The sequence below is a fragment of the Microcebus murinus genome, chromosome 12 (assembly GCF_040939455.1).
Source record: "Microcebus murinus isolate Inina chromosome 12, M.murinus_Inina_mat1.0, whole genome shotgun sequence".
NCBI classification, from domain to species: Eukaryota; Metazoa; Chordata; class Mammalia; order Primates; family Cheirogaleidae; genus Microcebus; species Microcebus murinus.
Window position 1 is genome coordinate 26,368,597 of NC_134115.1, and position 283,340 is coordinate 26,651,936.

At 39.9% G+C, this 283,340-nt stretch overlaps 2 protein-coding genes across 5 annotated transcripts; one reads left to right on the forward strand and one right to left on the reverse strand.

The window, feature by feature from the left end:
• Positions 1-79,846: 79,846 nt before the first annotated feature.
• C12H9orf85 (chromosome 12 C9orf85 homolog) lies at positions 79,847-160,830 on the reverse strand. Of its 4 annotated transcripts, XM_076008635.1 has the most exons (6): positions 160,483-160,830; positions 116,216-116,322; positions 87,225-87,342; positions 83,738-83,773; positions 82,758-82,762; positions 79,847-81,658 (listed from the first exon to the last, which is right to left on the reverse strand). In XM_076008635.1, exons 1-6 carry the CDS (start codon positions 160,582-160,584, stop codon positions 81,466-81,468), a joined length of 561 nt encoding a protein of 186 aa, XP_075864750.1. In that variant the 5' UTR covers positions 160,585-160,830; the 3' UTR covers positions 79,847-81,465. The 4 variants fall into 4 exon arrangements, with proteins under 4 accessions (XP_075864750.1, XP_075864748.1, XP_012626356.2 ...); XM_076008633.1 differs by lacking the exons at positions 79,847-81,658; positions 82,758-82,762; positions 83,738-83,773 and adding exons at positions 84,068-86,093; positions 119,167-119,222 and having other exon boundaries at positions 87,229-87,342; positions 160,483-160,593; XM_012770902.3 differs by lacking the exons at positions 79,847-81,658; positions 82,758-82,762; positions 83,738-83,773 and adding an exon at positions 84,068-86,093 and having other exon boundaries at positions 87,229-87,342; positions 160,483-160,820.
• A 276-nt stretch (positions 160,831-161,106) lies between these two features.
• ABHD17B (abhydrolase domain containing 17B, depalmitoylase) lies at positions 161,107-205,808 on the forward strand. Its single transcript, XM_076008631.1, has 4 exons — positions 161,107-161,689; positions 194,640-195,109; positions 200,907-201,086; positions 204,123-205,808. Exons 2-4 carry the CDS (start codon positions 194,643-194,645, stop codon positions 204,340-204,342), a joined length of 867 nt encoding a protein of 288 aa, XP_075864746.1. The 5' UTR covers positions 161,107-161,689; positions 194,640-194,642; the 3' UTR covers positions 204,343-205,808.
• Positions 205,809-283,340: the final 77,532 nt, after the last annotated feature.

Genomic DNA, 283,340 nt, shown 5'->3' on the forward strand with positions numbered 1-283,340 from the left:
CCTGTTCTTCTTTATTCCAAACCTCAGACAATTTCCATTAGTTTTTTTAAAGGCTCATTTGATTATTTCAAAAGAGGTTGTTTTTTTTTTCACTAAGTATTTTTAGATGTCATGTAGCAGACATGAGTCTCAAAATCTCTAGTTTTCCATATTGCCAGAAAAATATGTCTCTCCTGTATGTGTAATTTTGCAGTGGGCAATTCTACCAATCTCATGTATAAACTTGAAATAATACATCAAGTTTATATTTCCAGCCCTAACCTCTCTCCTGAGATTTAGACTCGTAGCCAATTACTAATTGACATCTTTACTTAGAAGTTTGTGGAATATTGAAAACAATGTATTCCAATCAGCACTCATAGTTTTTTTGTCAAATTTGTGCTTCCCCTGACTTCACTTACATCAATAAATATCATGATGATCTACTCAATTGCCCAAACCAAAAACTTAAATGTCAACCTTGATTCCTCTTTTTTTCCTGTCTTCTTACTTGCAATCCAAGTAAATCCCTTTTTTTTTGACATAGACCCTCAATCTGTACACTTCCCTCCACCTCCTTTTCTGCCACCTTTAGCCAAGCCACCATCATGTCTCGTCTGGTCACTGCTATCACCTCCTGCTTCTACGCTCACCCCTTAAAACTCAGGCTCCAGGAAGCAATTAAAGTGATCCTTGCTAAATATAAATCACACTGCATCGCAATAACTTAAAATTCTCTACCTGTTTCCCATAACTCTTAGAATAAAATCTGAACTTACTGTCACCCACAAGGCCTTGAATGTTCCAACTGTTGTCTGCCTCTCTGAGCTCATCATGCGCACACTCCCCCATGTTCACTATACTCTAGAGGGCGCTCCGGCTCGCTTTCTGTTTCTCAAATATGCTTAGGTCATTCCCATCTCAGAACCTTTATACTTGCTGTTCCCTATGCAGGAATACACCTCCCTCAGCTCAAATGTGATCTCCTCGAAAAGACCTCCTCTAACCACATTTAAATATTTCCCTTTTGCTCCTCCAGATTCACTGTCCATCCTTGTTCATCCTACTCTGTCCCCAGAAAGCTGACCTTCATGGGATACATCAACCAGGACTCCTTGCTCTCTCTCTTTCCATCAGTTTTGCCAATGGGAAGCAATGGCAGGAAATAGGAGGGCAGGACGTAAGGAAGACCTGGGCATCTATTTCTCTGGCTTCCCCCATGCTGAGCTACAGAAGCTTCCAATAGGCTCTTCTATAGCTATAGGCTCCAGGAGATTCTACCAATGGCTCCTGTCTCTCATCCCTTCAGTTCTAGGTGTAATACTCACTCCTAGTTTGAGGCTTGGGGTGTTTTGCCATCCTTCATCGGTTTCCCTTCATCGAACTCTCTTTCACCTTGAATGTGCGGTCCATTTCCTGCTGTATTAGTTTGCTAAGGCTGCCATAACAGAAGTACCACAAATTGGGTAGCTTAAACAACAACAACAAAAATGTATTGTTTCACAGTTCTGGAGGCTAGATGTCCAGGATCTAGGTGTCAGCACGGTTGGTTCCTTCTGAGAGGCGGGAGGTAGAATCTATTCCATACCTCTCTCTTAGCTTCTGGTGGTGTGCTGGTGATCATTGGTATTTCTTAGTTTACAGAAGCATCAGACTAGGGCCAGGCATGGTGGCTCACGCCTGTAATCCTAGCACTCTGGGAACCCGAGGCGGGCGGATTGCTCGAGGTCAGGAGTTCGAAACCAGCCTGAGCAAGAGCAAGACCCTGTCTCTACTATAAATAGAAAGAAATTAATTGGCCAACTAATATATATAGAAAAAATTAGCCAAGCATGGTGGCACATGCCTGTAGTCCCAGCTACTCGGGAGGCTGAGGCAGCAGGATTGCTTGAGCCCAGGAGTTTGAGGTTGCTGTGAGCTAGGCTGACGCCACAGCACTCACTCTAGCCTGGGCAACAAAGCGAGACTCTGTCTCAAAAAAAAAAAAAAAAAAAAAAAAAAAACAAGAAGCATCAGCCTCTCTGCCTTCATCTTCACATGGTATTCTCCCTGTGTGCTGTCTGTGTCCACATTTCTCCTTTTTATAAGGACAACAGTCATATTGGATTTACGGTCCACCCTAATTACCTCATCCTCACTAATAATTAGTACAGCAATGACTCTATTGACAAATAGAGGTAGGTGGGGGCTTAGGACTTCATATGAATTGGGGTGCAGGACACAATTCAACCCATACCACCTGCTGAGACTCTGATGATGATTTCCTATCCATCATTGCTCTCTAACACATTTCCCTGTTTCATTTGCTTATAGCACTTATTCTTACTTGGCATTATTTATTTGTTTGTATGTATATATATATTTATTTTCTGATTTTCTTTCCCTCCCAGTAGAATATAAACATCATGAGGGTAAGTCATTGTTTATCTTGGTTTTGGCTGTGCTTATGTAGTACCTGACACATAGAAGGAGATCAACAATTATTTATTGAATAAATGAACAAATGACTATCTTTGAAATTTGCCTTAATTTTAAACTGCTATAGAATATAGTTAGTACCGAATATAAATTATAATGATCATATGCTACTCTTACTATAACATTTCTGCCATTCATATTGGAAGATCAGACTCTCTACTTTGTGTATATTTTAGAAAGCAACATTGTGAATACTGAGGACAGTTGGTTGTTTTTTGCCCCAGATTTACCATTGACTCATGGTGTCATATTGAGGAAATCTTGTAATCTCGCTGAGCCAGAATTGTCTCAAATGGGAATAAAAATAGTTTCTATTCCTAACATCAGAAGGCTTTTTAAAGGTAATTATGAATCCAAACATGCTTTGTAAAGTGTGAAGTGAGAGACGATCGCAAGCTATCATCACCATTATGATGATTATGGTTATTAGTGGGACACTATTTGGATCAGAACTTGTTCTTAAGGATGTTAAGAAGCATTAAAAGGGAAAAAATAGCCAACCAGTCAAATAAATTCAGGAAATACCAGGTCAAAACAAAGTTTCTTTACCTCGGTAATTCTCAGAACTTTTAATATTCCAAAGTACATGTAAGTTTTCCATTACAGAATATAATGTATAGCTTTTTCCAAACTTACTTGCCCATGCAACATTTTTATTCAAAACATCTCATAGGATTATAGGTGAGAAATGATGAATTGGGGACTTCTGTCTAAGCTAGACAAGTCAAAGTCACCTATAGGTTATGGTAGATTTTTACAGCAAAACTGGAAGGAGAAGAGAATTTGCTAGATCTGGATGTAAGGAGGTTGTTGGCAATGTCTTCTACCTTCAAAGCAACATAATTCATTATTAACCACCAGCAGAGAATAGGATGACAATGATTCCATAGGTAAGTCACTCCTCTTGCAATACGTATCACAATTGAACTCTGCTCTTACCCTCCCAGGCATAAAATTAAAATTATATCCCTTCATGTTTTTCATCATCACAATATCTACCAGAAAACAGGGGAAATCGTCCAACCTGTGATTCACTGGTGGTACTCTACAATGTGTGCATCTGCGTGTCCACGGCAACGGGCACCAGTACATGCGATATGCAAATACACTCTTAACTTCTGAATGAGAAATCAAGGTTCATAGACTATCAAATGTCATTTCGTGCTACTAGATGGTCTTACCTAAGCTGTGATTTTAGAATTTCTCATTCTGCTTACTAACAACTGGAGGAATAAAGTAGAGTTACCTCATTTATGAATCAACAGAACCCCAGAGCACTATGAGCCATTCCCCTCCTTGCAAAGATGAGGACATTGAAGCCCAGGATGATGGAGAGTGTTAAGATCATTAGATCACTTGCCACAGAGGTGACCACCCAGGGAGGTAGACAATTGTGTCCAGTTGGCCCCGAGAGAGCTCTCCCAAGGTGCTCCAGTCTATCCAATTTTAAAGACTCTGAATTCCTAGCCAGCTTGGATTCTAGGATTTCTCTGGGAAGGTTGCCACCTAGAGACCAACTGGAGTGCTAGGCGTAGAGAAGATTAGGACTAAGCTGTGCCTCACACACAGACCATTAGGGTTACAATGTTGAAAACTTAATCCTTAGTATCTCTCTCATCTATTTCCTCTTTGCCATATCTTCCCCTCATGCCCTGGTTCCAGCCTTTAACATCCCTTGACTGAGCTAGTGCAACACTTCTCCCTATATCCAGTCTCACCTTTGCCACCTCAACGTTCATTCCTCTACCAGAATGATTTTCTTTTAAAAAAAAAAAAAAATGTCTTCTGGAGATGGTGGCTCACACCTGTAATCCCAGCACTTGGGAAGCCAAGGCAGGAAGAACGCTTGAGGCCAGGAGCTCAAGACCAGCCTGGGCAACATAGTGAAACCCCTATCGCTACAAAGAAATTTAAAATAAGCCAGGTGTGGTGAACGCCTATAGTCCCAGCTGTTCAGGAGGCTGAGACAAGAGGATTGCTTGAGCTCAGAAGTTCAAAGCTGCAGTGAGCTATGATCATGCCACTGCAATCCAGCCGTGTGACAGAGTGAGACCCTATCTCTAAATACATGCATACATACATAAATAGTAGGCAATCAATGCCTAATTTAAAAAATGAAATCAGGCCGGGCGCTGTGGCTCACGCCTGTAATCCTAGCTCTTGGGAGGCCGAGGCGGGCGGATTGCTCAAGGTCAGGAGTTCAAAACCAGCCTGAGCAAGAGCGAGACCCCGTCTCTACTATAAATAGAAAGAAATTAATTGGCCAATTGATATATATATATAAAAAATTAGCCGGGCATGGTGGCGCATGCCTGTAGTCCCAGCTACTCGGGAGGCTGAGGCAGAAGGATCGCTCGAGCCCAGGAGTTTGAGGTTGCTGTGAGCTAGGCTGACGCCATGGCACTCACTCTAGCCTGGGCATCAAAGGGAGATTCTGTCTCAAAAAAAAAAAAAAAAAAATGAAATCAGCCTGTCTGGAACAAAGCAAAAACTGAATAAATAGTAGTTGAACAAATACTGTTCTCCCCCCCTCCCAATGTTTAAACCATTCAGTACATTCCTAATTTGTACAGAAGTGCTTGCAAGACTTTTCCACTGATTTATCCCTAATAAGGAAGGGAATAAAAACATACATACTGCTGAAGGTATCGTTCAGTAAAATGCACAAATCTAAGATGTGCAGTTCAGTAACATTTTACACTTGCATAGACACATGCATCCACCACCCAGATCAAATATAGGACATTTTTTATCAGCCTAGAAAGCTTCCCTGTGCCCCTCTCAAGTCAGTCCTCCTCACCAGAGATAACCAGTATTCCATCTTTAATCACTATATATGAGTGTTGCCTGTTCTTAAACTTCATATGTTCAACTGACTCATGTAGTATGTACTGCTACGGACTTGAGTATCATTATTTTGTATCCAGCCACCTTTCCTGGAGCATCTCAAATTGGAAATGCCCACCCTAAAACTCCAAGACACCCAATGACCACCTTTAGGGCCCCATATTCTATATAGATTGCTTTCACCAAAACCTGTTTGCTACTGATATCAACTAGACTGTATCATAAAAACAAATTCTTACTAAAAGAAAAACGATATAGATAATATATATTAAGAAAAATAGCCTTAAACTCTTGATTAAAATCCAAGAGTTTATATTTGCATGAATGTATGTTCTTTGATTGACTAATCATATAATGTCACCTTCATTCAAGAAAATAAATTCTTAAGAGTAGCCCATTAGGGCCAAAGACATATTTATAACAAAGATATTAAATAAAAGAAAGATCTCAAGAAGGAATGGAGGAAAAGGTAGCATTCATTGAGGGCTCATTATGGTCTAGACACAGTGCTAAGCACTAGAGATTTGATAATGAATATGCCACACTGTAGCTCTAAATTCCATTTCTATGAATTTATCCTGAAGAAATTTTTAAACACAAATAAAAATACAATGAAAAATACCCAAACATGACAAAAGTATAAATAAATTATACTGTACCCCATAATATGCCAAAATAAAAAAAATAAAATAAAATAAATTATAGCAAGCCCACATGGTTGAATATCACTGAGCTTTAAATATATTCTATATTCTTGAGGACTATTTAATGACAAAATAAATACTCAAAATATAAAGTTAAGCTTTAAAAAGAGCTGGCTACAAAGCTGTGACTATAGGGTAATACAAATTATAAATTTGTGTATGTATATATATGCACATATATGATTACAGTTACTAATAGTATATGTGTACCAATACGCACGCAAACTCGTTCACATTTCTCCACACCGTGACTAAATGTGCATATTTCACAACACCCTTTTTCAAAAGCAGTACATCTACTTTTTCATCTTTGCCAACTTGATAGACAAAATATTTTAATTTAGATTTGTAGCTATTAATAATATCATTTTGCAAATCTTTTATTCAATATCAGTAAGGATGTGGGGGGAGTACTCATACTCTGCTGGTGGATGGGAAAATTGACACTGCTACTTTCAGTGGCAATTTGATGGTATCTATTAAAATGTTAAGTGAACAAAACCTGGGACAAGCAGTTGTATGTTTCAAGATTTGTCTTCGAGAAATAGCTTGCATATGTGCCCCAGGACATATATACACATTGCAACATTGTCATGAAAAAAAAAGAACCTGTGTGTTTATCAACCAGGGAATAGCTAGACTATGATGTAGCCATACCAGGAAATAGTATACAGCAATGAAAAAATAATGAAAGAGTTTGAAAGACTGACATAGAAAGATTTTCAACGCATTATTGAGTGAAATGCAAGAAGAAAAATAATATGTAGAGTGTGATATTATTTTTGCAGAAATAAAAAAGAAAGCAGTATTACACGCATACTCCCATGTTACAAGTGTATGATGAAAATGTGCAGAATAAAAATAATACCCTTGAATAAAGTATAGGAAATTATTTTTTTAAAGAATGATACCCAGGCTGGAAGTGGTGATTCATGCCTGTAATTCTAGCACTTTTGAGGCTGAGGCAGGAGGATCACTTGAGACCGGGAGTTTGAGGTTGTAGTGAGCTATGATGACACCACTGTACTCTAGCCTGGGCAACAGAGTGAGACCCTGTCTCAAAAAAAAGATACTCAACATATTGATAATGCTGCTACATTTGGGCAAGACACTGGATTTGGTGGGAATATGGTCAAAGGGGATTTTAACATTTTTAATATTTTCATTTTTTTAAGAAAAAGTATTAATTTGGAACTATATTTTAATTAGGAAATGAACATTATTTTTAAAAAATAAAATTGCTTTCTGAATGCACCAAGTTCTGCTCTAAAGATTAAATGGTATTTTTTTAAATCAAGACCAAATACTTTATATTAAAATAATAGTTTGCCCACATAGGCTATGAATATCTGAACTAACTAATCTAGTTGATTTAACTGCTGACTAACTTAGCCTTATTATGTTAATTTCATGAGCAAGAAAATTAAGTTGCATATAGATCAGAGTGTTCAAGTGAAAAGTTTTCCTATTTACTTGGGTCATTTTTACTGTTTAAACCGTTTGGAATCTAGTGGATCAGGGTGTTGGTTTCAGTTATAACAGACTTAATCACATTAGAAATTTTGCTTGTTGTTTCAGTTATAACAGACTTAATCACATCAGAAATTTTGCTTGTTGTTTTCCTTTTAAAGGAGTTCAGCCTCAGGAAAATTCCCATACTACCTTCAAGAAGAAGATAGGTAGGTCATGAAAAACTGAAAATTTATATTTTACCTAAATCTGACAATTCCTTCCCCTTTGTTTTCATAAGTATCAACTATAGTTAACAATAATAATGCCGGGCACAGTGGCTCACGTCTGCAATCCTAACACTCTCTCGGAGGCCAAGGCAAGTGGATTGCTTGAGTTCAGGAGTTCGATATCAGCCTCAACAAGAGTAAGACCCTGTCTCTACTAAAAATAGACTGGCAACTAAAAATAGAAACAAAAAATTAGCCAGGCATGGTGGCTCATGCCTGTAGTCCCAACTACTCAGGAGGCTGAGGGGGAGGATCGCTTGAGCCCAGGAGCTTGAGATTGGTATGAGCTAGGTTGATGGCAACGCACTCTAGCCTGGGTGACAGAATGAGACCCTGTCTCAAAAGAACAAACAAACAAACAAGCAAAAAAATCATAATGCTTTTCCTCATAAACATGATCTTTTGCAATGAAAGATCATGCTTCTTATTAGTTCATAAGAAGCATAAATAGAAGCATCATCTATTTCACTTCATATTTTTGTGTTAAACAATTAAAATTCAGGGGAAAATATAAAGGGAAGAAGTGGTATTTGGTAATAAGAAGACACTTAAGGCTGGACGTGGTAGCTCACGCCTGTAATCCTAGCACTCTGGGAGGCTGAGGCAGGTGGATTGCTCAAGGTCAGGAGTTCGAAACCAGCCTGAGCAAGAGTGAGACCTTGTCTCTACTAAAAATAGAAATAAATGAATTGGCCAACTAAAAATACATATAGAAAAAATTATCCAGGCGTGGTGGCGCATGCCTGTAGTCCCAGGTCCCAGCTACTTCGGAGGTTAAGGCAGAAGGATTGCTTGCGCCCAGGAGTTTGAGGTTGCTGTGAGCTAGGCTGATGCCATGGCACTCTAGCCTGGGCAACAGAGACTCTGTCTCACAAAAAAAAAAAAAAAAAAAAAAAAAAGACACTTAAACTTAAAATGTTCTGAAACTAGAAGTTTTATGGTGAACCTTTGATAAAGACAGGTACCTTGGCCGGGCATGGTGGCTCACGCCTGTAATCCTAGCACTCTGGGAGGCCGAGGCGGGAGGATCGCTCAAGGTGAGGAGTTTGAAAGACAGATACCTTATTTTTCCTCCTTCACAAAATACATTTGTTAATACTTTCTTAATAGAATACACGAAACCTAACCAGTCATTTCTCTTTTTAAAATAACTAACATAAATGTGTGCCTTTATTACCTCCCCAGGAAAGGTTTAATAGTGAGACATATCTTTCCTTCCACCTTCTTTTTGGCTGGAACTCTAAGGATGAGAAGCACCGTGTTTGCTGGTGTTTTTATCTTACTCTTCCTTTCACGCGGTAAGTCATTAGGACGGCATAAGTCAAAATGAGGCAAAATTACTTAAGAAATTGCAGAATTTCAATATGACTAAGTGTAAAGTGGCCTTAAATAAGGTAAAAGCCACCTTCTCTTGCTCCTTCCTCTAAACCTACTCTTGGGTAAACCATCTTCTGACTCTAAGAGACTCTGCCCTGTTAACCTCTGGGTGCTGGTAACAAGGCCCGAGTAAGCACTCAGCACCAAGGGCTCACATTTATTGGGCCTAACTACATCCCAGATTCTTTTTTTTAATTTCAGAATATTACAGCGGGGTACAAACATTTTTGGTGACATATTTGCTTTTGTGCAGTTTGAGTCAAAGTTATATGTGTGTCCCTCCCCAAGATGGCATTGCACCCATTAAGGTGTGAATTTACCCAACCCCTCCCTCCCCTCGCACCTGCTTGGTCCCCGTTGAGTTTCACTTCTACATGTGCACATGGGTGTTGATCAATCCCAGATTTCATTCTGAATATTTCATTTGTATTAATTCATTTAATTCTCATGATCTCGAAGTTAGGTGCTGTTATTTCCCATTTTATAGATGAGGAAAATGAGCTGGCATATGGTGGACCACATATTGCTATTACGATCATCACTAAGCTAGAACTAACCAAAGTAGGCCAAAAGTTCTTATAAATATGGCAAAGCGAGCAAATTAATTAGAACAAAAGAATCATAGATAGGGGCCTCCCATCACTTTTCCTGTTGTAAATGTTCTTTCCACCAACTCCAACATTCCTCCATTTACAGAAGGAAAATACAAGGAGATAACAGGGAGCTTTCAACACCTTTTACAGGATTATTATTATTATTTTTTTTTTAATTTGGAAAGGAGAGCTTTATTTCTCCTAAAAGATTGCAGCCTGAAGAGTGGCCATCTGACACGCTGGAAAGCAACAGCTTGCGGCAGAGGCCGAGAGCATGTACTTCCTTTTCCAGAATTCTCAGGGCCCCTCAAACTAGGTGGGTGTTCATAAAGGTAATGTCTCCAAACAAGCACATGCAAGCACCCACATGGGAATTCTCCCTCTCGGTGAGATGGTAGGACGGTAATGAGCACAGCTGCTCCGCCCTGCACCCAGCATAGTCTCTTGGAGTTAGAAGATGGAAGAGGAAGGAGCAAGAGAAGGCGGTTTCTACAGCAGCGCTTTACAAATGTAATGTACGTTCGAGTCACCTGGGGACCTTGTTGAAATGAATAGTCTGATTCCGTAGGTTTGAGGGGAGGCCTGAGATTCTGAGTTCCCAACAAGCTTCCAGGTGAGGCCGATGCTGCTAATCTAGAGACCACGCTTCAGTAGGAAGAATCCACAAGGCATCTCAGAGATAAATAAAATTCTAATACAGATGGCCCTGGACTTATGGTGGTTCAACTTATGATTTTTCAATTTTATGACCGTGTGAAAGTGATACCCATTTAAGCACCCATATAGCCATTTTTTTTTTTAATTTTTCTAGGTTCTTTTTTTTCTTTTTTTTTTCGGCATATTATGGGGGTACAGATTTTAAGGTTTCAATAACTGCCCATTTCCCCCTCTCCCCCCAAAAGTCTGAGTCTCCATCATGACCATCCCCTAGATGGTGCACATCTCACTCATTATGTATGTATATACCCGCCCCCTCCCCCCTGCCCAATACCCTATTACTGTAGTACCTATGTGTCCTTTAGGTGCTGCTCAGTTAATACCAGTTTGCTGGTGAGTACATGTGGTACTTGTTTTTCCATTCTTGGGATACTTCACTTAGTAGTATGGGTTCCAGCTCTAACCAGGAAAATATAAGATGGGCTATATCACCATTGTTTCTTAGAGCTGAATAGTACTCCATGGTATACATATACCACATTTTATTAATCCATTCTTGGATTGATGGGCACTTGGGCTGTTTCCACAGCCTTGCAATTATGAATTGTGCTGCTATAAACATTCGAGTGCAGGTGTCTTTTTTGTAGAGTGTCATTGGATCATTTGGGTAGATGCCCAACAATGGGATTGCTGGATCAAATGGTAGATTCACTTGTATCACTTTAAGGTATCTCCATATTGCTCAAGGTATCGCTTTAAGGTATCTCCATACTGCAAACTAGTTCAACAGAGGTTGAACTAGTTTGCAGTCCCCCATATAGCCATTTTTGTTTTTCACTCTTAGTATTAAATAAATGACATGAGATATTCAACACTCTATTAGAAATTAAGCTTTGTGTTGGATGATTTTTGCCCAACTGCAAACCAACATAAAAGTGTTCTGAGTACGTTTAACATAGGCTGGGCTAAACTATGGTGTTTGGCAGGTGTATTAAATGCACACTCAACTTAAGATATTTTCAATTCACCATAGGTTTATTTGGATGTAACCCCGTCAGAAGTTGAGGGGCACGCGTATTGAGACGTGTAGACTTTGGGTACCAAATATTGGGATTATGAATCCACATGCATAAAGTATTTGGCCACATAATACAAATGGGGGAAGCCAGCCAGCTATAAAAAAGAGAAAAGTCTCTTCTAAAGGAGGGTAGCCAGTCCCCAGCTACAGATGTTTGCTGCCACGGAGAAAGGAAATTCACCATTGCCAAATCTTCTGACTCTTTGGGTTTTTTTTTTTATTTTATTTTTTTTTTTTTTTTCGACTGCAATCATCTGGCATGACTCTTTGGGAGAAGCCAGAAACTCAGGTTTGTAGGAGAACTGTCACCATTTTTAAAAGGAACCAACTAAGACAATTTTTGAAAACCCTATGCAAGTCTGGTCCACAGACCACCAATTTTTGGCCTCTGTTTCCCACACTACTCTCATTACTAAAACAGTGCTTGGTGGAGCTCTGCTTAACCCTTGCAAAGAGGGCAGTGAGAAACTCAAATTGTACAGCTTGGGTCTCTGCTATGTTTAAAGTCCTTACACTTCTCTGCTATAAGGAATGCAAAGAGGAGCATATGAATAGGTAAAAGATCACAAGAAACTATCTCTAGTATAACATGAAAAAATGACTCAGGCATTGCATTAATTTTGCTGGACACACAGGGTAGATATACAGGCAAAAGAAGAAAATTCAGCATAAAGAGAAATTTTATTGCTGGTACTTACTTCTGTTTCTCAGAACTGCCCATTAAGTCAGGGGAGGTTATTATAAAATATCACCATCTTCGTGATTTATAATCTATATTTACATAGCTATATATATTATTTATAATCTGCATTTAAATAATTTCTTATATATATATATACACACTATATTGTATATTCCTCCACTAATAAATAAAGTCATAAATAGCATACTTCAGAATTAATTGTGTAAGGAAATTATTCATTTTACATCTAACCAGAAGTATTAAATTCAGTTGTCAAATTGGAATATTTCATGTAGCAGATATGTTCATAAAATCAACAGCAAATTCTCAGACCAAAGAGACTGGTAGAAAGGAAATGGGATCAGAGAACATATTTGTAGGTATTCAGGGAATTGAACAATTGGTAGATTCACTTGTATCGCTTGTACCACTTGTATTGCTTCCAGCAAAAAGGCCTGGAAGTGAAGCTGTTATCTTCAGCCATAGTGAAGACTATCAGGGCCAAGGTTTCAGGAAGAAGAAGACTATGACATTGGGGTTGGGGGCCAAGGATTCAGGAAGTAGAGGCTATGGACGTTGGTTGTGGAGTCAGGAGAGACCATCTGAGAGGAAGAGAAGGAAGCTGAAACAGATCTCACCCAAGAAAAGAGTCCAGGGGCCTTAGGCAAGTTGGATGGTGATCTGGTACCATGTCAGCTCTTCACCTGGGGGGAATCTCTTGGCACCAAAGTTCTGAGTAACGTGACGGGCCGCTAAGGGCAAGTTGTGAGATTGAGTGATCATAAATCCAGAAGGAAAACTCACTCAGGGATGACCTGAAGAAACAGCAGGCCAGTATTCCAGGCGGGCAATTGACCCTGCTCCAGGAAGAGCCAAGATCTCCTGCAAGAAGAGGGTAATCAGGTGGTTTGGAATCTGCAAAATGTAGGCAGCTCTGGGGACAGAGTATATTTGCTAAGCATAAGGGCTTGGATTCCAACAGACCTTTTTTACCTCCTGTCTCTGCCACTTCCGCAAACTATTAAGGACTTATTTTTCTTTTATGCAAAATGTGGGCAACTGTAATACTTACCTGTAAGGTGTATTTTGGGAATAATTAAGCTAATGCACATAAATTGCTTAGCAAAGTCCTCGGCATAAGCTCTGTTCTTAAAGAAATACTTGTTGATTGATCATTGATTATGGATTGGAAGTCTTATCTGTCATGCCCGGTAAGAGAACCAATTTGAAATTTCCTAAATGTCTTTAGATGAGGTTGAACCTGATAAGAACAAAGGTTACTTAGTCTCATCAGCCCAACTAAAAATTTTCTATTAAAATTTATCTCTTCTAACCCCCAAGATGGTAGAGGGAGATACAAAATATATCATCTAGTAAACTCTTCTTTGGGGTTCTCAATGAATAGGAGACATGGAAGTGATCACCATGCAGTGAAAGATGGAAACTATAAACACTAAGACAAATTTGGGCTCAATTTCAGAAGAATCTTTTAGTAACCTGAGCTGTCTTTAATGGTGATGAGTTCTCCATCACTGGCCACGGCTCCCTGCATGGGTTGTTATATAGGAAATTCCTGAATTGGTAGAACCAATGGCTCTCAAACATTGGTCCAGACATCTATGGCCAAATCATAGCCCCTCAGCTATTTTTGCATATCTAAAATACAGAGTCCCAGCCTCCGCCTCCCACAGATTCTAACTCTGGTCTTTGACAGCTCTGGGAATATGTGTTTATTTGATTTAACCTGCTCAAATAAATGTGATGCACAGTAGAATTTGGAAAGAATTTAGGAAGAAGAAGGCTATGGACATTGAGTGTTGTAAGATTGTGTTGGAAGACATAATCTTATAGATAATGTCTTCCAACCTTTGCTAAGTTCAAGAATTCATGGGCTATTTCTGTATAACCAAAATGAATACATTTTTGAGCCAATGAAGTTGAATATTTAAGATAACCAAAATGTAAACATTAATCAAACAATAAATATTCCTGAGGCTGGGTGCGGTGGCTCACGCCTGTAATCCTAGCTCTCTGGGAGGCCCAGGCGGGCGGATTGCTCGAGGTCAGGAGTTGGAAACCAGCCTGAGCATGAGCGAGACCCCATCTCTACTATAAATAGAAATAAATTAATTGGCCAACTAATATATATAGAAAAAATTAGCCAGGCATGGTGGCGCATGCCTGTAGTCCCAGCTACTTGGGAGTCTGAGGCAGTAGGATTGCTTGAGCCCAGGAGTTTGAGGTTGCTGTGAGCTAGGCTGACGCCACGGCACTCACTCTAGCCTGGGCAACAAAGCGAGACTCTGTCTCAAAATAAATAAATATTCCTGAAGAACTCACTATATACACTATGCTGCCTTAGGCATTGAAATGAAGACCTAATAGTGGATATGTGGCTGAAATTAAATATTCTGGTAAAATAACTTTGGTTTGATTTAATTATGTACTGAGGAGCGAAATAAATATTAACCAACAGAGTTGTTTAGACCACTTGGCCTCCTGATTACTGTCAGTTCAGGGTACTTCTAATTTATGAATGTAGAATATGCTTCGACATTTCCCTTACTAAATTCTCAAAATAAAAATAATTTTAATGTATGTGAGTTTTTAGATTTAATTTTTTAAATACTGCTTACTTTTTAAAGTCAAAAATCACTGCTTCATTTTTGGATCTCTTTATCTCATCATCGTTTTTTCTCTCTCTTGTCACTATTACTCCTTTCTCCTTATTTTTTTCACCCCTGTAGTTGGAGATAATAAAGGTATTGTTTGTCACTATCACTACTTTCTCCTTATTTTTGTCACCCCTGTAGTTGGAGATAATGCAGGTATCGTTTGCAGATTATGCAATCTCTCGATGCCCTTCCATGGATGTCTTTTAGACTTTGGAATCTGCAGAACAAAACCTGGGCAGTACTGTACAAGAGAGTCCCACACTGTAGGTAAGTCTTGACACTTAAAAAAATTTATTTAAAATGAGCACAGGGAAAATCCTCATAAAAGCAAACATTCATTGGATACTTACTACATACCAGATGCTACACTAAGAGCTTTACCAGGCCAGGCATGGTGGCTCATGCCTGTAATCCTAGCACTCTGGGAGACTGAGATGGGAAGATCACTTGAGATCAGGAGTTGGAGACTAGCCTGAGCAAGAGCAAGACCTCATCTCTACTGAAAACAGAAAAAATTAGCCAGGCGTGGTGGCACACGTCTGTAGTGCCAGCTACTCGGGAGGCTGAGGCAGGAGGATCACTTGAGCCCATGAGTTTGAGGTTGCTGTAAGCTAGGCTGATGCCATGGCACTCTAGCCTGGGCAACAGAGAGCAACTCTTTATCAAAAAAAAAAAAAAAGGGCTTTACCAGAACTATATTATACCAATAAAACTTAGGTATGAGCTGAATGGATCCTGTCACTATCCCCATTTTAAAGATGACATAAATGAGGCACAGAAAGATTAAGTAAATTGCAAAAAGCTACATAGCTAATGAGTGTTGTAGCCAAGACTCAAATGTGGGTAGTTTGACTGCAGACCACACATCCCTAATGAGTCCATATACTGCCTCATTCACGCCAGTCACAGTCTCACAAAAAATTAATACACAATTTGCAGAGCCCTTCTACCCTTGGGGTGCTGTGCAGCTGCCCAGGCTGCGTCCCCGACAAACTGGCCTTCTCCACATCAATTTCGCAGTTAAACATAAAAATCTGAATGATGACGCCGGGCGCAGTGGCTCACGCCTGTAATCCTAGCTCTCTGGGACGCCAAGGCGGGCAGATTGCTTGAGGTCAGGAGTTAGAAACCAGCCTGAGCAAGAGTGAGACCCTATCTCTCCTATAAATAGGAAGAAATTAATTGGCCAACTAATATATATTTAAAAAATTATTTCTGTATTCCTGCTTATATTAAAAAAAAGAAAGAAAAAAAATTAGCTGGGCATGGTGGCACATGCCTGTAGTTCCAGCTACTCGGGAGGCTGAGGCAGGAGGATTACTTGAGCCCAGGAGTTTGAGCTTGAGCCCAGGAGTTTGAGGTTGCTGTGAGCTAGGCTGATGCCACAGCACTCACTCTAGCCTGGGCAACAAAGCGAGACTGTCTCAAAAAAAAAAAATCCAAATGATGAAACATTAGCAGAAAAGACAGAGAACCTGTCTTAAGTTTAAAAGAGAGGATGCCTCCTTAACATGCAAAATCCACAAGTCATAAAGGATAAGACAGATAAACTTTAATATATAAATATTTTAAAATTTACAAAATGAATGATAACTCCAAAATGCAAAAGATAAGGAGTTAACTGGGTGAAAATATCTAGAACATAGATAACAGGAAAAAAATATTAATATCTATCCAGAATAAAGAGAGAACTTCAAAAATAATTTTTAAAAAGGCTAACAATCAGGAGGAAAAAACTTGTTAAAGGAAATTTGAAGGTAATTCTCAGAAGAGGAAATATAAATAACCTAAAAACATAAAAGGCTACTGAACCTTTTTAGTAAAAATCAGGGAAATGCAAATTAGAAAAATAATATATTTTTAACCCATCAGATTGGTAAAAAATATGTTTTATTATATCAAGGATCAGTGAAAGTAGGGGGAAAGGGGATGCTCTTATACTTCCAATGACAGTTTAGATTGCTCCAGCGTTTTTTCAAGTTGTGAATTTCCATTAAAATGTTAAATAAACATAGTCTTCTACAAAGCAATTCTATTTCTTGGTATCTACTTTAGAGAAATATTTACATGTAACACCAAAAGGGCATGTATCAAGGTTATCACTGCAGCATTATGTTTAATAATAATATAATGGAAATGACCTAAATGTTCATATACAGTGGCCTATTAATTAAACTATGTTATATTCAGGCCACCAGATGCTATGCAGCACTTAGAATGAACTAGATCCATTTGTTAACATGGAGGAATCTAAAACATCATGAAGTGGGGAAAAAAAGGCAATTGCCAAGAGTACATACAGTATGCCACTTAGGGATAAAAAATCCACAAAGCAAAACTCTAAATATTCATGTGGCCAAATAAAAAGAAAAGAACTCTAAAATTTTCTGAGGAAATGGAAAGGAAGAATGAAAATTAGAGGAGATCAACGTTAATTGGAAGAGAGAAAAAGAATCATGGGGTCACGTCTCAAGATGTTTTGGTGTTAAGAGGATTACTTGAGTTCTGTTCAATCTTTCCAGTGTAGGTCCCTCCCCGCCCCCCCACACACACACAAGTTCTCCTTCCCTTCTTTTTTCTTTTCGTTTCTTTTCTTTCTTTTTCTTTTCTTTTTTTTTTGAGACAGGGTCTCATAGATTGCAGTGGCGTCATCATAGCTCACTGCAACCTCAAACTCCGGGACTCAGGTGATCCTCCCGTCTCAGCCTCCCAACTAGCTGGGACTACAGGTGCATGCCATCATGTCCAGCTAATTTTATATATTTTTTGTAGAGACAGGGTCTCGCTCTTGTTCAGTCTGGTCTCAAATTCCTGGCCTCAAGCCTCCCCCCTTGGCCTCCCAAAGCGCTAGGATTACAGGCATGAGAGACCTTACACTTTTGATAGTTTTATCAATAGGGCTTCTCAATTTTCACACTGTCTACATTTTGGGCAGGTGAGTTCATTGTTATGAAGGGCAGTCTTTCGTATAGTAAGATGTATAGCAGCCTCCATGGCCTCTACCAAGAGCACCCCCCAACTCCACCCTGCAGCCCTAACCAGCTGTGACAACAAAAATGTCTCTGGGTATTATCTAATATGCTGGGAAAGGGAGAACAAAATCTTCCCCAGTTGAGAAGCCACTGTTTTCTGAAGTTCCCAATTATCACATGTTTTGCTGTCTTTGGGGAAATGGCTCCTTTTGTCCTCCTCCATACAACTAAAGCTCCGGGTAATAGGATCATAGGATGTTTATGTCACTTATTTTGCACTTTTGAGCATTTTTTGCATTTTCTCCAGTGTATTACTTCTTGAATCAGGGAAGAAATTAATGGGTTGGTTTTTTTTTTGTTGTTTTTTTTTTTTTGTCTTTTTTTGAGACAGAGTCTTACTTTGTTGCCCAGGCTAGAGTGAGTACCATGGCGTCAGCCTAGCTCACAGCAACCTCAAACTCCTGGGCTCAAGCGATCCTCCTGCCTCAGCCTCCCAAGTAGCTGGGACTACAGGCATGCGCCACCATGCCCGGCTAATTTTTAGTATATATTTTTAGTTGGTCAATTAATTTCTTTCTATTTTTAGTAGAGGACGGGGTCTTTCTCAGGCTGGTTTTGAACTCCTGACCTCGAGCCATCCTCCCTCCTCGGCCTCCCAGAGTGCTAGGGTTACAGGCGTGAGCCACCGCGCCTGGCCCAGGGAAGAAATTAAGTGAAGTCATAGATAAGCCTCTATGTCTGAGAAGTACTTTTAACACGTCTAAATAATCCTAAATGATCCCTCTGTGGATTTCAGCCTTTGAATAACCCACAACCTGGATAAAACTGGGGGATGATTATCAAGAAGCTTCCAAACAGCTAACATTTCAGAAATTTCTACAATTGCATGGCTTTTATAATCTGAGTTTGAAAGCTTTTTTGTTTTACAATTTCAAAGCTTGTGTATGCAATGTACCCAAGTAGAATAGTGTAAGTGGGAGTTCTTAAAACTAAGATGATGAAAGGAGGCATTCTTAATGGTAAAAACTTTGGATTCTTATCTTGATAAACCTGGAGTTTTACTTTGTCTTTTTTTTTTTAACCTGTTAGTTATCTGAAGCAAATGAAGGCCACGCAGATTATACCTCCCAAGAGAGTCTCCTACCTATACCTCTTTTCTTTTTTTCAGGTGGCATTGAATGGTATTCAGTTAAAGGCTGCACAGAGAACATAACACAGTGCTACTACAGAGCCAAGTCACGTTATGAAATCTACAGTACTCACTGTTGCCGTAGTGATTTGTGCAATCTCTGAAGCAAGGGCCCATATCCAGAGTGCTTGACTGATCAATCAGTCTCAAAGCTGTACCTGGTTATCACAAGATGTCAGCTATCATCAATTAGCCCTCCCCAAAAACCTCAGACCTTTGTAGGACACAGGAGTTATGATCCGAAACTGACTTTGGTTTTCAAGGTGCCCAACGCCTCCCCCCACCACCTCCAACTCATCTCAGAAACATCCCTTCAGCACCATCTCTCTCCTCTCCTCTCTTTCTGGTTAATTCTCCTTCCTGTGGCATGTGATGTCAAGGCTACAAAGAAGTAAAAATGTTAGCTATTCTCCAAGTCGAACTATGCATACCATCTCTAAATAGTTTATACCCCTAAATGTTTCCAGCACCCCACAATACATTTAGTTACTAATGAATCACATGACACCCAAGTGACCTGAGTGTATGTTTGGTTTCCAAAGCAAATTGCCTTGTTCCTTAGGGATGATTTGTGGTATGGGAGAAACTGACTTAACAAATACCATAGAAAAAATAAGCCACGAATCAGCAAACGTGGCCTGCGGGAGCAATGAACTCAAATGGGAAAAGGCTGAGGCAGGTGCAAGAGTCGCCACTGATTTCTCATGTCTGCCACAGGACTTGTCCAAATTCTGAAAATCCATAGCGTAATCATGCCTAAGTGCTTTGGCTTATCTCATTTTGGCAGATGAAGCAATTCAAAGTAAGGAGGGGAATAGGTTCCCAGCCATAAGGAATTTAAAAGGGGTAGGAATATACTTTGAACTACATTTCACATTTTTGGATGCATCACATCTTCCATGATCCCCATTCAATGCTTTTACTATGTGAAGATTATTGTCTTTTAAAATTTAAAGCTGTCTTTTGTCGGGAGTTCCTGACTCAACCAACAAACGGGGTCCCAGGCAGGAATGTTGTAAGAGATTGAAAATAAAGGAGACAGAGACGAAGTATAGATTAAACTGATGGGGCAATCAGGGTCCTGCAGCATTCCTGTGAGCCAGGAGGCCACAAGTGGAGTCCTGCATCAATATTTATTCTTTTAGCAAACAATTATCAGTCACTGATTTACATGTACATAACATGAGTTTAAGTTTCAAGGTCTCCCAAAGTAACAATAAACTAGCTAAGTATACACAAGTTAAATATAAAATTGTGAGTCAGCAGAACAAAGAGACTACGTACTTCTTTCTACTTTATCTAATTCCTCATTCACTGAGACATGAACTCAGGAGAGAGATAGGAACATTGTCTCAGGCTTAGAAGAGCAAACCACTCTTATCTGCTGGGCTGACATCCTTTGGTCATTCTCTGAACCTTTGGATTACAAGCAGGGTCCCTTTGCAGACATCCAGGCTGTAGTCTCAGGCTTCAAGGCAGGGTCTGTTTGCAGACATCTCCATTGCTGGAATGTTCCCCTCAAGGTCGATTAGCTTTTGCTCAGTGAACTGACATGTCCACAGGTTGTTCTTTGGCAAAGTCCTATCCCACTCCTGGGGTTCTCATGTCTTGAACCTAACCCTCAATGGCATTTCTTTGTATTCTCAGAAGTTTGAAAATTCAAAAGGTAAATAATAAATGCGACTAAAACCTTCTTGGCTGAGCGAGGTGGCTCACGCCTGTAATCCTAGCACTCTGGGAGGCCGAGGCAGGAGGATCGCTCAAGGTCAGGAGTTCCATACCAGCCTGAGCAAGAGCGAGACCCCATCTCTACTAAAAATATAAGGAAATTAATTGGCCAACTAAAAAAGACAAATAGAAAAAAAAATTCAGCCGGGAATGGTGGCACATGCCTGTAGTCCCAGCTACCTGGGAGGCTGAGGCAGGAGGATCGCTTGAGCCGGGGAGTTTGAGGTTGCTGTGAGCTAGGCTGATGCCACAGCACTCTAGGTTGAGCAACAGGGTGAGACTCTGTCTCAAAAAATAAAATAAAATAAAATAAAATAAAATAAAACAAAACCTTCTTGTTTTCTTCACAGGACTTAGGACAGCATCTCACATGGTAAACCCTCAACAAATGCTTTTTGATAAACTTTGAAGATAAAACAAGAAAAATTAGCATTTAAAAAAAAATCAAGTAGGCGTCCCCACAGCCTATGCTCCCCTGTTTATCGTATTTATTTTGGGCGTGCTTGGCCTGTTCTAAAAGGCCCGAGTTTGTCAGGGTTGATTGTGAAGAGGCTCAGACAGCAGCTCAGGGCAGGCACAGCCCCTCCCGCCATGCCCTTGCAGGGGCAACACAGGGGCACGGCCTGCACCGGGGCAGGAGCACCCCTAGGCAAGGCCTGGCAACTTCTGAAGATGTCACCCTAGATAGCCAGCATATTTAGTGTGCAAGTCTCAAGACTGAGGGCCAGGACGGGGCCTCTGGTGCAGGGCCCGCGTGCGGGGAGCAGTGCTGCGCGGCCCGGGCAGGGTGTGCCCCGTGGATGAGGGAGTGAGAGCTACTTCGGTGTGCACCCTGACCGCCAGGGTGCCGCAGCGTTTCTCCCAGTGTTTTTATTTCTCCTCCTCGTCCTCCTCCTCCATGTTTTTATTTATTTATTTATTTTTTTTTTTTTTGAGACGGAGTTTCACTTTGTTGCCCAGGCTAGAGTGAGTGCCGTGGTGTCAGCCTAGCTCACAGCAACCTCAAACTCCTGGGCTCAAGCAACCCTCCTGCCTCAGCCTCCCAAGTAGCTAGGGCTACAGGCATGTGCCACCATGCCCAGCTAATTTTTTTTCTATATATGTTAGTTGTCCAGTTAATTTCTTTCCATTTATAGTAGAGACAGGGTCTCGCTCTTGCTCAGGCTGGTTTTGAACTGACCTCGAGCAATCTGCCCGCCTCAGCCTCCCAGAGTGCTAGGATTACAGGCGTGAGCCACCACGCCCAGCCCACAAGGGTCTTTAGAAGAAGGAGATATGAGGGTCAGAGAAAGGAGACATGATGATATCAGCAGAAGTCACAGATTTGAAGATGCCACCATGCTACTGGCTTTGAAGATGGAGGAAGTGATCACAAGGCAAGGATTTGGGGCAGGCTCTAGGAGCTGGAAAAGGCAAGGAAGCAGTTTCTCCTCCAGAGTTTGCAGAAGGAATGCAGCCCTGCTGACACATTTTAGACTCCTGACCTCCAGAAGTATAATACATTTGCTTTCTTTAAATGTGGTCACGTATTACAGCAGCCGTGGGAAGTGGATGCACTTGGCCGTGCAGGGGATGGTATGACATTTCCCCTCCCCCAAGGCTGACACATGCAATACTCGATTTTCCTGGGATCTGATTTCAGGAGAGGTACCTCAGTGTCACGTTGTCCTCCTTTTGTTCTCACAATTTCGCAGTCATAATTTCCCTCGAAACACACAGATGGCCTACAGACATGCAGTCACATCTTTTCAGCTGACACCTCCCACTCAAGACCCTCTCCATTCAAGATTTCTTTAGCTACCAAATTTATTCTGTTCAAATCCTTCACACCCCAAGACAAAGTGATATCAGATGAGCATGAATGTAATCTGTAAGGCATCCGGCTGACAGCCAGTGGATTCAAGAACCTCCCTTGCTCCTCTGAATACTGAGGTGGCTTCTTTGTGGGTTACATTTTTTTTTCTTGCAACTGAAATAGAAGTCTCACTGGTTTGTGCCTCCTAATTTATTTAAAGGAAAAATCTCTGCAGTTGATAAATTGGGGGCATCTGGAGGGTGTGGCAGGGAAGAGATCGAAATGATTCTATTAGCAAAGGAGGGACACAACATTTACCTGCTGGCACTCGGTCATGCCTTCTGAAGTTCCAGGGGGCACGGTCTTTATAACTGAGAGAGCTGTTGTTGGTCCCCCCACTGTACCGATGAGGAGTATGGAGTCCCGGTAGCTCAGGGGTCCTCAAACAGGGGACCAGTTCACTGTCCCTCAGACCGTTGGAGGGCCGTTGGAGAGTGCGGCGCACATTCCACACATGCGCACTGTGGGTCCGGGAGGAGTCGGCTGCTAAGCAGGACAGGCAGCGTCGGGGCCGGATAAATGTCCTCAGCGGGCCACATGTGGCCCATGGGCCGGAGTTTGAGGACCCTTGCATAGCTGATAGATAGGTAGCAGAGAGGGAACTTTTGGTGATTCTCACTCCTTCACAAATGCCATCGCTTGAGAGAACCACATGAGTGGGCAAGAAGCTGAGCCTCTGGGATGCTGCTACTCTGGCTCCTAAGCATATGTTTCAAATCTCTGAGATGTAAGACTCAAGGTGGTTTTCGAAGGACACACCAGAGCCAAGAAATAGAAGGAAATGAGATGGTTGGTGATTGACCTCTGAGCTTCCACAAGCAACTCTGAGTCCAAGTGATGAGTTTGAAAGAAAGAGTCACATAATGATGGGGGAGGGGGGGAGTCTGGAGACCTGAATGCTGCAAGCTAAGCAAATAGGGAACCACCTACTAGTTCTCGATTGTCTGCTGTAGAACACATCACATGCTAATACCTTTATGGCTAAAGCTGCCTTACAATGTTGGCAATTTAGTAAAACAGCCCCATCTGAGAGGAGATGTGGGGCCGTCTCAGAGGGACTGTCTGCTCATAGTAGATCATACTGTCCCTACAGTGGCTGCAATTCCTGGAAATGAAGGCAGTAGAGCTGACTGTACCTGTTGATGGACACATGTTCTTTACCTGGCACATTTCATTGATCTTTGTAGATTACCACCTATAAGTAATAGCTACAACCTCCTTTAGTTGAACTTCAAATCCTAATTCTCCAATTAGTAGGACAAATATGGAAAGATAGACAGGTCTACAGTCTATCCACCCATGACTTACTGGCATAGGTATATTTTCTGCCTTCTTTCTATCCCCACACACTCTGACTAAAGTCAATAAATCTGCCATCAGAAATTACTGTGTATAATGGAATGTCCAGGCAGAGCTGTAGCTAGCGATTTTGATGCCAGGGCTGGCATAAATCATTCCAGCAAATCGGCTTTGTGATTCATGTCTCAGCTCACATATGGGTGCTATTGATAATCCTTTCCATCTGGTAGCTTCCTATTTTAACTAATTATTCTTGCTAACTAGGTGTTAAACTTAGTGATACTATAAGCATGTGTTATTGAATTAATTGCATAATTGTTTTAAAAACTGGCACACTATAAATTTCGGAGCCCTGGGGCAAAAGCACAGAGGCCGGGTCTAGTTACAGCTCTGGTTATGGAGAGAGAAGAAGAGGTAGGCAATGATGGGAGAAATTTGAAGCACATAGCAAATCATTGATTTAATGAACATTTATTAAGCAATTCTTACGTGTCAAGTATTACGGAGCTGATAAAGATGCAATAGTGAACAATTTAGATGTTCATGCATTTAGCTTCTGGTGTGGGGAAAGACACCACAAAAATTAGCATTTTATAAGATGATGAAATAAGTTTGTGCTATGAATAAGTACAGGGTAGCATATGGGGCTTAAAAGGGAGGCACCTACCCCCATGCTGGTCATAAAAGGCTCTCAAAGGAAGTAGTGTCTAAGCCAAAATCAGGAAGATAGAAATTAGCCAGAAGAGTTGGGAGATTGGAAGGAAAAGTTTCTATGACTTGCAGGCCACAATATCCAGGTATCTGGTCAAACATTATTCAGATGTCTCTGTGAAAGTATTTTTTTAGATGAGATTAACATTGAGATCAGTAGACTTTGTGTAAAGCAGATTAGCTGCCATAAGGTAGGTGGACCACATCCAATCAGAGAAAAATTACTGCCCTCCCCTGAGGAGGAAGGCATTCTCCCAAAAGGCTGCCTTCAGACTTGAACTTGACTCTTCTTTGAGTCTCCAACCTGCAGACTCTGGGCTTGCCAGCCTCCACAACCATGTGAGCCAGTTCCTTAGAATAAATCTCTTTCTATATATACACATCCTAGGAGTCCTGTCTCTCTGGAGAACCCCGACTAAACAGATTCTCAAGAGAGGGTCAGCATATGCCTTTGAGGCACAAGAGAACCTTAGTATGTCTGGTGCCCAGATTGAGAGATCAAGACTGTGCTGAGCTAAAAAAGAAAATTCATTTTTGCCTGAACAAGCTGACTTTCTGTTGCTTGAGATCCAAGGTCCACATTAACACAGAACCTCCTTGAACTATCCAAAAAATTCAGTGGATGAACAGCTTTGTGTTTTAGAAAGGTCACAATGGCTTCATCTTGAAAAATGGCTGGAACTGGAGGCAAAGAGAGCATTTAGACTTTTGCAGAAAGCCAGATGAGAAATAGTGGTGGTCTGGGTTAGGAAAATGGCAGTGGGCATATTTCTTGCACATACTATGTGCAGAAACCCTGCTAGGTACCAAGCATAGAGAAGTGAACAAGTTCTTGCTCTTAAGGGTGTTGCCTGGTGGTGGAAGAATGAAACAGCAAATAATAAATAACCTAATTTCTGAAAGCAAATGCTACAGAAATAAAATGAAGCAGATTAAGGTGGTGGGTGCTCCGTTTGAGATAGAATGGGCAGAGCCAGGCGTCTCTGAGCAGAGAACTATGTGGGGGGGGGGAATCGATAACTCATCCACCTTGCGCAGTGTGAGCCCTGCAGGCAGCAGGGACTTCAATGCTCTCTTCAAAGCAAGTCTGGGATGCTGCTTAGATGCCCCTATGAAGATGGCTGGTATGTGATAGGAGTTTGAGGCCGAGGGGAGAGATCTGGCTGGAGAGACAGAAATTTGAGATCCATCAGCAAATTTCTTCTTTGAAATGCCTTTGAACTGAATGAGAGTACCTAAGGAATGAGTGTAGAAAGAGGGCGGGTGTAGGACTCAGCCCTGGGCCCCCACAAAATGGAGAAGCAGAATGAAAGAGGGTTGTTCTAGCCTCTGCATTTGGGAGGTCCACTACACAGAGGCTAGAAAAGATGTTAAAAGAGCCTGCCCATGGAATCTGCCACAGCAGCTGAAGTGGCTTTTAGGAAATGATGGTTGGACCTAAGACCAAGGAGCAGAGTCCAGTTTGTTGGATTTTAGTACCTATGGAAATGACTCTCAGCATTTGGACATCTGGGTTTAAAGGTTAACAGGGAAATCTTGGGTGGAGATAGATTCAGGCATCAAGCGCACAGGTGCAAAAACTCAGAATGAAGAGTGAGATGAGAGCAGAGACCAAGGTAGAACTTTTAGAAGGCTATACAGTGAATGAGGTGGGTAGAAAATGAGAAAGAAATCTGTAAAGGATCAAGTCCAGATTATTGCAAAAAAAAAAAAAAAGCATATTGAGATGTAGCATATGCAATAATGCTATACTTAAAGAACGGACGATTTGGAGCTTAAAAAAAATGGCTAGAAATCTCATTCCACCATTTACCAATTATGTGACCCCAAACCAATTACTCAACTTTTTGCACTTTAATTTCCTTATTTGTAAAACTGAGTCAGAAGTATCTACTTCTCCGGACCTTGCAGAGTGTCTGGTACATGATCAGTGTTCATCACCTAATTCTTTTCTTGCTTCCTCTCTGCCTTGAAGTTTTTTTGTTTTGTTTTGTTTGGGTTTTTTTTTTTTGTTTTTTTTTGAGACAGAGTCTCACTCTGTTGCCCAGTCTAGAGTGAGTTCCATGGCGTCAGCCTAGCTCACAGCAACCTCAAACTCCTGGGCTCAAGCGATCCTCCTGCCTCAGCCTCTCGAGTAGCTGGGACTACAGGCATGCGCCACCATGCCCGGCTAATTTTTTCTATATATATATTAGTTGGCCAATTAATTTCTTTCTATTTATAGTAGAGATGGCGTCTCAATCTTGCTCAGGCTGGTTTCCAACTCCTGACCTCGAGCAATCCGCCCACCTGGGCCTCCCAGAGTGCTAGGATTACAGGCGTGGGCCACTGAGCCCGGCCTGCCTGGAAGTTTTAATTAAGAAAACAGGGCAGGGGCCGGGCGCAGTGGCCCATGCCTGTAATCCTAGCACTCTGGGAGGCTGAGGCGGGTGGATTGCTCGAGGTCAGGAGTTCGAAACCAACCTGAGCAAGAGCGAGACCTGTCTCTACTATAAATAGAGAGAAATTAATTGGCCAACTAATATATATAGAGAGAAAAAATTAGCTGGGCATGGTGGCACATGCCTGTAGCCCCAGCTACTCGGGAGGCTGAGGCAGGAGGATCACTTGAGCCCAGGAGTTTGAGGTTGCTGTGAGCTAGGCTGACACCATGGCACTCACTCTAGCCTGGGCAACAAAGTGAGACTCTGTCTCCAAAAAAAAAAGAAAGAAAAGAAAAGAAAACAGGGCAGGGCCAGGCGCGCTGTGGCTCATGCCTGTAATCTTAGCTCTCTGGGAGGCCAAGGTGGGTGGATTGCTCAAGGTCAGGAGTTCGAAACCAGCCTGAACAAGAGCGAGATCCCATCTCTACTAAAAATAGAAAAATATTAATTGGCCAACTAAAAATATATAGAAAAAATTAGCGGGGCATGGTGGTGCATACCTGTAGTTCCAGCTATCTGGGAGGCTGAGGCAAGAGGATCACTGGAGCCCAGGATTCTGAGGTTGCTGTGAGCTAGGCTGACGCCACAGCACTCTAGCCCGGGCAACAGAGTGAGACTCTGTCTCAAAAAAAGAAAACAGGGCAGGAAAGGATAAATAGCAATATTGAAACTGGGAGTGTCCAGGAGGGTGAGGCTATAGCAGTTAAAAGAGGCTATACTGGGTGGGTGGAACCCATGTGGCCCTTTGGTAAAGGTGGGGCTCAGCCCTTGTTTCTCAGACTTCCAGAGACATTAGCCCAGCCAGGACAGATTAATAAAATGCAAGTTTTCAAGACCCCACCCTTGAGGTAGTTATTAGGTTTGGCATGGAGCCAGGTGATTCTGCAGCAAGTCATGCTCAAACCACATATTGAGGAGCCACTATAGAAACAACACACAAAAAAGAGTCCAAAGGATTCTAGGAGTGGGATGTATTAATAGGAATATGCTTGGATTTATGATCTAGTCAATTATTTGGTTATAAGGTTTTAATTATAAGGTTTAATCATCACTTTTAATTATAAGGTTCATGTGAAAAATCACAGCACGTAAAAGAGAACACTGAGACCCAAAATGAACTCTGGAATTGTGGGCAACAATGAGAAAGGATTGAGTGTACACACAGCCTTGGTTTTAAAGATCGCCATTTTATTTTATGACTGGGAAGGATCACAGAAGAAGAAAAAGCCATGGAGAAAGAGAGAGGCAGACACATCCCTGGACAGGAGAGAGAAAGTGAACTGGAGAGAAAGAGGGAAGAGGAGTGCCTTAGGAAAATGCATTGCTCCAAAGAGCCAGTAACCTTGGGCAAGGACTTAATGTCACTTCCCTCCCTTTCATCACCTGGAAAAGACTGGGGTGGTTAATAATCCCTGAGACTCCTGCAAGCACCAGCTTCCCATGGTTCTCAGTAGTGGGGGTTGAAGGAGCGGTGAGGGGAGCAGTCTATGAACTTGATGAGAAAGAAAACCTTTATTCTTTTATTTTCACTCATCTCTACAGAAATTTAGCTTTTCCTTGTTGGTTTTTTTTTTGTTGTTGTTTTTTGAGTTTTTTTTTTTTTTAGACAGAGTCTCGCTTTGTTGCTTAGGCTAGAGTGAGTGCCATGGCGTCAGCCTAGCTCACAACAACCTCAAACTCCTGGGCTCAAGCAACCCTGCTACCTCAGCCTCCCAAGTGGCTGGGACTACAGGCATGTGCCACCATGCCCAGCTAATTTTTTCTATATATGTTAGTTGGCCAATTAATTTCTTTCTATCTATGGTAAAGATGGGGTCTCGCTCTTGCTCAGGCTGGTTTCGAACTCCTGACCTCGAGCAATCCGCCCACCTCGGCCTCCGAGAGTGCTAGGATTACTGGCGTGAGCCACCACACCTGGCCTAGCTTTTCCTTGTGTAATAAGTAAAAGCTGCAGGTCATAATAGTGTTAGAAATAACTGTAACTTTGTTACCAAAAAAAAATAGCAATATTTTTATGCCCTTCACAGTTGTGCAGGTATCTCCAAATGTCTTTTTTTTTCTTTTTTTATGTTAATAGATTTAGGGATTAAAAGTTGAATGCCATTACATGTATATATTGTACAGTGATAAAGTCTGGGCTTTTGTGCCCTAACCCCATAGGTAATTTTTATTCTTCACCCTCTTCCACCCTCCCTCCTTTTGAGTTTTCAATGTCCATTGTACTATTCTGTGTGTCCTCGTGTGGCCATAGTTTAGCTTCCACTTATAAGTGAGAATTTGTGGCATTTATTTTTCTGTTCCTACGTTACATCACTTGGGATAATTGCCTCTAGTTCCAATCAAGTTGCTGCAAAAGCCACTATTTCATTCTTTCTTGTGGTTGAATAGTACTTCGTGGTGTACATATACCACATTTTCTTTATCAACTCATGAGTCAATGGGCACTTAGGTTGATTCCACATCTCTGCGTTTGTGAATTGGGCTGCAGCAGCCTCCTCCTCACGGTGCCCTGAGTGCCTCTGCCATCTGGTGACCAACAGTGGTAACTGCAACCTGCAGTTGAAGCTGACAGCTCTCTTTCCTGGACCCATCAAACCAAGATGCTTCACCTGCTATCTCTTTAGGTCCTGGTGTCCCATATGAAGATATGCAGAGGCAACAACCTGGACTTATCTAAACATATGCCAAATGGTCTTTGAAGCAAGTAAATAAATCAAAACCTGTAATAGTGCCTGTGGAGGAAGTTTGAAATCTGACAGAGGGTGACAAAGTATAAAATTTAAGATGAAAAAGGATACCAGTGATTATGTTTAAACCAGAAATTGCTCAAAAAAGTTTATGTATCCCTTTTATATTTTAACCTCAAAAGCATTATATCTCTACCCAAACAGAATAAATTCCCAGAGACGGATTGGCATAATGTGGTCTGAATCACCACCTCCAAGGAAGAAGAGATCTAATGTAATCAACCTACCACCAGGCCGTTGGCCGATATCCTCCAGGGATTGTCCCTCCTCCTCCATTGCAGGGCTCAGTGTCATAGTGTCATTCCCTGATATTAATATGTTGGACATTCAGCATGGGCAATAGACAGTAGTTCAGACTTGGTGAGAGACAGTTCATTCTGTTGGGCAAATGCAGAGCCTCTATCCCTACCAATATAGCAGCTCCATGAGTGAGCCCATTGGTCAAGCATTGGGTGGCCAGGGAGTGAAATTGGCTAGTAGTCACTGGGTAAGACCTCTCATCCTAGTTATTGAGTATGTTCTCTGCAGCAGATGCTCTTTCACACTATGCCTACTTCTATAGATCCACCCTGTTTAGTCTGTTTGGACTGCTCTAACAAACTACCATAAACTTGGCTGGCTTATAGATAAGAGAAATTTATTTCTTACAGTTCTAGAGGGTTGGGAAGGCTAACTCACCAGCAGATTCAGTGTCTGGTGAGGGCTTGCTCTCTTGTTGATAAACATAGCCTTCTCTCTGCATCCTAACATGATAAAAGGAGCTACCTAGTTCTCCAAGGTTTCTTTTATAAAGACATTAATCCCACTCATGATCTAATCTTCTCCCAAAGGCCCTACCTTCTGATACCATCTCCTAGGGCATTAGATTTTAACATAGGAATTTGTGGAGAACACAAACATTCAGACCATAGTAATCCGCATGTCTCTAATCTTCTAATATTGCCAGGTTCTCACCCAGCCAACTAACCAAGCTACCTGCCCCCCACCCGGAAGTCTATGTATATCTGTATCTCTGGCCACTTCTTCCACACAAAGTGAACAACCAAGTATCCCAGCTATAGCTCTGTCCACTGAGAGGACTTCTTCCTCACTCTGTCCTTGAGGGTCAATATTAAAACGAGACCATGACGTGGCAACTATCTCTTTTCTTCCTCCCCCAATAGACCAAGTCAAACCACCTGTGAACAAGATACAAGAGTTTTCCTCTTCCACTACTGGATCATCCGGAAGCAGCTGTGCGGCCATGTGCACGTGCATTCAAGGAAGAAGCACTTCTGCCATATTGGTCGCATGCCCTCTGGACCCACCTGATCCTTATGCACCAGCCTTCAACCTACAGTGGATTGTGGCAGCTGCTTATGATTCAGTGGTTATGACAATGCCCAGTCCATGGTGAGAGCAACTCTGTTCTCATGGTCACAGGCTATCTTATGGTCAGGTACTCAGTCTCTACAATGGCGCAGTAGCCCTCACCAAGCTTCTTTTCAACCTGTGGTGAGTGGCTCTCTGCATCAGAAGGTACGACTGTGTCCAGACACCCATGGGTCTGTGCTGTGCCTCTCCTACTGGATTTGTCAGAGGCGAAGTAGCACCCTTTTCACCACGGATACATCTAGCACCATTGGGTCTGCGGAGCCATTTAGCACAGGTTTCAGGGTAGTTTGAAATACAGCCCAATCCTGCTATAAAGTCCTTTCTTGCTCTGGTCTCCACTTAAAATTGGCTACGCCAAAATCCAAAGAGGCTCAACCATCACTGAGCCTCTTTGCGGTGAAGGGTACAAGATGCCATAATTAGTTTCTCTCCTAAAAGGAGATGTCTCAGCATACCCCTGACAATTGGACTCCTAATAACTTCACCAATATGGCAACCCCCTGAATCTTTTTCACTTTATCTTGCATCATTTAGACTCCATATGTTTAACCAGAGCATCTACGATATTTGCTACTTTCTGTTCCCCGGATTCAATTAACATGAAATCAATGGTATAATGGACCAGCGTGAAATGCTGCAAAATGTCAAGATGATCAAAGATCAGGGAAATTATTTTATGTCAGAGATCAAGAGAGTGAATATAGCCTTGAGCCAAGTCAGTGAACACACACTGCTGTCCTTCTCACATTAATGTGAACTCTTTTGATCACCTTTACTGACAGAATTGAAAAATGTCTTCTCCAGGCCAATAACTGAATACCAAGTGCCAGATCTATTCTGGTTAAAATGTCACATATAGGCCGGGCGCTGTGGCTCACGCCTGTAATCCTAGCTCTTGGGAGGCCGAGGCGGGCGGATTGCTCAAGGTCAGGAGTTCAAAACCAGCCTGAGCAAGAGCGAGACCCCGTCTCTACTATAAATAGAAAGAAATTAATTGGCCAACTGATATATATATAAAAAATTAGCCGGGCATGGTGGTGCATGCCTGTAGTCCCAGCTACCCGGGAGGCTGAGGCAGAAGGATCACTCGAGCCCAGGAGTTTGAGGTTGCTGTGAGCTAGGCTGACGCCACGGCACTCACTCTAGCCTGGGCAACAAAGCGAGACTCTGTCTCAAAAAAAAAATAAATAAAAATAAAAAAATAAATAAAATGTCACATATAGTTCAGCAGCTATAACTGGGGCTACTATTTTTATAAGTCTAATAGTAGTTCTCCTTTATTTTATTTTATTTTTTTATTTTATTTGTTTGAGACAAAGTCTCGCTTTGTTGCCCAGGCTAGAGTGAGTGTCATGGCGTCAGCCTAGCTCACAGCAACCTCAAACTCCTGGGCTCTAGCAATCCTACTGCCTCAGCCTCTGGAGTAGCTGGGACTGCAGGCATGCGCCACCATGCCCAACTAGTTTTTTGTATATATACATATATATATGTATATATATATATATTTTTTTTTTTTAAGTTGGTCAATTCATTTGTTTCTATTTTTAGTAGAGACGGTGTCTCACTCTTGCTCAGGCTGGTTTCGAACTCCTGACCTTGAGCAATCCTCCCGCCTCGGCCTCCCAAAGTGCTAGGATTACAGGCGTGAGCCACCATGCCCGGCCAAGTAGTTCTCCTTTATTAAGGCAATTGATCTGGTTTTATAGGGCTCCTGCAGTTGAATTGAATAGGGATATAATGGGGATCCTTTAAAAATCTGAGCTCAGATCCTGTATCCAACAGCCCTGGACAGGGCCCATATGGAAACTTCCTTGGTATGTAGTTCTATTTGGGGAAGAACTAGAGAAATATGTATTGTGTGTTCTTGCTAGAGGGTTGCAGAATCCTCCAAAGACTCATGCTCCCCTCTAAGTGATGGACTTTGGGTCTGAGAATTACTCAAATATGAAAGCTGGGATAGAGATAATTTATAGTGGTAACTGGCATCAGCCTTTTGCTCATCTATTCTTAGTTTTCTCTGGTTATAAGTCAAGCATCACCCTAGTTGGAGACCCCTCTGTCTCACCTCTAAGAACACAGTACTCTATGAACCATCACTCTAGACCCCCGAAGGTCAAGGCGCTCTGTTTGACACCCCACTCCTACTGTTAATTATGATAATTATATCTACCATGCATCTGATGCTTAAGTGATGCCACTGGGCTCTCTTATTCTGAAATCTTACAGTCCCCATTGGCACCAGAGAGATCAGTTTTGCAACAGCCCCCACCTCCAGAGGACAGCCACCACTGAGTTTTCAATGATTCCAATGCCACTCACTGGCACATTGCTTATCACTTTGATAAAGGAGGACCTTTCAGGTCCTCTTTGAAAATCTAGTCAGCAATAAATGGTCTTATGCAATAAATCCATTCTACCTGCCCTCCTCTCTGAGCCTACTGACCCCCTTCCTCTATACATGTCCACCTTATTTGCTGAAGGTCATCATCATGTTCAAGGACCCGCCATCTCAGCAGCACATTGGATGGGTTCAGGTTTCCTTGCTGAGACATTTAATACCAAGTCATGGGAGAGCATCAGTGTTATTTCGCTGCCCTATCCAGCTTTAGGTTTTGCTCCCCCACCGCCCCCAACCCCATACTCTCAAAACCATTCCTGATCAAAATGTTGTGGATAACTGGAGCAAAGACAGCACCACAACATCCGGGTATGAGACAGGGAGCCCTGCTGACTACCAAGAGCAGAGCTGTGTGAAGAGGCACAACATCCCTATGAGTCACATTGCCCCACAGGTTACCAAAGACGACCTCTCCACATTGGATTATGTACTAAGCATGGATGAAAGCAATCTGAGAGATCTGAATAGGAAAAAGGAATCAAGTTAAAAATTGCAAAGCTAGGCCGGGTGTGGCGGCTGACACCTGTAATCCTAGCACTCTGGGAGGCCTAGATGGGTGGATCACTAGAGGTCAGGAGTTCGAAACCAGCCTGAGTAAGACCCCCCCACCTCTACTAAAAATATAAAGAAATTAATTGGCCAACTAAAAATATATATACAAAAAATTAGCCGGGCATGGTGGCACATGCCTGTAGTCCCAGCTACTTGGGAGGCTGAGGCAGGAGGATCACTTAAGCCCAGGAGTTTGAGGTTGCTGTGAGCTAGGCTGATGCCATAGCATTCACTCTAGACTGGGCAACAAAGTGAGACTCTGTCTCAAAAAAAAAAAAAAAAAAAAAATTGCAAAGGTAAATTATTAGACCACTTGGGAGCTATGATCCACAAAAACTTAATGACTGAGATCCCTGTTATGGGAATGATTCCGACTTAGAGACAGTATGCCAGCGACGTGTCCAGTGCACAGAGCGTTCTTGCAGAAGGCCGGCTGAGACTGGGTCCCTGCCCTGCTGGAGCCAACAGCAACTGGACCCCACCCTGAGGCTCTGCACCTCTCAGTGTGCTGAACTGTAGCAATGTTTCATCCCAAGGCCCCAGCTCTTTCTTCAATTGACTTACTGTGTCTTAAGAAATAATTATAGCCAGGCCGGGTGCGGTGGCTCACTCCTGTAATCCTAGCTCTCTGGGAGGTCGAGGCGGGAGGATCGCTCAAAGTCAGCAGTTTGAAACCAGCCTGAGCAAGGGAGAGACCCCCATCTCTAATACAAATAGGAAAAAAATTAATTGGCCAACTAAAAATATAATATATATATAGAAAAAAATTAGCTGGTCATGGTGGCTCATGCCTGTAGTCCCAGTTACTCGGGAGACTGAGATAGAAGGATCCCTTGAGCCCAGGAGTTTGAGGTTGCTGTGAGCTAGGCTGATGCTATGGCACTGTAGCCCGGGCAACACAGTGAGACTCTGTCTCAAAAATAATAATAATTATTATTATTATTATAGATGGAAATCAGTTGTGTTTGGCAGAAGACTGAATAAAAATCTTTGATTCGGACAGTTTATAAGGTATATTAAGCATTCTTAGACTAAGTGAACCTCTCACTTTGCCCCAGTTACAAAACTAGTGGAATAAACAACATATAAAACATAGGGAAGTAAAACATCACTTGAAGATCCTGGTCATCATCTGAGCCTATTGAGACTTAGATAATCCAGTCTACCTCATAAGAAAGCTTGTGCACAGCTTGATGAAGGACAGGCGCCCTCTACTCCCCTGTGCCACCTGTCTTTTGCCTCAGGGGCCTTTCACTGAGTGACAATAGCCCTCTCCAGAGGCGCTTACAGTCTAGACCGGAAGTGTTTTAGTTCACACACACCCATAGTGTATATATAAAGATAAGAAAGAGAGAAAGATATATGGAATCAATCTGTAAGACCCTAAATACTTCTTTTTTTTTTTTTTTTTTTTGCAACAGAGTCTCACTCCGTTGCCCAACCTAGAGTCCTGTGGCGTCAGCCTAGCTCACAGCAACCTCAAACTCCCGGGGCTCAAGCAATCCTCCTGCCTCAGCCTCCCGAGTAACTGGAACAACAGGCATGTGCCACCATGCTAAGCTAATTTTTTCTATATATATATTAGTTGGCCAATTAATTTCTTTCTGTTTTTAGTAGAGATGGGGTCTCGCTCTTGCCCAGGCTGGTTTCGAACTCCTGACCTTGAGCAATCCACCCGCCTCGGCCTCCCAGTGTGCTCCCAGGATTACAGGCATGAGCCACCGTGCCCCGCCCTTAAATACTTGATTTTTGTCTAGTTTGTTTCATGAGGAGGTCACCTTATTTGCTCCCATTTGAACCACATTGCTTCTGATACCTTAATTATATTCAGAAATAAGGACACTTGTATGCTGATTTATTGATGGTCAGTTGAGGAATATGTCTGTTTTTATGTGCACATGTAACCCAAATTAGAAAATTTTCTTTTTTTTATTAATATTTTTTTACATTTTTATTTTTTATTCTTTTTATTTCTTTCCTAAATGTAAGAACATGTTCTGTAATAGGAAAAATTTCTATTATGTTGGCATGCTTAAATATTGATAATTAATACGTATTCCTTCATCAACATTAATATTAGGTTATTATGTATGCGATGCCTGATTTCCTTAAGTACTAAGTTTGACAGTTGATTATCTCTGACATTTTACTTTGACATTTCTTGTTTTATTTTTATTGTGAAGGCACATCCTCAGTCTTTCAAATGCACATTTTGGCTTGTGATTATCCTTCAAAATTTTTTTAGAGCAATTTTTGTAAAACCATGGATAAGTCAAAAAATCATGTTACTTCTTAATATGAGTTCCATCGTGGAACCAATGCAGCACACACAGCTGAAAATATCAATGAAGGATTTGGGAAGGATGTGACTAATGAACACACAGTATGTGGATGGTTTGTGAAGTTCCATTCTGGTGATTTTAATCTTGAAAATGAGCCATGTGGGTGACCTGAGACCAAGGTGGATAATGATGAGCTGAAAGCTGTAGTGGAAGCGAATCCATCTCAACCTACATGTTAATTAACAGCAAGGCTTGACATTACTATTCCAACAATATTGGACCATTTGAAACAAATCAGCAAGGTAAAGAAGCTGGGAAGATGGATACCACATGCATTAAATGAGCATCAGAAGAGAAATCGTCTCGAAGCTTGCCTTTCTTTGCGGTCACAACATAAAGGCAAACCATTTCTGCACCATATTGTTATGTGTGGTGAAAAATGGACTCTTTATGATGATCACAAGTGTTTGGGTTAGGCACAGTGGTTCACGCCTGTAATCCTAGCACTCTGGGAGGCTGAGGCGGGTGGATTGCTCAAGGTCAGGAGTTCGAAACCAGCCTGAGCAAGAGTGAGACCCCATCTCTACTAAAAATAGAAACAAATGAATTGACCAACTAAAATATATATATATATATATATATATATATATATATATATATATATATTTAGCTGGGCATGGTGGCGCATGCCTGTAGTCCCAGCTACTCGGGAGGCTGAGGCAGGAGGATCACTTGAGCCCAGGAGATTGAGGTTGCTGTGAGCTAGGCTGACGCCACGGTACTCACTCTAGCCTGAGCAACAAAGTGAGACTCTGTCTCAGAAAAAAAAAAAAAAAGTGTTTGGCACAATGGCTGGATAAAGATGAAGTGCCCAAACACAGTCCAAAACTGAATATTCATGAGAAAAAGCTAATGGAGTCTGTTTGGTGGTCCAGCGCTGGTATTATCTGCTATAGCTTCATGAAACCTGGTCAATGGATTACAGTGGATGTCTACTGCAACCAATTGTACCAAATGATGAGGATGCTTGTGAGTAAGCAGCCAAGATTGGTCAATAGAGACAGGACAATTCTCTTGCAAGACCACATGTTGCAAAAAACAACGTTGCTCAAACTAAAGAAGCTGGACTTGGAAACTCTCTGTCATTCACCATATTCACCAGACCTTGCACCAACTGACTACCACTTCTTCCAGGCTTTGGAACACTTCTTGCAAGGAAAAATATTCAATTCTCAACAAGCTGTGGAAAAATGCCTTTTGCAATTTCATTGCCACCTGCTCTCCAGGCTTCACTGCTGGTATAAACCAGCTACCATTTAAGATATCAAAACTGACTCACCAGCAAATTGGTATTAATGGATCAACACCTAAGTGGACATATAGGAATAACATTTATCGGGTGTCGGGTGGGTGGGAGGGGAGAGAGGGAGCATGGGCAATATACATAACCTTAACACTTGTACCCCCATAATATGCTGAAATAAAAAAAAATGTCAAAACCATGGGCAGTGGCTCATGCCTGTAATCCTAGCACTCTGAGAGGCCAAGGCGGGAGGATCGCTCAAGGTCAGGAGTTTGAAACCAGACTGAGCAAAAGCGAGACCCCATCTCTACTAAAAATAGAAAGAAATTAAGTGCCCAACTAAAAATATATAGAGAAAAAATTAACCAGGCATGGTGGCACATGCCTGCAGTCCCAGCTACTCAGGAGGCTGAGGCAGAAGGATCGCTTGAGCCCAGGAGTTTGAGGTTGCTGTGAGCTAGGCTGACGCCATGACACTGACTCTAGCCTGGGAAACAAAGTGATACTCTGTCTCAAAAAAAAAAAAAAGAAATCAAAACTTTGTCAATAGTTTAGGTGCATACTTTGGTTAATTGTGTTGCTTCTTGTTTGAGATACAATACACTACACTTTTGATTTGAAATCGGACATTTCATATTTAATGAATAATAAATCTATAGGCAAATATATGTACTTTGAGATAATGTCAAATTTCTATGGATATATGTCAGAAAAGATTGTTTTCAAAATAAACTGGGGAGTTATGGAAATACAACTGAGATTTAAGAAAAAAGAAAACAGTGCATCAACAAGACAGCTCCTCTCCTGGTTCCCCCACCAGCTCCTGAAAAGGGTACAAAACACCTCCTGGAATGTCCCCCTGAGGGACAGGAGGCTGAAGCATCTGCTCACTGCTCCCAGCACCAACTGGTTGAGGACTATCCCTGGGGCCACTAACTCCCCACACTTCCTGGCAAGGTCCCCTTTCAATATTAATTAAACTAATAATCTACATAAATAGTAAGACCTTATGAATTCTCAGCACCTTGGACACAAATCCTGTCTTTAACCCAAAAGATCTTCATAATCATAAGCTTATAGATAATATTCATAAAGTTTTTAGGTTTTGTTATTTAAGATTTACTCGTGGCAGCACTACCTACTGCCTACACAGATTTAATGAAATAGACCATTTTAAAGCCTCTTTTCATAAGCCTAGAAAGCCCTAGAAAAACAGGTAGTAGAAACTTAGAGTGAATTTTCAGCAAGATTAAATGTATATACCATTTGACTAAGATTTCAATAGGTCTTTTATATCTTAACCTTATTGTCTAAAATGTTAATTATCTTGGAACTGAACTTGAGATTTCAGAAGGTTGTTCCTGCATGAATTTCATGGTTATTGAATGCTATAGTAAAAAACACAACATGAGCATGCAATACTCATTATAAATACTCCCATCATCACACAGTCACATTTAATAATATATTTGGAAGGATTCGACTATTAGACAACAATCATAAGAAATATTTAAAACTAATGAGACTGCCAGGCACTGTGGGTTATGCTTGTAATTTCAGCACTTTGGGAGGCCAAAGAGGAAGGATCATTTGAGCCCAGGAGTTTAAGATCAGCCTGGACAACATAGCAAGACCTCATCTCTTTTGAGAAATTTCTGTTCATGTCCTTTGCCCATTTTTTGATAGGGTTGTTTGATTTTTTCTTGCTGATTTTCCTGAGTTCTAAATAGATTCTAGTTATCAGCCCTTTATCAGATATGTAGCTTGCAAAAATTTTCCCCCATTCTGTGGATTGTCTGTTTGCTCTCTTGACAGTTTCTTTGGCTGTGCAGAAGCTTTTTAATTTGATCAGGTCCCATTTGTTTATTTTTGTTGCTGTTGTGATTGCCTTTGGGGTTTTCTTCATAAATTCTTTGCCTAGGCCAATGTTTAGAAGAGTATTTCCAACATTTTCCTCTAGAATTCTAATAGTTTCACACCTAAGGTTCAAGTCTGAAGACAGAATAACGGCCAACAAACATATGAAAAAATGTTCAACATCTCTGAACATCAGGGAAATGCAAATCAAAACCACAATGAGATATCGATTAACTCCAGTGAGAATGGCCTTTATCAGAAAATCCCCAAACAACAAATGCTGGCATGGATGTGGAGAGAGAGGAACACTCCTACACTGCTGGTGGGACTGCAAACTAGTTCAACCTCTGCGGAAAGCAATATGGAGATACCTCAAAGTGATACGAGTAGATCTACCATTTGATCCAGCAATTCCACTACTGGGCATCTACCCAAAAGATCAAAAGTCACTTTATGAAAAAGACACCTGCACTCGAATGTTTATAGCAGCACAATTCACAATTGCAAAGCTGTGGAAACAACCCAGGTGCCCCTCAATTCATGAGTGGATTAATAAAATGTGGTATATGTGGCCGGGCGAGGTGGCTCACGCCTGTAATCCCAGCACTCTGGGAGGCCGAGGCAGGAGGATTGCTTGAGGTCAGGAGTTCGAAACCAACCTGAGCAAGATCGAGACCCCTTCTCTACTGAAAACAGAAAGAAATTAGCTGGACAACTAAAAATATATAGAAAAAAATTAGCCAGGCACAATGGCGCATGCCTGTAGTTCCAGCTACTTGGGAGGCTGAGGCAGCAGGATTGCTTGATCCCAGGAGTTTGAGGTTGCTGTGAGCTAGGCTGGGCAACAAAGTGAGACTGTCTCAAAAAAAAAAAAATGTGGTATATGTATACCATGGAGTACTACTCAGCTTTAAGAAACAATGGTGATCTAGCACCTCGTGTATATTCCTGGATACAGCTGGAACCCATTCTACTAAGTGAAGTATCTCAAGAATGGAAAAACAAGCACCACATGTACTCACCAGCAAATTGGTATTAACAGATCAACACCTAAGTGGACATATAGGAGTAACATTTATCGGGTGTCGGGAGGGTGGGAGGGGGGAGGAAGGGATGGGTATATACAACCACAACAAGTAAGATGTGCAAAGTTTGGGGGATGAACACACTTGAAGCTCTTACTCGAGGAGGAAGGGGGGCATGGGCAATATATGTAATCTTAACACTTGTACCCCCATAATACACTAAAATAAATAAATAAATAAACAAATAAAAAATAAAATAAAATTTAAAAAAGAAAGGCCCATAAAAAAAAAAAAGACTTCATCTCTACAAAAAATTTAAAAATTAGCCAGCCATGGTAGCATGTGCCTATAGTCCCAGCTACTCAGGAGGCTGAGACAGAAGGATCACTTGAGCCACGGAGTTTAAGGCTGCAGTGAATTATGATGATGCCACTGCACTCTAGCCTGAGTACAGAATGAGACCCTGTCTCTAAAAACTAAATAAATAAATGAATAAATAAAAATAATGAGAAATATGAATGGTATGCACAGAAGATACAGATAAAGCATTTGTATACATACATGATCATGAAATTCTCTCGGTCAAAAACCAAAGTCAGGCCGGGCGGGATGGCTCAGCCTGTAATCCTAGCACTCTGGGAGCCCGAGGCAAGAGGATCGCTCAAGGTCAGGAGTTTGAAACCAGCCTGAGCAAGAGCAAGACCCCATCTCTACTAAAAAAAAATAGAAAGAAATTAATTGGCCAACTAAAAATATATAGAAAAGAAAAATGAGCTGGGCATGGTGGCGCATGCCTGTAGTCCCAGCTACTCGGGAGGCTGAGGCAGGAGGATTGCTTGAGCCCAGGAGTTTGAGGTTGCTGTGAGCCAGGCTGATGCCACAGCACTCTAGGTTGAGCAACAGGGTAGGACTCTGTCTCAAAAAAAAAAAAAAAAAGTCACTATATGCCTGCCTCTTGGTAGATATGAAAAGTAAGAATATTACCTGGGTCCGATCATTGGGAAAACATGAAAAAAATGAAACTATCTGGCAAAGAGGCCTGATGCTATGGATACAGGGACAGGTTCCCCCTGAAGTCATTTCATACACCTTCCCAGTTCTCTAGCAGTCGCCACTCTATCCATCTCTTTCTTGCAGGAGAAGCCGTAGCTTTAGGCTTTTGAAGCCACATTCCTGGCCATCACTTCTAGAAGGGTCCTTCCCCTTAAATCATACAACTTTCCTCTCAGCAAGACTTCAGAGCTACCTTTTTTTCAGTCCAAGCATCTCAGTAACGTAATAACAAGAGACCCTAAGATGCTACTGGCCCCAGGTTTGAGCATCTCACTTCAGGTTGGTAAAAGGTCTGCTATTTGATCCAATTTAAGAGATGGTTCCTCCTTGGAGGGCCTAAGAGGCAGCAGGATGTAAAACAAAGAATATGGATTTGGCCGTTAGGCACATGTGGATTTGATTCCTAGCTCACTGAGCAGCCTTGGAAAATAATTTACACTCTTTGAACTTCTATTAGCTACTATAATGGCCACATGTCAGGGCTAGGTCATAAATAATTTGTAAGAGTTCCTCTACATATTGTCCATTCAATAAATAGCAGCATACTACAGGGTTGAAAGTGTGGGCTTTAGAGTTCTTTTTTTTTTTTTTTTTTTTTTTTTTTTTTTGAGACACAGTCTCACTCTGTTGCCAGGGCCAGAGTGCTGTGGTGTCAGCCTAGCTCACAGCAACCTCAAGTGATCCTCCTGCCTCAGCCTCCCAAGTAGCTGGGACTACAAGGTATGTGCCACCATGCCCGGCTAATTTTATATACATATTATTTTTTCTTTTCTTATTTAGTTATCCAGTTAATTTCTTTCAATTTTTTAGTAGAGACGGGGTCTCACTCTTGCTCAGGCTGGTCTCAAACTCGTGAGCTCAAACGATCCACCCACCTCAGCCTCCAAGAGTGCTAGAATTACAGGCATGAGCCACCACGCCCGGCCCTCTAGAGTTTTTAAGATGTTGTGTGATCTTACTGGTTGCATGATCTTAGGCAAATTATTAACTTCCCTATGCCTCAATTGCCTTATCTGTAAAATTGGAATAATGGCAATACATTCCCACTCTAAGTACATTGACCTCTTTTTATTCCTCAAACACGCCAAGTGTATTCCTATCTCAGGAACTTTGTCCTTTTCTCTACCTGTAAAGCTCTTTTTTTTTTTTTCTGAGACAGAGTCTCACTCTGTTGCCAGGGCTAGAGTGCCGTGGCGTCAGCCTAGCTCACAGCAACCGCAAACTCCTGGGCTCAGGCGATTCTCCTGCCTCAGTCTCCCAGGTAGCTGGGACTACCAGCATGCACCACCATGCTCAGCTAATTTTTTTCTGTATATTTTTAGTTGGCCAATTAATTTCTTTCTATTTTTTAGTAGAGACGTGGTCTCGCTCTTGCTCAGGCTGGTTTTGAACTTCTGACCTTGAGCGATCTTCCCACCTCGGCCTCCCAGAGTGCTAGGATTACAGGCATGAGCCACTGCCCCCAGCATGTAAAGCTCTTTTAAAGATGGTTTTGTTTGTTTATTGGTTGGTTGGTTGGTTTGTTGGTTGGTTGGTTGGTTGGTTGGTTGGTTGGTTGGTTGGTTGGTTGGTTTATAAAACATTTAGAACTGCACCTGGCACATGGTAAGTGCTCCATAAGATTGAGCTATTACAGTAGTCATTATTGTGCCTCAAACTGCAAGGAGAGCTGAGCTCCTGCTGCAAATACTGATCCACTAAGGAAGCATCTCTCCAGGACACGCACACATTCCAACTCCTTCATTATGTACTTAAACTATTTACTAACAAAATACAACATCCATCTCTCATACTTGCCATTAATCTTACTTTGCACTCGGCTGGCACACAGAGGAAAATGCTAGACTTGTGGTCCTGAAGATCTAGGTTTCAGGCTCTGCTCTGACCCTTGCTGGGTGACCTTGAGATCTATCATGTAACTCTTCAGTATCTTCTTTTGTCTTTAAGTACTAATTACCTCACTATTTGTGGAGAGGATTAAACAAATAATATAATTTGTATGTATGTAAAGCCTATGGGGTCACTCACCTGTTCAATGGCTCTCCTTTGTCCTTGGAATAAAATCTAAGCTCCTTCTCATGGCCTTAGCCTGGGGGACCTCGCCCCACGACTTCCCTCCCCTCCCCCCACCATGAGTTCCTTGGCCTCTTCCTGTTCATCACACACACCAAGTCTGCTCATAGCTCAGGGTGTTTTCCCCTGCCTGTAATATTCTTCCTCCAGACGGTTGATTGGATGGATGTGTGGGTACTTTAGTCCCTAAAGGAACTGCCTGAGCTGGATAATTTATAAAGAAAAGAGGTTTATTTGGCCCACAGTTCTGCAGACTGTACAAGAAGCATCAAGCCAGTGTCTGCTCTGGTGAGGGCTTCAGGGGGTTTCCAATCAAGGCGGAAGGTGAAGAGGGAGCAGACGTGTCACACACGGCAAGAGGGAGAGCAAGTGATGGAGGAGGAGGTGCCAGGTTCTTTCAAGCAATCAGCTCTTTTTTTTTTTTTTTTTTATGAGACAGAGTCTCACTCTGTTGCCTGGGCTAGAGTGCCGTGGCATCAGCCTTGCTCACAGCAACCTCAAACTCCTGGGCTCAAGCAATCCTTCTGCCTCAGCCTCCCAAGTAGCTGGGACTACAGGCATGCGCCACCATGCCCGGCTAATTTTTTCTCTATATATATTAGTTGGCCAATTAATTTATTTCTATTTTTAGTAGAGACGGGGTCTTGCTCTTGCTCAGGCTGGTTTCGAACTCCTGACCTTGAGCTATCCTCCTACCTCGGCCTCCCAGAATGCTAGGATTACAGGTGTGAGCCACCGCACCTGGCCAAGCAACCAGCTCTCATGTGAACTAATAAAGTGAGAACCCACTTATTCCCGTGGGGAGAGCACCAAGCCATTCACGAGGGATGAGCCCCCCTGACCCAAATACCTCTCACCGGGACCCACTTCCAACACTGGGGATCAAATTTCAACATGAGATTTGGAGGGGCCAAGCATCCAAACTATATCAGTGGGTGAGTAGTTCGTCTTGGGCACTCAGGTCTCTGGTCAAATGCCTGTCCTCAGAGTGGCCCCCTCCCCTGCCTGGTTAGGTGATGTCCCCCCAGCTGCTATCTACCACTTCATCCTCACTGTACTTACCGTCACCTGAAATTATTCTGTTCACTTATTTTTTTTAACAACTGCTCTGGGCCTGGCACAGTGGCTCACGCCTGTAATCCTAGCACTCTGGGAGGCCCAGGCTGGAGCATCACTCAAGGTCAGGAGTTCAAGACCAGCCTGAGCAAGAGTGAGACCCCCGTCTCTACAGCAAACAGAAAGAAATTAGCTGGACAACTAAAAATATATAGAAAAAAATTAGCCGGGCACAATGGTGCATGCCTGTAGTCCCAGCTACTTGGGAGGCTGAGGCAGGAGGATTGCTTGAGCCCAGGAGTTTGAGGTTGCTGTGAGCTAGGCTGACACCATGGCACTCACTCTAGCCTGGGCAACAAAGTGAGACTCAGTCTCTAAAAAAAACAAAAACAAAACTGCTCTGAGGCCAGGGGGCAGGGGCAGGGGCCACATCTGTCTAGTTTACTGCTCTCTCCCCCGGGTCCAGATAGAGCCTGGCCTATGGGAGACCTCACTGAATATTTGTGTGTAAGTGTGCTTTTTTGGTAATAAATTTGCCTAAGTAAGGAGGCAGGTGTCCTGGAGGATGTAGTACAGTGGCTGGCTGTGATCAAAGGAGCAGAACAGCTCTGCAAGTCACAGAGGCCCTTCTGAGGGATGCCCTGAAGGAACATTGCTTCAGATAAAGGCAAGTAAGGGGCAGCGTGTGGGGAATTCCACCTGTGACAGGAAGCACTGTGAACCCCAAAACAAGGGAGGGAGCTCCTCCTAGCGCCCATAAAAAGGTAACAGTCACTGGGGAGGGATGCCAGCCCTGGAGGAGACCATATGGAAGATGTTAAGTATAGGATAAAAGAAAGAGCAAAAAGTATTGCAAATTGGATTTGAAATTGTAACAGAGACATGCCCAGGGGTGGAGGGTGAGGGGGTTCAGCTGTAGGAAGGAGCCATCCTGCCCCTGCACACGAATGTGGGGTTTTTGTTTTTATCACCAACTTTGTTTATGACTATGAGTACATGGTGATAATAAAAAGCAGATTGACTTTGATAAGCTTTATTTAATTTATATTTCTGAGACAAGGTCTTGCTCTGTCACCTAGGTTGGACAGCACTGGTGGCTTCAGCCTCCTGAGTAGCTGAGACTACAGGCACACACCACCACACCTGGATAATTATTTTTATAGAGATAGGGTCTCACAATGTTGCCCATGCTGGTCTTGAACTCGTGGCCTCAAGTGATCATCCTGCCCCAGCCTCCCAAAGCACTGGAATTACAGGCATGAGCTACCACACCCAGCAAATCAGCTTTATTATTGCTGTTAAATTCTCTACAGACACGGCAGTTCCTTATTGCCTGTACCTGGAATGGACCCATCTCCTCCCACCTTCTTTTCACAGATCACTGGATTGGAAACAAAACATTCCTTGGCTTGTTTTCACCAACTTATCCACTCCCACCTGAGCCTCACTCCCTATTCTAGACATTTCCATAAAGACCCTGGGAATTGGATCCTGCCACTGTAAGCAGAGCCATTAGCGAGACTGTGGCTTGGTTCTTGCAAAATTACTCTGAAAAAGCAACCACATAGGGAGCTATCTGGCCTGGTCAGATGTCAGAACCCGGTCAGCATGGTGCCTTTGAAAAGAAGGTCCTTCCTAGGCTGTTATACATTTTATTGATTTTTTTTTGGAACTGGTGTAGATGATGTTATTTAACGATGATGCTTGCTTTTGCCCCAAAGATCTACAAACTTGATTCATTTTCAGGCACTGGGAAGAGTAGCACAGACTGAAAGATTCAAAGCAGTAACAGGATCTGCTTTCAACTCAGTTCTTCTTCCTAGATACAGTAAATGACTTGCCTGTTCTGGGCCACTTACAACCTTACAACCTGGGTTTGGTTCCTACTTTTACAGAAGCTGTTCCCAGAAAGCTTAATCCAGGGTCGATTCCACTCAGCAGTTTCTGGTGGTTGGCTCCTCCAGCCTTCCAAACCCAAAGGACTTTGTGCTTGTTCTTCCTTCCTTTGGCCTGGGACAGGCTCTTCCCAAATCTTCCTACAGATGCTCTGTCTGCCACCCAGAGCCTGGCTCAAATGTTCTCTCCTCAGATGATCTTCCCACTGGAAAGTAAATCCTCCGAGAGTAGGGACCTTACCTGTCTTTTTCACTCCCTATATCCTCCTGCTTCTAGAATAATGCCTGCCTGCCCCATAGCAGGTGCTCATCAAATATTAATCTATTCAATGAATGACACATGAATTCAGGTTTCTTGCTGGTCTGTTCATATTTGCAATTCTGTGTTGCCAAGATATCTTATATTTATACATTTTGTCAATGATGTGTTTAGCTTCAAGTTAAGAGCATTGACTTTGGAGTCAACCAGACCTGCATTTCGATATTGTCTTTGACATTTCTTTTTTCTTTTTTCTTTTTTTTTTTGAGACAGAGTCTTACTCTGTTGCCCAGGCTAGCGTAGGTGCCATGGCATCAGCCTAGCTCACAACTACTTCAAACTCCTGGGCTCAAGTGGTCCTGCTGCCTCAGCCTCCCAAGTAGCGGGGACTACAGGCATGTGCCACCATGCTTGGCTAATTTTTTCTATATATTTTAGCTGGCCAATTAATTTCTTTCTATTTTTTAGTAAAGATGGCGTCTCGCTCTTGCTCAGGCTGGTTTCAAACTTCTGAGCTCCAACGATCCACCCACCTTGGCCTCCCAGAGTGCTAGGATTACAGGCGTGAGCCACCTCGCCTGGCTTGTCTTGGACATTTCTAGCTATATGACCTTGGACAAATTATTTAACCCCTCTGTGCCTCCAGGTCCTCATTTTTTATTTTACAAATAGCAACACCTTTCTTGTAGGCTGATCTAAGCATTAAATAAGAAACTATATGTAAAAGGCTTAGTTCAAAACTTGGCACATAATAAGATCTCAACCAAAACAACAGATTAATATTATAGATTAATATCATTGCTATTGTTTGTGCCATTTTTTTTTTTTATCATGTATGCACTTTGCCCTAAGAACAGGGTGATTTTGTAGACTTGCCAGCCGATGAGGATGACGCTGCTCCGTCAAGGGCACATGTCATACTCTAGAGGTCGCTCCTGCCATGTTTACTGAGCAGCCACTATGGGTGAATCTTAAAGCATGGGTGGGACTTTGAGAGGGCAGAGATGGACATGAGAGGGCATCTCTCACCAAAATAAACTGCATGAAGGAAGACAGAGTTAGAAGCTTCCAGAAACAGCAAATAGTTCCACATAGCAAGACCATGAGTTAGCTTCACCCATTTACTCATTTAAAAACACTTTCCCATCAGCTATGATTCACAGAAGCTGTGCCAGGTTAAAGCAGAGTCCCTGCCCGCAAGGAGCCCAGATTAGAGCGGGGCCCTAGCGTGGAAAACAGACACGTGGGGGTGACCACTGAGGAACACAAGCAACGTCTTCCCGTGCAGGGGGGAAGTGAGCGAGGGCTGAGAGTGGGGACCGGGCCCGCCGCAGAGGCACTTGGGGCGAGGCTGAGATGACTGTGTAATGGACAAGCCGCTGAAAGGGTTTAAAATAGGGGAATGCTATGAACCCCAGAACCAGAAAAAGTAAATAAAACATTGAATATTCATTTGGGCTTACACTCATATTCACCTGTCTTTAGAGCTTGGGCTGTTACAAAGAGAAGAACAATATCTCGTTAATAAATCAAGCCAGAGGCTCCCAAGTTGGCATGGTACAAGTCTGTTTATAGGAGAAGGGACGGTGGGGCCCAGAAACCGGACTCTTGCCCTTTGTCCCCTGGAGATAGCGCCTTTTCCATGGGTGCTGTGACCGCATGGCCTCCAGAGGGCGCTGCTTCCCTTAGCTCTCCGAGTCAAACTGCGTTTTTTAACCCTGAGCAGCATCGCAGTTCCCTGAAGGCTTGCTAGCACACACACATCTTGGGGTCCCATCCCTACAGTTCCTGGTTCAGTAGATCTAGGTGAGACCCACAAATGTGCATTGCTGATGAGTTCCCAGGTAGATGATGATGACGATAATGGCCCTGAGACCACACTTTGAGAGCCACTGCTCCCAAGGATAAAGACCCTTTTCTATGTTTTCGGAAGCACGGGTACAAGACCAGAACGTTGAAAGGTGACTTTACTAAAGGCTCAGCAGGAAAAAAATATATGAAATATATGTTTGAATTAAAAAAAAATAAACTAGAGCTAGACCCAGCCATATAATGTGGCTTATATTTTGTGCTCTGAGTTCTGAGTGCCAATTGAGTTCTGGCTTTCTGAAAACTGGCCTCTTTTCCTTGGCCCCCGGCTTCAGGACAGATGTATAAAAAGAGGTTTTGCCCCACGTCCTCGACAGGAACAAAGCCAGTGAGAACATAACACAGAACACAACCCAAGAACTGCATAATCTGAGCAAGGAACATTCATATAAAATAGCAGGAAGTTTTTATTTCCTTAACAGTGTCTTATATATTTTGTAGCACCCTTCAATTCCTAGAGCAGTTTGTACCTGGTGTGTGCCTAATAAATGTCTGAAGCGAATTGAGTTATAACACAGAACATTTCTTCATGCACAGAAACACGATCTACTTTACCAATGTTACTCATTTGTTCTCATCTAGCTATATATATGTATTCAATGAACTTTGAATAATTTATTATTTTTAACATTGCTGCAGATTTCCAGATAGCACATAGGCTCAATAAATACAGATATAGTCTTCCTTATCTTTGTGCTGTGTCTTCCTGGGATCATTATCTTGCCAGCTTAGAAACCTGGATTCAGTGTCAGGACTTGTCAAGACTATGGGTTGGTTTTTGAAAGAAAAATAAACATACAATTTCTCCTGAAGGAACTCAGGACATTTCACCCCCAAAATAGGAATCCTTAGTCTAAAGACTATTTTTAATTAAAGGCTCTTAGAAATTAACAGGCCCTAGGAAGAGGTTTTCCCTCTATCTGCATAAACCGGACAGACTTCATCAAAAGATAAAAGGGGACAATGGATTTCCCTTCTTCTCCCTGTTATCTGCACATATTGCAGGAAAGAAGATCAAGAATAGAAGCAGACCTGGCCCGAATAATTTAAAACATAATGCCTCTCTCTCAGGTTCATTTACAAGTCAATCTGTGTCCGCAGTCTATGGACCTCCCTAGCAATCTTTTATGGCCCCACAACAGAATTGCCTACACTCCTCATTTTCCCCCATCCTCTAAAAAGCGTGTGTAAAAATATCTGAACTTTACTGGGATATTGGGTAATCACTATGTGATTCTCCCCATGTACATGGTATTGGTAAATAGACGTTTCTCTTATTAATCTGCCTTAACCGTGAGTTGATCTTTCCGCAAACTTTCGAGGAAAAAAAAAAAAGGGCAAGTTTCCCCCCCCCCCCATCCCTATTTTACTAAAAACTCGGCACATGTCCACGAGGCCAGATGAGAAGAATGAGGACAAGTGGTTGACTGGAAGGAAGAGAAGTTTTATTCCTTTGTCAGCAAAGGAGGAAAAATGGTAGGCTTTCTCATGTCAAAATCCAAATCTCCTGAATATAAGCAGAAAAACAGAGCTTTTAAAGGGAGCTCAGTCCTAGGCTATTGGGGTTAACCATTCTCATTGTCCCATCTCAGCCAAAGACAAAGCCTGTGACCTCAGCCAGCCGCCCACCTGCGGAGCTGGCACCACCTGCGACGGCTGAGTTATCTTTTCACAAAGGACTTAACACGCCTCGCCTCGGGAAGCAGGCCAGGCTACAGTTCCCAAACAGAGGGGGGAAGTTTTAAAGAGACAGAAAGTAATTTCTTTTTCTTCAGGCCCTTCCCTCTGTTACACCTACAACTCCCTTAAATCCAAACAATCGCCAGTTACCCTTCGACACCATCTATCATCCTCTTGGGAACTAAAACTTCCCCATTATGTTTTTCCCTCTTATTTATTTTTATTGTTGTCTGCTGTTTATATCTCCAAAGACTAAGGGGTCCTTAAAACACAGACCAAATCAGGGGTAGGAGGAACTGAGGATGGATGACAGGAAATGACAGTTGTCTCTAGACCCCCTTGAAAGCTTCTGTGGACATCAGTTCAGATTCCAAATAAAGGAGGACCGGACGGACTGAGGATGAAATGGACAGAGGAGTAAAAGATTCAGACCAAGTCCCAGCAGGAGCTGCCGTGGGCTCACCTGTGATCTTAACTCCCCTGCCCTGTCCTGTCACAGGTGAAAGCTTTGAGCTAGTCCCTGAAAGGAAGTGCCAGAAAGAAACAGGAGTCAGTCAAAAGCAGCTCTCAGTGAGTATTCTAGGGAGTGTGAGAACAAGAGCCAAGGAGCGAGAAACAAGATGGACAAAGTGTGGGGAGACAGAGTCAGGGACTCTTTCAGAGGAATCAATCACTCTTCTCACCAAGCTACACTCTCTCTCTCTCTCTCTCTCTCTCTCTCTCTCTCTCTCTCTCTCTCCACAAACAGTGCACAGGTTCCTCATCCTGGAAGTCCAAGCCTCTCCTGGCTGACTCACCACCCAAGCCCTAAATAACCTGCTTGACCTAGTTCTGAAGAAGATTACTTTTAGCCTCAGTCACTCCAGGATTATTTCTTTATATGGACAATGGCCACTTGTTTTATCCACCCCAGATGACTAATGGACTAAAGTTCCTTTTCCTGGCATCAGATTTGTGACCTCAACTTCATGTGGCCATGTTTGTGTTTCAAAGATCATTCAGAGGCTGAAACCAACAGAACGTGGCCTCAGGATTCTCATTCAGCAATAAAACTGTTAGGTAGATATGGAGGGATTCCAGGTATCCTAGGGATGAAAGTGGCCACTGTTGCCTTGGTGCAATTGTCCCACCTGGGAAGAAGGACAAGGGTGTGAGCCCCAGGGCCATCCCCATCTTGGTCCTGCCCTACCCTAGTCCTCTCCCAAGCCACTGCCATACCTGGGGGAGGAGGGAATACCCTACTAATCAGCCAATCATAAATTAGCACAACAGCTGCGAACAAATAGTACCATAGAGTCCGGAAATTGACCTAGAACAACCCACAGTTGCAACTCTCAACTGTCCAATCAAAATGGTTCCATGGTGACATCTTAGCCACAGGGAGGTTCCAATCCAGGCACCATAAAACAAGTTGCAGACCATAACCAAACTCTCTTTCTCTGCTGCAACAAGGGGTCAGATCTGGCCAGGCACAGTGGCTCACACCTGTAATCCTAGCACTCTGGGAGGCAGAGGCAGGAGGATGGTTTGAGCTCAGGAGTTCGAGACCAGCCTGAGCAAGAACAAGACCCCGTCTCTACTAAAAAAATAGAAATTAGCTGGACAACTAAAAATATATAGAGAAAAATTTAGCCGGTATGGTGACACATGCCTGTAGTCCCAGCTACTCGGGAGGCTGAGGCAGGAGGATTGCTTGAGCCCAGGAGTCTGAGGTTGCTATGAGCTAGGCTGACACCACAGCACTCTAGCCTGGGCAATGAGTGAGACTCTGTCTCAAAAAGGGGGGGGGGCGCGTCAGGTCGTCATCTGTGTAGTGTGTATCTTGCTCTGTAATCTTTTTTTTTTTTTTTTTTCAGCAGGTCAATATGCTGTATTGCTCTGTAATCTTATATTGCTTCCCCTCAGTAAATTTCACCTCATGCTTGCCTTACTTTGGTGTGTCTGGACATTCTTCAGCCATGAGCACACCAAGAACTGAGAACATGTAAAGAGACTATACTTGACAAAACCATTGAAAGTATTTCCTTGTTCAGAGACCAGATAAGAGAAACAAAAACAAAGACATCAGAAGACGTTAATCTTTTCTAAAAGAATAATAACTTGAGGGACAAGTATCTTGTTTGGCAGATACATAATGGAGGAATTTAAGAATCTTCAAACTGATGGTTCATGGGCAAAGAAAAACATTTTTTAAAAGATTTCATTGGGGCCAGGTGCAGTGGCTCATGCCTGTAATCCTAGCACCTTAGGAGGTTGAGGCAGGAGGATCACTTGAAGCCAGGAGTTTGAGACCTACCTGAGCAACAGTGAGACCTCTTTTCTACAAAAAAAAAAAAAAGAAAGAAAGAAAGAAAGAAAGAAAAAAGAACAATTAGCTGGGCGTGGTGGTGTGAGCATGTAGTCCCAGCTCCTTGGGAGGCTGAGGCAGGAGGATTACTGGAATCCAGCACTTTGAGGTTGGTTACAGTGAGCTATGATCACACGGCTGCACTCTAACCAGGGAAACAGAGCAAGACTCTGTCTCAAAAATATATATATATATTGGATCCCCATAGTAGTTTAGTAAGGGAAATGGGTTTCATTTTACCCACAAGGAAACTGAAGTTCAGAGAAGGTAGATGATACATACACCTGTGATCACACAACAAGAATGTGGAACTAGACAGAGCCCAGTCCTTCTAATTTATAGTCCATTATTCTTACAAGTACACATGGACAAAATGGTGGCCATCATAAAACTTAAGAAATATAGTCAATACTATCAACCCTTCCACGTAAGTTTATGCCTAAATTCATATTTGCTCATACAAAACATACTCTTATTATTTTTTTTTTAATTTATTTTTTTGAGACACAGTCTCACTATGTTGTTGGGCTAGAGTGCCGTGGTGTCTGCCTAGTTCACAGCAACCTCAAACTCCTGGGCTTAAGCGATTCTTCTACCTCAGTCTCCCAAGTAGCTGGGACTACAGGTATGCACCACCATGCCCGGCTAATTTTTTCTATATATTTTTAGTTGGCCAATTAATTTCTATCTATTTTCAGTAGAGATGAGGTCTCATTCTTATTCAGGCTGGTCTCCAACTCCTGACCTGGAGCAATGCTCCTGCCTCGGCTTCCCAGAGTGCTAGGATTATAATCGTGAGCCACAGAGCTCAGGCCCGTAGTCTTATTATTTAAAAAATTAAGGGTGCTTGGATTTTCTGCTTACAAAGGCAATAATACTTGAACTAGAAAGAAAGATGACAGTCAAGAATTAGATGTTTAGTTCAAAAACAATTCACCAAAGCAAGTGGTTGTAATAATTCAACTTCTCAAATTACCTTTATAGGATGATTTCTTTGTTATGAATCAAGAATAGTCAGACATTTATAGAAATCTTCAAGTATGAAAAATAGAGGCACACACATATGTGCACACATGCACACACACACACACACAGGAACCCAGAGGAAACAGGTATAATGAGGAGGTAGAATGACTCTGAGGTTGCTGTGAGTTAGGCCGACGCCATGGGATTCATTCTAGCCTGGGCAACAAAGTGAGACTCTGTCTCAAAAAAAAAAAAAAAAAAAAAAGAAGGAATTGAATTATCAAGGAACCGATATCAAATTTTTTAAAAAATTTAGTCCAGGCATGGCAGCTCATGCCTGTAATCCTAGCACTCTAGGAGGAGAATTGCTTGAGCCCAGGTATTTGAGGTTGCTGTGAGCCAGGCTGACACCAGGATGCTCTAGCATCCGGTAGCAGAGCAAGACTCTGGCGCAAAAAAAAAAAAAAAAAATTTAGAGGAATGTAAGTCTCTAGCTTGAAAGAGTTCACCAAGGGCCTAATTTAAACAAAGGAAAATGATACATACCTCAGCATATCAAAAAATTTTGGAGAAACAAAGTAAATAGGCTGGTCTGAGTGCAGGGGGTGTTTAAAACTAATTGATCACAACTAGTTACAGATTCCTTTGTTCCTTCTCCACTCCCACTTGTTTCACTTGACTAACCTTTAAAAAGTAAGTAAATAAAAGCTTCTACACACTTTCAGAGAAGAAAAACAGGTCACAAAGGGTGGGGAATCAAAAGGACATTTAATTCTCAACAGCAACACTGAAAAGTGTTAGGACAATTACTTCAAAATGTTTAAGGAATCATGCCTGCCAGATTCTATATCAAATTACAAACTAAATGCAAAGTAAAACAAAGACATTTACAGACATGCAAGGGCTCCAAAAATTTACCCCATGCGCCCTTTTTTAAGAAGCCACTGGAGAGTGTGCTTAAGCAAAATAAAAGAATTATAGCAACAACAACAACAAAAATGAGTCAGCACAGGATGCAGAAAATGAAGAGCCTACACAGGGCAGCAGGACAGGGAAGTCTCAGAATTGAGCAACAACCCTGAATGGAGCAAGAGGATGGAATACAAGGATGGTCAACTTAGCATCATAAACTCAGTAAAATTCTTTCCTTTTCAGAAAAATAAGACTCAGCTTGTTTGCCCCCAAAAGTCTCTCACCAAAAAAAAAAAAAAAAACTTTAAAAGATATTCCTGAAGATGGAAAATAATCACAGAAGCTAGAAGGAAATTGGGGGGGAGGCACCTGGGGGAAGGCAGAAATAGGGTAACATGCTGGTAAATGCAAACACATAGAAACTGTATAAATCAGTAATGATGAATTCTAACTTGAGGGAAAAAATGGAATAAGATAGAGCTAAAAACACTGACAAAAATAATGTGTAAGACAGATGGAGGTATCCCAAGGTCCTTGAATGTATGTGGAATAAAGCAGAGGTAATGAATAATGTAGATTTCATTAAGTATACATATTAAGCTTTGAAGGGTTAAAAGGATATAATTAAACCTTCATAGTATATTTGAAGTAAGAATTGCACTTAAGAGTAAGTAACCAAACAGCTCTAGACAAAAAGAAAGCTATTCTTTATCGAAGAATTCCAGCTAATACATGTAGAAGCAATAAAGAAAATTAGAAAGTCACCATTTTGTAACCCTTCGTGAAAAACAATATGAGTGCAGCAAGGATTACCAAAGGATGCTAAAACTATTATAGGTGAAAAGTTGATGGGGAACTGAATTCTTTGCAAAGTAACAAAGTATCACCCCACAGGTTACTTGTGAATTGCAAGAAGGAAAAAATCAAACATTACAAAAAAACAGCTGGCTTATCCCCATCTGAACCCCCACGGTGAACATTAGCATCTCTATTAAATGGAATGAGACATTATGTGCATCCCATCCGGAGGTGATGGCACTGTGAAGTAAACTGCATTGTCTAGCAGGTGTTGTTCATGCCCAAAAGGTTTAAGCTAAATCTAATCAAGCCTTTAGCTCTCACTTCTAGTTTGCAGGAAATGCAGAGGTTAGAAGAATAAGTTAAATAACACCACAAGGAAGCAATCAAGCAAATCTAGAATTTAGGACATTCTCCAAGACAATTAACTTTGTCTCTACAACTAGACCATGTCATAAAAAGAAAAGAATGGGAGGGCCATTCTAGATCCAAAGAAGCTTTTTAAGAGACATAAAACATGACTTGACCAATTCCTGTGAACACATTTGGGGAAAAAGAGAAAAAAAAAACAAAACATAATGACTGAAAACAAGGTATGGAACAAGATTGGATTCCAGGTCACACTAAGCAGCAGTAAAAGCCATTGTGGAAACAACTGGAGAAATTTGGATACTAATTGAAACATTTTACATATTAAGTCACTCTTGTATACATTGTTGTTCATTATATCATTCTTTATATTTCTTGCTGTTTCTTTTCTTTCTTTTCTTCTTTTTTTTTTTTTTTGGCTTAAAACAACAGAAACTTATTCTTTTACAGATCTAGAGGGGAGGAGTCCAAAATCAATGTATCAACAGGGCCATGCTTTCACTGAAGGCTGCAGGGGAAAATTATTCTTTGCCTGGCCCTCACTTCTAGTGGTTGCAGGCAACCCTTGCCATTCATTCCTTAGCTTGTAAATAAATCACTCCAGTCTCTGCCTTTATCTTCACATGACTAACCTCTTGTGTCTCATATTGTCTCCCCTCTGTGAGGGAAGAATGAGATCATTCTTTAGATTTCGTAATAATTTTTTTTCAAAGATGATGGAATGAGAACTCTATCTTCTGACCATCCTGATCAAAATCCCATTGTAATGCCAGGAGAAATGTGTTTAAATAAATGACTTCCTAAAGCTCCAGAAATGACAACAAAAAAAGAATACAAATCAACAGACTAAAATCGCTGGGGGGTTCTTGGATTGATAAAGTAGTAAGAGTGAAAAACAACAGCCCTCCCTGAAGAAACTCAAAGCTCTTAGTCATGGCTTAAAGCACAGCTCAGTTACTAACACCTAGAAAACTCTCCAAAGGCAATTGTTGAATGACTAATTTCATTAATTCATCTCAGAATAACTGGGCCAGATTGGCTCTTCCCTTTCCTTTTGTCACCATGTTCCCCTTGCTCTCCTTCCCTTTCTGAGCTAACTCCAGCAACTGCTTTGAGTCCAGTATAAAAACTTACTGATTTTCTAACCCAGAGGTATGTAACAAGGGCTGAATCAGGCTTACAGATGTATTTTGTTTGGCCCACAGAGCACTTTACTTGCTGAAAATGTTTAAGTTGAAATCCAAGTTTTCAGCTGCTTAAAAAAATATAACAAAATAAAACACTAAGGACTAGGCACCCTGGGCCCCTCATTCCTGAATGACAACACCTGCTGGATCTGAGTTTATACTCTTCTTTTTGTTTTCTTCTTCTGGCCTAGATCTGTGTTTTCCAGACTTCTCTACAGGGCTTGGTAAATACACAGTTTCCTAGGCATTTCCCTTGGAGATTCTGATCAGTTGGGTGTCATGGCTTGAGTGGTAGTTTTCCAAAATTCATATGTTGAAGTCGTTGAGCCCCAGTACTCCAGAATGTGACCTTATTCAGAGATAGTCTTTACAGAAGTAATCAAGTTTAAATGAAGTTTTAGCATGGAGCCCTAATCCAATATGACCGGTGTCCTTACAAAAAGAGATAATTAGGGCACAGAGACAGATAAGCACACAGGAGAGTTGATGTGAAGAGATATAGAGGGAAGGCTGGGCACGGTGGCTCAGGCCTGTAATCCCAGCACTCTGGGAGGATGAGGCAGGAGGGTAGCTCAAGGTCAGGAGTTCAAAACCAGCCTGAGCAAGATCGAGACCCTGTCTCTACTAAAAATACAAAGAAAATTAATTGGCCAACTAAAATATATAGAAAAAATTAGCCGGGCATGGTGGCACATGCCTGTAGTCTCAGCTACTTGGAAGGCTGAGGCAGAAGGATTGCTTGAGCCCAGGAGATTGAGGTTGCTGTGAGCTAGGCTGATGCCACGGCACTCTAGCCCAGGCAACAGAGTGAGACTCTGTCAAAAAGAGAGAGAGAGAGAGAAGACAGCCACCAACAAACCAAGGAGAGAGGCCTGGAACAGATCATTCCTTCACAGCCCTCAGCAGGAACCAACATCACACCTTAATCTCAGACTTCTGGCCTCCAGAGCCATGACACAAATTTCTGTTGTTTGAGCTGCCCATGACAGTACCTATTATGGCAGCCCTAGCAAATAGATGCAGTGAGTTTGGTACTGAAGCTGGAAATTCATGCTTTTAATAAATATACCAACAAACATGGCTGCACATAGGAATGACCTGTGGAGCTTTACAAAAATACTGATTCTTAGGTTCTGGCTCCAAAGATTCTGACTTAATTCATCCAGGCTGAGACCTCAGATCAGGATTTTTTAATTCTCCCCAGGTGATTCTCTGGGCAGCCATGCTTAGAGGACACTATGCTATGGTGCCAGATTTAAAAGAACAGTTATATCACTTTTTTTCATGTCTTAGCTTTCTCATTCATACTTTTAATAGCTACCACTTGCTGGGGCCCTTAATGATTTGCTGGTGGTCACACGGTTCATAAGTGGCAGTCTATGTCTCTCTCCACTTTGCTGTTTAGTCTTCCAACAAAATAGGAGCTACACCAAATGATCTCTAAAAATGCATCCAGTTCAAAAACTCTTTAATTTTAAGATTCTTGGCCGGGCGTGGTGGCTCACACCTGTAATCCTAGCTCTCTGGGAGGCCTAGGTGGGCGGATTGCTCGAGGTCAGGAGTTCAAAACCAGCCTGAGCAAGAGCGAGACCCCGTCTCTACTATAAATAGAAAGAAACTAATTGGCCAACTAATATATATAGAAAAAATTAGCCGGGCATGGTGGCTCATGCCTGTAGTCCCAGCTACTTGGGAGGCTGAGACAGAAGGATCCCTTGAGCCCAGGAGATTGAGGTTGCTGTGAGCTAGGCTGACGCCATGGCACTCACTCTAGCCTAGGCAACAAAGCGAAACTCTGTCTCAAAAAAAAAAAAAAAAAAAAAGATTCTTGAAAATGTTTTACTAATGCCTGTGTCAAGGGTGCCTGTAAGCTCTAGAACCTTCTCCTTCTAACTATAAATAAGTGGATAAATTGGATTCTCTTTTTTCTTTTTAAGTCAGGAAAACATTAGCAATTCACTTAAATCTATTTCAAAGATAATGATAAGCAAAGCAACATTACAGCACATAAAACAGAGTCCTGGTTAGATGAGACAATAATAGGCTGAAGCTCCTATGAGTTCATCTTTTTGACATGTTTAATGAGATGCAATGGTTTAGATACCCCTTTCTCCTGTTGGGCCGTAGAAATGTACAGCCCGTTTGGGAGAGAGACGACCACCCAAAAAGACTCAGAGTCCAGAGGCTTGATGCAAGAGAGCAAGAGGATTTATTTCCAGCGCGCGCAGGGGCTAAACAGCATCACCAAGATGGGGAGGCTGCCGCCCCGAAGCTCTCAAGCTTAGGGTTTTTATGGGGCAAGACCACTCGCAGGTGGCCGGGGAGTTTAGGGTGGGGAAATTCCAGTAGCTCCATCTTGCACAACCAGTTGCACGACCACTACCCAATTCCGAGAACTTGCAATGGACACTTAGGGGAAAAGATAAAGAAAAAGGGAGGGGTAGGGGTCTTAATTACCTATGAGCAAGCATAGTTACAGAAGCGAAAAGCTGGTTAGGCTAGTTTGGGCCTTTAGGCTAGTTTGGGCCTTTCACTCCTAGTGGCCTGAGGTTAATTGTTCCCTGCCATGTACACTAGTATTACCAAAGTAATTTGTTTAAAGATGTTTTATATGAGAACATATATCAAATATAAAAGGCAATACATGTAACCAAAATGTTTGTACCCACATAATATTCTGAAATTTAAAAAAATGAAAGTAAAAAATAGGTTTGAAAGAAGAATTACCCATCCAGAAATGATGGTTCAATTGTGAGGCAACCCTGTAGTAAGGCATTGGAAAAGTTACTGGATTTAATTTGTTTTTAATAAAATTTGAAATAAACTAAAAAAAAAAGAAAGAAAGAAGTTAAACCATTAATAAAAATATAAAAGGAAATAAAAAATATATATATAAACATATACTGTATCTTCCTCACAAATCCTGCCATTCAGTCTCCAACAGGATGATGGAATGTCTTTGAGAGTTCACCCATTCATCCCATTCCATATTTACAGAGGGTCCATGACATGCCAGAGACTATGCCAGGTACTTGGGGTGCAGTGAGAACTGGGTAAACCAACTCCCTGCCCGCAGGGAGCCTATAGTCTAGTGGGAGATGATGGTACATGAGAAGTTCAGTAAGACCTTTAAGAAAATCACAGATTTTGAAGAATTCTATTAAAAGAAAAAAACATGATGCCAAAATGTAGAGTTTCTGGGGAGGGGACTTTAGGTAAAGTGGTCAGGAAAGAGCTCTCTCCGAGGAAGACAAAGGCGGGACTGGGTTAGCAAAGAGCGGTGGAATAGCATCCCAGGCATGGAGAACAGTTCATGCAAAGCTGCTAACATGGGAATAAGCTTAGCACATTTGAGGGACAGTAAAGGCTGGTGTGGCTAAAATATCACAAGTAAAGGGAAGAATCCTATCAGATGAGGATGGAGAATGGCCAGGCCACAGATCACACAAGCCTGAGTGCCTTGGTAAAGAATCTGGATTCTACTCTAAAAATAATGAAAATCCCACTAAGTGGGTAAAGCACACAAGTCTTCTTGTGTCCCTCATCAAACATTTTCTCAAGTACTCACCTGCCAGGAGGGCCAGGCTGGGAGCTATAAGAGTAAGGCATTGGAATACTTAACAAGCTTCATGGCCAGGCCCAGTGGCTCACGCCTGTAATCCTAGCACTCTGGGAAGCCCAGGCAGGCGGATTGCTCAAGGTTAGGAGTTCAAAACCAGCCTGAGCAAGAGCGAGACCCCGTCTCTACTAAAAATACAAAGAAAATTAATTGGCCAACTAAAATATATAGAAAAAATTAGCCAGGCATGGTGGCACATGCCTGTAGTCCCAGCTACTTGGGAGGCTGAGGCAGAAGGATTGCTTGAGCCCAGGAGTTTGAGGTTGCTGTGAGCTAGGCTGATGCCACGGCACTCTAGCCTGGGCAACAGAGTGAGATTTTGTCTCAAAAAAAAAAAAAGGGCCGGGCGCGGTGGCTCACGCCTGTAATCCTAGCTCTTGGGAGGCTGAGGCGGGCGGATTGCTCAAGGTTAAGAGTTCAAAACCAGCCTGAGCAAGAGCAAGACCCCGTCTCTACTATAAATAGAAAGAAATTAATTGGCCAACTGATATATATATATATATAAAAAATTAGCCGGGCATGGTGGCACATGCCTGTAGTCCCAGCTACTCGGGAGGCTGAGGCAGAAGGATCGCTCGAGCCCAGGAGTTTGAGGTTGCTGTGAGCTAGGCTGACGCCACGGCACTCACTCTAGCCTGGACAACAAAGCGAGACTCTGTCTCAAAAAAAAAAAAAGGTAAATGATCATGCTTTCCAAAGTAATCTAGCCATTTTGACTGGGTGTTAGTCAAAATGATAATACCCATCGTGGTATTAACTGATATCTCATTGTGGCTTTAATTTGATTTATCTGATGATTAATGATGTTGAGCATTTTTTCATATACCTGTTGGCCTTATGTATACCTTCTTTTAAAAAGTATCTTTTCCTGTCCTTTGCCCACCTCAGCCTGCCAAGTAGCAAGGACTATAGATGCATACTACCATACCTGGCTCATTTTTAAATTTTTTATAAAGAGGGGTCTTGCTATGTTGCCCATGCTGGTCCCAAGCTCTTGGCCTGAAGTGACCCTCCTACCTTAGCCTCCCAAATTGCTGGAATTACAGGTGTGTTATCTTTAACTTAATAAAACATATCTGTCTCAGCCAAAAAACACTGGTATCAGGCTTAATGGGGAAACATTAGGAACACTCTCACCATACTCAGAAAAAAGACAAATATGCTCATTATCATTTTTATTAAACATTATGCCAGAGGTATCATCCAATTGGATTAGGGTATAGGACAAGGAATGCATAAGAGATAGTACAATATCCCAAGGCTAGTAACAACAGGGCACGGTCATCCTGCCTACATCTAAAACAGTGAGGGAGAGAATGGTTACTAGTGGTTGCTAGAACCCAGCAACTGTGTGGAGAAGACCTTCAGCTGAGGGACAGTGACAGTCTGCAACAGCCTTAAATGGAGGGAGACAAGGGAATAAATCCTCTGACCTGTCTTCCCTTCTGCCCTCCAGTGCCCTGTGGATGCCTCGCAAAGGCCCAAATGGTAGGAAATCAGAAAACATGGAAGGCAGGTTGCTGTGGTCTATAAATGTCAGTCTCCCTAGACACAGACCTGGAGGAGAAAAGAGTGGAATGGATCTGAAGGGCCCAAAGGAAGATTTTTGCACATTTTATCCCCTTTCCCTAAAGCATTCACTCTCATCCTTCATCCAAGTGAAAAATTCACATCCCCAACACAAGAGATATGCAAAGGCACATCCACTTCTCCATCATCACCTAGTCATGTCGACTCATTCTTATTCCCAGCTATAATGGAAAACATTAATTGCCATCACTATTCTTCCTATTATATGGGGTTAGAAAAAAGGAAGAAACAAAACTGAAACCAAGACAAAACTGGGATATTGTGATTTCTGCTTTCTTCCACCACCCATTGCAGGTTTTCTGCTAGAACTCAGCTGGGTGCGGTTCTTTATCTTGTAGGGTGGCCCAAACATTTATTCCTGGTGAATGTGAGTCCTTTGTGAGCTTGTTTTATTGGATGGTCACATTTTGCACTGATTAAGATGATTAGGGGCTGGGCGAGGTGGCTCACGCCTGTAATCCTAGCACTCTGGAGGCTGAGGCGGGCGGATTGCTCGCGGTCAGGAGTTCAAAACCAGCCTGAGCAAGAGTGAGACCCCGTCTCTACTATGAATAGAAAGAAATTAATTGGTCATCTAAAAATATATATACAAAAAATTAGCCGGGGCATGGTGGCGAATGCCTGTAGTCCCAGCTACTTGGGAGGCTAAGGCAGAAGGATTGCTTGAGCCCAGGAGTTTGAGGTTGCTGTGAGCTAGGCTGATGCCACGGCACTCACTCTAGCCTGGGCAACAAAGCAAGACTCTGTTTCAGGAAAAAAAAAAAAAAAAATGATTAGGAAAGTGAGATCAAAAGAGAGACCCCTGTGAATCATCTGTATCCCAGACATAGTCCTCTTTTTCCCTTATTGTGTAGTAGCAACCTACCGTGTTTCCCGGAAAATAAGCCCTACCCATGAAATAAGCCCTAGCAGGATTTCTAATCATTTGCACAATATAAGCCCTACCCCAAAAATAAGGCCTAGTGATGGACGTGGCTACACAGCATATCTGCACAACCCATGCATTTCATTGCAGACCGGTAAAGAAGACGAGCAGCCCTTCTCATCTGCCCCATGGTGACAGCTACTATCCCAGAGGTGACAGGAAATGTGCGAGCAGCCCCACCAACAAGGTCGGCTCCCCCTGTCAGGTCTCGGCCATCCTGTGCGTGCTGCAAGCTGAGGCTTTGAGAGGAAAATAACACATCCCCTGAAAATAAGCCCTACGGTGTCTTGTTGAAGAAAAATAAATATAAGACCCTGTCTTATTTTGGGGGAAACACGGTAATTTCATCTGGTATCGGTATCAATCGCCCTGGCCAGTAGCATGGCTCTCTTCTCTGTCTGTTTGCTCCGTGGTGGGAGAAGACTAAAATGGTCAGGGCTCCAAGTGCATTGGAACCATCGCTAGGTTTTCTGGAGGAATCTCTCCTGGGGGTCCTTGTACCTTTGAGTCCACTGAACTCAGGATGGCAGGGAAAGGAAGCAAAAAGTCTTAGAGGGGCCTATTTGGTAGACCAGTGAGAGGGCACTGCCACCTCCACCTCTTGGTGGTTCGTAGACTTGTGCATTCTGACTCTGGGAGAATATTTAGAGCATATACTTACTACCATCCAGTAAGACGGCAAACCAAACTTACAGAATTGGCTCCTTTAGTTGAATCTCCAGCAGTTCATTCTACCACTTATCGAGCCCGATTACTCTAGGTAATGGGGAGCATGGTTAGAACCCTGAATACCACGAGTATAAGCTCATTTCTGTACTTCCTTTGCCATATATGTCCCTTGATCAGAGACAATGTTGTGTAGGATACAACAGCTACAAATCAGAAATTCTCTAAGTCCAAAGACAGTGGTTCTGGCAGGCGTACTGGAAGCCAGGAAGATAAATCAGCACCTAGAATGTCTGTCTGGGCCAGGCGTGGTGGCTCACGCCTGTAATCCTAGCTCTCTGGGAGGTCAAAGCGGGCGGATTGCTCAAGGTCAGGAGTTCAAAACCAGCTTTGAGCAAGAGCGAGACCTCATCTCTACTAAAAATAGAAAGAAATTAATTGGTCAACTGATATATATATATAAAAGATTAGCCGGGCATGGTGGCACATGCCTGTAGTCCCAGCTACTCGGGAGGCTGAGGCAGAAGGATCGCTTGAGCCCAGGAGTTTGAGGTTGCTGTGAGCTAGGCTGACGCCACGGCACTCACTCTAGCCTGGGCAACAAAGCGAGACTCTGTCTCAAAAAAAAAAAAAAGAGGCCGGGCGCTGTGGCTCACGCCTGTAATCCTAGCTCTTGGGAGGCCGAGGCGGGCGGATTGCTCAAGGTCAGGAGTTCAAAACCAGCCTGAGCAAGAGCGAGACCCCGTCTCTACTATAAATAGAAAGAAATTAATTGGCCAACTGATATATATATAAAAAAATTAGCCGGGCATGGTGGCGCATGCCTGTAGTCCCAGCTACTCGGGAGGCTGAGGCAGAAGGATCACTCAAGCCCAGGAGTTTGAGGTTGCTGTGAGCTAGGCTGACGCCACGGCACTCACTCTAGCCTGGACAACAAAGTGAGACTCTGTCGCAAAAAAAAAAAAAAAAAAAAAAAAAAAAAAAAAAAAAGAATGTCTGTCTTATCTTGTGGGGGACAAACCACTGTTCCCTCTATAATGAAAGGAGCCCAATGTAATCAGTGTGTCACCAAATTGCTGCCTGGTGGCCCTGAGAATTTTGTCACATTTTGGAGACTCAGGGTCCCCTTTGTCCACTCAGGTGGGGCTCTCAGCAGTGATGGCAGCCCAAGGAGAGGAAGTCCACATTGTTGAGCTCATGCCTAGCTCTGTCCCTGCCACTATGGCCTGTTTGCATACAAGGCTCATCGAGAAAACACCGGAGTGGCTGGAGAAAGAGATTAACTGACATCCACAGGACAGGTTATCTTGTCCACTCATGTATTAAGAGCATCATCTGCGGTACTTACTCTGTCTCTGTTCTGAAACATAGGCTTTTTCGTTCATAGGCTTTTCTCCTAAGCCTAATGACACCAACTTTTCAGTATTGTTTTCTAAGTCCCTAACAATCTGGAAAATCTGTTTACTGCTGTTTGTGAATCATTTGAGATCTGAGCCATCTGTTTATTCACACAAAGTGGACAGTCAGATGTACTGTTTGAAGTTCTGCCCATTGGGAGGATTTCCCTCTAAATGGTCTTTCACGGCCACCCCTGCAGGAGGCTGTGTGACAGAAGCCAGACTATCTAGAGGATCCTTCAGTGAACATGGTGGTCTCATGTGTATGAGCTGAGGGATAGCAGTGAATCAGGAGACCAGGAAATTTAAGAAGCTGAGCCACCTGCTTGTGCAATTCACTTGACTCATGCCGTTCTAGGAGTCAAGTATATTGCACAAGCAGGTTGATTGCACACATCCCATTTTCATTCATAATGGAATGCCGCTGTTGCACATATACAGTTTCATGGCTAGGCAGATACTCCCACATTCACGTTGGGTAGTTTGGGTCACACAAACATATGGCGGCCCAGGTAAGTCTTTCAGGCTCTACCAGGGCCCAGGAACAAGCCAGAGCTGCCTTCAAATGGGAATAGTTGCCAGCAGGTCATGAGTTTCTTGTTGGGCATTGCCGGAGCTTCCATGAACATCTCTTTGAGTATCATTAGATCTGCTAAGTCATAGGGCTAAAAGGGCAGAGCATCTTGCACCACAGCCTGGATCTACTTCAAATGCTTTCTCCCTCTGTATCCCACTCAAAACTGTCAGCGTCACAGCTTAGTAGGTGACAGGTTGGAACAACATAGTTCAGTGTGGCATGTGATGTCTCCAAACAAACACTGTGCCCCATTACAATGGTCAATGCAAAGTTCAGCAACTTGCTTCCCACTTTTAGAAAGTGACACATAGCCTCAGACTATTGCACCCCTCAAAACATTACATCTGTGGCATCCCCTGAACTTTCATGGACTTTATCCCCCACCCTGTGGCATGAATGTGACTTACTAAAACATGTAGGGTACTTGCTACTTTCTGTTCCCCAGTTCCAATTAGCATTATGTCATCATTATAAAGTATTAGACTGATGCTATGTAGAATATCGAGATGATCAAAGTCCCTTTGGGCTATTTTATATCAGACACCTAGAAGAGTTCACTTGGCCTGGAGACAAATATATAAGGGTAGAGTGTTGCCCTACCTTGAATAAGCAAACGGTTTCTGATTTTTATTAATGGTAAGAATGGGGAAAAAGTCATTTACCAGGTCAACAGCTATAAATAGATACCTAGGGTTGTGTTGATTTGTTCCAGTAAAGATATTGTGTCCAGATCATCCTTATGTTTGACATCACCATCTGTTTAAGTTTGCAGTAATATGCAATCATTCTCCATGACCTATTGACTTTTACACTGGCCAAGCAGGCAAGTTGAATAAGAATGTGATAAGAATCACACCACTGCATCTTTTGAGAGTTTGGTGGTGGCACCAGCCAATACAATTCTCCTAAGAAGGGGGAATTGCTTTTGCCTTACTGTCTTGGAGGGGTGGTGGGTACAATTCCAGGGTTTTCAATCAGCTCTTTCTACTATAGTGACTCTTACTTCAGAAATCAGAGAACAAATATGGCATCTGTCTGTTACTAAGTATTACCTAGCCCCACTATACATTTAAAGACTGTGGGAAATAACCATAGTGTGGATCCGAGGTCCTCCTGGACCCACCGTAAGATGGACTTGGGCCCAGACTCCATCAGTTATCTGACCAGTGGACCACATTGGCATTTTCCAGGTCTCCTAGGATAAATGTCAGTTCAGAGCAAGTATCTAATAACTCCTGGGAGGTCTCGTTATCCTTCTTTGCTCTGTGTGCAATTTCCTAAGTGAATGACAGTAGGTTCTTCCAGGGAAGAGGAGAAGGATGATTTTTGGTAAACACTGGTGCCTCTATTACAGCTCCCTTTCTCAAAAGACCACCTTCCCCTCTGTCGAGGGGCTTTGGCTTAGATCTGGGAGTTAAGAGGCCAGAATTCCCCACTATGTAAATTTGAAGTCTTCCTATTATACCCCCAATGTTTCCACATGTATATATCAAGAATAACTTCAGTAGTGATTATATATTTCATTTTGAGAGATCCTGTGATCATTTAGCTATTGCCATAGATGCCTGTGGATCAAAAATGCTCTGATTACCACTGTCTCTGCTGTTTACTGTGGTCATTGTGCTCACCTTGTCTCTGAGAGTTAAACACTGCCCTTTGGCCTCAAGCCTCTGGGATCCAGTATTCCCAGGAGATCAGGGGAACCAATCGCTTTGCAACATTCCCCAAGGTCATCTTGGGCCTTTTGAGGGCAGCCACCAGCTTGTCAAGCATGCTTGTATCTCCTGCTGCCTGGTGACTAGTGGATGAGAGGGTGGCTGAGCAGTCATTTGTAACAGAGAAGTACTGCTCTTTGGTATGCCAGGGAAGTTCCAGCATTTTGACCTAATTAACTCTAGGCTATAAGTAGGTCATAAAACCTAGACTCAAGAATATACATCAGAGTCCCCTGGAGAACTTGTGAAAATAGATTCCTGGGTCCTACCCCCATGAATTTCTGATTCAGTAGGTCTGGGGTGGGGTCTGAGAATTTGCATTTCTTTGTTCCCAGATAATGCTGACACTGTTGTTTAGGGACATGGTTTGAGAACCATTGTTTGACATTTCAGCCTCATCATATCAGAGGCCTACAGAAGATTTTCTCAAGCTTTAATATGCACACAAGTCACCTGGGCCTCTTGCTAAAATACAGAGTTTTGATTCAGTAGGTATGGAGCGAATTCTGAGATTCTAGGGATAGGGGGGGTTCCAATCGGCTCCCAGGTGATGCCACTGCTGCTGATCCTCAGACCAACCTGTGTATCAAGGCTAGAGGCCATGAGTCCAGGCTTCAATTCGCCAACCTTATGGACCATTAATGTCACTCTGAGGGCTGGGCGTGGTGGCTCACGCCTGTAATCCTAGCACTCTGGGAGGCCGATGCAGGAGGTCAGGAGTTCGAAACCAGCCTGAGCAAGAGCGAAACCCTGTCTCTACTATAAATAGAAAGAAATTAATTGGCTAACTAAAAATATATAGAAAAAAGTAGCCGGGCATAGTGACACATGTCTGTAGTCCCAACTACTTGGGAGGCTGAGGCAGGAAGATCACTAGAGCCCAGGATTCTGAGGTTGCTGTGAGCTAGGCTGATGCCATGGCACTCTAGCCCGGGCAACAGAGTGAGACTCTGACTCAAAAAAAAAGAAAAAATAAAAGAAAAATGTCACTTTGAGGTGGTCCACCCAACACATTAAATCCTAACCCATTTTTGTGACTTTGGCTCAATCAATACTTTTCCTCCTTGGTCTAACACTTCTGGGATCCACTCTCATATGGGCTCCCCGAACTCCTGGCAACACAGATTGGTGCAATCCCGATCCGAACTTCTTTTTGTGTGCAGGCTACCACCTCTCAGTTCAGCACTTGTAGTTCCTTTCAGTAATGGCCTCGTGGGACTGAGGGGTGTGTGCTAGGGCTGGGGGGCCTGAGAAGTACTGGTATCAGCTTGTGTGACAGCTGCCCCACGTCAATTATTGAAAGATTTTTATGCAGGTGAGGACTGGTTCTCTCAAACAGTGGAGGAAGAGTTGCCTCCAGCTAAGGAAGTCCAAGGGACCTGGAAATTTCAAAATTCACAGTCTTACCCACATCTATTCAACCTCTGCTTCAAGTCCCACTCTCCACCTGTCCCCTTCTCTTGGCAGAAGAGACCTAGGGAAGTGAAGCTTTTAATTGGTGCTGTAGCCCAGTTAAATGTTGCTATGATGCTCAGCATTAGGCACTGGGCTTGGCCCACAGTGTCCCCTGCTCTGTGACTACAGGAGATGCTTCATCCTTCAAAAGCGGCCACCTACCCGCTCAGATTACCCACTTACAATCTCACTTGGAAACTCACAGTTTCATTTCTGCTTTATTCTTCATACCCTTTCTAGGACTTTTGAAAGAAGCCAGGTGGCTCCATGGCCTACAATCATTACGGTCACCGTAATGGCAATGCCACAGTACTTGAGCTCCCAATGCCCTGCCCTCCTCCTGCACTTCATCTCATGCCCACACAGTGATAATCTGAATAATCGTGATGCTGCCAGACAGCAGGGATTATCTGTGTCCCATTTCACCCTCTGGCAAATAAATTATCTCTAAGCTCTTCAAAGACATGGGCCACCCAAACCCAGAATCCCACTCTGAGTGTCTTTCATCTGGGGCCACGTGTGGTAGCAATTTCTGTATCAGTCAAGATCCCAGAAAGAAATAGATGACATACTCCAACTGGATAGTTTAAAGAGAGCTTAATAAAGGCACTGTTTACAAAGATATGAGTAGGATAGAGAATTCACAAAGCCCTGTGGGGCTAGTAACAGCAGGGTACCATTAACACCCATAGACCTAAAGGCGAGATGAAAATAAATGCTCTTTCCCAACTGGAAAATAGAGGGGTCTGTGTGTAGAGGACCATCAGACCATCCAGCCTGTCCATGGTGACCCCACAGGAAGGGAGCAAGGGGACTCTTGTTTCAGGGATTCTCATTGCATAAATTCAATTGGAAGTCAAAAGTCGGGGACACCCATTGATGTAACCGCTGTAGGTCAGCTTCCCTGCGTACACAGCAGGGTCAACAATGCTTCTGGAAGGACAAATGGAAGATATCTTTGTTTCCTTCATCTATGAAAATATCCAGGACAGTAGTTGTCCATATCAGCACCCAAAGAGCTAATTTTTATGCCATTGTTTTAATGTTCCACCTTTTATATAATCCCCTCTTGATGGACATTTAGGTCACTTCCAATATTTGGCTCTTATAAGCAATGGCCACCATTGCTGCCACCTGTACAGCTCCCATGGCACTATAGCAGCCAGGGGTAGGAAGGAGGTTGGACAAAGGCTTCGGTGGCTCCCAGGGAAGTGAAGAAATGGGCTTCAGGGACAGCAGAGCAGCTCAAGTTACAAGGGCAGAACTCAGAAATACACTAATCCACAACTGCCTGTCCTGTGATTTTTAAAAATGATTAATAACTTTTGTGTTTCTATGTTTGGTCTCCCCAACTAAGTGTAAACTCCCTGGGGGCAGAGGCTGTGTCTTATCCTTCCATGGATCCTCCCATGGCCCTTGGGACAGTCTGGCATGAGTGAATGAATGAAGATACTTCAGTGTTCAGAGCTATGCCATACATAACGTGTCCACAGACCTAGTTACAAGACATAATAAAATTATCTGAAAAAAACAACAACTACCCTGTGTATTTTACCTAATTCCAACAGAACAACATCAATGTGATTGGAACACAAGGGCACAGAGCACAGCATTTCAAAATGACTGTATTGGGTAAAACTCTGACAGCATTTAATATAGTCCAAGCTGGACAAACACTTCAGCTCTCCTTGAATGATTTCATAGGTCGGCATCAGCTAGTCCAGCCCTGGCTTTTGATTAACAGTGCTTAAGATACGCAGTGATCTGAAATATGATCTGAAATCAGATCATACAGCCGTGACTTTAAAGTGATAGCTGAGTAATGGATGGTAATTTCCCATCTATTATGATAAGACTCCTTTTCCAACAGATTTTTGTGCATTCTGCTAAATGACTCTGCTTTTCATTTCCCTAACACATTTTTCTTCCCAGAATGCCCTTCTAATATGCCTTGTTTAGGTGGTCAATGGCTTTGTAACAATTTGCAGGCATTTGTTTCTGTCTGTTACAGGCTGATTCTTCTTATCTCTCCTTGATTTGTTAGGATGCCTTTGACCTCCTGTCACTGAGAGGAGGAGGGGTGAGGTCTTTCTCTGCAGATAATGAAGAGCAGGCAGTTTTATTTCTTAGATTGTATTACAAGATTTGAGGATTAAGGAAGAGATAGCAGGGGGTTTCTATATGAGATTCGATCACTCAAGTGTATTGCTGCAGAATGTGTGTTCTGCACCTATGCAAATATTGAAAACAAACTAAGGCTTTAAATAAATAGAGACCAAGAGCCGGGCACAGTCATTAATGCCTGTAGACCCAGCTTCTTGGGAGGCTGATGTGGGAGGATTACTTGAATCCAGGAGTTTGAACCCAGCCTGGGCAACATAGTAAGACACTCTGACCCTGACCTTCACATTCTGTCAAGAAAGAAACGAACGAAAGAAAGAAAGAAAGAAATAGAGAAAGAAAGAGAGAGAGGAAGAAAGAGAGAAAGAAAGAGAGAAAGGAGAGGAAGGAAGGAAGGAAGGAAGGAAGGAAGGAAGGAAGGAAGGAAGGAAGGAAGGAAGGAAGGAACCCCATGCCCTTTCCTGCTTGATTTGGGACCACAGACACTGATATATATTTTTTAACTTAATATCAACATGAAACCAAAGGGCTATATTCATCTCTTAGTGACCACAGTTGGCACAAATAAAATAATAGTCTACCAAGTGATAGTGGGTTGATATGCCAGTTATTCCAGTTGAGGATTACATTTCAATTTTTATAAATCTTTAATACTGAAGAGTAACATAAGTAACATATATAAAGTGTAGAAATGTAAAAGTATAGCTAAGTATACATATGTGTACAGTGTTTATATATGTGTATACGTACATGTATGTATACATAACCATCACCAGATTGAGAAGTAGAACATTTCTAGCATTCTGGAAGGTTCCCATGCACTCTATTCTAATTATTACTGCCCCACCCCCAAGGGTAATCACTATTCTGACTTTGATAACAATAGATTAGTTTTACCTGTTTTTGATTTTCATTTAAAAGGAACTATATGATATTACTTTTTTGGTTCCAGTTTTTTTTGTTGTTATTGATCATTATATTATGAGATTCAGCCAGGTCATTGTTGTGTATCACTAGTTTCTTTTCATTGCTGAGGAGTATTCTAGTGTATGCATATATAACAATTTATTCATTCTATCATTGGTGGAATTCTATCATTTAATTTCTTAGAATAAAATTTTTTAAAGTGCAAATAAATATTTAACAAATTGTACTTAGAATATAAACCACTGAATAACCTCTTAGAAGTTGTGCATATCTAAAGGTAGAGGTTTTTTTTGAGACAGAGTCTCACTGTGTTGCCCAGGCTACAGTGCTGTGGTGTCAGCCTAACTCACAGCAACCTCAAACTCCTGGACTCAAGTGATCATCCTGCCTCGGCCTCCCAAGTGGCTGGCACTACAGATGTGCACCACCATGCCCAGCTAATCTTTTATTTCTTTTTTTAGCTGGCCGGCTTTTTCTGTTTTTCATAGAGACGGGGTTCTCACTCTTGGTCAGGCTGGTCTTGAACTCCTGAGCTCAAGCAATCTTCCCACCTCAGCCTCTCAGAGTGCTAGGGCTACAGGCATGAGCCACCCACCGCACCTAGCCTACAGGTAGAGTTTGCCTTTTAGCAACACCTAATGACTTAGGAAGGCTACAGGTCTAGAATTGTGTGCATTCACAACTTGGAAACACTGACTTTTAGTTTTAAAGGACTTCAGCATCTACATGTCTATTAGAACCACATAACAATGTCTGGATCCCACTTGGAATCTTTTCAGTCAGAATCTTTGCAGGGAGAGCCCAGAATTGGTAGGTTACCAAACATGCCCACGTGATTCTAATGTGCAGGCAAGGCTAAGAACTATAGACTAGTGATTCTCAAACTTTCATGAAACATCAGAATCACCTGGAGGGCTCTTTCAAACACAAATTGCCATGCCCTGCCTCTGTAGTGTGTTTCACTAAGCCTGGGGCAGAATCCAAAAATTTGCATTTCTAACAATTTCCCAGGTGATGCTGATTCTGCTAGTCTGGGAACCACTTGATGAGAACCACCAATCTAGACCAACTCTGTTATTTAATACAAGGAAAAACTGCAGGCCAGACAGTCGAAGTAATTTGCTGAAGTCACAGAGCCAGCAAGTGACAAAGTTGTAGTTTGAACAGGGGCCTCACAATTACTTTCACCTGATAGATTCAAACTTGGATATTGCTCTCAGTGTTATGCCACCTGAAGCTATGTTAAAAGACTTCTTTCCTTTAACAAAAAATAAACAATACAAATAGATGTTGGAAGGGGTGGGTGAAGTAACTTTTTCATTAACCAATTTGCAAAAACTTAAGCATCCCAAGGAAGGGGAAGCAGAGCAAGTACACTACTGTGTTTCCCTGAAAATAAGACAGGGTCTTATATTTATTTTTCTTGAAGAAGACATCCTAGGGCTTATTTTCAGAGGATGTGTTATTTTTTTTAAGTACGGTACAACAATCTACATTTATTCAAATAGTTAAGTCGTCTTCTTCTGGAACATCATCATAACCCTCCAAACCCCGAATTCCATCCTGAATTTCTTTCGACTCTATTTCCTTTAGAACCATTGGCCCCAATCTCTCATGTCGAGCAATAGAGCTCTCATGGGGCAGATGAGAAGGGCTGCTCGTCTTCTTTACTGCTCTGCGAGGAAATGCATGGGTTGTGCAGATATGCTGCATAGCCACGCCCATCACTAGGTCTTATTTTCAGGGTAGGGCTTACATTGCACAAATGCTTAGAAATCCTGCTAGGGCTTATTTTATGGGTAGGTCTTATTTTCGGGGAAACACGGTAGGACCAATATGTGAGGTGGACAAGAGCGATGGGAAACTGAAGGCTAACCCTGCTCAGCAAAGGGCACTTCTTATGTCCTCCCCTCCTTTAGCCACCTCCCAACTGCTGAGCTGCTGCAACCTGCCTGGCCCATGTGGTCACAAGTCACCCAGTCAGGAGACACCGTGGCCAAGGGTGTATGTTTCTTCCACATCCCTCTCATAGCACAAGACTTACTGTCTTGCTGTATTTCCCCTTGGCTCCTAAATCTCACTCACACTTGCCCCTTATAATAGGATTTCCCCAAATATGGCTGGCTTGTCCCCAACAGCTGTGGCCCGCACCTGACATTTAGATAGCCCTGTGCCTAAGGGTGCAACAGCTGTGGAGGGGTGTGAGCCCAACCTCCTAGCTGTGCTAAGGACACTGTAATGACTTCAATGCACTGACAGCTTGGACCTTTGCGTGCTGAGCCATTTGGCTTGCCATAGTGGCTCCCCAAGCCACACCAGCATGTATCACATGGCAGAAGAGCTTTGCCTAGGGGCTGGGGAATCCGTATTTTAAATACATCCAGGTCTGGGGACCACTGCCCAATATCATCATATTGGGCATTTAATGAGAATCATTAATTCCATTAGTTGCTTTTAGGGGGGTATCTAATAACATTATACAGCAATTTTCATAGTGTTCATACTTGGGTGGTGGAGAAAATATTTTCAGCTGAGGATTCAAGCAGAAACTAATTCATTCTACCAAATAGGAATAGAGAAGAAAGAAAAGAAACTGCATCGGCCAGAGAATACAGGTGCAGGGCACTCTCATATGATATTATAAAATGTTTTCTGTAGAAAACAACTGATGCAGACTCATTTTTTTTTTTTTTTTTTTGAGACAGAGTCTCACTTTGTTGCCCAGGCTAGAGTGAGTGCCGTGGCGTCAGCCTAGCTCACAGCAACCTCAATCTCCTGGGCTCAGTGATCCTACTGCCTCAGCCTCCCGAGTAGCTGGGACTACAGGCATGCGCCACCATGCCCGGCTAATTTTTTGTATATATATTTTTAGTTGGTCAATTAATTTATTCTATTTTTGGTAGAGACGGGGTCTCGCTCAGGCTGGTTTCGAACTCCTGACCTTGAGCAATCCGCCCGCCTCGGCCTCCCAAAGTGCTAGGATTACAGGCGTGAGCCACCACGCCCGGCCTCAGACTCATTTTTATTTTTTTATTTTTTTTTTTTTTTTGAGACAGAGTCTCACTTTGTTGTCCAGGCTAGAGTGAGTGCCGTGGCGTCAGCCTAGCTCACAGCAACCTCAAACTCCTGGGCTTGAGTGATCCTTCTGCCTCAGCCTCCCGAGTAGCTGGGACTACAGGCATGCGCCACCATGCCCGGCTAATTTTTTTTTATATATATATCAGTTGGCCAATTAATTTCTTTCTATTTATAGTAGAGACGGGGTCTCGCTCTTGCTCAGGCTGGTTTTGAACTCCTGACCTTGAGCAATCCGCCCGCCTCGGCCTCCCAAGAGCTAGGATTACAGGCGTGAGCCACAGCGCCCGGCCAGACTCATTTTTAAATAAAGATAAATGCAAAGACTTAAGGATTCTCCAATACGAAGAGAAAAGCAGCCAGTTCAGTGGTGGAAATGAGCAACTTGGGAAACAAAGCCAAAATGGAACAAAACAAAAAATAAGGATCTAGAATGGACCCAAACGATCCCCTGCAAACGACAATGGTTACAGCAACATTTTCTTAGGAAGAATCAGGCTGATACCAGAATTCCCATTTTGGTTTTTAGGGTTTGCTGTATGTATAGCTTTCATTATTGAAGGTAGGTCCAGTTATCATTTTGTTTCCTTCATTAAGACCCTGGTTGCACCACCCCCTCCAAGCATATTTATTTACACACAGAGAGACATACATTCAGTTCTGGCATCTCGCTTTGACTTAAAGATCAAGAAAACCATTTCTTCATATTTTCCAGGAATGCCACTCCCTTTCCCTCCCAAGAGTCATGTTGGACATAACCCACAATATACCCAGCACAGAAGACAACAAAAGATTTTTTTGTTTTTTCTTTTTTTGAGACAGAGTCTCAGTCTGTTGCCTGAGCTAGAGTGCCCATCAGCCTAGCTCACAGCAACCTCAAACTCCTGGGCTCAAGCGATGCTCCTGCCTCAGCCTCCCGAGTAGCTGGGACTACAGGCATGCGCCACCATGCCTGGCTAATTTTTTCTATATATTTTTAGTTGGCCAATTAATTTTTTTGTATTTTTAGTAGAGATGGTTCAGGCTGGTTTCCAACTCCTGACCTTTAGCGATTTTCCCGCCTCAGCCTCCCAGAGTGCTAGGATTACAGGTGTGAGCCACTACGCCTGGCCTAAACCCAATTTTTAAAATGAGCATAATATCTGAATAGACATTTCACCAAAGAAGATATAAGAGTGGCTAATAAACATATAAAAAGATGCTGAGTCAACATCATGAGTCATCAGGAATATACAAATTCAAACTACAATGAGACTTCATACCCACTGGAATGGCAATAATCAAAATGGACTGGTGAAGATATGGAACCTCCTCAGCATGGAACCCTGACACAAAGCTGATAGAACTGTAAAATGGTGCAGATACTTTGGAAGACAGTTTGGTAGTTTCTTAAAAATTCAAAGATAATTTTACTATTCAATCCAGCAATCTCACTTCTCAGAATATATACCCAAGAAAAATAAAAACATGTCTTTGCACACAAAGACTTTGCATGCAAATGTTCGCAGCAGCATTATTTATAATAGCCCAAAATGGAAACAATGAAAATTTGAGCAAACAAAATTAGTATGTCCATACAATGAAACACTATTCAGTAAAAAAGGATGAATTATTGGTACATGTTTTAAAATGGATATGCTCAAAAACGTTATGTTAGGTGAAGAAAGCCAGACTCAAGGACTACATATTTTATAATTCCTTTTATCTGAAAAGTTCAAAAAGGTGTATAGACACAAAAAAGACATTAATTCTTGGGGCTGGGGAGTAGGGACAGGGAGTGACTACAAATGGGCATGAGGGATCTTTCTGAGGTGATGGAAACGTTCTAAAACTAGACTGTAATGATAATTGCACAATGCTTGTAAATTTACCAAATCATTAAATTATACACTTAAAATGAGTGAATTTTATGGCATGTAAATTATACCTTGATAAAGCATCTTAAAAAATATAGAAACAGAATTATCACGTTATGGAACAAGCTTTTATAGAATTTTACAGAATTTACAGCACAATGAAGACTGATGCTTTTATCTGTGGTTCCCAAAAATTCCCAGGCTGAGAATCCCTTTTTAACAGCAAAAACAGTCACGGCCCTGCAGTAGTGGAATTGAACCTTAAGTATAAATTGAGGAAATACATTATTTCAGGAATATGGTGAACTCAGTAATAACTTTAATTTGCATTAAAGTACATATAAAAATAGCATATAAATATGCAAGATATATTCAGTCTACTAAGAATGATAAGTGCACATGCAACCTCACCAGCTCCTTGATACAGGTGAGGGTCACTGAAGGACAGTGGCCCCCGGAGTTAAAATTTCCTTAAAAGCTTTTCATCTCCTTAATGCAGCATTCAACAACAAAAAAGCAAAATTACTGCTTTCAATACAATTCCAGGATGGTTTTAGTCATCTCTGCAATTTACAGCTGGAAAGAACGTGATTTTCTTTTTGGACTACAAGCATGTCTCATGTGTGCACAAAATGTACTTGACAAGTGGATTGTAGAAAAAGAGGACCCCTAGGACTGGAAAAATACAGAAAGGTTGACTGGACAGGCTGAATCCTGTCCAAGCATATTGTGGAGCTGTTCTGTGGATTCCTGTTTTGTCTCCAATCTATTTCCTAGGGCCCATTTCAGTCATACCTGCTTGTGTCACCACACTTCTACAATGCAAGCATTATGCGAAATGTTCATGACCCTACAGAGACAGCCTGTCCCTTACTGTGGCTTCCTTCCTCTGGGATTTTCATTCTCTGTGGATATCCTCTCAAATTCATGGACAGTAGCATAGCATCATTAAGTATTTCCAGCACTACCAGTTGAGGACTTCCCACCAGTAAATCACTTAATAGGATCTGAAATGAACTATTTCCATTGCCAAGAAATGAATTCCAAAATTGTTTCCAAATTATTTTTAAGAGACACTTGTTTCAGTAAGTCTTGTTTTTGTCACTGTCCACTGGCAGCCACACATTGCACCTGCCTGTGTCAGCTGGCAACCACACATGTTGCAAAGGCGAGAAACATAGGAGAAACTTATTTTTAAACAGTGGGTAACTGTTCAGTTACACTTCCAAATAGTACACTCAGTATGTTTTTGGGTGAAGTATAATAAATATATAAAGATACTATTCTGTTTCCAGACTTTCTGGACACTGTGTACTGTATTAATTCTATGTTTTCCCAGAAGAACAATTGAACCTATTGCTTTAGAGTACTTCCCCAGAAAACACTGAGCAGACTATACTATTTGAAAGTGTAAATAACATGGATTAAAAATAATTTAATCTTAGGCCGGGCGCTGTGGCTCACGCCTGTAATCCTAGCTCTTGGGAGGCCGAGGCGGGCGGATTGCTCAAGGTCAGGAGTTCAAAACCAGCCTGAGCAAGAGCGAGACCCCGTCTCTACTATAAATAGAAAGAAATTAATTGGCCAACTGATATATATATAAAAAATTAGCCGGGCATGGTGGCGCATGCCTGTAGTCCCAGCTACTCGGGAGGCTGAGGCAGAAGGATCACTCAAGCCCAGGAGTTTGAGGTTGCTGTGAGTTAGGCTGACGCCATGGCACTCACTCTAGCCTGGACAACAAAGTGAGACTCTGTCGCAAAAAAAAAAAAAAAAATAATAATAATAATTTAATCTTATATGTTTCCTGACTGCGGACATGTTGTAATATCCTCTACGAAAGGACGTGAGTTTTGTCCAGTAGCAGAACATCTTTTCTAACCTCAGCTGGTTATGGCAATTTCCCCAGGGCCAATTCATTTCCTGTATCATTTAGGTCATTGTTCCCAAGATACCATGATTTTTCCTCATGGCGGTAAAAGACATAAGGCACTCTTACAAATTAAAAAGAAAAAAATTCCACAAATAAATTTGTAACTAGATTAAGTTAATACTCAATTATATAAAAAGTTTTATTTGAACTTTAAATATGCAAATTATAATTTAAATAAAAGTTGAATGCAATGGAATATGCTTTTCTTCATTTTCTTTTTTTTTAATTTTTTTTTTCTTTTTTTAGGCAGAGTCTCACTCTGTTGCCCGGGCTAGAGTGCTATAGCATCAGCCTAGCTCACAGCAACCTCAAATTCCTGGGCTCAAGCAATCCTCCTGCCTCAGCCTCCCGAGTAGCTAGGACTACAGGCATGCACCACCATGCTCGGCTAATTTTTTATATATTTTTAATTGTCCCACTAACTTCTTTCTATTTTTAGTAGAGATGGGGGGTCTCACTCTTGTTCAGGGTGGTCTTGAACTCCTGACCTTGAGTGGTCCACCCTCTCAGCCTCCCAGAGTGCTAGGATTACAGGCATGAGCCACCACGCCCGGCCCAATTAATTTCTTTCTATTTTTAGTAGAGACAGGGTCTTGCTCTTGCTCAGGTTGGTTTCGAACTCCTGGCCTTGAGTGATCCTCCCTCCTCAGCCTCCCAGAGTGTTTATTACACTTATACATCTGTGGTTGGTGTTATTGATGGGTCTATACCTCTCAAGTATTAAAAGTAGTGAATAGTAAGCCTGATATTTCCTGAACAAATATTTTCACTGGAGGGGTATGCTTCTTTTTCAGTGTAATAGGAATTCGGTATCAAGGTTTCTTTCTTTTTCTTCCATCTAAGAGTTTCCAGTTTACATGCTTCCCACATCCACAAAAGCTCTTAGGATAATTTGAAAGAAATGTCTAAATCAAAAAAGTACAAAGTAGTATTTATAAACATCATGAATGCAGCAGATACTATTTGCCAGGAGTTTTCTATATCTTTAATAATCACACTAACTTTACATTGTAGAAGTCACTGTCCTTATTTTACAAATGAAGGCACACAAAAGGTAACTTCACAAAGGTTATTGGCCTGACTTACAGCACTAGTAAGAGATAGGGGTAGGATTCAAACAGATCTTTCTGCTAAGTCAAGATTTATGTTGTTTTATTTCGAGGCATGAATTTGATAATACACTATTCATTTTTTAAATTATTACTTGTTGAGGTAAATTTACATGCAATAAAGTGAACAAATTTTAATTACTGTTTTTATATTTCTGTATCTGTGTAACTATCTCCTGGATCAAGATACAGATGATTCCAGAATTCCAGAAGGTTTCCACCCCCCAATGCATTTTCCTAGTCAATACCAATTCCCCAAAGGTAACCACTATTCTGATGCCCAGCACCATAAATTACTTTTATTATTTTTTTTAACTTTTTTTTTTTTTGAGACAGAGTCTCGCTTTGTTTCCCAGGCTAGAGTGAGTACCCTGGCATCAGCCTAGCTCACAGCAACCTCAATCTTCTGGGCTCAAGCAATCCTCCTGCCTCAGCCTCCTGAGTAGCTGGGACTACAGGCATGCGCCACCATGCCCGGCTAATTTTTTCTCTATATATTATCTGGCCAATTCATTCCTTTCTAATTTATAGTAGAGACGGGGTCTCGCTGTTGCTCAGGCTGGTTTCAAACTCCTGACCTCGAGCAATCCGCCCGCCTCGGCCTCCCAGAGTGCTAGGATTACAGGCGTGAGCCAGGGCGCCTGGCCTACTTTTAATTATTTTTGAACTTCATATAAATGCATTCCTAAAGTATATAATCTCTTATGTCTGGATTCTTTCATGTATCCTATCTGTGAAGTTCATCCATGAACAAAGTATAATTTTTAAAATGTTAATTATAACTTAATGCTAGCATTGAATTTAGAGATATTTGATTTTAAGAAATGAAAAAAGTCCATTTTATATATTTAAATATTTATATGCAAATATTTAATATTAAAACTTGATTTACATACTGCAAATTAGTGTTGTTAGAGGTTACAGAAACTTCTAAACCAAGTTTTGTTTTTTTTAGAGACAGAGTCTCGCTTAGTCACCCAGGCTGGAGTGCAGTGGCGTGATCATAGCTCACTTCAGCTTTGAACTTCTGGGCTCAAGTGATTCTCCCACCTCAGCTCTCCTAAGTAGCTGGGACTACAGCCACAACCAATGTATTTTTTAAACTCTCTTTAGTAGTACCAATTAAGCACCAACCATACATTCTATGATAATGCAAATTGTTTCCTTTGTAAGGAGACAATATTTAATTTTTAGGGTTATATAGAAATAAAAGATGCAACCATATGTGTAATTTTGCATAGTGACATCTATACCTTTTTGAAAGTCTGGTGCTTTAATTCCTTAAAAAAGTCTAATGAATGAGATTTGGGAAGTCACAATTTTTCCCATAAGTACAATGGTTGACAAAATTGTGGGACTCACTAGTATAGACCTGAGTAAGCTATCCCAACATACTCCTTTGATTCCATAAGGGTTGCCAATAAAAACTGTGGAGGCTGGGCGCGGTGGCTCAAGCCTGTAATCCTAGCACTCTGGGTGGCCGAGGCAGGTGGATTGCTCGAGGTCAGGAGTTCAAAACCAGCCTGAGCAAGAGCAAGACCCTGTCTCTATTATAAATGGAAAGAAATTAATTGGCCAACTAATATATATATATATAGAAAAAATGAGGCGGGCATGGTGGTGCATGCCTGTAGTCCCAGCTACTCGGGAGGCTGAGGCAGGAGGATTGCTTGAGCCCAGGAGTTTGAGGTTGCTGTGAGCTAGGCTGACGCCATGGCACTCACTCTAGCCTGGGCAACAAAGTGAGACTCTGTCTCAAAAAAACAAAACAAAAAAACAAACAAAAACAAAAACAAAAAAACTGTGGGAAATGGTCCTGCAACACTCAGCATTGCTGACACATCTGAACAAAATGAGTGACAAAAACTCTATGCCACAATTACAAGACACATATCTATAATCTTTTTATTTAAAAAAACGTGGCTTTTGGCCAGCCTGGTGGCTCACGACTGTAATCCTAGCAATCTGGGAGGCTGAGGCGGGCGGATCATTTGAGCTCCGGAGTTCCAGACCAGCCTGAGCAAGAGTGAGAACCCATCTCTACTAAAAAAATAGAAAGAAATTAGCTGGACAACTAAGAAATACATATAGAAAAAAAATTAGCTGGGCTTGGTGGAGCATGCCTGTAGTCCCAGCTACTCGGGAGGGCTGAGGCAGAAGGATTGCTTGAGCCCAGGAGATTGAGGTTGCTATGGGCTAGGCTGATGCTATGGCACTCTAGCCTGGGCAACAGAGTAAGCCTCTGTCTCAAAAAAAAAAAAATGTGGCTTTTGGACAGGGTAATCTTTGGTACAGGATTAATGTTACAAAGAAAGGAAAAGATCTAGAAAGAAGAATATAGAGAAAGAATAGGAATGTGTTAATATTACAAATTTTACTTAAGAAACCAAGTTTGGCAACTGGAATATTTATAACTGCACAAATGTGAAACCTAGGCGTTTTGATTTTTATATATAACATACATATACAAATATATGAGCTAGATCTTACATACATACAATCTTGTATATATAATACATATATTTTTTCTTTTGCAGAAGGTAGGCAAACAATCAAACTGATAGTCTTCATTACTAATTAATCATTTTTTGATATGCTTATTTTTCTTTTTGCCATAGCACATAAAAGTTCTGTAGAACAGGGGTTACAAAACTTGCTATCATCTTGGAATGCATTTGGCTGCAAGTAGCAGAATTTCTGAATAGTAATTAATAGCTTACACCTTATCTTATATGAATTCTAGAGGTGGGTGAGCCCAGGGTTCATTAGTTCAGCAGCTTCACAATGTCAGGGATCTGCACCACTGTCTCTGCAGCTCATCATGGTTTCCCCATCATGGCTGCAATCCTAGACTTCAAGTCTTTTCATAGCCATATTCAGGCAGGAAGAGGCTGGTAAAAAAGTGCTTTCTTTTTGCCAGTCAGGTAAATCTTTCCCAGAATCTCCCAGCAGACCCCCCTCACATGGTTAGCTACTGGCTACTCCTGGTTGCAAGAGAGGCTGTGAAAGAGAGAGCAAAGGAATACCACATTTTGGTAGCTTGAAAGTGGCAGGTGGGCAGGGGAATGGCTTTTTGATATATGCAACTAATTGTATTTGTTATAGCTGATGATCAGAATCACCTGATGAGTTGGGGGTAAAAAAGTCCTGGGCTATATTCAAGAGTAAATGAATCATAATGTTCCAGGAATAAGAATTTTCTTAAACATTCTTTTTATGAACTTATGATCAGAATTTTGGAACTTCTGTAATAAAGCACTGTAATATTTTAGAATATATGATGCAGCCTTGATATCCTGTCTAATATCAAAGTGTAATAAACTAATTTACTACCTTAAACTGATTGATTATATTAAAACAAGGCCTTCATTCTCATTTCTGAGTTCTGGTAAAACATAGTTTTTAAATTAGAAAGGATAATTTCTAAAGAAATATAAATAAACTAAATACAATAAAATCTGCTTTAAAAAACCCAAAGCAATCTTTTTCTTAGCATTAAAAAATAAAATGCGGCCTGGCACAGTGGCTCATGCCTGTAATCCTAACACTCTAGGAGGCCGAGGCAGGTGGATCGTTTGAGCTCAGGGGTTCAAGACCAGCCTGAGCAAGAGTGAGACCGCATCTCTACTAAATATAGAAAGAAATTAATTGGACAGCTATAAATATATAGAAAAAAAATTAGCTAGGCATTGTGGCGTATACCTGTAGTCCCAGCTACTGGGGAGGCTGAGGCAGAAGGATTGCTTGAGCTCAGGAGTTTGAGGTTGCTGTGAGCTAGGGTGACACCATGGCACTCTAGTCTGGGCAACAAAGTGATATTCTGTCTCAAAATAATAATAAATAAATAAAAAGAAAAAAATAAAATGCAGCCATTAATATATGTCACTAGGTGATGCTCTTTGTTAAATTTCTCTCCCAGTAATATGTGGAATTACAACTCATTCATTCACATGGGAAACAACTTATGCTAGCTCTCATAACACCTTAGTTGGTTCTTTAATCACTAAATTTAAATAGTCCAGAAAATAAATTTATATGTCAAAAGAAAAGCCACATAAATATATGGGTGAGAAACCTTCTGTAAGACTATAAGCTTAGAACACTGAGACTTCCATATCATAAACATCTCTATTTATTTTTGTCTGTTTACTTTAATGTCTCGAGAAGATTTTATATTTTTGTTGACAGAGTTCTTCAGAACTTTTTGATTTATTCCTAGGTAACATTTTGTTATGTCACTGACATGTTATCTGTGTCTTTACTTTTTTCTGCTGAAATATTTTAAAGTACATTGACATTACACCCCTAAATATTTCAGTATGCATTTCTAAAAAAAATTGTTACACTTAACAAAAATCATTCCTTAATATCATCTATTACCACAAATCAAATACTCAATAAACATAAAAAGGGGCTTAAGCCTATTAGTAATTAGAGAAATATAAATTAATAAGACTAAAGAGATACTGTTGCACACATACCACATTGGCAGGAATCTTAGAGTCTGATACCAATGAAGCGTTAGAAAGAAAGCAGAGCACTGAAACTCTAAAACATTGCTATATTTCATCTGTCTTGGCAACTAAAAAAAAAAATAAAAATAAAAATAAAACATTGCTATGAGGAAAGGAAAAAGGATCTCCGGAAAAATAGCTGCATATTATTAATATATAGTAAAACTGAAGATACATATACCCGATTCCCTTTACCACTGCAATATATCTCACAGAAATACACGCATGCATACCAAGAGGCACATATAACAATGTTCATACCAGTATTGTTTTCAACAAGAAAAATTTGAGATAACTCAAATGTCTCTCAACATTAGAAAAAATAAACTATGGTAGGTAAATGCATGGAATAACTCACAGTTATATACAGTAATGTAAAATGAACAAATTACAGCTCTTGCAACATGGATCAATCCCACAAATTTTATAACAATGAAAAAAGGAGACACAAAATAGTATATATAGTATAAATCTGTTCATACAGAGTTTAAAACCAGGGCTTGTCACTTATTTTCCAATGATTCAGCAAATAAAATATACATGTATATCCATCTATTGAGATATAAAGAAAACGTGGTAAAATGTTAACAACTGAAAATAGGTGAACAGTATGGAAAGGTTCACTGAATTATTTTGCTACTTTACTGTAAGTTTGAGATTTCTCAAAATAAAAAAGTAGGAAAGGGCTCCAAAATCAGACAAAGCTAATTTATATTATTTAGGAATACAAACAGAGGTGGTAAAAAAATAAAGAAAACAATTATCAAAATTCAGAAGAGTGACAACTCTGGGAAGAACTTTTGCTGAGAGAGAGCCTTGGGGGGATTTCTGGTGCCAGCAGTTTCTGCACCTTGGTATAAATGAACACATTTTCCTTTATGATTATTTATTAAACTATACATATAAATTCTATGCAGTTTTTCTGTATGCATATTTTACAAAAAAGATTAAAAACAATGTAGTATGATATATAAAAATACTTTTAAAGAAAATTGCTATATACTTTTTAGACATTATTATAAAAAATAAAATGCTTCTGCTTTGTAACAAGCAAATGTAAGAGGCTTTTGCTATGTGAGTTGTTTACTTGAGAATACTCTATCAAAAGGTACTTCCGGAGGACCAATTTTTGAGGCTGGTAATATAATAATGTCATCTTATTTTTACATGAGATAGTTCTTATATAAGCATCAATTCTGAATCTTGCTTAGTTTGTTATTAGGTGATACATTCTTCTAAATAATTCCCATGAACTGTGATATTCTAGCATACTCAACTTAAAAACTTGCTATAAGAAAACTCTGGCTGAAAGTCTTATGATTATTCAAATATGACATACAATTTATATTATTTATGTATAAATTTTGCCTATTTTTTATAGCTTTTTCTGATTGTATCATTAGGATTTCACAGTACTTGTGAAATACCCAAAGTCAAGAGTTGGTCAGAATTCCACAACTGACTTTTAATGTAGTGATATTAATTCACTTGATATCTTCTGTGTCCTCTAAATCAATATCAAAATCTAAATCATCATCACTTTCTTCATTTCTTCTGCAGCTTCTTCTATGGTTGGAACTTTGATTATTTCCAACATTTTCTGTTTTATCTGGTTCTTCATTAAACCTAAAGATGGAAAAAAAAAAGAACAAACCTTCTAATTACTTCCCAAGTTTTCATTATTTAACTATGTAGATTGGAAAGACTTTTACCACACCATATTTCTCGATTAACAGGGGCCTAACAAAATAAGTATAGAGAAAAAGATCTTTTAACACTAACTCAAGATCCAACCAATTATAATATTATCACCACTAAAGTAGGCTCAAAGTAATTAATATATGTGTACATTAATATATTAACTGCCACGTGAGTTGTATTTAACTCATGTTAGTTTTGAGCCCAGGGCTTCAAGCAGCAAAACCTGGGCAAAACCCTGCCTTTGGTTTGTGAAAATCTTACTTGTTGATCTTATTGTTACAGTTAATATCGACAATTTAATTCTAAAAACATGGATTAAATGAATAGAAGTCAATACATTTCATTTTTCATTAAACCTTTTTTTTTTTTTTTTTGAGACAGAGTCTTGCTTTGTTGCCCAGGCTAGAGTGAGTGCCCTCCTGGTGTTAGCCTAGCTCACAGCAACCTCAAACCCCTGGGCTCAAGCAATCTACCTGCCTCAGCCTCCCGAGTAGCTGGGACTACAGGCACGAGCCACCACACCCGGCTAATTTTTTCTATATATATTAGTTGGCCAATTAATTTCTTTGTATTTATAGTAGAGACAGGGTCTTGCTCTTGCTCAGGCTGGTTTTGAAGTCCTGATCTCGAGCAATCCGCCTGCCTTGGCCTCTCAGAAAGCTAGGATTACAGGCGTGAGCCACCACGCCCGGCCTAAACTTTTCATTTAATTAGAAGGATTGTTTTGTTTTAGAAGTTTTTGTTCTATTTTTGTAATAAAACACCATGACCCCAAAGAAAAATGTTTTTTTCTAGTGTGGCAGTCAATGTGTTAAACTTGTTATAATAACAAGTAATTCTTTTGTAAAGAATGTGAACCTCATGGATAAATATTTTATTTTCTCAAAAATATAAAGTTTTATTATAATGATAGAAAAATTTGAAAAATAATGACTTTTTCCTGTTAGAAAAAGTCTACATTTGAGATATACAGCAACTTAAGACTAAGAGTTATTAAACATCTCTTAAGAAAATTCAAATATCAATTACTAAGAATAAAATCCAAACATAAAATACCCACGGAATAACAATGTCTTCTTTCTTTCCACATTTTGCGCAAACTTCAAGTTCACAGGCACATGGTCTGCACATTATGTGATAGGAATCTTTCACTGTCTTTTGTAAACATTTAACACTAAAAGTGAAAAAGAAAATTAAATATTAGTTTTTACTAATTATTTAAGATTTGTTTGACAAAGGATGTGACTAAATGCATAGGTGAAAAGCCTAAAAATCAAAACTCCTAGATTTTAAACTCAGATATTTGTCTTATGTCCCTTTTTTTATTTGAGACAGAGTCTTACTCTGTTGCCCGGGCTAGAGTGCCGTGGCATCAGCCTAGCTCACGGCAACTTCAAACTCCTGGGCTCAAGCAATCCTTCTGCCTCAGCCTCCTGAGTAGCTAGGACTACAAGCATGCACCACCATGCCTGCCTAATTTTTTCTCTATATATTTTTAGTTGGCCAATTAATTAATATATACATATATGTATATTTTTTAGTAGAGACGGGGTCTTGCTCTTGCTCAGGCTGCTTTCGAACTCCTGACCTTGAGCAGTCCTCCTGCCTCGGCCTTCCCAGAGTGTTAGGATTACAGGCTTGAGCCACTGCACCCGGCCCAATAACCTGAAATTTATATAAAGTATATCTTCTTGACACAATGAAATGAACTAAAAATTAATAATAGAAAAATATCTGGAAAATGTCCAAATGTTTAGAAATTAAAACACTTCTAGATAATCTATAGATCAAACAAGAATTCACAAGAAAAATTAGAAAATATTTTAAACGACAATGAAAATACAACCTCAAAATTTGCTAAATGAAGCTAAAGAAGTTCTCAGGAAATTTATATAACTAAAAATTGCATTAAACAAGAAAAATTACCTAAACATCCACCTTTAGAAATTAGAAAAAGAAGAGCAAATTAAACTGAAAGAAAATGAAGGGAACAATAATGATAAGAACAGAAATGAATGATACTGAAAACATGACAATAAAGAAAAATCGATGAAACCCAAAGCAGGCTCTTTGAAAAGATCAATATAATTAATGAACACATGGCCAAACTGATCCAGATAAAAAGAGAGGACAAAAATAACCAACATCAGGAATAAAAGGGAGACAGCACTCTAGATTTAACAGACATTAAAATAGTAAGAAGACAATTTTATCTCTTCTCACTTGGCCTTGGCCTTTGGCTAACATCATGTGAAGAAGAAAAGTTTTAATCATCAACTCTTTGTACATAAATCCAACAACTCTGTTGAAATGGACACAATTTTTGAAAGATATAATACCAAAACCCATTCAAGAAGAAATAGATAACATAAATACATCTCTATGTATTAAAGAAAAATTTAATCATAGTTTAAAAACCACAAAAACTCCAGGCCCAAATGGCTTCACTGATGAATTCTATCAAAAATTTAAAAAATAATACTAGTTCTACACTAATCCTTCTTGAAAATCTAATAGGGAGGGTCACTTTTCAACTTATTTGATAAGGCTCTAATATCAAGATTAAAAAAAGACAAACTACAGACCAGTATCTCTAATAACACAGATGTAAAAATATATCACAAAATTTTAGCAAATCAAATCTAGCAATGTATAAAAATCTATCAATAGGCCGGGCGCTGTGGCTCACGCCTGTAATCCTAGCTCTTGGGAGGCCGAGGCGGGCGGATTGCTCAAGGTCAGGAGTTCAAAACCAGCCTGAGCAAGAGCGAGACCCCGTCTCTACTATAAACAGAAAGAAATTAATTGGCCAACTGATATATATATATAAAAAAAAATTAGCCGGGCATAGTGGCACATGCCTGTAGTCCCAGCTACTTGGGAGGCTGAGGCAGAAGGATCACTCGAGCCCAGGAGTTTGAGGTTGCTGTGAGCTAGGCTGACGCCACGGCACTCACTCTAGCCTGGACAACAAAGTGAGACTCTGTCTCAAAAAAAAAAAAAAAAAAAAAAAAAAATCTATCAATATATATAAATTTCTTAGCCAAGTGGTATTTATTCTGAGAATACAAAGCTCATTCAATATACAAAAGTCAATAAATGAAATTCACAAAGCAATGTTCTAAGGAAGAAAATCCATATATACGATGAATCTCAAAAGATGTGAAAAAAGCTTTTAACAAAATTTGATATCCATTTATTATATATAACAACTCTCAGTAAACTATGAATCAAAGGAAATATACTCAACCTAATAAAAAATGTCTACAAAGAAACTATAACTACTATAATCATACTTAATGACAAGAGACTGAATATCTTCCCCATAAAATCAGGAACAGGGCAAGAATATCTGCTTTCACCACTCCTTTTCAGCATCATATTGGTGGTCCTAAGTAGTAAATAAAACCAGGAAAAGAAAAGGTCACACAGATTGGAAAGAAGAAATAAAACTGTCTTTATTTAGGAAAAAAAAAATCATTGTCTATGTAGACAATCCCAAAGAATCTACAAAAAAGGTACTATAAATAAAAAGCAAGTTTAATAAAGACACAATATATAGGGTCAGTAAACAAAAATAAACTGTCTGTTTCTAGCAATGACCAATGGCTTTCTGTACAAATTGACAAGCTGATTCTAAAAGTTATTAAATGAACTGTAAGTAGCCAGAACAATTTTGAAAAAGAAAAACAATGTTGGAGGATTCTCACTAACTGATTTCAATACTTACAATAAAACTACAGAAATCAAGGTAGTGTGGTATTGGTGAAGGGACAGACACAGAGACCAATGGAACAGAAGAGTCCAGAAATAGACCCACGTATATATAACCAATTGATTTTCAAGACAATTTAAAGGCAACTGAACAGAGAAAAGCTAGTCTTTTCAATAAGTGATGTTGGAACAACTGGATATCCCTAAAATTAGCAGAAAATGGATCATAAGCTCAAATATAAAACCAAGAATCACACAAATTCTAGAAGAAAACACAGGAGATAACTATAACCCTCAGCTAGGCAAAGAAAGATTTTTTATTACAATAATAAAACCATGATCCATGTATAACCAAGGGACCAGCCCAACCTAGGCCCACTCTGTTTATAATAAAATTTTGAGTTACCTTGTAGGTACAACAGAGAAAAACTGTGAGTCATGTAGCCTGGGAATACACATTTTTTTTTTTTTTGAGACAGAGTCTCATTTTGTTGCCCAGGCTAGAGTGAGTGCCATGGCGTTAGCCTAGCTCACAGCAACCTCAAACTCCTGGGCTCAAGCAATCCTGCTGCCTCAGCCTCCAGAGTAGCTGGGACTACAGGCATGCGCCACCATGCCCGGCTAATTTTTTTTCTATATATATTAGTTGGCCAATTAATTTCTTTGTATTTATAGTAGAGACGAGGTCTCGCTCTTGCTCAGGCTGGTTTTGAACTCCTGACCTCGAGCGATCCTCCCGCCTCGGCCTCCCAGCGTGCTAGGATTACAGGCGTGAGCCACCGTGCCGGCCTCAGAAAAAGCTTTGACCTCTACCACCATTCAGAGTCAACGATTCCTACCCCTTCAGAATCAAGAAGACTGGGACATAACTGGAACCTGAAGGCTGGAATTTCTTCAGAAGAGGTCTGTGACCTGGACTAAAACCTGCCTCCACATTCCTTATAAGTGGTGAAATTTGAAGCCCTCCAATCAGACCCTGGGCAAGCCAAATCTTTTCCCTTGCTCTCAGAGCCCATAAACTTGCCCCAGATCCCAAATTGGGGAGACAGATTTGAGGCCATTCCTGTCTCCTTGCTGTCTGTGTTTGCAATAACGTTTTTCTTTTCTCAAAAGCAAGTGCCACATAGTAATGGCTTCTGTGTGCATTGGGCAGTGAGCTCAATAACACATAAATCATTACTAGATGGACCTTCTTCACAACAAAAAATTTTTCCTTTTCAAAATGAGCACATTAAAAGATGCTTACCGGCCGGGCACGGTGGCTCACGCCTGTAATCCTAGCTCTTGGGAGGCCGAGGCGGGCGGATTGCTCAAGGTCAGGAGTTTAAAACCAGCCTGAGCAAGAGCAAGACCCTGTCTCTACTATAAATAGAAAGAAATTAATTGGCCAACTGATATATATATATAAAAATTAGCCGGGCATGGTGGCACATGCCTGTAGTCCCAGCTACTCGGGAGGCTGAGGCAGAAGGATCGCTCGAGCCCAGGAGTTTGAGGTTGCTGTGAGCTAGGCTGACGCCATGGCACTCACTCTAGCCTGGACAACAAAGCGAGACTCTGTCTCAAAAAAAAAAAAAAAAAAAAAAAAGATGCTTACCATCACTAGTCAGAGAAATGCAAATTAAAGTTACAATGAGGTACCCCTATTCATTTCTGGCTAACATAGAACAAAACAAAAACCTGAAAACAAAAAATAGAAGCTTTACAATCTTAAGTGTTGCTGAGATGCAGAACATCTGAAACTTCTATACCCTGCTGGTAAGAATGCAAAAGGTACAACCACTTTGGAAAACAGCTTGTAAGTCTCCTATAAACATAGTCTTAGCATATAACCCAGCAATGTCATTGCTAGATATTTACTCAAGAAAAATGAAAACATTCATACAAAACACTGTATATGAATGTTTATGGTAGCATAATTCATAATTGCTCAAAACTGGTAATTAAGACCCCTACCCCTCCCTTTTTCTTTATCTTTTCCCGTAAGTGTCCCTTGCAAGTTCTCGGAATTGGGTAGTGGTCGTGCAACTGGTTGTGCAACATAGAGCTACTAGAATTTCCCCACCCTAAACTCCCCGGCCACCTGCGTGTGGTCTCGCCCATAAAAACCCTAAGCTTGAGAGCTTCGGGGCGGCAGCCTCCCCATCTTGGTGATGCTGTTTAGCCCCTGCGCGCGCTGGAAATAAATCCTCTTGCTCTCTTGCATCAAGCCTCTAGACTCTGAGTCTTTTTGGGCGGTCGTCTCTCTCTCCCAAACGGGCTGTACATTTCTACAGCCCAACAGTACATCCTTACAATGAAATACTACTCAGCAATACAATGGACTTAACTACTGATTCACACAACAGGGATGATCTCAAATTCATTATGTTAAGCTAAAGAAGCCAGAATCAAAACACTACATACTTTACGATTCCATATAGATGACATTCTGGAAAAGGGAAAAGTATAGGGAAAGAAAACAGATCAGTGTTTGATAGGGGCTGGGAGTAGGGGAGGAGTGACTACAGAGTGCTATGATGAAACATGTGGGGTGATGGCAATGGTCTATATCTTGATTGTGATGTTGGTCTCACAACTGTACACATTTGTCAAAACTCATAAAACTGTGTACTATAAGGGGTGAGTTTTACTGTATGTAAATTATGCCTCAAGAGCCCTGACTGGGAAAAATAAATTAGAATTTAAAAAAACCAAAAAACCTCTCTGATATCTGATCAAAGTGAAAACAGTTACCAAAATTTTTTTGTTAAATTATTTTGATATGTTTGTGTTTGTGTTTTAGCATTCCAAAATGCTGTTGAAAGGCCCAAGCTAGCCTAAAGGCCCAAACTAGCCTAACCAGCTTTTCGCTTCTGTAACTATGCTTGCTCATAGGTAATTAAGACCCCTACCCCTCCCTTTTTCTTTATCTTTTCCCGTAAGTGTCCCTTGCAAGTTCTCGGAATTGGGTAGTGGTCGTGCAACTGGTTGTGCAACATGGAGCTACTGGAATTTCCCCACCCTAAACTCCCTGGCCACCTGCGTGTGGTCTCGCCCCATAAAAACCCTAAGCTTGAGAGCTTCGGCGCGGCAGCCTCCCCATCTTGGTGATGCTGTTTAGCCCCTGCGCGCGCTGGAAATAAATCCTCTTGCTCTCTTGCATCAAGCCTCTGGACTCTGAGTCTTTTTGGGCGGTCGTCTCTCTCTCCCAAACGGGCTGTACATTTCTACGGCCCAACATTTGGGGGCTCGTCCGGGATCGGAGAGGCGACCCCTCTTAAAAAGACCGGTGGCACCAGGCTTGGAGGTAGGCCGACTCCGGAGTTGTCCTTTATGTTTGTCTCTGTGTTGTATGTGATGTGTCAGTTTTGAAGTTTGAATTTGGAACGACAGGGTACTAACTCCGTGAGGAGGAAGTTCCTCTGGACCAAGATAGGGTTCTTGGCGGCCAGAAAAACTGTCGCCCTGGAGGACGCTCCAGGGATTGGGTGAGTGACCAAGTGGCCTTGGTCGACTCCATTTGTTTGCCTGCAAGTGGTTGCAGGATTGGGCAAGGTAACCCTAGGGTAAGGTATCGTCCTTTGTCTGTGTTTGTGTGCAAAAGCAAGTGGCTTCGGTATTTGTCTACTGTCTGTGTTGTCGTCCTTTTCTCTTTAATTCTCCTTTTTACTCATCCAGGAATTATGGGCCAAGGGAAGAGTACTCCTCTCTCCCTCACCCTGACACATTGGAAGGAAGTACGAGACCGGGCCCACGACCTGTCCGTTATTATCCGGAAGGGCCCCTGGCAGACGTTTTGTGCCTCTGAGTGGCCCTCCTTCGGCGTGGGGTGGCCCTCAGATGAAACTTTTAACCTTTCTGTTATTTCTGCAGTGAAAAAGAAAATCTTTGCACCGCACCCCCAAGGACACCTGAATCAAGGTCCCTATATCATTGTCTGGCAGGACCTCACCCAAAACCCTCCTTCTTGGGTAAAGATGCCGGTGCCTCAGCCTTCTCTCGCCCTAGTGGCCCAGATGGCTCCATCAGATCCAGCTCGGCGACCTCTACCCCTAACTGATCCCCAGGCAGAATCCCTCCTCCTGGAATCTCCCCCACCCTATGTCCCCCAGTTGCAGGCGCTGGCAGCCCGGCCAGGGCTGGGGACAGCCCAGCCCACAGCCCCTATGGTTGAGGGTCCGGCCCAAGGCACTAGGAGTAGGAGAGGGTTGTCTTCAAATTCCATTGTCGCCTGCCCCCTACGCCCAGTGCCAGTTCCCAACTCTGGGCCAGGGTTAGATGACGACACAGCTCCCCTCCAGCTCCCCCAATATTGGCCCTTTTCCACAGCTGATCTCTATAATTGGAAATCTAAAAACTCGAACTTCTCCCAGAATCTGGGAGACCTAATTAATCTTTTAGACTCTGTTCTTTTCACTCATCAGCCCACCTGGGATGACTGCCAGCAGTTGCTTAAGGTGCTCTTCACAACGGAGGAAAGGGAAAGGATTCAGGGGGAGGCGCGGAAGCTGGTTCCGGGGAGGACGGCAGACCTACTACAAACCCGAGAACCATCGACCAAACTTTTCCCCTTGAACGGCCGCTTTGGGACTGCAATGAGGCTGAAGGTAGGGAGCGTCTCCGGGTCTACCGCCAGACTCTGATGGCCGGTCTCCGTATGGCGGCACGAAAGCCGACCAATTTGGCCAAGGTAGGAGATGTTCGTCAGGGGCCAGAGAGCCCGGCAGCATACTTAGAGAGGATCATGGAGGCCTTCCGGCAGTTCACCCCATAGATCCCACTATGGAAGAGAGCAAGGCAGCTGTTATGATGGCGTTTGTCAATCAGGCGGCCCCCGACAGTAGGCACAAGGTGCAGAGAATAGATAGATTGGGCAAAAAGACTCTGCAGGACCTGTTAGAAGTGGCAGAGAAGGTCTATAACAATAGGGAGACGCTAGAAGAGAGGTTAGAGAGGATCAGGATAGAAAATAGGAAATTCCAAGCTGGAAAAGCACGGAAAGCAAACAGAGAGATGGCTAAAATCCTGCCAGCCGCCACAAGAGGGGGAAAGATAGGGTCAGAGGATAGGGAAAGGCCCCGGCGGGAAAGGCTAGGAAGGATCAATGTGCCAATTGCAAAGAGCATGAACATTGGGCCTGAGAGTGCCCCAAAAGAAAGAGGGGCGAAGACTCGAAGGTCCTGAAAAAGTCACGGTTGCAGGACAGGTGACAGACGAATAGGGAAGATGGGGTTCGGTCCCCCTCCCCAAACCTAGGGTAACTTTGCAAGTGAAGGGGAACCCAGTCAGCTTCCTCATAGATACAGGAGCAGAACATTTGGTACTAATGGAAGACACAGGAAAATTGTCCAGTAAGACCAGCTGGGTGCAGGGGGCAACAGGAGCCAAACTATATCGGTGGACCACGTGGCAGAGATTGGATTTGGGTTCAAGATAAACTTGCCTACCCTGTTCAATGAGGCCCTCCATGATGACCTTGGGTTTTCGAAAAAGGCTCGACCTCTATATGAAGGGCGTAAGGCGGGGCGAGCATGGGAGTGAACTGTGAAAATGGAAGACACTTTTCAGGCCCTGAGGGCAGCCATGCTAGAAGCCCCGGCCCTAGCACTCCCTGATCCTCCCAAAGAGTTTCACCTGTTCATAGATGAGAAGAGGGGAAATAGTCAAGGGAGTACTCACGCAGGCCCTGGGACCCTGGAAGAGACTGGTGGCGTACTTGTCAAAAAAAAAAACTAGATTCGGTGGTGGTGAAGTGGCCAGTGTGTTTGCGAATTATCGTGGCCAGGGCCCTGTTGATCAAAGACGCTGATAAGCTCACCCTAGGGCAGTGGCTGCAGATCACCACCCCGCATGCCATAGAGGGGGTTCTGAAGAGCCACCGGGACGGTGGATCACAAATGCGAGGCTGACTCATTACCAAAGACTTTTGCTGGACGCACCCCGCATCGAGTTCCGGGCCCCTGCCGCCTTGAATCGGCTACGCTTCTGCCAACCCCCGCTGCAGTCGCACCTGAACGTGATTGCCTTGAGATCCTAGCCGAGACCCAGACAACCCGTAGAGACTTGAATGATCGCCCCCTTCCAGGTAGTGACCTGACCTGGTCACGGACGGAAGCAGTTTCATCCGGGACGGACGCAGGTACGCAGGGGCGGCCATAGTAGATGACCAAGGTAAACTTGTCTGGGCGACATGCCTTCCGCAAGGGACATCTGCTCAGAAGGCAGAACTAATAGCGCTGACGGAGGCTCTTAGCCGGGCCGAAGAAAAAGGCTGACGGTGTACACTGACAGCTGCTTTGCCTTTGGGACCGTGCACATACATAGGGCCCTCTACAGGGAAAGGGGCTTCATCACGGCAGAGGGAAAGGAAATTAAGCACATGCCTGAAATACTCCACCTACTAGAGGCTGTTTTGCTGCCAAAGGCAGTGGCGGTAGTCCACACCCCGGGACAGCAGAGCGGGGATTCAGTGGAAGCACAGGGCAATCGCAGAGCGGACGCTGAAGCTAAGAAGGCTGCAGAAGACACTCCGCAGCCAAACATCCTGCACCTTAGCCTGCCACCCCCAGGCATGGGACGGTTGCCTCCTCTGCCAGACTATTCCAGTGTAGATGAGGTCTGGGCCTCAGAGCAGCTACGTGAAGATGGCTGGTTGCGGGACAAAGGGCATCGCCTAATAGTGCCAGAACTCTTAAGACGCCACCTGTTAAAGCACCTGCATCAGACCACACATCTAGGGAAGAAAAAGATGCTGCAACTGCTGGACACTGCTCAACTAAGGTTCAAGTCACAAGGACGGGTTCCAGATGACATCGTCAAAAGTTGCCGAGCCTGTCAGGTCATGCAGCCGGGGAGGACCAGAGGGACCCACGCAGGTATGAAGGAAAGGGGGAGGTAGCCAGGACTATTTTAGGAAGTAGATTTCACAGAGGTCAAGCCTAGAAAATAGGGGTGCTGATATTTACTGGTCATAGTAGATACGTTTTCCAGATGGGTAAAAGCCTTCCCTACGAAAGGAGAAACAGCTTTGACAGTAGCTAAGAAAATATTAGAAAAAATAGTCCCCAGATATAGACTGCTGGAAGGGATAAGATCAAATAATAGACCTGCGTTTGTCAGGTTAGTCAAGGGCTGGCCCGGGCTATGGGGATAGATTAAAAATTACATTATGCATATAATCCCCAGAGCTCTGGGCAGGTAGAGCTAATAAATAGAACAATAAAAAAGACCCTAACTAAATTGGCCCTGAAGACTGGCAAAGACTGGGTGACCCTCCTTCCCTTCGCCCTGTTCCGAGCCCGGAACACCCCTTATCACTTGGGTTTAACCCCTTTTGAAATCATGTACGGCACACCCCCTCCTATAGTTCCTAGAATGAGCCCTGAGGCTCTTCCAGGACATACAAGCGGTGCAGGCTCTGCAACGTGTCCACAGTCAAGTATGGCCGGCCCTCCGTAAGGGATTGGGTGTGGGTGAAATGGCATAACAACAAAACCCTCAAGCCGAGGTGGAAGGGCCCCTATCAAATTATTCTTGTTACCCCCACTGCTCTTAAGGTCGATAGAATAGTAGCGACCTGGCTACACCACTCCCACGTGAGACCTGCTAATAAAAAAAAGACCAGGAGCGGTGTCAGGACCAGTGGAAAGCAACTGCAGACCAAAGAATCCTCTGAAGATCAGACTGACCCAAGTGGCGGCGACAGCCCAGGACCGCTGACACAGACTTGGACTGGGGTTGTGGCATCTAAAAATTGACTGAGTAACAAACATGGACGGGTCTCGGTGGGGGGTTGGTTATTGTATTTTAGGGATGTTGTGTTTTTGGTCCAGTGTTTTTGGGATAGAGACCTACAGCTGTACTTACCGCCCCAAACCCCCACCAACCCCATAACCTTACATGAGTCTAAAGATTACTGTATAATGGTGTTAATGTTCCCAAAAATAATATAGCACACTAAGAAGACAATGTATGAGAGCATAATAGGGCAAAGAGTCACCAACCTAATTTTTAAAAGAAAAAGAGAGCCCTTCACAGCCATAACCCTGGCTACTCTTTTGGCTTAGGGACAATAGGAGCAGGAACTAGTATCTCTTCTCTGGCAATACAGCAAAGAGGGTTTAATACTCTGAGGGCAGCTGTTGATCCGAGGTAGTGCTCCAGAACCAGAGGGGGTTAGATCTAGTATTCCTCCAGCAAGGAGGACTGTGTGCTGCCCTCAAAGAAGAACGTTGTTTCTATGCAGACCATACGGGAGTTGTTAGAGAATCTATAGCTAAGGTCAGGGAAGGGCTTGCCCGCCGCAAACGGGAATATAAACGGCAAGCAGGTTGGTTTGAGTCTTGGTTTAACAGTTCCCCCTGGTTAACTCCTTTACTCTCCACTTTGCTAGGGCCCCTGCTTATACTCATCTTGCTCCTAACCTTTGGGCCTTGTATACTCAGCCGACTAGTGACTAGTCTGAGAGCAGGTCGGCGCAGTTCAATTAATGGTTCTACAACGACACTATCAACCTCTTGCTGGAGATGAAGTCCTGTAGTTTCAAGATTAAAACTTTCCAAAAGAAAAAGGGGGGAATGAAAGGCCCAAGCTAGCCTAAAGGCCCAAACTAGCCTAACCAGCTTTTCGCTTCTGTAACTATGCTTGCTCATAGGTAATTAAGACCCCTACCCCTCCCTTTTTCTTTATCTTTTCCCGTAAGTGTCCCTTGCAAGTTCTCGGAATTGGGTAGTGGTCGTGCAACTGGTTGTGCAACATGGAGCTACTGGAATTTCCCCACCCTAAACTCCCTGGCCACCTGCGTGTGGTCTCGCCCCATAAAAACCCTAAGCTTGAGAGCTTCGGCGCGGCAGCCTCCCCATCTTGGTGATGCTGTTTAGCCCCTGCGCGCGCTGGAAATAAATCCTCTTGCTCTCTTGCATCAAGCCTCTGGACTCTGAGTCTTTTTGGGCGGTCGTCTCTCTCTCCCAAACGGGCTGTACATTTCTACGGCCCAACACTGTACCTAATTATTCTGCAATAAAAGATTTAAATGTTTATAGCATTAGAATACATGCAAATAAAGTTCCAACAATCCAAATGGATTAGGAAAATTTTGACAACGCTTTTCAGCTTCAATGTTTTTAAAGTTTTAAAATAATGATAAAGAATGTCTGTCTTGATTATGTTCACCTGAGGCTTCAAGGAAATTAGAATATGTTTTCATTTCTATGAATATTTTGTTTAAATCTAGACCCCTGGGGTAAACAAATCCTAAAGTATTCAAACTGCTAATGTACAGATAAAACTGTATTCACAGAACTGTTGGTGTTAACATTTATATGTAAAGTAGGCTTAATATGTGATACCCTGTTTTGGAATCTAGAGTTAAAAGATCCTGATTCTACATTCTCTAGCCCACCTAATCACAAGAACAGTGATTCTTAATTAAGAGTCGAACACCTGCATAGCTTATTAAAATGCAGATCCCTCAGATCCACACATTATTTACATAACCGGAATTTGGGGGATGGGTCTCAAGAATCTGTCAGATAAACTCCTCTAGAAATTCTTACTCACACGATCATTTGAGAACTCTTGACCTACATCAAAATAATACTGCCTTGATATTCAAGTGGGGGGCATTCCAGTGTAGTTGTTGCTGGTTGAGACTATAATGGACAATTCTGAGAACATAAAGAATTCTACTGCTGAAAGCACTTACACTCTTTTCAACTTCAAATTCTTCTGAAAATCAATTAAGTTTTGTTAGAATAGTAGCTCTGAATATAAATATACCTGTGTTATATAGCAGGGCAAGGATACACACATATATGCACTGAAAATGACATTTTTCCTTTTTATAAATGTAAAATGTATTTATGAAAATGTGACTAATACAAATGTTAGAACTTTACAATCTTCTAGTTTTTCTGTCACAAAAGTGGCATCTTAGTGTGCCTTCTTTTTCAAAACTCTTAATCCAGACTTTATACCCTGATGGGGACTGGAGTAAAAGGAGGTTCTGAAAGCAATAGGTTCTGCATTTTTTTCACCTTAATACTACATTTACCAATCCAAAGAATCTTGATCTTAAATATGAGAATGGTTTAGAGATTATTTTAGAGATAAGAGATATGTATTCCAAGTTGTCATAAAACTTACAAAGTATCTTCAAACATCTTAAAAAAGATCTAAACATTCTTTAATCACTCCTGGGTGTATTTTTTTCTTATAAAATTCATGGTGAAGGAAATCAAAATATTTCACCCCAAAATATATTTCTTTGACATATTTTGAGATGGCCATTCAGAAAGCAGGCAAACAGAAATAGCCCTGCAAAGCTGTCTTTTGTGAGGGAGATTTGCAACTGTAGAGGAAATAAAGTGAAGTAAACAACAGATGCAAACAGGCTTTCTCTGAAGCCCCCCAAGTCCGGATCCAGGAAGGATTAACATTAACGGAAAGTCTGACACCTTTAAAGGTTTGACAGAAATGTTTCCCATAGGCTCAGCGGGGCTGCTACCTGTGAGGTTTCATCTGCATAAACCAGACCTCCTTTGCCAGCCAGATTTCTCCTCTTCTCCCACCTCATAACCTATCTCACCACCATAACCTGCTTTGCCATGCTCTGAGTCCCCTATTCTTTTTGTAACCTTAAGATAGTATAAAAGCATCAACCATCTTGCCTTTAAGTTTCTTCTATATTTTACGATTACCATGCATATGTGTGCACATATTCAAATTTGTATGCCTTTTTTCCCTGTTACTCTGTGTACTATCAGTTTGTTGTATAGATTCCAGGTATTGAATCCTCAGGGGAAAATTTAAACTTTTTCCTTACTAATGGTAGGGAAAAACTTTAAATTCACCTAAATATAAACTTGTCCTAATTTCCCCTGAAAATGGCTACATCTTAAATATTTATAAGTCCATTGATAAGAAAACTTCACAGATGTTACAATAATGATAGTTTTGCTTTCTTTTCATTTCTCTATGGAATACAATTCCCAGAAACAATCAATCAAGCAATCTTGACTGTGCATATACCTCAACTAATCATTTTAGTGGAAACTGTAGTCAAATAAAAACACAGATCACTAGATTTCCATGTTTTCTGATAAAGGAGACAGCAACACACTTAAAAAATGCTACCATATTTATTTTTAATAATGAAAAACACAAAGAGAAAGGAAAACTAATTAAAAGATAATAAATCTTCACTATACATTTAAAGATGAAAATCAGGGACAGAATCAGAAGTTTTCAATGAATCACTGTAAGCATTAGACAATATTCTAAAAATAAAACAGTAGGGAAAGAACACTGCTTTGGTAAACTAGAGACTTAGATTCTAGCCCAGCCTTGACATATCCTTGCCTTAGAAACTTTGAAAGTCACCTTAACTTCTCTGAGTCTCATTCTTTATGATGGGTACTAAAAGTGCTAGCACCTTAGCATGAACAAAGACAGTGGCACCAAATTATACTATTAATAGTCATTACTGTTTTCATTACCTCTACAAACTCACAGTTAAAAACCAAAACCCCTTAACACTTTTTGATGATATTGTTGTGATAGCAGCATTAAGTTTTTATATTATATAATTAAACATACCAATATTTGGAAGATTTGTATAAGGGAGATAAAATTTTTCCTCTATCCTCTTAGGGTCTTCCACTGGGACTGACATAAAACAGGTAAGTATCTGCTAGAGATAAAAGGCTTTGTTTTACTCTGCTATAACTTTGCCGGCACTGCCTTCACTTTCTGGTTATTATACTTTAACCTTTACTATAATTCAGCTTCGCTTATAGTAATCTCACATATGTGATGACTAGGTGCTTTCGTAAACAGTGAGCTGTGGTACTCCACCCTCAGTGTATAAATAACAGAAATTCAACATTGGTAAGAGTTTCATAAAGTCACATCGCCTACAGTGGCTCTAAGTAATCTATGTTCCACATAGGAAGATTCTAAAACCATGGTATGAGATTACATCATAGGCTATTTATAAAACGCTTTTAAGGAAACAACATCTTCACATTCCAGGTATCCTGAACATAAGAAATTAAAATTCACTTCCTTGTGTTCCCTAGATTATGTGTTTGAAAGTAAATGGAGTGGTTACACTACCTTGTTTTATTGTGACACAGACTGGATTACAATAATTCTTGAAAGAGTATAAAATATTCACCTGACCAAAAATAGTTTAGAAAAAAAGAGAAAATAAAAGGTATTCAATACTTTAGGGCAGCCAATTTTAAATCAAAGCTTGCTGCACTAATCAATGTGCTAAAGCAGTCTTCATGCACTGGTGAACAATTGATGGGAGCAACAAAAACTCTTGACTTTCACCTTCAAAAATATTAAGACCAAGGTTCTTAAGCAAGAATAAAGCCACAGTTTACAGTCACTATATACTACAATGTGATGTAAAGAGCTATCTAGGACTAAAACTCCACTGTAGGACATTTTAATACTTCTGCAATGTGGTGACACAATTCTCCTATCACTGATTAACTAACCTTCAGAGCCTCAGCCTATTATAAGAAATACTGAAACTGAAAAGAACATGCAAAGAGGCCAACGTGCATTGCCACACAGTGGTACACATGGAGGGACTGATAAAACTGTGGAATATGACACTGTTTACTTTCATTTGATAAAAGAACAAAAAAACAGTTTTTTAAAGGCTAGAAACACAGACACTAAACCAAAATTTAAGTCTTGTTTTCTCTTCATTAAATGTATTAATATATATTTGAAATAGACCAAAACCTCCTTTTGATAAACAACTTTGATTAGTGTTCATGGACCACCAAAGGTTATGTAATAAGAGGAAAGAAAAACAAGAGTAAACGAATGAACAAATGACAATTTATGTGGAGCCAAAAGACATTTAAAGACAGCTTGTGATTATCTGTATTGTCCATGAAAGGAAAGGGGATTCTTGTTCATCTTCCCTCTATTCCCTGGTGCCCTCCTCATAGGGTTTCCTATAAACATTGTTTATACCACTTTTTACCTTTAATTTATGTCTTTTCTAGACCCATCTCTCTTGTTTTCAATTTATGACTCCTCTGCAGTCTTATCTATATCCTCTGGGTCTCTTTCCTCTTTTACTTATTATACCTAGCACTTCTTGTAACCTGCCCAAATATTATCTGTGGACCCATCTCTCCTAATAGACTATAAATTTCTGGGTGTCAGAGATTCATCTTGGTAACTTCTATAAAATATAGCCCAGTGCCTTGTACATTCAGAATGCTATTTAAAATAATTGCAAATTGAACCAAGTTTCTTATATGTCATCCCTAGCAATCTTTTTTATGTTCAGAAATTAAGAGCTATGCTTGGGGTAATATCTCCCATCATTACCATGGGCTCTTCCCTACAGACACTTTTGTTTCTAATAAAACAAGTGAATTATAGTAAATTATCTTTCAAATCCAGTCCAGTTTTGTGGCTCTTGTAGGTTATGGATAACTTGGTTATGGAAGACAAGGTTTTCTAACAGGTATATTTTCATTCTTCAATTAAAAACTTTGTTTTGGTTAATTTAAGCTATAGGAATTATTTAAGTGGTGGATGGCTTTGTGTCATACCTTAGGGATGTGACATTAAAATAAAAGCCAGGAATGAGAGATTATGAAAAAAAAATCTGGATTCTAATTTTGAATCTGCTGCTTAATAGCTATGAAAGGGTAAGTCACCTAATTTTTCTGAGACCACTCACTTGCTTATCAGCAGTTCCTACCTCTACAGAGTTATTATTAGAATCCAATGTATGTGACAGAGCTTTGAAAATGTTAAGTTCAACATAAACATCTTAATTATCTACTTGATTAAGATGCAATCAGAAAATAGAAAAACTCATTAAGCTCTAGGGTTAAAGTTAAATCTAGCTATATGTAACCTCCTAAGGCCAGCTGTAAGTACTTGCAATCTTTCCCTTTCCTTTTAGCCTGCTTCTATTAATACAAACTGCATCAGCTTCCTGAAAATTCTCTGATGAATTCCAGCAATAATTCTCACAATTCCCACCAACAGAATATAATTTCTAATTTTAAGAAATTTCTTAGCGTTCTGGCTTCTACCTTTTATACTTAAAATGCAAATTGGAAAGGATACATCATTTCAGAGCTTACACAGTACAAGTAAAATAGCATTTCCAAAATATCAGGAAGAGTTGGTTATATAATATCAAAGCTATTTCTACAATCCAGAGGACAGTCCTCACTAAACGTACTTTATTGATCTAAGACTTATTCTCTGTCATGCCATTCCTAATCATTATTCATGGAAGTCATGCTGTATTACGGAGGGTGGGGGGGGAGCACTCAACTGCAGAGTTTCCTTACCTGTTTATAGTAGATCTTTACCACGTTTATGGAGGATGGAAGCAGGAAGCAGAAGAAAAAGACCTGAACTACAGTTGAAGTCTTTACTATCTTTTAATTGTGCATGGATTCTGGCAGATGGCATATATTGTCTGACTATCTTCATCCTAATAACCTCTGCCATCACAAACTTACCTGAATTTTCAAATAAATTACACACAGGTACATTTGCATCTATATGCATCTAGAGAGAGGAATAGGCTGATAATGAAGGTTTAATCGTTCAAGATGCCTTTCTCCTGTTGTATTTTAAAACAAATTTTTTCTTCCTAATTTATTACATTCTTTGCAGCAGTAAGTAATCAAATTTTCACTAGTCTGGTAATGTGTTTAATGTAATTATTTTTAGTAATGTATTTATTTCAATGAGATTGATTAGAATCTCACATGCAGTTTGGTGCAAAATTTAATTCAATGCTTAATAATTCCAATCCTTCTCTTTTATCCAATAAACTTTGTAAAATGTAATAGATATAACTGGTATGAACTTTACCTTCTATTTTCACTTAGTCTAATAACTTTAATAACAAAAATGATGGCTGAAACATGGGCAGGACTGGGAGAGGGACTGAAAATCTATCAACTGGATTAACAATCTAATTGCTACATTAGTTTAAGTGGTAAAAATAAAATTATGAAGTCAGTCCTTAGGCACTAAACATGTAAATTAAATATCCAATTTTTACTAAGACCTTTTATTCTATACTGTTTCTTTCTGCCATATGGTCTATCCTTGAGGCACTCAACTTTGTTCATCACTCTTGAGCCATTTCCCTATAAAAAATATCACCATGTCAAGCATCTTCTCTGGCTATGATCTTACTACTGGTTGAGTACTCTTTATCCTAAAAGCTTGGGACCAGAAGTATTTTGGATTTTTTCAGATTTTGGAATATTTGCATTACACTTACAGTTGAGCATCCCAAATCCAAAAATCCAAAATCTGAAATGCTCCAATGAGCATTTCCTTTGAGCATCACGTTGACACTCAAAAAGTTTCAGGTTTTGGAGCACTTTGGATTTCAGATTTGGGATGCTCCACCCCTATTATGAGATATAAGGCTTTTCCATTTCCACTCCAATTATCAATTATGATAAGCACCAATGCTTATTAGCATTTAGGCAGTTTTTTATTAGAAGGTTTCACAATAAAACATTTGATTTTCAGATGTCCTGAAATATATATATCCTTTAAAGAAGGCAAATTTTGCAAATATGTTTTATACAGTAATTCATTTAAAAAATATTAATTTATTTTCCCTTTTCATTGATTTGTACAATACATCAAAATGGAGTCAAGTCAAAGTGTTTAAAATATGCAGAGTGTAGAATTAGTCATTTAAATCATGGATCTTCATTCTAATGCTATTAATTCAGATTATGAGGAAATCAAGGACTCAATTTAGACCAACCACTGCATATGGCATACATTATTCCTCAGGTATCTCCTAGTGAGTGGTATACTCAGTTTCTAAGCACTGAAAGGAAGTACAGCTTGGATGGTTACAGACAAAATCTACTGTTAAGTTTGGTTCTAAAGCTGTCTACATTACAGCTGCCTCCGTACATATTTTAAGTTGGGCCTAAAGGTTTCTCTGTATATAGTTAACCATAACCTAACTTGATGTATAAATAAATTGTAACCTACTCTTGTAACAAGTAACCAAGTCTCAGCCAATGACAGTCAGCCAACTATTCAAAGAAGGTTCCAATAAGGCAAGTGCAATCCAGCTGTTTCTGAACTTCACTTCCATTTTTCTGTACAGTCACTTTCCTTTTCCTGTCCATACATGTTATCTGATCATGTGGCAGCCCCAGAGTTGCCCTGAACCTATTCTGGTTCTGGAGGCTGCCTGATTCTTGAATCATTCTTTGCTCTGTTAAATTTAATTTGTATATAGTTTTTCTTTTAATATTACCTATCTAAATTGTGATTACAGCTAGTTCAAGGAGACTTATGTCAGTGTTTGCTCAATGAACAAATACAAGTAATTGTAAGAAATGGAAATTATAAGAAAAGCTCAAAGCTAACAGCTTATTTTAGCTTTCGTCCCCCCAGCTTGCTTGCTTACAATATATAGCTTAAGTGAAGCCATGACAGGCTTCAGCAGTGCTGGGCCTTAGAAGGCCGTAACGGGTCATTTCCTGAGAAGAGGTTGAAAAGCCTCCGGGGGTAGGGGGCGGCGAAGCAAACCAAGATGACTCTGCAGTAAAATGCAGAGGAAAAGCCCTAACGCCAGAACCACTCAGGTGGTGGCTTGGGACCAACCAGAGCCAACCAGTAAAGAGCTGCAATAAAATGCTGGGGGAGGGTACTTAAGAAAGGCCTGTAGCCTAAGGCGGGGTCCTTGTCAGAATAGAGGCCTGCGATTGGTGCTCTGAGACTGGGATCCTAGCTTGAGCTAGTCAATAAAACTCCTTTTGATGATTTCAGCCTCAGTGACTCTGTCTCTTTGTTCTGTGGTACTGCGGTTTCCCGCTCTAACATAATGAACACCAACTAATAGACAAATATAATAATCTAGTGCCAAGGAATGCGGACAAGGTACTATCATGAATTTAACTATAAGCTGGTAGATGTGTCTGGTGCTCTCTGTACATATGTTTTCTTTGAAAAATGAGGACAGTGGAACTCTTTATTAAGCACAATTGCAGGGATATAGAACTTTTTCCTTTTAAAAATAGGGGTTACACGAGAAAGGGGTTGGTTATAAAAGATTATCTTTAAGGTCTTGATTTTTGCTAATTTGGTTAGAAAAAAGCTTTGTGGTAAAGAGAGAGCAAGCACATGGTTATTGCAGACAGGCACATGGTTGCATAATCTATTTAGCAACATCTCATCTGCCTCTATCTTAACTTGTCCCAAATGGTTATTCCCCCCCCCCCCAGTTTAGAGAATCAAGCCCTCAACCAACCCTTCCCCCTGCTCAACCCCCACTATAGTAGACATAGGACACATAAAAGCAGAACTGGAAACAAAGCTCTACTTAGACTCCTGCAGCTGGACTTCCACCCTTCACCACAGGACCCCTAGAAACAATTTATGTAAAATAAGTCCCTTTAAACAAAAAAGAAAGACCCACTGGTTTATTCAACTCTGGACCAACATAGGTATTTGAATAGAGGTGAGATGAGGATGCAAAGATGATTTTAAAAGGGAGAGGAGAATTTATTTATTCAATGCAAAGAAGTATTAAGAGATAAAGGCTGTACCAGGACAGTCAGTGGGAATAAAAATTGAGGCAATAAATTAAATATTACCAATCAGGAGGTGCTAAATAGCTGGATATGAGGAACATGGGAAGGACTTTGTTTAATGAAAAAGAAACAGTTTTTTAGGCATGGAACACCCACAGGAAATGAAACTGTTAGGTAAGACATATCTAGAGCAATGCTGGTTCCAAGGCAGGATATATCAGTTCCATCCCTCTTCACTTGAAATATTTTTATAATGAAATCTACTATCAATCTTACAGCATTTAAGGTCTAGGCTCCTTTCTCCCCATTTAGGGTAGTTCTGATTTAGCCTTTTGTATTCATGGGACTTCTGATAAGCTTTTGTTTTATTAAAGAATTCTATAGCTGAAGAGTTTGAAAACCACTGAACTAAGATACAGGAAGTAGCACCCCTTCCTGATAACCTTAGGCATGACAATAAAAAATGTCTCCAGACATTGCCAAATGTCTCTAGGGGACAAAATCTACCCCTAACACCACTCCCTCAGTTGATAACCACAGAGATAGAGAACTCACAGGTGCAGTTCTAAACTGAAATCCCAATCTGTTTGTAGCCTATTGCTGTTTCTTACACCAGCTTTTCCTTTGTTCTTCTACTATTATGATGATGTTAAACATGAGCTAACATTATTATATTACTGGTCATTTTATTTTAATGGGTAGAAAGAGAAAAGAAGCAGGCTAGAGAGTCTGACATATGTTGGACTACCTACCACACTTCTAAATTAATAGGAGAAAAAGGTTGCTTGATTACCTGAAACAAAAGGCAAGAGAAGATTCTAGGCCGGGCGTGGTGGCTCACGCCTGTAATCCTAGCACTTTGGGAGGCTGAGGCGGGCGGATTGCTCAAGGTCAGGAGTTCGAAACCAGCCTGAGCGAGACCCTGTCTCTACCAAAAATAGAAATAAATTAATTGACCAACTAAAAATATATATACAAAAAATTAGCCGGGCATGCGCATGCCTGTAGTCCCAGCTACTCGGGAGGCTGAGGCAGTAGGATCGCTGAGCCCCGGAGACTGAGGTTGCTGTGAGCCAGGCTGACGCCATGGTACTCACTCTAGCCTGGGCAACAAAGTGAGACTCTGTCTCAAAAAAAAAAAGAGAAGATTCTAGGTACAAGTTTAGGCATTTCAGGACTTAAAAGCAAAACCTATTTGTCTTTTCACACATACATGTATTAAAAATCAGGTTGGTACTGAGCAATAAATCCAGTACTCAGCAGTAGACAGCTTCCACATACAAGACAGGTGACATTTGTAAGAATTAAGGAAGCATTAGGCTTAGGAGAAGAGGGACAAAGACTTTTTGACTGAATAACAACAATCCTGAGAAATCACAGTGAGAGAGTAGGAAAACAAGGTCCTGGAATCCGTTAATTTGCATTTGAATCTTAACTCCATCTGCTTTGCTTTTGTCTTGGGTAAGAAGTTTAATCCCTCTGAGTCCAGAATAAAGAAAAGAACCCAATTCATTCAGGCTTTTCACTGCTTGAAGAAGAGGACAAAATCTTTTAACCATTTATATTTCTAGTACCTGGAAAAAATACAAATGTCTATAAATGTGGTTTAAGTTTATAAAAACACCAAGATTCCTTCTTAAGGAGTTACAGAAATCATTTTATATAATTTAAAATTTATTTCTTTCCTAGGCATTACAGATGAGGATCATTTTATAAGACCTCTTGCTTTTCCAATATGTCATTTCCATACCCAAGGTATCTACAGTGTTCATGAATCATTTGAGACTGACCAGGAATGGTTTTACCTTTGAGTTTCTTTTTCAAACGTCAAAAGCAAAGCACCTGAAAAGGAAAGTTTTATACAAAAAGGCTTAGACTTGTCCTGAACCATAATTATTACATATATCAATAATCTTAAAGTCTGAAACCTCTTAATTAGTTCTAATGATTACGCCATTTGGTGTCTAGGAGATACTGGCCTTAAGATCAAAAGACATGATCTTATGGTGGGTATGGTGGCTCATGCCTGTAATCCCAGCACTTTGGGAGGCTGAAGCAAGAGGGACACTTGGGCTTGGAAGTTGGAGGATGCAGTGAGCTGTGAGCATATCACTGCACTCTATCTAGTCTGGGGGACAGAGTGAGACACTGTCTCACCAAACAATAAATAAATAAATAGAGAAAGAAAGAAAGAAGAAAAAGAAAAGAAAAGAAAAGACAAGACGGGAGCCAAAATGGGTGGAGAACACTGGTACAGATTGCATTGACTTCTCATTAATTGGCAGCATTTAAAACAAGGTGGCAGCTGCCTTGGTGCTTTTATCTTTATAAGCCTTTCACTTTATTTCTATAAAGACCTAAAGCTTTGAGTATTCAGAGATATTTAAAATTACCTTATCACATCAAAGGACCTCCAGTATCACATTGCTTACCATCATCGATAGGTCTCATGCTTTTTTTTTTTTTTTTTTTGAGACAGAGTCTCGCTTTGTTGTCCAGGCTAGAGTGAGTGCCATGGCGTCAGCCTAGCTCACAGCAACCTCAAACTCCTGGGCTTGAGTGATCCTTCTGCCTCAGCCTCCCGAGTAGCTGGGACTACAGGCATGCGCCACCATGCCCGGCTATTTTTTTATATATATATCAGTTGGCCAATTAATTTCTTTCTATTTATAGTAGAGACGGGGTCTCGCTCTTGCTCAGGCTGGTTTTGAACTCCTGACCTTGAGCAATCCGCCCGCCTCGGCCTCCCAAGAGCTAGGATTACAGGCGTGAGCCACAGCGCCCGGCCAGGTCTCATGCTTTTTATCCACTCCCCTCTCACTGCCATCATCTTATCCTCTTCTAGCAAATACACAGATTTCATCCTAACTCTCTTCCAACTTAAGTTAGGACATCTACTCTTTTCTAAAAAGTCTCTGTGGATGGTCCAGGATTGTATTCAGTAACTAGGAGAAACTGCCACAAAGAACATGCTTATAAAAATCCTGTAGCATGTCACCTCACTGACAAAGGAAAAAGAGAATCATGAAATATTGTCTGTGTTAAGTACAAACACAGTACATTTTATTGCTTCCCAAGTTTGAATCAGGTAAGTTTTAAAAGTTTAGATATCAAATTCTTCTTTGATAACTTTTGGCATCAGATCCCATGGACAATGGAAATTTGCTAATTGTGTGAAGTTTATGGTGGTTTATAAGACAAACAGATGAGAGAAAAGGGCCTTACTTTTCTCAATGTTCAGTTCCAAAAGAAATGTTACTTTTAAAGAGTCCCACCTTTCCCTTCATTTTATGTTCTGCTGAACTTTTCTTTATGTACATCATTTAGTTACATAATTTGTGGCAAGAGACAGCCTGGAGACAGCTAAACAAGTGAAACAATATTTCACATTTTAACCAATGGCAATATTCAGAGTGCCTGAAAAAAATGAATCTTTACACAAAAGACACATCTGGGATCAAAGTAAACTTCTCATACAAATTTTAACAAAGGGCAAATTATAACTTATAGGTGATTAGCTTGAATAAAACATGTAAAATTTCAAAACAAGTTATGGTACTGTAAGTATCACCAATAGATTCAAATCCCTTACAATGTTGGTCAAGTCTTTTTTTTTTTTTTTTTGAGACAGAGTCTTACTCTGTTGTCTAGGCTAGAGTGCCAAGGCATCAGGCTAGCTCACAGCAACCTCAGCAAGCTCCTGGGCTCAAGCAATCCTCCTGCCTCAGCCTCCCGAGTAGGTGGGACTACAGGCATGTGCCACTATGCCCGGTTAATTGTTTCTACATATTTTTAGTTGTCCAGCTAATTTCTTTCTATTTTGAGTAGAGATGGGGTCTCACTCTTGCTCAGGCTGGCCTCAAACTCCTGAACTCGAATGAACGATCCTCCCACCTTGACCTCCTCCCAGAGTGTTATGATTATAGGCGTGAGCTACCCATGCCCAGTCAAGGTCAAGTCTTAATACACACAAAAAGCAAGGTGAATATAAGAGAGTTATACTTTCTATAACACTGTTAATACTGGATTAGAGTTTGAAATCTAGGTTCTCCAATATACCTGATATATACCTATGTTCAGGACAATCTGAAATTCATGATGTTCTAGGTCAGGCTTGTAACCTCCTAAGTAATATGTTCAGACTGATTGGGTTATGCTACCCCAAAATACAGCACCTTGGAATAATGAATATATTAAGCTGAAGAAATCTGAGAAACGGCAGGTGCAGGAAGAACCCTCTGACTTTCTCCTGAAGTAGGCCTTGTTAAAGTAGGTAAAATCCTTGTTAAGTAGGTTTCTGCCCACCCCCTCCTTCCCCCTGGTTGATTCCCATTGCGTTATACTTCCTTCTGTGTACATGTGTGTTCATCAGTTAGTTCCAATTTAATAGCAAGTACATGTGGTATTTGTTTTTCCATTCTTTAGAGACTTCACTTAGGATAAGAGTCTCCAGTTCCATCTACATTGTTGCAAAAGGCATTAAGTCATCCTTCCTTCATGGCTGAGTAGCATTCCATGGTATATATACACCACATTTTGTTAATCCACTCATGAATTGATGGGCATTTGGGTTAATGGCACATCTTCGCAATTGTGAATTCTAAAGATCGAGGGACAGTGAGAAAAATCTGAATGAACAGGTCTTGCTAAGTGTCCCCCAGCTTACTACTCTTGGCTCATACTCCTTTGTCCTATCACATTTTCCCACAATTTTCCACTCTTCATCAAACCTAGCATAAAAACACTCAGTTTACCTGTTTCTTTGGATTTTCATTTTCTTATGAAGGCTTTTGATCTTATGAAGTGTCACATTACAACTTATATTAAATATATCTGTTATGGTTTTTGCTTGTTAATCTGTTTTTTGTTACAGAGCCTTAGCTGAGGAAAGCGTATTTTTCCCCCTCCCATACAAGACCTTGTTTTGACTAGTAATTTCATAGTCTCTCATGAGCTACAATTTTTTTTCGCATTAGCTTGTTCTATACTGTGGTATAGAACACAGTTAATTCCTTCATGGAAATCTAAAGTTTTATAGTGCTAACAGTTGCCAAATTTTCCTACTGCTAATTTGAACCAGTGAGCATAAAGTTTGGGTTTTTTTATTCCTAGAAATCTTCCTTTAAGCTTTTTTGTTTTTTGTGACAGAGGCTCAACTATGTTCCCTGAGCTAGAGTGCCATGCCATCAGCCTAGCTCACAGCAACCTAAAACTCCTGGGCTCAAGCAATTCTTCTGCCTTGGCCTCCCAAGTAACTGGGACTACATGTGCCACCATGCCCGGCTAATTTTTTCTATTTTTGCTAGATATAGGGTCTCACCCTTGCTCAGGCTGGTCTTGAACTGCTGAGCTCAAATGATCTGCCAGCCTCAGCCTCCCAGGGTGCTAGGATTACAGGCGTGAGATGCAGGGCGCCTGGCCCCTTTAAGCTTTTTAATGTCTTTGCTATCTGTAGCTTGGTATTTTGTACAATATAGCATTTCCTTTGTTTTGTATTCATTGTGAACTAGTGTGTGGCTAACCTCATCTGCCTCAGTGTGATATAGAACAGCAGTTCTTGAGGTCCCCTTTAGCCCTCATCTCCTTGTCACCTTTGAAGCCCCTTGAAGGCATCTGGATCACTGTACTGCCCAGGTAGTGGCAACATCACCATAAACTACCCTGACTTCAGGGACTTCAATGACTCTAAGGTAGGACACAGTTGCTGGTCTTCAGGTGTATGTGTTCACATCCAACCCATTCTTAAAGGTTCATGTGTTATAAACCTAAAAAACTAATTATAAGATTTGCTACTAAAACTGTTTCCTTTTACTTAGTTTTTAAACTAGCATTGTTTGTTGAGTCTGTCCTTCTGAATAAAATATTTGTCCTTCTGAATAAAATATTTGTCGTTCTAGGACTTAAATCATGCAAACTCTTCTAGAGTCATAAAAATATTAAGATTATAAGTAATATACAAAAAGAGGTAAAGCCCAAAAGCTGTCTAGAACAAATCAGTTCAGAAATTCTACAGCAAAATATAGCATTTGGAAAATTTACCATAACTGATATGATCTTTTACATACTGGCACATTTGTAATGAAGACAAACATATAGAATGTAGTACATATTAAAGATAGGATATTAAAATACAGATAATGGATAAGGCAGGAACATTTTTAAATGATTTCTTTTGTTACACAGCACTAATTTATTAAAGTACTGTGGCCATATAAATGTTTATTACTGTATTATATTTCAAATTCTTTTAGGAAATAATACTAGGAAGAGAAAATAGAAATTGATGTTGAAATCTTAAAATACCTTTGTAGAAATAATGACTTATTTAAAATATTCAAAGAGCTTCAAACCTTATATTAGGCCTATTAATTAAAACATGATTTATTGTTCAACCAGTATCCAAGTACTATAGTACAGACACAGTTAATTCATTCATGGAAATTTAACATTTTATAGTGCAAACACTTGCCAAATTTCCCTTCTATTAATTTGGACCAGTGAGTATAAAACTCATTAGACTTGTTTAAAAGTGGTTATTTTTTTTTTTTTGAGGCAATGATGGAGAATAAGAAGTAAAGACTGAAAGATCAGAGAGAGATCTTTGTAAAGCTATTTAAAAGGAGGGTCAACTATACCTGTAACAAATACTAAAAATTCTGCTCTGAAAGGGTAATAAAGAAAAGCAAACAGACAAAACCTAAAGAGCTTAAGTTAGTTTATCCTTCCTTGAATCTTTCACCTTTCAGTATTAAAAAGAAGCATCTGGATGGTCATCGTGGCTCATGCCTATAATCCCAGCACTTTGGGAAGCCAAGATGGGAGGATTGCTTAAAGCTAAGACTTCGAGATATACCTTGGCAACATAGTGAGAGACTGTCTCTATAAGAAAAAAAAAAAAAAGAAAAATTAGCCAGGCATTGTGGCAGGCATCTGTTGTCCTAGCTACTCCGGAGGCTGAGGCAGAAGGATTGCTTGCTCTGAAGAGTTCAAGGCTACAGTGAGCTATAATTGTGCCACTGCACTCCAGCCTGGGTGACAGAGCAAGACCCAGTCTCAAGAAAAGAAATAAAATAAAAAGAAGCACCTTAGGCAAAACAACTGCCCAAATTAAAACACTGAAAGCTATTAAATATTGATGTAAACAAATTATACCTTGAGTTTTAGATTTGCCAAAAGGCTGACAATTTTTCAATAGAAATAAACACCAAAAGTTATACCTATTTGGACTGACTTTCTAAACTTTAAGTCTGTGGTCTTCAACCCCCAGGCCAATGACTGCTTATGCTCCAAGGCCTATTAGGAATTGGGTCCCAGAGCTTCACAGAGAGCAAGCAAAGCTTCATCTGTATTTACAGCTGCTCCCCGTTGCTCTGTATCCCTGCCTGAGCTCCCAGTCCCCACTACTCCTACTGTCTGTAGAAAAATTGTCTCCCGTAGAAAAATTGTCTTCCATGAAACTAGTCCCTGGTGCCAAAAAGGTTGGGGACTGCTGCTTTAAGTAAAATTTCTTCCCATAGAAAGAGGGACTATGTTCAAGGAAGATGCAACTACTAAATAGCTAAAAGGAAAATAAAGCAACAATGAGCAAATTTGTTCTCAATAGCTACTATATAGATCACCAAATTAAATTTCATAATGTAAAAGGAACAATGCTAATTTTTACTTAAGATTATCACTTTCTCTTTCATGTAGCAATTACCCTCCAATATTATCCTTATTTTACTGGGTATAAGATGTTAGGAAGCTGTACAGGAGATGCACATAAGGCTGATGATTTAAGAGAACTTCAGAATTGTAGAAGGGTTAGAAACTAAAGAATCAGAAACAAAGTCCAGTATCTTTTTATTTCAACCTACATCTCCAAACGAATGAAATTGTAAGTTATCAACCTAATGATTCATTTATGATACTCAACGTAAGCTATTTTAGTAATCTTCATTAGTTGAATTAACAAGTCAGACCCCTTTTAGGAACTGGTAAAGACAATCTATGGTAAATAAAGTTATCTTATCAGTGGGAGATAGTATTTTACAAAACTGTTTCCTCTTGGTCCCAACCTACCTTTTATAAATAAATGGGTTTTATAAAAAATGCTGCATTATTTATTTATGGAAGAATGAAGCAGGGAATGTTGAATCTAGTTTTTTTTTTGAGTCCCACACTGTTGCCCTGGCTAGAGTACAGTGGGATCAGCATGGTTCATTGCAACCTCCAACTCTTGGGCTCAAGCGATCCTCCTGCCTCAGCTTCCTGGGTAGCTGGGACTACAGGCACCTGACACTACACGTACCTAATTTTTCTTTTTTTTATAGAGACAGTGTCTCAGCTCTTGTTCATGCTGATCTTTAACTCCTGACCTCAAGAGATCTTCACATATTGGCCTCTCAGGGTGCTATGATTACAGGTGTGGGCTACCATGCCAGCCTTGAATTTATCTTTTTTTTTTTAAAGTGTGAAATGAAGTTTATTAAGGAAGGACAAGAAAGGTTTACAGAGCAAGAGCAAGATGTAGGTTCATAGAGTAAAAGCAAGATATTTTTGCCACAGAATGACGAATGGACCCCTCTGTTGTAACAAATGGGTCCCTGAATCTACTTTTTTAATCTGTCTGCCTTCACAAACCAAGATTCAGCATGCAAGATGAAATTCTACATGGGAGAATGGAAATTTTTCTTTATTTACTTTAATATTTATTTGGCTACAATTTTGAAAATGAAATAATAAACTATGATATATACATTACCAGTAAGGTAATTTAAAAACTGAACTCACCATTTTTTAGGTTTTGATAATGGTTTGTATTTGCTGTATTTTACACGCCATTCAAGAACTTCTTTACAGCGCTGACATACACCATCATGAAGTTTTGCGTTAATTTTCTTAAAAACAAATAGAAAAAACACATTGAGAATTTCAGTGGTGAGGCAGCATCGAAAACCCCATAAAAAAGCACAGGAGAAATTCAACATTAAAAATAATAATAATCTAACTTTAATCTGCATAACATTTCATGATATATTATGTATTTTTATGTACAGTACTCAATTTGGTTTTTACAAAGGCAATGCTTCTTAAGTGAGTGCAGCTCAGAATCACCTAGAAAACTTTTTTTTTTTTTTTTGAGAGAGAGTCTCACTCTGTTGCCCTGGCTAGAGTGCCGCAGCGTTAGTCTCAAACTCCTGGGCTTAAGCAATCCTTCTGCCTCAGCCTCCCGAGTAGCTGGGACTACAGGCATGCACCACATGCCTGGCTAATTTTTTTCAATATAGTTTTATTTAGCCAATTAATTTCTTTCTATTTTTAGTAGAGACAGGGTCTCGCTCTTGCTCAGGCTGGCTTCCAACTCCTGACCTCAAGTAATCCTCCTGCCTCGGCCTCCCAGAGTACTAGGATTATAGGCGTGAGCCACCGCACCCAGCCCTAGAAAACTTTTTAACCTCCTGGCAGATACATTTTGAGAAAGTTCTCCCCATTGATCTTAATTTATACGTTTGTTAAAATTCAAACTGTACATTTAAGATATGTACATTTTACTGTATGTAAATTATACCTCACTGAAAATGTAATAATAAAAAAGAAAACCTAGGCCGGACGCGGTGGCTCACGTCTGTAATCCTAGCATTCTGGGAGGCCGAGGCGGGTGGATTGCTCAAGGTCAGGAGTTCAAAACCAGCCTGAGCAAGAGCGAGACCCGTCTCTACTATTCTACTATAAATAGAAATTAATTGGCCAACTAACATATATATAAAAAATTAGCCGGGCATGGTGGTGCATGCCTGTAGTCCCAGCTACTTGGGAGGCTGAGGCAGGAGGATCACTTGAGCCCAGGAGATTGAGGTTGCTGTGAGCTAGGCTGACGCCACAGCACTCACTCTAGCCTGAGCAACTGTTCGAGGCAAGGACCCTCAAAGACCCTCAACTCCCCTATGACTCGTCCTACGCATGGGCTTTGCCCTGGAAAATTCCAGCTATAGCTCCGAGAAGAATGCATTCCATGACGTGCTGACCACGGAATGCTCCAGTGTGTGCTAACTGCAATTGTTCCCGACCACCTGCCAGGTTGGGGTTGAGTAATCAGTCACAAACAGCTTCCATACCGATAAGACGCTGATTGGGGCTGATTGCCCCAGACCCAAGCCTCATCGTCACCCCACTCTATTTTTCTGTTTCTACTTCCTTGTTTCTGTATGCTTATAAAACCTACAAAGAATTCAAGTAAAGTAGACCTTGACAACCATTTGCTTGGTCTCGTTCCTTTCTCTCCTTTCTCTCGCCCATCTCTTTCAGGCACGGTCCCCCTTGACCCCCACGAGTAATAGAAGGTCCCTCGGGCCGGGACAGGCAACAAAGTGAGACTCTGTCTCAAAAAAAAAAAAAAAAAAAAAAAAGAAAACCTAGCTCCTATGTTAAGACTATCATTTCAACAATTCAAATCCTAACAGCGAGTTGAAATTAAACTGGGAAATCAGATAGTCCTAAATTGTCACTCTGTAGGGGAGAGCAGAGACTGAAATTTGAGGAGGGAGTGCCAGGGAGAAGCTGGAAGCAAGACGGCATTTCATTATTCAGTTTAATCCTTTAGTACTCTCTATATAAAGAAAATGTTTTAGAAAAGTTCCCCCTACTAATCTGATTTCTTCAAAATAAAAATATTTATGTGCATGTGAATATGAGGGGTGGGAAAAGGGCTTTATGAAAGGAAAAACTTTTTTGTTGTAATTTTCTTCACAAAATGTTGGGAAAGGAGGATAGGAAAAATTTCAATGTCTCATGTATTCTATGTAACAGTTTTATTTACTCATTTGATTCAGTACTCTATCTTCACAGAATACTCAAGAGTTCTCTAATTGGGCTATGGAAGCTTGGTCTTTGCCTATTGTTGGAATAATGAATAGAGAACATTTTAAATTTTCTTTGCTTCTTTTGTTTCCTTTTTTATTAATAATTTCTCAAGTGGGGAAAGAAACATCACAAAGATGCAGACTCTTTGTAAGGCTATTTGATAGTAAGTTAAAAGCACAATGTTTTAGACAAAATCATTTTGAAAGAAAATAAAACTTTCGAACAGTGCTTAATATTCCTGAAAATTCTAAACAAGATAAAATATTTGAAAAAACATTTAATCAAAGAGAAAATATTAATATTTCAGGGGTATTCTCAAAATCCATAAATTAAGCTGCAAATATATTATGCTTGAGTTTAACTCTGTAGTGGAAAATATATTCTGTTACTTATGAATTATGTCTGGGTGTATTCCTTCCTTTCTGACATAAAGTCCCTGGGAAAATAAGTTCCTCATGTCATTATATTTCTTTTTTCTTTTTTTTTTTTTTTGAGACAGAGTCTCACTTTGTTGCCCAGGCTAGAGTGAGTGCCGTGGCATCAGCCTAGCTCACAGCAACCTCAAACTCCTGGGCTCAAGCAATCCTGCTGCCTCAGCCCCCCCAAGTAGCTGGGACTACAGGCACGCGCCACCGTGCCCGGCTAATTTTTTCTATATAAATTAGTTGGCCAATTAATTTCTTTCTATTTATAGTAGAGACAGGGTCTCACTCTTGCTCAGGCTGGTTTCGAACTCCTGACCTTGAGCAATCCACCAGCCTTGGCCTCCCAGAGTGCTAGGATTACAGGTGTGAGTCACCACGCCCAGCCTGCATGTCATTATATTTCTTCCTTACTCTGGTCTACCACCTGTTGCCAGAAAGAAGGGAATCTGTACTTACACACCAAACTCCTCTTCCTCTCATCCTTGGTACCTGGTCATCATACACAGGTCTGGCTAAGAAACACAGAACCAAAATTCTCATTTTTTGTTTTAACTGTTCTCTGTTGCATAGAATATCTTATTAAAAGCATTACTTATATTTTCTTTTTCTTTCTTTTTTTTTTTTTTTTTTGAGACAGAGTCTCACTTTGTTGCCCAGGCTAGAGTGAGTGCCGTGGCATCAGCCTAGCTCACAGCAACCTCAAACTCCTGGGCCCAAGTGATCCTACTGCCTCAGCCTCCCTAGTAGCTGGGACTACAGGCATATGCCACCATGCCCGCCTAATTTTTTCTATATATTTCAGTTCACCAATTAATTTAATTTCTTTCTATTTTTAGTAGAGACAGGTCTCGCTCTTGCTGGTTTCGAACTCCTGACCCTGAGCGATCAGCCCGCCTCAGCCTCCCAGAGTGTTAGGATTACAGGCTCACGTGAGCCACTACACCCGGCTACTTATATTTTCTTAACTCTAACAATAATAGAAAAAAACCAATGACTTTGAACTGTATGAACAATATGAATGTGATATAAACTTTCTAATTGGAATTCTTGGACAGTTGAACATTTATTTCATTACTGGCAATTTTATTATATATATATAATACATTCTGCTTGTTATCTAGGCAGCATTCTTTGGTTTCTTGTTTGTTTCTGTATCCAATTTCTGACCTGTTCATCTTGATTTACAAAGCTGTGCATAGTTTAGAAACTGGTTTCTTTAGGGTGGATCGACAGTAGAACAAAACAGGTCTTTGTGAGAACTTGTCCTGTGAGTGATGGCTGAAGCGGTATAAATGGAGATGCTGTACAGAGTTCACATGACTAATAGGCACTACTATAAAATTAAACTTGATTTTTATGTGTTAAGAAATGAATGAGGGTAAGAATGAGAATGAATAGTACTTTTCACATAAAAATTGGTGCAGAAAGAAAGAAAAGCGTATACCTTGTTTTACTATATTTTGGCAAATAAAAGTGAATTCCTGAGATGTGAGCAAAGAAAGCTAAATCCTAGTTCTAGGAATCCTTCTGCCTGGGGCAAAGGAGATGACAATCTTACCTTACTTACAACTATGTTTACAACTAACTCCGTTTGGCAATTAATTTTAGCACATCCCTTATGGTAGAAAATCATAGGTTATTAAGGTTAAGATTTAAATATGCCCAAATATAAAATCAAAAGTTAGTTTTGTAAGTAGAAAATCCTTTAAAGATCATTTAGTGCTATAAGTTACTTTCCAGATTTTTAAAGAAAAAAAAATTTTCTATGGAAGAGTTCACTGAATTTTGGAATCACCTAAAGAGAACTTGAATACATTTTCAAGTTAGAATAAACTTAAGATACATCAAAATATACCCCTACCGAACATATACATAACAGCTTAAAAATGTCTTAGCCATCATTCATTCATACAACATATATTTGAGAGTAATTGTTGTTAGCCCAGTTTTAAGCATTTTGTTGTCAAATAATACATCTTTGGTAATGTAATACAGCAACCCCAGACAGACACTGGGTGAGGAAGGACTTCAAAGAAGATAGCAAGAGAAAATTGTAAATACGACATCTGTATCAACATGCTGAGGCTGAAAAATATTTTATAAAATACAAAGTGTCTTTTAACAGAAGGAAGACAGTACTATTAGGGGAAAGGAATTTGAATACCATTCACAACTAATGTAATTTTCCCTTAGGATTTTTTTTGTGCATCATAATTCTTTCAGAAATTCCAATGGCAAAACAATGACATATTTTACTTTCCTTAATTATAAAAAATAGAATTAAAAAAAATGAAATTCTCATAGAAAAATGTCAATTCCAACTGCTGGGTACAGTAGTGCAGAGGCTCACGCACTCTGGGAGGCTGAGGTGGGTGGATTGCTTGAGCTCAGGAGTTTGAGACCAGCCTGAGCAAGAGCAAGACCCTGTCTCTACTAAAAATAGAAAAATTAGCCAGGTGTGGTGGCATATGTCTGTAGTCCCAGCTACTTGGTAGTCTGAGGCAGGAGTATTGCTTGAGCCTAGGAGCTTGAGGCTGCAGTGAGCTATGATGATGCCACTGTACTCCACCCAGGGTGACAGAGCAAGACTGTCTCAACAACAACAAAAAAAGGAAGCTGAAAATCCATTTCCATAAACCGGCCTTGTTCTTTCCTCTGCATTACTCCTTCCCCTCAAAAAAGGCATTTTACTCTAGCTACAAAAATGTTACTCTAGAAAATAGAAAATTTTATGTTATTTAATTATATTTAAAAGTATATATTTTCTAATTTTCTAGAAATATTTCCTGATTTTAAATTTAGGTAGAGGATAAAAAAATCCCTGGATTTGGAGACAAGAACTTCTATGACTAATAATAATGGTGTGAAAATCTTTCAGGCTATGACTTTCATATCATAAACTACATTATTTTAAATCCTTTTAATATGGCTAGAACATTGTTGGACAAGAAGTATCTCATAAGACACAACCAAAAAAATAGATGAGGGAATCAGAATGAGAGAAAAATAAGGACAGCAGGGAAAATTACAAAGCAGATAGAGTGCAGCTGGGAAGTGTGCCCGTTAGACATGGGCTACAACAAATGAGATCTCAGCTTTCCAGCAGCCAGTAAAACATAACTCAATGTCTGTAACATACCAAAAATCCAGTTTCTCAGAAGCAGCACAATTATTCTGTTATTGAAACCCAAAATTAAAAAAAATAATAAAAGAAACCCAAAGTTTCATCTTTCCCACAACATGTGATACAGTAAGCAGTGTTCTCAAAAACATCCTTCTATAACAAAGCATTTCACAGAATTGTCTTCTCCTGGTTCTCAATGTAGGCCAGTGTTCAAATGCTCAAACAGAGGGCAGTGAAAAAGTTATTCTTAGGAGTACTACCCCTGATAGTCATAGGATCTATAGGAATGCAATGCACATCATAAGGTCATCTTCAATAAATACTATTTCTCTCAACTAAGCTCAAAACATATCCTTCTATTATGAGAAATATCAAACTTGCAGAAAAAAGTTAAAACAATAATTTTAATACACAACAACATACACACTCCCAAGAGACAATCGTTAACATTTTACCTTTTAGCTTTTCATGTATATGAGTACAGTTAAAAAAAAGTTACTGGTGGCCAGGTGCAGTGGCTCAGGTCTGTAATCCTAGCACTCTGGGAAGCCGAGGTGGGAAGATCAGGAGTTTGAGACCAGCCTGAGCAAGAGTGAGACCCCATCTCTACTAAAAATAGAAAGAAATTAGCTGGACAACTTAAAATAGATAGCAAAAATTAGCCAGGCATGGTAGCACATGCCTGTAGTCCCAGCTACTCGAGAGGCTGAGGCTCAGGAGTTTGAGGTTGCTGTGAGCTAGGCTGACGCCATGGCACTCTAGCCCAGGCAAAGAGTGAGACTCTGTCTCAAAAAAAAAAACAAAAAACCTGACAAAAATGTTACATTCACCTCTTAATACTCATCATACCCTAGAAATAAAGACTTTCTCAACAATACTGTTAAGTAAAAAAATAAAGACTTTCTAACCTCAATACTGTTACCACACCTAAGAAAAATGAAAAATATCCCAATGTCATCCAATGTACTCAATCTAATATTGAAATTTTCTCAACTTCTCCCAAAATGGCTTTTCAGAGCTGTTTTTTCCCCTCCCTAAATCAGGATCAAATCAGTATTGTTTAGCTATTCTCTCTCTTTTGATCTAGAATGGTCCCTTCCTCGTCTTTTATCCTCTATTACATGGATGTTTTTGAAGACACCAGGCAAGTTATTTTAGAGACTATCTCACATTCTGGGTTTGTCTGGTTGTTTTCTCTTGCTGTAATTTAACTCATTACTTTATTTCCTAAATTTCTTTAAATGGTTTACAGGCTTAATTACATCCAGGTTAAGTACTTTTTTGATCAGAATAGTTTACAGGTGGTGCTGCTCCTGCTGCTGTGTACTTCAATTACTCCAAGTCAGGAAACATAATGTTCCAGTTCTCATCTAGTCAGCAAAGCTGAATTTGACTGATAACTTAATCAGGGTGGGATTAATTAGGGAGGTGATACAGATCTCTCAAAATTATAAAGATTACAATAATCTATGGAGGCTATGTTAATAGACTATTCCACAATATCCACAATAACATACCACCTCCTGGTTTTAGTATCCATTCATGATCCTTGCCTGAATCAATCCTTTTACTAAGAGATGAAGAATGCTAACTCTAATTCTACTCTTTCCATATTAATTAAAAAAAAAAAAAGATTGCCAGCTTAAGTCAGTTTTGAGATATACTATATAGACAATAAAATTTGCCCTTTTTAGGTATACCGTTCCAGGAATCTGACAATCAAAATATAGAACATTTCCATCACTCCAAAAAGTTCCCTCATGCTCCTCCATTGTCAATCCCCTCTACTACTTGCCAGATAACACTGATTTTTAATCTGCTCCTATATTTTTGCCTTTTCCAGAATGCCATATAAATGGAATGATAAAGTATATGGCCATTTGAGCTCTTTCCTTTTACTGGTGAATAGTATTTCACTGTATGTATCAGGATCAAATCAGTATTGTTCAGCTGTTTTCTCTCTTGATGCTAGAATGGTTCCTAGATCAAAATGAATGAATGATGTTTATTCATTCACCAATTAAAGAACATTTCGAGTTGTTTCTAGCTTGAGGTCGCTAATAAATATTTGCATACAAGTTTTTGTGTGGAGATATTTTCATTTATCTTGGGTTAATTCCTAGGAATGGTATTGTTGGCCTATATAATTTAATGTTTAATTTTATAAAAAACCAACAGTTTTTCAAAGTTGCTATATCATTTTGCATTCCATCAGCCATGTGCGAAGATCCAGTTTTCCTACATCCTTTCCAGCAATTAAAGTTTTTATTGTTTTCACCATTCAAATACGTATGTAGTTTTATCTCATTATGATTTTAATTTGCATTTCTCTAATAATTAATAATGTTAAACATCTTTTCATGTGCCTACTTGCCATCATGTATTTTCTTTGGTGAAGTCTATTCAAGTCTTTTGTCCATTTTTTAATTGGATAGTTCATTTCTTTACTATTAAGATATGAGAGTTCTATATATATTACTGATACTAGCCCTTTATCAGATACATGCAGATATAGTCTCCCAATCTATGCTTTTATTTCCATTATCTTAACAGTATTTTTTTAAGAGCAGATCTTTTTAATTTCAAAGAGGGAACAATTTGTGAATTATTTTCTTTTATAAACCATAGTTTTTGTCTGAAATCTAACAAATCTTTGAAGAATCACAAAGATCTTCATCTATGTTTTCTTTTTTTTTTTTTTTTTTGAGACGGAGTTTCACTCTGTTGCCCTGAGTAGGTTGCTGTGGCGTCAGCCTAGTTCACAGCAACCTCAAACACCTGGGCTCAAGCGATCCTCCTGCCTCAGCCTCCCAGGTAGCTGGGACTTCATGTGCTTGGCATCATGAACGGCTAATTTTTTTTTTTTCTATTTTAGTGGAGACAGGGTCTCACTCTTGCTCAGGTTAGTCTTGAACACCTGAGCTCAAGTGACCCTTCACCTCTGTCGCAGAATGCTAGGATTACAGGGTGAGACACAGTGCCTGGCTTTCATCTACGATTTCTCCTGGATGTTTAGTAATTTTAGGTTTTATATTTAGTCTATAATCCATTTTGAGTTAACTTTTGTATATGGTGCAGAATATGGGTGAAAATTCCTTTTAAATTATATATGGATGTACAATTGATCTAGCACCATTGAAATGCCTTTGTACCTTTCTCAAAAATTAAATATGTGTGGGTCTATTTCTGTACTCAATATTCTGTTACATTAATCTGCATCTTCTCTTTCACCAGTACTATCCTGTCTTAATTACTGTAGCTTTGTGGTAAGTCTTGAAATCAGTACTGTGAGTCCTGCAACATTTTTTTCTACCAAAATTGTTTGACTATTCTAATTTCTTTGTTTTTCCATATAAATTTTATTATCTATTGATTTCAACAAAAAAAAAGTTGCTATGATTTTTATTAGTATTTCACTGAAACTGTAAGTCAATTTTGGGGAGAATTGACATCTTAACAATATTGAATCTTTTAATCCATGAGCATTCCATTCCTGGGATAAACCCCACTTATTTGTAATGTATCATCCTTTTTATTTATTGATGAGTTCCATATGCTACTATTTTGTTGAGGATTTTTGTGTGTATGTTCATAAGTGATATTGGCCCATAATACTTTGGGGTTTTTCTGATAATATCTTTGTCTGGTTTTAGTTTTGTCTGTTTTGGTTCTTAGTTGCTAGAGAATTCATATGCAAGGGTTAAAAGGACTTAACCATTTGCACTCACTTGCTTTTTTCTCATTATCCACTTGACATTATCCACACGTGACATCTGAGTGGAAAGGGTTAAAATAGGTAAAGATCTTATATATTTCACAGGTGGGCTCAGTGGCTCATGCCTGTAATCCTAGCACTCTGGGAGGCCAAGGTGGGAGGACAGCTTGCGGTCAAGAGTTCGAGATCAGCCTGAGCAAGAGCGGAGACCCGTCTCTACTAACATGGAAAAAAAAATTAGCCGGGCGTGATGGTAAGCACATGTAGTCCCAGCTACTTGGGAGGCTGAGGCAAGACAATTGCTTGAGCCTAAGAGTTTGAGGTTGCCGTGAGCTACGCTGACACCATGGCACTCTAGCCTGGACAACAGAGTGAGACTCCGTCTGAAAAAACAAAACAAAACCCCCCAAAAAACCCACTTATATATTTTAGAAGAACACTAGAGTATTTTTAAAAAATCTTGTAGAGTAAGGTCAAATCCATATTTTTTTTTTTTTTCTTTTTTTTTTTTTTGAGACAGAGTCTCACTTTTTTGTCCAGGCTAGAGTGAGTGCCGTGGCGTCAGCCTAGCTCACAGCAACCTCAAACTCCTAGGCTCGAGCGATCCTTCTGCCTCAGCCTCCCGAGTAGCTGGGACTACAGGCATGAGCCACCATGCCCGGCTAATTTTTTATATATATATCAGTTGGCCAATTAATTTCTTTCTATTTATAGTAGAGACGGGGTCTCGCTCTTGCTCAGGCTGGTTTTGAACTCCTGACCTTGAGCAATCCGCCCGCCTCGGCCTCCCAAGAGCTAGGATTACAGGCGTGAGCCACCGCGCCCGGCCAAATCCATATTTTTAAATGTTTAAAAGTAGTGTTTTTTCTTCACACACCCAGAAAATCATTTATGCTAACTATAATTCTCAATTTCTTACAGTTATAGCTAGCCTTTGATCTGATCATATATACTTACAGAAGATTCATAAGAGTCAACTTTATATGGTCATAAATATGAATGGGACAAGAGAGAGAACAATGTTCAAACTTCACACAGAAAATCTCTTTTGTACAACATTGTTTATCTCCCTGCTGCTTGGTTTCATAACTATTCTTTCCCTTTAACACGTATTTCTTTACTGCATGTTAACTATATTGTGTGATTTTCTTATGACAAGAATTTATTATTTTTATAGATGAAAAATAACTCTACAGTTCAATTTCATAAATTTAAAACAACATTAAGTATTTACATGTATACTACTAAATTATGTTAATTAATATTAAACAATATATGCATAGATTATATATTATAAATATGTATATGTAAACATATATTCACATTATAGAAATTTCATAAGAATGCAGTAAAGAAAAAAGACAAGTCCTGTCACTCAAAGATTCTACACTTCCCAGCATTTCAGGCATACATATTTATATAAATTTGTTTTTGTCCACACATGTTGTTTTATAACTTTTTACTATTAATTTTTTCACATTAATACACATTTAAAGCATGTTTTTATTGGCTGTATTATAATCTTCCATGTAATAATATCATTTACTAAACTTATTTCCTATTATTAGACAGCTGAATTTTACCACATGCAAAAATCTCATAGCATAGAATATTTGTCCCTTTCTTGGATCAAGTACATACTACTCTATTTAGCTTCTCTAGAATAAGTGTATATGTGTAAGAGGAAAGAAACATAGTTCATGTTCTTGTTTTATCTGCCAATCTACCAATACAGAAATCATTACAAAATGACTGTAGTACTTCTATTTTATAATAATTTATTGTTGCTATTATTTATAATAAAGTAGACAAGAAGTCCCAAATCTGTTTAAATTCCTCAACTCAACTGACTCATATATTTTTTTAAAAGGACCCAATTTATAATAGAATGAGTGTACATAATTATTAGGATATTGAAACAAATGATTCCTAATATTGTCTATAAAAACTTGCTTTGCATTTTTATCCTGGCAGTTAAGATTTTTAAAAGAATAGATGACATTGTCATTTTCTCTTTTGAAAAAGGAATTTAAAAAAGTTCTGGTATAATCAATTTGTTATTACATTTACTACAGACAGAACACTACTACTGTAAGATACAGGATATGAATACTAAGTTCTACTCACTTAAAACTTTCAAACCTATAAACTTTTTAAATGTGATGTGAATTAATGATTTGAATGTCTACTACTCTCAGAAACCTTATTTGGACAAGTTATTGAGTCTTACTATTTTTATGTACTTTATTATTTCATAAAATAAGCTGTCATACAAAGCTCAAATACTTTTAAAATGAGTTCTAGTAGTAAAATGGGTTTTACTGTCATTTAAGGAAAAATATAAAATTAAAGTTACTACAAGTGTACCTCTTTTTGAGAAACTACGTTGTTCAACATAGCTAATTAGAGATTAGCTATCAACATTTATAAGAATTCTTCACAAAAATTTCAGTCCAACTCTCCTTCAAGCAAAATATTACCCTAAAATATTTGATAGACATATTTATGAAATATATAAATATTTCAGGAACCAATGTTTAACATATAAAAATGTAATTAAAGGATATCTTTACTAAGATAAAATGAAGTATATCTAGACTGTGAGCTAAAATAATTAATATTCTTCCCTGAAGTCTCATCTATCATCCTCTCACTCTATATTCATCACAAGTTCTTAAAACACTAATAACGAACTGAGAGAAGTAAAAATATATACTAGAAATACTCAAAATGCTCCTCTTGTTCAATATACTTACAATGTAAGCGTTTTCTTGTCAAGAAATAATATTTGATTCCCTCCTATTTTCCTTGTTGCTGCTGTAATCTTTAATAAACGACATCTGCAAAACTGAACAATCGCATTTTTATCCAAAGACTGAATATAAAATGAGTTCTGATCATCCCAAACAGAGAACTATTCTCTCATTAAGCAAGTAAAGCTATTGTCAGTTACAATTATGCAGATGGGGTTTATGTACAAATTCTGATTTATTTCAGCAGCCAAGCAAACTACCCAGATTTTCCCTGACAAACTTAATACAGACACTTAAGTGGAGCCATATCTGCCTACAGGCAGAAACATGCTGTGACTACCTTTTTTTGGCAGTAGAGAAAACCTATTTAAGCTATTTTATTTTCCAAAGTATATTTTACTAAATTACTTTTAAGGAAATTAAAATAAGTTGGTCCTGTATTCAACAAATATTTCTGAAGCATTCTAACAACTAAACATTGATAAACATATAGCAACTGTAAAAGTTTGAACAAAGAACTCTAGTATGAAGATTTGTTAGAGTGTGTTATGAATATTAGAAAGTATATATTTTTTAATATGCCACAATTTTTATTACAACATGGCTATTTTTTTGAGGGTGGGGAGTTTGATCTCTAAACAATGTTCTATTTAAGGCTCTTTTATACAGAAATTGCCATCATGATTGATATTCAGAGTTTGTTTAGTGTTGCAGGACTCACATGGTAAACATAAAACCCTTATTCGTATTCAGTAGTGTACACTCAATGCTAAACAAAATGGCATAAATGACAGCTGTTTCTTTTAAGAAGATATGCAGGTAATAGGAATGAACACTGAGATACTAGGACAAGTTGATGACACAGTTAGTGAAACTTTTTTTTTTTGAGACAGAGTCTCACTTTGTTGTCCAGGCTAGAGTGAGTGCCGTGGCGTCAGCCTCGCTCACAGCAACCTCAAACTCCTGGGCTCAAGCGATCCTACTGCCTCAGCCTCCTGAGTAACTGGGACTACAGGCATGTGCCACCATGCCCGGCTAATTTTTTATATACATATCAGTTGACCAATTAATTTCTTTCTATTTATAGTAGAGACGGGGTCTTGCTCTTGCTCAGGCTGGTTTTGAACTCCTGACCTCGAGCAATCCGCCCGCCTTGGCCTCCCAGAGAGCTAGGATTACAGGCGTGAGCCACCGCACCCGGCCTAGTTAGTGAAACTTAATTGGCATTGCTTTGGGGAGATTAAACTTGTTATAAAGAAGCGCTTTTAATGCATGGTATATCCGTGCTGCCATGTCACAAAAAGGCAAGTGAGGTAGATGAATGCTTGAGCCTCACAGAAGTACAATCAAGTATAACTATAAATAATACTGACAAAAGTTTACCATCTGACCAGTGGAAAATACTTTCAAGAGATTCAGTTAGCTTACCCTTTGCAGTATTCTAAGCTATTCACGTTGACAATCACATTCATTGTAGTGCCCGCTGCAAGGGAGGCATACAGCCAGCTGTTTTGGCTAAAATATGATGGGAAGGTATTCCCTGGGTTCACTATAAAAATAAGTATTAAACAGTCTAATGCAATCATTGATGGGCTGCTTAAATGAATGATATCTCCTTTATTATGTAGGAAGAGCCCAGTGAAACGGGAAAACAAACAGAAAACTCCAAACCTAATACTATTCCAATGGACTGAACTGGAAACATGGAAGCTCCTTAAGATCTAGGTGGCACTTGTCTGTCATTTGATAATGATTTTCCTCCAAGGGAAACTACTACATTGCCTCCCAATTTCTATCCAAGTGTCCAATGGTCCTTAATATCATCCACACCATTTGCTTGCCACTCATGTTTAATACTCATAAATTTCTTTTTAATGGTATCTTTAGAGCTGGTATAAATCATCTTGCATTTTGAAGGTGCACTTTTAGAAGTCTAGAATACAAATACTAAGAATTGTTTCTTGGACTCTTTTGTTTCATGTGTGGCATTTTACAAAAGCATACTGGCAATCATTCAAAAATAGCAACTGCAGATTTGAGATCTTTCTTATGTTTTAATGTAAGCATTTGTTTATAGCTATAAATTTCCCCCATAGCACTGTTTTGCTGTATCCCTTAAGTTTTGGTATGCTGTGTTTTCATTTTCATTAATTTCTAAGTATTTTTTAATTTCCCTGTGATTTCTTCATTGATTCACTGGTTTGTTGTGTTGTTAAATTTTGACAAATTTGTGAAATTTAGTTTTTCTTCTGTTACTAATTTCTAACTTCAATCCATTATTTTCCAGAAAGATATTTTGTATGATGTCTTTCTAAATCTACTGAGAATTAATTTGTGGCCTAAGATGTGGTCTATTACAAATGTGAACTTGAGAATTAAGTGTATTTTATTGTTGGGTAGTGTTCTGGGTTTTTTCTTTATCTTTTTGAGACAAAGTCTCACTTTGTTGCCCGGGCTAGAGTGCCATGATGTCAGCCTAGCTCCCAGCAACCTTAAACTCCTGGGCTCAAGCAATCCTTCTGCCTCAGCCTCCTGAGTAGCTGGGACTGCGGGAATGCACCACCATGCTTGGCTAATTTTTTCTACATATTTTTTTAGTTAGCCAATTAAGTTCTTTATATTTTTAGTAGAGATGGTGTCTTGCTCTTGCTCAGGCTGGTTTCGAACTCAAACCTTGAGCGATCCTTCTCCCCTTGGCCTCTCAGATTGTTAGGATTACAGGCGTGAGCCATCGCACCTAGCCTGGGTTTTTTCTTTTCTTTTTTTTATACAAGGCTGATAACTACACTGGGCAGTGTTTCATATGTGTCTGTTAAATCTAGTTGGTTTACTGTGTGTTCAAGTCCTCCATTTCCTTACCTATCTTCTGTTTCATTATTCTATCCATTATCAAGAGTGGTGTACCAAAGCCTCCAATGATTATTGTAGAACGATTTCTCCCTTTAATTATTTCAATTTTTGCTTCATATAATTTGATGGTCTATTAGGTGCATAAATGTTTTTAATTGTTAAATCTTCCATATAGATAACTTATTAATATATAATGTCTTCCTTTGTCTCTTATAAACTTTCTTGATTTAAAGTCTATTTTGTATAATATTGGTTTAGACTCTGCTCTCTTTTGGTTACTATTAATATTTGCATAGGATATCTTTTTCTAGGAGACTCACTTTAGATCCAAAAACACAAATAGGTTAAAAGTGAAAGGATGGAAAAAGATATCCTATGCGAATATTAATAGTTGAATCATATGTTGGATCATATTTTTAAATCCATTCTGTCAATGTGTTTTTTGACTGAAGAGTTTAATCCATTTACATTTAAAGTAATTAATGATAAGGTACTTCTGTCATTTTGTTATTTGTTTTCTATATGCTTTATATGTTTTTTTGTGCCTCACTACTAACTTGTGTTTAGTTAATTGTTTGCAGTAAAATGTTTAAATTTATTTCTCATTTCCTTTTGTGTATATTCTATAGATATTTTCTTTGGTTACCACAGGGATTGCATTTAACATCCTAAAGTTATAACACTCTAAATTAAATTTATGCTGGCTTAACATACAAAAATTCTGCTCTTCTAAGTTGTGTCCTCTTTACTTTCAGTTGTTGATGTAAAAAAATTACTTCTTTATACATGTGTCCAAAAACATAAACAATTTTTTTAAAGTACTCTCTTAAATTACATAAAAAACAAAATAGTTACAAACTAAAGTTACAATAATACTAACTTTTAGATTAATAATTTTTTAAAAAATGTATTAGTCTCATAAATAATATAGAAAACAAAAAAGTGGAGTTACACACTGTTGTTATCAATAATAATAGCTTTTATAACTGTCCATGAATTCACCATTATGGAGAAAGTTATTTCTTCTTATGGCTTGGAGTTACTTGCCAGTATCCTTTCACTGCAACCTCCAGGACTCCCTTCAGCATTTCTTACACAGCAGGTTTAGTGGTAACAAACTCCCTCAGTTTTTGTTTATCTGGGAATGTCTTAATTTAGACCTTACTTTCAAGGATATAGGCTATATCCAGATATAGGATTCTTGGTTGACAGGTTTTTTTTTCTTTTAATCTGAATATATATCAGCCTGCTGCCATTTGGCCTCCTCCAAAGTTTTTGATGAGAAAATCTCATCTGCTGATAAAATTATCTGCTGATAATTTTATTGAGGATCCCTTGTACAATAATCTCCCACTATTCACAGTTTCACTTTCCACAGTTTCAGTTATGTTCAGTAATCCACAGTCTAAAAATATTATATTAAAAATTCCAGGAAAAAACAATTCATAAATTTTAAATTGATCTCTGTTTTGAGTAGCATGATGAAATCTCTCATTGTCTAGCTCTGTCCTGGTTAGGACATTAATCATCCCTTTGTCCTGTGTATCCATGCTGTATATACTACCCACCCATTAGTCACTTAATATCCACCATGGTTATCAGATTGACTGTCAAAATATCCTAGTGTTTGTGCTGTAACACGTATTTTACTTAATAATGGCCCCAGAGACCAAGACTAGTGATGCTGGCAATTCAGATATGCCAAAGAGAAGCCATAAATTGCTTCCTGTAAGTGAAAAGGTAAAAGTTCTCGACTTAAAAAAATTTTATGTTGAAGTTGCTAAGAACTATGGTGAGAACAAATATGTGAAATTGTGAAGTAGAAAAAAACAGACATTTGTGCACAGTATATATGAGATTCAGTACTATCTGCAGTTGGAGGCATTCATGTGGGGGTCTTGGAACATATCCCCCTGTAGATAATGGGGGGACTACTGTATACTGAGAGAAGTGACAAGTCACTTCTCTCTCGCTGCTCTTAAAATTCTCTCTTTATCTTTGGCTTTTAACAGTTTGATTGTAATGTGTCTTAGTGAGGGTCTCAGTGAGTTCATCTTATTTGGAGTTTTTTGAGCTTCTTAGATGTTTACATTCACATTTTTCATCAAATTTGAGAAGTCTTCAGCCATTATTTCTTCAAATATTCTGCTACTTTCCCTCTCTCTTCTCCTTCTGGAACCCCCATAATATGTAAGTTGGTTCACTTAAGAGTGTCCCGTAGATCCTTTAGGCTCTATTTGCTTTTCTTCAATCTTTTCCTTTCTGTTTGTCATACTTCACAATTTCCATGGTCTTATCTTCAAGCATGCTGGTTCTTTCTTCTGCCTGCTCAAAGATGCCTTTGAATCCCTCTAGTCAATTTTTCATTTCAATTACTGTTTCAGCTCCAGAAATTCTTATTTGTTTCTTTTTAGGCTTTTTACCTATTGACATCTACATTTTGTTCATGCATCATTTTCTTTTCTTTTTTTAAATACAGAGTCTCAGGCCGGGCGTGGTGGCTCACGCCTGTAATCCTAGCACTCTGGGAGGCCGAGGTGGGCGGATTGCTCAAGGTCAGGAGTTCAAAACCAGCCTGAGCAAGACCCCGTCTCTACTAAAAATAGAAAGAAATTAATTGACCAACTAAAAAAATATATAATATATATATACACACACACACACACACAAAAAAAAAAATTAGCCGGGCATGGTGGTGCATGCCTATAGTCCCAGCTAGTCGGGAGGCTGAGGCAGCAGGATTGCTTGAGCCCAGGAGATTGAGGTTGCTGTGAGCTAAGCTGATGCCACGGCACTCACTCTAGCCTGAGCAACAAAGTGAGACTCTGTCTCAAATAAATAAATAAATAAAATAAAATAAAATAAATACAGAGTCTCACTCTGTCACCTGGGCTAGAGTGCCGTGCGTCAACCTAGCTCACAGCAACCTTGATCTCCTGGGCTCAAGTGAACTTCCTGTGTCAGCCTTCCAAGTAGTTGGGACTATAGGTGTGCACCACCTATCTAGCTAATTTTTTCTATTTTTAGTAGAGATGGGTCTTGCTCTTGCTCAGGCTGGTCTTGAACTCCTGAGCTCAAGTGATCCTCCTGCCTTAGGCACTAAGAGTGCTGGGATTGCAGGAGTGAGCCCACCACACCCAGCCATGCATCATTTTCTTGACTTTCGTCACATCTTTCTTTAGTTTTTTCAGCACCTTTCAGTTGTTTTAAAGTCTCTGTTTAATAGCTACACCATCAATTCTTTTTCAGGGACAGCTGCTATTAATTTACTTTTTTCCTTTGAATAAGCCATACTTTCCTATTTCTCTGCATGCCTTGTGATATTTTTCCTTGAAAACTGGACATTTTAATCTAATAATATGGCAAGTCTGGAAGTCAGATTCTCCCTCCCACCAAGGTTTACTGCCTTTTTTTTTTTTTTTTTTTTTTTTTTTTTTTTTGAGACAGAGTCTCACTTTGTTGTCCAGGCTAGAGTGAGTGCCGTGGCGTCAGCCTCGCTCACAGCAACCTCAAACTCCTGGGCTCAAGCAATCCTGCTGTCTCAGCCTCCCGAGTAGCTGGGACTACAGGCATGCGCCACTATGCCCGGCTAATTTTATATATATATATATCAGTTGGCCAATTAATTTCTTTCTGTTTATAGTAGAGACGGGGTCTCGCTCTTGCTCAGGCTGGTTTTGAACTCCTGACCTTGAGCAATCCGCCCGCCTCGGCCTCCCAAGAGCTAGGATTACAGGCGTGAGCCACAGCGCCCGGCCTTGTTTTGTTTTTTATTATTCTCGGCTGTCCCCTTGCTAATGATCAGCCCAAGATACAAACTTAGGTCTTCACAGTTCTTTTCTGAGCTTGTGCCTTTTTCTGGCCAAATGCGGTGTCTTTCTAATTTCCCCCATATATGCAATTACTTATGAATGTCCTAGTCTTCAATGTTGAGCTCCCAAAGGAGGAAAATGAGAAAAATAAAATGTGTGTATGCTGGCTCTTTAAATTCCCTAGAAGTCACTTCAGCCAGAGGAGGAACTTATAATGAGAGGAAGTACAACAATGTCTCACCAGCCTATTCATCTGCATCTTGGTGACCAGAAGTTGCAATTAGTGATCAGAGCACAGATCCTCCCATCCAAGTACTAACCAGGCCCAACCCTGCTTAGCTTCCAAGATCAGAAGAGATCTGGCCAGGTACAGTGGCTCACGCCTATAATCCTAGCACTCTGGTAGGCTGAGGCAGGGGGATCGATTAAGTTCAGGAGTTCTAGACAAACCTGAGCAAGAGTGAGACCCGATACTCTACTAAAAATAGTAAAAATTAGCTGAGTGTGGTGGTGCGCAGCTATAGTCCCAGCTACTCTGGAGGCTGAGGCAAGAGGATCGCTTGAGCCCAAGAGTATGAGATTGCTGTGAGCTAGGCTGACGCCACGGCACTCTAGCATGGGGGACAGAGTCAGACTCTGTCTTAACAACGCCAGCAGAAAACAATCAGACAAGATCTGGAGCATTCAGGGTGGTATGGCCATAGACCACAGATCCTGATATTTGGAGGATAGGGTCCTTTTTGCCCACTCTGATAACCAAAGTACTAAAACTGATGAAAATCTATCATTTAAACCTTCCCTCAGAATTTTTATGTCTTCAATATATTCCAGAGTATCAAAACAATTACATCTGACAGATTCTGCTGGTACAATTGTTGTCTAGGTGGGAGACAAATTTCTGGTGCTTTCTACTCTGCCACCTTCCCAGAATCCTCTATCCAACAGTTGTCATTTAATAGACATATATTGGTATACCTCTTCTGGTCAAAAACTTATATTCTTTAAGTCATTACCTAGATTGATACTCAGTGCTCTCCACCATTTGATCCCTACTTTGCTTTCTGGTCCTATCACCTGTTTTTCTCCTCTATGTACCTAAGCACTCCTAAATAAACAAGTCTGGTAGTACTGGACTCTGCCTTCTCCTAAGTCTTTGCTCCATTCATTTGTTCTACCTACAGCCCACTCCCTTCCCCCCAACTCCATATTTGTGTCGTGAAGTTTAATTCTTCACTCAAATTCCAGCTTTGCTTTTCAAGCAACCCTTCAAGTTCTTTGTGATACTTCTCATCACACTCTACATTCAATACAGAAGATGTATAAAACACCTACTGCTGGCCAGGCATATATTAGATACGTAGGGATGCAAGTCTTAATAAAAAGAGAGGTAAACTCCTTGCCCTTGAGCTAGTAAGGCAAATAAAGAGACAAGTATTGTGGTGTGGAAACTATTAATACTATAACAGAGATAAACAAAGGATGCTTTGGGATCATCCTCTACCTGACAAAGTCCAAGTGCCGGTACACAGGGAAGACCTCATGGAAGCATGAGAAAGTATATGACCCTTTTGGAAAAGTGAAGCCATTAGGAAGGGCTGAAAAACAGGGTATGAAGACAATAGGTAGATGAGCTAAATTATAAGAGAACTTGTGTCCAAGCTAAAGAAATTAGACTCTTAAGCAGGGAAGAGACCTCACTGGATACAGTCCTAGCAGTAATTCAAGACAAGACTAGAGGGAAGTATGGAGACCAGTTAGGAGGTTGCTGTAGTAATCTAGAAATGATATACTAAAACAGTAAATTTGGCTGCAGCGGGACAGCTAGAAAGATGGGCACATACAAGGGACATCATAAAAATGAAGAAATGATCTAGATTTAGTAAATGGTAAGAGGGAAAAAAGACTATTACTACTACAGTTGGAGCAAAAGTCATGGAAGAGCAACTTTTAAGCCAGTTCTCAAACTCCACTGTACATAAGACCCAACAGGAGAGAACACTACAGATCAGATTTCTAGGCCCCACCCCCTGAGATCGTGACTTTGTAACTCAGGAGTTTCTGTCGCACAGACCACACTTTGACTACCTGTGGTTAATGAATGGGGAGTGCTCTAGAGCACAGTATGATTAATGTCAAGAAAGAGCTCAGACAGGGTGAGCTTCTATGATAACAATCCCTGCCTTCCCTCCTCCCCTTCCCAAGGTAGACCCAAATGTATACACTGAGAAAGTATGATCCTTGGAAAGCTACTTATAGAGACTACAGCATTAGATCTGAGTACCAAATACAGGGGAAGGAAATTACCAGAGTAGTTTCATGTGTGATTTGAGGACTATGCACATCAGAATCACCTGTGAGGCTTGTTAAGAATGCTGATTCCTGGACTCAACCCCAGGATACATGGATTGAGAATGTCTGGCACCTGGGATTCTGCATTTTAAACAAGCTTTCCAGATGATTCTTAAGCACACTGAAGTTTTAGACCACTGCCCTAGGCAGCTAAAACAAGGTGACATTTCCAGAAGAACATGTTCCCTACCTTACCTCTGTTACTGGGAATACTACCATTAAATAAAATACTACTTTTCTCTAGGAAGAAAGTTATTACTACTATAGTGGAAATAACACTGGTTAGTGTAGGTGAAAAGTAAAAATGAACAATTGATAAGTATAAAGTACCTTCTGCTTAAAAAATCAATTTTTACAGTTAATTATATCATTTCTTTATAACTACCCTGAGTTATAAATAGCATTATTCCCATTTTATAGACAAAGAAACAAATCCAACCAGGTTTAAAAATTTGCCTAAGATTATACACCTACCAAGTACTACAACCAGAATTCAATTTAATGGCCTCTAACTTCAAATTTTATATTCTGACCCACTATTCCATACTACCTCTTTTTTTTTTTTTTTTTTTTTTTTTGAGACAGAGTCTCACTTTGTTGCCCAGGCTAGAGTGAGTGCCATGGCATCAGCCTAGCTCACAGCAACCTCAAACTCCTGGCCTCAAGCAATCCTACTGCCTCAGCCTCCTGAGTGGCTGGGACTACAGGCACGCGCAACATACCCGGCTACTTTTTTCTATATATATTAGTTGGCCAATTAATTTCTATTTATAGTAGAGACGGGGTCTCGCCCTTGCTCAGGCTGGTTTCAAACTCCTGATCTCGAGTAATCTGCCTGCCTCCCAGAGTGCTAGGATTACGCCCGGCCACATACTACCTCTTTTAAAAATTAAATCTCAGGCCAGGAGTGGTGGCTCACGCCTGTAATCCTAGCACTCTGGGAGGCCGAGGTGGGAAGACCACTCAAGTTCAGGAGTTTGAGACCAGCCTGACCAAAGCAAGACCTGGTCTCTACTAAAAAAATAGAAAGAAATTAGCTGGACAACTAAAAAATATACACATATAAAAAAAATTAGCAGGGCATGGTGGCACATGCCTGTAGTCCTAGCTACCCGGGAGGCTGAGGCAGGAAGATCGCTTGAGCCCAGGAGTTTGAGGATGCTGTGAGCTGGGCTGACACCATGGCACTCTAGCCTGGGCAATAGAGTTGAGACTCTGTCTCAAAAAAAAAAAAACAAAACTAAATCTCAGACTGACTTTAAAGCATCAATTCTTTGGGAAAATGAATTTTGATCTCCAAACAAGTGACTTAAAGAAGTCTTTGAAATATACATGGTTTACAGACTAGATTGTTTGCATGCTAGAGTAACATATCAAATATCTGAAAGTCTCCAGAATAATTTCTGAACTGACAGGAAAAGATACATTAGAGGCATAAATCAAGAATCCAGAAGAACTATAATTTAAGAAGATTTTCCAACATGGAATATCAGAAGGTATCATCTTCAAATATAATTTTTCCCAAATTCTCACTCTGTATGCCTAGAGTCTCTTAATTCAGATACAGTTTGACACTACTGTACAGAAACTGTTTTCTGGACTGAGTTTCTCATGGTCAGAAAAAAATAGAATTTTTATCAGTAGTTTCTGGCCCTTTCTATTCAAAATTTAAGCCAAATCTAAACATGCCAAAGGCTAGAAAACTATTCTTCCTTCTTTACTCTTCTTTTTGTCCTAACCCTGCCTTAGTTTTAAATTCAAATATCAGACCAAATCTCAATTAGTTAGGGAATCTAAAATTAGGAACACCCTAGGAAATGTGGGGTAATTTCTAGATCAGTGATTCTCAATCTTTGTTTCTATCTCTACTGTTCACATATCCATACCCCCATGATCATATACAGAAAATAGTATATCTTAATTAACAGGAGAGTAACAAGTATTTTGGAAAAGGATCAGGAAGAGAGATCTTGATATATTATCTTCCCAAAGAGATATTTATACCAAAACTAAAGGAAATATAGCTATATTCATGTGTTTCTATTTTCTCAAGATATATTCTACTATCTTTATCATTTAGCTCCCTGCTTTGTTGTTTGTGTTTCTGGTCAATGTTCTTTTGCTTACTCAAGTCTTCAAGTGATTGAAGACTTCAAGTGATGCACACCGGACATGGCTGTACTCTGGTCAGGTGTCTAGACAAAAGCATTCTTAGGGAAGAGTTATTTATTTACAGTTTATTATAAAATAGGTCTTTTTGGTTTTCATTATAAAAATAATATGAAACTATATAATTTTTATACAAAAGACTGCTACCATAAATCTATAAACCACATGTCTAATCCTTTATACAAATGCTCCCTGCTATTTTTACTACATTCCTGTGGCTAAGAGTAAGCATAATTATCTTCATTTTGCAGATGAGAAACCCGAGGCTCAGAAAATTAAGAGATTTGCTTGAGGTCATAAAATTAATCAGGAACAGCAGAAACAGAACCCATAAAAAGATGCCTTTATGTTTAGGGCACGCTATTAAGTTGCAAGTGCAAAGTGTTCTCCTATAGCGTTCCAGATCTTCTAAATATTAAAAGAAAGAACACACAATTTTGCAGAACATACTTTTCAATTGGCAAAAAGTGGTGTGATGTGGTGTTCTGACTTATTTTAACACGGGTATATTAACTGCTTTGCAAAGGGCCAAACCTGCTCCCTTGTTCCTAAGGTAACCTTATGGTATTATACATTATTTGTAGAGACACAAAATTCTAAAGTTAGAAAAATTCATTTAGGAAAGAAAACAGTATCTTTGCTACAGAATGTTCCAAGAGGGATTTACTTTTCTATTACATTGTTCACAGATTTTCAATACCCTGAGATCTAAACAATGAAGGGTAACTAAGTGGTGAGCAATATGGGCTAACCTATGTACAATTCAACTGGAATGCAAAAGGCTCCACTCAAGCACAATTGTGTAGTGTCATGAGGCAACACACATGTTTTTATAAGCACTCATTAAAAGTTAGTCACAATTGGAGATCTTGTCCAACCGGTACGGTATGCCCCAAGTTAGTGATCTTAAAAAAGACAAACTACTGATCGACTATTGTTTAACATGTATTAAACAAAAAAGAAGAATATTTCCTTCTAATAACATGTTTTACTGATTTATGATTTTAAGTCTTTCAAACATAGTAATAGGTAATGTGTACAAATCAAATGACTTTGCCTTTTAAAATAAATCAACATTGTAAATCAATTACTTGGGGGCAGATGTAAGAGGACAATTATCATTTTATGCTAGTTAACTTCTTCAAAGACTGTTGCTTTGCTCTGGTCTTATTAATGTGTAATAAGAATAACCTATTTACACTCTCAGGAGTCAAGTCACATTAGGGAAAAATTAGGTTTGTATCATGATTTGTTTAGCTTAAAGTTTAGTATTTACATGTGACTTACCTAATTTCAATTGAGAGCATTTTCTCATTCTTACAGAAGAAAAAGAGCACAAATATGTTTTTGATAACAAGAATATAAAAAGCTATGAGATAAAATTAAGATATATTCTCAGCAAAGAATGCAAATCACCTATTATAGAACATTACTTACATTTTACTTCTATAGTTTTTCTAAAATTTAAATTTGTCCTATCGTTTTTTGTTTTGTTTTTTTTTAATTTTTTTTATTTTGGCATATTATGGGGGTACAGATTTTAAGGTTTCAATAAATGCCCATTTCCCCCCTCCCCCCAAAAGTCTGAGTCTCCATCATGACCATCCCCCAGATGGTGCACATCTCACTCATTATGTATGTATATACCCGCCCCCCTCCCCCCTCCCCCCTGCCCAATACCCTATTACTGTAGTACCTATGTGTCCACTTAGGTGCTACTCAGTTAATACCAGTTTGCTGGAGAATATATCTGGTGCTTGTTTTTCCATTCTTGGGATACTTCACTTAGTAGTATGGGTTCCAGCTCTAACCAGGAAAATATAAGATGTGCTATATCACCATTGTTTCTTAGAGCTGAATAGTACTCCATGGTATACATATACCACATTTTATTAATCCATTCTTGGATTGATGGGCACTTGGGCTGTTTTGTCCTATCGTTTTTTTGCACTTTATTCTCAAATCACCCCTGTCTGGAAGAAAGTATCATTGCTATTGTTATTCTAACTTATAGAGCATTAACATAACCCATCCAAAGTTATATAAAGAGTGACTCAGTAGCCACACGAGGAGTCAAAGGAGCCTCTGCCCCTGGTGTTGCCCTAACTCCAAGTTTAGGACTCCTTCTAACATATCAAACTATAAAATGTGTCATAGGTTTGAATTAAGCACAGCATGTATCATGACCATCTCTTTGTTGTCTAAAGGACCAATTCAAAAAAGTATGAGCTAATATGTACTTATTAGCACTATGCTAGGCAAGTCACAGATTCAGAAGATTATGATTTATAGTCCCTTCTTCATGGTGCTTAAAGTCTAGTTGGAGAGACAAAAGTAATGGGCATGAAGTAAATCTGAAGAGCAAGTGATATATTTGATATATTTTTAGAGTTAAAATGTTGTTTAAAAATAAGAAATTTGGCCGGGTGCGGTGGCTCACGCCTGTAATCCTAGCACTCTGGGTGGCCGAGGTGGGTGGATTTCTCGAGGTCAGGAGTTCAAAACCAGCCTGAGCAAGAGCGAGACCCTGTCTCTACTATAAATAGAAAGAAATTAATTGGACAACTAACATATATAGAAAAAAAATTATCTGGGCATGGTGGCGCATGCCTGTAGTCCCAGCTACTCGGGAGGCTGAGGCAGAAGGATTGCTTGAGCCCAAGAGTTTGAGGTTGCTATGAGCTAGGCTGATGACTCGGAACTCACTCTAGCCTGGGCAACAAAATGAGACTCTGTCTCAAAAAAAAAAAAAAAAAAAAAGGGAAAAATAGGCCGGGCGCTGTGGCTCACGCCTGTAATCCTAGCTCTTGGGAGGCCGAGGCGGGCGGATTGCTCAAGGTCAGGAGTTCAAAACCAGCCTGAGCAAGAGCGAGACCCCGTCTCTAGTATAAATAGAAAAAAATTAATTGGCCAACTGATATATATATAAAAAATTAGCCGGGCATGGTGGCGCATGCCTGTAGTCCCAGCTACCCAGGAGGCTGAGGCAGAAGGATCACTCGAGCCCAGGAGTTTGAGGTTGCTGTGAGCTAGGCTGACGCCATGGCACTCACTCTAGCCTGGGCAACAAAGCGAGACTCTGTCTCAAAAAAAAAAAAAAAAAAAAAGGGAAAAACAAAACAAAACAAAAACAAAAAAATAAGAAATTAACTTGCTGGTTTCTTCAAAGTGAGCCTTCAAAAGGATTTGAATTGAAGGGGAGTCACCATAGATCCAGGGCTAATTGACAGCCTGTGCAGATATTCCCACAGGCCACTGCTTTTCAGCCTTTCCTGAAATGCAAGTGACATGATAAGGGACAGAGAATAAGGTGATTCAGATAACTGCTTTTAGAGACAGGAGAAATTCTGTGTTTTAATGCTAGGTTATATAAAGAATACTGCAGGTCAACGTTTTACTAACTGAAATAAAATTCATTTAAAGCCTTTAATTCAGTTATTTTTAGTCATAAGCTTTTTATTATAAGAAGGGCTTAATCACTAGTTTGCTCACTACTGTTTCTTGTACACTGGTCTTATCTCCCCAGCTAGACTATCGACACTAAGAAGGATGGAATGAGGTCTTATTTTCATCTTTACATTGCCTAGCAGCAATGCAAACAATACCAAGCACGTAATAGGCACCCAAATTTTAAAATTTTGATGGCAATATTGATTTTTCTTGTCTATGGCTTCTGCACCACCCCACAAAGAAGACTATTATATTTAGCTTCTATCTATCTATCTATCTATCTATCTATCTATCTATCTATCTATCTATCTATCTATCTATCTATCTATCTATCTATCTAAGACAAGTCTCACTCTGTTACCCGGGCTGCCTAGTTCACAGCAACCTCAAACTCCTGGGCTCAAACAATCCTCCTGCCTCAGCCTCCCGAGTAGCTGGGACTACAGGTATGTGCCACCATACCCAGCTAATTTATTTATATGTTTTTTTTTTTTTAGTTGTCCAGCTAATTTCTTTCTATTCTTTTAGTAGAGACGGGGTCTCACTCTTGCTCCGGCTGGTCTCGAACTCCTGAGCTCAAATAATACGCCTGCCTTGGCCTCCCAGAGTGCTAGGATTACAGGTATGAGCTACCATGACCACCAGCTTCCATTTATTTTTAAGTCCCAGGTTTAGTTGAAATACAAAACTATGGATCTAGATTTTTTTTCTCTTTCAAAAGAGCTACCTCTTCTATTTTATAATTCTATATAACAAGATTAAATTCCAGTCATATTTAATCATTAAATCATTTAAATAAATCATTATTTAAAGTTCAATCCGTTTTACCAGATTCTTGGTTCATTAATGTTTCTTTTATCACATGTCTTCTTATATTCTGGAGTATGTCCCTAAGTATATACATTTTTTTAAACAAATTTTTAGTCTGGAGGATTCTTTCTGCCCTGACATCCAAACCATAACTTAGCTCTATAAAGAACTCTAAATTCAAAATATTCCTATATGGTACTTTGTACACTTTGCCCTATTTTTTATAAGTAACAGATGAGACATATGATGCCTACAAGATTATGGTTGCTTTATAGGTAAACTTTTTCTCTCTGAAAGCTGGTAGGAATTTCTATCATAGGAGTTCAACATTATCACCATGATATGTCTAGGTAACATCTTTTTTCTACAATATTTCTGTAAAGCACTTGAGAGAGCCCTTCCACCTAAAGGCCTATGGTTTCTTTAAACTTTGGGGGGAAATTCTGGTTTTTTCTTTACTTTTATTATTTCTTCTTCACCTTCTTTGCCTTCTGAATTTCCTTTAGACGGACTGGTTTTCTTAGGTTGAGCCTCTATATCCCAAATTTCATTTCACAATTTTTTCACTTTGGCCTTTTAGACTAGGTTTTAGACAAATCCATTGGCTTGATTTCCCAAATCACTAATTTAGTCTTTAGCCTTGTCCCATGTAGCCATCCTATTAAGATATTTTCTTTACATTCCTGCAGCTACAGTGGCAGTTTTTAAAAAGATCACAGGACTTTTTTTTTTTTTTTTAAACAGCAGTCTATGCTTCTTTTATGGATTTTCAAAGCTTTCTGAATCATTAAGGATACAATTTAGGATTTGTTAAGGATTCAATTACACTTTTTAAACGTTCTCTTCTATGTCTTATATTGCCACTCTTAATATGAGAGGAAAAGTTTCCAGTCATGTAATTCATGGTTTTGGTTTTCTTAAAAAGTTTAGTGCTGCTTAGTAGTCTGCTTATATTTTATAAACAAGGGCTTGGATTTGCACATTCCAGTATGGTAGCCACTACCCACATGTGGTTATTTAAATTGAATAAAAATTAAAGAAAATTAAAATTCAATTCCTTGGTTGCATTGGTCACATTTCTAGCGCTCAATAGATACATGTGGCTATTGGTTACTATACTGGATAACACTGATATGGAATATTTACATCATCACACAAATGCCTATTGGACAATACTGGCAGAGATTAATCAGCATTAGATACAGAATGGGTCACTAAAGCAGACTTGGGAATAACTATTGTCCTGAAAGTGAATTCAGATATTAATTATATAATCCCTGGCTCTGGTTGATAGAATAAAAATTAATAGCTTCTATAATAGCTTTTGCTTTAGTATATACAGAAAGCATGTTGCTTCAAAGTATAGTTCCTTTGTTAAGCTCCAAGACCAAAAGTGATCAGGTATACTGCTCATTCTCTCTTGGCATTTCCCCAGTTTTAGAGAGTTGTTCTGACTTTATCTTGACATTATTCTATAGTTTTGAGGAAGAAATCTTGACTTCCACCCATATTGTATCACAGATTCGTACATTGTTTAGTTGTATCAATTTAATCCTAGCTACTTTATAACTTAAATTTCCCTTTCTTATAAAGATAGGACTTATATTATTTTTATTTTTGTTTAACCACTCAATGTATGTGTTACAAGACTCTCCACATTCAGATATATAAGGAAACAGCTTGTTCATTTCTTATATATGATCTGGCCTTTGTCAGAAGCCACTGGCTGGGTTAAAAGAGTCCCTGTGAGGTATATGTTCGGTTTTTCAGAATTCTACCCCTTCTATTTCTCCCAACATAAGAGTCTGAGTAGGCAAGGGAGATCACTAGCTCCCTTTAGAGAAGGGGCCTGTCTTTGTGCTGCTCTCCTTAATGTTTTTTTTTCTGTTGACAGCACCTTTTTCAGCTTTTTAATATCATGGGGCTTTTTGGGTATTTTTTCTTCTATCTTTTGGGAGGAAAAATAAGACAAGTGCACATTTTCAGTTAGCTATTTTGAATTAGAAAACTTAGTAAAATTTGACTGATTTTTCTTACTGGGCAGCAAAAAAGAAGGCCTTTATAAATGTGTTTTCAGAGAACCCTTAAAATTACAATGAACTACCACATTAAGCCAGTAATTTTTTGTTTAAATACACTAAAAAACAGCTATCCTTGAAATCATCATACAAGAGTCAAAGAACCACCCATGTTTCAACAATGAGTTTGAATTCAAGCAACAGCACTGCAAATGTAAAAGTAACCATAATATTCTTTTATATAGATTATAAATGACAACTTATCCCCTATGACTATTCTAACTTCATTAAAAACTACATCCAGCATTATTATGTCACTCAAGTTTACAGGAAACATGACATCATATTACTATAGTGTCTTGTGATAAAGGTTAATGATGGTATACTGAACATTCCCATGTACGAGTATATACCATTATGTCAAATATATTACTCAAATTGATGACTTCAGGAACATGAGTAATTTTAAAACAAACAGGTCAGTCACCTGGTAGGAGAGAGCTAAGCATTTTATAATATATAAATCTTCACAGAACAACAAAGTATTTAAAATAATCCCTAGTTTAGCTTGGTATTTCATATTCGTGTTGTTGTGAAAGGCCTATAATATCAAATGACTTTCAAAACCATTTGATTAACATCAAGTTATACTAGAATTATACTGCTGATGGGCCATCACTTGAAAATTATTATACATACATAGCTCCATCACCTATAAGAAATACCTCCTTATTTGACATATTACTCTGAAAAAACAAAAATAACCAAAACAAAAAACCTGTCATACAACTTAGTTCCAAAAGGACAATTTGAATAATTATATTTATTTTAGAATATAATGCCAACTATTCCAACTAGAAGTAAACCTGGTGAAATATCAAAGACAATGTTCACCATAAAGTTCTAAAAATGTCATTTAGCCTCATGAATAAGCAGATAAATTAGAAAAGAATTAGGATTGAGGTTGAGATAATCAGCTCCAAAGCTATGGGAAAGTCCAAGTTCACTGATATTTTTAGAAGCCAAAAATCCTACAGGGACCAAATTAATCACTGTCAAAAAAATCAAATCATACTGATTTCTTTTGGCCCAAAGAAGGATTTTCTGAAATTGTATTGTATATTTAAATAGTTAAGATGATATGTCAGGGTCTTTCTTACATCCACTTATACCATTTCTGAAAAGAGAGGCTGGTCAACTTTACCTGATTCCAGAAGCTGTGATTTAAAGGTGATTCTAAAATATTTCACATTTCTCAGGATAATGTTACACTTGACAAAAAGAACCAGTATTGACTAGGAGAAGCTGGTGACATTCTCTTGATTTGGGTGATGGTTATACAACTGTGTTCACTGTGTGAAAATTCACTGAACTGTGTTATGATGAATACATATTTCTATATGTCTGTCTGCTATATGTCAATAAGTTTATTAAATGAAAATGCTCCATGTTTACCTTTTTTCTACTTTTAAAATCAGTTATTAGACTGAGATTTCTGAATGAAGACTTCATATCATACTTATGCTTTGTCAGTGTTTGGTATATAATAGTGGCTAGGTGCTGAAATAAAGGTAGGTGAACTAGCACAGATCAGTAATCGAATGTACAATGTCAATAAGAACTCCTTTCACAGCCTCAACCATGATAAAAAGAAAACAAATTATTTAAAAAAGAAGAAGAAGGCCGGGCGCGGTGGCTCACACCTGTAATCCTAGCACTCTGGGAGGCCAAGGAGGGCGGATTGCTCGAGGTCAGGAGTTCGAACCCAGCCTGAGCAAGAGCGAGACCCCGTCTCTACTATAAATAGAAAGAAATTAATTGGCCAACTAATATATATATATATATATATATAAAAATTAGCCGGGCATGGTGGCACATGCCTGTAGTCCCAGCTACTCAGGAGGCTGAGGCAGGAGGATGGCTTGAGCCCAGGAGTTTGAGGTTGCTGTGAGCTAGGCTGATGCCACGGCACTCATACAGCCTGGGCAACAAGCGAGACTCTGTCTCAAAAAAAAAAAAAAAGAAGAAGAAGAAAGATAGAAAAAAAAAAAACTCCTTGATTTCCATTCTTTCATGTCATCTCATAGAATTGCTGCTACTGGGTACATATTATATATCATGAGTAGTTTAAAAATGCTTGAGTCCTTATCTCTGAGATATGAATAGTATTTGTGTATGTGTGTGAGAAACAGAAAGAGACCAGACATGTACTCTAATCACTAATATGACAGGCACCATATGTATGGTGAGGGCAATAAATACCATAAGGAAGGAGAGAGACATTCCAGACAGGATTAACCAGGAAAGGCATAGCTGAAGGAATAGCATGTGAGCATGACAAACATCTGAGAAAATGAAGGAATGGACTAACATTTATAAAATGCTGAACACTATGTCAGGTACCGTGTGAGCATTTTCATAAACTTTACTTAAACCTGACAATACAGCTAGACCCACCTAGACCCTGAGAGATGATTTATTAATAATTTGGCCAAGATCACACATCCAGTAAATAGAAGAAAATTTGACCTAAATTTTTTGACTCCAAAATCAAGATCTTTTTACTACACCATGGTGCCACGATAGACATGGTCTTGAAGAGCTTGATTCTTTTGCCTAAAAAAAAAATCTAAAAATTCGCATCTGAACTCTGACAAAAACAGGATTTTTTTCTACCTAATGCATACACTTCACAATGTTTTTATTCTTTATATAAAAACAAATAAACCAACTACAATACATGTCTACTTACAAGAATAATGGTCTAAATTGATGGTATTAGAATTTTTAAGTCACAGTTTAAGATCAATCCATTCAGTTATCCTTTTTGGTAAGAAGGTCTTAGTCAACTACAGTCTTCTACCTGGAGAGCCTTTACAAATTAGAGAGGCTTTCATTCTTTTGCTTTTGCCACCACTTAATGTAGTAAATTCATTTTGGCAATAAACATAAATACCTGTTTATAATCTTATTTTGGAATAATCATTAAAAAAAAAAGCTCCCAGACTTTTAATCCATTCTTGCCCCTTAAGTATTTTTTTTTTTTTTTTTTGAGACAGAGTCTCGCTTTGTTGCCCAGGCTAGAGTGAGTGCTGTGGCGTCAGCCTAGCTCACAGCAACCTCAAACTCCTGGCTCAAGCAATCCTCCTGCCTCAGCCTCCCATGTAGCTGGGACTACAGGCATTCACCACCATGCCCGGCTAATTTTTTTTTTTTGTATATATTAGTTGGCCAATTAATTTCTTTCTATTTTTATAGTAGAGACGGGGTCTCGCTCTTGCTCAGGCTGGTTTCGAACTCCTGACCTTGAGCAATCCGCCCGCGTCGGCCTCCCAGAGAGCTAGGATTACAGGCGTGAGCCACCGCGCCCGGCCGCCCCTTAAGTATTTTTTATTCATTCACTCAAACTTTACTGAGGAAAGAAACTTCAATGTGTCGGGAATGTTTCCCTCAAAGATGAATTAGAAAGAAGTCCCATTTTCAAAAGATTGCCCAGCATAACAATTTCACCTAATCATCTTCTGTTTTTTGTTTTTTTTTTCTTTTTGAGACAGAGTCTCACTCTGTTGCCCTGGCTAGAGTGCCATGGCATCAAGCCTACCTCACAGCAACCTCAAACTCCTGGGCTCAAGCAATCCTCCTGCCTCAGCCTCCTGAAAGCTGGGACTACAGGCATGCGCCACCATGCCCGGCTAATTTTTTCTGCATATTTTTTAGCTGTCCAATTAACTTCTTTCTATTTTTGGTAGAGACGGGGTCTCGCTCTTGGCTCAGGCTGGTCTCAAACTCTAGAGCTCAAACGATCCACCTGCCTCGGCTTCCCAGAATGCTAGGATTACAGGTGTGAGCCACTGCACCAGGCCTGTTTTATTTTCAGATTAAACTCATTCACCTTCCTGACTCACAACCTATAAACTCATGCACTCATTCTATCTGTTTTCCTTCAACTTCCCCTACTTCTCCTTGACCCCCCATCCCCAAGCTCTACTATCTCTTTGAGGATAACGCTTTACCAATTATTCTTTTTCTCTCCCTTTATTTCTGAATTATTATGGTACTACTCTTGTCACAGCATTTAACACTTATTTAAGTATTAATACTTAAATACTTATTTGCTACATTTAATATTTATTTATGAAATAAATATTTGGTTTATTCAGTCACCAACTACTTAATGAATACTTCCTATGTACCCACCCCTAGTCTGGGTATTGAGGATACAAAAACATTCTTGCCTTTATGGATATTATATTCTAAGGTGAGCTCTAAATAAAACAAATAAACAATGTCAGAAAGTAATGAGAAGGCTATGAAAATTAAAATAATGTAACAGTTCACTTTTTTTTTTTTTTTTTTTTGAGACAGAGTCTCACTTTGTTGTCCAGGCTAGAGTGAGTGCCGTGGCGTCAGCCTAGCTCACAGCAACCTCAAACTCCTGGGCTCAAGCAATCCTCCTGCCTCAGCCTCCCGAGTAGCTGGGACTACAGGCATGCGCCACCATGCCCGGCTAATTTTCTATATATATATCAGTTGGCCAATTAATTTCTTTCTATTTATAGTAGAGACGGGGTCTCGCTCTTGCTCAGGCTGGTTTTGAACTCCTGACCTTGAGCAATCCGCCCGCCTCGGCCTCCCAAGAGCTAGGATTACAGGCGTGAGCCACAGCGCCCGGCCTGTAACAGTTCACTTTTGCTGATGAATTGAAACATGGAATGTGAGAAAAGGCCAAGAGTCAAGGATGATTCTTATATTTTTGGCTTGAGGAACTGGGTAAGCAGTGGAGTCATTTATGGAGTTAGAGGACACTGCAGGAGGAAAAGGGTTCAGAGGGAAAAAAGTAAGAATTCTTTCTTTGCCATGTTATGCTTGAGATGCCTTTTAGAAATCCAAGAACAGAGGTCAAGTGAGTAGTTAAATATACCACTGGAGTTCAGGAGAGTTCCAGCTAGAGCTTCGGATCTGGGAATCAAAAGCATAAAGATGGTATTTAAAGCCACAGACTCAGCTGAATGAAGCAATTATTTTGAGACTGTTTGAGAGGCAAATGTTGCTGAGTAAACTGAGATACGGACTGAGCATTCTTTTTCTAATGGACTTTATTTTTCAGAGAAGTTTTAGGTTCACAGCAAAATGGGGAGGAAAGTACAGAGTTTCTCATATACCCCCAAGCCCCACACATGCAGATCCTCTCCCATTATCAACATCCTCCACCAGTGGGACATTTGTTACTACCTATGAGCCTACACTGACACAATGTTTTCACCCCAAACCACTGAGCATTATTAACCAAGGAATTCACAGCACAGAGATCAATGACCTTGACTAGAGTAGTTTTAGCTGAATGTACAAAAATTATCTGGATAGGGATGGAAATAATGAGAGGTAAAGAAGTGGGGAACCAGAGGCTTTTCTACAAAGAGGAAGAAAGAAATAGGATGGTACTAGAAAAGAACATAGGTTCTATTGGGGAGGGAGTTAAAAATTATAATAACCCATTAGAGAATGAAAGATTGATGATGCAAGAGAACATGGACGGCTAAGGAGACTTATGCCTTCAAGTTCTTAGCTAAGCAAGAGGTGATGAGCTCCGGGGTATAAGAGGAGGGGCTAGCTTTAGGGAGGGACAAGCATTTCATCTATTGTAATTTTATGGCAGAATATATGGGTACAGATGAGGTAATCTGGTAGATGTGGTGGTGGAATAATAGAAAGCTGGATGTCTAAGGAGGATTAGGATTCTGTCAAGTGAGTATCACAAAAGGAAAGAAGGACAAGGTAGCCGAGATATACACAAAAGAGCAGTTATATTGATGTAACCTGGATTCCATGCTAGACAGGGAGAGAAACAAGGACATGAATGAGGTACAGTGAAAAGCAGAAAGGTTAATGGACAGGAGCACCCAATGGAGTTAAAAAAAATTACTTGAGGGATAAGGAAACTAGATAAGTAGATGGTGGTCAGTTTTTTTTGTTTTGTTTTCCTTTATGTTTATATGTAAAATAAGTTACTAGCAATGAGAAAGTTTAGGGTTTGACCACAGAGTAGACTGCGGGGGTGGGAGGCCTAAAAACAGAGAGGTTAGATGTTGGATGGATTATCCACGTGTACCCAGCAATTACTAAATTTATGACAGGAACTATGGAAAGGCAATGAGCCAGGTACTAATAACGAAGAGGTTAGTACAGATCTAGAAAGTATAATAGTCTGACAGCATATATTTCAGAGAAGAGTTTCAGTGAGGAGAAATGAACTAATGGAGCAATGGAAGAAAGGGTTCTACATGGGGGAGAGGGATGAAAATGTCAGGTAAAAATACATCATCACTTAAGAGGATTACAGGGAAGTAGTATTTCCAGGAATAGTCAGGTAGGACAATAAAGTGAAAGAAAAAAATTTTTCAATGCTATCTCTATTTAATAACAAGAGACTACAAATTCCAGAAGGCAAAGTGGAAGCATTAAGGGGAGGGGGCTTTGAAAGATTAGAAGATTACATCAGAGGATATTTACAAAGCAAATGGGGATAAGATTTTGCACTAATGATGGTTGACCTGGGAAACTTGAACACTAAAAAAATCAACCAAAACAAGTAAATAAATGCTCTTTATAAGCCTCATGAGAGTAGCTCAGTATTTTTCCGATAAATTCCATTTCTGCTTAAGTTAGCAACTAAAGAATCCTAATGGCAATTACCTTCATGGACAGTGAGTTGCACATATCAGACAAGTTCAGAAAAGGAATGTTTATCTAATTCATTCAATACATTTAAGTACTACTTGGCCAGGAGTGATAAAAAAAATCTAAGAAAGGAATCTTAGGCACTTTAGCTATTCTTTTATTTCCTTCTGATTTCATTTCTTCCTTTCACAAGTCAATGGGTGAGAAAAAGGACAACAACAATTGAGAATGAAGTGAGCTGGCAGCAGGGGTGTTTTGAGGACAAGGAGGATTCACCGTACATGACCTCACAATAACACTTCTGCAGGTGTGGAGAGTCCTAAGGCTTAAAATAGCAAATGCCTGCAACTCTCAACCCTGAGTTCTTTGTCCAACTGTGTCATTCCCTACTACTGTATTTCTCTAAAAGGAGAATGGCCCATTTGGGGGAGAATTCATGTAAATTATGACCTCTCATGTGAAAGGATTTACTTGGATGAAGAATTCTGGGAATATTTTTATTCCCAGAATAAAAGTACAGTATTTAACTTTATGTAAAAACAAATGTTGACAATATGATTATAACATTTCATAATTAATCCAATAATATAGTACTATTCCCTAACACAATAGATCAAATCAAGACAAATGAATTTCAGTTGTCATTCTTTATACAAAAAACAAAATGTCTAAAATATATGATGAATGCAGAAAAACAACTGTATTACAGCACACTTCAATATTAAGAAATATGCAGAATTGCTTTATTGGCTCCAAGTGGAAGCAACTTGGGAATCTAAGTACATGGAATATCCCCAAGCATGGATGCAATTACTTTGTGTGAAAGGAAGGAGAGAAAATAAAAGGTAAGTAATAGAATAAAATATAATACTTCAAAACACTGAAAAGACACAAGGTAAAAGAGTTTCACTAGCACTATGACTTTTGTTAGATATAATATTCTTATGTATATCATCATGCCCAGTACACCACAAATTAAGTCACTTTGTCTTTTGACACAATATGTTGAATTTAAAACAAACCGATGGCAGGAGGTGAGGGATACATTTAACATAAAGACATTTAATAGACAGTACCAAGAAACATATCAAAGAACATTTCCCAATTTGGAAAAAGATCAAAGGGAGCCATCTCTGTAACACTAAAATGATCTCTATGTAGAATGCCAGAAATGGTCACATCAAAACTTCAGTGGATGGCCGGGCGCAGTGGCTCACACCTGTAATCCTAGCACTCTGGGAAGTTGAGGCAGGTGGATCACTCAAGGTCAGGAGTTCGAAACCAGCCTGAGCAAGAGCAAGACCCAGTCTCTACTAAAAATAGAAAGAAATTAATTGGCCAACTAAAAATACATAGAAAAAATTAGCTGGGCATGGTGGCATATGCCTGTAGTCGGGAGGCTGAGGCAGGAGGATTGCTTGAGCCCAGGAGTTTGAGGTTGCTATGAGCTAGGCTTGATGCCACAGCACTCACTCTAGCCAGGGCAACAGAGTGAGACTTTGTCTCAAAAGAAAAAAAAACAAAAAAACTTCAGTGGATTCTATATCTGGCCAACTGCTTTGCTCAGTGGCTACCTGCTGAATGGCAATCCCTTATTTACAGACACCCATTGATTGAGAAATAATATTTATTCCCATGACTGGGACTTCATCATTCACACTGAAATTACTACAGCATGGATTACATAAACCAATCTGGGACTATTCCCTAAAGCTCAGCCTCTCTGGGCTGGGGAAAAAAGGGTAAAGATCCTATAACATCTGATTCCAAGTTACCTGGATGAAATGAGCCTCATAAAAAGTACAGTGAGGTTTTGCCACAGTAAAGTTTATTGATTCATTTTACAGTGTCCAACTAAATTAGGATTATGATTTCACCCTTAAGTGGAACTGGGGAAAAAAATCAGTATCCATGCTGTGTAACTTACACATAAAATAGACTTTATAATGATCATCTGTATTCCTCTTACAGTGAGAAATATGCTCAAGTGTCATAACTAAAGTTTCTAAATAAAGGCTTGCCAAAAGGGAAAAGAGGCCAGATGCAGTGGCTAATGTCTGTAATCATAGCACCTTGGGAGGCCAAGGTGGGAGAATCTCTTGAGTTCAGGAGTTCAAGACCAGCCTAAGCAGGAATGAGACACCATCTTCACTAAAAATAGAAAAAAATCAGCCCAGCATGGTGGTGCACACCTGTAGCCCCAGCTACTCTGGAGGCAGAGGCAAGAGGATCCCATGAGCCCAAGAGTTTGAAGTTGCTGTGAACTAGGCTGATACCATTGAACTCTATCCAGAGCAACAAAGCATGGGGGGTGGTACAGGAGGAAAAGATTAAAAGACAATTATTAGCATTATTGTGACCTGTGGTTAACTAACATATTCAATATCTGTTAGAATGTCAACCTGTTTTTGTTTTATTTCTGGAGCATAAAATAGTTTTCTTCTAAAAAAGGACCGATATAGGTACAGAACTTTCCCAAAACAAAAAGCAAACAAACAAAAACAGAATTTCACAACATCTGAGTGGTTAATCAGTTCTTTTAATGCAATATTTATTTATTTGTTTGGTTGGTTTTTTGAAACAGAGTCTCATTTTGTTGCCTGGGCTAGAGTGCCCTGGTGTCAGCCTAGATCACAGCAACCTCAAATTCCTAGGCTCGAGTGATCCTCCTGCCTCAGCCTCCTGAGTAGCTGGGACTACAGGCATGTGCCACCATGCCTGGGTAATTTTTTCAACATATTTTTAGTTGGCCAATTAATTTCTTTCTATTTTTGGTAGAGATGGGGTCTCACTCTTGCTCAGGCTGGTTTTGAATTCCTGACCTTGAGCGATCCACCACCTTGGCCTCCCAGAGTGCTAGGATTACAGGCATGAGCCATCTGCCCGGCCAATATTTATTTTTAATTGAGGTAAAATTTACATTAATGTTATGGATAGGCCTTAAATGTGCATTTTAATAAGTTTGGATAAATGTCTGTACTCTCCTGATCTTCACCACGTCCATCACCCCAGAAAATTTCCTTGTGCTCCTACTAGCCAATTCCCCACCAGCCAAGGCAACCACAGTGCTGATTTTTACAGACGCAATCACACAATATGTTCTTTAGTATCTGACTTCTTTCCTACCACATAATGTTTTTGAGATTCACCCACATTTTTGCATGTTATCAATGATTTTTTTATTGAATCATTTTTTTAAACTGCGGAGTAGTATTCCACTGCATGCATCAGCCACAATCTGCTTATATATTTTCCTGGTGATTGTTATTCTAGTGTTTTCCCATTTTTGGCTACTGTGAATAAAAGTGCCTGTAAACACAGAATACTGTTCTGCTGGATAAATGCAATCATACCTAACCTTAAACTTAAGACAGCTTTCTGCCTAAATCAGGAGCTGTGAGACCAGACTGAAGTAGTATCTGCTTTCACATTACGTGAGCAAAAAGAGCTTCTGCTACAAAGACCCAGCTGATGATGGGAGACCCACCTCAACTGGCCCCTATCTGTGGCATATGACACTCCAGGGCATATGACACTCCATACCTGATGATGAGAGACTCTGGCTAGAACATTTCAAATAGGCAATGTTTAGGAGCAGTGGCAATAAAGCTCATTCATCTCTGTTCTGACTCTAATGTGGTGTCAGATTGCTTCTATTACACACAGAAATATGGTATTTTAAAAAATCACACATACTGTGTATGTGTGATTTTGATTTATTCATCCTTTAAGGTCTCCTCACATAGACCTCACCCAATCAATGAACAGCCACATGCCTGTTATGCAACTTTGGGCACATCATTCACCTCTATAGCCCTAATTTCCCCAATATGTAAAATAGAATAATTATAGCATCTATCTTATGGTAATTTTGAAGATCAAATTAAATCACCTATATCAAGTATACATAGTGCCTAACACATGTAAGTACCCAACTATTAGCTATAACAGGTTGAGTATCCCTAATCCAAAAATCCAAAACTTTTTGAACACCAATATGACACTCAAAGGAAATGCTCACGGGAAAATTTCAGATTTCAGATTAGGGATGCTGAACTGGTAAAATGTAAATATTCCAAAATCTAAAAAAATCTGAAATCTGAAACATTTCTGGTCCCAAGCATTTTGGATAAGTAATACTCAACCTGTATTAATAAAACTATTATTTCCAAAACTCTTTAGAAAGAGTATAGCCACAGACTTCCTTTTTCCATCTCCATATCAAGATGAAGACATTCCAAAAATGAGTGTGTTCCACAGTAAATTAGTTCAATAGGTATTATGTAAACCAGAAAGTTCCATAGCCAAGGAGGTTTTGGTTAAAAACTTTTTTAAACTGCAAAACACTGCTTTATGCCAATGTACACTACGACTCCTTCTAAAAGTGAGATCTGGTATACAGTATTTCCAAAGTGATTTGACCATGAAATTTACTCCTGCTCTATGAAAAAGATCATGTGACCCTGGGGGGTTCTAAGAAATACACTTTGAGAAAGGCCAGTAAAAACAAGCTGACTATACACACAAAAAAAGCATCCTCCTCAGGAGGATGACGTATGCTCTTTCCCATTTCATTTAGCTAAATGCTACCCATCCTTCAGATTTCAAGATAGCATTCCTTAACGCTCCAAATTAATCAAGACTTTCTGCCAGATACTCTCAGGGCTTCCTAGACTTTTTTTCATATCTCTTATTGCCACTGGTATTAAAATACTTAAAATATTATTTGATTAATGCCTGTCACTTCTCCCATCAAACTGTAAGCTTCAATTAAGGCTGTGAATGTATATTTTGCTTAACCCTAACCTTGAGTATCTAACAATGTTTGGTACTGATAATAGCTGTGGACTAAATATGTGAATACAAGAATTTCACGGCAGCCTTTTTGGTATAGTGAAAAACTGAAAACAATACAAATGTTTACTAACAGAGAAGTAATTAAATAAGTTATTCTACATTTATATACTATTATACAGCCATTAAAAAGAATGAGCTTAATCTCTATGTTTTGACACACCCACTTTACTGAATGAGAAGGAAAAAACGTATTTTATTACATACATACTGTACCTAGAAATAGATATCTAGAAACATATTCATCAAAGTGTTAACAATGACTACATTTGAACAGGACTAGGACTGGGAAAGGAGACTTTCACTTTTATATAGTACCGTATGCACTTCTCCATTGTTTTAATATTCTTCAACAAGAATTTCTTTTCTAATTAAGTTTTTTAGGCTTTGATCAACTGCAGGTCCACATATATTATCACATCCTTCATTCTTTTTTCTTTTTTTTTTGAGGTAGAGTCTCACTCTGTTGCCTGGGCTAGAGTGCCGTGGTGTCTGCCTAGCTCACGGCAAGCTCAAACTCCTGGGCTCAACAGATCCTACTGCCTCAGCCTCCCAAGTAGCTGGGACTACAGGTGTGCACCACCATGCCCGGCTAATTTTTTCTATATATATTATTAGTTGGCCAATTAATTTCTTTCTATTTTTAGTAGAGACAGGGTCTTGTTCTTGCTCAGGCTGGTTTGGAATTCCTAATCTTGAGTGATCCTCCCACCTCGGCCTCCCAGAGTGCTAGGATTACAGGTGTGAGCCACCACGCCTGCCATCATCCTTCATTCTTAGTTCACATTTGTATCCCTGTTTTAAAACTATTGTTGTTGGCCAGGCCCAGTGGCTCATGTACTTTAATATATTCTGGAAGAGGAGAGAAGCTTGTCTCGTGGCTTTCCAAATGGCCAAACTTGGAAGAAGCAGGTCAAAGTAACAAAGATGAGTTTCAGCTCAATATGAGGGAATTGTCTAACAATGAAGGAGGGCCCACTAGGATTTTGTTAACCTCCTCTTCACTGGAGTTATTTAACAGAGGCCCCTATTGATCCGCAATGCCCTCCAGTGACTTTTGGATTTTAGGAGGGATGGATGTGGGAATAGGTTTGAATCTTTTCTAATCATTTGGTGATAAAATGTTGATTCTGTCAAGGCAGCCTTGTTTCCCTTACTGGAAAAGCAGTGATGTGTAATAAGAACAATGGACTAAAAGAGTCATATTTTAGCCCTGGTTCTATAGCTTTTCCTTTGTGATGTCAGGCAACTTACCTACAGCTTTTAATCTACCATAGTGGGTTAATGCTATCTTTTCTCTTACTTTCCTTTCAGGATTGCTATAGGAATCATTACAAAAATAGTTTCCTGGCCGGGTGTGGTGGCTCACGCCTGTAATCCTAGCACTCTGGGAGTCCGAGGCAGCCGGATTGCTGGAAGACAGCTATCATTTGCATCCTTTTGAGAATGGGTGCTTTACCTAAATAAACTTCCCACAAAAACCATCTGTCATTATCCAACTTCTAACAGCAATGAAGTCCTAACAAACTGCTTGGCAGGGGAGAAAGGGAAACTATCATGCAAAACCCCTACCACATAATGAAGTACAAGTAGTTAACAGTTACTACCATTCTTTAAGGGGAGTTACAGAGAACCATGCATTTCTCATTACTCCTTTGTTAGATGCCACAGAATAAAAAAGCTTTCCTGTGTAAAGAATAGGCACAAAGATGGGGTCTAGAAAATGCACAATGAAATATACAAGTATAAGAAGTCTAGCAATAGCTGTACTGTAATTAAATACTTATTAAAACTGCTTTATGAAAACAATCAGAATTAAATGTTTGTCCAAAATCTTATGTCTTGCCCTTCAGCAACATTTATCACAATTTGTAATTATACCTTTCTGCTTATTTATTGCCCATATCATACAGAAAACCATAAGCTTCGGGAAGGTAGAGTCAACTATTCTGAACACAGGATACCTATGAGCATAAGATCTTGTACATGGAAGGTGCTTATTAAACATTTGTAAAGTAAGTGAATAAAGAGAGAGGAAAAGAAAAGAAAGCAGACCACCAGTTACCTTAAATAGACTATTTTGCTTTCTTCATCAATGCTGGGAAATTAATCCCTTGTTGAATACCTATTATGACCCAGACCTAAGGCTTAAAGAAATTAAATATTAAATAACTCAAGCGCCCCCCTAGTAAATTTGATGTTCCGTTTATCCGCTGTAATGCTAGCCCCCAAATATGCCCTTGTCCTCAATTATCTCCTCTCCATACAGCTATTGGGGCAGGGAGAGATATGCACAGCAAAATTAGTAGTTGCATACAACCGAAGTCCTCTGGCTAGCCATACAATTCTGAATTTTCCTCCAATTTACAGAAATCCTGCTGAAGAAGTAAATGATTTACAAATAGCAAAACAAACATTTTAAGAATGGAAAAGCATATACCCACTATTCAATTGGAACTAACCGATGAGCACACATGTGCACAGAGGGAAGAAAAACTCAGTGGAAATCAACCAGGGGAGAGGAGAAGAGGGACAAAAACCTACCTAATAAGTACAATGAACACTATCTGGGTGATGGGCACTTCTATAGCCAGGACTCAAGCATTACAAAATTGAAACCTAAAACATTTGTACGCCCTTAATATATTGAAACAAAAAAACCCCATTTTTACATTAATCAAATAATTTGATCTCCAAAACAATCTTACAAAAGAGATAAATTCCCATTATGTTGGTGAGGACACTGAGGCTACGAGAGCTTGATCATTCACAGTTTCTCTACAAACCTATGGCCTTAGGGTTTTCCAAAAAAATAATGGCTGCATAAACTTGGTGTAAAATTTGAAAGAGACACTCGTGTCATAATCCTCGTTTTCCTATTGCTAATACGTGACCCAGATGGGAGAGTTCAACGACTCAGTTTCCCCATTTGCACCTTAGGTTTGATGAGGGTTCCGTTCATTCTTTGGGTAATAGTGTGTTGACCATCAAATATATTTATGAGGAGACAACATATTGAGGTCAAAGAAAGTGCGTGGGAATAACATTTTAGAGAGTTGCACTGCAGCCAAGACTAACTCTGGGCTGCGGTCCACACTCGCCGTCGCCAGCTCCTCTCATTTCCTCTCTCCCCCCTCCAAAGAATCATTCCTTCCTAAAGTCAGAGACAGCGCAACAGGCAAGTTCCTACCTTGGTCTGAATACTCTTATCAAACTTGTCATTTTTGAAGCTAAACGTATTCTGGTGCTTCTGAGGCCTGGAACGAGCCACGTTGCCTTTCTGGGAACTCATAGCCGAAGCCACAGCCACCCCGTGCGGGGTACAGTGGAAACTACGCTAAGAAAAGCTACAAATTACCCCGAAACGTTGCCGTTCCTGTCAATGACCCGGAAGGAACTTATCCAGCCGGTCCGTCCCCGCCCCCGAGCAGCCCACGTGATTCCTCTGGGAGGTCAAAGGGCACCCTCCTGCCTTCCCTGCCCCTCGTCCAGGCTACTCCACGCGTCCCGGCCTCGACCCCTCCCCCTCCGCGCAGCCTCTTTCTCAAACCTGGCAAACAAGCCCCGCTTTCTTCGAAATGAGAAATCCCCCATTGGTCCGAACATGGCAGTCCGTCAAGGCGGAGGGGCGGGGAGCCTTTGCTCTTATTGGCTCGTCTTTTCCGCAATCCCCGCCTCCTGCCGAATCAGCTCAGCCTCTCCCGGAGCCCGGAGCGCTAGGGACTCTGCTGGGCGGCTTGTGGTTGGTGGAAATCCGCCGAGGCTGGGCTCCGTCCCTCCCCCCCCCCCGCCCGCTCGCAGGCTGGAGCCCGGGTCAGCGTTGGCACCTTCCTCCAGTCAGTGACCAACTCCTGGCATAGTGGGAAGTCGGCTCGCCCCCTCGGTTTCCCTCCGGTCTGCCTCCCGCTACGGGAGTGAATCCCGCGTCCGGCCGGCCGTGGAGAGGAGCAAAGAAAGAAGGAGGGTTAAAGAGAAGAAAGACTCGGCTGGGGCTGGGTGGTGTCTGCAGTGCCAGAAAGGGAGGTGGCGGCGGCGTCTGCTGCGACCACGGCCGCGCGGGACGTGAGGCCCGAGAGCACCCGACGGCGGCGGCAGCCGCTCCAGCGCCTTGTGCCGGGGCCGTTAGTCAGCAGAACGCGAGCTCGTGTGGAGGAGCAGGGCCGGCGCGAGGCGAGACTCGAGAGTGCGAGCCGGGCCCGCTGGGGCGCCGCCGTCCTTCTTCGCCCGGGCGCTGGGGACCGCAGCGCTCGTCCCCCTTCCCCGGCTGGGCCGGTCCGCAGGCGAGGAGAATCCGGCGGCGGGAGCGCGGGTCGCGCCTCGTGTAGGACAGCGCGCCGGCGGAGGCTTTCTCCAGACCCTTTCTGCTGGGCGCCTCGGGCTGGGCCACTCAGGTGCAGGTGCGTGGGGCCTCGCGGGCCGCGGCCGGGCCGGGGAAGGGGGCGCTAGGCCCCGAGCCGCAGCGCGGGAGGGAAGAGCCCCGGCCGGGCGGGGGGAGGGGAGCGGGAGGCGTCTTTGTTGTTGGTGACCGGGATCCCTGTCCGCGCGAAGGAGAGGCAGAGGACCCGCTTGCGATCGGGTCTGTGTATTTGAGAGGATTCTCTGGTGGTTCGGGGAAGGGGGAGTGGGGTCCCTGCGGCCCGTGAGGCTGCGGGAGTCTGGGGGCGGGGAGGGTCGGGCCGAGGGACACGCCGGAAAGGTATTTGGTCCTCCTCGAAGGGAAGGGTCCCCTTCATCTCCTTTGATTTTTCTCCCATTGGACGGAAGGGTGGGTGGTCAGGTTCTCATTCCCCTGTGGTTTACTGGGAGATTCACGATGTCTAAGAGCTTTTTCTCCTGAATGTCCTTATCTCTGCCAGCCTCGATTTTAGATTGAATCTTTACCGAGCTTGGTGATTTGTGCATTCCGGTCGGGCTGTCTTAGGCTTTTTCTTTAAATGATTGAACTTTAATCCTGTCTGTTTTCAATTCTACGGCAGGCTCATCAGGAATCTTTTTTGAATTGGAAAATTAGAAGTTCTCTTTGGAATTGTATGTAACCCCGAAACGAGAAAGTTGTGTCAAATTAGATTGTACTGTGTGGGGGCTTTCGTAAAGGAGAAAGACTGTTTAACCTTGGCTGCTGCTGCTTTTTTTTTTTTTCATTTTTAATGTTCAGATCTTTGCTCCGTGGTGAGAATTCTGCCAAGGCCAGAACAGTATTTTTTTTTTTTTTAGATGATGCTTTTAAGTCAGTGCGAGGTAGATTTGGTGAGCGAAAGAACGAATAACGGGATAGAGAAAGGGTGACCTTTAAATTTTGGCTGCTCACAAAAGGTGTTCCTATTTAATACATTTTGTAATATGTATAATGTTTGCGCCGTGAGATGATTTATTGATTTTTTTTAAGCCACCAATAAATAAAAAGAATGTTGGAGATCTTGTGTTAACATGTAAAACTACCTAATGAGTCTGAGTAGAAAGTCATGTTGTAATAACATTCATCTGATTACATTAACAGAGAAATTTACAATGGAATGAACTTTTCTCCATAAAGAGTTTCTCTTCATATGTTTATAGCATGAACTCAGTTGAGTGATATCTTTAATCATACCCAGTATTTTGAAAATTATCATGATGGCCAGTGTTCTAATTTGGTGCTGCCCAACTCCTTGCTTGTTGGTAAATTTTTACTTGGGGAGTAGGGGTAATGGCTTTAAAGAACACCAGAAGTGATCATTTTTTAACGTATATAAGATAGATCCTCTAACCTGTAACATAAAGGAATAAAAATAAAAAAGTTTCTATGCAATAATTGCTATATTGTATGAAATTCAAGAGGAAATAAATAGCACCTTCACCCATATTTTGACCTCTCTTTTCTCCTACTCTAGTATTAAGGTTAATTGGCAAGGATAGGATTAAATTTTTAGCAGGCTAGGCAGTTTTAATTTTGTCCCTTGGTATGCAGTACTCTAGTTGATTAGTGGCTTGTTTCCTTGAGTATCTTTGCCCATTTTAAAATGTTTATTAAATGACAGCTGACAAAGAATTTTCTATTTCCAGGGTTAAACAAAATCATCATAAAGCATGGTGGTAAAATAATATTTTTCATAGCTTAATGAACATAGAAAAACTAGGCAATTAGTGTCTGTTCCACGTTCTGGCACTGAATTGGTCTACAACTCCAGGCATACTATCCCACATCAGAGTCAGTTTCTCCCTCTGTAATATGGGGCTAATAAAATGTGCCACCTGCTCACTTTATAGAAAGGGCAGTGAACCATATAAACAACAGTTACTCTGGTTGTGTGACATTGATTTACTTAAATAAGAATCTTTAATGCAGTACTCTTATTTTGTTTTGGTATTTTGAATTTCAATTCTTTGAATAATTAGCATAAAGAACAGGGAGAATACCTGTTCCTATGCCATGATTTAGGAATTGATAAAATTTCTTCCATTTTAAGTTTGATGTTATATCTTTAGAATCAGTGATGACAAGAAAATAGTTTATGGAATTGCTTGGTTTATTTACCCGTAGATCTTATTTCTAATCTATTCAAGGTTTTGCTCTTAATTCTCAAATTTACTCTTACCTTTCCTACCCTGTTAAAAATCTCTCACATACATTACCCCATTTGCCTGCCAAATCCAGCCTTGCGAGTTGGAGAGGATAAGTGATTTTATGGCTTTTTGTGTGTGTGTGTGTGACAGCAGAGTCTCACTCTGTTTATTGCCTGGGCTAGAGTGCCGTGGTGTCAGCTTAGCTCACAGCAACCTCAAACTCCTGGGCTCAAGCCATCCTCCTGCCTCAGCCTCCTGAGTAGCTGGGACTACAGGCATGTGCCACCATGCCCGGCTGATTTTTTTCTATATATTTTTAGTTGTCCAGATAATTTTTCTATTTTTAGTGGAGATGGGGTCTCGCTCTTGCTCAGGCTGGTTTCAAACTCCTGACCTTGAACTATCTTCCCGCCTTGGCCTCCCACAGTGCTAGGATTACAGGAGAGAGCCACCACGTCCAGCCGATTTTATGGCATTTTTACACATGAAATAAATAAAGCTCAGAGAAGTTAATTATTTGAGTTGCCTGAAGCTAAACAATTAATAAGAAGCAGAAGTGAGGCTTGAACTTGGATCTTCTGATTTCTATCTAGTCCTGAATCTTTTGCTTTGAAGTAGTGTTTCAAACACCTGTCTATGCCCAACAGTTGTGTCAGTCCTGGTGAAATGAGAAATAATACGGCAATATAAATATTGGCAACATACAGTATATAATGAATATCCACATACCTACCTATCACCCAGTTGAAGAAATAAAACAACAAATCACAATGAAGTTTCCTTTAACTTGTACCCCTCTTAAATCCTGTTTTCTAGGTTCCCCATTCCCAATGAGTAACCCAAATTGGCATGCATCTTCCTGTATCCATGTGTTCATACTTAACTACATACCTTTATATCCATGAATGTTATATAATTTTGTTGTGATTGTTTTAATGCTATTTAAATATGTTCATATCTTTCTGTAGCTTGCTTTCCTCATTCAACTTGACCAAGATTTATCTATGTTTATTTAGATAGTTGTAGTTTATTTTTGCTGCTGTATGGTATGTGCCCCATTGTGTAACTGTATCACATTTCTGTTAATGGTCATTTTAGTTGTTTCAATTATTTGCTATTAAATGGTGCTATAAGGAATTTTCTTGTATATGTTACTAAAATGTAAGAATTTATAACAAAATAATATGTATTTCACTGTTTAGATCCTGGAGTTCAAGACTACACTCAAGTCTTGCTACCAAGTGTGTAGCCAGCAACATCAGACTCACTTGGGAGCTTGTTAGAAATTCTGGACCTCAGGCCTTACCCCACTAACTCAGATGCTGTAGTTTAACAAGTTTTCCAGGTGATTGATGTAGGCATTAAAATCTAAGAAGCACTACTAGAAGAAATAGTTGTAGATACTTTGCACCTGTGGGTAGTATTACCATCAATACAGTAACTACAGACTGACACAGATATGTTGAATTAGCCATTCAGACACCAATAGTGGTGGCACTGTTGGTGAAAAATGATTTTCCGAAATAACAAATGTAAATGTTCAATCGTCCCTCTTTACCTAAGGTTGCATTCTTAGAAGGCATCATCTGTGCTAAAACAATACAAATAGACTTTGCTATTTAGAAGTATCTGACCTTGGTAATTTTTTTCCCCTCTTCTTATTCCTCTATATGAATGTCCAGCAGAATATTCAAAAGTCATGGGAGATGAAGCAACATTATCTTTATTCAGGAAGAGTGCCTGGCATCCCTGGCCTCTATTTAGTACTGCCTCTCATTCATTATAACAGCCCAAAAGCTGCAACTGAGAAAAATTGCCCTGAATTGTAAATCTGGGAGTCGATTGCTAGACCCTAGGGTGTGAGCTTATTTAGCTTTATTAGATAACTGCGAATTTTCTCTACAAATTGTACCAGTAATGGATGAGAGGGTCTGTTTTTCTACCTTCCAGATATTTTAGGCTTCTTAATTTTTGCCATTCTGAGGAGTATGCAATGGTACCTCATTGTAGTTTTTATTTGCATCTTCCCAGAGAATACTTTGTTTATTGGCTTTCATATTCTTTTTCTATGAATTGTCTGCTCAGTTTTTCTATGGGATTATCTTGTCCTTAATGACTTGTAAACAATTATGTATTGTTTATGACAATACTTGGTAGACTTTGAAAATGTCTTCTTCCAGCCTTTAGCATGATTTTTCACTTCAAATATGGTATCTTTTAGTGACTGGAAGGTTTTGATTTAATGTCACATTTATCATTTTATGATCTGTGCTTTTTCTTTTTTAAGGAAAGCCTCTATACTGGGGTGATAAAGATTCTTTTAGAGTGTCTTCTTAAAGTATTACATTTAACATTTAGATCTTAAATTTACATGGAACTATTTTTATATAATAAGGTACTTGTGAATCTAAATTTACTCAATAAAAATAACTGTCCTTTATACGAAATTATGTCTTTTTTAATGTTAAGATATTCTGATGAAATTATGATAGTAATTATATTTAGTTCTTAATCTCATTGTAGCAAAATTAAAATTTGGCAACCCTGTCATTTCAACTTTTTCCTTTTTTAACTGGTTTTTGAAATTCACAAGTTTTGGGAACCACTGCTTTCTAGTACTCTGATACTTATGTTTCATCTGTGTCTCATATTCCACCTTTAAAGCATCATAGAATATGAGCAGGCACGCTTAAATCCTAATCCTTGATCATCATCTGCATTTTCCACATTTCCTAGTTTGTTTGTTTGTTTGTTTGTTTTTTGAGACAGAGTCTCACTTTTGTTGCCCAGGCTAGAGTGAGTGCCGTGGCGTCAGCCTAGCTCACAGCAACCTCAAACTCCTGGGCTCAAGCGATCCTCCTGCCTCAGCTTCCCAAGTAGCTGGGACTACAGGCATGTGCCACCATGCCCGGCTAATTTTTTTTTGTATATATATTTTTAGTTGGTCAATTAATTTCTTTCTATTTTTAGTAGAGACTGGGTCTTGCTCAGGATGGTTTCGAACTCCCAACCTCGAGCAATCCGCCCGCCTCGGCCTCCCAGAGTGCTAGGATTACAGGCGTGAGCCACCGCGCCCGGCCTCCTAGTTTGTTTTACATGTCTTTTCATCACTTTTTATTATGGCTAGGATTTTTAAAGTGATAACAGTAGAATTTCAGACTAAATTTAAATAGTATTTGAATGTATGGAATAAAAATGATAGAGAAGGGCAAGAGTATCAGTGTGGTAGGTAGGCCTTATTGAGTAGTCAAGAATAAGCAGAGATATGTAGTCAATGAGGGTATTAGCTATGTAGATATTAGCAAAATCCAGGAATAGTAGACAGAATATCACCTTTAAGTTAAACCTGGGTTCCTGGCTTTCCCACTTAGAAGTTGTGTGAACCTTGACAAGTTAATTAACTTAACCTGAAGTCTTGATTTTCTCATGTGTAAAAGGATGATAACCTGAGAAAAGTATTATTAAGATTAAAAGATAAAACAGGTGAAAGTGCCTTCCTCCTGTCCCCCACTTTGTTCTCATATAGCACTCTGTACTTTATTTTCATAGCATTTATTACAGTTTATAATTATCTGTGTCATTATTTGATAATTGTTTACCACCTATTCTAAAATATTGCTGGGAAGAACCAGTCTGTGCAGTAATACATTTCATTAACTTATATTCATTTGTTGACAACCTCTAAACCCTTTTTCATTTGAAAATCATCTCATGCGGATTTGTTGAGAAAGTGTTTTGTATTTATATAGTGTCTTTATGCTAGAACTTCAGGTTGTATTATAGGCAATAGCTCATTAATCATCACGTGGCATCTTTGTGATAAAGGCAGTGGATATATGTTATCTTGCACTTGAAGGAACTAAAGCAGCTGATAACGAGCATAAAGTGACACAAAATCAAAGAGAATTTGAATCAAATCTGATTACATTTGGTTACATTTTCCTATGCTGCTTTTTTTTTCCTTCTGCAATATTGCCAAAATTGACTCTCTTTAAAGCAAAAGCAACAACAAAAACAACACACAAAAAATCCACATAACCTGTGTGTTATATTGTTAGATCATGGCCTGTAGAAGATCATTAGCAAACAAGCAATAATTCTAGCTATGACTTTATTTTCAGTTTTCCCCCATGGAGCACCTTAAAAAGTATCTGAGGAAATGATATTGGAATTGTCAATAGAGTTAGAGGCCTTTACAATTTAAAAAAAACTACTACATACAGGTAAAGAAATTGCTTTCATTATGGCTGTTTTGGAGTATTTAAGATTTATTTTGAGGATATAGTCACATTAAAAGAATAGGATTAAGAAAATAAGTAGTATATGCTTAATGTAGGTCAGAAGGAAGGTTGAAATAACCTCATTAACTTGGTGTATTAAAGTAAACAAGCACATCCAGGAACAAAAATAAAAAGCATTATCAATTTATCAATTGTAACAAACTTTCTTTAGCTTCTGATTTAGATTATTCTTAAGTGTTTTTTGAAAATTAAAATCAATTAGGTAATTCATGTAAACCTTTTCCCAAAATGCCATCTGCAGATTGTGACCTAGATATTTTTTCTTTTCTTTTTTTCTTTTTAGAGCCCATCATAGCCATAGATACTTTGTTTCTGGTTAGTATCCTGCTTTGTGTATGAATAATTTTTTACTCTCTGGTTCTGCCATACCCAGCCCCAAAAGTAACAATTATTCTCTGCACATCAGTTACTTGCAAATAAAATAACGTTATTTAGTAATTTTTTTCCCCCTCACCAAAGGAAGTAAAGCTTAACTAGAGGCTTAAAAAAATCCAGTAAAAGTTGTTTTATTTATTTGAAGAGGGGTGATGACAATGGGAGGATTTTACTAACAGAAGGAACAGTCTGTGCTTAAGGCATAGAAGTAAAAAAAAAAAACAACACCTCTCTTAGGGAGAGACAGCATGAGCATGGTCAGTAGAATAAGTGAATAGGGAAGTGCTCAGAAATAAAGCTAGAGACCAGGAAGCTAAGAGAGTGGGAGGATCACGTATAATAATAATATGCCAACAAATTTAGACTTAATTCAAAAGGTTTGTAAGGCCCATTGGAAGATTTTAAACAGGAAGTTGACATCATCTGGCAGCAGTGTATAATGTGGATTAGAGGGATATGAGGTAAATATCATTCAGTGATTTTATACATTCCATGAAGTAGTTGAGCTAAGATGTATCTGAGATGATTGGAGAGAGATGCATAGGAAATAGACCATGACTGAATGAGGGGGAATGAAGAGGGGTAAAAGGAAAGGGAAGAAAAGTGGGGGAGGGAAGGCAATGCAGATGGAGATATTCAGGTCCTATTGTTTAAATCTTAGAGATTTAGATTTTTAGATTTAGGTAACATTAGTGTATAAGTGGTACTGAAAGCCCTGCATTTGGGTAAAATAAAAAGAAGAAGACAAAAGACCATTTTGTAAAAAAATAAACACCTTTGAAGAGATTATCTGAAAAACCAAGGTTGAAGGTTAGTTTCAAGAAGGAAGGAACAGCCAATGATGTTAAAATGCTACAAAGTGATCATGTTAAAGTTGAAGATTGAAAAATACCTGTTATACTTAGAAATTTTAAAAAGTCAGGTGTGATTCTAAATAGATTAACAAATTGATGATAAATGCTAGATTACAGTTCATCTGGGGCCTGATAGGGAATACTGGGAAGTGAAAAGAAGGTTGGTTCTGAAGGATGTTCAGATATAGTTGGTACAATCTAGATATAGATACATTTTTATTTTTTAAAAGAGAAGTCTTGAATATGGAACTAATAGAGCAGTAGAGGCTGAGGATACAGGAAACAGATATACAGGTAGGATATCCAATGGGGCAGGATCTTTGAAGATGCTAGAGGTAATGGAAACCCCATGAGAGAGTGAGACAACTTCCCAGGAGTGGAAAGGCAATCAGGATTTGATTGGTTTCTGGGGTCCAGAAAGAGATTATCAGATACGCGCCTGCCTGTTTCAAGTAAAAGAATATACTCTTTTGCATCTAGTATGCCAGAAATTTAAATGTTGTCTCATTTAGTCTTCACAGCAACTCTGCAGAGTATACAGATGAGAAAATTGAGACCTTTCTTACAGATTTTAGTATATCAGAGGTGTTTTCTTTAATGCATAGAATGCAATGTAAACAGAAATACAATTTAATTATCACAATTTCCAGAAAGATTCAAGCCATAAATTATATTACTGTTGTGCATTCCAGTTCAAAACAACAAAACAAAAAACCTTTTAAAATTATATTTAGTAATATCTCAGTTTCTATTCTGTCAGGGTTTTTTTGTGTTTGTTTTTTTTCTTGAGACAGAGTCTCACTCTGTTGCCCGGGCTACCATGGCATCAGCCTAGCTCACAGCAACCTCCAACTCCTCCTGGGTTCAAGCCAGTCCTACTGCCTCAGCCTCCCAAGTAGCTGGGACTACAGGCGTGGGCATGCACCACCATGCCCGGCTAATTTTCCTATATATTTCTAGCTGTCCAGCTAATTTATTTCTGTTTTTTAGTAGAGACGGGGTTTGCTCTTGCTTAGGCTGGTCTCGAACTCCTGAGATCAAATGATCCTCCTTCCTCAGCTTCCCAGAGTCCTAGGATTATTCTGTCAGATTTTTAACTATAACTTCAAGTTCTTATTTTTTTTTTTTTTTTTTTGAGACAGAGTCTCGCTTTCTTGCCTAGGCTAGAGTGAGTGCCGTGGCATCAGCCTAGCTCACAGCAACCTCAAACTCCTGGGCTCCAGTGATCCTCCTGCCTCAGCCTCCCGAGTAGCTGGGACTACAGGCACAAGCCACCATGCCCGGCTGATTTTTATATATATATATATATATTAGTTGGCCAATTAATTTCTTTCTATTTTTATGGTAGAGACGGGGTCTTGCTCAGGTTGGTTTTGAACTCCTGACCTTGAGCAATCCGCCCGCCTCGGCCTCCCAGAGTGCTAGGATTACAGGCGTGAGCCACCGCGCCCGGCCTCAAGTTCTTATTGACTCTTTTTTATTTAGCTAACAGATTCTTCTTGATCAGGTGCTGCCCATATAATGCTGTAAAAAAAAAAAAAAAAGCAGACATGGCCGCTGAACTCGAGCTTTAAGTCTAGCAAAGACAATAAACGTGAATCAAGTAAGTTCATAGGTAAATATATGGCAGAGATTACAGCTTTCATCTGTAAAGGGAAAGAACTGAGTGCTGTGAGAAAGAGTAACCTAATGTAAAATTGGAATTCAGAAAATCTCTTTGACAATATGGCATTTGAGACTGAAATCATGAGAAGTCAGGTAAAAAGGGAAGAAAGTATATGTATTATGCAAACCCAGATCTGGAAACAGTGTCATGCTTTGAAGATATTGAAAGATGGTTAATGAGACTGCAACTATAGTAATGAAACTGGGAAAGTATCAAGATAAGGTTGAACAGGTAAGCAAAGGCCAGTTCATGCAAGGCCTTCAAGGACCTGTGGAGAATTTTTATTTTATTACAAGTACAGAGGTACTCCATCAAGGAGTTCTTAGGCAAGACATGCTTGTAGCGGCCGGGCGCAGTGGCTCACGCCTGTAATCCTAGCTCTCTGGGAGGCCGAGGCAGGCGGATTGCTCGAGGTCAGGAGTTCGAAACCAGCCTGAGCAAGAGCGAGACCTCGTCTCTACTATAAATAGAAAGAAATTAATTGGCCAACTAACATATATAGAAAAAATTAGCCGGGCATGGTGGCGCATGCCTGTAGTCCCAGCTACTGAGGCTGAGGCAGGAGGATCGCTTGAGCCCAGGAGTTTGAGGTTGCTGTGAGCTAGGCTGATGCCATGGCACTCACTCTAGCCTGAGCAACAAAGTGAAACTCTGTCTCAAAAAAAAAAAAAAAAAAGACATGCTTGTAGCACATGCAGGGAAGAAATTATAGGTCAGAAGAGCATACCAATGGAAGAAATTCACATTTACTTTGAGATATTTTTGCATTTGTTTGTTTACTCACACTTTGAGGTGTTCCTTCTGTTGTCTTATTCTGTATAACGCTGGTTAGTCCTTTGATTTCTCAAAGTCAGGGACTACTACAAAAGGGTAGAAAAGGTAACCTAAATTGCATGTGTTCTCATCTACAATTAAAGATGACAGAAACTGAAAGAATTTCCAATTGAACTGTCTTTTTTGGTTTTAGACTTTTATATATTGAGGTCAGTGAAAATGTCCTGCATATGTAATACTGTCTTGGCTTCTTTTTAGTAGGGCTCCCACAGGATTTACTTTTCTTTTAGAAATATCATATGTAGAGGCTTTTTAAATATTCACAGTACATCTAATGGAATGTGGAATTAGATTTCTTTTTTCTGTAGGGGCAAGGAAAGGAAGAAAACCATGTCTAGTTGTATAAAGATAATGTTAACATAGGATATGATGCCAACAGAATAGTTTACAGAGGAGAGGGAAGGTTTAATATGTTCTCATAGTTCAGTCTTTTCATATTAAAATGGAGGCAGTTAGGGGCATAAGAGACCATTTAAATAGATTCATATCTAGAACCTAAATTTCCTAACTCCTAGGCTGGTAATCTTTCCACTATTCCTGTATTTTATAAAACTTATGTAGAATGTGAAACAAGATTTCTTCAAAAGGTAAAAATTGTGTGCAATGCAAAAAGTCATTAGATGAGTATAATATTTCTTTGGTGATTTTACATGTCTGTGACATCCATGTCTAAAATGGTATGTAAAATGTATAACTCAGTGGGTGATCTTTGTAAGGATGAATGGGCCACCCATCTTAAATACTTGATTTCTTCCTCATTCCAGGAAAGTATTTACACCAGAAATACCCTGTACATGTGAACTACCAACAAAACACTAAAGGCTGAAGCTCAAATAATGGATTTGCCTCAATCATTTTTACAAACCTCTATTCCCGTTCCCTCCACTCTACCCTTCTGCAGTTGCATTACCTGTCATACAACTTTAGAAACTAGTTGTTCTCCGTCAGCTTTAGCTAAACTATTTTTCAGAACGACCATAAAAGTTGTCTCTATATAAAAAAAAAACAAAAAACCACACAGTATTTGCTTATATTCTTGCTACTTGCCTCTTTTAAAAGCAGACAATAAAACAAAATTCTTATAAACTGTGAAATATCTAGTAGATCACAATTGTCTTTATTTTATATTTGTTACTAATTTGGAGGATTTCGAGATACAATTACTTTTTTTTTGAGACAGAGTTGAGTGCTAGGATTACAGGCATGAGCCACTCGCCTGGCCACAATTATTATTTTTTATTTATTTATTTTTTGAGACAGAGTCTCACTTTGTTGCCTAGGCTAGAGCAAGTGCCATGGTGTCAGCCTAGATCGCAGCAACCTCAATCTCTTGAGCTCAAGTGATTACTGCCTCAGTGTCCCGAGTAGCTGGGACTACAGGCATATGCCACCATGCCCGGCTAATTTTTTGTATATATATATTTTAGTTGGTCAATTTTATAGTAGAGACAGGGTCTCGCTCAGGCTGGTTTCGAACTCCTGACCTTGAGCAATCCGCCCGCCTTGGCCTCCCAGAGTACTAGGATTACAGGCGTGAGCCACCGCGCCAGCCCACAATTATTTTTAAATGTACTCAAGTATTGTTGTTTACTGTAATCCTAGCATTCTGGGAGGGTGAGGCGGGGGCGGATCGCTTGAGGTCAGGAGTTTGAAACCAGCTTGAGCAAGAGTGAGACCCCATCTCTAACATAAATAGAAATTAATTGGCCAACTAATATATATAGAAAAAATCAGCCGGGCATGGTGGCACATGCCTGTGGTCGGAGGCTGAGGCAGCAGGATTGCTTGAGCCCAGGAGTTTGAGGTTGCTGTGAGCTAGGCTGACGTGAGAGCACTCAGTCTAGCCTGGGCAACAAAGCGAGACTCTGCCTCCCAAAAAAAAAGAAAAAAGTATTGATGTTTAACTGAAGCATGTAGTTTATACATTGTGCAATATAAATGATGGCAGGCATTTATTAATTTTCTATTTTCTTAGTAGTATGTGTTTGACATACCACCATGAAGCAAGTTGAAATGTGTGTCTGTCTGAGGTCTCTATTTCAAAACCTTAAATTTGAAATTTTGATGTAAACACACAGAGTTCTTCAATGGTACATACGTTACCAAGTCACTGTGCTCTACTTAAGTCATCAGTAGTATGAAATTCTAATGTGAGTCTAAGTCAGCAAGGTTTATATGCAGTAGCCTAAATGACTGCATCATTTTTATCCTGTGCTTAAAGACCTAGAATGGTTTTCTATACATAATTGAGTGGAGATTTTTTTTAATTTTCTCACATATCTAATCCCACCCTTACCCATTTTTTTATTTCCTATCCACTTTATGCACTATACTTTAGTTCTTTCTCACTGTCATATTTTATACCTGTTCTGCTAGCCTGAAGGGTTTTCTCTGTTACTGAAAATCTTATCTAACTCTAAAGTTCTAACTCTTTCACTAAGTCTTTCCTAATTATTGATCTTTACTTTTCCTGATTTTTTTTTTTTTTTTTTTTTTTGAGACAGAGTCTCACTTTGTTGCCCAGGCTAGAGTGAGTGCCGTGGCGTCAGCCTAGCTCACAGCAACCTCAAACTCCTGGGCTCAAGCGATCCTGCTGCCTCAGCCTCCCGAGTAGCTGGGACTACAGGCATGTGCCACCATGCCCGGCTAATTTTTTCTATATGTATTAGTTGGCCAATTAATTTCTTTCTATTTATAGTAGAGACGGGGTCTTGCTCTTGCTCAGGCTGGTTTCGAACTCCTGACCTCGAGCAATCCGCCTGCCTCAGCCTCCCAGAGTGCTAGGATTACAGGTGTCTGATTTTTTTTTTTTTTTAAGACAAGGTTGAGCTCTGTCAAACTACTGGGCTCAAGCCATCCTCCTGACTCAGCCTCCCAAGTGGCTGGGACTGCAGGTTCCCAGCCACCGCACCTGGCTAATTTCTCTATTTTTGTAGAGAAGGAGTCTTACTCAATCTTACTCAGGAGCTCCTGGCCTCAGGCAATCCTCCCACCCTGGCCTCCCAAAGTGCTAGGACTACCAAGTGTGAGCCACTGCGCCTGGCCCTTTTTCCTGCTTTCTGGAGCTTAAAATCTACCCCATGTTATATAACACTCAATTTTTTTAATAAATGAGAAGACTACACAGAGCATTAATTTATTCATCATAAGTTATGTATTAAAAATTACATTCATTATAATGTATTTAAAATATTACCATTTTAGAAATGAGCATATGAATTTAGAATTTTTAAAGAGACTTTAATGAACTTAAGGCTGTTTACCTTTTATTTTCAAATGAGGAAACAGACCCAGAAGAGTTAAAGGATTTACCCAAGGTCTTGAAAAATTAACTCCCAATCTGTTAAATATGTTGTCCTTATTTTAATTAGGCATTTTAATTTATTATTTGGGTAATTTATTTTTTTTTTTATTTTTTTTTACACAAGACCCTCATGTCTAAATATTTGGGTAATTTAAATTAAACTGTTCTTTGAAATGATTATTCAGTTCTTGTTATACACTACTGAAGAAAATGTGTGCAAAAAGCAAAGTTTTCATGTTTGAAGAAATTTTGGTAAAATGTACACTTGTTGAGGCCCAAGTGGCTGGGAAAGGTATTAAGCATAAATGGCAAGTGTTTGTTACACATCTTCTAAGAGTAGTGGTATTTCTTCAAACCCTTATTGCAGATGCAAATGATTAAGGGAAAGCAACTGGCAGCCAGAGGAAAAGGAAGTGGTGGTGATGGCAGTTTATATAGATAGCCAAACTGTGGGCAGACAAACTGAAAGCCCCATTAGTGAGGATTGACTGACATGTTACAACATCTGTGTAAACAGAGCTAACGAATACTATACTTATATTGAAATTGCATAAATGTCATAATCTCCCCTGCATCCTTACTAAAAAGGTATTAATTGTAGTACATGGAAAAATATATAGATAAGAGATAAGAGGAATATAATTAGGAAATAATTTTTGCCTTGCAGGATAACTTTATATCTCACGTAGAACAAGTTTACAAGATGTTTAATTATATGGAATGGTTGAAACTCTCTCAGTCAACTGTTATTAGTTAATTTTATAGCTTATTCTTAGAGCTACTACTTACAGGGAGGGAGAGATGTGTATGTTTTCTTGGGTTAAACTTTAGGTAAAAAGGGGACAGATCAATTTATTAGTCATTAATTAGCACCTAAAATTCTAATAGGCCAGGTGTGGTGGCTCATGCCTGTAATCCTAGCACTCTGGGAGGCCGAGGCAGGAGGATCACTCAGGAGTTTGAGACCAGCCTGAGCAAGAGCGAGACCCCCATCTCTACTTAAAATAGAAAGTAATTAATTGGCCAACTAAAATATATAGAAAAAATCAGCCAGGCTTGGTGGTGCCTGCCTGTAGTTCCAGCTACTCAGGAGGGAGGCTGAAGCAGGAAGATCATTTGAGCCTAGGAGTTTGAGGTTACTGTGAGCTAAGCTGATGCCACAGCACTCTAGCCCAGGCAACAGAAGTGAAACTCTGTCTCAACAACAAAAAAAACCCAAATTCTTTCTTATAAATTCTTGTGTCTTCCACTAGAAACCCTATGATTTTATTGTTTTCTACTTCCTCTTGGGTGCTTACAACTGACCATCTTAAAGTTTTCCATGCAGTCAGCCCCAAGGCTGCTAAAGAGAGATAGATAACATTTCCTAACCAAAGTCAGCTGCTTTAGCTCAGAAAAAGGACCATTTTTGTACCAACTAGAAAATGTATACATGACTTGATAGATTTTCTCTATATCCATTTATCCCATTCTTCCTTTTAATTCTGTCATTTGCCTTTAAGCAAAAATGGGGAGGGGTCCTAAGGAAGATTTATGTGTTTGTGTCTTGTGAGAAATGTATATATTCCTGTTTCTATGGTTGACATTGTCATGATAATCTTAGGACCTTTTTAACAGCTTTTTCCACTGGGAAAAGCTGGCAGCCTCACTCTAAAAATCTAGCATCTTTTTTATTCACAAGATGAAATTTCTACCCTCTCCCATCCCAGTATCTGTAAATCTACCTCTAGTAAAGTCTCAAGATGTGTATTTTAGAAGTATATCTTGACCAAGTTTTCTCAAACCTCCACTGGGTAGATGACAGAACTACCTATGTGAAGCAGGAATAAGAAATCTGCTGCCAAATTTATAATCTGGATTTTGTGCAATGCCAAATGGGAAAAAAATAAATTGAAGCCAAGAGTACAAAGTAGATATTCCTAATCTAGAACTGAGGATGTTAATCATATAAAAGTAAAGTTGGAGACAGAATGAGCATTTACAGAATGAAGATACGTCTAGATTAAAATGCAGTTTTCTTTGTGACAGAAATGCCTCGCTATATCACTGGAGATACACATCTTAACCACAAATCAGGTGCAAGAAGGAAGAATTCTTTTAGTTTCCCAAATATCTCTATTTTGGGTGTTCTAGATTGGGTGAGTGGTAAGGTGACACACCTTAACCCAAGAACCTCCAGAGTTTTGAGAAATTTCCAGATTATTCTTCTTATTAAATGTTTTGGATCCTTTGTCCCAATTTTTTGCATGTAGTTTCAGGGGTTCTTCATGAACCAGAATATCCTTAACAGTTCTGTTGCTGTCTAAGGTGATTTTTAGGTTTGACCTCAAGCTGTGGACACTGCACATTAACTGATTTTGCATGGAATTCATTAAATAGTACCTAGCACAGAACCATTCAGATAAAGGTTTGTCCAAAGTCACATAAGAGAGCAATATACAGTATTACATTATCCTGATACATTACCATTTTTGGGTAGAGGATGTTAGTAATAATCATTAAATATTACATAATAATAAAGTTTATTAAGCATTAGAACATTGACAAAGTTTTATTGTAGAGGCTGAAGATCTTGGTACATTCTTCAAATTGCACAGACTTTTACAAAGAAAGATAAATACTTCTCTCCCTTGAAGATCTATACTGGGTTGTAGTCTCCATCTACTTCTAGATTCAGTTTCATTAATACTCAGACTACTCAATGCTAGTATAAAAGGGTAGAATAAGCTAAGCAATGAAAACAATTCCTAAATTGTCACTTGATTAAGATTAGTGGATGATTGGGCAAGGTGGCACTCACCTGTAATCCCAGCACCTTGGGAGGCCAAGAGGGTAGTATTGCTTGAGGCCGGAAGTTTGAGGTTGCAGTAAGCTGTGATGACGATGAGGCCACACTGCACTGTAGCCCAGGCAATAGCAAGACCCTGTCTCCACTGGGCATGGTGTGGCTCTGGCATGTAATCCTAGCACTCTAGGAAGAAAAATTCAGGCACATGCTACAAGAAATAAATGAAATAGGCCAGGCACTGGTGGCTCACACCTGTAATCCTAGCACTTTGGGAGGCCGAGGCAGGAGGATCACTTGAGGTCAGAAGTTGGAGACCAGCCTGAGCAAGAATGAGACCCTGTCTCTACTAAAAATAGAAAGAAATTAGCCAGACAATTAAAAATATATGGAAAAAATTCAAGGCCGGGCGAGGTGGCTCACGCCTGTAATCCTAGCTCTCTGGGAGGCCGAGGCAGGCGGATTGCTCGAGGTTAGGAGTTCGAAACCAGCCTGAGCAAGAGCGGGACCCCGTCTCTACTATAAATAGAAAGAAATTAATTGGCCAACTAATATATATACAAAAAATTAGCCGGGCATGGTGGCGAATGCCTGTAGTCCCAGCTACTTGGGAGGCTGAGGCAGGAGGATTGCTTGAGCCAGGAGTTTGAGGTTGCTGTGAGCTAGGCTGACGCCACGGCACTCACTCTATCTAGCCTGGGCAACAAAGTGAGACTCTGTCTCCAAAAAAAAAAAATATATATATATATATATATATATGGAAAAAATTAGCCGGGCATGCTGGCGCATGCTTATAGTCCTAGCTACTTGGGAAGCTGAGGCAGGAAGATCGCTTGAGCCCAGGAGTTTGAGGTGGCTATGAGCTAAGCTGACACCATAGCACTTTGGCTTGGGCAATAGAGTGTGACTCTGTCTTTTAAAAAAGGATTAAAAATACATGAAATAAGCTGGTCACGCAAAAGAACAAATATTGTCTAATTCCACTCAGGTACTTAGGTTAGTCAAATTGGTAGAGGCAGTAAGAATGGTGGATACCAGGAGTTAGGAGCAGAAGAGACTGAAGAATTATTATTTAATGGGTATAGAGTTTCAGTTGGGGAAGACGAAGAAGTTCTGGAAAGGGCTGGTAGTGAATAGTGCACAACAGTGTGAATATACTTAATGCCACAGAACTATAGACTTAAAATGGCAAATTTTATGTCGTGATTATTTTACCACAATTCAGAAAACAAAATATCTTTTCCCTATGTACTAGGAGATACAGAAATCACTTGTCATCTCAGTCACAAAGTTTTACAATTAAAGAAAACCTCATTATTAGTTCAAACTTCTCGTTTCATAGAAAAAGGGGAAATTAAGGTATAAAGAGATTGACTTTCCTAAAGTCACCTTCTTTTTTTCTAATAAGACTAGAACTGAAAGCCATGGCACTTATGCTTCTTAGTCGAGTGGTTTTTTTTTTTTTTTTTTTTTATATTTTACAGAGCTTAGAGGACAAATAAAGTCGAGTGGTTTTTTGATTATACTGTATTATTATGCTGTCAGAGGATTTATCACCATCTCACTGGTTAGAATCCCTGGTTGCGTTACCGGACCAGATGGTTAAATCTCTACTATGTTCTTGAATATTTGTAAAGTATCTTCTGATCCTGTTGAAGATGGTAAACAAAACATACTTGTTTGCCCCCCCCCCATACTTGTTTGATAGGCAGGGGAGAATGTGTTTGTTTGTGAGAGAGTCTGAGACTGACTAAAGCACTCTATACCCAAAATCATCTTTATTCTAGCAGTTTTGGGAGTCCCAAGCCAGCCACAAGTCAGTCCTCCTATTCAAAGACTTGTAAGCCTTCTGGATCTTTTTTTTTTTTTTTTTTTTTTGAGACAGAGTCTCACTCTATTGCCCAGACTAGAGTGAGTGCTATGGTGTCAGCCTAGCTCATGGCAACCTCAGACTCCTGGGCTCAAGCAATCCTGCCTCAGCCTCCCGAGTAGCTAGGACTCCAGGCATGCACCATCATGCCCAGCTAATTTTTTTTCTATATATATTAGTTGGCCAATTAATTTCTATTTATAGTAGAGACAGGGTATTGCTCTTGCTCAGGTTGGTTTCGAACTCCTGACCTGAACTCCTGACCTTGAGCGATCCTCCCACCTCGGCCTCCCAGAGAGCTAGGATTATAGGCGTGAGCCCACTGCACCTGGCCAGCCCTCTGGATCTTGACAGGTTTGTACAAATATAAAGAAAACTTAATTTAGGTCTTTATGTGAACAGTCAATGAAGAAGCAGTCCAACAGCAAGAAAACTGAAGATGAACAAAGGAAGAAATAAATATTACCTTAAAAAACACAAAGATAAGAAAAAAAATTTAATATTTTAAGAGACTTGAGGATATTGTGTCTATACAGTAGGAACAGATGTTTTAATGTTAAAATTTATTTCCATAATTAGAAAACTATAAGACTAAAAAATTGATTTTACCTCTAGAATACTAAAGTGATCTATCTGTAAGATTAACTAGAGGAAATTTCCTAGGATATAGAGTTAAAAGAGGTAGGAAAAAAGAGAAAACTTTATAGTGGATAGTCCCAGGATTCCCAAATAGGAATTCCAGGTAGAACAGAGAAGAAGGTGGAGAGGAAATAAAGAAATAGAAGAAAAATCTTCTGAGCTGAAGAAAGTCTAAAGGCTTTAGATTAAAAGGATCCATTAAATATTAAACAAAATGGATGAACAGTAACACACAGGGCTGGGCATGATGGCTCATGCCTATAATCCGCACTCTGGATCACTTGAGATTAGGAGTTCATGACCAGCCTGAGCAAGAATTGAGACCCTTTCTCTCCAAAAAAAAAAAGAAACATTAGCTAGGCATTGCCTATAGCCTAGGAGTTTGAGGTTGCAGTAAGCTGTGATGAAGCCAGTGTACTCTACCTAGGGCAGTGGAGTGACACTTTGCCTCACCAAAACCCCCCACACACACACATTTAGATGATAATCTCATGAAATTTTAGAGTGAAGGATAAAGGAAAATCTCATAAATATTTTGGAGGGGAAAGATGAGAATCACTTTCAGAAAATAAAATCTGGTCTTCTTCAACATTGGATGTTAGAAGATGTGGACCTGCTAGGCGTGGTGGCTCGGGCCTGTAATCCTAGCACTGTGGGAGGCTGAGGAGGGCAGATCTCTTGAGGTCAGGAGTTGGAAACCAGCCTGAGCGAGACCCCATCTCTACTAAAAATAGAAAGAAATTGATTGACCAACTAAAAACACATATACACAAAAAATTAGCCGTGCATGGTGGTGCATACCTGTAGTCTCAGCTACTCGGGAGGCTGAGGCAGGAGGAATACTTGAGCCCAGGAGATTGAGGTTGCTGTGAGCGAAGCCAAGGGTACTCACTCTAGCCTGGGCAACAAAGTGAGACTCTGTCTCAAAAAAAAAAAAGATGATGATGTGGACCAATGATTTACATTTTAAGGAGAATTTTAAAAAAATCATAATTCTGAAGCAGGCCTAGTTTGCCAAGTGTGAAATCAAAATAAGAGCTTTACGAAAGTGTGCATTAAAATGTGGTTTACTTCCCAAGGCCCTTGGGGAGGAGACAGGGCAGACTGCTTAGGAGACATATTCCAGCAAAATCAAACAGAAAAGAATCTCAAAAAAAGGTAAACCTGAAATTAAGAAGCAACAGACATATATAATGAAAAGAAATACTAGGTAGGTAGATAGCTGGACTATGAACTAGCCCAGAATGAAATTGTTTCAGATTAAAACAGAAGTCACTGGGGTCTAAAAATGTCTTTAAGAATAACATAGATTCAGTTGAACAAATTGTAAGAATAAGTTGGAATATGTTAAATATAATGAAAAAGCAAAAACTCTAGGAAAATTAAAGTTCTTCAGAAAGTCCAAATATGAAGCAAATTATTAATAAAGTGTACCTTATTTTTGAGCAATTATCAGAGTGTAAAAGACCTTGACCCTTGGAATTTAGTGGCATAAAATTACTTATTCTCTAGGTTTTATCATGCTACTTGGATGGACAATGAATAATACTGTAAATAGTCGTTATTATTCAATTTAAAAATCACCCTGTAGATAAAAACTTTATAGGTAATAAGCTGCAAATGATATAAAAGTTAATGTGAAAATAATTGCATAGTCAACAATAACAGGATATGATTACAAGGGCAAGCCAATAAAGTTGCTAGAACAAAAAATAGAGGTTCAACTATAATACTTAAAGTTGTAACCAATAGGCCAGGTGTGGTGACTCACACTTATAATCCTAGCACTCTGGAAAGCCTAAGTGGGAAGATCATTTGAGCTCAGGAGTTTGAGGCCAACCTGAGCAAGAGCGAGACCCTGTCTCTACTGAAAAAATATTAAGAAATTAGCTGGACAATTAAAAATATATAGAAAAAATTAGCCAGGCATGGTGGTGCATTCCTGTAGTCCCAGCTACTCGGGAAACTGAGGCAGCAGATTGCTTGAGCCCAAGAGTTTGAGGTTGCTGTGAGCTAGGCTGACTGACTCCATGGCACTCTAGCCCAGGCAACAGAGTGGGACTCTGTCTCAAAAAAACAAAAAAAGTTATAACCAATAAAAACTGAAAATAACAAATCAGAATGAACAGAGAAGGGGAAATTAAACTCTTAATCTTTCATAATAAGGGTACACTGTAAGAAACACACAATATATGAGTGCAGTACTGAACACTAGTAGAATTAAAAACAAATGATACAAAATTGTAATTTCTGGCTGAGGTGTTAGATTGGTGTAGATGCTAAAGAAATCTGAAGTTTTTGTTTTTATCAGTTTCATATATGCACATGGTTAGGAAGCCAAATAATTCCACCAAGTTTGTTATAAAAATTGGCAAGCCTTGGCCCCCATCTCAATGATAGATCCCTTCCCAGGGGCATTTGCTTTTTGAACAGTTCTTTTGGTGTTTTTACCTCATCTCTAGATGACAATATTGCTGCTGCTTACCTGTTGACATCCCACTTATGGACAAGGATCTCTCCCATCACTGTCACACACATCCTTCTATTTGCTCAACTTTTCTGTGTAACCTCCTGTATCAGTATCGTTTAAGATCTTACAGATAAGTCTGATTCCTCAGAAAAGGTTTTTCTTCTAACATAAACCTCAAGTCTTTTCATTTGAGGGGGAAGTATCTAGAGAACTAAATTCTTAAATTGACTTTTAACCAATCCTTATGTTAGCCTGATAAGGATATCTTTTTTAAAATTGTGTAACCTTCTATATGGTTTATATTTTTTAAGCCATGTTTTGTAATGCTTTCATAATTGCAATGTTATTTTTTTAAAATATATCAAATCCCAATTGTGTGCCTTGTTTAATCAATTACTTTAATGCAGTGGTAGTGTTAATCGCCATTTATATTTCTGCCTTTTAACTCTACCTCTAATATGTTTTACAGCAATTTCAGTTGACTGAAAACAAAAGCTTCGTTGTTTGGTACGGTTTTTTTTAGTTGATTAGAACAGCTTATTGTATTTACTACTTGCTAAAGAATGGCTGATTGAGGATTGGGTACTTACTTGTTCATATGCTGTATTGACCTGTAAGTGGTTTTGCAAATAAATCTTATAAATTCAAACCAGTAATATGAGCCTCTTTTTCAAAAAGATTATATTAATCATTTATAATCAGTCCTTAAGTTTTCTGAAATTTACGACTGCTTTGATTATATTTTATTGTGGTGTGGATGAGTTACATAATGTGAAAGGTATCAAGTATGTATTCACTTAGAAAGTTCTCAGGAACATATTTTATAAATGAGTAGATAATAATATATATTTGTGTAATGTTTCCAGACCAATGTAATATGATAGCTTTTCTGTGAATTTTGAGGATAAGCATGCTTTGGAGTCTTATAATAGTGCCAAGAGCTGATGATGTAGGGGTGGGTGGTGCAGACATGTGTGTTGTGTTTATTAATAACTTACGCTCAGCAACAGGTAGAGGAGTGACCTTGAAAGTTCTGAGCTAATTGCACTTTCCAGTCACCAAAAGTTTTATGGGAACTATCGTATGCAAAAATCTACAACCTGTCCTACTGCTTAATCAGGAATTCTTGGTTCACTTGATACGGCATTGCTCTAGTGTATCATCAGGATTATAAGTATTTAGATACTGTTTGGGGCCACATTCAGAAATTAGTTGGCTGATAATCTCAAGTGTTTTTTTATTTTCTTATGGTTTACTTGCAACTTCAGCTTGGAAGGGAATCTTTCAAGAACATGAATCCTTTGGTACACCAAATCCATGCATTAGAAATGTATACATAGCCTAATTGATTTGCATTGCTCATTTTTAATAAAATGGCCTTTACATTAGAGTTGGGTTAGAAATAAGTCTGTGTTGTGATATTTTTGTCAAGATAACGTTTTCTAAAACAGCATTGTATATGTAATATCATTTAGTTCTGTGTTTTATTGATGTTTAACTGGAGGGACTATCAGAATTATCTATATGTACTGCGATGGAAAGACCAAGAAGGAAGGCACTCCAGCATTTGAAGCTAGCTATTAGGGATGTAAACCATGTAACCTTTGGTTCTGCATTGTCTCAGTTTCAGAGGTTCTGCTTCAGCACTACTGGACAGGACTTTCTGCTGTAAAGGGAATGTTCATTCTACACTGTATGATTTGGTAGACACTTGTGGCTAGTATGACTGAAGAACTGAATATATTTATTTAATTTAAACTTAAATAATCATATTGGTATGAGCACCTCTATTGGACAGTGCAGTGTCTAGTAGTACAAAGAAACTGAGGGACAGTAAAAGTCATCATCTTCTATAATACCATCATAGATCTAATTTCCTCACTGCTGATCCTTACTGCCTAACTTTTGTTTTTGTTTTTTTTTTCACTAGAAAATAAGTTCATAACTTATGCTAGGACTGAGATGAGAGTATTTTGATGTCTCTGGAAGATGCTTGCCATCTTCAACCTTTTTTTTTTTTTTTTTTTTTGTCCAACTGTTCTCACCAGTGGGAAAGAAATATTTGGGCATTGCCCATTAAGCTTTTCCCGTTTGAGAAATTTAAACTTTTCTAAACTAATAATTATTAAGGCATTCGTTCAATTTACCAACAAATCCCACATTTCTTAGGGTGTTTTCAAGTGATTCAATAGCCCTGTTACTCTCTAAGTATATCAAAAATCTTATTAGTGTTTAAAAATTGTAACTTTACCTAAAAAGTATCTGGCTTGATTCCTTTTTCAAAAACAAAAATAATTTTACCCAAATTTTTTCTTTCAATCTGAAATATAAAAAAATCTAATACTTTTTTTAAACTTTCCCTAAATTTATATACTTCCATGCCCATGTAGCACAGTACTTACAGTCTGTGCTGTGCTTGTGTCTTCAAGCAGAGTTGAGTTTTCCAACAAAGAGATCTGAATTTTGAGTCCTGTGTTCTCAATGGAGTGCCTCTGCTGCTGATTCCTGTAATGCTGTAAGAAGAAAAACAACCTACCTCAAAGAGGCAGGAGTTTTATAAGCTGTATTTATGTGTAAGGCATACATAGGTTTTACATCATCATACTAAACACCTTCTTAGTTACAGTTACTGGAAATTTTGATCTTTTTTCAAGATGAATATTCAGCTTCTCTGTATGCACTGAACTCTGTAGTGCATATAGCTCTCTAAAAACCTTAACACTCGTGTGGCTATACTTTGAATACTATACAGATTACATAGAATAATATTATACCCCCAGATTTATTTTCCATTTATGAAGCCAACTTCAAAGTAATTCATCTTGGATTTTAGAATGTCATTCTTAACATGAAATCTATATAAAAATTTAAATGGCTTATCATATACAGTGTACTACTTATACTCTAAATAGGGTAAGACTTTCAGTCAGCATAGGTATTATTTAGAGTATAGTTGTCAACATACCATACAAAATGGAGAAAAGATATAAGCATTCTTTTAAATGTTTTCCCTGAACCTGCTTTTAAAAGACATTCAATACAACAAAATCTTGAACCTTAAAAGAATCAGTTGTCCTTTATAGATGGTAGTAATATGAGTTGGTCTGCATTACCAAGAAACTATTATAAGGAGATTGAAGGGAAATATTTTCAGAAAATAATTATTACGTCGGAAATTGAAAGAGTCATGTAATTTCTTCTGTTAGAGAGGAAGGAGATATAGTAGGTCATTCTATTTAGGGACTTTGTAACATTAGTCTCCCTGTTTTGCTGAGAAAGAACTAGGGTGTTCATCCTTTTCCTTTGTTATTGAGGAGGAAAAAGTCACCAGGAGAAGCAGTTTTTAAAATTATTTCATGCAATTTTAAGAAATTCCTCCTGCTATAAGTGAAGAGACTCTGAAGAGTCCTCTGCCAAAAGGAAAGCCTAATTTTCACAATGGGTCATCTGTATAACATTGAGGTGACCTTTCATTTTGCATATTGGTTTCAAGAGGAGCAAGATTTCCTCCTCCCTGGAAGACTGTTCCTATTCTGTGCTTCATAACGCACTGAATGATTTTAGTAACTAGCAGTGCTTTTCCACCTTCCCCCCTCTTAGGTTCATATATTTTTATTTGACTGCTTCTGTTTTGCCCCCATATGAAAAACCTAAGGAATAGTGACAAAATATTTTTTGCATTCTTTCTTGACATGTAGGTGTAGTGATTTTTTTTCTCTTTTTTTTTTGGGAGCTTCTTAGGTGCAGAGAGTTCAGTTAATCTTATTAATTTACTAACTCATTCATTCAAAAAATATTAGAAACCCTGCTATATCAGGTACTCTGCTTGGCACTAGAGGTTCAGTTGTAAGCAAGCAGATGTGATGGTTGCTTTCCAGAACTTCTAGTCTAGTTCATAGCACATTATCAGTCTATGAGCATAAGCCCTGCTCTTGTTTTACTTTTTATTGTTTTTTTTCCTTCAACTTCCAGCCCCATTTCCTCTTTGATAAGTGATACACATACCCATAAATGTGTATTTGTCCTTAAAGATATGTAATGTTTATTTTTGTAATGTAGTTAATGGTATTATAGATCTCAGTTTATTCCTTTTTTCCCAGAACTATATTTTTATGCATCATTTTACATTATCTGCATCCAACACATTTACTTACTGATTTTCCTAGGGATGGAATTTGTGTTGCTTCTACAGCTGTGACACAAATAATGATACTGAGAGCAGCCTTGTATACATTACCTTAAGAACCTGTGCAAGTGTTTCTTGGGACTGTTTACCCAAGAGTGGGATTCTCAGCCTTTGGTAAACAAAATGGCTTACCAGGCAGTTCACCAAGATTCCTATTTTCTTTTTTTTTTTTTTTGCTAGCTGCTCCACCCCACTTCCAGGATTCCTATTCTCGCCAATACTTGATATTACTCAGCTTTCTAGTCTTTTTCTTTATAGTTTTAAAGGACTATTTCTTCCATTTCTCTGATAGTTGGTGAAGCCGAGCTTTTCTTTGTATACTTGTTAGCCATTTGAATTTATCTTTCTGTAAATTGCCTATTCATACCTTTTGCCCATTTGTTCTCTTGAGTTACCTGGGGTTTTTTTTCTTGTTTTTGCCAGAGTTTCTTATATTTTAAATATTAACTCCGACAGTTTTGAGTGATGAAATCATCTTTCACAACACATTTTTCACTGAAGAGAAATCCTTTATTTGAATAATGTTAAATCTACTAGTGTTTTGTCTTTTGTAGGTTGGAGTGGGTGGTTTTTGTTTTTGTTTTATTAGTTTTGCTCTTTAGGTCTATAGTCTGGAGTTTGCTTTCTACATGCTGGGAGGCAGGGATCCAACTATTTTACCCCATGTGGTAAGTTTTCCCGAGACAATCTAAAGAATCCATGCTTTCCTACCGCTTTGTCAAACCCTATTTCCATTCATATATGGGTTCATTTATAAGCTCTGTTACTAGGTCTGTTTGTTTCTGTGCCATCACCAGTCTGTCTTTATTACTGTAACATTGTGTATGTATCTTAATATCTGAGAGAGAAAATTCCCAGTTACCCTGCAAATACATATATATGTACCTTTGCTCTTTCAGAGTTGTGCAACCCCCACTCAAATCAATTTTGGAACATTTTTATTACCCCAAAAAAGAAACACAGTACCCTTTAGCTATTGCTGTCTATCCCTCTTGTCCCCTGGATCTCTAGACAACCTCTAATCTACTTTCTATCTGTATAGATTTGCCTATTGTGGACATTTCACATAAATGGAACCATACAATAAATGATGTTTTGTGACTGGCTTCTTTCACTTGGCATAAATTTTTCAGAGTTCATCTATGTTGTAACATACATTAATACTTTGTTCCTTTTTATTGCCAAATAATATTCCATCATATGGATGTGCCACAGTTGTTTATCCATGAGTTGATGAACATTTGGTTTGTTTTCAGTTTTTTGCTGTTGTGAATAATGCTTCTGTGAACATTCATGTGCAAATGTTTGTGTGGACATAGGTTTTCATTTCTCCTGGGAGTAGAATTTTTCCACCAGCAGTGTAGAGTGTTCCAATTTCTCCACACCCTAACCAACACTTGTTATTGTCTGTCTTTTTTATTATAACCATCCTCACAGATATGAAGTAGTATCTAATTGTGGTTTTGATTTGCATTTTCCCAGTAATTGATGATGTTGAGCATTTTTTCACATATTTATTGGCCATTTGCTTGTTTTCTTTGGAGAAATGTCTATTCATATCTCTTTGCCCATTTATTAATTGAGTTGTCTTTTTATTGCTGAATTGTAAGGGTTCTTTATATATTCTAAATATAAGTCTCTCATCAGAGATATGATTTGCAAATATTTTCTCCCAAATTGTCTTCACTGTCTGGGTAGTGTTCTTTGAAGCACAAAAGTTTTTAATTCTGAAGTCCAGTTTGTCTTTTTTTTTTTTTCTTTGTTGTGCTTTCAGCATCCGTACCTAAGAAACAATTTCCTAACCCAAGGTCACAAAGATGTATGCTATATTTTTTTCTACAAGCTTTATTTAGGTTTTTTTTATGGAGTTGGTTTTTGTATATGATGTGAAGTGAGAGTAAAATTTCATTCTTTTGCATGTGAATATCAAGTTGCCTCATCACCATTTGTTGAAAAGACTTCTTTCACTGTTGAATTATTTTGGCACTCTGTCAAAAATCAACTGACTATAAATGGTAGGGTTTATTTCTGTACACTATTTAGTTCTATTCCTTATATATATTTGTCTACCTTTGTGCCAGCACCATGCCATCTTGATTACTATTTCTTTTTTAGTAAATTTTGAAATTGGGAAGCATGAATCCTCCACCTTAATTTTTCTTCTTAAGATTGTTTTGTCTAATATGTGTCTCTTCAGTTTCCATAGAGAATTCTAAGGATTTTATTTATTTTTGGTTATAAGCGGTGGGGTTTTTTTCTTAGTTTCATTTTTGGATTTCTTATAGATCTTTATACTTATATATAAATTTTATAATCAGTTTGAGTTCCTCAAATTGCTGCTGAAATTTTTATTAGAATTACTTTGAACTTCTAATTTGGGGAGAGTTAACATTCTTAACACTATTAAGTCATAAGTCATCTTTCCATTTTTTAGGTTTAAAATTTTTCTGCATAAGCATTTTCTACATTGTATTTTGTATTAATTCCTAAGTAGTTTGTTGTTTGGTTGTAGCCGCTATCTTATTTTCTACTATATTTTTAGTTGTTTAATGCTAACATAAAAATGTACTGTTTTTCCCTAAGTTCGTGTATTTGCCACAATAACTGAGAGCTCTTGTTAGTTTTAATACTTTGTAGATTCTGTTGGGTTTTCTGTCTAGGTGATTATATCATGTTGTTTTGTCTCCATATCTATGAAGAAAATCATGTGATTTTTCTTTCATTCATTAGTGTGGCAAATTACTTTGGTTTGACATTAGAAGAGTTGTAATTCTTGTCTTTCTGCTTGATTATTTTGTATTTACATACACTATATATTTCTAATATTTTATTTAAAGTTTTTGCATGCATGTTCATAATGAAATGGACCTATAGTTTTCTTTACAGTCCTTAATAAGTTTTGGGATAAAGGTCATACTACAATAGCTTCAGAAAGTGATTGTTGAGCAGTATTTTTTTCCCCTGGAATAACTTAACTATTCTTCGAAAATGTTTTTAGGTAAAGGTGATCTTTTTTCCATTTCAAGTTCTCTTGGTTATTTGCATATTCTAGCCTTTTTCTAGTGCAAATTTTGTCCTTTTATATTACTCAAGAAATTTGTGCATTTTGTCAAGGTTATTTAATTTATTGACATATTTTGTTTTTAAAACTGTATAGCTCATTCTCCTTGTTCATTTAGTATCATGTTTTATTTATTTTGCTTATCTGTTTCTCATAATCAGTCTTGTCTGATCAAATTGGTTTGTTTTGTGGAAAGAGTACTCACAAAACTGTGATTATGAGTTTAGGCCACAGAGGCATTCTACCACATACCAATTCTACCATTTACCAGCTATGTGACCTTAGGCAAGTAACATTACTACCCTGTGCCTCTATTTCCTCAGTTGCAAAATGGGTGTAATGATAGTCCCTATGTCATAGGATTGTTGAAAGATTTGTTAATATATGAAAAGTGTTTAGAACAGTGCCTGGCACTTAATACATGTTCAGTTAATGCTATTTGCTATTAGTAGTAGTGAATGCCTTAAGATTCATACTTACATTCATGTTTTTCTTCCACATCAAGCTTGTCAGTATCGGTATCATTCTGAACAAGTCAGATGCCCCATCACATTTTCACCTCTTAAATACTCCCTAACTCTTCCTCTGATCCTCTTCATATCAGTATCCTCCAAAGGTCTGATTCTGGATTTTTAAGGATATACTTTGCTATCTTCTCCCCTGCATTGCTTACTTGCACAAAAATACATTATATTAACTATTATTCTTTATTTCTCATATCTAAGATAGCTCATAGAATTCTCCTGGATTTATTATCTTCTGCCTTGCCAGAGCTATGCAAAGGGACTCTTGGTTTGGTTTCCTTAAGGCTTGTAAGTTATTGTATGCCTGCACACGTCTTTATTTTGTCCTCATATTAAAATGGTATATTATAAGCCAGGTATGGTGGCTTACTTTGGGAGGCTGAGGCAGGAGGATTGTTTTTGAGGCCAGGAGTTTGAGACCAGCCTGGGCAACATAGGGAGACCCTGTCTCTCCAAATAATTTTTTAAAAATAACCAGTATGGTGGTACTTGGGAGTCTGAGGCAGGAGGATTGCTTGAGCCCAGGAGTTCAAGGTTACAGTGAGCTTATGATTGTGCCACTGCACTGTAGCCTGGGTGACAGAGACCCTATTTTGGGGGGGACAGGAGTTGAAAAGATAGCTCTGTGTAAAATTCTAGGTTCAAAGTTTTGTTTTCTCCTTATTTTCTTGGGACTTCTTTGGTATGGATTATCAATATTTTTACCTTTGTTATCTATTACATTTTCTTTTTTATTTATCTCCTCACCTCCAAAAATTCCATATTTGGAAATTCCTCAACCTGATCTTCCAGCTCACTAATGTGTTTTTCAACTGTTACCTGTTCTTCTACCCAACTCATTAGTTTATCTCACCTCTTGGTTTTTTTTTATGCTAGAGATTTCTGATTGGGTTTTTCTTTGTGATGCCTTTTCCTGCTTCATCTTTCTTGAAGTATTCTCCTCTTTATTGCTGCTGCTGCTTTTTTTCCCCAATCCAATTTAGTATGGGGGGAAGTTGTATATCAACTATAGTGACACTAATGTTAATAAGTTCTAATAACCCACATTTTTAAAGGATTTATGATAGCTTACTTTAAATCCTTATTTATCTAATGTAAGAGTTATTTCTTATGCTATAAATTATTCAATTTTCTTGTCTCTTATGGCTTTTGTGGACTCCCAAATGTCTATCACAGTCCCCCTAGTATTATTCACTGCCTTGTCTCTTAAGATTTTCTTGCCAAGGAATAGCTAGTAAATGATATCTTTATTCTGTGAGGTTGTTTGTTTAAATATAGAATCCTAATGGCAATCAGTATTCAGTGAGTTTTATAAGAACAAGGGCTTGAAATGATCTAAGTTAAACAAACTATTTCAGTGATTTTAAAATCAAGAATAAAATATTTTGCCTGAATAACTTGCTCAGCATACTAAAATTTAGATTTATTTGTTTTGCTTATACTTTTTGTGAAATTTTTCAAACTTACTGAAAAAGAGGCAATTACTTTTTCCCCCCATAGTGATTACTCCTTTTGAGACAATTTACTTTTGTAAAAGTAGGTCTGTGTTGCTGCCTTATCCCAGACCTATTATTAGGAAAGTGATAATTTGTAAGTTGTTATTAAATGGGGCCCAGTTATCTGCCTTTGGGGGCAGTGGAGGTGGAAATTATTTCTTCTGCCACCATTTAAAGTAAAAAGTTGTCTTTTCATTAAACTAGACCCTGGCATTGCAACTTTTCTTCTTTTGTATTTATCCACAGAAGCATCTCAACAGCATTATGTATGTTCAGCCAGCCAGGTTTGTTCCAAAACTAGTTTATTATATAAAAGTTTTCCTGGTTAAGAGGTAAATTATAGGAACACAGTCTAGACATACATAGTTTACTTATTAATCAAGCTTTTAATTGGCTGTTGTGGGTCAGCACTTGATGGCATGTGAGGTAATTGGGGTTGAGAAATAACCGTAGGCAGATTATTAAACAGACTGCACTGATATAGTGTACCTTCTACCTCATCATCTTTCTCCAGGTCATCTCCTTTGGAACAGACCCTTTTGAACTCCACTCCCTTCCATCTTCTTCACCAGGCTTTTTGGAGGATAGTAAATTTGTAGCCAGATTCTGCAGTAGACATTACTCATTTATCACATCCTTTGTCTGATAAGCCCTGTCTGGGCATGCCCTCAGAATCATTCTCAGCACATCACTTCAGGGAGCCAAGTAAAGACACCTAGTTGTCATTTCTGTTCTAAATATTGTTGCAACCAGAATAAGATATTAACTTATTCAGGCTATATTTGTTTTGAATGCTGGAAAAAGGAGTGAAAGTATTTCCCAATATCCAAGATGTTTTTCTGTTCTTCCCTTACTCATGTTTTGAAGACTTTTATGTCATACCTATACTTGTTTCTCTCTCTTCCTGTGCTGTTTCTGCTACTTCTTTCTACGTAATTGGTTTACACTGGAAAATTAACACATTTGTATTGAGCATTATAAAATGAATTTTAATCTACTAGTAAGTGAAGAGAGCATTCCTTTCTTTCCAAAATTCTCAACTCTTTTGTCACTACCCTGAGGTGTTTTCCCCCCTATTTTTGGTATAATGATGATAGCCATTTTTTCCAGAATATTGGGTGCCACCAAACCTCTGTAAAGTGTTTGTTTTGATTGCCTTCTCTTTGATCTAAGCAGTTGGTCTAATTCTGCCAACAGGAGACAGGAGTTTAAGAAAGGACAAGATAGAAGGAAATGCAGTAGAGCAAACAAGTATTGCTTTATTTTTGTCCCTAAGTTAATATGAGCTGGATATTTTAAAAATATTAATAAAATTAATCCTATTTTTAAAATATTAATGAAGAATCATAGGAGAAAGTTGATTGTTCTTGGATGTCCCAAGAATGGTGCGCCTATTGATGCCAATAGGCCATAACTGTGTTACATTCCTTCACTACATCATCACAACCACTTGGTTCATTGGACTTGTTTGCTTATGGAAAAAAAAATAGAGTCAAAGAGGTAAATAATTTGCCCAAGGACACACAGCCAGTACAAGTAGTAGAGTTGGCATTCCACCCCAGCCCTCTAATTTTAAACCTTGTGCCCTTTCTTATCCAAACATTTAGGAAGTTTTACCTTCAGCAGATTTTACCTTTTTTTCCATAATAAACACTTTTACTTTATATTATAGCCTTTTAAATTTGGGCAATAATTATGTTCATGCATGCACACGTGTACATTTTTATGGTTTGTGTGTTATTTGGTCCACTTGACACTGTGGCCAAAATGATAGATTTCTAAGACCAATAGTGTTTGAACCTGTAAGACACTGTAGCCCAGTGATGTAGCATAGTCACTGAGCCTGGTGTCAAATCCCCTGCCTCCACCACTCCTCATCTTGTACAAATTTCTTTTCTCAAACCAATTTGTAAGGTTATTTTGAGAATTAAACAAAGTAATATACATAGAGCATTTAGCACAATGCTTGACAAATAGTAAGTGCTACATAAATGCTATTATATTTTTACTTTATAGTATTGGATCCCTAGTTTCTCCATGGGATTCTGAGAATTTTCACTGAGTTACACAGAAATTATAAACTACACTAACGATATTTCATGGTTTCAATATTGCTATTTGTGGAGAAATAGCAAAAATTATCTCTGTATTTTTCACATTTTTTGTTAAATGAGGTAATAATCAGTACTATTTAAAACATGTCATACAGTATTTGAGTATGTCTGCTTGTCTGGAATATTTGCTTCATCCCAGGATTTAAAGTATTTCTAAAAAGATGCCAAAAAAGTGTTTGGAAGGATACTTGAAATAGTAATAGTAGTCATTGACCGCCAGTAAAATTTACCCATGTCTTTGTTTTAACTTTCTATTGTTAATATATGAGAATGCAAAATCTATACTCAGTTACTAAAACATTTGCTATCTCATTTTCTTTTTCAGAAGATGAATAATCTTTCGTTTAGTGAGCTATGTTGCCTCTTCTGCTGTCCACCTTGCCCAGGGAAAATTGCTTCAAAATTAGCATTTTTGCCACCTGATCCAACATACACACTGATGTGTGATGAAAGTGGAAGCCGCTGGACTTTACATCTGTCAGAACGAGCAGACTGGCAGTACTCTTCTAGAGAAAAAGATGCTATTGAGTGTTTCATGACTAGAACCAGTAAAGGCAATAGAATTGCCTGTATGTTTGTGCGTTGCTCACCCAATGCCAAATACACTTTACTCTTCTCACATGGAAATGCTGTTGATCTTGGACAGATGAGCAGCTTTTACATAGGACTAGGATCACGGATTAATTGTAATATATTCTCATATGATTATTCTGGATATGGTGCAAGTTCTGGGAAACCAACAGAGAAGAATCTCTATGCAGACATTGAAGCTGCTTGGCTTGCTCTAAGGACAAGGTAAATTGTGATTGAAAATTATTTTTCATGCTTATGGTAGTTAACTAAAATTATCCTGTATAAAGAATAGAATAAAAGCTATCTTTATTATACATATCTTAAACTGCTATATAGAGATTATACTTACCAGTATATACTTATGAATGGCTAAACTCTTAGACTGCAACTTTAAATTTCACATAATAGCAAAAAAAAAGTTAAGACACTTCAGGTTTGTTTGTCTACCTTAATACATGTGTCTATGTATGATTTTTCCAAAACCTTTGATGACAGATGTTTGCTTTTTGTGACATAAAAGCGTTTATTCAAAGTTGCAACATTCAAGGTAACAAGAAAAACGGTGATTTAGCTAATCATTCACTTGATTTACAGTGTAAGAGGCTGGATTGCTTTCTATTAAAATCCTTAGCCAGGCCGGGTGCGGTGGCTCACGCCTGTAATCCTAGCACTCTGGGAGGCCGAGGCGGGCGGATTGCTCAAGGTCAGGAGTTCGAAACCAGCCTGAGCAAGAGCGAGACCCCGCCTCTACTATAAATAGAAAGAAATTAATTGGCCAACTAATATATATAGAAAAAATTAGCCAGGCATGGTGGCGCATGCCTGTAGTCCCAGCTACTCGGGAGGCTGAGGCAGAAGGATTGCTTGAGCCCAGGAGTTTGAGGTTGCTGTGAGCTAGGCTGACGCCACGGCACTCACTCTAGCCTGGGCAACAAAGTGAGACTCTGTCTCAAAAAAAAAAAAAAAAAAATCCTTAGCCAGGATTTGCATTATTTGATATAATTATCTTAGAAGGTATAATCTAGAGATACATTATTGGAACAATATTTAAAATATTCATTCTGTAAAAGTGAGATTTTGCTTTACATTCTGAATGCCTAACATTTGGAGAGATGATCTCAAGTAAGAAAAAAGTACTGTTACGACAAATTGTTTAAGAAAATTTTATTACTATGTCAATTATTCTTTGATATAACAGTGCATTTTAGGGAACTAGAAATCGCATTAATTCTTTCTGATCACTAAGATACTTATAAATTTTTCTTCAAAAATCACAAGGCATACTTTAGTGTATTTTCTTATTAGGTTAGTGTACAATACATAGAAAGATACCTGAGTATAAATTATTTTTCATATTATGTTAATAACCTATCTGACTTCCAGAATATTTTATTTTTATTTATTTACTTTTTTGAGACAGAGTCTCACTTTGTTGCCCAGGCTAGAGTGAGTGCCGTGGTATCAGCCTAGCTCACAGCAACCTCAATCTCCTGGGCTCAAGCAGTCTTTCCTGCCTCAGCCTCCCAAGTAGCTGGGACTACAGGCATGCGCCACCATACCCGGCTAATTTTTCTATATATATTAGTTGTCCAATTAATTTCTTTCTATTTTTTTTTTTTTTTTAGTAGAGACGGAGTCTCACTCTTGTTCAGGCTGGTTTCGAACTCCTGACCTTGAGCAATCCACCCGCCTCGGCCTCCCAGAGTACTAGGATTACAGGCGTGAGCCACTGCGCCTGGCCCAGAATATTTTAGATTGAAGCTAAAGGATAAAGAAAGTTCAGTGTTTCTAATTTAGGGTTTAAATATTAATGGTTCCACTTAGGAGGAACCTCCTCATTTCTATTAAAAAGCATAGTTGTTATCGTCATATATGTCTTCATATATATATATAATATATATATTATATATATGTATATAATATATATATAATATATATATATTAAGAAAGTGTCAGGCCGGGCGCTGTGGCTCACGCCTGTAATCCTAGCTCTTGGGAGGCCGAGGCGGGCGGATTGCTCAAGGTCAGGAGTTCAAAACCAGCCTGAGCAAGAGCGAGACCCCGTCTCTACTATAAACAGAAAGAAATTAATTGGCCAACTGATATATATATATAAAAAATTAGCCGGGCATAGTGGCGCATGCCTGTAGTCCCAGCTACTCGGGAGGCTGAGGCAGAAGGATCACTCGAGCCCAGGAGTTTGAGGTTGCTGTGAGCTAGGCTGATGCCACGGCACTCACTCTAGCCTGGACAACAAAGTGAGACTCTGTCTCCAAAAAAAAAAAAAAAGAAAGTGTCTTTAAAACTATTTTTCTTCAAACTTTTTAAATGGGGGGAAAATAAAGATAAAACTATTTTTCCCTCCAAGAAATATATAATAAAGTTATGTTCTCATAGCAAAGTTCTATATATAAATCAGTGTAAATGATATGAAAACATAAATCTGAAGACTAAGGAACAAAATAGGTGGTAATAGGTAAAGAGTTCACGGGGTGGTAGCAAAATTATTGTTTAATTTATGAATTTAAAAACCACTTTAAGCCGGGTGCGGTGGCTCACGCCTGTAATCCTAGCACTCTGGGAGGCTGAGGCGGGCGGATTGCTCGAGGTCAGGAGTTCGAAACCAGCCTGAGCAAGAGCGAGACCCCGTCTCTACTATAAATAGAAAGAAATTAATTGGCCAACTAATATATATATAAAATTAGCCGGGCATGGTGGCGCATGCCTGTAGTCCCAGCTACTCGGGAGGCTGAGGCAGCAGGATTGCTTGAGCCCAGGAGTTTGAGGTTGCTGTGAGCTAGGCTGACGCCACGGCACTCACTCTAGCCTGGGCAACAAGCGAGACTCTGTCTCAAAATAAATAAATAAATAAAAAATAAATAAATAAAACTAAAAACCACTTTAAATCAAAATCTTCTTCAGATATATTTATCAGTTCCATCAGGCCTTAAACGAAAAATGAGTTACTCACCTTTCAGAGTCAACCACTTGAATGAGGTATAATAACAGTCAGAAAGTATTATAATGTTTTTAAAATAATATGTTATTGAGATATGATTCAGATACCATAAAGTTCACACTTTTAAAGTATAACTTCAGTGGAATAATATGGTTTTAAAGAGTGCTAAGTTAAACAGAAAGCCTTGTTAGTGCTTCTGAGTCACACAAAAGGATCCCCTTACTCAAAACATTAGTATTCGATTTAGTGTCTATGTATAAAGGAAAACTCTTAAGTGGTCAGCTTTAGTGTTTTTTCTTTTTTAATCTTGTCAGATATTAGTTTGAAGGAAACTTTCTAAAATGATTTACCATCTTGATTGATTAATCTTTTCAAAACATATTTGACCAGTATTGATAAGGAACAAGGATAGATACATAAATAATCCCACATACTATTTTAGGACTTATATTTTAGAATTTTAGAGTTATATTTTCCCTTATGTGGAACCCTAAACACACTTGGAAGAGTTAGTTCAGTGTCAGTAGTTTGGGGAAATTTGTTTAACTTCTCTGAGCCTCTGTTTAATGAAGAGGTTGAAACGTTCAGTGATCTTAGATCCTTTCCACTTCTGGAATCTGTCATCTAATAAAAGGTATGTAATTAGAATACTTGCCTCTTATTTCCTTTACTTGATAAAAGTAAGTTAAAACTTACATAACCAGGAAGAGAAAAATAAGTAAGGAACCAAGTATTGAATGATGTCCTTTTCAGGAAAATTGAATATCCCTAATAGCCCCAGTTTCTGACCTTCTGATGGACAAACAGAAAATAAGGGCCTGGTATTCACTCTGCAACTTTCAGTGCTTGATCCTCCTCCTCTGTGTGCTCTAATGAAAAACACACTGCACTGGGAGTCAGTATACCTGAGTTCTAATTCTAGATCTCTCACTAACCTACTGTGACTTTGAACATCTGCTCGTTAAGCAGCTGGAGTAGATTAAATGGTCTTTAAAGTTCTTTCTAACTCTTATTATGAAATTGTTATTCTTGTGAGTCCTCAGGTGCTTACTACCTCTGTTACTTTGTCTTATAGCCTTGTCATTGCTAGCTTTAGTCCAAATCCCTTAGTTTTCACCAACAATGCTGCTATTCAGCTAAGAGCAATAGCACAGCCACAAGGGTTGTGATGATGCCGCAAATGTTCATTCTCTTAATTTCTTCATTCCTATGAAGTATGTACAACTAAGTCTGTTGTAAAGAAAACAGCTTTTATGAGTTTACTAACATTTAGAGTCAGCCTGGAGTAGATGGAGCTCTCTTCTGGGTCATACCCAATGCTTATGTAGGACTGATTTGAAGAAACTGTGAGACAGTATGTTGCTACCTGTATGGTTAAAATAGTCTTGTGCCCCTGGAAGAAAACACACAGTTTGCCTTCCTCTTTCGTGGTGAATGTTCAGATTCTCAGAAAGCTCTTTTACCTTTCCAAAAGACTAGAAGCTGTTGTACAAATGGCTGTTAGCTGCCAGAAGTGACTACTGTCTGCCTTCTAAGTGGAAAGGTGTATTTATTGTCACTATAACTTTATTTATTTATTTATTTATTTAAGTCAGCGTCTCACTGTGCTGCCTGGGCTAGAGTGCCATGGCGTCAGCCTAGCTCACAGCAACCTCAAACTCCTGTGCTCAAGCGATCCTTCTGCCTCAGCCTCACTAATAGTTGGGACTACAGGAATGCGCCACCATGCCCAGCTAATTTTTTCTATATATTTTTAGTTGGCCAGTTAATTTCTTTATAGTAGAGACGGGGTCTCGCTCTTGCTCAGGCTGGTCTTGAACTGCTGAGCTCAAAGGATCTGCATGCCTCAGCCTCCCAGAGTGCTAGGATTACAGCCGTGAGCCACCACATATTGTCACTATAACTTTTTGTTTGTTTTTTGAGACAGAGTCTCACTTTGTCTCCCAGGCTATAGAGTGAGTGCCGTGGCGTCAGCCTAGCTCACAGCAACCTCAAACTCCTGGGCTCAAGTGATCCTGCTGCCTCAGCCTCCCGAGTAGCTGGGACTACAGGCATGCGCCACCATGCCCGGCTAATTTTTTCTTTATATATTAGTTGGCCAATTAATTTTTTTCTATTTATAGTAGAGACAGGGTCTCGCTCTTGCTCAGGCTGGTTTTGAACTCCTGACCTTGAGCAATCCACCCGCCTCAGCCTCCCAGAGTGCTAGGATTACAGGCGTGAGCCACCGCACCTGGCTTGTCACTATAACTTTTAACCTTACATTCATTAGCTCCTGTAGCACCTACCTCACACTTGCCGTTGTTACATTTGGGACAGTTACACTGTAGAGACAAGTAATTCCTTGAACATAGGTAGGTACCCAATAAGTATTTATTGAATCAATGAACTCACACATTTAAATCTGCAACCATTTTAAAGGGGGTAAAACAGTACCCTCAAGATTTTAGCATGAAGTCTAATCATAAATAACTGAACCATATGGCGTTTGGAATTCTGATTTATCTTTTCAGTCATTAGTCTATTTCTGAAACTAAGCAAAGACAAATTTCAAGAAAAATAGTAATTTGCTCTTCAAAAAAACTATACACATCTATTCCATGCTGTAACTATATGTAGCATTTCATCAGAATGACCAATTTGAGAAAATAAAATGAGTCACCTTGATGTCTGGAGAAACAAACTTGTAATATTTAATGGAAAAGAAACATTACATACCCATTTAACATGATCAGTTCATTAAAATGTTAGTGATACAATGTATTCCAAACTTAGTCAACAGTATGCTAGGTGGAATTACGATAGCATAATAAATGATTTAATAAATTCATTATTTATGATTGAGATTTTAAAATACCTCAGCAATTATTTTTCTAAGAGATAAAACTGAAACACATAAAATAAGCTGAGAATATAGATCTTACAATAACTTAAAAATGACCAAAAAACCTTAAATATAAATTAGTTGACATTGTCTCATTCTCTAAGATCAGATCCTTAGGCGTAATGAAACATTTCATACCACCCCAACTTATTTTTTTTAACTTCTGAACTTTGTAGATATGGCATTCGCCCTGAAAATGTGATTATATATGGCCAAAGTATAGGGACAGTACCATCTGTGGACCTTGCTGCTCGGTATGAGAGTGCTGCTGTTATTCTTCATTCTCCTTTGACCTCGGGAATGCGAGTCGCCTTTCCTGATACCAAGAAGACCTACTGTTTTGATGCATTCCCAAAGTAAGTAACAATATTCAAAATAGTTATATACCAAGAATTTTTGAAGGAGTATATTTCCATCATGCAGCTGACCAGTCATGAGGCTGAAATATTTGAACAGTGGTAATTCAGATGAAAACTGCTAAGGGCTTTATGCTACTGCACTAGTACTGGAGACAAGGGGATAAATTTCAGAAATAAAATTGACAGAACTGAGTGTCAGACTGAATTAGGTATGCGAAAGAGAAAAATTTGAATATGGCTTCTAGGTTCCTGCCTTGAGCTGCTAATGGATGATGGATACCATTCAGTGAGGCACATAATACTGAAGGAGAGAAACAGAAGGGAAAGGAGTGGATAATATCTAATTAGTGATATCTAATTTATAAAAGAAAGTAATTATTAAAAAGTTGAGTCTTTAATTAGAGTAAGTATTGCTGCCACAAAGTCTGCAAACCTACTGTATTAGACAAATTTGAAAGAAAGGCAGCTACTTCTCCTTCATGCTTCTCAAAACAAATTCCCACCTGCTCCTTGTTATAGTTGGAAAAAAATTGATGGGCTTTTCTAAAAGAAAGAGAAGGCAAGAAAAGAAAAGTTGGCAGATTTCAGTCTTCTTTTCTTTCCCCAATTGGCAGCAGTGCAAAGAATTTCTTGTTTGGGGTTAGGTTTAGATAGTGTTTTAAATAATCATAGGTAGCATTTTACTGTATGGCTGAATGATAGAAATGATAGAGAAATATTTGAGATGATACTGGTGCCAACTTATATCTCTGTTTATCTCCCTCTTTCATTTCTGGGGCATCAATAGAGCAACATGAGCAATAAACTATTTGAAAAAATTTTCATGCATGTTTTGAGACAAGGTCTCGCTCTGTTGCCCCGGCTAGCGGGCAGTAGCATCAAAAATTATATATTTTTATTTTTATTTTTTATTTTTATTTATTTTTTTTTTTTTGAGACAGAGTCTCACTTTGTTGTCCAGGCTAGAGTGAGTGCCGTGGCGTCAGCCTAGCTCACAGCAACCTCAAACTCCTGGGCTCAAGCAATCCTGCTGTCTCAGCCTCCCGAGTAGCTGGGACTACAGGCATGCGCCACTATGCCCGGCTAATTTTTTTTTATATATATATCAGTTGGCCAATTAATTTCTTTCTGTTTATAGTAAAGGCGGGGTCTCGCTCTTGCTCAGGCTGGTTTTGAACTCCTGACCTTGAGCAATCCGCCCGCCTCGGCCTCCCAAGAGCTAGGATTACAGGCGTGAGCCACAGCGCCCGGCCTATATTTTTATTTTTTACTTAGGTTTTATTGTAACAGCAGATAGTATACCCAAGTATTTTTTGTTACCACATGCAGACTTAAATGATTTCATTGATGATTTTCTTCTTTTCTAGATTTCATTCTCATTTTGTATGTGTGTTTGTTTTGTTTTGCTTTTTGTTTTTTTGGTTTTTTTTTTTGAGACAGTGTCTCGCTTTATTTATTGCCCAGGCTAGAGTGAGTGCCATGGCGTCAGCCTCGCTCACAGCAACCTCAATCTCCTGGCTCAAGCGATCCTCCTGCCTCAGCCTCCCTAGTAGCTGGGACTACAGGCATGCGCCACCATGCCCGGCTAATTTTTTCTATATATATTAGTTGGCCAATTAATTTCTTTCTATTTATAGTAGAGGCGGGGGATCTCGCTCTTGCTCAGGCTGGTTTCAAACTCCTGACCACCTGTCTCAACTTCCCAGAGTGCTAGGATTACAGGCATGAGCCACCTCGCCCAGCTGTTGTCATTTTTGTTTATAATATCTCTCTCTAAGGATTCTTTAAAAGAGTTGATTGTTTTGTAAGGTTTCTTCTGTGTAGTTTCTCCAAGTTGCCTTTTTAAAAATTGTTTGTTTTGATCCCTATCTTATTTGAAGTATTCTCTTCTGAAGTCTGATAATTCTTGGTTTTCTGGTCATATGTAAGAGTGAGAGGCTAAAGAGCTGATTTGATACAATCTCCAAAGAAGGCTCTTTCTAAAACTCCCTCTTGAAGGATAGGATGAAAGCCTGGCTACCAGCATTCTAAGAGCCAAGTAGGGAATGTGGGTTCATAGCAGCCAGTACATTTATGTTTCCTTGGTCTCTGTGATACCCCTGCCATAAAGTCTGGCAGTCTCCTAGTCCACATACATTGCCAGTCTGAGGAAGGACAGTTAACCCAGCTCTAAAAGAGGCAGAAGGAGCCGGGCACAGTAGCTCATACCTATGATCCCAGCAGTTTGGGGGGCTGATGTAAGAGGATTGCTTAAGGCCAGGAATTTGAGACCTGGGCAACATAACATAGCAAGATCCTGTCTATACAAAGAATTTTAAAATTAGCCATGTGTGGTGGCACATGCCTGTAGTCCTAGCTACTGAGGAGGCTGAGGAAGGAGGATTGCTTGAGCCCAGAAGTTGAAGGCTGAAGTGAGCTGTGGTCACACCACTGCACTCCAGACAGAGAGACCCTGTCTCAAAAAGAAAGAGAAAAAAACTGCCTTCATATCCATGGCAATTCCTTAGTCTTCTGGAGTATTCTTAGGTATAGATTGGGTTGGTTCTTTACCTTCTACTTGCTTAATATTGTGTTTTCTTCTATCCTTTAATCAGTTCTCACACATTCATCTGCTTTGCAGCTCCAGAATTTTTCCCTGTTTTTATGTTTATATACTCAAATAAAAAACAGAACATTTTGCTATCATTTTCATAGGAGAGAGAAAGAATATAGTAAGTATAGAAAGTGATATGGTCCTTAGTTTCCTCTTCTCTTTGAAACCTAAGTTTTTCTATGCTAAAAGCCAACATTGTTGAAAGGTGTGCAGCAGTGACAGCGTTGTTGAATGATTCCACCAGAACAGATAATCTTAAGATAAAGAGTATATAAATGCCAACTTTTGAATCTTAATGAGTATCCAAGAGGCATCATCCCTTGTGAACTGACTTATACAGTTGTGATGTCTGAATTATCTAATATGGCACAAGAAAATTTGTTTTATGTTCCTTTACATAGTTAATTTATTGAATTTCCCCCATTCCTTTTTCCCTACAGCATTGATAAAATCTCTAAGATAACCTCCCCAGTGTTAATAATTCATGGGACTGAAGATGAAGTCATTGACTTTTCACATGGCCTTGCATTGTTCGAGCGTTGCCAAAGACCTGTGGAGCCTCTATGGGTTGAAGGAGCAGGTCACAATGATGTGGAACTTTATGGACAGTACCTTGAAAGGTTGAAACAGTTTGTGTCACAGGAACTGGTAAATTTGTAAAATATTCTGTAAATTTGCATACTGGGTTTTCTTTTCTTGCTGAACTGCACTCTTTGGTAAATAACATAAAACCTGAAGGTTTTGTTTGCAAATCATGTCAGTTGCCTTCATAAATGTACAGGTAATGATTTGTTAACAGACTTAATGAAGGTTTTAATTACCAGAACTAGAACTGGAAATAACAGTATCATGCAGTCAGGCTGTGTAATTTATATTTTTTCTGTGAAGTTTTTTTTAAACATCAAAATGAGTACTGTATGAAATTTTAATTCTATAAAATCAAGTGCTGTAAAAGTATTGCCAAATGCTTTTGCATATTAGAAACAAATTTATAAATATTTTTAAAATATCTCAATGAAATAAATCTTATCCTGGTATACAAATGTAATATTCTTTTGAAAAAAAGCTGTATATCTAAAGCAATTCAAGTACTCAGAATAAACTTAAAAAAAAAAGTAAACACATGCAAGTTCACTAGAGTTAACCTAAACCCTGTTGTACAGGGATAAAGGTTAAAATGGTTATTTTATTGTAATATACATTGGATTTTCTGTATTCACTGGTTATTATACATTTATCCCTCCCAAAAATGATGTAAGTCTTAATTTTTATGCCCATCTCTTAATTTACCAATTAGTTACATTGTAAATGAGAAGTCTGTTAGCACTGACTTTTAACTAGTTTTGATTTATAAGTTTGGTACTGTGAGGCAACTACTTAAAATTTTCATTTTGGTTATTTAAAAGGTATTTAGAGCTTCAAGAATGATTTTTATATGCAATTTTCTTTTAAATTCTGACTAACCTCATGGAATTGCAGTAGTCTTCATTATATTAAAACCTGGAAGTCCATTAGTTGCTCTTTAAGATCACGAATAGACTGGCTATTTGGTCCCTTTTCACTTTGTCTATTTTTAAGAATAGGAACTACTGAGGCAGAAGGATCGCTTGAGCCCAGGAGTTCGAGGTTGCTGTGAGCTAGGCTGATGCCACGGCACTCTAGCCCGGGCAACAGAGTGAGACTCTGTCTCAAAGAAAAAAAATAAAAAAAAATAATAGGAACTATTGTTTTGGATTACTATCTGAGAATTACATGGATTCACTCCTGGATATAGGAGATAAGAAAACATTTAATTATAACTTTTATATTAACCAATATAGTAAAAAACAAAGCTCACACAACACACACAAACTAAGTTGCCTTTCCTTGAATGAACCCTGCCTGAATAAAACAATGAAAGAAAAATAAAAATAAAATTAACGGTATGTAGTCTAATTTGTAAATGAATGAATATTGAAATAATACACACTGTGGATATATTTTAAGGCCTTATGTAGTTTTAATTGTTCTGCTTGTTCTGTGGTTATGTCTAAGACTATAGTATATGATTCTCTTCAAAGTATATCAAGTATTGTGAATGCTTTGGTTCAGATGTGTCAAATTAACAGTAAAACAACAAATATACCACTCAGCTGTGTTTGTTTGCTTGCTTCCATGCTTCCCTCCCTGAAGTCAGAAAGAGTGAAAAAAGTTACCATTCATCTTTATAGGACATAGTGCTAAAGTTTTCTAATTTTCTCTTATTTTTATTTATTTATTTATTTATTTTGAATTAGAGTCTCCTGAGGTTGCCTAGGCTATATTCAAACTCCTGGGACTCAAGGGATCCTCCCACCTAAGCCTCCCAAGTAGGTGGGATTATAGGTTATAAGTGTGTGCCACCATGCCTGACTTTAAAGTTTCCCAAATTTTATCACTTCTTTTGAAGAGGTTTTTCTTCCTTAAGATTGTCTTATAACCTATACAGTTTATTCTTTGTACAGCATACAACCCAGGCCTTACTTAAATGTTTACTTTGATTACCTAGGAAAATGTATGTATTGATTATGCTACATTAGTATTTATCGATTCTACACAGTAATTGAATGTTATTGAATGTCTAAATCATACAAAGCCTTGTGCTAGGTGAGACAGACTCCTCATTGTACTTGCAAACAGGTAAAAGGTACAGATAAAAGGTACATTTGGATGGGGAACATGGGGGGGGGGCAGAGCAAGGAATAGTACCCCAGAAAGTGGTTTGCAGGATGACTAAAAACTGGCTACATCTGGGTGGTTCAGAGGAAACATTCCTGGCTGAAAAGAATGAGTAGTATATGGAAGCCTATAGGAAGGAAGGTGTGTTTGAAATGCATGAAGACTGATAAGAAGTCAAAGGGAAAAGTTGGCATAGGGATGTAGCTGGTGCAAGTTAATTAGGAGCACAATAACAAGTGGCATCAGGCCGGGAGAGGCGACTCACTGTAATCCTAGCACTCTAGGAGTCTGAGGCAGGAGGATTGCTTGAGGTAAGAAGTTCAAGACCAGCCTGAGCAACAGCAAGACCCTGTCTCTGCTAAGAAATAGAAAAAAATAGGCTGGGCGTGGTATCTCACGCCTTTAATCCTAGCACTTTGGGAGGCCAAGGCGGGTGGATTGCTTGAGGTCAGGAGTTGGAAACCAGCCTGAGCGAGACCCCGTCTCTACTAAAAATAGAAATTAATTGACCAACTAAATATATACATACAAAAAATTAGCCGGGCATGGTGGTGCAAGCCTATAGTCCCAGCTACTCGGGAGGCTGAGGCAGTAGGATTGCTTGAGCCCAGAAGATTGAGGTTGCTATGAGCGAGGCTGATGCCACGGCACTCACTCTAGCCTGGGCAACAAACTACAACTCTATGTCAAAAAAAGAAAAAGAAATAGAAAAAAATTACCTGCGCAACTAAAATTAGAAAAAAAAGGTAGCTGTGTGTGGTGGCACATGCTGTATTCCCAGCTACAGGGGAGCCTGAGGCAGGAGGATCACTTGAGCCCAGGAGTTTGAGGTTGGTATCCTAGGCAACTAAGCAAGATTGTCTACAAAAAAAAGAAAAATGGCATCATATACCCTGATCTTTATCATAGAAACAATTGAAAGTCATTGATACAAATGTGAAACTATCAAGTATAGTGGAAAAAAATCTGGAGATCTTATTAATAGCTTGCTATAAATAACATAAGCCAACTGTTTAGAAACTGATCTAATCTTAGGGTACTGAAAAATACATCATGGGGAAATAATGTCAATGTACAAAATGCTGGTCAAACTGCACCTGCAAAAATTAGTATCATTGCAGGATACAATGAAAAGATATTTACCAATTAGAGCAAATTCTGAGGTGTTTTACCAAGTTGTAAAAGGGCCTATAAACTGAAACCCAAAGACGAAGGATGTGACTAAGGAATGATAGCTGTTTTTTAAATATTTGAGAGGAATATACAATTATTCTCTTAGGCTCTCAGAGCAGAAGTAGGTGAAAGTTACAAAATAGCAGATGAGAGCTCACTTATAAGAAAGAACTTTGTGGTTATTTGTCCATCAAGAAAAGGGATTGCCTTCTAAGGATTAATATCTTACCACTGAAAGTGGAGCAGAAGCTGACATCTGTCATAGGCGCCACAGAGGAAACTCCAGATTTAAATGGGAGCTTGAACTAGTTGTATTGTGTATGAGGTCATGTTAAGATTTTTATATTCCATTCAGATTTCTCCTACTTAGAGCATCATTTGCCTTATGGGTTTCTGGAAACCATATACTGTAGAAGAATTGATTTGGCAGCCAGAGCTGGGCTTTTTTCTCAGCTGAGACTGATTAGATCTGCAACCTTGGGCAGGTCATTTCTCTGGACCTCAGATTCCTCAACTAGAAATGAGGCAATGGAACCAATTGAGTAATATAATCTCTTACATTTCTAATGTAACATGAAAATCTCTTAGCCATACTCACATGTAATGGCTCCTATCAATTTTTAAGCTTGGCTAGAGTAGCCACAGATAGCTTGTTCTGACATTTGGCTTTTTGTGCATATTAACTTGATACAACTTAGATGGTAACATGAATCCTCGGAAAATGGTCTGCAGTGTACAGCTCCTGCTATATCCTGCAAGTACAAAAAAACAGAATGGTACGTAAGAAATTTCATAAACTAGTTAACCATCTTCACACTTTTACAGATTTCTAACTTACACAAATTTACCAGTTCTGTATCCTACCTAGGAATAGATACTACAGTAGGTTTTTTTCTTGATGGCACCTATAAATACAGAAGCTTGATACATGAATTTGAGAAATTGTAGACTGGTAGCAATTGCCATGTAAATGGTGATATTCTTTGTATTTAGGTATTCTGTATGATAAAACGATAAGAGCAATTTTTCATCAATTAGGGAAGACCAGATAAACATAAGTTCTAAAAACTTTAGAAATGATACAGCCTAATCCCTTCATTTTACAGGTGCACAGAGAAGTGACTTTCTCAAGGTCTATTATCTTAATTGTCCACAGTGGCACTATATCCCATTATCTTTTCTTTACCAAATTTATGTTCAGTAATATAGCACTGATCCTTTTGAATTATGATACAACATAATCTTGTTGATTTTTCCAATAATTTCTAGATTCTTATTGCTTATTTATTGAATAGTAAACTGGAATCTTTAAAGTAGTTAACACTAATCCATTTTACTATGCACACTAACAGCATTTGACTTGTGTTAAAACCTAGTGAGTGGCCGGGCGTGGTGGCTCATGCCTGTAATCCTAGCACTCTGGGAGGCCAAGGCAGGGGGATCACTTGAGCTCAGGAGTTCGAGACCAGCCAGAGCAAGAGTGAGACTCTAACTCTACTATAAATAGAAAGAAATTGGCCAAACAACTAAAAATAGAAAAAGTTAGCCGGGCATGGTGGTGCATGCCTGTAGTCCCAGCTTCCCAGAAGGCTGAGGCAAGAGTATCCCTTAACCCAGGAGTTTGAGGTTGCTGTGAACTAGGCTGATGCCACAGCCCTCTAGCCCTAGCCCAGGCAAGACTCTATCTCAAAAAAAAAAAAAAGAAAAAACATAATGAGTGATAGGGCACAGTGGATTATTCCTGTAATCCCAGCACTATAGGAGGTGGAGGCCATAGGATCCCTTAAGATCAGGAGTTCAAGACCAACCTAAGCAAGAGTGAGACCCTGTCTCTACAAAAAATAGGAAAATTAGCTAGATGTGGTGGCAAGCTCCTGTAGTCCCAGCTACTTGGGAGGCTGAATACACAGTTGAGTATTTCAGCAGCCCATTTACTACAAATTGTAACGTACAGAGACTAAGCAATTACAGTGAAGAAAAGCATCAAAATAGTTATTATTAATTGGCTTTTATTTGTTTGTTTTTTTGAGACAGAGTCTCACTCTGTTGCCTGGGCTACAGTGCCATGGCGTCAGCCTAGCTCACAGCAACCTCAAATTCCTGGGCTTAAGGGATCCTCCTGCCTCAGCCTCCAGAGTAGCTGGGACTACAGGGATGCGCCACCATGCCCGGCTCATTTTTTCTATATAATTTTAGTTGTCCAGCTAATTTATCTCTATTTTTAGTAGAGATGGGGTCTCACGGTTGCTCAGGCTGGTCTCGAATTCCTGACCTCGAGCAATCCTCCCGCCTCGGCCTCCCAGAGTGCTAGGATTACAGGTGTGAGCCACACCAAGCCCAGCCTCAGTCAACATTTTTTAATGTACTGCTCCTTTCCAAATGACCTATTGAGTGTGGTGGATTCATAGACTGTAAATCAAAGCTTCTAATGTGCATTCTGTTATTAGCCTTATTCAGATGAAATTTGTGTTTTTATTTAAATACCTAATAACTTTGGTAAAGTCAGACCATCTATATTACTTCACCAAAATTAGAGATTTTGGAATTTTGGGGGCTCTTTTGAATGTGGAAGTCTGTGCTCCAAGCTTTCTACCTCCATCACTAGAAAACAGAATGCGCAGGAGGGAGAGAGACAAGAAAATAGTTTACATATCCCTGAATTAATGTGGTGCTGTCAAGAATGATAATTAAACTTGCAAAAGTATATTAAAGATATCAAAATCTTTAATTTTGGTGAAGTAATACAGATGGTCTCTGACTTTACCAAAGTCATTAGGTATTTAAATAAAAACACAAGTTTCATCTGATAAGGTTAATAACAGAATGCACATTAGAAGCTTTGATTTAAAGTATAAATGATTACATCTCTAAAATAAAATGTGAAAAAAATTAAAAATGAAATGTGAATGCCTATGGAATAAAAGCAAAAGGAAATAAATGGAAAAAATTGTGTTGAGGTAATAGGATTATGGGTGAGGTTTTATTACTTAGGTATCTTTTGTTTTGCTATTATTTTACATGACTTAAGAAGGAAAAAAAACTGGTTCTTCACTATCTACTGGTTTTTACTGTTAGAAACTGACTTCTAGGCTAATGAAATCATAAGACTCCAGAGTAGGTAAAGAGCAAGTGACTCTTAAATGTGTTTTTGGTTTTTTGGTTTTTTTGAGACAGTCTCACTGTGTTGACTGGAGCCGTCGCGTCAGCTGAGTTCACAGCAACCTCCAACTCCTGGGCTCAAGTGATCCTCCTGCCTCAGCCTCCCGAGTAGCTGGGACTACAGGCATGTGCCACCATGCCTGGCTAATTTTTTTATGTATATTTTTAGTTGGCCAATTAATTTGTTTCTATTTTTAGTAGAGATGGGGTCTTGTTCTTGCTCAGGCTGGTCTCGAACTCCTGACCTTGAGTGATCCTCCCACCTCGGCCTCCCAGAGTGCTAGAATTACAGGCGTGAGCCACCTGGCCCAGCCTCTCAAATGTGTTTTTAGCCTGACTTAGAGCAGCAAATACAAGTAACCAAAGAGGAGGATTTCATGTATTTGGGTGACATAGAGTTTTTTTGTTTTGACACAGAGTCTAACAATTGGATAATAATATCTGAAACTTACCCTTATTGAGTACCAGGTCTAACGTATTTTCTTTTCTTTTTCTTTTTTTTGCCATCATGTTTACTTTTTTTTTTTTTTTTTAGCATATTACGGGGGTACAAATGTTTAGGTTACATATATTGCCTTCCCTCCACCCAAGTCAGAGCTTCAAGCATGTCCATCCCCCAGATGGTGCGCACCGTGCCCATTACGTGTGTATATACCCATCCTCCCTGCTGCCATCTGCCCAACACCTGATGAATGTTATTACTATATGTGCTATGTGCACTTAAGTGTCGATCAGTTAATACCAATTTGATGGTGAGTACATGTTTTTCAATTCTTGTGATACTTAGTAAAATGGGCTCCAGGTCTAACATTTTCTAGGCAATGCCTAAGTATTACATCCATTAATGTTACAAACTCAACAATGCATTGTTATAATTATTAGTTTACTTACTATCTGTAGTAATTTCCTTAGCCCATTAGAGCTTTGCTTGTATTCACTTCGTATGTGCTATTGGCAAATATATTGTACATATTACATTTCTATATGTTACAGAACAATATAGTATATACATATTTTATGAAATCACTTTGTAAATTAGGTAAGAGAAATGAAGAAATATGCATTTATAGTTACATAATTACCTTTATCGATTGTTCTCTTTTCCTACATATTCCTGCAATTCATAATTCCCATAGGGTCAATTGCTTTCAGCCTGAGGAACTTCCTTTAGTTTTTCTTGAAAAATGAGTCTGCTAGCAACACATTCTGTGTTTTCTTTATCTGAGAAAGTCTTTATTTTGCCTTCATTTTTGAAAGAGAGCTTTGCTGTATGTAAGATTCTTCGTTGCCCATCTTTGAACATTTTGAATGTATTTTTCCACTGCCTTCTGGCTTTTATTGTTTTTGATGAGATATTAGATATTAATCTTAATGAGGTTCCCTTCTAAATTTTTCTTATGCTGATTTCAAGATTTCTCCTTGTCTTTGACTTTCAGCATTTATACTATGAATATGTCTGTTTGTGGGTCTCTGCATTTACCTTGAAGTTCATTGTGTAGGTGGTGGTTTTTTAATAAAATTGTGAAGTTTTCTGCCATTATTTCTCCAAATACTTTTTCTTTTCTCTCCTCTCCTGGTGCTCTCATCTCAAAGGTTATGGCATTACATCTGCTCTTACCTTAATGAACCTCAGGCTGCTTTGCTTTTTTTAGGTTCTTATGTTTGTTTTCCAATCTCCTTTGTGTTGCCCTTTTACCCTATTAACTGTCACTAGTCACTGTTTGTTTCTTATACTTTAACGTGCTGTTTGTGTGTTTCTACTCAGATGATCTAGGAAACCAGATAATTGAATTTATTAAATTATGCCTAAATTAAGAGCAAAATAACTCTGCTTAATGCCCTGAATGGCTATGCTATGAGCTATAGCCAGATAGCCAAGACCAAAGCTGCCTTTCTGAGGTAAGAATGTAGAAAGGAGCCCAGGAGTGAATGTTACTGCTAGTGACTTCTTTCTTTTTTTTTTCTTTTTTTTTTCTTTTTTTTTTTTTTTTTTTGAGACAGAGTCTCACTCTGTTGCTCAGGCTAGAGTGAGTGCCATGGCGTCAGCCTAGCTCACAGCAACCTCAAACTCCTGGGCTCGAGTGATCCTTCTGCCTCAGCCTCCCGAGTAGCTGGGACTACAGGCATGCGCCACTATGTCCGGCTGATTTTTTCCATATATATTAGTTGGCCAATTAATTTCTTTCTATTTATAGTAGAGACGGGGTCTCGCTCTTGCTCAGGCTGGTTTTGAACTCCTGACCTCGAGCAATCCGCCCACCTCGGCCTCCCAGAGTGCTAGGATTACAGGCGTGAGCCACCGCGCCCGGCCTGACTTCTATATATATATTTTTTTAAGTCATGAATTTTCAAGAAACATTAACATAACATTTCCAAATTTTGCCAGTGTTGAAACTGTGGCTTCTAAATGACTCATCAACAATCTAGAAATTGTGGAGGAACATACGAGGTAGTAGTATGCATCAACCAGCCTTGAGTTTAACACAATTTAAGAGTCATCATTGGCCAGGCGCCATGGCTCACTCCTGTAATCTTGGCACTCTGGGAGGCCGAGGTGGGAGGATCGCTTGAGGTCAGGAGTTAGGAGACCAGCCTGAGCAAGAGTAAGACCCTGTCTCTATTAAAAAATAGAAAGAAAGGCTGGAGGGCGGTGGCTCACGCCTGTAATCCTAGCACTTTGGAAGGCCGAGGCGGGCGGATTGCTCGAAGTCAGGAGTTCGAAACCAGCCTGAGCAAGAGCGAGACCCCGTCTCTACTATAAATAGAAATTAATTGGCCAACTAATATATATAGAAAAAATGAGCCGGTCATGGTGGTGCATGCCTGTAGTCCCAGCTACTCTGGAGGCTGAGGCAGCAGGATTGCTTGAGCCCAGGAGTTTGAGGTTGCTGTAAGCCAGGCTGACACCACAGCACTCACTCTAGCCTGGGCAACAAAGTGAGACTCTGTCTCAAAAAAAAAAAAAAAAAGAAAAAAAAAGAAAATAAAGGTATAGGTTCGACACTAGAAAGAAACAATAGGAAAAAACAGTGTACTATGCTTTAGGTCTAATAAATCCTTCCAAACAAATATACATTATCAGGAGAAAGGCAGGGTAAGAATAAATACAGCCCAAGCACCCAATGAAGAGACATTGTGCAATTCATGAGATACCCTGAACATCACATTTAAAAAGAAAAAAAGATTCTGGGTTAATAGAATATTTGAATATGAATAGTGTGGGACTACTTTTTGAAATGCTCTAAACAGGCTATATTGGTGAGAATAGGATTAGGAATTAGTCGTCTCTATTTAGCTTTCCTCAGGGCTACTTAAGCCCTTATTTTGGTCACATTTGGACCCTGCATTTTTGTGCTTCAGAGAAGCCAGGGTATGCCTAAAAGAAATAAGCAAAAAATAATGATTTAAAGAATATTTAAGGCCAGGCGTGGTGGCTCACACCTGTAATCCTAGCACTCTGGGAAACCGAGACAGGTGGTCAGTTCGAAACCAGCCTGAGCAAGAGTGAGACCCCCGTCTCTACTATCAATAGAAAGAAATTAATTGGCCAACTAATATATATAGAAAAAAATTAGCTAGGCATGGTGGCACATGCCTGTAGTCCCAGCTACTTGAGAGGCTGAGGCAGGATCGCTTGAGCCCAGGAGTTTGAGGTTGCTGTGAGCTAGGCTGACGCCATGGCACTCACTCTAGCCTGGGCAACAAAGTGAGACTCTGTCTCAAAAGATAAAATAAAATAAAATAAAGAATATTTAAGAAGGCTGGGTGTGGCAGTTCATGCCTGTAATCCCAGCATTTTGGGAGGCTAAGGCAAGAGGATCACTAGAAGTCAGGAGTTTGAGACCAGCCTGGGCAACATAGTGAGACCCTCTCAGTACCAAAATTATTTTAAAAATTACCGGGCATGATGGTGCAGGCCTGTAGGCCTACTCAGGAGACTGAGGCGGGAGGATCACTTGAGCCCAGGAGTTTGATGTTACAGTGAACTATTATCATACCACTGCACTTCACCTTAGGCAAAAAAGCAACACCCCTTCTCAAAAAAAAGATAAAAGAATATAAGAGGACGTAAGGAAAACCTAACAGTAGTTATTGTGGCTGCACCAGTCTTTTAGATCCTTCCCAGTGTTTTCCAGAAGTCATCCATTCAAAGCCTCATTCTTTTTTTTTTTGTTCAGAGTCTCACTCATTCAGTTGCCTCAGGTAGAGTGCAGGGGTATCCTCGGAGCTCACAGGAACCTCAAACTCCTGGGCTCAAGCAATCCTCCTTCCTCAGCCTCCTGAGTAGCTGAGACTTACAGGTGCACACCACCACTCACTCTAATTTTTCTATTTTTAGTAGAGACAGGATTGTCTCTTTTAGTAGAGACAGGATCACTCTTGATCAGGCTGGTCTTGAATTCCTGACCTCCCAGAGTGCTGGGACTACAGGTGAGTGCTAAAATTACAGGCATGAGCCACTGTGCCAGGCCCAAAGCCTCACTCTTAAGACTTGGAGTGAGACACTGAGAGTTTGTACTGTATACATTATCCTTTTTAATCCTACTGGTTCTAGGTAGTTCTTTAGTGCCATGCAGAGTGTTGTCAAGGAAGAAGATCCCCAGAAACACAGGCCCTCTGCATTGGATCTCTCTAGAAGCTATCTGGTGCTTTCTTCTCTGTTAGACTTGAAACTCTGAAAGGCAGAGAATGTGTTTTTCCTTTTTATCTCTTTACCCTTCCCTTGGTAACTAAAAGCTTCCTGACAATTGAATTAATATAAAGGAAGAAAATGTTCCAAAAAGGTAATACTTTTTCTTTTTTCTTAATTTGAAAGCTTTAAGTCAATAGCATATCCTCATAATGCAAAGCTGTGATTTTATATTTTCCTTGTGTATCTTTAAAATATTAGAAAAGAAACTAGCAAAATTAACAGTACAAGGGGAGAGGAAGGTTAGCTTTTGAAATCTTAGACAATCTCTGAGCCACAGTTGCATTACAAGTTAAAAGCAGATAGTGATAATATCCTTTCTGTTAACCTCGGGGGCTTAGTATGATGATTAAATAATAATCCTAAATGGGAATACATACAGTGCTCTAAAGGAATATTAAAATTTAAGGGATTATGTATGTTCCCTAGGTAGATCTATGCCTAGCAATGAAGAGTGTCAGGCTATGAATTGCTTTTTTTCTTTTTCTTTCTTTCTTTTTTTTTCTTTCTAAGAAACAGGGTCTCATTATGTTGCCCAGGCTGGACTCAAAATCAAGTGGTACTCCTGCCTCACCCTCCAAAGTAAGAGCTGGGACTACTCACACCTGGCTTAATTTTTAGATAATTTGTAGGGAGTTTCTATTTTTGATAATGTACCAATTTACCAGTGAAGTAGCAGTGAACACACTTAAGTCTGTGGAACTCTGTGATTAAAGTTGGCCCATTTCTTACTTTGGCCATGTATGTAACATATGTATTATTCGTGTGTCTCCCTCTCGGCTCTCGACCTAACATGTATTATATTTATATATTATACATGACCGGCAGAATCTAAAGAAACTAAAAGTTACTGCCTGTAGTGACTTAAAGAGATGGTTCTCCAGGAAACTGGCACAGCTGGACGAACCACAGCAAATGAGAGCAAATGCACCTTTTGTCAACACCAGAAAGAAACCAGTCCTGCCCTGTTCTCATGACACTTTGGCTCCAAATGTGTCCTATTGTCCCCAAACATGCTGCCTTTGTGCTCATAGTTTTGATGCTTAAACTAGAAAGGCTGGAGGCGAGCTGAGACAAACAACAATGGAACAGCTGAAAGGAAAATCCCATGGCTTCAGAAAAGATTTAATCTTTAATGGCAAATCCTTACTGCTCCCTTTTCTTAAAAAAAAAAAAATCGTCTATACATTTTTCAGTCTCAATGCTTCTCCACTTACGTAAGAATTAATTATTCAAATTTAGTTCATTAGAGGTTCCATGTTTAGCTTTTAGTTTTTGTTTTTTGTTTTTTGAGACAGAGTCTCTGTCTGTCACCCGGACTAGATTGCAGTGCCCGCGTCATCATAGCCCACTGCAACCTCGAACTCCTGCCTCAACCTCCCAAGTAGCTGGGACTGTAGGCACACACCATCATCATTGGCTAATTTTTCTATTTTTTGTGGAGACGCGTCTTGTTCTTGCTCAGGCTAGTCTCAAACTCCTGGCCTCAAGCAATCTTCCCACCTTGGCCTCCCAAAGTGCTAGGATTACAGGAGTGAACTGCGCCCTCGTGGCCTGATGTTTAACTTTAAAAATGTAATCACCTACTAGCATGTTTATAAGATGTAATTCCTTTTAAGGAAGATTTAAAAATGTAAACACTTTAATTTCTTAGCATAATATTGTATTTCTCTTTATGATGACACAAAAATATGGCATGCAAGAAACTTGACACCTTGACCAAGTTCCTATGAAAATCTGTATTTGCTTTCTCATTCTAATGTGACTGTAGGGTTACTCCTTTGCATTGACCAGGAATCAATGCATTTAGATGGGAGGGTTTTTGAAAACAGCAATAAAACCATAAAAGATAATCCCTTTAAAGTGATTTTCCACAGTTCATTCAGCTACACTAAAACACAAGCTAATAAATATAAAATCTCCTACTTCTGACTTTTCTGGAGCTCTCCCAATACTTCTCAGTAATGGCTTCATTGAAATAAGTTCATCTTGGCAGACCTTGGAGAAAGGGAAGGAAAAGCACTTTGATTTAAACTGCTTCATCCAGCCTGAGCAAGAGTGAGGAGACCCTATGTCTACTAATTAGCCAGGCGTGGTGTGGTGCCAAGCACATGTAGTCTCAGCTACTCGGGAAACTGAGGCAGGAGGATCGCTTAAACCAGGGAGTTTGAGGTTGCAGTGAGCCATGATGATGCCACTGCACTCTACCCAAGGTGACAGACCAAGACTGTTTCAAAAACAAACAAAAAAACTACTTCATGAAGAAAATATTCCCTCTAGTACATAATGTCATATAAAATGTGCATAAGTGAACAAATTTTATTGTTTAACTTAATCTGCACATGGTTTAGGTTTTTTGATTTCAGCAACTAGTGTCTCTTTTTGGAGGGCAAAGTTCTAAAATGCTATTGTAGCTTGTATAGTTCTGAAAAAGAGGGCTTTAGATTAGGGTTTAAAAATGTCTTTCATCAGCCACAACTCCTAAATTTCCCTACTCTGTGCCTGCCCCACCAAAAAATCTCTCTGAAAATTCCCCAAATAAGGAAGACTGGAACTTAGAATAATCAACTTATTATATATAAGAAAAGAAGAACTTCTAAATTTATAGGAAATCTTCATGGAGGAGATAAAATTTATACATCCCAAAGAGTGTTCAATACTACCGGTAATGACCAAGTTATTTTTATCTCTGACTTTTCCATTTTCATATTGCTGTTTGCATCAAAGTGCTATATGATATATCCTACAAAATGAAATATATGAAAGAGCTCTTAAATTGTAAAGCTATGTTCAATTCTAATCATTATTATTAGAGAAAAACAAGTATGGTGATTGTGTATAAGCTGCTCCATTGATGCATCCAATAAGATGTTTTGGCGCCTACTCCCTTCCTGTCACCCTCACCACTTCAGTACTCACAGGCTCTTCTTTCAGCAGCCACCACCCTGATCAGTAAGTGGCCATCAACATCAAGACAAGACCCTCCGCCAGCAAAAAGATTGTGACTCCCTGAAGGCCCTGTAGGGGCGAGGGGAAACTTGCCCTTCCCCCCAAAACTTTGCAGAAAGATCAACTCACAATAAGGCAGATGAATAAGAGAAAGGTCTATTTACCCAGCACATGGGTAATCACAGAGTGATAACCCAATACCCCAATGAAGTTAAGGTATTTTTTGGTAATTCTGTTTAGGGGTAAAAGAGGTTCCTAGGGGCCAGGGAGGATGAATGGATGGGGGAAACAGATTGACCTGTAAATTACCCTGAGAGACAGGTATTATGCTTTCAATGATTTGGACCAGGTCTGCTTGCATTCTGTAATATATCGAGGTAACAGGGAGAGGAAGGGTAGCCAATTGCTCCTTTTGATCTTTTCATTGGTTAGTCTAGTTTATGAGGATAGAGGGAAAGCCCCCCGGAATGCTTGGTTAATCTCCAGGGGCCTGCAATTCAAAATACTCCTTATACCAAGGAGTCATATTTTGGGATGAAATTTCTCATGCTCTTTCAGCTCAAATAGTCAATAGCTTTTTTTAGCAATAAGATCTTTTTTTTTTCATTTTCTAATAAGGTCTTTTTAATTAAGGTATGTACATTGCTTTCTTAGACATGCTATTGCAGACTTCATAGAGAATGTTGTAGTATAAACATAACTTTTATACACACTAGGAAACAAAAACATTTATGTTAACTCATTTATTGTGGTATTCTGACACTGAGCCTGCAATCTCTTCAAGGCATGCTGTTATTTGCATTCAAATCTTTGTCTCAGGGGTCTACCTCTGGGGGATCCCTAAAAAGATACTGCCATTGCTTAAAACATACTTGTAAGTCCCAGGTCTGTTGAATTATGGACTATTTAGGCCTACATGGAAGGAACCTTAGAAATGCAGTATATTAGAAAGAGATGGAGGCTTTGGGAATGAGAAATATCTGGACTCAAATTCCGGTTCTACCACTTACTAATTGTGTGGCTTTATATACTCCTCTCTAAACTTCAATATTCTCATCTATAAGTGGTTGCAATATAATACTTCCTTCCCTACTTTACTGGGTCTCTTCAAAAACTTGATAAGAGGCCTGGCTTGGTGGCTCACACCTGTAATCCTAGCACTCTAGGAAGCTGAAGTGGCAGGATCACTTGAGGTAGGGAGTTTGAGAGCAGCCTGAGCAAGAGCAAAACCCTGTCTCTACTAAAAATAGAATAATTAGCTGGGTATGGTGGAAAGCACTTGTCGTCCCAGCTACTTGAGAGGCTGAGGCAGGAGGATTGCTTGAGCCCAGGAGTTTAAGGTTGCTGTGAGCTAGGCTGATGCCACGGCACTCTAGCCCGGGCAACAAAGTGAGACCCTGTATCAAAAACAAACAAACAAACAAAAAACCTTCATAAGATAATACATGTGAAGAATTTAGAATTATTCACACATATTATTATTACTATAATTATTAATCAGTGGGGGAATACTTCAACATACCAGTTGAAATTGGAATAAGTGAGAGAGAAGGCATTCCAGGTCTAAGGCAGGTGGCTATTTATACGAGCAGTGCTAATAGATCAGCTAGATTTTTTTGAGACAGAATCTGGCTCGCCCTGGCTAGAATGCAATGGCATCATTGTAGCTCACTGCAACCTCAAACTCCTAGGCTCAAGTGATTAATCCTCCTGCCTCAGCCTCCCGAGTAGCTGGGACCACAGACGCTTGCCACCATGCCCAGCTAAATTTCCTATTTTTTGTAGAGATGAGGTCTTGTTTTTGCTCAGGCTGGTCTTGAACTCCTGACCTCAAGAGATCCTCCTATCTCGGCCTCTCAGAGTGGTAGGATTACAGGTGTGAGCCACAATGCCCTGCAATCAGCTAGATTTAAAACAAAGAGTTTGCAGAATGAAGTAAATGGAGAAAAATAATTTTAAAAATGTATAGTACTTTAAAAATTATACAAGTTCTTCCCTTCCCAGTCTGAAGTGTGGGATTCTATGTGATAGACCATGGAAACCATTACATGTTATAGAGGAGGTATAGAAAAGAGACAGTATCGAGCTTACACTAACAATTGCACGTTAGACAGAGGAAAACCCTGGAAAGCCATGTCACTTCCTGGCTTCTCTGTGTATTCTTACCACCATTTCACATCTCCACACACCTCTGTGGGTTGGCAGTGCATAGGCATGAAGGCCCCAAAGTTACAGTCAGTCTCCCTGGACCTCAGCAGAACTGAACAGAATTGGTCCAATGCTCTCATTGAACATTCTGGAATTTCCAGTGCCCTCCCCAAGGTTTCCACAAATTTCTGGGTAATCATGCTCTCTAGTGACTACCTCTGGCTCTAAACTCCTATTTCTACAGACTGAATTCACTTACAAATTGTCTTTCTTTTCCATGTACAATGTCCCCGTTTTTTGTATCTTGTTGACCCAGAGAGAAACCAGCCTTGATTTTCTCTGTCTCCCTCTCTCTTTCTTTCTTTCTCTCCCAGCTGTCCCCCATGAGGTGTTTGTACATATGTCAGATTTTGAAGGCTTGGAGTAATAGAGTGGGTTTTATTAGGACACAAAAAATTTAACTCTGAATATCAGACATCCCTGTTGTAAAAGTCCCTTAGCCATTTTTTTTTTTTTTAAGACAAAGTCTCACTTTGTTGCCCAGGCTATGGTGAGTGCCGTGACATCAGCCTAGCTCACAGCAACCTCAAACCCCTGGGCTCAAGAAATCCTGCCTCAGCCTCCCAAGTAGCTGGGACTACAGGCATGTGCCACCATGCCTGGCTAATTTTTTTCTATATATATTAGTTGGCCAATTAATTTCTTTCTATTTATAGTAGAGACGGGTGTCGCTCTTGCTCAGGCTGGTTTCAAACTCCTGACATCAAGCAATCTGCCCGCCTCAGCCTCCCAGAGTGCTAGGATTACAGGTGTGAGCCACCAAGCCCGGCGTCCCTTGGCTATTTCTTGCCATATTGTTCAACCTGCCTCTCCTTTATTCTTGAATTTGTTCCCAAATTTCTGATCCTATCAAGGTGAAAATTTTAGCACTTCTTTTGCTCTCTTTTCCCCGATGGGCTCGGGCCTCAGGGTCTCACTTTGCACCCTAAAACAGTGCCTCATGGCATTTTTTTAAAAAACATAATCTTCTAAAACATAGCGGGCATGGAGGTGCGCCCCTCTGACCCCCTTCCAGAGAACCTGCTGCGGGAACAGAGCTGAGTGACAGCTTCCAGCACCCAGAGCTTTCCACTGTGGCATTCACACTGGGACCGTGCTTCCCACTGCTGCTCCCAGCTGGTGACTGCACATAGTGAGCCTGCTAGAATGGGCCATTCTTCCCTGACAGGGAACTTCCCTCCAGGAGTTTCATGGGCTCTTTGCTCAGAGACTCCCCATTGACAAAGCCAGATTTTCTCAGAACTGTGTTGCAGTCTGAGGCCCTCCCTACAATTTCTCCCTTCTGGTCTCCTTTCACAGATGTTAGACCTTCATCACAATCTGTAGACTCTCCCTGCCTACTCTGCCCTCCCCGTTTTCTTTTGTTGTTGTTGTTGTTTTTTGTTTTTTTTGAGACAGAGTCTCACTTTGTTGCCTAGGCTAGAGTGAGTGCCATGGCATCAGCCTAGCTCACAGCAACCTCAAACTCCTGGGCTCAAGCAATCCTCCTGCCTCAGCCTCCCAAGTAGCCGGGACTACAGGCATGTGCCACCATTCCTGGCTAATTTTTTCTATATATATTAGTTGGCCAATTAATTTATTTCTATTTTTAGTAGAGACTGGGTCTCGCTCTTGCTCAGGTTGGTTTCAAATTCCTGTCCTTGAGCTATCTACCCACCTCGGCCTCCCAGAGTGCTAGGATTACAGGCATGAGCCACAGTGCCTGGCTGGCTGGCTTGCCCTCACCATTTATCTTTCACATCTCACTCTCCCCTCAATAAATCTCTTGCATATGTAACTCCATCTGCTTCTTGGAAGATCTGAACTAGAACACTCCCTAGAAAGAATTATGATGCTAGTTTTTAGGATCGTTATTTTTCCCCACCCTGCCACAGAGGTACAATCATGGAATCTCTTTGCTTATGATATTTGGAAAGTGTGAATTATATCATTTGTATATAATGGGTATACATTTGTCCATGTCAACCAGATTAAATTTGGTCTAAGACCCACCCAATCGCCAAAATTAAATACAGTCATTCTTTGGTATCTGTGAGGGACTAGTTTCAGGATCCTCTGCAGATAACAAAACCCACGATGCCCATCCCTTAGAGAAAAATGGCGTAGTGTATGCATATAACCTATGCACATCCTTCTGTACACTTTAAATCATCTCTAGCTTACTTATAATAACTAATACAATGTCTACACATTCATTCACACGCCTACATCATTCATGTGGATTCAACGTAGTACTCACCATGCGGCAAATTCAAAGTTTTACTTTTGGTAACTTAGTGGAATTTTTTTTTTCCTGAATATTCTCCATCTGTGATTGGCTGAATCCACGCATGTGGAACCCACAAATATGGAGGACCAAATGTAACAACCAATGGAGAATTCACTCCACTTTCCTCCTAAGCTAAAGAAAGTAAGGAGGTCCTGGTCCCCAGTCTGTGGTTATTTCAGAAATCACTTCTCAATCCACTCAAAGGCTGGTGGTTGCACTAGTGGCTCTGTTCTTTTGATGCCACATTATTAGAAACATTGCTGAGTCTCTAAGGCCGAGGCACTTAGTACTTGTTCTATGTAGATATCCCTGCAATCTTCCCCATAAGCAACCCATAAAGAACTCAGTCTTCTGAAACTTATAAGCCTGTAACTCTTCTCCCAGGTTTTAGAAATATATCTATTCTCGGCTGGGCACGGTGGCTCACGCCCGTAATCCTATCACTCTGTGAGGCCGAGGTGGGCAGATCACTCAAGGTCAGGAGTTCGAAACCAGCCTGAGCAACAGCAAGACCCCGTCTCTACTAAAAATAGAAAGAAATTAATTGGCCAACTAAAAATATATAGAAAAAATTAGCCGGGCATGGTGGCCCATGCCTGTAGTCCCAGCTACTTGGGAGGTTGAGGCAGAAGGATTGCTTGAGCCCAGGAGTTTGAGATGTTGCTGTGAGCTAGGCTGACACCATGGCACTCTAGCCCAGGCAACAGAGTGAGACTCTGTCTAAGAAAGAAGGAAGGAAGGAAGGAAGGAAGGAAGGAAGGAAGGAAGGAAGGAAGGAAGGAAGGAAGGAAGGAAGGAAGGAAGGAAGGAAGGAACCTATTCTCTAATTATTCCCCTTTTTTATCTTTGAAGTACTCCTTCATTTTCTACCACTTTTTTTTTTAAGACAGAGTCTTACTCTGTTGCCCAGGCCGGAGTGCAGTGGCATCATCATAGCTCTCTACAACTTTAAACTCCTGTGCTCCAGCAATCCTCCTGCCTCAGCCACCGAAGTAGCTGGAACTACAGATATGCAACACCACTCTTGATTAATTTTTGTATTTATAGTAGAGTCAGTGTCTCACTCTTGTTCAAACTGGTCTCAAACTTCTGACCTCAACCATTCCTCTCGCCTCTACCTCCCAAAGTGCTAGGGTTACAGGCGTGAGCCACCTCTCCTAGTCAATTTTCTTCCGCTTTTTATCTCCATAATGATCATTTGACAACAAAGATACACGTAGTTGTCCTCAGGGGTAAGACCATCAGTGACATAAAGGCTTGTTTATCCTTCTGGGACCAGAGTGGTGGTGAATAACTCTCAAGTCTAAGATGGAGAAAAATGAGCACAGTAGGTTACTGTGCTCTGTCAAATAATAAATCAGCCTGCTACACGCATTCTCTTTATTGCATCTCCTTGATGTTGAACATTTGAACAAAGCAAATTTGGTGGCATGATAGTTGTAAGCTCCAGAGGGACCCCAGCTGTAGAACCCCTTTTTCTAGCAGCCACTTGATATAGAGTCTTGTTAGTGTCTCTGCTATAGTTGAGGTAGAATTGGAAGACAACAGAGACTTTTACTCCCCAAAGAGACCTTAGGGATTAAGTAATTCAGTGTTCCCAACTTTACAGATGAAATACCAATCCAGAATGGTGGAGTATTGGTCCAAGATCATACATTCAATATTAAGGCAATGTTTAAGCTTAAGTGTCTTGGCTCAAAGGTATAGGAGTGTTACATAGAAAAGATACAAAGTTATACACAATTGCTTTTGTTACTGTTCTTTGGGTAAACTTGGACTTATTTCTTATGAGTCTGAGTCTTTTTCTCTATCTTTAAACTTTGCATTCTAATACACACCCTGTAGAGTTGTTTGGAAGATAAAACATAATGAAAAAAATGTGATTACAATGGTGTGCTGGTAAATATTTAATAATAGACTCTTGGGGTTGATGGGGAAGCCCCGATTTGTAGCATTGGATTATTTTCATGGTGTAAATATTCTTCCTGTGGCCAATTTCAAGCTACCAATGGTTTAACAACCAGCTGGCAAGATTCCTGCCAATTTAACAATTGCCTCTCACAATCCCATATGAGCCAGCACGGGCCGGCTCCAGTACACCACTGAATGTGTAACACTTGGCATATAGCAGATACTCAACAAATAATAGTTGCCTTCTCATCCTCCCTAGTCATGAGTTCTTTCTACCATGCTATGCAACTTTTTTTTTTTTTTTTTTTTTTTTTTTGAGACAGAGTCTCACTTTGTTGTCCAGGCTAGAGTGAGTGCCGTGGCGTCAGCCTAGCTCACAGCAACCTCAAACTCCTGGGCTCAAGCGATCCTCCTGCCTCAGCCTCCCGAGTAGCTGGGACTACAGGCATGCGCCACCATGCCCGGCTAATTTTTTATATATATATATCAGTTGGCCAATTAATTTCTTTCTATTTATAGTAGAGGCGGGGTCTCGCTCTTGCTCAGGCTGGTTTTGAACTCCTGACCTTGAGCAATCCGCCCGCCTCGGCCTCCCAAGAGCTAGGATTACAGGCGTGAGCCACAGCGCCCGGCCTGCTATGCAACTTTTGTATAATGAACACTATTTGAATTCCTCAAGATTTGTGAGCCATCATTGTGCTTATCTATGTAAATAAAATGAACTCTCTCCTATGAAGATGCCTGTATAATATTTCGTCACTTTTGCAAATATATTTAAGATGCTCTTCCTAACAATACAGGATGTGTGAAGTGCACAGAATTCACCTTGCAGGAGCTCTGTGGCTTCCCAAAGGAACCACCTTCTCCAGAGCAGCTGAAACAGAGGTACATTTCAAGTCTGTTTAAGACCATAAAGCAGAAGAGAAATAGCGATTTCAAATAAGAACATTGAATGAAAGGCAGATGCTCTGAATTATAATTTAGGTGTTTTTTTTTTCACACAATGTAGCATACTCTAGGATGAGTAGAAGTAACACATTTTCTATTTTTTTAAACGATTCCCTGAATAATTCCAGATAGGTCGGCTGTCCTATATTTGTGTTATCTTGCTTGCTTTAAATTTAAAGATGCACTATGGGCTTCTGCTTCTAGCCAAGAAGAAGTAACTGGTATAGAATTACCTTCCCACTGCAAACAACTAGAAAACTTTACAATATACATGAAACAACCATGTTCAGACATTGGAACAACAATATGTTCAAGATTTTGACTTCTGAGAGAAGTAAAACAATTGAAATGAGCCCTACAATTGTCCTGGCTTTCTGCCTGGAGGTAGAGTTGGTAGATATAATATAGGTCATCTAGGCTAGGCGTGGTGGCGCATGCCTGTAATCCCAGCTCTGAGAGGCTGAGGGGGGAAGATTGCTTATGCTCAGGAGTTGGAGACCATCCAGAGCAAGAGGGAACCCTGTCTCTACTAAAAACAGAAAAAATTAGTTGGGCATGGCGGTGTGCCCTTGTAGTCCCACCTACCCAGGAGGCTGAGGCAGGTGGATCGCTTGAGCCTGAGAGTTTGAGGTTGCTGTGAGCTAGGCTGACATCACAGCACTCTAGCCTGGGGAACAGAATGAGACTCTGTCTCCAAAAAAAAAAAAAAAGGACAATCACTTGAATTTGCCTTATGTCCAACATCATTTCCATAGTCTATAATAAATATAAAATAAACAGCAAGTAGTAAGTCATTAGCAAAAAAACATAAAGCAAGAAATGCACATTAAAATGATGTATAACATAACCACATTTCTATAACAATGTATTTCTATATCAAGTGGCAAATTTCAACAATGCTAAAACTGCAATTACTTTTGCATCAGCCTAATAAATATCATGATTGTAGAGGAGTTGGAAAGGAATGGGCTTATGCAACAATGTTACAGGCAGGCTCTTGAATGTTTTCCCTTTGATGTTATTGTAAGTGCAAGTGTATCGATTTATTTTGTATTTGGATTACTCAGCTATTTTACTTGCATGTTAAGAAAGGAGTGGGCTTTTCAATAAGAATAAAAAAGGAAACATTTTTGCTGCTAAAGGAACTTAATTTGATTTTTTGTTTTCTCTTTGAGACAGGGTCTTGCTCTGTTGCTCAGGTTAGAGTGCCATGGCATCAGCCTAGTTCACAGCAACCTCAAACTCCTGGGCCCAAGTGATCCTCCTGCCTCAGCGTCCAGGGTAGCTGGGACTACAGACATACACCCCCATGCCCAGCTAATTTTTTCTGTTTTTAATAGAGACAGGATCTTGCTCTTGCTCAGGCTGGTCTTGAACTCCTGAGCTCAAGCAATCCTCCTGTCTCAGCCTCCCACAAGTGAGCCACCTCGCCTAGCCAAGGAACTTAATTAGTATCTAGGAAGTTTTGGCTTCAGCTCTATATTACTCTCTATAGCTGTTTCCTCTCCTTTCCACAAATGAAAAAACATGTGTTTTGTCTTTAGCCTCTCAATTTTACCCTTTCTTTCCCTTCCTTTCTTCCCTTTTCTCTCCCTCTCCCTCTTTTGAATCCCATTCAAAATTTGCTGTGCTAAATCAACAACAGATAATTTTATCAAGCTGTTTTGTCATTCTAACTTGAAAAATAAAAATAAACAGCAACCACTAAATAACCTATGTGTATTATGTCATGGTGAAAAGTGAAATCTCTGGTATCAGGGAATAACTAATTGATTTGTTGATTCATCATGAAGTTAAACAGGGTCCAACCTGCTCTAACACAGCTGTGTTGGTGGGGCTAGTCAGATTTCGTTTATTTAAATTAACTGATTGAATTTTTGGCCCCCTAAAAAGCATGCCTAGGAAGTATGTGGTAGGCACATTGCCAAAAGAATACATATTCTTCTATTGCCAAACTTCAACTCAGTTGAGGAATAAAGAGGACATGCAAGGACATTCCCTTTTTACTATCCTGTCCAATATGACATCGATTTACATCCTATTTTCAATTCAAACACAATTGGCTGTGCCCAAGCCTTAGCATTTTAAAACATAAATTTAGAAAAGTAAGAAATTCTGAAAAAAAAAATGCCAAAAAATAAAATCAAGTTCAAATCAAACTGCCGCAACCTCATCACATTCAGGTCACCTTGTCTCAGAAGGGACTAAAGGCTTTTCCAGATTGTCTCTTGTGAACAAGATGAGAAACCAGCTGAACCCATGCTGAAAGGCTTTTGCACATACCCTGAGGATTACAGCCTGTTCTCAAAATTCCTGTCATCAAATGGGGTATGGGAGTGGGGCAGGGGAGGGAAACATCTGGAAAATACTAAATGATGAAGCTCATTTGGATGGGAGAAGAGAATGAAAAGGGAAAAAAAGGAAGAAGAAGAAATAGACATAGTCAAGTGATGATGTTTTGGTTTTTTGACTCTTGGGGGAAAGAACATTAATGGATTGATATATTCTTGCTCAATTTCTAGTTGGGCCATTATGATTGGCCACAGAAAAAGGGCAAGGAAATAATGTACTTTCCCAAAAGGTTTCACACCATTTTATACAAAGATTTGCTTGGAGTTAACTGTTCATCAGGTGTCTGGTTGAAAGTACTCCTAAGAGTACACTGGATACTAAACTGAGGATCACATAATGAGTAGTTGATTTCTGTGGTTCAGGAGGAAAAAAGTTAATGAACATTATTTAAAGGCTCTGAAACACCCATCATAGCTCCGATTACTGATACCCATTCCTCAAGACCAGGAATTATTCTTGTTCCATAGAAACAATTATTTGGTTTGTTTGTGAGACTCTGTCTCCCAAGTTGGAGTGCAGTGGCGTCATTTTAGCTAACTACAACCTCAAACTCCTGGGCTGAAGGGATCCTCTTGCCTTGGCCTCTTGAGTAGCTGGGACTACAGGCGTGTGCTACCATGCCTGGCTAATTTTTTTTCTATTTTTTGTGGAGACAGGGGTCTTGCTCTTGCTCAGGCTGGTCTCAAAGTCCTGGCCAAAAGCTTCCAAGAGTGCTCGGATTACAGGCGTGAGCTACCGCACCCAACCATAACAAATATTTGTTAAATTGAGGAAAGTAATTAAGAAGAGCAAACTCTAAAGCTATTAAATATTGAACATGACTTAGCCTAGTGATGAAAATACTTATTCTGGAACAATACTATTCTCATTTATAATCTATGTCATTCAACAGAAGAATTTACTTTGATTAAAATAAAATCAGATGATATCCTTCTCCTCCCTGCCAATAAACTGGAAACTAAGACCTCATAATGAGATGACATTTGTATGCTTTATGAGATACCAAAGAAAAAATGATATCTGATTTGTGTCAATTGTGTGACTACTCCTTCTTGGAGGAATCCAGCATAATCCTCCATTTTTTGAGTCTCGTTGTTCTTCTCCAGAAAGAAAAGATTAACGTCATTCAAACTCCTGGGCTCGGGTGATTCTCCTGCCTCCCAAGTAGCTCTGGGACTACACGAATGCACAACCATGCCAGGCTAATTTTTTCTATATATTTTAAGTGGTCCAGCTAATTTCTTTCTATGTTTTTAGTAGAGACCAGGTCTCGTTCTTGCTCAGGCTGATCTCAAACTCCTGAGCTCAAACGATCCACCTGCCTCCCAGAGTGCCAAGATTATAGGCGTGAGCCCACCGAGCCTGGCCGTGGAGGTAGTATTTTGATAAACACTTTTATAAACCAGCTAGCATTTTTCCTTTTCCTTTTGTTTTGTTTTATTTTGTGTATTTAGTTTTTAAACAAGTACTTTTCATATGTCAATTTTATGAGAAAATTAACAACATTCTTTGCTTATAACAAATATTCAAGTTTGTAAGAGGAATCTCATCTTTTTGGGTTATTTAATTCTAAGTTGGCAAGGAAGCTGGTCTTATCTCTACATGGAATTAATGGCATATGTGGTTAGTGTATTTGGTCAAAATAATAACTCTGAATTTTATTCTCACTTGATTGTTAAACAATTTTAAATAACAAGTATATATATATGTATGTATATATATTTTTTTCTGGTTTTTTTTTTTTCTTTTTTTGTAGATGGGGTCTCATTCTTGCTCAGGCTTATCTTGAACTCCTGAGCTCAAGTAAACTTCCTGCCTCAGCCTCCCAGAGTGCTAGGATTATAGGTGTGAGCCACTACACCTCTCTGTCTTTTAATTTTTTGATAGTAGCCATTCTAAGTGAAGTGTGGTGATACTCCATTGAAGCTTTGATTTGTATTTCTTTGATGATTAGTGATGCTGAGCATTTTAAAAAATATACTGGTGGGCCATTTGTGTGTCTTCTTTTAAGAAATACCTATTCAAGTCTTTTGCCCATTTTAAAAATTAGGGTTTTTTTTTTTGTTTTTGTTAGTGAGTCATTTGAGTTCCTTATATATTTTAGATATTAACCCCTTATCAAATGTATAGTTTGCAAATATCTTCTCCCATTCTGTATGTTATCTCTTTGCTCTGTTGACTGTTTAGGCTGCCCCTTTTCTTGTCCTGTAGCTAGAGAAAGCTGAACTTTACTGGGACCTTTTTGTCTGTACCTGTTAATATTTTCAGACTGCCTGCTTCTTAGCACCCAGGTCGAGGCTATATAGAGCAAGGAGAAAACCCATGTTGCCATGTCATCCCTTTGGTGCTGAAATCCCTACCCAAGCCCATCTTCTCTCTGCCTTTTAGAAACTTCTCATACTTGTTTTATATACAACATCCAGGGGCTTTAGCTGTGCTTAGTAAAAGGACTAGAAAGATGTGTATCTACTCCAATTTTTCCTGGAACTGGAAACTCAGTTTCAGATTTCTGTATCAGATTCTTGCTCCCACGGCCATGGCACCATTCAGGCAATGGTTTTAGGAAGGAACATGGACATAAAAGTGCATATAACTTTTTACTGCTAACATCTACTACCCCTAAGTTCCAGTTTATCTAGGTGAGTGTAAAGGGTTTTAGCTCTACACCCAACACAACACAGTTTTTCTTTTGCTGTATCAGTGCAACAGGTAGAAAACGAGGCAATTCTGGTGCCAAAAATACAAATTTCTGGTGTTGGTTGCTTGCCTCTGGCTTAGGAAGGATGGCCCACCAGCTATGCCTCTTCAGGAAACAGACTTGCTAAAACAAGATCTCAATTCTCTATCATGAAGGCTCCATCTGCTTTCATGGAATTTTCGAGCTTAACTGACAGTCTCTTGTAAATAAATTCTGTGCTGGGGTAAGAGAAGGAGCCAATCACTTTTACATATTTCAAGGGTACTCTTGAAGGACCAGTGCAAGCACTTCAGACTTTTACATTTTTCTGCTGGCACACATTTCCAAAAGCAACCGGGGCTGCAACATAAGGAAGTGCAGTTTGTGCATTGTGCAAAGGCACCTTGCCAATGGGACAAAACAGAGCTAAGATCCAACCCAAAGTCTACTCGCCAAATCATGCACCCATAGGGCTGCATCACCCAGAGGGGGTGCCTTTTTCAAATTTACACAAAGGCTTCCTATAAGCAATCAGCTGGGCCCTGAACCTAACAATAGCAGTATTGCAACATCTCAAAAGAAACACTCTCTTGTATTCTATAAACTCATTATACTTGAATATTCAATTGATACTCATGCATAATTTATATAATCACTTCAAAATAATTTATTTTCAGATTTTCAGGCCCATTAAAATGAGCTGGAAATCATCTGAGGAAAGACAGACACTTTGCAAATTTCGACCATGATCAAATTGGCTTTTTTGAAAGGATTTTCCATTGTCTTCCTGAGACAACACCAGCTCATTGATGAATTGTTAATTATCAGGTGATGGACAAGTAACATAGGCTTCCTGATATGCATAATTCTCTGCCCCTTACCTGTGAACACACCCCTTTTTTATGTTACACCTATGTCCTTCCAAGGCAATTGAAAATCTCTACCGGCTGGGTGAGGTGGCTCATGCCTATAATCCTAGCACTCTGGGAGGCTGAGGCGGGCGGATTGCTCAAGGTCAGGAGTTCGAAACCAGCCTGAGCAAGAGCAAGACCCCATCTCTACTATAAACAGAAAGAAATTAATTGGCCAACTAATATATATAGAAAAAATTAGCCGGGCATGGTGGCGCATGCCTGTAGTCCCAGCTACTTGGGAGGCTGAGGCAGTAGGATTGCTTGAGCCCAGGAGTTTGAGGTTGCTGTGAGCTAGGCTGACGCCACAGCACTCACTCTAGCCTGGGCACCAAAGCGAGATTCTGTCTCAAAATAAACAAACAAACAAACAAATAAATAAATAAATAAATATATTTTTTAAAAAAAAGTCCCCTTGGAAAAAGTACTACACTACATGAGGGTTGGCCTCCACACCTTGTCCTACAATGAACTAAGTCAGCCATTCTCAAAGTGTGGCCACTGCACCAGAAGCAACAGAAACACCTGGAAATTCTCTAGAAACGCAGATTCTCAGGCTCCATGCCATATACACTAGATTAGTAACTCCAGGGATGATGCCCAGGAATCTGGGTTTTAACAAGTCCTTCAGGTGACTGATGCACACTACAGTTTGAGAACCATTGAACTAAGATATATGACCTTGAGGAATGCATGCAGCAACTCTGAGCTCCATTTGCCAGCTCTGAAACCCTATGGTTCTGGCCCAGCGCCATGGCTCACGCCTGTAATCCTAGCACTCTGAGAGGCCGAGGCGGGTGGATTGCTCGAGGTCAGGAGTTTGAGACCAGCCTGAGCAAGAGCAAGTCCCCGTTTCTACTAAAAATAGAAAGAAATTAATTGGCCAAATAAACGTATATAGAAAAAATTAGCCGGGCATTGTAGTGCATGCCTGTAGTCCCAGCTACTCGGGAGGCTGAGGCAGAAGGATTGCTTGAGCCCAGGAGTTTGAGGTTGCTGTGAGCTAGGCTGACACCACGGCACTGTAGCACGGACAACAGAGTGAGACTCTGTCTCAAAAAAAAAAAAAAAAAAAAATTAAAATTAAAGCCCTATGGTTCTTCCATGACCTAACATATGAATTATTAATAGGAGGATAGATTGGATTCATAGCCCTAATTTTGAGAACTGATATTCAATAAAGTGAAGGAGGAATAGGCAGATGAGGAGGACAAAGAGGACATCCTTTCCTATAGCCCACAGTCAGTCAAAGCAGCAATTTTGCTTTAATGATTCATGGCACTGACACCTGTGACATCCCAAATTAGAACATCTTTTTTGGAGTCACTCTGAATGCAACTAGCTCTTTGGAAATTTAAAAATTTATTAGGTGACTTGGAGCTCAGCTCAAAGAAAGAATCAATTAAAAATATGCTTTCTGTTTCCTTAGCCCTGCCTTAAGTCATTCAGGAGACAGTTTCTGGGAATGAAGTCTAATAGATCTTTTTTGTAAACTGGAACAAAATAATATCTCACTTCCCAGGAGTTAAAACTTCCCTCCCTACCCAGGGGATGACATATATTTCAGGATCCATTACAACCAGAGATGACATAACCAGCCTTCCAGGTAGCTTTAGGAACTCATGTTTCCCAGCTTTGCAATGATTCAGCAGATGGCAGGGAGTATGAATGGCCTAAAGTACCATACTGGCGCCAAGGATCATATTGTCATTATTTATTAAACATTTTACTTGCATAAAGCCTAAGTCTCTGTGACTTCATTCTTATGTAGTGCACAGCTTGGGTCAGAAATCTCGTCATTGGGTCTAGCCCTGAGGTTAAAAAAGACACTATTTTTCATCTGTAAAGTTGAAACTACTGATCTATCATCAAAGCACCTGGCACACAGTAACCATTTAATGAATTTCTGTTGAAGGAAAGAATGAGTTCACTCAAATAGTGCACAGGCTTAAATTTGGTTTGTAAATAACAGCGATAGTTCTATAGCATTTTGAACACACACACTTACCTGTATCTTTCATGATAGGGAAGGAAATGAACATATTCCGAGTACTTTCTATGTCCAAGTTTGTGGTGCATGTTTACCTCAGTTAATCCTCACAAGAACCCTGTGAAGTTGGAGTTGTTACTCTTATTTTGTAGGCGAGAAAACTGAGGCCAAGATTCTTATGATCCTGCAGCTGGTAAATGGCAAAGCCAGGATTAGAACTTGGTTCTTATCCTCCCACCTTCCTGCACTGTCTACTGCTGGGCTTGGCACATGGGCAGAATGACTCCTCTCAGTTGAGGCTCAGATGGTGGCCTTGAAACGGGTTGACATTCAATAATCACAGGCCCTGTTGGCACCTTGAAATAACAGAGAAGATTAATATGGTGGAAACACTTGATAATAAAAGGAGAAATAACTAAACCCCTACTTTTCAAATTTTATCAAATATTTTATGCAGATATAACCATTTATGAATGTATCATTTATATGTAAAATACAGACACATTATAAAGAATCTAACAAATACTCATATATCCATTGTATGAGTATGTGCATCATTTTTTCACTGTACCTCTTGATCCAGAAAAAAACACTATCCTAAATTTTTTGTTTATTTCTCCCCGGCTTCTAGTTTTTTTTTTTTGTTTGTTTTGTTTTGTTTTTTTTTTTTAAACCTAGGAATACATCTCTAACGGCTTCTAGTTTTATTACATCTATGTATATACATATGTCCAAAATATATTAACTTTTGAACTTTATATATAACATATTATACTGCAAATATTCTATTTAACATTAAGTTCCTGAGATTAATCCATCTTATTTCATGGAACTGTGGTTCATTTGTTTTTTGCTGTAGTATAGCATCCCACAATATGAATGACCATGATCTATTTCCCACTCTGCCAATGGGCATTTTTATTCTTTCTAGTTTTTGACCATCACAGTGATACCATGAACATTCTCCTGACACACATTCAGGACATGTCTCCTGACACACATGTATAAATGTTTCTCTAGGTATATGCTGGAAGTGAATTGCTAAGTAATAAAATATGCATATATTCACCTGAAGTAGATAGACTAAAGATGGCTCCTGTAGATCTAAAATGGAGTCAGTCTTGCTCCAACTATTAGTAAAAGGTCCCGACCGTGTAAAAAAGTTCCCAGAAGAAGTTCCCAGAGGAGGGAGGAGGGAGTCGAGGAGGCCTGTTCTCAAAAAGAATACAGAGGTCCTGTTCCAGAAAAGTCCCTTGTCCCTTAGTGTACCTTTCCATTGTTCGCTAACAGCTAACCACAAAGTTCTGCTTCTGTGATTTTCTGTGATTGCTTGCTTGCATAGCTGCCAGCCCTCAGGGTATAAAAAAACTGCAAAGGCTTTGTTTGGGGCTGCTTTTCCCTTCTTGCATGGAGTGGTGACAGCCCCTGCGCAGGTAAAAATAAAGTAAATTTGGCTGATTGGATTCTGGTGTCCGAGTCCCCTTGATCCGCTACTTTACAACACACCTTAATGTGGTAATGACAAGCTGTTTTCTAAAGAGTTTGGACCAATTTATACTGCTACCAGCAATAGTTAAGCATTTATATATCCTCCCAACATTTGATATTGTCACATTTTCTCATGTTTGCCAGGATGGTGGGTGGAAATGGTGTCTCATAGTTTGTTTATTTATTTATTTATTTTTGAGACAGAGTCTTGCTTTGTTGCCCAGGCTAGAGTGAGTGCCATGATGTCAGCCTAGCTCACAGCAACCTCAAACTCCTAGGCTCAGGCAATCCTGCTGCCTCAGCCTCCCAAGTAGCTGGGACTACAGGCATTCGTCACCATGCCCAGCTAATTTTTTCTGTATATATTAGTTGGCCAATTGATTTCTTTCTATTTATAGTAGAGACGGGGTCTCACTCTTGCTCAGGCTGGTTTTGAACTCCTGACCTCGAGCAATCCGCCCGCCTCGGCCTCCCAGAGTGCTAGGATTACAGTCGTGAGCCACCGTGCCCGGCCTCATAGTTTTAATTTGCAGTTTCTGTGTAATTAATTACATTTTCATATGTTGATTGGTTTTTCTTATTTCCTCACCTATGAAGTAAATACCAGTTCATATCTTTAGCCTACAAATCCTCTGTTTATTTTCACTCTCTCAACCCTTTTGTATCTGCAATGTGGGTAAGCCGTTGGAGATGCACAAGTATCCACCAGCCAAATGAAGGGAAATGGGGTGAGTTAAGTGTTCCAAGAAGAGGTGATACCATGTTAGCCTAGGAGCCAGTGAGAATGTGGTGTGTTTGAGAAATCAACAAAAATCCCATGCAACACAATGTGAAGTTGGGCATGGTGGCTCATGCCTGTAATCCTAGCACTCTGGGAAGGTGAGGCAGTGTTGCAGCAAGTATACAGCTAGTGTTACAGCTCTTGAACGGGGAAAGAACCGAGCAGCACACGAAAAGTCAGAGAACAGCCTTTATTCCTCTGGCAGGCTCAGCACACCTAGTGTTACAGCTCTCTTCCTGTCTTCTGATCTTCTGACCCCCCCCCTTCCTTGTTCTCCTCCTGCTTTTATACCCTTGGTAGGGCTCAAAAGCATCCAATCAACTACAAGCTTTAACATCCAATCAACATCAAGCTTTAACATCCAATCAGCAATGAGCTTTAACATCCAATCAACAACAGTGGGATTCAAAAATTATCCAATCAGAATCACGCAAACCACATGGCCAGAAATAGGCGGGAGCACGTGGTGGCCCAGCACCATGCCCTTCAACCGGCCTCGCACACCACCAGCCCAGCGGGGATGCGGAGCGTCAGGGAGGCGGCAAGCGGGCCATGTCCCAGCGCCCCCACGTTTTCTGCATCAGCAGGAGGATCACTTGAGCCCAGGAGTTTGAAATTGCTGTGAGCTAGGCTGACGCCAGGGCACTCACTCTAGCCCAGGCAACAGAGCTAGACTCTGTCTCAAAACAAACAACAACAACAAAAAACACAATGTGAAAATGCAAGCATTGACCTAAAACAGGAGCAAGAGATCAGAAATGGAGATGAAGCCAGGCGCGGTGGCTCATGCCTATAATCCTAGCTCTCTGGGAGGCCAAGGTGGGCGGATTGCTCGAGGTCAGAAGTTCGAAACCAGCCTGAGCAACAGCGAGACCCCATCTCTACTATAAATAGAAAGAAATTAATTGGCCAACTAATATATATAGAAAAAAAATTAGCCAGGCATGGTGGCGCAATGCCTGTAGTCCCAGCTACTCGGGAGGCTGAGGCAGGAGGATTGCTTGAGCCCAGGAGTTTGAGGTTGCTATGAGGTAGGCTGACACCACGGCACTCTCTCTAGCCTGGGCAATAAAGCAAGACTCTGTCTCAAAAAAAAAAAAAAAAAAAAAAAGAAATGAAAATGAGTTCTAAGACAGACTATCCTATAATTTCAAGGTAGGTAGGTATTTAGAAAGTTGTCATGCTACACAACTTGTGAATCCCTCAGCCACATATGGATATAAAATTGTTGAAAGAATGGAAATGTAAGAAACACTGGTAGGGATGATTTTTGGAAGGGAGGGCTGTTTCCTCCAACCCCTCCAAGGGAGAAAGGGATGGGGTCCTACACTTTCCTCAAAACAAGAGCAAAAGGCTTCAAAAGGACCAGTAGGATAATTTGATATGAATTGTGAGGAGTTTGGAGACATGGTGCACTGATGTCAACACATGCTTCAAGAGACTACACGCAAAATGGCTGGAGTCATCTGCATTTGAAGTCAGGAGAGAAGCCAGCAGTAGGGGCAGCTTGACTTTTACATTTGGCATGACAGCTTATGGGCAAATCAGCCAAAAGAGAACTTTAATCCTCTCTTTACCTCCCCTCTCTTCCTCTGCTTCAACATCCTGGTTGAAAGTCAGAAGCCAGATTTGGCATGATGGAGGGGTGCAGAGGGTTGAGGAAGGTGGGGGTATCAAGTGGGAGAATGGGGCCATACCCACCCCTTGGGGGCACAATTTAACTTGAAATAAAGTTTTGTGTTTTGATGGTTAAATGGAACTAGATTTCCTTTTATTATTTTAATAGATTTAGGGGGTACAAGTTACATTTAGTTACATATATGTTGTATAATGGTGGAATCTGGGCTTTTGATGTACACATCACCTGAATAGTGTACATTGTGTGCCATAGATAATTTTTCATCCTTCATTCCCTGCCTACCTCCCATCTATGAATCTCTAGTGCCCATTATACTGCTCTGTGTCACTGTGTAGCCACAGATTAGCTCCCACCTGTAAGTGAGAACATGCAGCATTTATTTTTCTGTTCCTGAGTTACTTCACTTAGGATAATGGCCTCCAGTTCCATCTAAGTTGCTGCCAAAGATGTTATTTCATTCTTTCTTATTGCTGAATAGTGTGTGTGTGTCTCCATGGTGTATATATATATATATATATATATATATATATATATATGACATTTTCTTTATCCATTCATCAGTTGATGGGCATTTAGGTTGATTGCATATCTTTGCCATCGTTGATTATGTTAGATAAACATACAAGTGCAGGTATCTTTTTGATATATGACGATTAATTTTCCTCTGGGTAAATACCCATTAGTGGGATTGCAGGATCAAATAAATGGTAGGTCTACTTTTATTTTATTTTATTTTATTTATTTATTTATTTTTATTTGTTTCTAGTCTGGTTTTGTTTTTTGTTTTTTTTTATTTTTTTATTTCGGCATATTATGGGGGTACAGATTTTAAGGTTTCAATAAATGCCCATTTCCCCCCCTCCCCCCAAAAGTCTGCTATTTATTTATTTATTTATTTATTTTTTTTTTGAGACAGAGTCTCACTTTGTTGCCCAGGCTAGAGTGAGTGCCATGGCGTCAGCCTAGCTCACAGCGACCTCAAACTCCTGGCTCAAGCAATCCTCCTGCCTCAGCCTCCCAAGTAGCTGGGACTACAGGCATGCGCCACCATGCCCGGCTAATTTTTTGTATATATATTAGTTGGCCAATTAATTTCTTTCTATTTATAGTAGAGACGGGGTCTCGCTCTTGCTCAGGCTGGTTTTGAACTCCTGACCTCGAGCAATCCACCCGCCTCGGCCTCCCAGAGAGCTAGGATTACAGGCGTGAGCCACCGTACCTGGCCAGTAGGTCTACTTTTAGTTGTTTGAGGATTCTGCATACTGATCACCAAAGAGGTTGTACTGATTTACATTCCCACCAACAGTGTATAAGTTTTCCCTTTTTACCACATCTGCACTAACATCTATTGTTTTTTTGAATTTTTTATACTGGCTATTCAAATCGGAGTGAGATGATATCTCATTGTGGTTTTAATTTGCATTTTTCTAATGATTAATGATTTGAGCATTTTTTCATGTTGGACACTTGCATATTAAAAATGCAAGTGTCCTTCTTTTGAAAAATGCCTGTTCATATTATTTGCCCACTTTATAATCTTTGTTGTTGTTGTTGTTGTTTTTCTTGCTGAGTTGTTTGAGTTTCTTATAGAGTCTGGATATTAGTCCTTTGTGGGATACATAGTTTGTGAATATTTTTTCCCATTCTGTAATTTGTCTATGTACTCTTTGGATTATTTCTTTTGCTGGAGAGATTAAATATTTAAAAATATTGAACTGGAAAATATGCTTGCCACTGGAAATGACTATAATATTTTCTATTACCCAAAAAGGAACCAAAAACTCATTGAAACTCCTGGCATTTTCATCCAAGCAACAGAGAAGAAACTGTCACATGAAGGGTTAAAGAGACGGTGGAAGACAGATATTAAGTTATGTAGAAGTGAAGGGAATTCTCTTCTCTTTCTCAAGGTTCTATAATTTGAGTCTATAAATCAAATTGACAATAGACAGAATAATGGGAACAAACTATATACATTTTTTTTTTGAGACAGAGTCTCATTTTGTTGCCCAGGCTAGAGTGATTGCCGTGGCATCAGCCTAGCTCACAGCAACCTCAAACTCCTGGGCTCAAGCAATCCTCCTGCCTCAGCCTCCTGAGTAGCTGGACTACACGCATGTACCACCATGCCCGGCTAATTTTTTCTATATATATTAGTTGGCCAATTAATTTCTTTCTATTTATAGTAGAGACGGGGTCTCGCTCTTGCTCAGGCTGGTTTCAAACTCCTGACCTCGAGCAATCCTCTCGTCTCTGCCTCCCAGAGTTCTAGGATTACAGGCGTGAGCCACCGTGCCCAGCCTATATACATTTATTGTGCACATGGACACAGGTGTCCTGGAAACATGAGACTCAAAGAAGAGCCAGATGACTAAAGTTTGTGTGTTGTGCAGAAAGGAATAGAGGCTTGGAGCCCAGGCGCAGGTTAGGGAAGGGAAGGAGGAGGAAGGTCGGTGAGCAAAAGCAGGCTTATTAGGCAGATGAAACATCAAGGGCAGCTGCCCTCAGAAAGATAAGAGGGGTACCCTGTGGTAAGTTTTTCTATCAGACTTTTGAAGTGTCAGACTTTTAGTCTGCTTTTCCTGTGAGTTCATCTTTCCTACAGTGGATACAGCAGATAAGGGGGACCTCAGAGAAAGCCTGTTTGCATCTGCCCTTTACCTCACTAATGTAGATTTCCTCTACACCAATGAGATTTTTGCAACTCTCCCCCACAAAAGGACAGCTTTTCAGAGCAATTCCTCTGTCTGCAACCTCTCCGATTAACCATATCAAAACATGACAAAGAAGTATATTTGGGGGTGGCATATTTTGGTTTCCTTCGGTTGTTTCCTGATTATGTTCAGTGAGTCCTGATTTTCAACATAGATATAACTAGAGGGTGGCAAGAGAGAAGGTGTTAAGGGCCAGATCTGAAGGCAGAAAGAGTCAGAGTCAAACCAGGATTTGGGGTCTTTTACCTAAGGGCTTTTCGTGGAAAGCCATTGAAGAGTTTGAGGTAGGGGAATTTTGTGACCAAAATTGTATTTTTTTAAAAATCCCCTCGTTTCAGGCTACATAATGATCTGAAGGGTAATAGCGGTGGGAGTCCACAAAGGAGGCCATGGTTTAGGTGAGATATGTTGGTGGCTTTGTCCAGAGTAGTGGCAGCAAGGATAGAAGAAATGGAAGGTGAGAAAGAGAAGATGCATTTTATCTGGGGTATGTGGTCCTTTTAAATTATTAGGCCCAGAGAGGCATTTAAAATGTGACAAAAATTAGGGGTTGGCACATGGCTCACGCCTGTAATCCTAGCACTCTGGGAGGCCACGGCGGGTGGATTGCTCAAGGTCAGGAGTTCGAAACCAACCTGAGCAAGAGCAACAGCCGGTCTCTACTAAAAACAGAAAGAAATTAATTGGCCAACTAAAAATATGTAGAAAAAATTAGTCAGGCATGGTGGCGCATGCCTGTAGTCCCAGCTACTCTGGAGGCTGAGGCAGGAGGATTGCTTGAGCCCAGAAGTTTGAGGTTGCTGTGAACTAGGCTGACATCATGGCACTCTAGCCCAGGCAACAGAGTGAGACTCTGTCTCAAAAAAAAAAAAAAATGTGACAGAAATACCTCACCACCACCTTGAGCTAAATAATTACCTCTTGAAGCCACTTGCTATGTGGGCCCTAGACTAACTGAGGACAGTGGCCATAAAATGCCATACTCTGGACACACAGTAACGCAGACCCGGTAGTTCAACAGTGGACAGCCCAACACTAATCCATGTTACTTCTGTAAGCCAATGAGAATTCCTGTCAAACAACTTTGTATCAGCCCAACCTTAGTTCCCCTTTGTTTTTAAAAACTTGCTTGTAACAAAGGCCAAGGGAGCATTGCCCAAGGCAACTGGGAACTGTGCCTTGGGCAGCTCTCCTCACGTGGGCTCAAGTAAACTCTTTGAAATTATATTTTACGCCTTGGCTTCTTCCTTTAGGTAGAAAAAAGGTTTTGAGAGAAGTGATAAGCTTGGTAAATAATTGGGGATGGACTTGATGTGGGAGGTCAGGGTGGCCCCCACATTTCTGATCTGAGCCACTTGGTAGTCAGCCGCGCCATTTGCAGAGACTGGGAACTCTTTTGCTCCTTTTAACGTTCCTGGGAGATATTCAGGCCAGACAGTATTGTCTCCATCTTGTCGATGTAGTGATTGATATTTGAGAAAACCAAGTAATTTGCTGAAGTCCGCATATCTCATTGCCTTCTGAGAGCTGCTGCCATTTATTTTCTACTCCAAATGACAATGCTTGTGCTGTTTGCTATCTAGTTCTCTGATTGCATATGGAAGCAAATGTACCACTGTAGGTGAAGTTAAGGGTGTGATTTAAAGAAAGAGAAGAAACTGGGTTCTGATATAATCCCCAAACTTAAAAAAACATGTATACATTCAGCAAGTTCAGCAAAACATAATTGTGTTTCTTAGAATCATGGAAACATTCCATGCAACTCTCAATTGCAATACGGTTGAAAAAACTCTGAACTGGCCTAGGTAACCTTTTGTTTCTTACCCAGCCACAGGATTCCAAAATTTATTTTTTAGAGTGGTAATTCTCAAACCTTAATGGACACACGAATCACTTGGGGATCCTGTTAAAATGCCAATTCTACTTCATTAGCTCTGGGGTGGGGCCCCAAGTGTCTGCATTTTTAACAAGCTCCCAGGGAACATCCATGCCCGCTGATGTGACTTTTAAGAAAGCAAAGTTTAGGTGAACTCTGAACTTCTCAAAGCAGATGTGGGCACTGAAAGAGATCAGAGGCCAAGAACCCAGAGGAATCTCAGAAATGTAATTATGTTGGGGATAAATAGAACTAGAGCTTGCAAAATGATGAGGTAGACAAACGTTGTCAGGCCTATTTTCTCTACTTTCCAAATTCCTTTCATTATTCAGAACCTAACCAAGGCCTTAGTCCGTGTTTCTGCAGATTGTCAACTAATCCTTGCCTAGGGGCAGACTGGAAGGTGGTTTTTCCTGTTATACCTTCCTCATCCCCTCCCTGGGGAGCTGTGTTTTCAGATGCCCTTTCAAATTTCAAGTCCCAAATGAATGAAAGTTTAATGTGGAATGGCAGGCAATACTTTCACATTTGTAGGGAGGTGTTCCTGCCTAGCACTCCCTTAAGATTGGTTATGGGCAAATCTTGGAGAAGAGAAGAGCTACAACTTAAGAGGCTTGTCCTATACGGTACACTTTCTCCTGCTTATTTCCCTGTGCTTTCCTTAAAATCAATCTTTAAGATACGGCCAAATATTAGAAAGGAAACAATGTACCTCCAAAGAATATCTGTTGGCAACATTGTCTGTGCTCTCCTCAGTCAAGAGGTAAGGTAGGGTGTAGGGGACATTGTAGAGCTCTCAGTGAGTTCAGGGATAAACATGTTGACATAGATGGGATTAGACAGCACTGTTCCAATTAATCATGCTGCACTGAGGACCAGGAGACGGTAGGCTCTGCTCTTGGTTTTGACATTTACACCCTCTGTGATTTGGGCATGCCATTTCATGTCTTTGATTTCACTTTTTTCACTTGTAAAATGTAAAAGGGGATAAATTGATCTCTAAGTTTTTTTATGGCTCTAAAAACTTTGTTTCTGAAGTTGTTTCAGAAAAAAAAAGAATTTTTAAGCTGCAGATTTTCACAGTGGCTGGTAATAAAAATCACTTTGTGGCTGGGTGCAGTGGCTCACGCCTGTAACCCTAGCACTCTGGGAGGCCAAGGTGGTGGATCGCTCAAGGTCAGGAGTTCAAAACCAGCCTGAGCAAGAGTGAGACCCCATCTCTACTAAAAATAGAAAGAAATTAATTGGCCAACTAAAAATATATATAGAGAAAAAAAATTAGCCAGGCATGGTGGCACATGCCTGTAGTCCCAGCTACTTGGAAGGCTGAGGCAGAAGGATTGCTTGGGCTCAGGAGTTTGAGTGAGGTTTGAGGAGGTTGCTGTGAGCTAGGCTGACGCCATGGCATTCACTCTAGCCTGGGCAACAGAGTGAGACTCTGTCTCAAAAAAAAAAATCACTTTGGATAGCTTTCAACCATATAGATCTCCTCCTACTCAGCCCCTATGTGGCTGCAGCCTTGGCAACTATTTACAAAAAGTTTTCCAGGTAAATTCTGTCCGTGGGATAAACTTGGGAATCATTAATCCAAGCCACAAGGGGGCGCCTGGGGGACGCTGATTTTCATCTCAGTGATTTTTTTTTTTTTAACTATTTTGAAAATTAAAATTGAAATAAAATTGATTTGCCATTTCCATACCTAATTTTGCCTTGCATCATTTAAGAGAAATTTGTGATTGAAAGTAGCTCTTGCTCTTTGGTATTTTAGGTTTAGTTTTCTGCTGAGTGAGCCAAGGCTGTATTAATTAATATAATATGTACATAATCTCTAGCATTACAGGCATATAAAATTATATATAAAATGTCAAGCTATCTCCTGATGTGATAAAATTTAAATGTTCCAGATTTTCTAAGACAATCCCTTGACCCATGGTCCTACATTTTTCTTGCTCTTTTTGGGGGCGCCTCTAGAAAGAGGAGGTTAGGCTTACCATTTCAAAAACTAACTGCATCCTCTTTCCCCTCAAAATATCTTTTGTTCTCATCTGTAAAATGAAGCTAGTAAAAGAACTAACCTCCTAGGATTGTTTTGAGGGTTATATGAATACATGTAAAGCATTTGGAACAGTGCCTAGAATATAATTAGCATTCTCTCTATATAAACTATTCATATTCTTGTTGTGTTGTTATCATTATTCTCTGACCTGGCAGGGGCTCCAGCCACTCTGTTACCCAGTCCCAAAACCCAGGTTCCACTCTTTTCTCTACTGTCCCACAGATACCATGTCCAATTGGCAATACTTATTTACTGTCTTCTCCTCATCCCCACAGATGCAATTTTCATTTGATCTCCCATTATTTTACTGTCCTTTTTTTTTTTTTTTAATGGGGTCTTGCCCTGTCACCCAGGATAGAGTGCATTGCACGGTCCTAGCTTACTGCAGCCTCGAACTCTCAGGTAGTGTAATTAGTCTGCGTGCCCTTCTAACCTCAGTTTGCTCGCAGAGTTCCCTATGTCTTATTCATTGTTGCATCTTCAGAGCCTGCTATCCTTATTTCTGTCCTCTTGCGTACATACATCCATTTATATTTGCTGACTATGCTGGTTCCTCACCTTCTGCCATTTGGAGTGGCCACAGTGACACTCAAAGTGCTGCTGCTTCCTGTTGTTCTCAGCTGAGTCTTGGCTCCTGGCTACTCTCTCTATTTTTTTTTTTTTCTTTTTAACTTTTTCCCCATGTGGAGGAAGTGAGCCTGTACTGATGAAGTGCTGAAATCTGGTGGTCACCATTGTTAGTTGTGGATCTCACCCCCACCTTTGCCTTCCTCATGACCTCCTGCCCTTTACCCTAATTCTGTGTTTTAGAGCCAGTTATTTTACCTCTTAGAAGTCAATTTCTTCCTCTATAAAAAGGGTATACTTCAGTCCAATATCTTTTGTTATATTTTATTTTTTTATTTGCTTAGACCTCCTGTTCAGATAATTCACTTGATCTAAAATCCTTTGTGCTAATGTGTCAAAGTTCATCAAACCTTAATAGAAACTAACAAGTTACTTCTTTAGAGTTATGTAGGTCAAAGACCAATGGGCTGCACTCTTGGTGAATGTGTGTCCTTTTGGATTATTACATTTTGTTGTACAGAGATTTTAGGGTAGGATAAGCTTTGCACAGTTTTATAGCAATGAATGGCTCTTCTAAAAGTTCCAAGTTTTCATTGCTTGCTTTTAATATCATCCAAGACTATTTGTTTTGTGGCTAAAAAAAACTGAAAGGATCTTTTGGAGAAGAAAAATCTTGAAATTGGTAGTAAAACACATTCACTCTGAAATACCATTTGTTAAGTACTGAGTATTTTCTATACTGACGAAATATGTGACATGTTTTAAGTTTTGCTTGTTGGGTATATAAGTGTGATTCTGGAACGAATGCTCCATGATAGCAATGACCTTGTCTTCCTTGTTCAATGCTCTGTGTCCAATGGCATGGACGATGCCTGACCCATAGTAGAGCTCAGCACATATTTGGTGAATGAATAAATGAATGAAGTCAGTAAGCTTGTTTGGGGGAATGTCATGGCTCAAAGAACCTAAATATATTTAAGCAAGTGAAAAAGGGAACCCTGAATAGACAGGTTCTGCGAGCCCTAGAATTTGTCCTGAGGATACCACCTGATGCTTCTGCTTTATCTATAAGGAGGATGTGCAGCTGCACTCAGTCAAGGCCATTTCATGGTGGATATTTTTTAAATGTTTCTGGAACTGAAGTTTGTAACAATACGTTCTGTTCCCTTTGCGTTCCTGCTATTGCATGTTGCAGTATTTTGAGCCTGGGGTTTTCTGGAGTCGTTTTACTGTAACAAAGGGCTGAGTTACCCGCAGCCATCACTTCTCTCATCTGCTCTTTATCAACACAATACAGTTTCCTGTACTCATCAGTGATGGGGAAATGATCCATCTGACACTAGTATATGTGGGTAACCCAGAGTTATGTTGCATCAATCTTCTGGGGCATACACTCAAAACTTGATTCACATTTTAAATGATTTGCAGTCATTTTTTTAAACTCATTTTATTTTCTCTTTGAGTTCATGTTGTTTTTTTTTTGTTTTGTTTGTTTGTTTTTTGCATGGCAGCCACATCTAGATATTGCTTATCTATTGTGTCTCCCAGATTTGCGGAAGACTGTGCTCCTTTGCTGCTCTTCAAGTCTGGGGAATTGACAAATGACAATGTTGGGCGGTGAGGGAAAGAGAAGCCATAAGATATACTTTATAAATCATCAAAATCTGATGTACTATATATTCTCAGCATGAACTGGAAACGAAGAAAAAAAATGCTGCAAATAAGATTGACTTCTTTGGGCTTAAATTGGATTGGCAGCAACACAGATTCTGCTGTGGATTGAAGTCATTTTCTACTTCGGCACTAGTCGGTCCATGGGGAATGGTGGAGTCATGATTTAGCAGCAAGATTCTGGGAGCAGGCCAGAATCTACATCTGTTCTGAACTGTAAGTGGACTGGAAAAATGCTTTGAAAAAAAGCCAGGGGAGGGAGGTGAAGGAGAACACAAAACCTTCACTCTCCAAAAGGCCATGAAAAATGAATCAATTGATTACAAAGAGATTGGATGTAGAGTAAAGTTCTTACAGAAATAAAATGCATATAATCCTGTCTTCATCGTCATCTGTTAAGTTTCACTCTCTTTCCTGACAATACGAGGATCGCAGCACATAATATAAGAAAACCACATTAGGAAGGACTAGAGCATTACTTATGATACTTGGGATGAGTCTTGACGATTGAAATTCAGTGCTTTAGTAACACTCACTAGACATTCAACACATTTTAGTGAATTGCATACTGGATCTCTTCTCTCCAAATATGTGACTACATCGTCTTATAGGAACAATTTTTTTAAATATATTTTTTGCTCCAAGAGGTTCTCTATCAATTCAATTGTCATTAAGACCGTGGGTTGGAGCATGGCCGACTTACTGGAAAGAGTTTGGAAACCGACTGGCCTGGGTTCAAATTCTAGCTCCATCATTTCCTGGCTGTGCAACTTCAGGCAAATTGCTCTCTGACCCTCAGTTTTTTTTTTACCTGAAATGAGGATAGTCATCTCTAACTCACAGGGTTGTTGTGAGGATTGAGTGAATCCCTAGGCACGTAGAAAGCATGGGATAAATGTTAGCTCCCTTTCTCTGTAACCTCTATGAGTTCCATTTCCTTCTACTTTCTTATTGCTCTCCAGACACTGTTGTAGGCCCACAGTCTTGGTTTCTAGAAACAACATTTCTGTCTGATTGGAGTCAATGAAACAAACTTGGCTTGTCTACACTTAAAATTATTTTTTCTGACTTGCCAAAAGTGGATAGAAAAACCAAGAGAGGAAAACATGAGTGGCGTACATGCACTGGGAGGGCAATTTTGAGCCTACTTGGATCAATCACAATTGAGTTTTGTGAAACTGGGGCAAGGGTCAATTGGGCTATTCAACCAAAATGCCAGATTCTTCTTGGAAAGACTTTCTGAAATGGCAGTCAAATTTCAGTAAGAAGGAAATAGACAATTCAAAATAATAGTAATGGTCGAAATAATTGCCACATGATTTACAAAATATATATTTTTTTTAGTTTCTCAGAAAAGCACATTATATTTCTTAATTCATTGATAGGGTATAAAAAGAAAAAAAATAGCTCTTAGGGATTTCTGGGCTCTACTGATCTTTTTTGAGTAATGATTTCCTTGTGTAAAATGAGAGGATTGAAATGAAATTATTTCTGAGGTCCTTTTTTTTTTTGATCTGATATTCTAAGATTTTGTGCTTTTTAAAAAACTGATATTAAAATTATTTTTACACTTTTTATATTAACAACAGATAACAATGATTTACTGAGAGCTTATTGTAAATAACTCAGGTCATTTACTCCCTAAGATAGTTCCAGGAAGTGGGGTACTATTGTTATTCTCCTTTTACAGATGAGGAAACTGAAGCTGAGAGAATTCAAGTAATTTTTTCAAGGTTATTCAGAAAATGGTGGAGCTAAGGTTTAACTGGGACTCTCTGATTCTATAACTCATGCTTTTAACCCAAACCTATACTATCTCCCAGTATACAGTATACATCTTGCTCACTAATAGTGGAATTAGCTTTACTGGCAACAAAGAAAATTCAATTTTGATAAAAAAAACATCCTCTTAAATAAATGGTAGAGTGAATAATTATACATATCAGAGCCAGGAAGTTTTTCGATGCTTTGGATTATGAGTCTTGTGGATAGGCACAGTGTTTTGTTTACCTGACTCCCGCTGGCCAGATACAACAGGTACTGAGTAAATTTTGAGTGACTGAAATGTATATTGTATAACTTCATTATAAATCATTATAAAGGTTTCGGGCCAGGCGTGGTGGTTCACGCCTGTAATCCTAGTACTCTGGGAGACCGAGGCGGGCAGATCGTTTGAGCTCAGGAGTTCGAGACCAACCTGAGCAAAGAGCAAGACCCCATCTCTACCAAAAACGGAAAACATTAGCTGGGCATGGTAGTGCATGCCTGTAGTCCCAGCTACCTGAGACAGGAGGATTGCTTGAGCCCAGGACTTTGAGGTTGCTGTGAGCCAGGCTGATGCCATGGCACTCTAGCCCAGGGCCGCAGAGTTAAGACTCTGTCTCAAAAATAATAATAATAATAAATCATTATAACGTTTTTGAAGGCTAGAAGCAACTTTATAGCTCATTTCATCCACCTACTCCCTATCCCACCCCCAGTATTTTATAGAACAAGGAACTGAAATTCAAAGAGAGGGGCATGTGAGAAGTAACCATCACCCAGGGCTCCTGATTCATGGTCAAGGCCTCTTTCCACTTTGCTGTCACATGGAATTCTTTGCTTCCTGAAAGACGTGTCACTTGCTGACAGTGTATTCACAGTGTTCAAAGCCCAGCTCCTCACTGGTTGGGAGACTCAGGCCTTCAGGGTAAGGCCTATTGTTTTTTGCCCATTACCTACCCTTGAAATGGCCTGGAGCCATCGCAGGAAATACTAGCTGGCATGGCACAGCAGTCCCTTGAGAGAGGACTAATTTTGCCTGGCCTTGGTGAACTTGCTTGCCTTTTTTCAGCTGTGTCTGCACCAACATGGTTAGATCTACAAGAGCCAAGGGGATGTTTCACCATCTGCCTGTTCAGTGGGGAATTGGCCTTTCTGCTATGCTAACAGGAGTTTGGAAGGCTTCATGGCTCAGGGACAGCCCACTGAGGCGCTTCTTTCTGGATTGCATGCTGCTAAAGGCAAGGGAACTCTGTGCTGAGCTCCAAGGCCAAGGGTGTACTTGAGGCTTGACAAAATAGTTTGCATTCAACTATTTGTATGCAAGTGTGATCTGAGCACATTGCAGCACTGTTGCATATTTTCTCCTAAATGTATGTCTTTATCATATTGGCACAATCAACTGAGAAAGGCCTGGTTTTAAAAGAAAAGAAATACATTCATATATTTTTTTTCTTCAGCATTCTATTTTTTAAAATGTATTTTTATTTATTTATTTTATTTATTTTTTTCCAGCATATTGTGGGGGTACAAAAGTTAAGTTTACGTGTATTGCCCTTGCCCCCTCCCCCATTCATATTTTTATTAATTACAAAAGTACTACACATTTATTATAGAAAATTTAGAAAGTACAGAAAAATACAGAGAAAAAAAATAAATACTATTTAACATATATCCATTCAAGGAGAATTACTGTGAAGTTTTTGTTATATATTCTTTTTTTTTTTTTTTTTGAGACAGAGTCTCACTTTGTTGCCCAGGCTAGAGTGAGTGCCGTGGCGTCAGTCTAGCTCACAGCAACCTCAAACTCCTGGGCTTAGGCGATCCTCCTGCCTCAGCCTCCCGAGTAGCTGGGACTACAGGCATATGCCACCATGCCCGGCTAATTTTTTGTATATACATATTTTTAGTTGTCCAATTAATTTCTTTCTATTTTTAGTAGAGACGGGGTCTTACTCAGGCTGGTTTTGAACTCCTGGCCTCGAGCAATCCGCCCGCCTCAGCGTCCCAAGAGTGCTAGGATTACAGGTGTGAGCCACCGAGCCCGGCTTGTTATATATTCTTTACAGCTTTTAAAATATATTTATATAGAGTCTATGTGTGTGTGTGTGTATTCTTTTTCTTAAAATACATCACATTTTCTTATACCACTAAATCTTATTTAATATTTTTAGCAGCTACATAGTGTTCCATCCCTTGCTTATACCATGATATAGTTAACCAACCTCCTGTTGTTGGGTACTTAAGTGTTCTTCAGTTTTTTTGTTATTATAAGTAATGTGATATTAACCTTCTTTTTCCCTAACTCTGATTGTTGTCATAAGCAAATTCTTAAAAGCAAAATTGTTGACTCGGGGAGGGAGGGGGGACAGGGGCAATATTTGTAACCCTAACAATATTTGTATCTCTATAATATGATGAAATAAAAGGAAAAAAAATTGTTGACTCAAAGGTCATGACTATTTTCTAGTTTTAAGACTTTTGTTATCCACTGTTGGCTGAGTGTGGTGGCTCACGCCTGTAATCCTAGCTCTCTGGGAGGCCGAGGCGGGTGGATTGCTCAAGGTCAGGAATTCGAAACCAGCCTGAGCAAGAGCGAGACCCCGTCTCTACTATAAATAGAAAGAAATTAATTGGCCAACTAATATATGTAGAAAAAATTAGCCAGGCATGGTGGCGCATGCCTGTAGTCCCAGCTACTCAGGAGGCTGAGGCAGGAGGATTACTTGAGCCCAGGAGTTTGAGGTTGCTGTGAGCTAGGCTGATGCCACGGCACTCACTCTAGCCTGGGCAACAAAGTGAGACTCTGTCTCAAAAAAAAAAAAAAAAGAATATTTTCAACAACTGTCTATTTCTGTGGGTATCTTAGGAAAGTCAAGATAAACGCTTCTGTGTAGCAAAACTTTGATAAGATGGAAATGTGTCATATTGCTGTGTTTCTTAAAGTAGAGGTATTATTAGATTTTTCTTCACACTCTGGGAAAAAAACTTGAACCATTTCTGGTGGAATTACTTAGAAGATTCTAGGGAGGAGGATGACATTTTGGTTGATGTGATGGTTTCAGTAATTATGAATATGGTAAGGTTATTCTACCAGACTGAAGTACACAAGAGAATGATTTATCTTTGTATTGCTATTGCCCGTAACAGTGCTGAAAAATATGTTCTACTCAGAAGTTAGTATTTCTCGTAAAGATTTGCGCTTTGTCTGCATGCAAAACCAGAGATGGTAAAGGAGATAAAAAGTTCTCTATGTCTTTTATCAAGAAAATGGAGATGATTAGATAAATTGCAATTTAAAGAAAGACCTATAGTTATATTTTGAGTCCACTGGTGTAATGTTACCTACATATATTTTCAAAATTACCTTTCATGAAAATATATATTCTATAGTATATCATTTATATGAAAAATATTCACAAATAATAAATGCTTTATTTAATATTATTTATTCTCTGTATGGGCAGAAAAGTTGTTCCATAACTGTGATGGGAAAAGAAAATCCTATGAAAGATAATTTTATTTTTGTTTTAAGATTCTAGATTTTCTTGTCTTAAAGAAGAACTTATTATAATGCAAACGTTATCATTAACAACTTAGCTCAAGGCAACGTGCCCTAAAGACTAAAACAGGTGAGGATCAATGGATCTAGATCCTAAATCCAGCTTTGTAACTAAACAAGGAAACTTGGACAATCCAGTTACCCTGTCTGGAGAGTTTCTGAATGTATTCGTGATTTTGATAATGTAGTTTAGCCAGATAATGACAAATTTGGTCAATAATTTGCCTGGTATCTAATTTAACAAAAGCAAACATCATTTTGAAAAGTATCTCTTTACAGAGAGCTAAACTATTTTTTTTTTTTTTTTTTGAGACAGACTCTCACTTTGTTGCTCAGGCTAGAGTGAGTGTCATGGCGTCAGCCTAGCTCACAGCAACCTCAAACTCCTGGGCTCAAGCAATCCTACTGCCTCAGCCTCCCAAGTAGCTGGGACTACAGGCATGCCCCACCATGCCCGGATAATTTTTTCTATGTATATTAGTTGGCTAATTAATTTCTTTCTATTTATACTAGAGACGGGGGTCTCGCTCTTGCTCTGGCTGGTTTTGAACTCCTGACCTCGAGCAATCCGCCTGCCTCGGCCTCCCAGAGTGCTAGGATTACAGGCATGAGCCACCGCGCCCAGCCTGAACTATTAATCTATAGAAGCAAGGACAAGGAACAACCCAAGGAAAGAAGAGAATGGGGAGCAAGAGAACTGAGAAGGAAGGCTGGAATGGTGAGTGTTTTAAGGTGCAGGAAGAAGCAACTAGCTGACTTGTGTAGAAAAGGACAGGCGAGTGTTCTCTAAGGAGGATGTTGATGAAGATTTGCTCTGTGTTGTGCAATGAAAGTCCTTTTTCTGCTGCCTCTTAAAGAGACCCAGAGTTAAAACCTATGTAACCTCTTTGTTGTCTTTTGTGGTCGAATTTGGTTCCTTACAGATACATTTCAGGGAACCTACACATGAGATGGGTCTGTTGTTTTCAGGTTAGATTTATGAGCTAGAGAACAGTTACTTCAACTGCAGCCATCACTGGAAAATAATGTCATTAAAAAGCAGAATAAGAGACTAATTATTGAGTATATGCCAGCCACTTCATACATATTGTTCCTAATATTTTGAACAATTCTACATTGTAGATCTTTTTTTTTTTTCCATATAAAATTCTGCCTCTGGAAAGCTGGGTATTTTATTTGCTATTAGGGGAGTCTCAAATAAATCTTAAATGAAATAGGTATGATTTTTCAAGTTTCTGCAATAACCTCAGCCATTCCTATCTATTCTTTGCTCGATTAAAATGAGTTAGGTTAATCTGAATTATGTTAACATTACATAGTTAAAATAAATGTTAGCTGGGGTTCAATCTTTAAACACACTATGCAGAAGAGTGTGAATGTATTTTTCCAAATCAAATATTTACTGGCTACTTAAGTGAGTAGAAATATAAATTTCCATAATTATAACAGGAAAGTGTAAAAATATGAGTAATTTTTACTTAAGCATGTGTAATAAAAGCCAAAGCAAAGCTTCTAATGTATTGAACCAATAGAACTTGGTTCTCCTTGTTATTAATAGTTTGTATAAAGTAACTCAGGAATTGGTATAATTAAGAATAGAAGCAGGTCTCCCAGCTGTAAGTTTGGTCTGATTTTTGCTACAAGGACTTCCTCAAACACAAAAGACCGTGGGCTGGGGCAGGGAGTGGGGTATGGGGCTGAGGGGGTGGGTCCTGCCTGTAATCTTAGCACTCAGGAAGGGTGAGGGAAGGATAGCTTGAGCTCAATGGAGTTCCAGACCAGCCTGAGCAAGAGTGAGACCCCATCTGTATTAAAAAACAACAAAAATTAGCCCTGCTCAGTGGAGTGTGCCGTAGGGAGGCTGAGGCAGGAGAATCGCCTGAGCCCAGGAGTTGCAGTTGGAGGTTGCAGTGAACTATGATGACGCCACTGCACTCTACCCAGGGCAGCAGAGTGAGCCTCTCTCTCAAAAATAAACAAACAAACAAGACAAAAAATACAGAAGACCCTCCTCAAGCTCTCACTCTTAGCCTATTTTGCAAGCAACCAACCTCTAAAAACAACCATTTGATTATAATTATACTTGGTGACCCATTTGGGCCAAGTCTGAACTTAGGCTCTTCTGGATGCTGGACTGCCAAGGGGTGGCGTGAGAAAGATTGAAGTTCTGCATAATTGCTGTAGCAACTTACCCTCCAGTTCCGATCTTCACTCATGACCACACTGCTGGGCTATTACTTCCAAGAGAAAGAAATCCCGTGCAAACTGGTTTCTTGGGGTTTTTGTACTCAATAATAAGCCCTTGGTCCTCTCTGCCCAGTATGCCCATGGCGCCCTCTACTGGCAGAGCAGAGCCATTTGCAGAAAGAGGATGCAGCATCAGATTGCTGCGGGCTTTGGGTATTTGACTAAATGAGACTATGCTTTTTATTTATTTATTTTTTTTGTGGAAGTGGGGGTCTGGCTATATTGCTCAGGCTGGTCTTGAACTACTGGCATCAAGCGATCCTCCCACCTCAGCCACTCAAAGTGCTGGGATTACAGGTGTGAGCCACCACACCTGGCAAACAATATGCTTTTATATGTAATTTAATCATGTAAGTTTCTATGGCAATGTAAAATTTACTGTAATTTATATGCTCTTCATCAGAGTAGCTTTTTAGACATATTTTATATATAACAAAATTATGTTTAATCATTTATAAAGCTTAACAATAATCAGAAATTTTTTCTTCAAAAGAATTTCCTGGCCGGGCATGGTGGCTCACGCCTGTAATCCTAGCACTCTGGGAGGCCGAGGTGGGTGGATCGTTTGAGCTCAGGGGTTCGAGACCAACCTGAGCAAGAATGAGACCCTATCTCTATTAAAAAGTAGAAAGAAATTAGCTGGATAACCCAAAATATATATAGAAAAAAATTAGCTGGGCATGGTGGCACATGCCTGTAGTCCCAGCTACTAGAGAGGCTGAGGCAGAAGGATTGGTTGAGCCCAGGAGTTTGAGGTTGCTGTGAGCTAGGCTGACGCCACGGCACTCACTCTAGCCCGGGCAACAGAGTGACACTCTGTCTCAAAAAAAACAACCAAACAAACAAAAAAGAATTTCCTTAGTATGGTGTTGGTGTAAAGATCATAATTGCCAAGGTACTTAAATTAAGGGAATGAACCCAAATCATTAAATAAAAATAAAAGCACATCTATTAAAAAGTGCTATAGGGTGATGGGCACATTTATAGCCCTGATTTAAGCCATGTAAGTAAAATATTCATATCCCCTTAATATTTTGAAATTAATAAAAACTTTCAAAAAAAGTACTATACTTAAAATCTGTACCCCCATAATATGCTGAAATAAAAAAAAAGTGCTATAGAAGAAGATACACAAGAACATGCACTTACACGTCTTTTTGAAAGAACATAAACTTCACTTTTAGGCACTGTTTCTCTTTAAATTTCTTTAACCGACAATATATAATGGGACTTTTTTTTTTTTTTAAAGAGACGCAAGATCTCAGTCTGTCATCCAGGCTGGCTCACTGCAGCCCCAAACTCCTGGGCTCAAGCCATCTTCCTGCCTCACCCTCTGAGTATCTGTATGTGGGATTACAGGAGCACACCCCCATGCCTGGCTAATTTTTAAAATTCTCTGTAGAGATGGGGTCTTGCACCGGTGTCTAGCAATCTTACCACCTCAGCCTCCCAAGCCTCTGGGATTACAGGCACACGCCACCAAAGCCTACCTTCTTACAGATGCTAACACAGGAAGATGATTAATCAGCTGCATGTGGAAAAGTTTGTGCATAATGAACACAAAATACAAAGATAAGAGGCTGGGCTCGGTGGCTCATGCCTGTAATCCTAGCACTCTGGGAGGCCGAGGCGGGTGGATCACTCAAGGTCAGGAGTTCATAACCAGCCTGAGCAAGAGCGAGACCCCCGTCTCTACTATAAATAGAAAGATTTAATTGGCCAACCAATATATATATAGAAAAAATTAGCCGGGCATGGTGGCGCATGCCTGTAGTCCCAGCTACTCGGGAGGCTGAGGCAGGAGGATTGCTTGAGCCCAGGAGTTTGAGGTTGCTGTGAGCTAGGCTGATGCCACAGCACTCACTCTAGCCTGGGCAACAAGTGAGACTCTGTCTCAAAAAAAAAAAAAAAAAATACAAAGATAACATTTCAAAAACAAAAGTTTGTAAAAATAGTTGTTTGATACTTGATAGGCTTGGTGTCTCTTTATGTAATTAAAAAATAAAAATCAAGGCCAGGTATGGTAGCTCATGCCTGTAATCCTAGCACTCTGAGAGGCCAAGGCGGGCAGATAGTTCAAGGTCAGGAGTTCAAAACCAGCCTGAGCAAGAGCAAGACCCCATCTCTACTAAAAATAGAAAGAAATTAATTGGCCAACTAAAAACATATAGAAAAAATTAGCCGGACATGGTGGCGCATGCCTGTAGTTCCAGCTACATGGGAGCCTGAGGCAGAAGATTGCTTGAGCCCAGGAGTTTGGGATTGCTGTGAGCTAGGCTGATGCCACGGCACTCCAGCCCAGGCAACAAAGTGAGACTCTGTCTCAAACAAACAAACAAAAATCTATGTATGTTATGCCACTGGAGTCAAAATCTTGAATGGTACTTGATGTGCAAAATCTTCACCTTTAAAACAACTTTTATAGCCCTGTGGTGGCTCATCCCAGAGATTCAGGAGGCTGAGTTAGGAGGGTTCCTTAAGCCTAAGAATTGGAGGCTGCAGTGAGCTATGATCATGCCACTGCATTCCAGCCTGGACAACAGAACAAACTCCCCATCTCTAATAAATAAAATAAGTTATGATTTTATTTATTCATGTATTTTTAAATTTATTTATTTTTAAAGTGTTTTTAGAGGCAAGGTCTCACTCTTGCCCAGGCTGGAGTGCAGTGGCATGATTATAGCTCACTGTAACATTGAACTCTTGGGTCTTCCTGCCTCAGCCTTCTGAGTAGCTAGGGCTACCATGCCTAGCTAATTTTTAAATTATTTTTTGTAGAGACAGAGTCTCGCTGTGTGTCCAGGCTAGTCTCAAACTCCTGGCCTCAAGCCATCCTCCTGCTTCAGTCTCCCAAAGTACTAGAATTACAGACGTGAGCCACTGTGCCAGGCTCACAATTTTTTAAACAGGCAGATATTTTATTTCTGTGCTGTTTGGTAGACTGGTTATGTATAACAAAGATTATTTGTAAATATGATGTTTATTTATAATAAATAGCTATTCAGTTGTCAGAGCCAACTACTTCTTCTAAGCCCTAGTATATAATAGGCACATTCTAAATATAGAATGTTTAGCATATAGTCATTGGATTATTTTTTTTTTTTTTTTTTATTTTTTTTTTTTTTTTTTGAGACAGAGTCTCGCTTTCTTGCCTAGGCTAGAGTGAGTGCCGTGGCGTCAGCCTAGCTCACAGCAACCTCAAACTCCTGGGCTTTAAGCAATCCTACTGCCTCAGCCTCCCGAGTTGCTGGGACTACAGGCACGAGCCACCATGCCCGGCTAATTTTTTATATATATATATATATTAGATGGCCAATTAATTTCTTTCTATTTTTATAGTAGAGACGGGGTCTCGCTCAGGCTGGTTTTGAACTCCTGACCTTGAGCAATCCGCCCGCCTCGGCCTCCCAGAGTGCTAGGATTACAAGCGTGAGCCACCGCGCCCGGCCTGGATTATTTTTAAAAATTATGATTTCTAAAATTCTCCATGTTTTATTGTATTGCATAAGTGAAAATGCATCTACAACTTACAAAAAATATTGTTTCTTCAAGCACAATTTGGCTCCCATCTCCTTCAATTTCCTTCTATCTTACTCTATAGTAGACCCACAAGTTTAAACCTTTAAAGTGTTTCACAACTTTGACTCTTAATCCTTTTTTTAAAAAAATGGGTTCTTACTCTGTTGCCCTGAATAGAGTTGAGACTACAGATGTGTGCCACCATGCCCAGTTTTCTTATTAATTTTTCTTATTTTTTGTAGAGGAAACGTTTTCCCTGTTGACCAGGCTGATCTTGAACTCCTGGCCTAAAGTGATCCACTCTCCTTAGCCGCCCAAAGTACTGGGATTATGAGTGTGAGCCACTGCACCCAGCCAACTCTTAGTTCTAAAGTAGCATCTTTATCACGTACAAAAGCAGTTCAGGGATGCGCTGGAAAGCTGAAGTAGTCTACATGTAATTGGCACCTTTCTCTATTGCTGTGTACAGAGCAAATGCCTTGTGGGCCTGTTATGAGGATCATTTGGCCAACAAAAATATCTATTCTTCTGGCTTCTTTTATGTTCCTTTCAAATGCATCACATTCTGCTTGTAAACTTGCAGCATTCTCATTAAAGCTATAAGCATGATTAGGCTCTATATCAGTATAATTGCCAGGTGTGATGTCCGGCACCTGTAATCCTTGCTGTTTGGGAGGCTGAGGCAGGAGGATTGCTTGAGCCCATGAGTTGGAGGTTACCGTGAGCTATGATTGTGCCACTGCACTTGAGCCTGGGTGACAGAGCCAGATCTTGTATCTTAAAAAAAAAAAAAAAGAAAAATATATAATTAAAAAGGTTAATCCATGTATAAGAATGGTAGCTTTCAGGATGATTTCTGGGCAGTCTCACATGTTGATCCATTTTAAATGCCTTCACATATTTAAAAGAAAGGTCTCCATTCTTGTGATAATCTTTTAGTTTTTAATTCCATCCTAAAGGTATACTCCTGGTGGACTGACCTACTCTTCTGATGTTAGAACAGCAGGAAGCCTGACAGCTTTTTCAGATGGAAAAGTCACCTGATTTACACTGTAGTATTAAAGACTTAACTTTCATGTTTCTATTCTTCTGCCTTGGAAAGAGAACTTGAGTGACCACCTACACAACACTCACTTCTGAACTTGTAGCTATTTACAGACAGTAACTTAGGTGATGCTATAATTTTAGATGCAATGACCCAAACTCCATTCTTTATAAAGATATAGATGCCACTTTCTATTTTTAAAAGTTAAACTATTCTGTTTTTCTTTCTTTTTTTTTTGAGACAGAGTCTCACTTTGTTGCCCAGGCTAGAGTGAGTACCGTGGTGTCAGCCTAGCTCACAGCAACCTCAAACTCCTGGGCTCAAGCGATCCTCCTGCCTCAGCCTCCCGAGTAGCTGGGACTACAGGCACACGCCACCATGCCTGGCTAATTTTTTCTATATATATTAGTTGGCCAATTAATTTCTTTCTATTTATAGTAGAGACGGGTCTCGTTCTTGCTCAGGCTGGTTATGAACTCCTGACCTCGAGCGATCCGCCTGCCTCGGCCTCCCAGAGTGCTAGGATTACAGGCGTGAGCCACCGCACCCGGCCCTTATTCTGTTTTTCTTAAGCATTATGATTTCCTGGTTCTTTTGTGCTAGTATGGACATATATTAGCATAATAGCCAAAGTTGCATTTGACAAGGAACCAGTTTTGGAGAGGCAATCTGCATGTCGTTTATTAACAGAGAATGTAGAAGAATAATGATCTTCACTTTGTATTTTTCCTTCATGGTGTCATTGCCAATAAAGGCCTGAAATTATCCTGCAACCAACTGCTGAGCACTACTGTGTTTGGGGACGTGAAAAATTGGCACAGGTGGTCTAATGTCACAGTGTGGAATGAGTTGCTGATCTTCTTTGGGACTTCCATCTTATTTTTATTTCCAGCACATATTATGAAACCCTTCCTTCCAAAAAGGCTCTCTATGTAAAATATTCTAAGCCAGGAGCCTCACCACCACACAGAGTAGATGGCCTAGAATGCAAGTTTGGTTTAAAAGACTTGAAACTGGGGCGAGGGACCTCCTTTTCTCTCCATTGGTTCCTCTGCCAACCTTCCTAAAACACTATATTGAGTTTCCTCAAAGCAAGGGAAAACAAAAGTCTTTTATGTTGGCATGTGTTTTTAAACTAATGGCTTCTTTTGCATACTTCTATTTATTGCGTAATTAAGAAGAAAAAAAGACTATTCATGTTGAGAGGAAAATTCTTCTTAAAATGTTGCAAACCTTGTAAAATACAGCATATTATGAAAAAAATTTAGTTTTCTTTTCCATGAGAAAAAGCGATTCAGAAATGATTAAAGCTTAATATAGATACTCTAATAATTTTAGAACTAATATTTTATGTTGGATCTATGTATTACATTTTGATGAAGTGAAAAATATTCTGCAGAGATAGAAATAGATCACACTTTATATTTTATTCATTTTCTTTACAAAGGATATGACATCTTGGAAGACAGAACAGATAGAAAAATGGAAGCATCTGTTTAAAAAATGATCTTATATAATTATGACTATCACATATGTTGAAATTTGGCTTGCTCTGCTATTCATGAAGGGCTTAGGCAAATTATATGCCCTACTCTTTAGAATAAATTCAAAGATTACAAAATTAATGTTAATAAAAATAAGAAGCTTTTCTGTCTCTAATTTCCTCATTTAAAAAAATCTCATCAAAGCTAGAAGATGGGGAAATAGCTCATCTATGAAACTGACAACCACACTGTATTAAATACATACAAAATACACACATACAAAAATCAAAATCAGGCCGGGCGCTGTGGCTCACGCCTGTAATCCTAGCTCTTGGGAGGCCGAGGCGGGCGGATTGCTCAAGGTCAGGAGTTCGAAACCAGCCTGAGCAAGAGCGAGACCCCGTCTCTACTATAAATAGAAAGAAATTAATTGGCCAACTGATATATATATAAAAAATTAGCCGGGCATGGTGGCGCATGCCTGTAGTCCCAGCTACCCGGGAGGCTGAGGCAGAAGGATCACTCGAGCCCAGGAGTTTGAGGTTGCTGTGAGCTAGGCTGACGCCATGGCACTCACTCTAGCCTGGGCAACAAAGCGAGACTCTGTCTCAAAAAAAAAAAAAAAAAAAAAAAAAAAATCAAAATCATAACCCTACCCACAATTAACCTTTGGCTGGAAATAACTCAGAATACCAATTGCAAGGAAACTGAGATCTTACCTATCAAACATTTTATTAAATTAAAAAATCAGCTTGAAAAATACTTAGCAATCTACCCATACTTGTGACAATATCTTTTATAGAGGTAAGCCTCAGCAGTTTACAGACCATACCATATTCCAATAGATCATATTTTCTCACTGTCACCAAATTTGACAGCTTGGTTCTTTCTGTTTAGGTAAGATCTGAAGGGACCTATGCTAATTTCAATCTCTATTTTAGCTTTTTTTTTTTTTTTTAAATGACCAGATTATAAGTCATTGTAAACATCAGGTGAACTTTTAATTCTACAGTTTAAAGTTTATTTTTGTCTTTTTTAAAGAAATGGGGATCTTGCTGTGTTGCCCAGGCTGGCCTTGAACTCCTGGGCTCAAGCGATTCTCCCCTCTTTACCTCCCAAGCAGCTGGAACTACAGGTTCATGCCACTGTACCTGGCTTTTATTCTGCTTTAAGTATAGTATTTTCTACTGAGAAATTTGAGAGAAGGTAAACAGGTTTAAAAGAAATTATGTATGGAATAATTACAAGCATGCCAGTGACTGAAAAAAAAAACAGAGAAAAAAATTTAAAATTTAAATTAAAAAAAATAAATAAATAAAATAAATTATGTAGAATGTAGTGCTTTTCCAAAGTTCTTATTTGGGGTGCCCATCAGATTGGTGGATTATTGGGAAGTGTCATCTAATTCAGGTCATTAAAGTCATTCTGGGAGACAAGAAGCAACTTCTCCAAAAAGATAGCATGGAGCCTCACTCCAAGGAAGTCATTAAGGTAATGCTGAAATATCTTAAGAATGATGGGCAACGGTTCCTAAAACATTTCCATGTTTGTTAATCCATTTGATACTCGTAACAACCCTAAAGTGGTGAGAGGAGACACCATCGTCCTGTTTTATAAGGTTCTAGAGGTAAACTAACATATCTTAGACCACAGAACTATTAAGCTGTGGAGGAAGGCTTTGAGCTCTAATGTTTTGTGACTCCAGATCTCAAGCTCCTTTTACAGATTTAGAGTATGATGTTTTAGTATTTTTTTTTTTTTTTTTGAGACAGAGTCTCGCTTTGTTGCCTAGGCTAGAGTGAGTGCCGTGGCGTTAGCCTAGCTCACAGCAACCTCAAACTCCTGGGCTCAAGCAATCCTTCTGCCTCAGCCTCCCAAGTAGCTGGGACTACAGGTATGCGCCACCATGCCTGGCTCATTTTTCTATATATATTAGTTGGCCAATTAATTTCTTTCTATTTATAGTAGAGACAGGGTCTCGCTCTTGCTCAGGCTGGTTTCGAACTCCTGACCTCGAGCAATCCGCCCGCCTCGGCCTCCCAGAGAGCTAGGATTACAAGCGTGAGCCACCGCGCCCGGCCGAGTATGATGTTTTAGATCCTTTAATAAGCACACTTGTAGGAGTTCGAAACCAGCTCTGAGCAAGAGTGAGACCCCGTTTCTACTATAAATAGAAAGAAATTAATTGGCCAACTAATATATATAGAAAAAATTAGCTGGGCATGGTGGCGCATGCCTGTAGTCCCAGCTACTCGGGAGGCTGAGGCAGGAGAATCGCTTGAGCCCAGGAGATTGAGGTTGCTGTGAGCTAGGTTGACGCCATGGCACTCACTCTAGCCTGGGCAGCAAAGCGAGACTCTGTCTCAAAAAAAAAAATAAATAAATAAAATAAGCACACTTGTATTCCTACCAGCAGTTCCCAATCTTCACCAAACCATATTACTTGGCCCAAGTGGTGGCAGCTAGATATGTGTTTTATCTCAAAGGAATAAACTTTAGTAAAGTTTAAATGGATTAGAAGTGTCACTTGAAAAATTTCTTCCTATCATCCCATTGCCATAGCAACCCACTTGCCAAATAGGCCAAAGTTTATCAGGAAAGATTACAATAAAGTGCCAGCAAATGCAGCCTCCATCCTACTTCCAAAGTTATCTCCAGGGTCTCAGCTGCTGCTCAATCTTCCTGCTTCCTGGCATCTTGTGACATTCAGCTCTTGTCTGTCCCAGATGGACCCCAATACTCTCAACATTTGGCAACAAAGGTCCTCTCTGGAATTTTTGCATGGCTTTCCCAGTACCAGTTCCTATAGATAAGAACAAGGCCAATGTTATATAAATGCTACCAGCAAGAAAAAGGGAAAAAGAAAGAATTTCACATCTAACAGATTGCATAGACTTTTCAAAATGGATTGCCATTCATCACTGAATAGCCCTTATGATAATAATGACAAATAAATAAAATTTGCTAAGCTTTTATTATATGCCAGGCAGTGTGCTAAGAGTTTTACATGCATTGTAACATTTAATTCTTTCAGCCACTTCATGAGATAAGTATTAATATTATTATCATTCCCATTTTACAGATGAGGAAACTGAGAGCCTGAAAGTTTAGGTAGCTTGCCTGAGCTCACTTTGCTTGCAACTTATGGGGCTGAAATTTTCACCTAAGCTCAGAGAGACATGTAGGTCATGAAAGCATTGTTTGGGGAGACAAAGGAAAGGGGGTATGGGCCAAGAGGTGGTTGAACTATACCACTGACTCTATTCCTTAAGCCTAAACATGATTTCATTTATACAAAGTTTCCAAGGTTTGATAAAAAACAAGGGAGACCGGAATAAAAAGTAAAGCAATATATATGGTAATGAGCTGGATTCAATCATTCCACATTGCATATATATATATCAAAATACCATATTGTACTTCATAAATATATATAATTATTGTCATTGAAAAATTGAAAAATTAAAATAAAAAAGAAAACAACTGAGAAGAATCATAAACTGGTCTTAATTTTATTGGTATTGGATAGTTGATCAAAGTATTTGTTGTGCTGATACATGAATAATGTCCCATGAGAGGATCCTTTTCTGCTGTGTAAATCAAATGCAAGGAACTTACAGGACAAACATCATAGTTTAGAGCAGGGGTCCTCAAACTTTTTATACAGGGGGCCAGTTCTCTGTCCCTCAGACCCTTGGAGGGCCATTGGAGAGTGCGGTGCACATTCCACACATGCGCACTGTGGGCCGGGGAGGAGTCGGCGGCTGCTAAGCAGGACAGGCAGTGGTGGCAAAAACACCCGGCCGGAAAAATGTCCTCAGTGGGCCACATGTGGCCTGTGGGTCGTAGTTTGAAGACGCCTGGTTTAGGGTGTGTTACACAGTAGTTCCTTTGCAAGTGGGTAAGAGTAGAGGGAGGGACTTCTTTCTTTTTAGACAAGGTGTTTATCTTTTTGTGTTTGTGCTCTAATGCAGTGAAGGGGTCAGTAGATAGTTGTCATGGGTGGCCTTGTTTTTACATCTAAAAGGCTCACAAATACATCTGTGTTGTTTCTTCATTCATTTTGACCCGATAGCCATGTCAGGGATTTTTTCCTATGTGAAACTACTGAAGTAGAAATAGCTGTTAGTCCTGTAGACACTTGGTGGTTGGGATTCAGAGGACTATCTTCCCATTTCTTCCTATGAAGAACTAGAGGCCAGACGTGGTGGCTCATGTCTATAATTCTAGCACTCTGGGAGGCCGAGGTGGGCGGATTGCTCCAGGTCAGGAGTTGGAAACCAGCTTGAGCAAGATCGAGACCCCATCTCTACTATAAATAGAAAGAAATTAATTGGCCAACTAATATATATAGAAAAAAAAATTAGCTGGGCATGGTGGTGCATGCCTGTAGTCCCAGCTACTTGGGAGGCTGAGGCAGGAGGATCGCTTGAGCCCAGGAGTTCGAGGTTGCTGTGAGCTAGGTTGATGCCAGGGCACTCACTCTAGCCTGGGCAACAAAGCGAGACTCTGTCTCAAAAAAAAAAGAACTAGAAAGAAGGGTTGCATCTTATGCAAAAGCTTTGATAGATGATCCCCTCTTGTTTTCCTCTGCTGAAAAAAAGCAAAAAAAAACGTTCTGAAAAATAGTACATGACACCCAGTTTGGGAACTTTCTTTTGGGCGTCTGTTCTTAGGACTTATTTCACACCACAGGTCAAAATCAAAACAAACAATCACACAAAGAAACTGACAAGCAAAACTACATAGTTGAACTTCCTTATTTTTCCTTCATATAAATCTTGTAGACATGAGAAATATTGAAATTAAAACTTGATTCTTTCCTTCTATCTGTAGATGTGTGGCAGCTGTAATTATCAGTGAAAGAATTTATTTACACAAAATCTGTATGTATGTAAATTAATCTTGATATAGATTTGAGACAATACAACACAGTGGTGGACTGCTCTATGTATGGACTTTGGAGGCAGACACACTTCGGTTCAAATCCTGGCTTTGTCATACATGACCTGTATGGTCATGAGTAAAACATTTATCTTATTTGCTTCAGTTTTACATCTATTAAAAAAAGAGAATATATAAACATAAAAATAATATAAATATTTAAAAATACATAAAATATGAATATAATAGAATCTAAAAATATAAACTATACAATATATGAAATATTTTTTAAAGGATAATAATGCCTGTGTGCAAGAAAAAGTTAAAAGACAGACCATAGGCCGGGCGTGGTGGCTCATGCCTGTAATCCTAGCTAGCACTCTGGGAGGCCAAGGAGGGTGGATTGCTCAAGGTCAGGAGTTCAAGACCAGCCTGAGCAAGAACAAGACCCCGTCTCTACTAAAAATAGAAAGAAATTAATTGGCCAACTAAAAATATATAGAAAAAATTAGCTGGGCATGGTAGTGTGTGCCTATAGTCCCAGCTACTCGGGAGGCTGAGGCAGAAAAATTGCTTGAGCCCAGGAGTTTGAGGTAGCTGTGAGCTAGGCTGACACCAGGACACTCTAGCCCAGGCAACACAGTGAGACTCTGTCTCAAAAAAAAAAAAAAAAAAAAGATGGGCCATAGAAAGAAACAATAGTCCTAGGATCATTATCTTTATCTTTTGGAAGTTTTGCTTGCAAGGCTATCCCTTGGCTAGCACTTGGGAATTTGGATTTCAAGAAGGTTCCTAGTATTCTCTGGTAAGATGAATCATTCACTGTGTCTAAACTATCTGAGCAAATGATATGGTTTATATTGAACACCTGCTTTCTTTCTGGGAGTACAGAATTTAATATGTGCCAGCCAGAGAATGGCTATGTAACCAGCCCCAGTAAATATCCTGGGCTTTCGGAGGCCCTAGTAGGCTTCCCTGGCAGACAATAATTCATATGTGTTGTCACAATTCTGTGCCAGAGGAATTAAGCATGTCCTGTGGGACTCAGAGGACTCTTGGAAGCTTGTGCCTGGTTACTACTGGACTTCACCCATGCATCGTTTCTCTTTGCTGATATCTGTTCATTGTAAGGAATCACAGCCTTGAGCATGACTACACATGTTAGGACTGTGAGTCCTAACAAATCATTAAACCTGAGGGTGGTTTTGTGGATCACTGACATGGCCTCCTTTACTAGATTTTTGTAAGTATTAAGTGTGATTATATTATAGTAATAAATAATAAAGACTGATAAATAACAGGTAGCGATATTATTTATTTTGTGATAAAATGGTCAATTTGAGTCATATGTGTAAGAACGTAAGACAGAAAAATAGCATTAGCCAAGCCTGAACTTTTCTGAACATTATTTTAAGTGGATTCCCTTAAAATGACCACAGGTTAATGCAGAGCTTTTATGGACACTAGAACAATTAGAATACTGTATTATCGTGTGGACCCTTCTGCTGGTTTGAGTCAATAAAAACTTTATGCCTATCAGCTGGATGTATTCTCAGATGTCTTCCGTGTGTGGGGAGAGGGGAGGAGCATGGTACCGTTCTGAGCCTTTGAGAAAATTTGTCTTACCCACTTCCTGTGTTTAAAGAAAGTCAATGTGTTAATATCTGAGCCCATTTGAGATCAAGACGTGAGGACAACAGGATGTACTTTTCTCTCATCATGGTAGAACTCTCATGCCTGGCTAATGAGCTAGAAAGTTTGGTTTTTGCATGCTTCAGGGAAAAGTGGTCCTGGGTGGTTTTGAGGGTTGTATTCCCTAGTTTTTACTCAGCCAGGCTAGGACCCTACATGAAAATTGATGGGCTTCTGCTGGGTCATTCAGCTTTCATCCACTTTCATCATTATGTTTACCAAAAATAGATAAAAACTTGAAGCCATATGTACATTTTTTTTTTTTTTTTTTTTGAGACAGAGTCTCACTCTCTTGCCCGGGCTAGAGTGCCGTGGTGTCATCCTAGCTCACAGCAACCTCAAACTCCTGGGCTCAAGCAATCCTTCTGCCTCAGCCTCCCAAGTAGCTGGGACTACAGGCATGCGCCACTATGCCCGGCTAATTTTGTCTATATGTCTTAGTTGGCCAATTAATTTTCTTTCTATTTTTAGTAGAGATGGAGTCTTGCTCTTGCTCAGGCTGTTTTTGAACTCCTGACCTTGAGTGATCCACCCGCCTCAGCTTCCCAGAGTGCTAGGATTACAGGCGTGAGCCACCACGCCCGGCCCCAGATGTACATCTTGATTACTGCTCTGGCTCATGTACTTGGTGACATGAAAGACTTCCAGGCTTCCATGGGGCTCAGTGCTGGGAAGGGCTCTGCAGCAGGTCCACACCCTGTCACTTGGGTCACATGATCCTGTAATTCACCAGTGTTGGAGGTATCTGTAGGATGCTATATGGGTTTTGTTGCAAGTCCTAGTGAGAGAATCACGATTCAGGGCCTTGGGAATTGGGAGCAAAGCTATGCCATCTCCAGTGGAGAATCACTACTCCTGCCATGCTACAGGGCTCTGGGAGAGACAGAAAGCCTGTTAATGGTGACCAAGTGACCAGCAGTGAAACTTCTCATCCTGAGCTGGGAGTGATTACCTAAGTCATAAGATAAGGTGGAGGCGGGGGGGGTGTGCAACAGCAGATCCTCATAAAATGAAGGTGCCACATTCTGGGATTGAGCATAAGCAGGACCAGATGGCACAAGTCAGCTGCATGAGGAGTAGCCCAGACCCCAAGGCACCTACCACTGTGGCCCCTGTGGCACCTTCCCCAGCGCACACCCAAGGCTGTATGGGGGATTCTGCATGGCCAACCCAAGGAAGGAAAAAAGTCTGAGCTTGCTTTGCAGATGGGTCTGCCCTGTATGTGAATATAAGCTGGAAATGGATGGTAGTTTCTCTATAGTCTGCTCAGAGGTGGGCTTGAGAGGCAGTGGCAGGGAAAATCCTCCCAGTGGGTAGAACTTTGAGTGGTGCACTTGGTTATCAACCTTGTGTGGGAAGAGGAGTAGCTTGAGGTTAGAATATATACAAACTCATGTGCAATGACAAATGACCTGGTTCATTGGTCAGGGGCCTGGAAAGAAAAAGATTGGCGTTCTGGGGAGGAGGCATGCAGATGAACATACAGGAATGAGCATGAAGTGCATTGAGTATTAACATCCACCAGGGAGCATCCACAGAAAAGGCACTGAAAACTAAGTAGGCAAAATGACCTGGCCAGTTGACTGACAACCAGTCCCTGTCGCTGGCCACCCCAGTGTTGGCGTGATGTTCACATGAATCAAGTGGCTGTGGTAGCAGGGATGGAGGTGACACGGGGAACAGCATTGTGGGTTCCCACTTGCCAAGAATGCCACTGCTGAGTGTTCAACTGCCAGCAACAGAGACTAGGGCAGAAGTTGCCTACAGTGGGCCCCGTTCACCCTGGGAGAGTCAGTGGTTCGTCCTCAGGATTAGATGCATGTTTTGGGTATGGGTTTGTCTTTTCCTGAATTCTGGGCCTCAGGCAGAACCACTCTCTAAGAACTTACAAGGTGTTTAATTCACTGACATGGAATCCCATGTAACTTTGTGTCAGACCAGGGCCTCACTTTACAGCAAAGGGAGTGTGGGACCATGATCCTATCACATGACGTGCGGAAGCTGCCTCCCTGAGAGAGTGTTGGAACAGCTCCAGGACCAGCTCAGAGCATACTCCGAGAGGACAGTCTATGCTAGAATTCTCCTCCGAGGCTTGCTGTAACCTCCATGTGTATCCCTGGCACCGTAGGCTCTGACAGACCACGTGGTGGTAGGGCTGTTTGCAGCACAGCTTGGGCTCCATGCAGAACTTGTTCCTCTTCTGGCCTCACTCAAAGCTGGCAGCCTTTTGTGACATCTAGTATATGGGTCCAAGCCATGCCTCTAGGTGTAGAAGGTGTTGCCTTCAGAACCCAAAGAGTCCCAGCTGGCATTGTGCTTTCTTCTTCATGGTAAGAGATGCAAGATGCAATAATTAATCTTTTACTTTGGAGGGCTATCCCAGCATACCCCTCGCTATTGGGCCCCTTGAAATTTTACAGATATTGCAAGTCCTGGATTTTCATAAGGTTTTTCTCTTGCCCTCTGGAACACATACATCCTTCCAAGGCCCCCAGTGTGCCAGCCACTTCTTGCTCTTCTAGTCCAATCAACACAATGTCACCAATGTAATGGATCAATGTGATGTTCTGTAGGATGACCAGATGGTTCAGATCTCTTTGTACTGGATTATGGCAGAGACTTGATGTAGCCACAGAGGAAAACTGCAAATATGTATTATTGTCTATTACATGCAAATTCCAACTGTTTCTGGTCCTTTCCTGATTGAAGTAGAAAAGAATGCACTTGCAAAATCAATGACTGCATGCTATGTGCCTGAGGACATATTAATCTTCTCTATCAAAAATATCAGATCTGGCCTGGCAGCTGTGATTAATCTACTACTTGGTTAAGTTTTCGCTAGTCTATAGTCCTTCTCACGGATCTAGTGTGCAGGTACCAGACTGGCAAATTAATGGAGGTATGATGGGGATCACCATTCCTAAATCCTTTTAGATCCTAGGATTAAATACTATTATTGATTTATTACGTTGGTGCAAAAGTAATTGTGGTTTTAACATTGTTGAAATTTGCTGTTTGATATTGGAATATATTCTTAAATGTGGTTATGTTATACATCATTTTAAGGCACATTCCGGCCAGGCGTGGTGGCTCACACCTGTAATCCTAGCACTCTGGGAAGCCGAGGCGGGAGGATTGCTCAAGGTCAGGAGTTCGAAACCAGCCTGAGCGAGACCCCGTCTCTACTAAAAAGAGAAAGAAATTAATTGACCAACTAAAAATATATACACAAAAAATTAGCCAGGCATGGTCTCAGCTACTGGGGAGGCTGAGGCAGCAGGATTGCTTGAGCCCAGGAGATTGAGGTTGCTGTGAGCTAGGCTGACACCACGGCACTCACTCTAGCCTGGGCAACAAAGTGAGACTCTGTCTCAAAAACAAATAAAAAAAATAAGGCACATTCCTTGCTTTATGTTTATTTTGCTAATGACTTATTACTTGCTCTTTATTTTATATTTATTTTAGACTGTGGAAATGATGTTAGACAAAAAGCAAATTGGAACGATTTTCTTATTTGAGTTTAAAATGGGTCATAAGGTAGCAGAGACAACTCGCAACATCAACAATGCATTTGGCCCAGGAACTGCTAATGAATGCACAGTGCAGTGGTGGTTTAAGAAGTTTTGCAAAGGAGAAAAGAGCCCTGAAGATGAGGAGCCTAGTGGTTGGCCATCGGAAGTTGACAATGACCAACTGAGAGCAATCACTGAAGCTGATCCTCTTACAACTACATGAGAAGTTGCCAAAGAACTCAACGTCATCCATTCTATAGTTAGTCCTTCAGCATTTGAAGCAAACTGGAAAGGTGAAAAAGTTCAGTAAGTGGGTGCCTCATGAGCTGACCAAAAATTTAAAAAATCGTCATTTTGAAGTTTCGTCTTCTCTTTTTGTACACAACAGCAATGAACAATTTCTTGATCGGATTGTGATGTGCGACGAAAAGTGGATTTTATATGACAGCCAGCAATGGTCAGCTCAGTGGCTGGACCCCTAAGAAGTTCCAAAGAACCTCCCAAAGCCAAACTTGCATCAAAAGAAGTCATGGTCGGCTGGGCACGGTGGCTCACGCCTATAATCCTAGCACTCTGGGAGGCTGAGGCACGCAGATTGCTCAAGGTCAGAAGTTCGAAACCAGCCTGAGCAAGAGCGAGACCCCCGTCTCTACTAAAAATAGAAAGATATTAATTGGCCAACTAAAAATATATATAGAAAAATTAGCTGGGCATGCTAGTGCATGCCTGTAATCCCAGCTACTTGGGAGGCAGAGGCAGGATTGCTCAGGAGTTTGAGGTTGCTGTGAGCTAGGCTGATGCCACAGCACTGTAGCCCAGGCAACAAAATGAAACTGTCTCAAAAAAAAAAAAAAAAAAAAAGAGGTCATGGCCACTGTTAAGTTTTCTGAATTCTGGTGAAACCATTACTTCTGAGAAGTATGCTCAGCAAATTGATGAGATGCACCAAAAACTGCAATGCCTGTAGCCTACATTGGTCAACAGAAAAGGCCCAATTTTTATCCATGACAACGCCCGACTGCACGTTGCACAACCAACTCTTCAAAAGTCGAGTGAATTGGGCAACAAAGTTTTGCTTCATCCTCCATATTCACCTGACCTCTCGCCAACCGAGTACTGCTTCTTCAAGGATCTAGACAACTTTTTGCAGGGAAAATGCTTCCTCAACCAGCAGGATGCAGAAAATGCTTTCCAAGTGTTCGTCAAATTCCGAAGCATGGATTTTTATGCTACAAGAATAAACAAACTTATTTCCTGTTGTTAAAAATGTGTTGATTGTGATGGTTTCTATTTTGATTGATAAAGATGTGTTTGAACCTAGTTATAATGATTTAAAATTCACAGTCTGAAACCACAATTAATTTTGCACCAACCTAATTGTACGTTGGTAGTTTCAGAGGCTTCTCTGGGCTTTCCCTCATGTAATAATCTAGGTAGTCTTAGCCTATTGTCTTTCATTAGACTAAGGACCCAATATGAAGGTTGCACCCATTAGAAAATATGTCAATCCCAATTACACACTGGAGGACCATGGAATGACCACGTGTGTTCACAGATTCAGTGATTCCACTATAAATTGAACCTGGCTGGAACTTTATTTATTATCTGGCTCCCATGTGCCCCCAGTCTTACAGGGGAACCATGATGATGCTTCAGGTCTCTGGGTTTCAATGTCAACTCAGACCTTGTGTCTAATAGTTCTCAAAATGTCTGGTTACCTCCTTTAGCCAGCACCCAGTTATATGAGTAAACGGCCATTGGTCCCCTCAAGAAAGGACGGGGAGGACCATTGTAAATCCTTGCTGTGATGTTTGTCCCGGTGACTTGCAAGCCCTCGCCCAATATTCTAACCCACATCTTCAATCAGATCTGGGTTTAGAATATCAGGCAAGGGATTGCAACTTCTTATTAGAGTGACAGCTCTCAGCCTCCAGGTCATTCATTTTGATTTTGTCCTTTTGTTGGCTGCCCATCTAATTTGTCCCTAGGGATGTTGTTTTATATTAATCATCTCCACGATTCTGATTCAAGTCAGTCACCCTTGGGTGCCACTCTGACCTTGTCAGTGATTTCAGTGATTAAGACCCCCTGGCTTCTTGAAGTTAGATGCCACCAATTGACCTCTATTCTGAGGCCCTATAATCCCTCTTACTGTCAGTGGGCAAAGTCCCATGACCGCTCCTCTGACTGTTAGACCTGTCCTGCAGAGGAGAGTCACCACTGAACATTTCATCGGCTCTGGCACCCCCGCACCAGTGTGCTTCTTTTGGCCTTGGTGAATGGCACGCCTCCTGGCCTTCTTGTGGACCGTGATCCTCTGCTGGGTCCTCAGTCTTACATACTATATGTTTACTTCAATACATCCAAGTCCTTGAGCATTCTAATCTCTTCATCTGCCAGTGTAATTCTGGCATTTCAGCTTTGCTCAGCGAGGATCATTGGTTTTTTATGCTTCTAGGAGCCATCCTAGTAGTGAGTTTGTACCATCACTGTGGTCCTTGCTAGTATTTGTGTATTAGGAGAGGGATCCGAGGACAAAGAACTCCTCTCTATCCCATTTTATGTTCTGAGACCCTTGATCAGTACCCTCCTAATTCAGTTGCATGCATACTTCCTGGCTCCTGGTGGTACATGCTGGCCAGGACTCAAAGCTCTTTGGGGATATATTGCGTTTCCTCCCTTGTTGATCCATTATGTCCCCATTATGTGATGGGTTAGTTATCCCATGACTTAATCTTAGCTCTGCACCCAGTACATAGGAAGGGAGGTGGGGGAAGGTACTGAGGGGGACATAGGTTTCTTTGAAGAAGAAAGCCTTCTCCCTTTTCTTCTGAGGGTGGTGGCTAAGAGAGTACTAGCTCTTAATAAGGATGTATGGCCCCACCTGTAGCCTCTTCAGGTTCAGAGAAATCTGAGCAATCAAAACTACGGGGGCTGTCTGCTCAGATGTCCCATCCCAGGTATCATAGTCCCTGTTTCCTCTAACAGGTCCCCAGCCTTAGCATAACAGACCTTCCTTGGTTAGACTTTTAATTACCTTTGAAGTTCAGCCATTCTATGAAGACCTGGGCTTGAACCTTGATTTTCTCCACCCTCCAGCTTCAAGAGATGAGAACTTCTTTGTATGCATCTGGCTTTCCACTATCTGTGGGTTACCCTCGGATGTTCATTGGCTTTCTATAGTGTCTCAACGATGCTTAGCAATAGCCACCCGACACCCATCCTTATAGCTGCTATTTCCTCCCTATGTCTCAAATGCCTGGTCCTTCACACCTGCTAGAGCATTCCCTTTCACGGGACCACCTTCTCAATTCACCACCAGTGAGCGTTCATGATGGGGACTGTCCATGCTTCAGTGATGAAATCCTCATGGCCAGTCACGGCGGTGAATGACCAGCTCCAAAATCCTGTCTCGAAGCCTGCTCTCTCAGACCCCTCCTCCTAGAGTCCATGCTCTCCAGAAGCAGATGCTGAAACAGAGTCTGAGTGGCAATGTCAGAGTGAATTTGTCTGTCATACTTGTCATCACTGGGCCAGCATGGCTGGGCCTTTATATCCATCTTGAGTCAGTCACGAGATGCAAGCTGCCCGGTGGGGACTGGGACCATGGATGAGGTGGCTCTCCAGCTGAGACAGTCCCTGACAGAGCTGAGAGCTGAAGGCTGTCTGCCTACAGCAAACCTGAAGGGCGATCTGGGCAGGACACCTCTGTCTGCGTCTTCACACGCTTCTTGCCCACTCCCCTGCATGATTCAAGTTCCACTTTCTCTCTCTCATTCATCATTTTCTCTTGTCTCCTTTGCAAATTCCTAGCCTGCCCTTCACACAACCATCTCCACAGCTAAACGTGAGAGAGTCATGGGAGAAACATTTCTTCCTTTTTTTTTTTTCTTCTTCTTCCTTCTTTTAATGAATGCCAGGTCTAATTTAACTAGAGATGAGTTGGGCTTCAGTACTAATTCCTTTTTTTTTTGCATAGCCTTTTGCATTTCACAAAGCTCTTTCAAATATATTTTTGAATTTTACTTCTCATAACTTCTGTGTAGAGAATTTATCATCTTACAGATGAAGACTCTGGGGTCTCGAGAGGTGACCCAATCTATCTAGGTTCTTGGTGTCAGACCCAGGCCTTGAACCAGGTCTTCTGAATCCAAGCCAGGGCTTTGTCAGCTATATCCTAGCTACTGTTCCTACCCTGCTGAGTGGGTGATTGGTCTCTAGGACCTACCAGCTGGGTGTTGAATAGAAAGAACTAGTCCAAAGAATATAGTTTGATCCTGATAATCTTTACATCTCTGTTCTCTTCCTAGGGCCACCCAAAATCACTGGTTACCATGTGGACATGGAGAATGAGCATTCTCTCTTGCTTTTTCTGTCTTCATTCTCACCCTCTGACCACCTTCTCTCCACATTGCAGCTGGAGTGAGCCTTTATAAAATGTAAGTCAGGTCATGGTACTGCCCTCCTGAAGCCCTTCCAGTGGCTTCCCCCAATGCATGGAAGATAATTTAAGGTTCTTCCCATGTCCCTTAAACCTTTGCACAGTTTGACCGGAGGATACCTCTGGGACTTCCCCTCACTCCTCTCTCCAACTACAGCGGCCTCCTAGCTGTTTCTCAAACACACAGGACACAATCTCTTTCCAGGGCCTTTGCATTTCCTGTTCTTTTTGCCTGGAAAACTCTTTCCCCAGATGCTTTTAGGGCTCACAGTCCAGTGGTCCTCAAACTTCTTAAACAGGGGGCCAGTTCACCGTCCCTCAGACCGTTGGAGGGCCGTTGGAGAGTGCGCGCACATTCCACACATGCGCACTGTGGACCGGGGATGAGTCGGCTGCTAAGCAGGACAGGCAGCGCTGCAAAAAACACCCGGTGGGCCGGATAAATGTCCTCCGCGGGCCACATGTGGCCCATGGGCCATAGTTTGAGGACCCCTGGCTCATGCCTTCACTCCATTCTGGCATCTGTTCAAAAGTCTCTCTTGGTGAGGCCTTCCCTAACTGCCGCCTGTCACATAGCCTCCCCGTCACTCTCTTTCTCTTCACTCTGCTGTGTTTTTCATTTGGGCACTTATTACAATGTGACATTATGCCATACAATTATTTGTTTATTTGTTTATTGTGTTCCTCCCCCACCTTAACAATAAAGTGAGCTCCACATGGCAGGCACTTTGTCTGTTCTGTTCTTTGTTTTGTCTTCAGCTGCTGGGACAAGGCCTGGTATATATGTGGGATTTCAATATAGATTTGTGGAATAAATGAATACATCCTCAGTTTTCTTTCTTTTCTTTGTATGGAATCATGGACTCTTGTCCTTAATTCACCACTTCGCACTGTGGCAAATTATTTATTCTGAAAAACAAATACTTTGTTTTAACTCAAAGTATTAACCAGAAAAATATATTAACTAACTTCCAGTCTCTTTCTCCTAATTTCAAGTGCCCGGTTATATCAGCCATATTCGAGGGAGCCGGGATCCTCTATGTCAAACAGAAATACATAAGCTTGACTTCCAGGCTTCCATGGTTAATTCTGCCTGTCATTAACCAGCTCCAGTCATCGCTTGGTGTAAATTAGCTCAGGAATTCTTATCAGGCAGTTGATGAACCTCAAGGGAAAGAATGGGGTTCTGGAGTCTCCTGAATCCTCTGAAATTGTGCCAGAATGGGGAGCCCATTTTTTTCAGGAGGGATGGGCCTTAGCCTTCTTCAGATTTCAAAGAGTCCCAGCATCTTCTATAGAGTGAAGAACTGCTCATATAGTTGTAATGTGTCACCATTCACCAAGGTACAAAATTGGGTGAGAGCATTTTATGATAGGAGATTATTGAGTAGACAGAGATTCAAAGAGTAGCAGAGCCCTGAAGTTCCCCCTTCTTTCCCCTAACAGGGTGTAAAAACATGAAGAAATATAGATACTATGAAAATTGGCTGTGAGTAATAAACAATGGAGACCTAGGATCAATCTAACAGCCCATCTCTCCTCCTGGTCATCTCCAGTGCTTTAGAGAACAATATGGGATCACATTCATACATATTTAAGTATGTATCTATGCATCCATTCACTGCCATTAAGTACATTTATCCATCCATTCACCCACCCATTCATTCATCTATCCATCCATCCATCTATACATACCCACATTCATATATCCATACAAAAAAGCTCCTCATAGCAAATCTTTCTCAAATTAGTAAGACATATTCTTCTATTTTCTTTTCAGATTTGAATTCCAGTGATATAATTCCACTGTCAAAACCACCACTACAGGGGGGGAAATGGGCATTTATTGAAACCTTAAAATCTGTACCCCCATAATATGCCGAAATAAAAAAAACCCCAAAAAACAAAAAAAACACCCACCATTATGGCCGGGCGCGGTGGCTCACGCCTGTAATCCTAGCACTCTGGGAGGCCGAGGCGGGTGGATAGCTCGAGGTCAGGAGTTCCAAACCAGCCTGAGCAAGATCGAGACCCTGTCTCTACTATAAATACAAAGAAATTAATTGGCCAACTAATATATATATAGAAAAAAAATAATGAGCCGGGCATGGTGGCACATGCCTGTAGTCCCAGCTACTCAGGAGGCTGAGGCAGGAGGATCGCTTGAGCCCAGGAGTTTGAGGTTGCTGTGAGCTAGGCTGACGCCATGGTACTCACTCTAGCCTGGGCAACAAAGTGAGACTCTGTCTCAAAAAAAACCAAAAACCACCATTACCTTCAATGCAGTTCTGATCTTGGATATTAAAAATAATGCCTCCAGGCCGGGCACGGTGGCTAACACCTGTAATCCTAGCACTCTGGGAGGCCAAAGGGGGAGGATTGCTTGAGGCCAGGAGTTCAAGACCAGCCTGAGCAAGAGCGAGACCCTGTCTCTATTAAAAATAGAAAAAATTAGCCAGTCAACTAAAAATGAAACAAAAAATCAGCTGGGCATGGTGGCTTGCGCCTGTAGTCCCAGCTACTCGGGAGGCTGAGGCAGGAGGATCGCTTGAGCTCAGGAGTTTGAGGTTGCTGTGAGCTAGGCTGATGCCACAGCACTCACTCTAGCCCAGCCAATAGAGTGAGACTCTGTCCCAAAAAAAAAAAAAAAAATGTCTCCAGTAATAATTTCAAATACTGTCCAAATACACTTTCTACAGTGGTTAATGTTCATCAGTGAAAGTTAAAATGAAAAGATTTTTGCTTCTTTTTGAAATGAAAATGACTTTATTTTTCCTGTTTAATGAAGTATAAAAATTGATATAAAAATTCACACTTTACTAAGATAAAAAAATTAGCTAAAATCAATTCTAGTCTTGCCTTGATGCCATCACTAGTGATGTTTTGGCATATTTATCTCCAGACTTTTTCCATACCCACACACAGATATATACATTTTACTTGTACAAAGATGAGATTATATTATACACACTATTTTAGAACTTGCTTTTCCACTTCATATACGATGGGTATCTTTTTAGTAAATAGACATTTGAATCATTATTTAATGGCTACAGAGAATCTATTGTACAGACAAAATTTTTGAAAACAACTTCTATGGAGGGACATGAGATCATTTCCTTTCCCTTATTATTGCAAACAATGCTGGGTGAAATCTTTGGATGAAACATCCATGTACACTTGTCTGAATATTTCTGTAGGATATAGATGGGTCTTGGTCTCATTTTCTGTAAAACAAAGAGTAGAATTAGATGATCTCTAAGGTTCCTTCTAGCTGAGAATCCAATTCTGGAAGATACTTTATAGTTTGATTTCCTTGTTTTATATAAATATACCTTGCACATCTTAGATAAGTGTTTATGTTATTTTAAAAATTAAAAATAAATTAAAAGAAGGCCGGGCGCTGTGGCTCACGCCTGTAATCCTAGCTCTTGGGAGGCTGAGGCGGGCGGATTGCTCAAGGTCAGGAGTTCAAAACCAGCCTGAGCAAGAGCGAGACCCCGTCTCTACTATAAATAGAAAGAAATCAATTGGCCAACTGATATATATATATATATATAAAAAAAAAATTAGCCGGGCATGGTGGCGCATGCCTGTAGTCCCAGCTACTTGGGAGGCTGAGGCAGAAGGATCACTCAAGCCCAGGAGTTTGAGGTTGCTGTGAGCTAGGCTGACGCCACGGCACTCACTCTAGCCTGGACAACAAAGCGAGACTCTGTCTCAAAATAAATAAATAAATAAATAAATTAAAAGAAAAGAAACACAAGCCAAACATGATGGCACATGCCTGTAATCCTAGCATTCTGGGAGGCCGAGGTGGGTGGATTGCTTGAGGTCAGGAGATTGAAACCAGCCTGAGCCAGACCCCGTCTCTACTAAAAATAGAAAGAAATTAATTGACCAACTAAAAATATATATACAAAAAATTAGCTGGGCATAGTGGCGCATGTCTGTAGTCCCAGCTGCTCAGGAGGCTGAGGTAGTAGGATCGCTCGAGCCCAGGAGATTGAGGTTGCTGTGAGCCAGGCTGATGCCACGGCACTCACTCTAGCCTGGGGAACAAAGTGAGACTCTGTCTCAAAAAAAAAAAAAAAAGAAAGAAACCCAAATTTTAGAGATTGCTAGACATTCTCTTGGTAATTTTTTTTTAGAAATAGCATCTTACTCTGTCACCCAGGCTAGAGTGCAGTGGTGTGATCATAGCTCACTGCAACCTCAAACTCCTGGGCTCTGGTGAGCATCCTGCCTCAGCCTCCTGAGCAGCGGGGGTTACAGGTGTGCACCAGCACACTCAGCTATGCTTTTTTACTTTTTGTAGAGATAGGATCTCGCTATGTTGCCCAGGTTGGTCTCAAACTCCTGGCCTACAGCTCCTGCCACAGCTTCCCAAAGTGCTGGGATTACAAGCATGAGCCACTGCCCCTGGCCTTCATATGAAATTATTATATCTGTCAGTTATCTTTTTGCTTAGTTTGAACCTGATATTATCATGTACATTTATTTAACTAATTCCACTCATTAGTGGAGTCTATCTAAATGCTCTTCCAGAGAATAACACTCTTTATGTATATTTTTAAAATTTAACAGTTCAATTTTTCTCTTTTCCTATAAAAATAATTCTAGCTATTTTCTTGGAGAAATGAAAAGTCAAATTAACAAAAACTTTGAAATTACAGATGTATCTTCTGCCTAAATCAAGGGACATCATATGAAAAAACTGGCCTGTGCATGAAAGAAAGAGAAAGGCTGAGGAACAGTTCCAGATTAAGAGGGTCTGAAGAAGCCAGGCACAGTGATGTGCTTCTGTATTCTCTGCTATACAGGAGGATGGGGCAGGAGGATCATTCGAGCCCAGGAACTCAAGGCTGTAGTGTCTATTAATAGCCACTGCATTGCAGCTTGGGCAACATCTCATCTCTTTAAAAATTTTTTTTAAAAATTAAATAAAAGAGGTACTGAAGAGACATGACAACTGAATGCAATCCATGATCCTTGGTTGGGTCTCATTGGGGGAAAATTCTATGAAGGACATTGTTGAGACAAGTGACAAAGTTTATAATTTGGACTGTGTGCTAAATTTTCTGAATTTGACAATGATGCTGTGGTTATGTTAAAAATAAAAAGTCCCTGTTTTTTCCAGGAGATACACTTCGAAGTTATTTAGGCCTTTAAAAGAATGACATATGCCAGTTATTTTCAAAAGGGTCAGAGAAAATACACATAACTTTGAAGATAGAGAAAAAGAGATACCTGTCTTTAGTTTAAGACTAGAGAAAATTTTTTTTTTCTTTTTGAGACAGGGTCTCACTCTGTTGCCTGGGCTAGAGTGCTGTGGTGTCAGCCTAGCTCACAGCAACCTCAAACTCCTGGGTTCAAGCAATCCTTTTGTCTTAGCCTCCTGAGTAGCTGGGACTACAGGCATGCGCCACCATGCCCGGCTAATTTTTTCTATATATTTTTAGTTGTCCCACTAATTACTTTCTATTTTTAGTAGAGACAGGGTCTCGCTCTTGCTCAGGCTGGTCTCAAACTCCTGAGCTCAAATGATCCTCCCGCCTTGGCCTCCCAGAGTGCTAGGATTACAGGTGTGAGCCACCACGCCTGGCCTGGAAAATGTTTTTAAAAAAATTTGTATTAGGCCGGGCGCTGTGGCTCACGCCTGTAATCCTAGCTCTTGGGAGGCCGAGGCGGGCGGATTGCTCAAGGTCAGGAGTTCAAAACCAGCCTGAGCAAGAGCGAGACCCCGTCTCTACTATAAACAGAAAGAAATTAATTGGCCAACTGATATATATATAAAAAAAATTAGCCGGGCATAGTGGCGCATGCCTGTAGTCCCAGCTACTCGGGAGGCTGAGGCAGAAGGATCACTCGAGCCCAGGAGTTTGAGGTTGCTGTGAGCTAGGCTGACGCCACGGCACTCACTCTAGCCTGGACAACAAAGTGAGACTCTGTCTCAAAAAAAAAAAAAAAAAAAAAAAAATTTGTATTAGAAAGAGATAGATAAAGGTAAGCCAATGCGGCAAAGTGTTATCAATTGATGAATCTGGGTGAAGGGTACACAGGAGTTCTCATACTATTCTTGCAACTCCTGAAAGTTTGAAATGATTCAAAATGAAAAGCAAAATGGAAAAAAAAGGTCCTTTTAGACAAGATAGGGCATATTCAGGGTGGTATGGCCATAGACAAAAGGTTGTTTTAGAGGAAATTTGTTTTCAAGTGGTGTGGAGTGAGATGAGATCAACGATACAGCTGTATAATTTCAGTCAAATGTGAGATGAGACCCTTTCCTCAATTTATGTCTCATGTACACCAAATTTTCTACACACTGAAAGGGAGTTGAGGAAGAGATAAAAATACAAACATACACACACACACATACACACAAAGATGTTCAAGTGAAAAAGAACTAGTAACTGTTTTCTAATAGTTTAACCTTTTTATTATGAAAAATTAAACCCATAGAAAAATAGAATACTAAAATGAATACTTACGACGTATATATATATATAACCTAGAATTAACAATTGTCAGTATATTGTCATATATACCGTATTTGCTATTTTTTGCTAACGTATTTTAAAGTAATCTTGACATTTCATCCCTAACACTTCAGTGGAAAGCTCTGAACATAAGAAAATGTTTCCTTTATAATTATGACATCATTATCATACCTAACAGAATTACCAATTTTTTTTTTTTTTTTTTTTGAGACATAGTCTTGCTCTGTTGCCTGGGCTAGAATGCCATGGCATCAGCCTAGCTCACAGCAACCTCAAATTCCTGGGCTTAGGAGATCCTCCTGCCTCAGCCTCTTGAGTAGTTGGGACTATAGGCACGTGCCACTGTGCCCGGCTAATTTTTTCTACATTTTTTTTTTTTTTTTTTTTTTGAGACAGAGTCTCACTTTGTTGTCCAGGCTAGAGTGAGTGCCGTGGCGTCAGCCTAGCTCACAGCAACCTCAAACTCCTGGGCTTGAGTGATCCTTCTGCCTCAGCCTCCTGAGTAGCTGGGACTACAGGCATGCGCCACCATGCCCGGCTAATTTTATATATATATATCAGTTGGCCAATTAATTTCTTTCTATTTATAGTAGAGACGGGGTCTCGCTCTTGCTCAGGCTGGTTTTGAACTCCTGACCTTGAGCAATCCGCCCGCCTCGGCCTCCCAAGAGCTAGGATTACAGGCGTGAGCCACAGCGCCCGGCCTACATTTTTAATTGGCCAATTAATTTCTTTCTGTTTTTAACAGAGACAGGGTCTTGCTCTTGCTTAGAATGGTCTCGAACTCCTGACCTTGAGCGATCCTCCCACCTCGGCCTCCCAGAGTGCTAGGATTACAGGTGTGAGCCACTGCGCCTGGCCCACCAATTTTAAATGTCACCTAATTCCTTGTCCATATTCAAATTTTCCCATTTGATCCCAAATGAGTCTTTCATTGATCTGTTCAAATCAGGGTCAAGTCAAAGGCCACATATTGTACTTGATTATTGTGTATGTTAAGTCTCTTGTTAATCTAGAACAGTCCCCTTCCTTGCTCTGGCCTTTAACCTTTTCCCTGTTGTGACCAACAAATAATCTAGAACGGCTGGTGGTGGGCAGGTGGGGAGGGTGTCAATAGAAAGTTTAAATAAGGCCGAGTCTTTATATTCAACATGCACTAATTATACAAAAATAATTAATTCAAAAATTCAGGATTGTTTTTTCTTAGAAATACATGAAATGCTGTTTTTGAATAGTGTTTACCATCCTCTAGAACCTCACTTTTCTCACCTATGTAATGGGGATGATAACCCTTGTCCTGTCTACTCCATGGGTATGTTATGAAGATCCAACAAGGCAGTTTCTGAAATCTCTCTGTTCACCAATATGCATGTGTAAGTCAGCATTGTTTTTATCATGTTCCCCAGCAGAATGACTACCAGTTTTAACTGAGATTAATCCTCTTGCTCCCTTTCTCCCCTCAAAATCCAAACCCAGAAACTAAATTGATGGTAATAACTTTAAAAACCAAAGCAGTAAATATGTAATGCGGGTCGCCTACCCCCCCACACCAACCTGTAAGCAGCTGCCAGATGTAGTGGTGGGGTGGGGGCGGGGGTGCAGGGGTGGGGGGTGGCAAGGAAGAGCCTGCGCAGGCCCAGCGGCAGGACGGTGTGTAACGTGATGGCACAAACACCCGCTCAGCCACCTCCACCCTTTCCTCCCTGCATGCGTCAATGCCTCTGCAGTGCACGCTGTGAGCCACTGTGCTGCTGGCTGTTGTTTCCTGTCATGAAATGAAATGTGTAAATGAAAGTACGAAAGCACTGAGGGATGACTGGTCGCCCTGTCACACTGGTGACACCTAGGCCTGGCTTTAGGAAACATCCCTGGTTGGCTGCCCTGCCCGCGCATTTCTCTCTGCCTGAGCAGCCCCAGCTCTGAGTGATGAGCTATCCGGGCGTGGAAGATTCTGCTCCTTTTTTTTGAGACAGTCTCGCTTTGTTGCCCAGGCTAGAGTGAGTGCCATGGCGTCAGCCTAGCTCACAGCAACCTCAATCTCCTGGGCTCAAGCAATCCTTCTGCCTCAGCCTCCCAAGTAGCTGGGACTACAGGCATGCGCCACCATGCCCGGCTACTTTTTCTATATGTATATTAGTTGGCCAATTAATTTCTTTCTATTTATAGTAGAGACGGGGAATCGCTCTTGCTCAGGCTGGTTTCGAACCCCTGACATCAAGCAATCCGCCCGCCTCAGCCTCCCAGAGTGCTAGGATTACAGGCGTGAGCTACCGCGCCTGGCCAAG

Bases quoted from the DNA above. Each gene is read 5' to 3' on its own strand.
- C12H9orf85 (XM_076008635.1), bottom strand. From the start codon at position 160,584: ATGAGTTCCCAGAAAGGCAACGTGGCTCGTTCCAGGCCTCAGAAGCAC. The intron at 87,343-116,215 runs GTGAGTTCAGTT...TTTCACTTTTAG, and splicing joins TTATCAAAACCTAAAAAATG to TGTTAAATGTTTACAAAAGA. The intron at 83,774-87,224 runs GTATTTTATGTT...ATTTTGAGACAG, and splicing joins AAGACATTGTTATTCCGTGG to AATATCACTTTGTTGCCCAG.
- ABHD17B (XM_076008631.1), top strand. From the start codon at position 194,643: ATGAATAATCTTTCGTTTAGTGAGCTATGTTGCCTCTTCTGCTGTCCA. The intron at 195,110-200,906 runs GTAAATTGTGAT...TGAACTTTGTAG, and splicing joins TGGCTTGCTCTAAGGACAAG to ATATGGCATTCGCCCTGAAA. The intron at 201,087-204,122 runs GTAAGTAACAAT...TTTTCCCTACAG, and splicing joins TGTTTTGATGCATTCCCAAA to CATTGATAAAATCTCTAAGA.